This window comes from Micropterus salmoides, unplaced genomic scaffold (genome assembly GCF_014851395.1).
Source record: "Micropterus salmoides isolate LMB-PRFRI ecotype aquatic unplaced genomic scaffold, ASM1485139v1 Ms_hic_scaffold_8, whole genome shotgun sequence".
Taxonomy (NCBI): domain Eukaryota; kingdom Metazoa; phylum Chordata; class Actinopteri; order Centrarchiformes; family Centrarchidae; genus Micropterus; species Micropterus salmoides.
This window is the reverse complement of record NW_024044570.1, coordinates 27,669,553-27,929,698: the sequence shown is the minus strand read 5'-3', so window position 1 is coordinate 27,929,698 and position 260,146 is coordinate 27,669,553. Positions and strand designations below refer to the sequence as shown.

The window sequence follows — 260,146 nt, the reverse complement described above, 5'->3', positions numbered from 1 at the left end:
GGGAGATGTGATGGATGAAGAAGAATGTAATAAGTGGCTTGATACATGGTTTTATAAAAGGTGCCACAGAGCCCTTTGGATTAGGTTGTTTTGGGTTAGGAGGGCCCGATGACTTGGCTTTAAGACTTGGCTTTGATGGTGATTTATGGTAACCCATGTTTGTTTCTCCCTCTTTGTTATAACAACTAATTGCTTTGCACTGTGTCTTTAAGTTATTGTGTCCATGCATACATGATGTACCAAGGCTTTTCTGTTAACAGATCTGTGTTCTATTAAATTAATTTACTCAAGCAAGGACAACTGAGGCTCTTCGAGTAATTCTTTTATTAACTAAATTAAGATTGACATTGGTACAAGTTCTTCATCATCGTCAGTCAGCATACTTTTGCTCCCTCCTGCATGGCGGCGTGTGTTGGCGCCCATGACCCTCCCTCCCTCCGCCAGGTGCTAAGCTCTCCTGTTCGGTTGAACACAGAGGTTGCTGCCTGCTCCTCAGGTGTGGAAGGTGGTCCGACACTACACCCCTCTGCTGCGGTGCCAGCACGCGCTGCAGAAGCCTCCATAAGCCGCCAGGACAGGGTGGCGGCACAGCTGCTGGGCAAGGCGGCTGCTCCTGTGGGCGGACACTCATTTGCTCTCCATCAGAGCGGAGTACATCCCTGGGATGTTGAACAGAGGGGCGGACATCATGTTGAGGGGGGGCCCTTGCCCAGACGAGTGGCGCCTCCAGCCCGATCTGGTTGTCCAGATCTGGTTCCAGTTCAGCGTGGCAGAGGTGGGTCTGTTTGCCTACTTTTACTGTCCTGTTTTCTTTTTCTTTGTTTTTAGATATTAACACTATTTAAAAAGCTTAGAGTGCTCTTTTGATTCTACCATCTCCACACGCCTGATCCTCAGTTAACAGAGCTGAGAAGAATTACAAGGATTAGAGTCCCTGTTTTGTCCGCTGTTAACTTGTTGACAGGGCCCGCTGAGATGGGGAATCAAAGGAGTAAAATAAGCAAAGGTGGGATCAGGAGTTGCCCCTGTGGGTCCGGCCGCTGAGAGGCGGTGCCTGGAGGGTCTAGGTCTCTCCCGTGAGGTTGTTTGCACCATCCAGGGGTCGAGAGCCGCCTCTACTCAGTCCTCTTACCCCTCCAAGTGGTCGGCTTTCCAACAATGGTGTTTGAACCAGGGGTTGGAACCAGTGGCCTGTCCGGGTGCTTTAGTTCCTCCAGCTGCTCGTGGACAGGGGTCTGGCATTCAACACGGTTAAAACCTACGCTGCCGCCATCTCGTCCTGTTACGACGGTTTTGGTGACAGGACGGTGTTCGCTCACCCCCTGGTGAAGCGTTTCCGGAAAGGGATGCGGAGGCACAGGCCGGTGACACAGCTCTGACATCGGCCAAGAGGGTCAGTGATCTGGCTGCCCTCTCTGTGGCGAAGTTGTGTTTCAGGAGTCAGGGTGACGGCAGCTCAGCTGTCCTGTGTCCCAATCCTGCATTCATGCCTAAGAGCATCACCAGCTCCTTTCGGTCGCGGGTGATCTCTCGGGCTTCTCCCTCCCCCCCATGGGTCTGAGGATGACACTACGTCTCACCTTCTCTGCCCAGTAAGTGCGCAGTCCTGTGACTTGGCGCGCACGGCCGCCTTGCACCGTTCACAGCTTCTGTTTATGCACTACAGAGAGCAGTCCAAGGGACTTCCCCTGTTGGCGCAGCACCTGTCTCACTGTCAGCCAGTGAGTATATATCACGGCCCTCGGAAGATTACGGAATCTTAACGAAGCGAAGATTGGAAGACCTGCTTCGGTTCTCCAGATCCTGAATCTTGTCCATCAGGTAGGCATTATCTTTAGTTAGTTCGTTAGTCCGAGTCAGGAGTTCTTGTAGATTGTCCTCGTTTGCCCCAACTACAAACCAATGCTGTAATCAGAGTGCTATAAGTAAACCTTTGCTGTGATTTAATTGCAATAAATGGATCAAACTAATGCCAATTTGTTAGACATATGTATTCATGCTTTGTCGATGGTCTGTCGGCAACTTTTAAAATGTTTGTTTTCTGAATGGACTTCAGATCGAGCTGGGCTATGCTATGCAAACCTGTTCATAGTAAAATACAACAATATCTGGAATAAAGTTAGACACATATTTTCTGAACTCACCAGGTAGCTCGACTTTGTCGCTTTCCTTTCTCCAAACAATGTCCAGTTTTGTCCGGTTTTTATATAAATATGAAGTAGTAGTCCAACAGAACTCTGGGTGCTAACCGACACTAACAACAACAGTGGAACCGCATGTGCATGGAAGCTAGCTGCAGAGAAGCGCGAGTGTGAAGATAAATCAAATTGTAATCCCAAAAACTAAAGTAAAAAGCAAAAAAAAAGTAAAAAATTTAATAAAAGCAGTTAACTCGTTCTATAGCAGGTCTCCATCAGCCAACGGACTGTCATTACACCGCTCGACAGGTCCTCTTCAAACAACGCTCCAAAGCCGCCTGTGATGTTTGGACAATCTCACCGCTGATAGGCTTTCACAACGTCGCGTGAAGCAAATTTCTCACCCAAGTTGAAAAATTTTAACTCGTGCGAACCAGCGGATTCGCAGGAATTTGCCTATACCAGTAATCACATTACAATTACTAATAACAATGTCGTTGTGTTACTTGCGTACTGGTTCTTCAAGAGAAAAATAAATCAAATGTCCCTTTTCGTATGTACTCACTTTAGATTTTAGCGCCAGTTCATGAAGATGCAGAAATTGCAGAGCTGCTAAAGACGTCTTTCGAGGGGTGGAAGTATTGTATTAGTTTCGCGAAAGTACAATGATACCCTCTAGTGCACCTGTGGCGAGGCACAGGTTGTCTGAAAAATGATTTGAGAGACTCCTGCTCATCAGGTATAATCACTTCTTTGATAAGCATGTCCAGTAAGAGGGAAAAATCCACTTTAAAGCCATAGTTTGGCAAGTGAGCTACAGTAAGTTTGTTGTGTGGGTTTGGTCTGTTAACTGCACAGTTCAAATTACATTCCATATGCTAAGTTTTTCATTTGAAGTCTCACCATCATTTGATATTGTGATGAGGGCTAGTGTCTTATTTTTTTTTCTTTTTGATATTATTTTCAACAAATTAATATTTGCACTGGCTGGAAGGACAACCTATTTTAAGTTATATGTAATGAAATTCATTATTTAAAAAATAAAGCTTTCCAATGAAATGCCAATTAAAGTTTTGAGCATTATAGTACTGTACTTTAGCCTTGTTCTTCTCTTGACAAATGTTGGGCTGATGTTCATAACTTTGTTGTCAGCTTTGTAATATTAAAGATCATAAAAGAGAGATCATGTGTATGTTCTCATTATAATAAAGATTTATGTTGATCTGGGCATATATGAGGTGTAACTTGTTATTTGGCAGTTATTGTGCATGGAAGGTGATGTTACGCTGTAATCCAAAAGTAATGTAACTAATAGTGTAACTAGTTACATTCAGCAGTGAGTAATCTAGTAAGGTAAGGCATTACTTTAAAAAAAGTAACTAGTAATGTGTAATATATTACCTTTTTGAACACTGTCAATATCTAGTTTCAAGTACTCTTCAAAACAGCATGATGTTTATTTTGTAAATTATGGCACCATTTAGATTAAAATGCATGATAAAGCAGGGTATGCTTTAGGGTGTGATGGAAAAGCCACTGCCATGCTGACCTAGAGGTGAATCCTATCCACTGCACTGTGTACATTTAATCAGCGCTGTTAAAAAAGCTTATTTATCGGTGCTGCATTTAACTAAAATGCAGCAAATTAAATTGTTTTTGAATGCTGTCTGTGTTTTTTCATCTAAGTACTTGACAGTGAGTTTTCAGTTCATGAAAGTTAATTGTAGCATTTTAAGCGCCTACAAATGTCTTGTTGTGCATTCTGTTCAATGAAAAAAGATATTGTAAGAAGTGAGCTGTTAATTTTTTTGTAAGGTAAGTTTTCTTTTTCACCCTGTGCTCGCTATCCAAAATTGACCCTTCGCTAAGCCACGCCCCGAATACATAGCCAATCACAGTGCGGTAAAGGTCTCGCTTTAACTGAGGTCCGACACTTTCATGGCTGTGCTCCATTAACTTGCATGCAAAAGGAGTCATTTTCTAGCTTTATTTTGCAGTATTTTCCAAGATATGGTGAAATGCTGTTTTCGGGGCACTTGTAATAATTACAATTGCTACCCAGAGAGGTTGAAAGGAGAAGTACGATTTATTCTCTTTCCAAAGCCTAAAACAAATCCAGAAAAATGTAGTCTGTGGATTGTTCCTAATGTAATGTTAGTTAGCCAAAGGTAGCTAAATTACTACAGAATGTAACGTTATAAAGCTCTGTTGTATTACTTTTTAATGATTTTAATAGTGAATAGAGACCTACCCAGCTGTACAGGAACAGTGTCAATCCTTAATATCGTTGTCGTTTGTCTCAATCGTATGATGCAGTGGTCCACTTTTACTCTACTGATCGGTAGGCTTTAGCTTCTGTCTTTATTTGTTTCACATCAGTTTGTCAGCCTGAATACAACCTAGAAATGTATAATGCAAATCTTTCTGTCTCCTTTCCCACAGGTCCGACAGTTTGTCAGACTTATGGTGCTTTCCATTTGACATGGGTAGTCGGAATTTCCAAATTTAAAGTCTGAAATTTCAAAGGGAACGCCCCCTTAAGTTACATTTCCGACTGCATTACCCCGACTTCGTGATCCAAGATGGCTGCTTTAAGTATCAACAGTTAGTGAAAGCTGTAGTTTATACTTTTATTTTTATATATTTATTTTATTAGCACTTCTGTGTACTACATGTGAAATTTTTGTCCAACTGCTGTCTGTGTACGTGTTGCTACAGTGTTTAGTACGATTAAATACCGCACCATGCAGGGTTTTTTTTATCAACCGTGGCTAGTTGTTAAACAACGGCTGGCTGAGCGAGGTTTTCAGACTTGTTAACAGGAAAGCCCTCCTACTCGGGTGTGACGTCAGTCCCAGCTCCGACCTCCAACTTCCAAGGTAAATGGAATGCACCATTAGCAACAGAATAAGGGGGCGTGGCTTAGCAAAGGGTTAATTAGCATCCCAATTAATACCACAATTAACATGAATTACAGGTGGATATTACTAACCAAGCTAGCTAGCTCCACCCATCCAAAAACCTAGATAGTGTATATTACAACATATATTTATTGATGAGACTGCAATCTTTTAATTCCTGCTGGTTAGAATATTTTAATATAAATGATGCCAGAGAAATAGAGCAGAGGGTGAAAAGTGTGCCAGCCAACCCTGGTCTCCCCTACATGGTGCTGTAAGAATGATACTCAATATTTAAAGAGTTTGAGGGTGGTGTGTGTTTTGCCATTCCAGTATCAAAAACAGAAGGATGGATTAAAGAGTGTTTTTGTCTGCTCTAACAAAACTACAAACATTGGGATGTCTGACTAACTAGCCTACAAGTTGCAATAAGAACTTTGCTGTTTCTTTATTTAAGTAAGCTTTAGCCTCAGTCTTTGAGCATGATATAATGTATGTATAATGTATGTATATTCTATGCCATATTCTGCCAATAGAGCCCCCTAACTTACACACTGGTCCATTCAATGCACCTCAGCACCATAATAATGATGACCTTCAGTAATAGATGGGAAGATCCAACTGTGTTTCTCACATATTCATTCATGCAGTCTCTTCCACTGCCCTCTTTTATCTCTATATCTCCGCCCTTTCTGGTCTCTCGTTTTTCTCTCACTCTAACTCTTTACTCTGTCTTTTGTGTAGGAGAAGCTGGGGCCTCCCAGTGACATGAGCCCTGCTCCTGTAAAACTAATAATGACTGAGATTTGTGCAGGCTTAGCATTCTTTCTCCCTTTCAGCGCAAGACACTGAGAATGGAGTGAGGGGAGGGGACGGGAAGGGGAGAAAGGTCTACTAATGGTAATGTGGGGGGTGAGACAGGGGGAATATGTCCTAGTTTGAGACGGTGCAACTTGGGAGATTGTTGAAAAAGGAAGAGAAGTGAAGCACAAGTTGGAGAAAGAGACAGAGAGGCCCCTGTCCACCACATGGTTTCATTCTTTATGGTTCAATGCCTCTGAAATCACACTGCATCCTCTCCAAATGTATCACACAGACACAGGAGTGTACACACATGCGCGCGCACACACACACACACACACACACACACACACACACAAATTCATACACATTCAAGTGTGTTCAAGTATTCCCTGTCACCCTGTCAAATAAATCAAATCAGGAATGAAAACATGGATGCTGAACAGTTAATAGTTACAATGCATGCTTGATCTTAGCAGTCAACAAGTATTTTCAAGCCCCACGCTTAGCAAAGCCATTTATTTTCCCTCCTACAATACCGCACGCAAGCAAAACATGTGAAAAGCCACAGAATATAAAATATGTCCCAACCGCACATTGACACAACTCTGTAAACTTCACATAAAGATCACCAGATGTGCTGCGAGATGCAACAAGGGGGCAAGGGGGGAGGTCTCACACACTGCCTTCTCTAACGCTCTCCCCTCCCTCTTTCCCACCCCTCCTCTCCCCTCTTCTCTCCCAGAGACATGTGCACACGCTGTGCCGGCAGACAGTTCAGCTCGCAACAACTGATGCAAGGACAGCTGCTGTTTCTCCCTTCCCCTCCTCTTGTTTCCTTAACTATTCTCCTTTTTTTGTTTCTTCCCTACACTGCCTCCATTCATCCCTTGTGTGCTTTCCCATTCCTTACTTTTACTCTGGCATTCTGTATTTTTTCCTCGGGCGGATATTAAGGCAGGTCCTGTTGGAGGGAAAGAATCTCAGGCTGCACATGAGCACCGGAGAGTTATTGCTTCAGCTGGAAAGGCAACTTAACAGAAGACTCACAAACACATAAAGGACAAACGTTGGAAGAAGGAGAGGAAGAAGGAATACCTCTGAGGCAGGAAGGGAGGAGAGGGAGGGAGACGCAGAAAGAGTTTGGAGTTGCGGTGCAGGACACAGACCATGCCAGGCTCTGTGGTGCTGCTGCTGTCCCTGTTGGCCCTGTCCACAGGAAGTGATGCCAGACGAATCAGGAAAAGAGGACTCAACCATAAGGTGGGGCTGCTAACCTTACCTTTATCTTTTGTATATGTGCACGTATGAATGCATGGCTTTCTTCTCTATTTCTGTCTTATGGCTGTTTTCAGAATATCCTCCTGAGTGGAAGTAGGTGAAAGCTCACAGCATTACAGCACAATACCGGCACTGTTGCAGAGAGCTGGTTTCACACAATGAGAGCAGTTTTGTGGCTTAGGTGAGAGGTGTTCAAGTTGACCTGGCATGAGTACTTTAACCCAGTAATAAAAAGAATTGTGTAAATTAAGTAAGTACATTTATCCAAGTATTGCATGTACTTAAAGAAATAGTTCAACATTTAGGGAGTACGCTTGCCAAGAATTAGCCAGACTGTCTGGTAAATATAAGACCACAGCCAACAGCTGACTAGCTAAGCTTATTGTAACAAACAAGATAAAACATATTGTTTGTTATTTTTCCACTTTCTGTATGCTAAACTAATATAACTGGCTACTACTGCTATATGCTATATATGTAGCTTTATATTTACTATACAGACATGTGTAATTAGGGGATTTTGAGGAACTTCAGTTAAGTACATCCACTTTATGCTACTTTTTTACTAATACTTAAAAGGAGTAAGGGATAGTGGAATATATTTCTTATTCCACTACTTTAACAGCTATAATTATTGACTGGTAGATTAAGATTTTACAAACAAAACATACGTTCAACTTTTAATACAGGATAGGTACATTGTTATAGACCAGACCTCCCAAAAGTAATAAAATAGTAAAAATTAGCTCCATTTCAGCCAGCTACAACATAAAAACGCTGCTCATCTGATAATGCATCCCTAATAATAATAATAATGCAATAATATAATAACATAGCAATTTTACTTGCTATGGAGCATCACTACATTGTGATATTTCTTGTTTTTGGATGCTTTTTGATTTTGAAGCACAAAAAAATGTACAAGGAGCAGAAAATGGAGTGTGCAACAGGTTGGAATAAGTTGCTGATTTTCACGTTTCCATATGAGTAATTGAAAGGCACACTGAATGTACAACTTTGTGTGGGTGTGTGTGTGTGTGTGTGTGTGTGTGTGTGTGTGTGTGTGTGTTTGCAGTGGATTATTAGGGCAGGAACTGAACTTGCAGACCGGGCCCCTGCTTGTTAACTCAGTGTAGCTGATTGATCATCTCTAACAAGTGCTCACTGTAGCGTGCTGCCTTCTCTTTCTTTTTCCCTCTCTGCAACCTCTCGTGCTTCAATGTTCTCACTTTCTAACTGGTTTATGCCCTCAATGACCCTTTTCTCTCTCTCATTGTTGGCCTCATCTCTCTTCCCCTCTCTCACATGAATCAGGTACCCTGTCACCCTCTCTCTGCCCTGTTTTCTCCTTCCTTTCACCCATGTGCCTCTCTCAGCATACCAACCCACAGTTTTCCCTCTTTCATGTATCTTTTCTTTCGTCTCCTCCTGCTCTCCAAAAGCACGTCTTGCTGGACTCTGCTTCAAAGCTGCTGTAATTGGAACATGCTGAGACGGCTGTGCAGATGGAGTTTGTCTCTTTCCCTCTGAACCTTTTCATCTCTGCATCTTTTAATCTTTCATTTTTTAACCACCTCCCCCATATATACACACACACACACACACACCCTCAGCCTCATTCGTAACACCAGAGCCGTGCAGAAAGACAAATTATAGTCACTAAGTGTTTCACGTAGGCACTAGACTATGGAATAGTGTGTCTTGAAAGGAAAATTGGTAAAAATGCATAACAAACCCAAGACCACCAGCGTGCTCAGTACCTGTCTTGCATGGTTCCTCTTGTTCTCTATGCATATTAGATTTCACCAGATTTATTTATCTAAAAACAAAAAGTTAAAGTCAAAACTGCTAGACAAGGCCAATAAGTATCGACATAATAAAACAAATTGATGTACTTTTTCAAATGCTTGGTTAGAGATTGTGTGGATAAGCTGCCTTAAAGAATATGCAGATATATAAAGTACTTTTTGAGTTTTAAAATCACAGCTTAATTAAAGTACAATGTATATATGAAAGGGGTCAGTGATTGTTTTTATGCAATTTTCAGCGTAAACTGAGAGTGTATGTCTGCTCTGTTTTCTTTTGTTCTTTTGTTCTGTTTTAAATCTGTTTTAAATCTCTGTTTTCTTTTTTTCTTACTTGCTTTACCTGGCAGGTAATTTAGCTTTACTAGAAACATTATTTTTAAATAACATGTATGATCACATTCTTTAATGTAGAGAGCAAATGTATTATAAAAATGTAAGCAGCCACTATTAGCCAAATTATTATAAAAGCTACACTGCAGACACCTTTCTGAGTAAATCTCAGAAAGGTGTCTGTCTTCATGAATCATGTCCACCATCTCTTATCTACACCTCCCCAAATCAGAAACAATATCTTCATTTCCTCTTTTCATTTGCCAGGGCAGATGCCTGCCAAATAATATGTGGCCTGTAATAAGGGTGTAGAGGAAAGTAAAAGCATTAGAGTGAAACTTACAATAAAGAGAAAGATGGTTGATGGGTAGATAGAGGAACAGCTGGAATCGACAGTAGGGAAATAGAAAAAGGGGCGTGGACAAAATGGTAATAACAGAGGCTTTACATTTTGGGTTTTTGGCAGCTTATTGATTGCTATACAAAGAATTAGAGCTCATTTCACTCAACAATATTCAGGAACAGCAAGGCATCAGGAGAAAACCTTGTATCTCCAAAGTACAAATTTTAAATTTTTGGAAACTATCTTGATGATTATGCATTTTTGACATAATCGAGTGGGTTATGAAAAGGTTTCATCAACCCAAGTCTGTGACTGAAAATGAAAAATACAAAGTGTGACATTTTCACTCAACAGCAGCAATACTTAAGTCTAAAATGAAAAGCGTACAGCACCTGCTCTTCATTCACAAACTCCAGAGTCATGTCGCACACAGCCACACATACACACATTATTGCACACACCCACACACACCAGATTATTTTGTCTCATGCAGCCAAAACACAGTCTGGCTCAGACACCTGCCTGGGCATGTCAGTGAGCATGAGCGCTGTCAAAAGCTATCATCATAAATCTTAACAGTTTCATTTATTTAATGTGATGTGAAACACTCAGACAGCACCTGGTCTTAAAATAGGGGCCCTGCAGATGCTCAGATACACATGTACTTCCTGTTCTTTGGCCGGCCGACTTGGCCTGGGGCCACTATGTAAAACAAAACAGATCTATACGCTGCTCTTTCACCGAAGGAAATTTGTAGCTTTTAAGGAAGTGATGCTTTGTAAAGATAAGATTAGTTTGCACTATGTGATCACTACTGATGCTATCAAAGTAAAGCACAAGGGCCATGTCATGAATGTTACTTGAGAGTCAGTGTTTATTAAATGTAACTGAATTACACAATTACTTACTGACACAGCACAGTCTGCCTGTACTGCTTTATGTCTATTAATTAGTCAAGTTACTCATTTTAATGTTTGTTTGTAATGATTTGTCAACAGCAATTTGTTGTGTCATTTTTGAACATGCAGCCTGCTTTCCACTGCTGAACGCAAGGAATGTATTATAGTTTATCAACAAACAGTTTGTGGCCTTTCAGGCTGAGTGTTGACAAATCCTAGGAATGCATGACAAATATACAACAAGCTTGGCAAGAATTAGCTGTATGGCCACACAAGCATGTGAAATAGCAACTCAGGAAGTCAAAGAAATGCTCTGATAATACTAATCCAACACATCTATGTAGCAGCGTCCATGTTGTTTCCACAACAACAACAACAGCAAAATGCTGGTAAAATATACAAATGGCTGGTAAAGTTACTTCACTCACCAGCCAAAAAACAATGGCAATCTATTGAGTGGCTGGTAGACTTTGAACATTCATTGGCTGGTGGACAAAAAAGTTAATTTTGCACCCTGATGACTTCACAGTTTGGGAAATGGGACAATCCGAGGCGCATGTGAATGTACAGAAAGTAAATCTGTGCGAACTTTGACCTGAGAATTTGTAATGCCCAATAGCAAACATTTTTGACAAGGCTGACTTTGAGTGGATGGAGAGCCATAATGGAGGATGCTGTTGTAGCTTACTAGCTGTGTTGCACCATTCACTTTTATTTAAACTCCTCTGTTGGCGACAGAGGTAGTAACAGACAGTTATGAGACAGCAATCATTGGTACAAATATGTGTTTTGAATAAACTGTGTGAACTTTTGACTGACTAGCACTAGCCCAGTTGGCTACTGTGTCATAGTTTGCTCCTCAACCCCCCTCTCCAGCCACATTCCTACAACCTCAAATACATTCACTGCCATTCTTGCCCTGTTTTTGACATTTTCTCCTCTTCCAGTCATCTCTCTCCCACGTTCAGTCACTCCCTCATACCTGCAACAACCCCTTTCACACCACTGTCAGTCACCAGACCTTCCCTGCTCACCTGATCACCTGTTTCCACTCTCACTCATCAGCACTGCAGATATTTAACCAGCTCATTCCCACTCCTACTTTGCCAGTTCATTCGGTTCATTCTATCTGCCTTCAAGCTGCATCACCCATAAGTTTCCCTGTATAACCAGCGGTGACATAGGGAGTTACTGGTTGGCTCCCCAACTACAGCAGTTAGACCTATGCTTATTAGTCACTATATCACCAAGTTTCTAGGAAAAAATATATCACAAAGACATGAGATAAATATCGCTGTTCTACTCTCTAGTGTGACCAGATCTTAAGGCTGCATCTACCAAACAAATCAAATGCAACAATAAAATTCCCTACAGACAAAATGAAAACAGTTTATATGAAGATTGCATACTACATACACGTTTACAATTACTCAAACTCATCAACGCAAGACACACTTCCATACCTAACAAAATATGATGGATTAAAATAAAATAAAATAACATTTTGTAATATTTTTGTAGCCTAAAAGAAAGGGAGTAATTGTAGTCAGTCAGTCATCCAGTTTACCATTAGTATCATGAACTGGTGTGTGCAGCTCTATGCAGTACTAATCCCAGTCAGATGATGTGAGCCTGCCGGTGAGAAGCACATTACTGGATTTACACTGGAGCCGCTTATAACCATAGATAAAAAACATAGACTCCACTTAATTTTTTTTCACCTGGAACCTCTGATGTTCCAGACATTCCTTTTATTTTGCAGCAGAGAGATTTTCCACGCTATATCATCTCCAATGACAGAGAGATCATTTATAGCATCTGTATATGAGACCACAGAAACTCAACTCTAAAGTGCATACCAAAGTATAGACACGGCTGTTCCTAAGTATAAAATGATCTTGAAATATTTCCACTGTGCAACCTAAAGTTTTGTTGTTGTGACTGCTGCACTAAATGAGAATAGAGGAGTAATACAGTACATGAGTTCGGGGCGGAGGACGCTCTACCATGAGTATCCATGCTACCTCAGGTTATCACTGACAGGTAGTAGGCACTATTTCAAAAACTGTTATAACAATACTAATTAGCTGCACACTGCTCGATTACTTCTGTCATGTCGTGTAAACCGCACCTCATATTGGTTCATTCTGTTTGTCTGAATTTCAAGGTTAGACATCACTGCTCTGCCAATACGTTACCAGGTCTATTTCGGCTGCTCCCAGCTGTGCATCTACCTGTTTGTCTGTCAGCATGTCTCCCTTTCACTCATTGAAACTCTCATCTCCGACTGATTTACAGACCGTTCACCTCACAGTTTAGCCTTCTGCGTCGCCATCCATCTGCACGTCTGTCTATCTTTTCTGTCAAACTGACTGCTTGTATAGAGACAGGAAATGAGTCCTGACAACCAAAAGCTAACCAGATGTGTGCTGTGGGCTACTTTATTTAGTGTACATAGGAATCTGCACATTTGAGTTGACATTTATGTGAAAGAACACAGATTTTCCTTGTTTATGCATATGTGTATACAGCTTTGACCCTACATTACTGAATGTGCATCTAACTGAGATTTGGTGTGTTTCTGGCTATGTGTGTCAGTGTGCAAAGGAAGCAGAACCCTTAGTATCTATCTGAGATCTGTCCTTGGAACCATAAACGGCGTGATCTCAGTACAGTTATGGAGCCAGACGGAGCCAGATGGTCTCCAGTGGCTTCTCCCCACAAACTCCCCATAAATGAGCAAGAGCACTAAAAAGACAGGCTGAAAGAGAAAAAGAGCAGTTTGTGATCGATTGTTACAGCCTCCATCACAACACCACTTTTCAACATCAATGAAGAGAGTTAGTGGAAAAAGTCTTTCAGACAGAGAGCGGGGGAAATATGCCCACAGATAGACATGAACTTCACACATAGGCCCAATGGCAGTCTCCCCACAGGAGAGCAGCGCAGTAGACAGGAGTATAAACAAACAATGTGGAACATCAGAGAGATGTGTGCAGGATTGTGTGATAGAGCGCAGAATGTAGGATGTCCTTCTGGCATACAAAGACATGAAGGCAAGGGTGAAGACACAAGAGGAGCCCTGAGAGTTAAGCACTTACAGTAACAGCCAAATGTTGGCAAAAGCACAGTAAAAATTTGTATGTAAATAAGTAGTATCTGTAATTCTGGCAAGTCAATACAGTGTGCAGATATTAATGAACGAGTGTATTCGTGTGTACCAGAAAGCTCACACTTTACGCATGCAAACACATTCATATAAACAGGAAAGGCACACTTGACGTTTTGTAGGAGACGCTTGAAGCAGACTTTAGCAGCAGATCGGATATGAGACATGGGGAGACGGCAGTAGTCATTATGTCATTATCCCGTCACAGTGCACTTTGTAGTCCCCATTCATAGATCTAATTGTACCAAGAGACATTGTGAACCACTGGTTTCACCTACCTCTTGAGAGTCATGATTGAGGAGTATGAAGGACCTGTAGTCTACAGTGTGTGAGACCATGTACAAGTAGTAACTGTAAAAATGGCGGTCAAGTCATCAGGGCTTTTCATTGTTTGAAAGTTTGAAACTGGTGTCAAAATGTCAACAACTATTTAAAAAACCTCTATTTTAACGAAAAACTTAAATTGTATGTGAAAAAGGTTGTATAAACCCTTTTGCGGCTCCAGAGTGACATCACTTGGGTCTTAAGTTTTAAATTGAGAAAAATCTAGGCATGTGGAGTTAGATCCAGCGGCAACCTCGGGTCTGAAGAAAAGCCAATGCAAAATTAAAGGCCGTCTAGAAATGTCTTATTCAGCGTTCGGTAACACTCTAGAAACTACTAGACAGGAGTCAGTTGTTCATTTTTGTTTAATGCCTGTTCCCTTTTGCCTAAATTTGCATACCAATTAATATCACGGTTAATGTGAATTACGGATCCACCTTACTAACCAAGCTCCACTCTCTCATTCGAAAATGGTCACCACAAACCGGTGGGTAACACCTCTGTGCTAGGTCCACTTCTTTTTATGCAGTCTATAAATTAGACAGAAGTGAGCTTACCAGACCCCTGTAGCTCTACTAGCAAAACATGCTAGAATCTCTGTCCGAACTGTCGTAGCCAAGTTGCATTGTGGGTAATATAGCGACCAGGTTTTCATAACAATGAAACTTGCAATTAATAAAAAAGACAATATATCTGGCTCTGCCCTTCATGAGTCTGACATTCCCTTGGCCACTTTGGGGCAGCACAAAAACCTGTAAAATAACATTTGCATATTGTGATATAGCAAACAGTGGCATATTTGCTAGACTTACACAGGAGTAGATCATGCTTAGTGCCATAGATAGTGTAAACGCAGACTGACAAAAAACAACTATTGCTTGATATTCCATTCATAGGTGACGCCTTTTACATTACACATTATAATTTGATCTATTGTTAATATAAATGTATTGATTTAGCTTTAAATAGGAAATATCTCATTAAATAAGTAATAACCTTAATAAGTAAATAAGGTTAAGAATCTGAGGATACATTTCAGTACCCCAAAAGTAATGAAATTTGATTCCTATGCCTACAAGTGATGTTCAGTGATAATAATCACTCTTAACAAGTGGTGGTAAGCTACTAAGTACATTTACTTAAGTACTGTTCTTAAGTACTAAAGTAAATGTAATAAATATTGAGGTACTTGATTGTTTCTGTTTTATGCTACTTTCCACTTTTACTTCATTATATTTTGGAGGTACATACTGTACTTTCTACTCCACTACATTTATTTGACATCTTTAGTAACTAATATAATTACTTTGCAAATTTTGTTTACAAAATACATTGAACAAAATTATAAACACAACACTTTTGTTTTTGCCCCCATTCATCATGAGTTGAACTCAAAGATCTAAGACTTTCTCTATCTACATAAAGGCCTATTTCTCTCAAATATTGTTCGCAAATCTGTCAAAATCCGTGTTAGTGAGCACTTCTCCTTTGCTGAGATAATCCATCTACCTCACAGGTGGAACTGGGATGTAAGAATGGGATGTTTTCAGCAAGAACTGGGAATGTTTTCAGCTTCCAGGACTTGTGTACAAATACTTGCATCATTATCATGCTGCAGAAATGAACATTCATTTCACGGGCAACAGTTCTGGTGAACATTCATGCAGTCAGCATGCCAATTGCACATTCCCTCAAAACTTGCGACATCTGTGGCATTTTGCTGTGTGATGGAACTGCACATTTTCGAGTGGCCTTTTATTGTGGCCAACCTAAGGCACACCTGTGCAATACCCATGCTGTCTGATCAGCATTTTGATATGCCACACCTGTGAGGTGGATGGATTATCTCGGCAAAGGAGAAGTGCTCACAAACATAGAGTTCGACAGATTTGTGAACAATATTTGACAGAAATAGTCCTTTTGTGTACAAAGAGAAAGTCTCAGATCTTTTAGTTCAGCTATTGATGAATGGGTGCAAAAACAAAAGTGTTGCGTTTATAATTTTGTTCAACTAATGAATAATGATGAGGTTAATTAAGATTTCCAATACTGGACTTTTACTTGCCCACTGTGGAATTACTACTTTACTTTTACTTTACATCTGAATACTTCTTCCACTGCTTAATTCTGACCCTAAACTCTCATCTCAGAACGGTAAGAAACACACATCCCCCCCCCCCCCCCCGCAAAGAACCCTCCACCCACTGCTTGCAGCTGCCACAACAAGTTAATGTGTGGTTAAAGGGAACACAAATCCAGTGTGAGTGATACCGTGTCAGCGCCAAACATTTGCTTTCATTTTTCTGGTTGGTTTGTAAGAGCATTCAGTAAGCCTGCCAAATAAACAGCACAGTTTTAATGACCATGTGCAACCCACCAGCTGATTAACTAATTACTAATCTTGTGTAAAACGTACATGTCTCTCTCTCTCGCTCTCTCTCTCTGGGATACCCTCCCAAATGGGTAATGGCTGAGACTACAAAGTCAGAGAAATTCACAACTGGAAAAACATACTGTACATTCACCAATACTGTGACACAGCACCCCAGAAACGGCCGAACATAAAAAAACAGTCCTTAAATTATTCCTTGTTATGTTCTCCTGTGGTTGTTAGACTAGCCAGTAAACACTTCAGTATATTTGCTGTAGTTGTGCTGGAAAGCAGTAAAAAGTAAAAAGTGGAATGAACTGGAAACTTGATCGTTCTGAAGCTTGTTATACAAAATCAAATAACAGTATACAGGATGAGAAAATATGAGAGTTAATATTTAGTCAGGGGCAGCTGTGCTTCTTGGGATTTTGTTGTAATATTTCCCATGTGTACATGGGTGTGTACATAACCCAGAACAATGAATGGCTGCATACACTGTGGCACAAAATATATGATATTTGATACCAGCGATGTGAAAGAGTATGTCCAGGACATGTCAAACCGAGCTGAAGCTTGGTAAAAACTATTAAACCATAGAGACCATGGCTGTGATACAGATCCCATTTTGTTAGTCTCTGAAAGCATGCAAGAGCAGAGCTTCTCAGCAACAGTGGGAAAGTGTGCGCATTGGTGTGTGTGTGTGTGTGTGTGTGTGTGTGTGTGGCGTGTTTGTGTGTGTGTTTGTGTGTGTGTGTGTGTGTGCATGTAGGCCTACACTTTATGTTGCACGATCCTCCAAAGTGTGTGAAGTGTGTCTTTGCTTGGCTTAGGGTCCTGTGGCCTACTTTCTCCCTCTAAGACTCACAAGGGAAGTGTTTATTCCCACAGTGAATCACCTTCCCAATCCAGATCAAGACGTTAGCAGGCAGTCATGCATACTAAAGCCAAACCTTCAGTGTCTTTGCTGTAGCTTTGTTGTGTTAAAAAAGCAATCACTAAGATCCATTGCTGCCATCTGGTGGTCAAAAAGTGCAATCTATGTGCATCTATAAGCAAACTGTGTGAACATCCAGTGAAGAGCATTTTTTTTCAGTTTGGAACCAAATGTTAGTCTGCCTGTCTCAACTTCTTTGTATTAATTGGAATCAAAGTATGGACAAAATCCTGGAGTAGAGGGAGGGAATCATCTACAACAGAAACAAACCACATCTATTCTTATTAATTTATAGTCTCTTTTTCTCTCTCTCAGGACTACGAGTACCCCAACCACCCACAGTCCACACAGCACCAAAAGAATGACCGGTGTCCGCCGCCACCACAGATGCTGCCAGAAAGGGCCTGTGAGGTGCCGGGCTGCCGCTCAGACTCTGAGTGCGAGCGCCATAAACGCTGCTGCTACAATGGCTGCATCTACGCCTGCCTGGAGTCTGTTCAGCCGCCACCAGGTCAGCAGAACCAAAAGACAGATGGCTGCACACACAGTAGTGTTTGTGTAAAATTGGACTTTGATAGGTTTATGACTTTTTAAAGTAAGACTTTTAAGACTTGTTAAGCTATGTGATTCTGTCATTGCATTCTCAGCAATCATGTGTGTGTGTGCATTCTGAACAGTGCTGGACTGGCTGGTGCAGCCCAAGCCTCGGTGGTTGGGGGGTAACGGCTGGCTGTTAGACGGCCCTGAGGAGGTGCTGCAGGGTGAGTACTTCAAAATGTAATCCTTTTCCCAGTGAGTATGAACAAAATAGGTTTCATTTAGTGCATTATGGTTTTGTATTGACCATAGGGGTCATTTACACTGAGGACATGTCCCCCACCACATTTTGAAATGGCTGATTTTGTCCCATCACTTTTTGAAAGCATTTGTTAAAAATGTTCTGAAAAACAACTTGCACAAAGAAATGTTAACTAACACATGAAAATGCTTTGAAAAAGGTTTATTTGCACAATAAGAAAACATGCAATGCAATATAGTTTTCCCTCATAAAAAAAGACATTTCCACCGTAAATTGGAGCAGAAAATATCTCCAGAATGCAGGAAATTACCAGGTTAATACTCAAAATCTTCTGGATGAGGACCCCCCTCACATATATTTCTGCATCACATATTGAATCTAAATACTGCTAAAAATCTTCTTGTCTAGTTCTCTTGCATCGTCACATCTCATGACCCAAATGAAATCCATCCACAAGATGCATTTAATTGAGGGTACATAATTAATACTTCTTGTGTTCCCATTACTGGAAATACATTATTCTGCCATTCTTCTGTAGATATAAAAGTTTGAGTGAGCGATGCAAAAAAGAAACTAAATGAAGTTGAAGTAAAAAGTAGACATGGCAGGTTGAGGGAATGCAAGTAAATAAAAAATGTAATAACCACAAAACCAGAAAAACAACCCTGGTGTATTTCATGTTTGTGTTTACTTGTAATGTTTTCTGCCCACTAGCTGAGGCCTGCAGCACAACTGAAGATGGAGATGAGCCTCTTCACTGTCCTACAGGCTACGAGTGCCACATCATCAACCCAGGAAACCCTGCGGCTGGCATCCCTAACCGGGGACAGTGCATCAAGCAACGCGGTAACTCCGGTATGGCTAGAGGACTTCTGGTAACTGAAATGTTTAGCCATGTGATTGTGATTTGGTTTTGAATCCAGGTCACATCCAGGCCTATGTTCATTTTATTTTTACAACTAACCTCCTAGTTATCTAGGGTAAAGGAACTTCTCTCCAAAGTGTGTGTCCTTATGAAGCGTCAAGGGAAAGAGACAGGATGCTGGGCAATGCCAGCAGCTGTCTTTGGGTCTGGCCTGGTATCTCTTGGCAGATAGCATGCTGTTAGGCACCAAGTTTCTCCTATTTAAGAGATCTAAAAATATGCAAATTGAAGTGACCTGGCAACTCAGTAGACTGCCTCAGCTTGTGATCTGTGGCTGAAGCTGTTAATATTAAACTAATGATTTAATCAAAAGAACATACTGTTTTTACTTTATAGATCAGATGTCAGTTTTTTAATTTGGTTTTGGCCCTTTTATTTACAGATGGACGTGGTCTGAGGCACAAATACTTTAAGGACTACAAGGACTACTTAGGTAAGTGAGGTAATGTGGACAACTTGAAAACCTGCACTATTACTGAAGCAGAAATAGCACCAATCTGCCTTACGTGCTGAAGGCCTTTTCACTCTGACAGGTACCAGTTCTAACAATGCAGTAGGCTATGAAAAGCATCACCACAAGCACCTGGGATGAAGTACGTTTTCAGCCACTTTGAAATGTCATGTCACAATAAAAAACAATCACCTCTGCACCGTTATCTCGCTTTATACAAAGCCTTGTGTTTCTGTTGTATCTGCTCTTAGATCAACCTGACCTCAGCCTCAGCTACGACCATAACACAACCTCAGACATCAGCTCCAGTCCTGTTCAATCTGCTCTCATCACACCTGAACCAGGATCAGATGTGACCTTTTTACCAGATCTACAGCTGCTACCTCCTCTTTGCAAAGGCCCTTGCGTCCTTGTCCTCAGTCACGACGTCCTTTGGGAGACAAGTCTGACGTACAGAACACAGCCAAAGAAATAAGTGCTTTTTTTGTCTCTCTGGTATCTATGAAAGGAAGAAGCAGAGGGTGTTGATGGTGAATCAGAGGAGAGGACCAATGCTGTGTAAAAAGTCTCAAAAGGAAAAAAGGAACCCATGCCATTTTTTTTGTAATTTCCTTCTCCCTCCCTACAACTTGTGTCCTCGCACACAAAGACACTCTCGAACCTTAAGGCTTGGTCAGCAGAGAAAATTAAGACCATATGGCCCTATTACTTCTTCTGCCTCCCTTGTTCTTAGGAGGACGGTGCTCAAATTTCTTGATCTGAAACCTGGAACATTTTGTAGACAAATAATAAAAATTCCAGCTGCAGGTGTTGCATGTTGAAATCAAATCCAAATGTGGTTTAATATTCTGGCAAATAACTATAATTAAAAGAAAGAATGCCATGTGAGTGTGTGGATTGTGCCCATTTTAAAGGAGTTGGAACAGCTGTAGATTAGTTGCAGCAAACAGATGCTAACGAAGACTATGAAAAGACTATTTTCTATGAAAAGTAAAATGAGAACCAATCGTTTACTTCTGAGGTTCATTTGGAAGAGATGTAGATTCAAAGGGATACCAATTGCGAAGTAGGAAGCCATTAAGATCTTCAAACAAGCCTACAGACAGCAAGTGTTGAAAAGATTGATTTGGGGTGGATTATTCCTTTAAACCTAATCTGTGTAAATATTATATCTGTAATTAATGCAGTGACACAGACCATACAACAAATATCTTCCATTGCAGTATGATTATTCAAACATTTCATAATTTTGAAAAATCATACTGCATTACTTTCTGTTAACACTATCACAATCCCTATTGCAGTACAGGTGAAAAAAACTAAAAGGGCTTTTGCACAGAGCAGATATTTAAAACTGGTGAAAGGATCTTCTGTGTTATTCTCAAACTTACGGACTTGGTTCAGTCGACTGTTCAACCTAAGTTATCTCTGTTATCAATTCAAATGGTGCTCAGTTTCATTGCTGCCTAAAATAACAGAAGAATAAGCTGGTCACACAATAAGCTGAAGGTGTTAAACAAAAGCTGTAACCATTCTCTCTATATGCAGAACTAAAGTGATGTCTGAATGTTGCTACCTGACTGGTGTTGTAATGTTGCCTTGTTTCTTCTAAATAAACCACATTGTTGGACTTCATCTGAGTTTTGTGATGTTTTTCCCTTTTCTGTAAGTAATCTTTCATTCATGACAAAGTTGATGTACAAATGATGGGGGGCAGCCTTCTCTCTGCCACATTTGTAGCATCATTATAATATCTTGGATAGGTTGGCTCTCCCAAAAAGACTGGCACCTCACATGCAGACTAAGTACTTTCTGATGTGCTTCCTAAATGTCCTGTCAACATTGGCCTCAAATCCACAATCAAGAGATTAAGAGGCTCATGCCCTACTGAGTGAGCTAGGCAGGCTGACAGCAGGGTGGAGGCAGCCTTCTCTCTGCAACATTTGCAATATCCATTTGGTCCTCAAACCCTATGATCCAATACTCAAAGAGGCTGTGAGTAGAGAATTTATGGACCATTGAGAAAGGGGATGGACCAGGTTGGTAAAGAGGGATCAAAGAGGGATAGGGGATCCAAAAAAAGCTGAGCAAATAAGAAGTGTCTTATGGAGGCGAGGACTCAAGCATACATACCCCAATTAGCCTAACCATTACTGAGAGTCTGTGGCCTGCAGTTTGGGGTTCCAAATGCCACAACTAATACAGTCCTGCTTCACAGTCGATTTTCTGACTCTGTCCACAATGAGAAACTCCCCCAGCATATCCTTCATGTTTTTCTTGTTTTTTTTGGTCCACCTGCGGTTGACTTTGAATGTAACAAACATAAAACCCTTGCCTCACATTGGGTGCTTGTGCTTTTCCTTTAATGTCAGAATCCAAAATTGAAAAATGAGAAAACCAAAATCAGAACACGGTCCAAATTTTTTAATTTTCCTGTTTGAATTGAAGATTGATGAAAGGTGACACAGAATAAAAATAACTCTCAAAATAAGCCAGGAGGATAGAAGGGCCATTCTATAAAAGTCTAACATTAAGCAATTATACCAAGGAAACGTGAAAAGGTAAATAAATGCATACATAGGCCTAAGCCTACATATTGTTATGATGTATTTTGCTACTTAGTGTGATTTATTAATATTATAATTTTATTTTTATTTTTTAACTGTCCTTCCAAGCAGCCTAGTATAGAGTATGAGGAGCTGGAAACAATGTCCTGCCAGACAGATTTTACTTTAACAAGAGAGGATTAAGGTTTGCTGTAGCATATAAACTTTATTAAAGTCCCGCCCCAGATAAATTGTAGTCTGTTGGACAGGAAGTAATGAGAAAAATTTGGCAGTTCTAAACCACCACAATCTTTAGCTTTTTGTAGAGTTTTTAAACTGATTTGTTTATTTTTCCACAAAAATTTAGCAATGTTTAAGTCCAGTGACTTAAACCAGACAGCTGAGGGTTGGGTGGTTAACATTGTAAACAGGTAATTGATTTTAGGTAGGACCATCATTTTTATGGGGGAGACTCTTCCCATGAGTGATATGGGCAATGATGTCCATCGCACAAGGTCATCCTCTATTGATTTAAGCAGAGGCGTGTAGTTAAGCCATGTCAGTTCTGACATTCTAGAGGAAATATTGACACCCAGATATTTAATATTCCCTGACTTTAGCGCTGTGGTAGATATACTCTGGAAATCAAACATTACAGGTAAAACTATGGATTTACTCCAGTTAATGGAATAGTCTGAATGGGTGAGAATTTATTCTCAGAAAGAGAAGTTTGTGAGTTTAGGAGGAAAAGTAATACATCATCCATATAAAGGCTTATCTTCTGGTGTACATTTTGTGTTTGAATTCTTTTAATATTTTTATTTTGTCTTATTTAAGTCTCCTGAACATTGGATGAGATCAGAGAAAGAGCTCAAAGAAAACTCAGCTATGACTCCTGGGATCTAATGATTCTTCTCAAATATGTCTCGGTTTTCTCATAGCTCCCTCAGGAAAAACTCATCTCTGTCTTACTCTGATCAAAAGATGAGATCTCTACAGTATCTTAAATAAGTATAATTTCAGTTTCCAGAATGTGGATCAGAAAAAAGGCTCCAAGATATTTCTCAGTTTTGTCTTAGTGACTTAGTGTCTTAGTTATTTTACTCAAGTACATTACTTAAGTCAAATGTTGAGGTTGAGAATTTTCTTTTTATGGTGGTTTGTACTTTTACTCCCTTTAATTTCAAATCCTTATTGTATTTATTGTTAATTATCTTATATACTTATATAAGATATCTTATACTTATAATTAACTTATATTATATATATTGTTACAATTTACTGCGAAAAATAATAAAATACATTTTGACATTGAAAATAATGCACTCTCAAATGTCATGTTTTCCAATTTGTCATAGCCAGCATAACTGGAAAACCCAATACTTTGACATGATGTTTAGAGATTAATTCATTAAGGACCGAATGCACGCAAGAACTGAGATACAACATGTATCTGTCATACAGAATAAACACTTTTACTTCTGATACTTAAGTACATTCACTATGGAATACTTTTATACCTTTTACTTGAGTAGAATTTTGAGGACTTATATATGGTGTTTCTCCCCTTTTAAGTTTTGGCAGCATAGCAGGAGTGGGGTTCAAATCCAGCTCAGGGCAAACCTCCAGCATGGTTCTCCAACCATAGACAGTAATGTAATACAATCAAACTCAAAACATCTCCACAGTTCTCCCAACTCCTTTTTAGGAGCAATAAGCAAGACAATGATGTCAAAAAGATACAATGATGAGATCTCATCTGTTACTTCCATTTATCCTATTCTAATTTCAATTCAGTATCCATATGTTTTACCCAAGTCTCAAAACCTCAATCTCTCTTCATCTCATCCTTTTCTCCTAAGGGGTTTTAGGAGCAACAGTTCAGATTGGAGTGATCTCAAAAACATATACTATTAAGATCTTAGTGTTTTCTCAAGAGTTAAAGAAAAGACTATTCTGAGCAAAAGATTTTTCCTCTGGGAACTCATCATCCCAAATAAACAAAACATAGGAAAATGAAATCAAAAAACTTTACTCATCGAACTGCTCTTAAAGAACATAGATGCATCACCCCCAAGAATGACTAGAAGTCCTGTCAAGATAAGGCATCTAATGGCTGTTGGCTCAGTGCTCTGCAAAGAGATATAACACTAGAAATAAATCTTTATCAGTTTATTTGTTCATATAGAGAAGTACCACAAGGGAAGGTGGGAGAATTATTTTTTGTAATATGTATGAACTAACTATCAATATCATAACAATAAAAACAGAAATATCAAACCACCATTGATTTACATCAAGCTTGGACACAAACCATCAAGAACACCGAAGAACTCTTCTTTAAGATTTCTACCAACATCCCTGTTAAACTCCAAGTACACCTGAAAAATATGAAATAACTTATGATATTTAGGCAGAGGTACTTATAACACTAATAAGCCTCTCTGCACATCTTGACCAATGATGTATGTAACACAAAAAAGACAAGAAATTTAAAGACACAAGTAGAGAGCCACTCAAAAACCACAATTGCTAAACGCTAAAAATTTACCTATAAGTCAACCTCAAATTTACACACATTCAAATGTACACATTTCAAACTAGATATGTTCCAGCAGTTTCTAATACTTGAATAAAGAAAACATCTCACCTCATTCAGACAGAAATGGTATCCTCTTTACGGCAGGCAAATGTCCTTTAAAAGCGTCCAAACTTGCTAAAACAAAAAAATGCAGGCATGCAAAGTGCAAAGACCTTAAATTGCTTTGTGTAAATTAGAAAATGGAGCAACTTTCTCTAACCGCCAACGGACAAGCACAGACTTGTCTTGAGTTTTGAGCCAATCACAACAGGGCAGCACTGTGGCCTGAGGTAAAACTTGATAGTTCAAATTTATTAAACTTACAAAAATTAGTACACCCAATGACTGTCTCTGACTACACTCTTCATATCCTCATACTGCTTAAGTGATGCAATAAAACTAATCTTTAAAAGTGGTATTTACTCAAACTGTTTGCATAGAATGAACTTTTGGGTTAACAGTGTAAAGCTTGGAGAAGTATGATCATTTATCCTGACAGAAGTTCTTGAGGAACTGTGTAAGATTTTAATCCTGCCTAGAGTCTCCAAATCCAAATTTATGTAAAGTAGCGAATAGCGAATACTCTGTCAAATGCTTTCTCTGCATCTAAACTTCGCGACCACGGTCCTTGGCCTCTGGTGTCACGAGGTCTCAACTATGACTATGCTGGGAGTGTCGGTATGTGGTTGTCTGTGTTTTGTTACTTTCTGTTGCTCGACCTCTCTTTCTACCCTTGCAGTTTGACAGGAGGCGTGACTGGTGGGGAAGCATGGGGATGGCTCACTCACCTGTCTGGCAGACTGATTAGCACACCTGATCCATATTATGTCGTATAGCTCTGGAGAGGTCGCCTTCCCTCATGCCCATACCTGCCTGTTTTATCTGGAGGAGCACACCCTGCCTGCCGCCGAGCCTGCCACCGAGCCTGCCACCAAGCTCAATCACTCGCTCCCACCTTGTCTTGCCTGCCTCGCAATAAAGTTTGTGAAAAGGCCTCCCGTCTTTGTTTGCTTTTGGGTTCTGGTTAAACCACTTCTGACATCTGGTTTTCCGGTCGTCGTCCTCCCAATGGAAAACGATGACCGGATGAACAGTGCGGTTGTTGCGGTGCTTGCCATCCTCCGCGGTAGGCTTGAATATAGTAATATAGTATAGTAGCGCAGTATTTCAGTTTTGCGGTTATTGCGACAGCCCTAGGTATGATGCAAATTAACGACAACACGCATAAATGAGAAACCAGTGCTTGCAAAAGGTTCCCAGGTACGTATCGAATACGCACAAACAGGCATTTGGGGAATACAAACGCTATCTCAGCTGCAGTCTGAAAGGAAGAGGTGTGATGCGACTTTGTGAAAAACGGTCATTGCTGCTTGTCACTTTATTTATTCTTTAGTTTTCTTTTGTTAAGTATCCAATTACAGCATCTTCTAAAATACCACCTAGAGACCTCATGGAGTCTTTCTGACCATTATCCCAAGCAAAATGAAAAAATGTTTAATTTCACTGTTATTGAATTGCCTAGAAAATTAGCACAAAAACTCTAAGAAATGTGCAAGAATGGCTCTTTAAATCAACATCAGACGTGTTTTGGTCAACTAATGAGTTCTTTTCAGTCCCACCAAAAAGAAGACGATGGGAGACAGACAGTTCACACCCAGTGCTAATTAGTCAATCTTCAATGAGAGAAGAACAGGTGTTTGTTCAGCTAACCAAGATTTCATTGCAGTTGATTCTGGAGAGATGCTGCTATTCACTTTCTATGGGAATTTTCTATATTTAATGAGGTCATATTATGCTTTTTGGCTTTGCCTTTATTGAGTTATATATCTTTTTTGTGCATGTAATAGGTTTGCAAAGTGAAAAAGCCCAAAGGGAGTTTCCATCTCCCACAGAAAACACTGCTCTGAACTGCCTGAAAACAGCTCGTTTGTAGTCCAGCCTTTTCCTTTTGTTCTCTGTGACGTCACAGCAAAACACGCGTCATAATTTTCGCCTAGCGACTAGTTCGACACAGCCTCAAAAACACCGGTGGAAAAACACACTGAACTGCTGCACACAGTGACAAGACATCCGTCTGCTGCTTATCCTCTCCCTTCCAAACATTAGTTACCCTCCAGGCAGTCAGTGGACATAAAGTTGTTACTGTGATGTAGAGACAGAGCTCAGTTAAAACTTTATGGATGAAAGATACATTTGTTACAGATTAAGAACTCACCACTCTGAAAGTCTTGCTCCAGTCTATGTTGGTAAGCTGATGAGGGGAACATATACAGCTGAACCGAAGCCGTGTTTACCGGGTTCTCTTGACCCGCCCTACTCGTCTTTTGATTGGCTAGTAGTCCTTAACTGGGTACTGCACATGTGCAACTCCCTCTTTTAGAGGTAAGATGCATCATTCCATAGCTAAAACAAAGCAACACAAAGGGTGAAAAGAGGAGCTGCAGCAATGTGCAGTATGACAAAAAATATGTGTTTTTTGAAAATGAAACCATGTAAACCTGTTCTGGTACAATCCCTAAAAAAGATATTGAACCTCTTTTAATTAATCATATGAGTGTAAGTTGAATATGTCTTTGGGGTCCAAACTGTTTAGAAACCACCAGGACAAGGACCAGTAATCCGGGTTTAGACTGAGGTGAAATTTGCCAGATTCTCAGAGATATAGATAATTATAGAACGAGGCCTGATATAATTATACAGGTATAGGATAGGCCAGATATAGCATAGCCAGATATAGCATAGCAGGAAAAGCATAGGTGTAAATAGTAAAATGAATTAATAATAAAATAATCAGGGTCAGTTTCAGGGTCCTAGTATTGTGCACACAGGCTCACTGACATGACTTACTGGGATACTTGAACAGAACAGAGACATTGTTAATGTTGTTAGTAACAACTGTACCTCTTACTTCTGTTATAATGATTTTCAAATATTAATGTTCAATATGCTTTATTTACTTGACTGTGTTTTAGTTTTGGTTAAAGTCAAAACTTGAGCTAGACAGTATTCTGGCTCTTCTATCAGTTTTAGTATAGCAAGGGAGTAGAATTTAGTAGGGATGGTAGGAGCATGTTTCTAATCCAGTGGCTACTGACTAATAATTTTAATCAATACAATTAAATATAATCACTGTTGTCCGTCAACGTCTAGTCAATGTATTTGGTACACAAATGGTTAACAGCTCTTGTTCTCTTCTAGGAGTCCTCTATCATTGCCAGGATTTCTATCATGATAACAGTGTAATGCTTTACGGCACCACAACACAACAAAACTCTTCAGCAAACAAGCTATAAGAATAAGCACAAGCTATATAATGTATGTTCTTTGGAAGATGCTAACTCAGTAGTCTCAGTATGGATATCATGTCAGAGGCTGCAAAGAGACCGAAGTAGATGCCTGAGGAAGTGAGGAAAAGAATAAGAGTGACCAAGCAAGAGACCAGATAAGCATAAATATTGGACTGGCTTTCACTCATTGGCGTGAGCTAAAAGAACTGAAAGGATGCAGGACAGATGCCGAGCTGTCCTTCCTGCTGTTGGACTCAGTAACTTATAAACTTGCTATATCTTGTGTTGTTGCACTTACTTGATGTTTGGCTGTGTTAGCAAAATTGAGGTTTAGCCACTAGCTATAAATCTTGACTTGATGTTAGCAAATTTACTATATAACATAACTCAGACATTTGTAATTGTAATCTCTTCTGTTAGTGCTCTTGCATTGGTTGCTGTCTAGCTTTGTTTCCTAGCTTGCCAACTAAGATTCAAGTAATATGCTGAGAGCAGACTACATAACCGGGTCAGTTAAATAAAGTTAAATAAATGGCATCTAAACAGACGCTTAGTGAGTAATCTTGCTGTGTGTTGTTGCACCTGCTTGATGTCCAGCTATTAGCAAAGTTGGCAGCTTGCGAGTTTTTGATTGTAATGTAATTACATCAAATGCACACGTCTGACTTTACTTACGACAGCAGTGAATTACACAGTAGTGGTGCCAAATTGCACAAAAAAACACATCTTACATAATGTTACTTTAACTTTAAAAAGATTATGTCTGCCTCCTTATATGCCTCACAGTGGTTTAGTCTGCTGCCTACCTTTTTAAGACTTTTTAATTTATTTCTATACATTTTCCGAGGTGTTTTTATTGTCCCCACCAATGATTATATATATTTGTCCTTGGTATGTAGCCGATTGTCCTCTGAGTCATGAGGAGAGCACTGTTTAGACTTGGGGGATAAAGCATTGTTTTATTTCCCAAATCCTTTATAAAAGATTCACACTGTATCCATTACAGGTGTTTGAGTGCTTTCTCATCTTATCATCAGCTTTTTAGCCACAAATCACAAGCAAACCCAGAGAACAAACATTTTTTGTCATTATGATTATTGTATCTGTAAATTAGGTCATTGCTACATAGCCTAGGCCAACCATGTTTCATCAGATATATTCAGTTGACAAATGTGACACACCTCTTCCATCCCATATCCTTAATTTTCTATCTCTTAAAACAACAGAGAAAAATGGCTAGGCTATGGTTTCCACATTAACATCTGCTTTAACTTTTCCAATTTACATATTAACATTGTCTTTTTAAGAAAGCTTCTGCTTCCAGTAAATATCTTAGGTCTAGAAGTTTGCATTCCTAAAGTGAATATTAAGCTTTGTGCAGTCAGGGAATTGTATGTCAGACCTACTGTATGTGGAAAACATATAGCCCAGTGGGTGTCTGTGTCTCCCTTTGTCTCGCGCTCTCTCCCTAGCCTCTTTCATAGACACGCGCGCGCACGCACGCACGAAAGCACCGGCCTAAAAGCTGCGAAAGAAAAAAAAGGGCGTTCAAATTGTCAGTGAGTATGCCTACTTAGTGTGGCGAGCATAACAGCCATTGTGTTTTGGATAAGCCGGTGGTGGTAACGGTCCGCAGCACACAGGCTGATAGCCGTGTGTTACCTCCGGGTAGGAGCCTACAAAACTAACTACTGGGCATGTCGCGCATGACCGCTTCATCACTGTCACCTTGTTGATTTATTTCACCATGAGCGCGCCGAGCAAATCATCAGAGAAAAGGTTAGTGCATTAATTATTCTGAAGAGAACAGTGAACAATAAATTACATGTTTGTAGTTTGTTTTTGTTATACACATTTCATTATTATTAATTAATGACACGTCAGTATAGTATTCCTGTCGCCCAATAGACTATAGTTTGCCAAATTCATGTATAGCTATTAGATGTTATATGTATATATTTTTGTTTTTAAAAAAGTTGTTTATCTTAGGGCGAATACATTACATATTTACTGAATGCCACACTTAACTTATGTGATTAAAATGACACCTCTATAAACAGGCATATCTCTGATATGATCAATATCAGACAAACAAAACATGTGCCCAGAAGGTGTCAGTGTAGTTATGTTGAAAGTTGCTCCAATGGGCTCTTGGTCTTACAGCTGCAACTGTCTAGAGAAAACAGCTCACAAATTCATGTCATCTAAACAATGTGTTTTTTAATATGATCCTCATCTCAGCCAAGGTCAAGGGGGGCATCAAGGGGGCAACAACATTGCTTTGTGTAAGAGATTTATTTTTGAGCCCTGAAGCAATACATATTGGCATTTTGGAATAGTTTCTGTGCATTTGCAGCATGCTTTATGTGCAGTCATATTAAACTCAGATTTCTCCTTTGGACAGAAATGGCCCCAAAATAAAGATGGATATGCTAGTAAAGGAGAGAAAGGGCACCTTTCCACTTCTGATCAAGGTAGGAGGATATTCATTCCTGATAAATGTATCTTGTGTCAAACCAAAATATGGGGGGGGGTTCCCTGTCACCCTGTCCAATTTATTATATTACTATAATTTATAGTTGTGGCCATGTTTTGTGTGCCTCTGAGCAACCCTACACCATGTGTTGATCTGCAGGTCATTAAATAAATGTTATTTAGGTGATTGTGTGCACTCAGCAGAAGTGATTTATTAGGGAACATACTCTGCCTTGTGATGTTCTTGGCCTGCACCTCTGAACCATCTGAGAAGTGCCCTTTCCCTGTTTGCAAATGTTGGGCGAGCAAAACTACCCAATCCCGAGCCATTATAAGGCCACATACTGTATCTGAGGTCCTCTGCGCTGACACCCCCTGGGTTATCTCCTCTTCCTGGAAAGTTCCACAACTTTCAGCTGTGCCCTACAAGGGCATGTTCACACGGCAGTGGACTGTTTCGCCCTCTCGCTTCCTGCGTGGAGGGATTAGTGTTTCAAAAGCCCCTCGGACCTCCCTCACTGAGCCCCTATAGAACACTTTTCTACTTACTGTTGATTAAAAATTTTAATACAGTTTGGACCTCTTTGCTATGAGGATAAACCAGTGGAGCAGAAATGGCTAAATCCCTTTGATGTGAAAAATTGTAAGGGACAAGCTGGTCGTCTCGCTCTAAAGCTACCTGTGCTCATGGTTTATTCAGGCCCTATTTATAACAGAGATGTTTGATGAGGAAACAGATGAATAGCGAGGAAACACAATGTAATATATGAATATGAGACCACATTCAGATAATAGAAATTAATGGCGCTCCTGTGTGTGTGTGTGTGTGTGTGTGTGTTTGTTTGTTTGTTTGTTTGTATGTGTGTTTGTGCGTGTGTGTGTGGGGGGGGATTTTAATGACCAACAGAATGGCTATTGTCAGAATCCAAGACAAGCTCTGACTTTATCATTTTTTCTTATATGTAGTATTGCATACTGCAGGGTGTGTTGGTGAACTATTTAATGCTTAATCCCACCATGGTCCTTTTATTTGCTCTCAGCACTTAAAAATAAGATCTCCTCACATAGATAATCATATTAATTAGCAATAGCACTGCCAACAGCTTGTTACGCCAAAAGACATTCAAAATAAAGAACGCTGAAAATCTTTGAACATCAGTGAGAAATTGTAAAGAGCAGTATCTGAGGCATCATTTGAAACTGTTAGGGTTTATACTCTGAGTGGGTTCAAAAGATTTCTTCTCTTTCTAAGTTAGGATATCAATAGAGAGCATTTGCGTCATTACAAAATAAAGACGCAAGCAGCTTCTCTCAGCAGATGCACCGCTCCCCTTTAAGATGTGGAATTCCTGAGACTCTAGCAGGCGGTGTGTTTTCGTGTTTGTAGCTTTTAAACGATGTGAATCACTACTGAAGTCCACCTTTGGCATTTAAGCCTTCTTTTTATATCAGAAAGTGCAGATCCTTCCAATAATGCTGCATGGACATACATGACTTATTTTTGGGTATTCATCCACATGCTAAAGATTAATCTTAAACATCTGTGCCAAAATATTAATACTCTAGGGGGTATGCAACACTGATGTATCAGAGCCTGCAGGGCTTTCTACATTTGAGCATTTTCTAACTGCAGGGTTCATGAAAGTTCAAAACTGGGGGGGGGGGGGGGGGGGAGGCTTACAGCTAGGGCTCCAACTTCCGAGTGATGTGCTGAATATTTTCTCAGTTAATCTGTTTATAGTTTGTAAAATGTTAGAAAATAGTGGAAAATGTCTCAGTGTTTTGCAGTCCAAAACTGTTCTAAATAAAAACAATGTCACTGTGCTCTGTTAGATCATGACCTTTTTTTGAGCACTTCATGACCTGCTTTAGAGTATTGTTTATCAGGGCAGACCTGTGCACCTGGCCCGGCCTTCACCCCCACACACTGAGGAATAGGGAGTTTGCCTCACCATTATTCTGATGAACCATGCCCCTGATAGGGTTTCTCATCACAGCTTTGTGCCGTGTTGACACCGGAGCCCCTGAATTAAAGCCAGTCATTTAGAGACAGAGAGCTCACCTCTGCTGAATTACACACTGATATCAGTGTCACTGAGCACAAGGTTCACACTGCCACTTTATCGTACATCAGTGGCTGTCTATGAATTATATTGTCACCAATATAAGTTTGGTTGCAACCCCTTCTAATCACCTCTCCACTTATTTCTACTTCTGCATGTGTGTGCATACGATTGCGCCCACGTGTGCAGTTTAATTTGTGTCTTGTTTGTTATGTTTATATGTGCTTGCAAGCATTGACCTGTGCCAACAGAAAGGCCTCTGGCTTGTTGTGAGGGCCGTCACATGGCCCGTGCTTCTCAGCATGTGAATCTCCATGTTCTGTTAGCACCACAATAGATCCAGGCAATAGCAGCATCCTCTCTGATGTGGATGACTGTTATCCCTCCTACTGGTACACATAGGACTGCAAAAGCCTGGGCAGCTTTTGGCCTGATATTGTTATGTACTTGTGCATAGCAGCGCAAGTAGGCTCAGCTGCAGGTTTTTGTGGTGAGGCAGTGTAGTAGTGGGACTCCAGGGAGCACAGCTGGTCCGAGACACTCCCCGAGTCTGATAAACATTAATTAGATTTACAAAGAATGCTGGGTAAACAGCCACCCAGGGAGTTTTGTTAATGAGTGCCTGCATAAAGTGTCTGTTTTCCTTTAACAGTGAGTCATGCAATACAGAGCAGCTAAACAGGGTATGCCAGCGTCCTCCCCCGTCACACCCTCTCCTTCCATCTCCATAGGCTCGGCAGCATTGTTGTGTAATGAAGTGTGAGGTCTTATCTAAAATATTGTTATATAAGAAGATCCGGTTGTTTATTAGGCTCACTGGTTCTCTCATACATGATAATATAACATAAAATCACTTTGCAAAAATTATTACAATATGCTGAAGCTTGAGCAGCTTGATCCGCTAGATTTTTCATGTTCTGGGAAGGAGCTGGCTGCTAGATTCTTGTAATGATGTGCTGTTACTCTGGACATCGTAGCTACCATTAAAATGTCTATAGCATGTCCTAATTAACAAAACCACCACCTTCTCACGCTTACACGCCTGCTCGTACTCTCAGATATGCAGACCAGCTGACGCTCTCGGTCCCCAGGGCAAGGCATGAGAGAGAGGGTAGTAGAGTATTTGCCGTAAGGGCTTTACACTTGTGAAATAACCTTTCATTGGGAATCAGACGAGCTTCCTCTGTGACCCCTTTTAAAAACACATTTTTAGTTGAGTTTTTGATTTGTTTGATACTTTTAAACATGTTGCTCATTCTTAAGATTTTTATTCATTGTCTTATATTTATAAAACATTTTATATAGCACTTTTATATAATACAATTCTAATCTACAGCTTTGTTGTATGGGATTAATATGGTTTAGGGGAAAAAAGCTGATTAATCAATTTGCTAATTGCCTCTCATGTGTAGACAGATCAAATCTAGAATTTAAAAAACATTTCACGTTACATATTATTATTATTATTACTATTATTATTATTATGAAATATTTTCTCCACTCATAAAGACTGATAGAATTGTGATCACAGTAATCCGGATTAACCTTTCAGCCATGTCTATGTTGGTCACCTGTAGCGTCTGTTGAATGAGAAAGGCCTGAATGCCAGTTTGGTAGATTACACCTGAGCCTTTGAAAATAAGGCCATTAGAATCTAAGACGGGATCTAGTTTACAGACTCAATCTGTCCGCTGTGTTTTGATGACACTGTGTGGAACAGTATAGCCTCTTGTATCCACCACCCAAAGACAACCACCATTTGAATCCTCATTGTCCACATCTGCCACACATGTCATCAGATGAAATCCTGCAATTTGCGCTTATTGTCACAATTTGAAGGCAGTGTATTGTCTGAGTCAATGTAGCTCGGACATGGGGTCTTTTGTATCCAGGTGGCGACAACAGCAGATCACCTTGCAAGGTTGTTGTGGAAGGTGACAGGATTGTCAGTGCTTATGGGGTCAAAAGAAGGGCTGACAACGCTCATCTTACCTGAGTTGCAAATCTCACCTCCGCCCATCGCCCCTGTAGGATCAAGGAAACAAGCAAAAGTCAGTGTCTCACCGTAAAAAAAAAGAGAGGGGGGGTTATTAAAGGAAAATTAAACATGGAAAATCAGATGTGTTGCCTAGAGGTTTTGGTTTGATGGGGACATTTGACGACAAGGTGTGTGGCCCCAGAGACATCATCACTGGCTGCACGAGCGGATCTCTTCCATCCTCAGGTTCTCGGACCTGGCAGGGCAGAGTCTGGGGCATTCAGGTCAACACCTGCACTGCACATGATAGGGGCTAAAGCCTGCAGTGTTGCAAGCATATTTAGATGGAAACCTATGACACACACATTTTGATTATGGAGATAAACTTACAGGCTTGACAAATCTCATACACACATATGCACCTGTGCACATTTTACGCCACACCTTCCTCAGCTGTCTCGCAAGCGGGCCAATTATTTCATCTGATCAGCTTTATTGAAATACCTGTGACATTCTGTGGAGCGAGCAGAGCCAGACATGGGGCCCTAGGTTGGGTCTCACTCCAGGAAGAAGCAGATCTCAGATGAAAGAATGATTAATGAGGTAAGACTTCCAAGGCTATGTCAAAGGGAAAGACAGCTGATTGTGTTGCTCTGAAAAGTATAGACTTTGGTGTTTTAAGAGGTTGTATTGGAAGCAGTTGAAGAAGCTTCCTACCAATCTGAGTGTTGAATATTGAGTATTTTCTAAATATATATAACATCAGTGAACTTCTCACAGTATCACTATCGCGCCATGTTTACTATTTTCCATGCTTGTGGGGGGTTTTTGACCTTCATTACATTGAAGGAAATAGTGACAGTAAGAATTTCATTTATTATTGTACCAACTGTTTAGATCCATGTGTTTCTTTTATATTATATGGCTGCAATGCAAATGAATAAGAGATGGGTGGAGAGATGGTAAGATAGCAGTAAGAATATATTTTCCTGAGTACTGTCTGATTCAAGCACACAACTATAAGTATGGCTGCGTGAGAGAGAAAGACATTTTTCATTAGCCTCAAAAGTGAGGGATTAATTTTTCAGACACACAGTTGGAAGTAAGGGTAAAAGGCTGTTGTTCATAATACCGCCATGGTCCAATCATATGTGGAACAAGGCCAGGGAACGTGACCTGTGGCCCAATTCTGGCAATTTGTGTGACAGTCTGGGTCTCTGTCTGATAAAGAAGACAGACAGGGAGCTCTTGTATTGTCTGTTTGTGGTTATTACATGAAATTATGCGTCATGTATTACGGAGCATGAGAGGATTATGTCCACTCTGTATGTAGGTGGTCTCGGCGGGCCAGCGTAGTTGACACAAATATGAAGTAGTAGGTCAACCTCCACCTCCACCATCAAGTACACAGTAAAAAAGATTCTAAGTAAGAAGAAGGGAAAAAATAAAATTAAGATGGAGCAATAATTGAGTGTTATTTATTGCCTTTCAGCAGAATCCTGTTGTGATAATGAGGTATAATGTTATTGTTCTGCAAATTTCTGTTGTCCAATTGAATCATTCCTGCAAGCAGTAATTAAAAACTAACCAACATTATATGTAATACATGAAAGTGGAACAGTTTATTGCTTTGAACATTACTTTGATTCTTGTACATGTGATTTTGTGTACATTTGTCATGTTGAGGTATATATCAAGACACATTAATATCAGATAAACATTCTTAATGATAATGATTTGGGCTGCACCAACTACCAATTAATCTTGATTTATTGACTAATTGTTTTTATGATTGATTTCAACCAGCCCTATTGGATCAACAACATTATTATTGTTTTTTTAAAATTGGAAATTTTTTTAAAGTATTTTATCAAGAGGTGGACTGAGACACCATATTTACTTAGCAGTAACCTAGCAGTTACAGTATGTGTCATGAAAAAACAACTTGCCATCACCCTCTCCTCCAGCACAGTAGCTACACAGCCGCCCCCGTCCCCCTGTGTGTATATATACATATATGTATGTTACAGCAGTACAGAATGTTCCTGACTGAAGACACGCAGCAAAGATATAGTTCAAAGAGTGACTAATACATTACCCTATTTAGATCTTGACAGAGCTCTGCTACAATAAAACACTGGCTTATGATGATGTTGTTGGACACAAGATGAATTAAGAGTTTGTTTTTTGTCTCACTCTCTTCATCACGGTGGAGTGAACCTCTCCACATAGCTAATGAGATTTGGCTAGGCCTGAGCCCCACTTAATTTTCAGCTGTGTCCACCATCTGCACTCACTCACTCACTCACTCACTCACTCACACAAACTCACTCAGTCCTTTGTTTTGAGGATGAGAATAATCAGGCAAACACTCAGAATTTGACTTGATTGTAATTACTTTACAATAATAACAGCTTATTTGGGTTTCCGACCGACTGTATGCCGATTGTTATAGTAGTTCTGGTTGAGTCAATCAGCCTGTGCAATATGATCCCCCAAATCCTCAAACTGAAACTCCCAAGCTTTAAGATAAGAACATATTTAGAGGAAAGCTTTCCATTTTCGAAGGAATATTCATTTGCACAATTGGTTAAAAAGATAGAGAATTTACCTCCACCATAACTATCTCATATGTGATTAAAGGGAAGTGCTCCTTGTCTTAGCCCGCTCAATTTCCATTCATAGATTGGTCCGCGACTGAGAAAACATCACCCCAAATACTTATCCGTTAATCTGCACCAAATTCTATTGCCAAGCACTATTTTAACATGTCACATGTAAGTCACAGCTGAGCCTGTAATTGCCTGTAAGTCTGTGAGTTTGTCTTAAGTGTATTTGCTTGTGTCAACTTGTGAACTCGGCCCATATTTCACATGGTGACATGCTGTCACTGAGAAGCTTGCTGTAAGTCTAAAACTGCAGATGCTGCAGTCCGCCTGCCAGCCAGGTCAAACTACCCGCACCCGCGTTTGCCAAATGGAAGGAGACTCTGAAACTGTCTGTTTTGGCTGGCAGCTCATTTTGCTTCAGTTTGCCTCGTCTGGCAGCTGGCAGCGATTAGCCAGGCTCAACAGTATGTAAGGCACCTGGTTATGGCCCTCTAAGAGGAGGTAATTTGGCCCTGCTTTGACTGAGTCTCATCTGGTCTGGTGTAGCCTGTCCAACCACCTGCTGTTAACTCCATCCAGAAATGACCGGAAAGTTCAAAAGCACAGGAAAGGTGTGGCCCTGGGAGGCCAACAGCCTGTCAAACTTCTCTTTATAGTTAAGTTTAGAGCCATGAATTAAATATTGTCAATTTAAAAAACCGAAAGATGCACAGGAAGAAAAGCGATACAGCAGCTACCACTCTGTCATATAAGCACCAAGACTGGCTGACAGGGCGGTAATGAAATACATTAGCCTGGTGCTTCGTGCTACAGAAATAGCAACATTTTTCCTGTCACAAAAACAACGTGATTTACAGATTTTATTTTTGGAAGAGGGGCAGAACTTGTGTGAGCAAAGATACTTGCAGTCACTAAGAGGATGTGTCCTTTGGAATGAAAACATTTTAAAGGAAATATTGCACTGTAACAAACCTACAGTAATCTCTTGAGGTAAAATAGAGAGTTGGTACTTTATTATGGGGCTGTGTATTTTTGGAAAGTGTATATGGATTGGTGATTTTGCACTATAAATATGATTTGATCATCTTTTAGTCACCTCCAGTAAATCTTTTAATCATCAACAATGTGTAAAGAGGTAGAGAAAGGTAATTACAACACTTTGTTCCCCAATGACCACCTGCAGTATAAAGCTCGTACCCAGCATCGGTGTCCTGTCCTGCTGTGGACTCTGCAGTTCCCAGGCAGGAGACAGCCAGGGTGTGGTGGGATAAGCTTCCACCTATACGCACTATTAGTCAGCAAGACTGCAGCATCCCCCAGGGGTTTGTGGCAGCAGCAAAGCTGGTGGAGAATGGTGGAAGAGATGGAGGGGGAGAAAAGCGGTGGGGTTGGGGTGTGTGACTGCCCCGCTGACTTTGTCTCCAAGATACAGCGGCAAGTGAGAAGGCAGAGGAAAGTTGCAGGTGTCTGTTGAACCCCATGGGAGGCCCATTAGTGCCGCACCTCCTCCCTGTCTGACTTCCTCAGCCCCATGAAGAGCCCACCTGGGAGGATCATTGGATCTGTATCTACAGTACCTCTCTCTCTCTCTCTGTAGTCCTGCACCCCGTCTCTCTCTCCCAACTTGCACTCCCAGAGGCCTCTTTTACAGGAAGCTAAGTGCCAGGCCCCTGCTGCTGTGTCTCCGGCTCAGGATGGGTCCCTAGTTGAGTCCCATCCATACGTCACTGGCAGCGGCAAAGACAGAGAGCACTCCCTCACCAATTATAGCAACAGCACAAAGCAACAGCATCCTCTCACTGACTGTCGGCAGCCTGCCTCCCTACACTGTATCCAGGAGCAGAGAAGAATAGTTTGGAGGAAACGGACGAGGAAGAAAACAAAAGGGCACCGAGGTCTCAAACAACCAGAATGTGACTTTAAATGCGGCAGCCAAGTCCAGAGTGTAGGGGAGAGTAATGAAGAATGACATGAAGTTGTGCATTGGGAAGTCAGTTCTATGCACATCTACAGAAGACAATGTAAAGCGTTAACTGAAACCCATGGCATCAAATTTCTGTTGAGTCGAAGAAGAATTTTATTTTGTGAAATGGATTCAAGGAGCAACACCCTGACGTACAGTCTCTAGACTAAAGGCAGCAGGAAATGCAGGCCTGGCATCATCATCGCCATCTTTCAATTTGCTTCTGAGGGGGTTTATCTGATCTCTGCTGAGTAACTACCTACTGAAAATGGTGTCTACAGGCTGAGGTGGGATTCAGGGTGTGGTCGTGGCAGCATGGGGGAGATGTGCTATGTGGGAAGACGGGACCTCACCTGCCTGCTGTGGTTTTAGCCTCCTCTACGGTTGCTGCTGGGGCAGGAACAGGAGGGTCCAGCCTGAGGTATGTCTAGAGGCAACAGAGACAATACGGGACATCAGACATGCCCACACTCTTTCTTTCTCCCTCTTCTGTCTTTCTGCTCCGAGCATAAAGTCTCTATTTTTAGATCGCTCACTGGTAGCACAGTCCTCCTTGTTTAGGCTTATGTCAGACATACATAAACAGTGGGGCTTGGTTTCATACATTTGTGGTCATCATGGTAAGATATACAATACCTGCTTTGTTTTGCTCCAGCTGCTTCTCATCACCAATGCATTGTCACCTGGGTGACAAAATGCACACAGCATAATGACTCTCCCAGGTGAACTGTGGTAAGGTTTACAGTGGCTGACTTGCATGCATGTTTGACTATGAATTATTTGATCTCTGCTGCATGCAGAAGATACTGTGTAGCAGTACAGAGCTGGAGCATGACTTGTGCTTTTCATTTTCTCTGCATGCTTCAATATTAAAGGACAAGTTTGACATTTTTGGGAGATACGCTTTGTTTTGTTTTTTGGCGAGAATTAGATGATTTTAGAAGATTGACACCACTCTCATACCTGTATGCTAAATATGAAGCACCAGCCAGCAGCCAGTTAGCTTAGCTTAGCATGAAGACTGGAAACTGCTAGCCTGACTCTTTCCAAAGGTAAAAACAGTTTACGTAGTCCAATAATCACTGTGAGTTTTCTAGGGAACCAGCAGATATTCCAAAAACCACAATGTGATGTTTTTACACTTTGGTTTTTGTACAGATTAAACAAACAAGCTACAGCGTGTTAATTAGTGAGTTAATTTCCCCCTTTGGTGCGGATCTTTTGGGCAGGTGTGAATACAGCAATCACACCTGGTGCAGACCAAACAACCATACCGAGACCCGGGTGAGAGGTGGTCTCGGTCCTGTCCCAAATAAACTCTGGCAGGGTTCGTTTAAAGGTGTGAACATGGCCCGACTTTGATCCGACACAGCTGCAGAAAGCACTGAGCCTTTTTTGGAGTTAACAATTTCTCGTAGTCAGTGCAGATTGTGTCTTTAACTACACTGATAACTACATCATATGACAGACAAATGGACTGTGTGCCTAGGCAGAGTGTGACAGGGTCAGATTTTTTCACTGTAATTAGGGGTGATGATATAGCTAAAAATGACTCATTAGTGAAAGCACTACACATAGCAGTATGCAGTAATAATAGCCGTAATAATTTCTGATGTAATAAGCTGTTGACCTGGTTATATGAACATAGCCTCTGTCTATGAATTCAGACATTATACCTGATCCGTCTTCTGTGCAGTGCCACGGTCAGCATGCCATGGTAGGCACATGTAAGAGCCTGTTCTCTCCTCCTGAGCTTATTTAGCAAAGTTCTGTTTGTGAATCGAAAGCTTCCTGCTGTTCCCGCTTCAGAATTTCTGTTAATGGATGACCTTAACACACTTGTGGTTATTTAGAAATTGTGGTTCACTTGCAAAAAGGCCAGTGTTAAAACAAACTGCACCAAACAATAAAATCAACATTATATTTGGTCAGGACCAAAGCGGACTTTCCTGGTCTCAGTGTGCCCTTAGAGGTGCTGTCAGGCAGATTTCAATACCATGGGACAGAGCTAGGCTAGCTTTAGCCCCCTGTTTCCAGTCTTGATGTTAAGCAAAGCTAACAGGCGGTATAGATTCATATTTAGCATACAGACATGAGAGTGGTTATTTAACTCTTGACAAATAAAAATGGTAATGGTAATTCCCAAAATGTCTCTTCTTTAAAGCTAAATATTTATTTGGTTCTACCATAGACTTTATTAAAGAAGTGGATGTCACACATTGGTTTGTGGACTATCATTTCAAAGGCTCGAGTTTGAGAAGGGTCAATCTGCAGTCTGCAGCTACACGACACGCCCCTTGAGATAACTTTCTGGATTAACATTTTTTCCTAAACCTAACCGAGTCATTTTGGTGCCTAAACCTAGCTAAACTGCAACCATTTAGAGAGTGTGTCATGTAGTAGGCGTGTCCTGTAGTAATGTAGACCTACTTGTCGAGTTTGGCAATTCTGGCCCTCCAGGGCTACATACATTTATTTTATACAGTCTGTGGGTTCTGTGATACTTTGAGTAATTATATTCACTAGAGATAAATGATAACAGATGTAGAGATAAAATTAGGTGCGACAGAATGTGTGATTTAGTCTAAAACTGCGGCATCCCAGCTAATAGCTGTAATTTTGGTTTGATGAGATGATTTATGCCTCCTACTGTAGCCCCTGTCGTTATCAATCATGCCAGATGTTTCACCTCTGAGAGTGTCCCTGTCTTCCTCTGGTTGTCCACCTGTTTCCCCTGTTTCAATCCCCATTCTCCTGCAGAGCCACACCACCAGCAGGGATTGATCACGCTCACCATAACTCCTGAAATTGTGTGTCACTTTTTGCATGCTTGTTAGCAGCACCCTACATATGTCTGATCCAGCAATTACATTAACAGATTAGAGAATAAGGGAATAGATTAGGAGAATGTAATATGAAGGGCAAACTTAGCTTCCTCGATAATTCATCTCATATCATCCTCTCCCAAGGCTGAGGCTGATTACTGAAGTGGCCAGCGCTGTTGCATAACAGCTGTCATCTAATCATATTCATCTCCTGTGCTTGTTCTGGGCTCCTCATCACATGGAGCAACTGAGTTCCTCCCCTGCAGTGGGGATTAGTCACTGGAAAACAATTGCCCTCTTCTTACATTTGCATCATTACTCCAACACGGTGTTGATGCTGTAATGTCAGGTCTCTTGTTACAAGATGTGATTTCACAGATCACTGATGTTTTTCATGGTTAAACTAAAGTTTCAGGATACTGCATGCTCTCTGGGTTGAGAAAATTCAACATCCCTTTTACTTTATTACTTTATTTGACGGCAGACATGATATCACAGGCTTAGTAGTCTACCTTTTTCACCTTTCACTTTTTTTCTTGCTCTTCCTTTCCTTGATGTTGGCTCTGTGTTGGTTCTTGTAAAAATTGTGCTATACAATTTTGGCCACTACTGTGCGAAAAGAGATTCTATCTAGGTTGAGAATGTATGTGCAGAGTCCCAGGCCTGTACATTTTCACAAGGGGAGCTGCCCTCTCACTCTCTGTTTTCTATTTTTTAATTGCTACTTATTTGAAGTTATGGATTATTTAATGATATTATTATTCAGTCAGTTTTTGGTCAGTCAGTTTGGCAAAAAGCGTCATTGACAGCTTTGGGAGCCCATATCTGAAAAGAGTCAGTAAGGATTGTATAAGAGAAAGGCGCCTATTCTTCAAAAGACAATTTTGTTTCGTTTATTCTTATTTGGTGATATAATAAAAATGTATCCAATGCAGCCCAACTATCGTGGACATTTTCTTGAGTGATGCATCTTTGACAGGTATATTCAGTTTTCCTTTCATATACTGCAGCTCGTTTGAGAGTTGAAACCCTTTAATAAGAGACGCTTTGCTGGGAACAAGTGAAATTGTGAGATTTTTTTCACTTGATGGAAGAAATATTTGATTTCCAGAATGACAGTGAGACTGCGTGACACGCTTCTGACCGCGGAGATCCTCTCTGGAACTCAGCCCGAGAGCGAGCAGTCTACATAACATTTACTGTAAATTGAGCGTGGCCACGAAGTGCGTGCGTCGGTTTGAACCCTCTGTACGGCGTTGGTGTTGGAGAGCGCATCAGTTACACAGCATGGTGTAGGTGGACGACAGCAAACGGATAAAAAAACAAATCTATATTGGGAGAGCCCCAGCTGTCAGCGGCAGAAACCTGAACAGGTGGCCTCTTCAGTGTTTTAGCAGTACGTGTCAAGGCGCAGAGACCCTCAACAGCTTGCCTCTCTCGCTAATCTCTTCTCTGACGACAGCGCATTTACGCCGTGCGCGTAAAACCAGGAGTACGGCGGGTTTCAGGTCGGTGGAGCTGATCAGTCATCGGGATTTTACTCATCAGTGTAGATTCGGTCCTCTTCACGAAGTTGTAGTCGTGGGAAGCGTGTCTTGGTTTTGAGGCTGGACTGACAGAGTTGGATACAATGACTCTTTCTTGGATTGTATAATCTTTCCTCTGTGTTTGGATTTGTCAAGCAGCTGTAAAGACTGACACTGACAACCCAGCATGTTGCCAGAAATAAATAACAAGGTGAGGCACTTTGATTTGTTAGCAAGTTGCCTGGTAGCAATTTCCTGTGGATAACTGTAGCTAGGTAGGTATAACTGTAGGTATGCTTTTCTAATAATGGCAGTGTTGGTCTGGTTATCTGATCAATGCCAGAGTTTATATTATTATTACCATACTTTCCTTTTCATGGAATAAGAATTTCTTTTGCCCAGATACAGAGCTTCATTCCAGGCTAATTCCATTTTGGGAAAAACCCTGCACAGGTATCCTTTTACAGAAATAAGCTAAAAGAAAATTCTATCATTTAGTGTACATCCTCTGTTTATCTTTATTGATCCATGACAAGAATGGATTCTCATTCCCACTTTGGAATGATTTCCATTTCTCCTCCACAACATCCCACTTTAAAGCTTATTTTGTAGTCGGCCCTTTCTCCTGACCGCATGCCAAGTTAAGATGAAAAATCTGATCTGATTTCTATTTCAGTCGTTGTTTAGTCTACTTATGTCAGTGTTTGTTGACAGGTTCTGTCAGTCTATATGCGTTCTGGTGTATTTTTCACACCTTACATGGAAACTTATATAAATTTAACCCTCGCTGTTTTTGAATCTTAAGAATCCAAAGAATGAATTAAGAATTTCATCTTTCTTTAAAATTGTTTTAGTAACAGAATTTTGAAAATACAGGAATGTATGCTTTAATAAACAAATTATCCTAACGACTTACACTCTTTTTGATCAAATGGATTGATCAGTAATTGTGCTGAACTGAATGTGCATCCTTGCCCTGTGGTTACATTTGATGCCTTCAGGAAACAGATTGTTCTGTGTAATGAAAATTACAGCGTGATTATACTGTGCGTGTCTGACAGCTGATAGTGTGAGTGAGCACCGTTTTACAGTGTTGATGTTTACCCTCAGTTACCCCTGGTTGTATTGCTTTGCTGACCCTCTGACCAACTGACCCTTAATGAACCAAATTGGCTTTCACACACCTGCTGGGATGATCCCACCTCCTGCAAAGACCCCCAGTCACACAGATACAAAGTTAACATTGCTCTTGACTTCTGTTTCCTTGTCGTAACTTCCATTTATTTATGTATGTAACTTTTTTTAAACTTGTTGGCACATTATATGTGTATATATATATATATATAAGTATGCATTCACTTCCTCATTATTACCCTAACAACTCACACGCATTTGTATGACATAGATTGATCTGTGATTATGGTTACTGTGTATAGTAAAGCTACTAAAATTCATTCAACACCATGAAATAAAAGGTCACAGTCGTTTATTTTTTTTGGGCTCTTGGGCATATTTTATGATGTCACTGGGTTTCCACTGGCTCAGTGCTCATTAGCCAGGCTTACAGCAGACCTTTACATGTGATGTTTTAGAAGCCAGCCTGCCACATTGACCTACATGGCCCCTGCTGTCACTCACATTGCATCTCAACCTGAGCTTGCAACATGACTACATTATTGCAGCGTTCCCTTCTTTGGCTACGTGTCGTTTTCTCATCTTACTGAAGGATTATAACAACCTTGATGTGAAGAGAAAAGCCAGTGAGTGTTTGCAGGATGTGTTTAGTTTTACCCAGTGACCAGTAAGACTCAGAAGAAGTCACTTCATTAACTCATCTTCCTCTGCAGGGCTGGATGAATTCATACTTCTCCCTCTGGGGTTACTGCCATGACTTGGCCGTGATACTGACCTGTTGCTTTTGCTTCTCAGTCAGTGGTAAAGTGTAAGATTATGATTGGGTAGTTAACACCCACCCAGCTTGTCTCACCCCCTCCCTCCCCGACTGCCAGGCTGGCAGAGCGAGTTTAGCACGTATCCCCATATGGGGCTAAGCTTTATTTCACCCATATGCCGATTAATGCGGCACGTGTAAGCTGGCTGATTGTCGGAGAGAAGCGTGCAGAATTATCCCAAATGTTTGTGGTACCTTTTTTTAGAATATCCGGAACTCTGTTGGTTTTTTACAACATCCATCGCTTCCTTTTAACACATTGAGGCAAGTGGATCTCCAGTGTGCATAGGCTTGGAGGCACATGTGCACACTATGCCAGACACAAGGATGTGCACATGTGCACACACCTGCACAAACCAGCTGGTACACAAAGAATACTAGATCATTGTTGCTGGGTTTTTGCAGAAGTAATCTATTTTAGGATCACAGTGCATTATTTCTGCTAGTCTGGCTGCAACCACGCTCAGCTGCCCACAGGCTGCGTGTTTTTGGAGAGGCTGGAGAATCCAAGCAGCACAAACACAAAGCACTTTACATTACATATCCAGCAGTAATAGTGGGGTAATAGTTTGATAATAAAGAAGTAATAATTAATTAATACCATGTAATAGCTTGGTCTTAACAATGGCTATATCTGGCTTATATTAGGCTGGAAGAGTAATAACAGAGAAATACATTTAAAGATAGCAATAAGGCAAAACTATTAGTATAGTCTAGTAATATTTTACAATCCTCTAATCTTGTAACAATATGGTAACCTTCTAACAAATAAAATATATATATATATATATCCGTGCTACTACTTCTATTTGGAATATAAAATGGAAATATGGTGACATTAATAGGGTAATAACCTGATAATAATGTGGTAATAGCTACTGTCACTGTAATTCTTTCAAAATCACATAAACATTATTGGAAGCCAAAATCAGTAATTACCATATTATAATGCTAAATGTCTTCCTCCCTTATGTCCCAGACATTCCCTTTAGTATCAAGGTAATACTGTACAAATCAAAAGTTTAATGACCGATATACCCATTTTATTGTTAGCAGGTTACCAAATTGTTGCCTAAATATTGCTATAGTGTTACGTTTTGCCTCATTATTCCCTTATTAACCTGTTACATAAATTTAAGTCTTATAATACCCAGATAGACCCATGGTTAATACCAAGCTATTACCTGGTTATTATTTTGGTAATTGCATGGTATTACATAATTATTACCTCTGCATTATCCTCTCCTCTGTTATGTAAAGAGCTATTTGATTATGCTGCTTCCATCTATCTCTTTTGTTGTAGAATTATTTCTTAAATCTGACTTTGGGGATGGTGTTATGTATTGTGCTGTATGAAAAATCATTGCAAAAGAGAAATAAAGCTACCCACAGAAGTAGAACAAAAATGCGCACATGTGACTATAGCTCTTGTATTTTATGAATTGCTCTCATTCCTCCCAAAAGACATCACGACCGGAGGCCTTCCCTCACCCTCACAGACTCCCAGCAGAAGGCAACCGTCTTGGAACAACCCGACCCTGCTCACAGGTCAGCACTTCCCCTCTGCAAGATGCTGTAGCAGCTGACCCGTACCCAGAACATGTTGAATTACGTGAGGTCTTCTTCTTATTCTTTTTCTTCTTCTTCTCCTCCTTCTTCTCCTTCTCCTTCTTCTTCTTCTCCTTCTTCTTCTTCTCCTTCTTCTTCTTCTTCTCCTTCTTCTTCTTTTAGAAATCCATAGCTTTGACATGCATCACTGAGAATTATGTTTTGATCATTATATTGAAGCTCCTTTGAAAATATGTCCCTAACTTAAACTTATCCATGTTCACAATTCAGGTCATCTATATTGTACTTTTATTTACTCCTGAGATGTTACAAAAACATAAATGTTACTGTTACAGCTGTCTGCATATATGTGGTTATGTGGTGTACAACGCATCACACATTTCCATTGACACAAGTGCATCATACTGAAGCAGCATGCCCCCCAGTTATGTACAAGCACGGCACATAACTGTGTTTACTTCCTTTGCCTGTTGTGGCAGGTGCTTGCAACTATATTTAGCCCTATCTCTATGCGTCATAACCAAGTTGGCAGATCCTGCAGCCGCTCTTAACACGTGAGATGAAATATTAGAACATCAACTGTGTGGATAGGAAAGTGTTTTTTCCTAGAATGCTGTTAATAATTAGTATGAAAGAATTCATCATGTTGCTAATAGGGTACATTGCTAAAGGCTATATGATAGCAGGATGAAGGTCTGTTCTGAAATTTTCCACCTGAAGTTTAAGTGGAATCGCAGCGAAATGTATGAAAATATGTCTTAAATACACTCTAAAATTGCTCTCTTGACACACAAACACATCTATAGGACATTTACAGAGAGCTTGGCATAGGACAGAGTCTAATTTGGCCCATCATTACCAGGGCTGAGCCTGTCTTTGACACATGTAATCATGCTCTCTGAGCAAGCAGAATGGCAGCCAGAGAAAAGCAGGTTGCCTCCCCCATAGAGCCACCACAGACAGACTCTGTCAGAACACAGACACACAGGCGTTGTCCCCATTTCACTCTCACCCTGATCCGTAATTCTAGCCACTACCTGCTGGGGGGATCCTGATCACATGAGCCGCTACAGACGAAATGCATTCGAAAGGGATGTAAATCGAGTTGGAGCCAGACGCAAACACGTACTCATGAAAAAATGAAAGGGGCTGTAACAAGCTTGTACGTACAGTGTAAAAACGAATATTGCATTTAGACTTCACACTTGCTGAGGCTCTCTCCCAAGCTGCTTTTGTTGTGTGTTTACAACTGGATGTGCATTTCAGTATTTGTTGTTCTGTTCTAGCTGTGGAAGTTAGCCAATTTCTTTGTTGATTTTCTTAGATGAAGACAGACTGTAAAGAGAGAGAATATTTAGGAAAATATAATATATTATCAAATATTTAGTCTTCTTTATGGAATGCAATAAAATTAAAACAACCACTCTGACTTGCAGAAGTTTGGCCCTGGTGTAGGGACCTTGCCTCAGCTTGAGCCACCGGTGGTCCAGGTGGTGGTCAGCAATGCCAAAAACCAACACCAGCAGTCGGACAACATCCTGCCCCAAATTGCCAACAAAGGGGGCCAAAACAACTATCAGACACACCCGGTAAGACTCTCACACACTAGCAGCATCAGTATTTCCCCAAAGTAGCTAATAAAACTCAAAACTGACACACTGCAGAGTAGTTTCAGCAGAGTAGTTTTAGCGACATGGTTCACTGTGAAAGCATCATGAAGGTCACAGTGTAGTTCAATGTACTTCTTTGCTCATAAAGGCACCCTTCTTTCTCTATGTGTGTTTATTGTACAGGATGAGAGGCCGAAGCCCACCCAGCAGTTCGCCATGCGGTTTGGTGCAGCAATGGATAAAGTGTCAGTCTCCCGCAACAGCAAGATTATCAGCAACAAGCTGGACAAAGAGAGGTCATATGAGGGACAAAGGTTACCCATGTCCCCCATAGGTATGATATTATGAATAAGAATACAATACAACAGAATTAGAAAGGCACAGAGACGTTATTTCACATTTTCAATTTTTCGGGGGTGTTTAAACACAAGTATGTTAATAAGTAAACATTTTGATTCTACTGATGCAATAAAAAAATTGCACGCTGCCGTTAAAGCCGGGTGTTCACAATCACTTGCTCTTTGCAGAGGTACAATCAATACAACAGTGACTCATCCTGTCCTCCTCCTCTTACATCCGGTTGCAGAGGCACTGAAGAACTTCCAGGAGCGGCTGACGGAGTTTGAGCAGGAAGAAATCATGGACTACGCAGAGATCTGGTTCTTGGGTCTGGGCTCTCAGAAGCTAGAGGGCTCCCAAGGTGCACCGCAGAACTCTGGATATGATGACGAGCATGGAAGCTACATCAGGGTAATGTTTTAGATGGAGCACTAACAGAAAATACCCCATTAAATCTAATTTAAGCTGTCTTATATTATTGCTGGCCATTTTTTACTTCAATACTTTCCAGGCACCAATTGGTCTCAGTTCGTGTCAGAGTTATATGAAATCAACTTGCAGAGACTACAAAAAGTGTTTGTTGAGATTGGTGTTCTATCACAATAAAGATTTAGTCAGACCATTTGTTATGGCTAGACAATTCTTCCTTGTCACAAAGTGCTTCCCAACTATTGTCAGCTTTCTGGTTGAAACTTGAGCCTGACACATTAAACAGACATCATGAAAAAGAAACATGTAAGCGTTTTTCACTGAAAAAAAAGTTTGCTGTTTTACAGTCAACTGCCATGTCTTAGATGTTAACAGTTCCCAGAAGCACTTGAATGCTCCAACAAAGAGGTTTCTAAACAGTCTGAGCTTTGACCAAAAAATAAAGGTGACGAAGGTGAAATTTGAAGAATGTTGTTTTTTTAATTAGTAATTGCAAGAACTGAGCTACTGGAAATAAAGGAAGAATTCAAAGTTATGGGTATAATTGAAAAATTAGTCAGCAGTGATGTCAATTGTACACATTTTGTATTTAATTTGCTAATGCATTCAAAACCAGCATAAATGGATCTGTAAAATCCCCAGTCGTTATTCAGAGTTTATGTCCTATTTAAAAGCATATATGTGCATGCAATGTGCATAGAATGTGTATATAAATGAAGACACTGAAATAATTTCAAAGTAAGAAGATAGACTGGAGATGAGAAAACATTTAGTTGATATTAGTTATAATTTCACACACATATACACGCACACACACACAGGCTTTCAAGCTGCCTAAGCTGAACTGTACATGACCAGATGCCTTCGTATGACCTTAATCCAGCAGCTGCACACATGAAACCGCCATTCTGTTGGACTGACTTCATTGCTGAATACTGTTTTACAATAAACTGCACTGAGGTCATCAAACCCTGTGACAACAGGCTGAACTGTCCTGTATAAACAAGGTGACTGACAGGCAGTTGTGTGTTAGACAATATGTAATGAATGAGCTCTTTCAAGGTGAGTGACTGCCCATTGTTTAGACTCTGATATCCCTACTGAGGCTCATGTCACTGTCACAGGAGTGAACAGACAGTTATAGCAAAGCCACGGTACAGTTAATACTGTAGCTGCAGATTAGTGTAAGTGAGCACAGCCTAGGAAAAATAGTGTCACTGAGTAAATAACATGTACAGCAATTAACAGTAGCCGTGGTAGATTAAAATTCTGCAAATCACAATGTTTTGCGTTTATTAATTTAGCTGTTAGTGATTGACATTTTTATATGAAGTCATTTTATATAAAATAAAATTCACTGTGCTCTTCCTCTCGCTTTTCCAGGTGCTGCACGACCACATTGGCTACAGGTTTGAAGTGCTTGAAGTGATTGGGAAAGGCTCCTTTGGGCAGGTCCTGAAATGTCTGGACCACAAGACCAATGAACTCGTAGCCATTAAGATGATTCGCAATAAGAAAAGGTGCATTTTGATTCTGATACAGTTCATTTCATTCTGACCAGGTCACATTTGATTGAACCTTTACTGAAATACATTTTCAACTTATTCAACCAGAATATTTTTATAAACGCCTCCTGTACTACTGTTAAATTTAGATGACATTATACTTCACTAGATACCCTATAGAATAAGTTATTTGTGACATTAAGGAGTCAACTTTTGGCATTCACTGAAGATCTGATACCCCGTTGTGAAGTATTCCCACATGCCTGCACCGTGATCATTTTACATGTTAGGAGTCTGCCAAATCGTTGAGATCCTGATTTAGCATGATACAAGACGGCACCTCATGGTGTTATCTTACCTCTCCTTCCTCACTGAGGATCACAAAGGCTGTGACTGCCCAAGTCCTGTAGGTTAGATATAAGAGCTGTCGGGTCTTACCGCCACTTCAATAATGCAGAAAACAAAATGGGTGCAAGCTGCCACAGCACTGCCTCAGGAGAACTGGAGCACTGAGTTAGCCGATCTTATCTTTCCTGGCAGTTTTGTGAATGGTTGGCAGTTTTGAATGATTGATGTGCTGGGAGAAACCTCTCTATCTCAGAAAACTGACGGCAGAAAAGTTCATATAATACATCATAAGTTTCCAAAGAGGTCTTATATTTATTTTTCACCATTTTGGCACGTCTTTGGAATATGACACACTTGGATACATACATTTATTTATTCAAGTCCTGCTACACCTGGACATTCAGAAATAAATGGTGAAATTCCATGCAATATTGTTAAATTTCAGTCTTTAACACCTCCTGTAAATTTGTCTGCAGGTTTCATCACCAAGCTCTGGTTGAGTTGAAGATCCTGGATGTAATAAAGAGGAAAGACAAAGACAACCTCCACAACGTTATCCACATGAAGGAGTACTTTTACTTCCGAAATCACCTGTGCATCTCCTTTGAGCTACTCGGGTTAGTACGCCAACTCCCATTCTGCATGCAAACAAGCAGACCTACATGTACAGAAGTTAGTCTTACAGGAGACCATAAGGGCATAACTGAATAATTAATCTGTTAATCAAAGGTATTCAAGGTTAGCCACCTTACTCAGAGTACAACAGCAGGGTTAGATCATTGTACTGTCTTCTCACTTGTCTCTATTCATTAGTTCTAATACAGTCAATCAGGCGTTAAGTGATCACCTGTGCACCTTGAGCCATTTGCGTTTTAGCATGGATCGCCACTGATATGTAGTGGAGGGGAGAGGGGAGATAGTTTTGTGTATCACTCTGGCTGAATGACCTTTAGAGGACGTCTTGGACTGCCACCTTCTAACATTACTGTCACCGAATCCTTTAGTTAAGGCCTTGATTAGGGCCCTATCTCTTACCCCTTCTTGCTTCAGGGTGTGAAGGCTCCAGTTACACAGTCTAAAGATGTTTATGCTTATCACAAGTAGCAAGAAATAGCAGGAGGACACACGCTGTGTCTCCCTCTGAATGTGAGCACAATCATAGATTATTTCCAAGTATGCACTTGACAGTCAGCAGATGTTTTATTACTGGTAATGTAAAGTGTAGGGTGACATCAGACTTAGCAGCCTTCTTTTTTCAGATCGTTTATTTGGGGAACATGAAGAAGTTCTTCTGTTGGGCTCACTCAGCCATGTTGTCCCTAGTACTGTCGGAACAACGTGCATAGAGAGAAAAAGAAAAAATATAAAAGTAAAGAGAACAATAGTTCCTATTTTACAATTTTCATTATTATGAACTAACCATCCACCACATTTTGTTTCTTTTATCAGGGTGAACTTGTACGAGCTCATCAAAAAAAACAACTTCCAGGGCTTCAGTCTCGCTCTCATCCGTCGGTTTACCCATGCTCTCCTCAGGTGCCTGCAGATGCTGCACAGGGAGAAGATTATCCACTGTGACCTCAAACCGGTACTGACTTCATAGTTTCTATAATACCTTGACTTCTTTTTTGGGGATATTGAATATGAGACACAATTTTAAATATAGTGAACTTTTGCACTGAATCCTGATAATTTTACTACAGAGGTTTCCCCTGAACAGTGTGAATTTCACTCCATCTTGTGGAGCCGTAGAATATTGCAGCAGCATTATTTAAAAGTGTTTGAATGTATTTCCTTCTACTTCTGACAGGAGAACATCCTTCTGTCTCAGCGAGGTCCAGGGAACATCAAGGTGGTTGACTTTGGATCAAGCTGTTATGAACAACAAAGGGGTAAGAGTGTAAAACTCAATTGAGAGAATATGTAACAATACTTTTTTTTACCATGTCACGATATTCAAAGAAATAGCCTGGACTGGTCCAGAGAGGTAAAATCTCATATTCCTTACGGTCTCTTCTTTCTTTTCCAATAGTGTACACCTACATTCAGAGTCGCTTCTACCGCTCTCCAGAGGTCATCCTAGGTCACCCCTACAGCATGGCCATTGACATGTGGAGTCTGGGTTGCATCCTTGGTGAACTCTACACAGGCTATCCTCTCTTCCCTGGAGAGAGCGAAGTGGAGCAGATAGCTTGCATAATGGAGGTATGATATGGACAAAACTGCATATCCACATTTATTGTGTTTATTTTGCATGTTTCACAACTGTAAATGCACAGTATATGGTTGGTGAGTTGCTTCACTGTGTTAAGGTGTCCTGATATTTTCACTTACAGGTTCTTGGAATGCCTCCAAATGATTTTGTTCAGTCAGCATCCAGGAAGAGGTTGTTCTTTGGTGAGAATTTATCTGCACATAGTTGTGATATTTTATGTGCTGTACAGCAAACAATGTAGACTATAGGATTACTAAATTTTATCAGAAGATAAATGAACAACTAGGCTAGTACTTTGCAGAAGGTGTGAGATAACTCTATATGTGTCAAGATGATAAATCGGTACTGTGCTTGATAATTTTGTGCAGACTCAAAAGGAAACCCAAGGAACATCACTAACAGCAAGGGGAAGAAGAGGAGACCCAACTCCAAGGAGCTGTCAACTGCGTTGAAAACCAATGATGCTTTGTTCTTAGACTTTATCAAACGCTGCCTCACGTAAGTTCACTCTAAGATTCTTCTTGACTGTCTTCGAGAACAGGTTTTGCCTTTATCTGTCTCACATCCTAAATGGACTGCATAAAAAGAGTTTTTAATTAAAGTATGCTTGAACAGTACTTTATTAAAGATTAAATAACAATCTGCACTTGCAGACTTATATTGTTTTTCTGTGTTTTCAGTTGGGATCCAACCAAGCGTATGACCCCTGATGAGGGGTTACAGCATGAATGGATCCTGGAGGGAAATTTCAACAAAATCCGGCCTAGAGCCAGGCCAACAGCAAAGAAGACCTCCGACAGTTTGACCAGCACAGAGAATAGCAGTGAGCACAGTTTCCGCAAACAAGCTAACGGCAAGCCTGGTAAGAGAACACACACTTTATCATCTGTACTATATTTGAAATATAATATCCACACAAGTAAAAATGGTAGATACAACAAACTGCTAAATAGAGCAAAGACTTGCCTGTCATCTATAAAATCTGGACAGATCAGGTTGAATAGGTATGTGCTGCTCGCTTGAATGTCACATTGTTATTATTAGGATACCTATTAGCTGCATCCATAGCTGCAGACATGCCTACAGAATTGTTTTGTATTCGCCTTGAGCTGACATGTAATGTCCTTTGTTTCCATGGTACAGTGGAGAAGGCCGGCTCACAGAGCAGCACTACTGACAAGCTGAAGAGAGACGGTTCAGCAACAGGAACTAAGATGGCCCCTGCCGAGCGTTTGCGGCCCATCGGGGCCTCAGCAGAGGAGGAGGTGTATGAGAATGAGGGCAAGCTCTCCAAGGATACCAAGCAGCAAGAAGGAGGTGGAGAGAGGCCTGTTCACATCATCATCAAGCCTCAAGAGGAAGTGGGCACAGAGAAAAAAGAAAGCCAGGAACCGTCTCAGTGTTTGCCCCCTATCATCTAACAGTCAAAAGGAATCGTGCTGCGTTCATGACATGTGGGAACTGGGGATGTCCCACTTCCCACCTGAGAGTAACCAAGTTTTTGAAGTGTAAGCAAATGGATGGTTGAATCTGTAAGGCATTGCACACACAGAAAATTAAAAGATCCCTTTTCTCTTATTTGCGACAAACGCTGTCATGTTGCTTGTGTGTCTACATGACATCACAAAACAACATGTTAGAGCACATCAAGTCTGAGTTTTGGATTTTAAGTCTTAAAACAGATCAAGTGGATGTTTCCTGCTGACAGGAAACAAACCAGTTCCCATGTGCCATGAACAAATTATTGATGACACACTGATCATCAGCATCTTCTATTTATTGTTTTAAGTATACGGTTATAGAGTATTATTTCTTTCTGTGGAACTTTGAGTTTGTATAACAGTGAGGTCAATCAACCAGTTGTACTTTTTTATATAAAGGAGTTAAGATGCAGTTACAGACAGGCATTATGTTTAAATGTGTCACAATTGAGAAATCAAGTTGTCTGCCACATAAGAATGCACATCTTGAATTTAGATCAAATGGTTAAAAACCTAATACATAGTGCAGCACTAACTTTCTGCTGTCACTGTTTATTGAACCCAATCTTTGCTGTGCATTGACATTTTTGATAAACAGGTTAGACTTTCAACAATTTTTACTTTTCTCACTTTCCATGTTAAAAGTATCTGAGTTTAAAAAGTGCGTGGGTAAAAAATTTATCAAATCTTTGTTTTTGCTTTTTATTTGTTTTTCTTTTAGACATTTTAGCATTACTTTCATAATGGTGAAATATTTGTGTGCAATAAAGGCTGAGCCAAAAATGTTTTTTTTTATCATGTTAACAAAGAAATAAAATTATTGTTGTGTACTTTTTAATTGTAGAATGCAGTTGATGACATATTGATTACTAATGATTTCACTTGTTTATTATGGAATATGTTCGATCCTATGTTTCATATCTGTTCAACAATTTAATTCAGCAATCATAAAATATGTATTTGTAATAGAATTTATTGTATATATTTCTGCTGTAATTTCCTATGTATGTGTACAGAACATATTTTAAGAAAATATTTCAGATATTTGTGGAGGGTTTAGACAAGGTTTTACTTGTGTTGTTTCTGTATGAAAACATTTTGTAAGTGTTATAATATTTTTTTATATTAGAAACATAAAGACAATCCTATTATTGATAGTTTGTGCCTTGCAGTATTAGAAATCTTGCACTTTACTGTTGTGTGTGTACACCTGGATAAAAAAACATTACATTCTTACCTGTCAAAGAGACAAGGGTACGGACTACCCTGCCAGATCCCTCTTATTTGACATAATGATGTCTCAGCTAATACAGAACATAACCAAGTTTTAACAGTTGATTCGTCTTTAGTCGCCAACAGAGATCCAGTGTAATTTGAAGATAGACCTGTGCCCTCTTTATCTATTAGCTAAGCAACCAGCGATCCAGAGAGGATGGATTGTAGCTGAAATAAGAAAAGTACGTTTTTATGTCTTATATGATGAAATAAAAAGTTGTTTCAAAGACCATATTCTGTGTTTTTGTTTCCATGATTCAACTTGAAATGATACTGACTCATTGTTGGCAGATTGTTCAGGTCTGACTCAGACCACAGACTAGTTGTAAGGTTTTATGATGTTAAATTTGAATACATGTTTCAATTAATTGTAGCTGCCAAAGTACAACTTAATGTCTCTTTATAATATTCCATCTCACAAAATGTGTCTCTTACTTTAACATTTGCTGTTTTTGCTTTGCAATCCATAACAAATATATGTTATGTTGTGTTCCACCCTCAGAACAGCAACATGAGCTCTGATTGGCCAGCTGCTACATGCATTTGCTGCACAGTGCTGCCACCTTCTACTGTGCTATGTCATTGAACCATTACAGCTTTTTTCTGTTTGCTTAGGCACAATTTCTAAAACTATAGGCTATTTTTGCAAAACTCTACACACTAATCACAAACAAAACATCATACATCTCTTGCAAATGCCAACAATTCTCACAAAACTCCTCAATCTGAAATTGTGTTTTTGTATCAATACAGTCCACACAAACATCTTTGAATAAGCACATGAAGCAACAACTATGCGCTGATGGTAAAAATGAAAAACACTTGTGGCTTTTGCATTTTCTCAGTGTAGTGTATAGCAGTTTGCATTAAGGTTTTGTCATGCATGTAATACAGTAAAACTCACATACACACAGGTGCCCAAATGTGTAAAGTATGGATGTGTGTTTCTCACTTCTTTTACATGAATTGAGTTTATTTTGAAAATGACTCTGTACAGCAGCTTCACCCAATGCAGAGAGACTCTATGTGGTGGTACCAGTATGTTCTCTGAGTGTGATGCAGTCACTCCGGCTCTGGGGTGAACAAACAACTTGTTCCACGAGATGCTGGTTTTCTTGCTTTTAAAAGAGTTTGAAGAGCTTTGCAAGAATGGTTTGCTTTTGCAAGAGATGTATGATGTTTTATTTTTTGATTAGTGTGTTGAGTTTTGCAAAAATCGCCAATAGTTTAAAAAATTGTGCCTAAGCAATCAGAAAAAAACTGTAAACAGCAAGTTGCAAATCCTGAGTCCTTTAGAATTGATTGAAATACATTTTTAAAAGCAATTTTTTTATCAATTAAAGGTAAAAACAAACATTTATAACCCCTCCACACTGATTAAGGAATGTTTTATTATAGTTTTTTCTGAAAGCATACCTAATTTTTAGCTACACACATATACCATCTTAATTTCTAAGAACCAATTGAACACTGATGTGCTCAGTGTAAAACATTATTATGAATGCCTTATCAGGATATATGGTGGGGAGATAAACTACTGAAAAGTGTGGGAGAACCAGTTGCTGACCATAGCATGACAAAGTACCTGGGCTGCTCTGAGCCATCTATCTGGTCTGGCAGAATGAGCATATTGTGTAGTGTATCGAGGAATGTGATAAGACAGGCAGTGTTGTAGCGGCCAAGGGTGGCATAGTGATGGATGAAGCTGTGGTGGTCAATGCCTGCAGACACAGTGATTTTGCTTCCTTGCTGGCCAGGGACTTTGACAATAGCACAAGCATCAATTGTGGAAATGTGGATATTTGACTCTTTCTGTGTTCCTTTCGAATGGCACCCCTTTAGAGCTACTTCATCCTCATCTGGTTTCGGCGCATGACATGGTCCAGTATTGATAAACTCACTCTGTCAACATTTTGGAATATGTCATTGCGTTGATGTCTATGCTTTTACTTTGTATTTGCTTTGGTGTTATGTTGTTGTTTTCTAGAACCATGTTAATGATTTCAGGCTCCTGTTAAGGAGACAGAAGGTGTTCCCTACCACTTTGTGGAGGTAATCTTTCTGTTGTGCAAAAGATGCAAATAAAGTAAAATAATGTAAATACTGTGAAGGTAGGAATACAGTTCCCAATCTCATCAGAGATAATGGCTCTTTTGGTCTTGGTCTTGGTCTTGGTCTTATACCCATCCTCCTCCACCCCGTCCTCCTTCTCTTAGTCTCACTCCATATGTTCCATATGAAAACAAGAGATTGTATTCATATCTTGTGTCAAATGGTGAGAATTCTGTGCTCAGGGAATGTGCTTGTATTTTAGCAGAATAGGTTCAGTGGGTTGGTACATTAATTACAGGTTTACATTTTAGTGTTAGTGTGTAAACCACTGAAAGAAACAGTAAGTGAAAACAGAAACTGACAGTCTGTGCAATTCTCTGAACTCTCTCAGGCCTGCCATAGGATGTCATATGATCTTGCCAGAGACATTTCCATGCATTTAAATACTTGTGTCCGCATGACATACACACATTCTGGATACGTTCTGTATTGTTAGGACCACATCTTTAAAATCAGAGGTGTTTTTAGCATTGTGTGCGCGCAACTCTACAGATAACGTTACTACTGTAGCGCTGTCGAGAATTGACATGCGTGTATTTTGGCACACAAAGTATGCCGTAGTCGGAAAGATGGCGACCGTGGCGCTGGTTAGCCGTCCTGCGAGTGTCCTTCCAAAAATTTCAAGTGAGTAGTGTCTAAACAGTAGGCATTTCTCAATGACATAAACATGTTAGAGTACGATGTTGTGGTTTCAGATATTCACACCTAGCTACTCTAACACGGGCTCACAGTTAGACCCAAGACTCGGCTCGAGTGACCTTGCTAACCGGTTCGGCTAGTCACCTGCTAGCTAGGGATTAGCTAGCTATTAGCTCACTTTGGACCGTTTCAATAATTGTGTCACCAGCTATCTGACCACCACGTTACCACCCGCATCACTATGTGCATTAGCGTTAATAAATGAAGGGTAATGCGTTAAATTAAGCTGAGGATCAGCCGCTGTCTTTTCCGGTGGAAAACTTGACGTGGCCTCTGCTATAGTGGCTCAAAACAAAACACTTGGTTTATGAACATGAATTAACGCCACGATATGTTTTTACCCTGGAAAGATATCAACATTTTTATATATATATGACTAACTGATCTGTTTTACAGTGACAAGGGTATGGTACATCGACATTGCATGTAACGTTACAGGCGTTTGTGCAGGGACCCCGAGGTCGCGTTAGCTCCTGTCTGCTCTATGGTTCACAACAGCTGAGTTTCATTAACATTATTATGTGATGTGGATATATACTATTCATCCACTGGCATATTCAAAGGTTCCTGTTATGAATTGTATTATTCCTAAAAAAAAACATCCAGAGTTTTAAGATGCCTTTTTGCTCATGTGTTGGTTAATTTCATCTGGTCAGTGCATACAGTAATTTCTTCACCACTAGTCTACAGCTAGTTTGTAGTGTGTAAAATACAGTGTAATCAAATAAATAGTGACATACAGCACCACAGCAGTACAATGTTCAGTGTTACATATTAAGCATGGATAATTACAATTTTAGCAGTGTTTCTAATACCTGTCCCATTTATACAACTTTAAATGACAATAAGATTTAGTAACAACTCAGTAAGTGTAATGCCATGCAATTTGAGAGCACTCCAAATAAACTGTAACACTGTTTCAATAAAAAACATTGTAACCTCCATAAAGGAAATATGTTTTGCTTAATTAGTTTCAGCAAGGTGCACCTAATGCTGTGACAACTGAGTGTATCTTACTGCTTGACTCGGATCATAAGCTGCCTGTGTCCCTCTCTCCTCTTTAGGTAGCTGCTCCCCTGCTGTGTTGTCAGCTGCATCCATCTCAACAGTCCAGCAGAGGAAGCTTCACCATGCTGTTGTCCCCAAAGGGAAAGGAGGACGCTCCTCCTCCAGTGGAATAGCAGCAACGGTGTTTGGTGCCACAGGTTTTCTGGGCCGATACGTAGTCAATAGGCTGGGTGAGTTACAAAAAATATAGCATAAATACTGACCCTAACTTATATGCAAACTAGTTTACTACTCTAATAGTGCTTGTAAACATCACATCTGATGAACAATTTTATTTGTAATGTTGTCTTATTTGCTGTTAACGTGTCATCCCATAAGAGGTCTTACTCTAACATTGTTTGAATTGGGTTTTATTGAACTCGATTGTCTTTAAATCATAAGAAACAAGATTTCTAAGCACAGTTGGACATTGTAATTGAAGCGGCTGTGAAGTTGATGTATTTATATTATTGCTATCAATTTCCGATTTATCGATTTTAAAAACAATTCCCCCTAAAAACTGCTAATGAAACAAACATGATATTGTATTTGTTTATTTACTGATGATTTCTACAGGTCGGATTGGCTCTCAGATTGTAGTCCCTCACCGCTGTGATCAGTATGACATCATGTACTTTAGGCCCATGGGTGATCTTGGACAAATAATTTTCATGGTAAGATGCATACGGGCACCTTGCAGAAATGTTGCATTTAGAGCCGTAAATTAAATGCTAATGTGTTGTGTCTGTCTTTCTTACTGCAGGAGTGGGATGCCAGGAACAAAGACTCCATCAAACGGGCTTTGGAGCACTCTAATGTTGTCATCAACCTAGTGGGAAGAGAGTGGGAGACATGGTAAAATGTCTTAAAGCATCTGATTTATCTGATATTATGTTGTTCACATTAAATAGAATTGTATTTATTTGACATTTTGGAGATGTAGGTATAGGTGAATTTTGGAGTACATTGCTGAATAGCTGTGTAAATTTTAGCAAGTATTCACAAGCAAGTATTTCTCCTTTTTTGTGTAAAGGAACTATCGCTTTGAGGATGTTTTTGTGAGCATCCCACAGCAGATTGCCAAGGCAGCCAGAGAGGCCGGCATCACAAAATTCGTCCACATGTCTCACCTCAACGCTGACATACGCAGCCCGTCCAAATACCTGAGGAACAAGGTAGACGGCTATTTCTCCACCCACATACTGCACATCTCTCTTACTCAGGCCCCATCCACACTGCTCCGTTTTTGTTTAAAAACAGAGTTTTAAATCAAATACGATCTCCGTCCACACCAGTGTTTTAACTGTATATCAGAGCTGATATTTGTCTATATTAAAACTACTGAAAACGCACATCTAGATGCTGTTCATTTACTGAGCATGCGCGTGCCGGTGTAAACATGAAGCAGATGGCCTGTTCCGTAGTTACAGAAGATTTGGCGAAAGAATAAAGTTATGCAGACGAAGAATCACACCAGATTTTATTTTGTATGGACCAATAGCAAGCTGGAACTATTACTGAATACAAAGTCAACGGTGACTTGCACAGTACAAGTGTAAGCTTTAAGTGTTATTTGCACTGTACAAAATATTTTCATAAAAATACCAAATCAAAAACTCCTGTACTGAGACACTACCCAGAGTTTTAAAATGAAAAACAGGGTGTGCGGCATTTTCAGACTTCTCCGTTTTCGCTGTTTTAGTCTGGACGGGAGGTCCAAACGTAGCAATAGGTCTCCAATTTAAAACTAAAATGCAGTAGTGTGGATGTGGCCTCAGTCAAACTACGGTATCTGTGTTTCTGTTGAACAGTATATACGCTCACCGGTCACTTTATTAGGTACACCTTGCTAGTACCAGGTAGTACCCCCTTTTGCCTTCAGACCTGCCTTAATTCTGTGAGGCATACTTTCAACAAGGTGTTGGAAACATTCCTTAGAGACTTTGGTCCATATTGACATGATAGTATCGCGCAGTTGCTGCAGATTTGTCGGCTGCACAACTATGATGGCAATCTCCCGTTCCACCACATCCCAAAGGTGCTCTATTGAATTGAGATCTGGTGACTGCAGAGGCCATTGAAGTACAGTGAACTCATTGTCATGTTCAAGAAACCAGTTTGAGATGATTTGAGCTGTGTGACATGGTGCATTATCCTGCTGGAAATAGCCATCAGAAGAAGCGTACACTGTGGTTATAAAGGGTTGACATGGTCAGCAACAATTAAGTCAATTGGTACTAAGGGGCCCAAAGTGTGCCAAGGAAATATCCCTCACACCACTACACCACTACACCACCACCCAACCAGGCTGAACCATTGATACAAGGCAAGATGGATCCATGCTTTCATGTTGTTGACGCCAAATTCTGACCCTACCATCTGAATGTCGCAGCTGAAATCGAGACTCATCAGACCAGGCAACGTTTTTTTCAATCTTCTGTTGTCCAGTTTTGATGAGTCTGTGTGAATTGTAACCTCAGTTTCCTATTCTTAGCTGACAGGAGTGGCACCTGGTGTGGTCTTCTGTTGCTGTAGCCCATCTGCTTCAAGGTTGGATGTGTTGTGCATTCAGAGATGGTATTCTGCATACCTTGGTTGTAACGAGTTATTTGAGTTACTGTTGACTTTCTGTCATCTCGAACCGGTCTGCCCATCCTCCTCTGACCACTGACATCAACAAGGCATTTTTGTCTACACAACTGCTGCTCACTGGATATATTCTCTCTTTTTTTCGGCTCATTCTCTGTAAACCCTAGAGATGGCTGTGCGTGAAAATTACAGCATATCAGCAGTTTCTGAAAAACTCAGACCAGCCCGTCTGGCACCAACAACCATGCCATGTTCAAAGTCACTTAAATCCTATTTCGTCCGCTTTCTGATGCTCAAACTTCAGCAAGCTTTGCTTTGAACTTCAGCAAGTTGTCTTCACCTTGTCTACATGCCTAAATAAATTGAGTTGCTGTCATGTGATTGGTTGTTTAGCTATTTGTGTTTACAAGCAATTGAACAGGTGTACCTAATAAAGTGACCAGTGAGTGTACATGTTTAAACCAGTGTATTTTAAAGGGCACAGAAGGTTAATCTTTGATCTGCTTTACCAAAGGCTGTAGGAGAGACGGCAGTGAGAGATGAGTTTCCTGATGCCATCATCATGAAGCCCTCTGAGATCTTTGGGAGGGAGGACAGATTCTTCAACCATTACGCAAGTAAGACATATCGTTTGTGTGTGTGAAACAGATCATGAATGCGGCCATAGATTAAGATCATCAAGTATGCTGTGTGATGGGTATTTGAATTTCTTTTGACCATTTCAGTGTTCCACAGTGCTGAAAATGTTTCCTTTGGTACAAACATTGAGCCAGCTGCTACCAGTGAAAATTTAATGTGATTGCTCTTATCCTTTTTCAGACATGCGCTGGTTTGGCAATGCTATTCCACTCATATCAATGGGGAAGAAGACAGTGAAGCAGCCTGTCCATGTAAGTTTATTGAAAGGAAATCTAATATTTTCCCTTTCATAATAAATTCAAACTTCAAATTCTGTCATTTGCGTGTTATTTACAATTTTACAAAACATCATTGCCAGAACAACAAAAACTGATTAGCTAGCAGCTGCACAGGGCAGATTCTGTGTGCTTGACCATCGCTGCCCTCGGGCCAACTTTGAATGGCTGTCCACAAACATTCGGCCTTTAAGTTGTTACAGTGTCATGTAGGGCTGCAGCTAACGATGATATTAGTATTTGAAGCTTCTATAGATTATTTCAACGATTCATCGCTAGTCTCATGTGACTATTCGCATTGAGGATTTAAGGGCAATGGCATAATAAAATATGACACATTCAAAGCTTCATTTGAATGCCCCAATTGAAGCTTCAAATGTAATAAAAAGTGACATTCCACTTTTGTCTAAAGGAGACAATACACACTTCACACAAACACTCAACTCACTGAATGTGCCTATTAAATGAACCCAACTAAACAGTCTCTTTTCTCCCTCAGGTGGTGGATGTGGCCAAGGCCATCATCAATGCTGTCAGAGACCCTGATGCTAATGGAAAGACGTTTGCATTAGTTGGGTAGGTAGTCAGCACTCAGATAGATTTGCGTGAAAACCTGTGCCTAGAAGTTGAGAAAATACTGAAATTTGATAACAGATTGGACACGTACAGCACAACTAATTTAGATGTATAGCAAATATTGTGAGCATCATAATAACCATAGTTTGTAATGAGCAAGAAAGCGTACTAGTTGTGGGTGTGAGCAGAATTTTGCTTTTATAGGCTTTGTGGGCTTTATAGACTGCCCACAATTGGTGTGATTTGTTTATTTGTTTTGTTTTTTACTTAGAGTATGTGTGTATGGAAACCTTGTGTCAGCATGCGTTGGTCCATGGTTCATGCCCTTCATGTTTATCACATGTGAGCATAGATTACATAACGAGGACTCTCCTTCATCAGTGTCTTCTCTTGTTGTCTAGTCCGAACCGTTATCTCCTTCATGACCTGGTGGAGTACATCTACGCAGTGGCACACAGACCTTTTGTGCCCTACCCCCTGCCCCGCCCACTCTATCAGTAAGTGCTTTATACGGAGACGAGTCGTCTTCTATGTAACTGACAAAAGTTTTTAACCACACTGAATGCATATTTCTAAACTAACATGAAATAAGCTTACATGTATGTACTGATGGAACATGTTATACAAACAATTGAAACTCTGCTGCCACTGCCAGGGACAAAGGCAGACTGCAGCATATCATCCACTCTGCAGAGAAGGTTACCGGCTGCAATCTACTGTACTACTGTACAATCATGTGATAGCTTGTTTTTTCTTTTCAGCCTTGCTGCTCAGTTTTTTGCAATGAACCCATTTGAGCCGTGGACAACCCCAGACAAAGTCGAGAGGGTAAGGAAACCCAAGATTCTGATTTTGGTATAACTTTAAACTTGACCACCAACTGTGAAGGCTCTAATGCCAACACTCCAGATATTCACTATTGCACTGCTCTTTTATTTATAAGTTTCACACAACAGACATGAAGTACCCAGGACTTCCAGGTCTGGAGGATCTTGGCATCACTCCATCTGCTGTAGAACAAAAGGCTATTGAGATTCTGCGCCGCCACCGCCGATTCCGTTACCTGGAAGCTGACCTGGATGAGACAAAACCAGCCAAAACTGTCAGCTATTAAACTACCTGACCACTTCCCAACATCACTGAGGATGTCAGTATCTCTGATTTGCTTGGTCTTTAATTATATTCTGTACATAAAAAAAAAATTATCATCCAATGGTTATCTTGTTTTTCTTTTTTTCATCAGATACGACAATGCCATTATGAGAGAGTATTCAGCTGTTACATATTCACGTCATTTGACTTGAAAATTTTTATTGTTTTACTACACCTGAATCATGGTTGGTAATAAATCAGGAGAAACACCATTGTGCTGTGACAAATACTAAACTCTGCTGCAGTCTGCAGGAACATGGCTAATTTATTTTTAATAACATATTTAATGTTTACACAATACATAGTATGAGTAATAGAGACTGAGACACAGTGTAGAATCAACATACACATACATTTTTACATCTGCTGTGATGTAATGTAAAACAACAACAAGCACAGTAAATACAGAAGTGCACTTTGAAACCTCCATAATAGCTTGATGGTGTCAAATTAGTCTGCCTCTACAACTTAGTGAGGTACTAAGATTAAAATCGGCATTGACTCGGTTCCTATCTCAGCCTCAATAAATCATGCCCTTTTGATTTAAACAGCTAAATTGAAAGACCCAACTGAAATAGTAATTTATGGTGCATATGGTAGGAAAGTGTTATCTTTAAGATAAGGTTCTTTATTGTACTACTTGAGCTGTAAAGTGTGGAGTGAAGAGTTGCTTGGACAGTACAGAATGATGTGATCCTTTGTGAAACCACAATGAAGACCTACAATGTTTAAATTGAAATATAAAAAACAACTATTAACAACAAATATGTGAAATGTGCCAGGTTTGTGCATGATATGAAGTGATATTTACATGTGCAGAGACATTTGTATTATTTGAAAAAAGGGGGGGGGGGGTGCCTGGCAGTGGCAGCAGCGTACCAGATGGTGATAGTGGTGAGGATGGACTCAATGATGGCGGTGTAGAAGTGCACCATCATTGTCTTTGGCAGGCTGAACTTCTTCAGCTGCTGAAAGCAGAGCCAAAATCCGCAGACAGGATCCTGGCGTAGGTTCCTGGGGAGTCCAGGTGCTGGAGGATGTAGTGAAGGGCCAGGTTAACTGCATCATCTACAGACCTGTTGGCTCTGTAGGCGAACTGTAGGGGGTCAAGGAGAGGGTTTGTGATGGATTTAAGGTGAGACAACACAAGGCACTCAAAAGACTTACCACAGAGGTCAGGGCGACGGGTGTGTAGTGATGGTGGAGGCTTTGAAGCAGGCTGCACATGGCATGTCTCCAGTGAGGTGTTAAAAATGTTTAGGTTTATAGCTGGTGATCTGTCTGAACCCCCTCCAGACAGAAGCAGAGTCGTTACTTGAGAAATGGTGTTGAAGTTTCTCTGAATACAGCCGTTTTTAACATCTTGCAATGCTAAACCTGTACTTTGGCTCCTTAAGCCTGGCTCGGTCTCTACTCCAAAACACCTCTTCCTTTTCCAACCTTAGCTGTCTGAGCTTAGCAGTGAGCAAGGGTTTGTCAATGTTATAACTCACCCTGGTGCATGATGGTACACAGCTGTCCTCACAGAAGCTGATGTAGGACGTCACAGCATCTGTAAAGTTATCTAGACTGTCGGTAGCAGTCCTGAAAACATTCCATTCCCAGTCAGTACAGTTGACATACACCTGAATATACACACACTTTTAACCTCACAGGTCCACTGCAAGTAAATCAAATTTAAAGAAATTATAGATTTTTGCAAACTAGTTTTTACTACAATTAGCATCTGTATTGTTGACTGTTGATAGAACATTTTAAGTATACAGCAGAGCTTTGATTTGCAGACTGAGCTACTGAACCTCAGTTTCATCTGAAAGTTCACCTGCTGAGAAAGGCTTCATTTACACCAGCACTGTGTGTAATGTGTTAGTTTTCCCATTTCTGATCAATTTTGGTTATTTCATTTTATACTTAACTTGTAAGACCCGTGGTTGTAAAATTACAAAATCACTTTTAGCCCTCCCAAAAGCACATCTGCAAATTTTTTTTTTGAAAGACCACATTTACAAAGCAAATGTTGTTTAGCCTCACAATGCCATTAGATTATGAATTCTGGTCATAAGGCCATGAAATCATACGACCTGCGAACTTTCCTGGAAGTACATCTCTTTGGACTGGACTTCATTGGACTTAAACACTAAAGTGAGTAAAATCCCTGAAATATTTTGTGATTGTTAGAATGTCTAGTTCATGTAAATACTACGTAATTGTGTAATGCATGCATAACATTTCAGCTTATGTCTTTGTTGTAATGTAAGAATAGTTGTAAATAAAAAAAAAAAAAGGATGTGCACCTTGCAAACATTGCCCTTCTTGAATGTTCCTATACACACAATAAATCCTTATAGAAATAAAACATGATCATTTGATGGTCAACTATTTCTAAATGTTTTATATTTTTAATTCTTTCAGTTCAAGTATTTGAAATTGTTAGTAAACAGTAGGGCTGACCCCGAATAGTCGAAGACGTGATGCTTCAATGGGCAGAGGCTGATTTGACTGTCACTCTCAGTTGAAGCTTCACAGCGAAACAAGGAGCATGCCATTTTGGTGAGGTGGGTGCTCACTGTCTGATTTTACATAGAACCCTCACAATAAGTTAATATACAGAGTCTTTCAAAATAAATATGAAAATAATGCTGTAAATAAAAATGTGAGAAGTAGTGCGTAAATAAATCCAGAATTGTAACCCTGGTTCGTCAGTGCACATGTGTAGGCGTAGCATGTGTGTAGGGGCAGAAGAGGAACACTTGCTGAAGAGACGGAGCTCCAGCTTCACTGGTGTTGTGCCAAGTTGTCCGCACCTTGCGGGGCTTTGGGATAATTTGTCACCGTTGATGAACCAGAATATTTTATTGTTTTTAAATAGCCGGCTACTTGAAATATACCTGCAAGGTACCCAAGCCAGGACAGAAACCTCAGTGTTCCTCTTCAATCTGCGGTTCGACTATTTGACAAACCATCTTCTCCAGCACCTTGGTGTAGACTTCCCCAGGGTGACATGTATGATTGGCACACATCCCCTGGTCCCGTTTTTGAATAGGGGAACCATCACCCTGGTCTGCCATTCCTTGGGCACTATCAGATTCCACGCAATGTCAAATAGGAAGTCTTGCGTGTCTGTAAACAACTATGTCTCCGTTCTGTCCAGTTAAATATGGTGTGCCTCAGGGGTCGGACCCATTTTGTTTTCCTTGTATCTGCTTCCCCTTGGACATTTTATGCATAAACATGGTATTTTTCATATTTATGCTGATGACACACAAAAATGTACTTGCCTGTCAGATCCACAGACCCTGGAATGCTGAGTTCACTTAACTGCCTTTGTGAAGTTAAAAATGGATGTCAAATCAAATCCTCCAGCTGAACTCAGACAAAATAGAAATCCTGGTCATTGGGTCCCAGCAGATGGCAGTTTTGCCATCTGCTGGTTCCCTAGTAAGTCACATTAAGCCTGTTGCAAATGTAGCCAGGCTAGCCCCAGTGCCGTTAACGCTACAATAAAATACAAGCATAGTCCACTAGGGGAGTGCCGGTTGGAGGCACTACAGCCAGAGTGTACCAGCAACAATGGTTAAAATCCTAATTTCACAAAGGCAAAACAGCAGCTGACCACCTACAATTGAAAACATACATATTAAAACAGATTTATAAAAGTAATTAACAGTTATTTATCATACTCTACTTGTTGCTCCTTAAGCTTCTCGTACCTTAACACAGGGTGCTCTGTGAGGAATACTACATCACGCCACTCCAGACAGGGAACCTTGGTCTCAGCCAAACTACATAACAGGCAGGCAGTAGACTGCTGCAAAACATACAACCTCAGTCACTGGGAAACGACAATGAAAACATAAGACAAGGTTTTTACTCACTCACCTACCTAGACATCCCAGAGGGTTCATGTGGCAACAGATAGGCAGGGAAAAAGCAAAGAGGCAGCCATGATACTACAGCTGCTTTAAATATACTCAGCTAATGAGGGGGTTTGATCTGGGTGGAGCTAATTTCATGCTCCAGAAGTGCGTTCAAGAGCAAGGCTAAAAACCTATGAGCCTGCTTAGAAAACACACCCCACTACACAAAGAACCTTGGTGTTTGGTTTGATAGTAATTAAAATTTCGAGCAGCACACCACAAAGCTTGTTCAATCATGTTTTTATCAACTTAGAAATACAGCAAATATTCGATCTATGTTAACTTTTAAGGACACCGAGACCATTTTACACGCCTTCATCTCATCACGCCTGGATTATTGCAACAGCTTTTTAACTTGTTTATCACCAATAATCTACTGATCGACTCCAGACTGTCCAGAACTCAGCTGCCAGGCTTTTAACCACAACAAAGAAATATGACCACATTACTCCTATTTTAGCTTCACTACACTGGCTCCCAGTATGTTTTATAATTGACTTTAAAATTTATTGATCACTTTTAAAGCTCTTCATGGCCTCTCGCCTTGTTATATTTCCGAACTTTTAGTCCCATACGCACCAGCACGTACCTTGAGATCCTCGGGCAGAGGTCTGTTGTCTGTTCCAGAGTCTCGACTGAAAACTAAAGGGGACAGAGCGTTTGCTGTCAGGGCCCCGAGGCTCTGGAACAGCCTGCCCGAGGAAATCAGGTCGGCTGAGTCAGTGAACTCTTTTAAGTCCCTTCTTAAAACATACTTTTATAGGAGTCCCGATCTTATTTGACTTTATTTTATCCCTTTTATTTTATTGTATTTTACTTGTTTTATATTTATCTTAAACGTGTATTTTAGTCAATGTTTTCTTGCTTTTATCTTGTATTGTTTTTGTATTATTGTCTTTTGGGTATTATTGTCTTTACACTTGTTAAAGCACTTGTAACTTGTTTTTTAAAAGTGCTTAAAGATTATTATTATTATCATTATTATTATTATTATTACTGCCTGTGACCTTAAGACTGAATCTTGTGGATTGAAATTGAATTTAGAGAATTTGAATTGAGAGAACTGAAAGTGAAAGCACAGAAAGACTTGAATTTTTAGTGAGGCTCAAATACAGTTTCAGTTAAGTTTCAAGTTTATTGGAATTCAGTTTCAAACTAATAAATTTAAAGCAATTCAAATTCAGTTTTTTAATGCAATTATTCAAGTTGAGCAATTCAAATTCAGTTCTAAATGTTTCGAATTCAGCCCATACAACTTCAGTATAATTTGACTTTGAACTAAGGGTGTGCATTGTCTCATTTGTTCCTACTGGGTGGGGCAGATAAAAGACAGGGGTGTGACGGAAGAAACATAACGATATAGGTTACATTTAAATTGTTTATATTATTCTTGTTTTCGTTTAAAAAGCTTGACAGTGTCCTTCCTAATATGTTATTGCAAACATATCTTTTCTTTTTTCTTAATTAAAAATATAATAAATTTAACTTTTAGAACAGTTGATGCACATTTGCATTAGATCTGGGCTGCCTTTTTATGTAGCTACATCTGCAACCTGTTTTCCTGGTCCAACACCTGCAAAGGCCTTTAAATGGTCTCTCAGTCTAGTTCTGTAGGCTACACAATCATGGGGAAGACTGCTGACTTGACAGCTGTCCAAAAGACGACCATTGACACCTTGCACAAGGAGGGCAAGACACAAAAGGTCATTGCTAAAGAGGCTGGCTGTTCAGAGCTCTGTGTCCAAGCACATTAATAGAGAGGCAAAGGGAAGGAAAAAAGTGTACAAGCAATAGGGATAACCGCACCCTGGAGAGGATTGTGAAACAAAACCCATTCAAAAATGTGGGGGAGATTCACAAAGAGTGGACAGCAGCTGGAGTCAGTGCTTCAAGAACCACCACGCACAGACGTATGCAAGACATGGGTTTCAGCTGTCGCATTCCTTGTGTCAAGCCACTCTTGAACAAGACACATCGTCAGAAGCGTCTCGCCTGGGCTAAACACAAAAAGTACTGGACTGCTGCTGAGTATTCCAAGGTTATGTTCTCTGATGAAAGTAAATTTTGCATTTCCTTTGGAAATCAAGGTCCCAGAGTCTGGAGGAAGAGAGGAGAGGCACAGAATCCACGTTGCTTGAAGTCCAGTGTAAAGTTTCCACAGTCAGTGATGGTTTGGGGTGCCATGTCATCTGCTGGTGTTGGTCCACTGTGTTTTCTGAGGTCCAAGGTCAACGCAGCCGTCTACCAGGAAGTTTTAGAGCACTTCATGGTTCCTGCTGCTGACCAACTTTGTGGAGATGCAGATTTCATTTTCCAACAGGACTTGGCACCTGCACACAGAGCCAAAGCTACCAGTACCTGGTTTAAGGACCATGGTATCCCTGTTCTTAATTGGCCAGCAAACTCGCCTGACCTTAACCCTATAGAAAATCTATGGGGTATTGTGAAGAGGAAGATGCGATATGCCAGATCCAACAATGCAGAAGAGCTGAAGGCCACTATCAGAGCAACCTGGGCTCTCACAACACCTGAGCAGTGCCACAAACTGATCGACTCCATGCCACGCCGCATTGCTGCAGTAATTCAGGCAAAAGGAGCCCCAACTAAGTATTGAGTGCTGTACATGCTCATATTTTTCATGTTCATACTTTTCAGTTGGCCAACATTTCTAAAAATCCTTTTTTTGTATTGGTCTTAATTAATATTCTAATTTTCGAAGATACTGAATTTGGGATTTTCATTAGTTGTCAGTTTTAATCATCACAATTAAATGAAATAAACATTTGAAATATATCAGTCTGTGTGTAATGAATGAATGAATATAATATCCAAGTTTCACTTTTTGATTGGAATTACTGAAATAAATCAACTTTTTGATGAAGTTCTAATTATATTACCAGCACCTGCAAATAGGGCTAGGGTAGAATGGCTATTGAAACAAGTGTTTCAATCCGCCCGACTCCTGACTTTTAAACTTCACCAGCTTCTATGTAAACCTTTGACATTTAAAACTTCAGGATGTGTTAAAGTAGCATACTAACAAATCTGCCATGTGATTATGAAAATGGCACAATAAACACAACTTGTCATTCAAAATAAATGACCACTTGAGTGAATTTACTCTCCGTGATTGAAAACAGCTTCTTCCGTACAACTCCATGAAAGTGTGATGTATCCACCTGATTTTTGCTGTTCTGTTTTCTTGCACAATGCACGAATGAAAACAACACACAACCATTAAAAAGCTGATTATTCCAATTGGAATTAATATTGTTAGTCTATAGCCTACTATTATCTGAGATTATAATGAATAGCCTACACTACTGTTAGCCCTACTAAAACCTTAACCACAGTGGCTACACTGTACTATTGTAGCCTACTGACATTCTGCTTGTTATTTAATGTAAGAAAATTTACTAATATACTCATTTATACTGGTTCCTCCTTTAAAGTGTGGTAGTGCCTGAGGGTAAGGCAGTACCAGCTGATACACATGGCAACATGGGAATGGGGGATAGGCTACTGGCTGATTATTTCCAATCCAAAAACAGCAGCATTCCATTTTCCAACGGTCAGGTTGAACCTGTAAGTCCTGTAAAGCTAAACTAAGAGCATTGCGTGTGATCTGAGGTTTTTATTCTCTTGCTGGGGGTGATTCGGTGTGTTACCAATATGAGAGCAGTGTGGTTAAAGCGGCCAGTCCTCTTACTCGGGGGGATTGGGGTCGTCCTCTGCATAGGCATATATCTAAAGAGTGGATATGATCAAAGGACCGACAAAGGACACAGGAGTTTGTATGACCTGGAGGAAAGCATCAGCAATCTCAGTGAGTTGAGACAAGCGTAAATATTTCTCTTGTAGTGAATACAAGTTTATCCTGATCTTGATGGGTTTTTTCATCGAGTTTAGTCAGTCTGTCCTCCACTACAAATGATGAGGAAATTGAGAGAAAAATATGCACTTAACATTACAGTGACATTGTTTGAAAGTAAGTGGAATGATTCAGTAATATCAGATGAATGGCATATAGTGGAATTTTACTTTATGTTTTGTTGTCGAGTATCAATAAAATATTATCTTTATGTAGAATCAATCATTCATCTCATGGAAAATGCCTGTGTGTGTGTTTGTATTTACATCAAGTCTATAATTTTCTGTATAAAGTTCTCATGTCTCTGGCTCATTTTGCTCTCTCCCTGTGATCCTTTTATCTCAAATTTGTCAAGACAATGTACTCAGAGTGTTTGAGCAAAAGCAGGATGCCATACAGAAATTGCTCGAAGAGGACCGAGGTAGAAGGAGAGAAGCTGAAGAGGTCAAACAACCACCAGTCAAAGAGCAGCCACGGCAGGAAGTACAACCTGAAGCAAAGATCCAGGATCAAAAGGAGCCCCTCATAGAGAAAAAGTCTAAACTGTTCCCTGACTCCACCCTGTTCAAGGAGTGGGGAGAGAATCTGTCTGAGGATGACCAAAAAGAGGCACAGGCTTTGTTTGTGAAGTATGGATACAACGTTTTTCTCAGCGATCGCCTTCCTCTAGATCGAGCTCTTCCTGATACGAGAGATCCGAGGTACAAATTTCATTTCCCACAATGTAGAACCTGTTTGTCCACTTCATACACACAAAAACAACCTGTCCTTTGTACACTTAATTTGCATGTGGAAACAGACGTTTTTAAATGACCTGCCAACACAGGTGTAAAGTAAAAATATACATAAAACATAAAATTAATTTGAGGATTTATTTGTATACCAGTGTACATATATATAAATAAATAAATACTATCTGTATATTAATAAGTAGAGTAAATTTTTTGCTGATTATATCCTTCAGCTTTCTGTTCACATGGCTTGTCTTTAGATAAAGCCTTTAAACAGCAGACATTAATTAAAAATCCTTCTGTTTCTGAATAGGTGTGTGAAAAAGAGTTACCCAAAGGACCTGCCAAGTCTCGGAGTGGTGTTGATCTACCTGAATGAGGCCTTGTCTATCCTCAAAAGAGCCCTGCGTAGCATCATAGACCGTACCCCTAAAAACCTGCTGATGGAGATAATAATGGTGGATGACAATAGCTCTAATGGTTTGTTGGTTACAAATGAATCTGATTGTGCAAACAAACGTGACACAAAAGAGCTCACATAGTATTTACAGGCTACACAGATTACTGGGAGGCAAAGTGGGCTGATAATAATAGCCTGATAAGAAGAGGGGCTGATAATGTTTCAAGACATGTTTCATTGTGCAGATACCACTGCTGTCCATATTCCTACACCAGGTGTTTGTTCAAATAAAGGCAAACCACTACAGTCACAATACAGTGTTAGTTTGTCCATAAACTTAACATTAAACATTTCACAAGAGTAGTATTTATCACAGGGCTATTGTATTGAAATGTATACTGTGAGGCTGTCTATGATCTCTGTGTCTGTCTCTGTGTCTGCTTTGCATTCTGGGTCATCAGTGTAGAAACTGGACTCACGGCTTCGTCTAGACTTGCTACAGTAAAACCTATACCTGTCAAGCCTGTCTCTCTCCAAATCTCAAAATAAACGCCCACATTCTCCTTTCCATACAGAAGACCTAAAGGGGGACCTTGACATTTACGTGAAGTCCCTTGAGGAGCAGAATCCAAGTCTCCGTATTGTAAGAGTGAGGCACAATGAGCAACAGGGCCTTGCTTTCGCTAGGGCTTCTGGGTGGAGGGCTGCTACCGCTGATGTGGTGGCCATCCTGGACGCACACATCGAAGTCCATGACATGTGGTAAGAATGTGGCAAAAACAAATCCTTTTCACACCTTATGTGCAATATTTGAGGATACAGTCAGTAGAAGTCTTACATAACATTATATATATTAGTTGCAGTCGCTCTAACTCGTGTTTGTTATATCTGTTATATTGAAATTCGCTTAAAATCTTCAAGCCTACCACTTACCACCACTGTAATCACAATGTTTAGTATTTCTACACAGTTCTACTTAAGTACAAACTGACTCTGGTGAGGTGATGCCCCACATTTTAGCCTTTACAAGCTGAGAGTAATGTGCTGTTTCAGGAACGCCCTGTTTACACATGTCATGGCTCAACCTTAAACTTTTTTGCAACTGGCCCAACTGGGCCAGCGGGTTTGAAACTTACTGGCCCGAAGACAATTTTTTAATGGCCCTCCCTCCAAAAGTTATTTATCAGTGTTACAACAAAACCAAAGACTTATAAATTATGTTATTCTGATAACATGTTTAATCTGTCATTAAATACACCCTGGATATAAAAAAAACTAAACTAAACTGTAAGCACAGTTAAAATTGTAAAAAAAAAAAAAATAATAAATAAGAAGGCTAACAAAACAATTTACTTTTAAAACAAAACATACATGCTGACAGCCATTTAATAAAAAAAAATGAACACAGAGCAGCAGACACCAGTCGGCTCTCTCCTGATTGACAGGCTGCCATGGTAGCGACATGTCAATCACAAGGTAGTCCCGCCCAAAAGCATACACTGTATTATCGTCTATTTAATAGGACCAACATTTACTAAATGAACATCATGCTATGTTGAAGAATACTTGAAACTAACGACTGAGACCATAAACTCATTTAAAAGTGTTTTCTGAGGTAATAAATCAGCTGAGAAGTAGCAACATTTTACCATTATTTCTAATGGAACTCGCCCCCTGCTGGCCGTTTGAGAGAATGCAGCTTTAAGTTCAGTCTGCATTGTTTCACTTTCGACCCAGAGGTTGCCGCATGATTGAGATTAGAGAAATAACATTTGACAGCCACTCGTCGCGTAACTACAGCTCTGGATTGGACAACGGTGTGCGCCAAGAGCTGCAAAACAACTGCAGGATGTTGAGTTTCTAATAATTATTTTTTTTTAATATGTTTTGCAGTGAGTTGCTCAACTGTCCCGACGTTACTTTTTACTGGCCCCGGGCCATCGGGCCACTGTTGTTGTCGAGCCCTGCATGTACTTTACAGTACAACCACAGTCTGATCTACTGACCACTGAGCAGCTCCCCGCCTCCACAATAGCACTGATAGTCATGATTAGTCATAGAAATATCGAACCAGCAGTCTCACCAATAAAGGACCACGAGTAAAGGGCAATGACCCATTGTGAATGATACGTAACAAACTGTGTGGAGCCTTAAATTAAGGATGTTTTCTGCAGTGATGTGTAAACGGCCTCTCCTCCATTTCCTTTGCACAGGGCTGAACCCCTGCTGACACAGATCAAAGCTGACCGAACAGTGGTGGTGTCCCCTGTGTTTGACAGAGTCAACTTTGATGACCTCACGGTTACTCCATATCTTCCAGCATCACACGCCTTTGACTGGGCTTTATGGTGCATGTATGAGAGTTTTACGCCCGAGTACTACAAACTCAATGACGGCTCATTGCCTGGAAAGTAAGTGAAAGTGAAATCAATCATGTCTCGTTCTGATTTGCATATATGTCTAACAAATATAAGGCTATGGTCGTTGTAATTGTATGTTGGGTGAGGCATTCTTAATTATCATTAGTTATATTATATATTGTTATATTGATGCTGATGTACTATGTACAGTATGTTTTAAATGATACAGTAGGCAAGGCAAGGCACGTTTATTTGTAAAGCACATTTCAACAACAAGGCAATTCAAAACATAAAAGCAACATAGGGTAATTAATTATAATAATTCTTAATAAATTATAATTAATAATAAAGGTAAAAAAAAAAAAACACAATCATTTTTAAAAGGTTAAAATTAATTTTAAAGAGTTAAATTGGAAATAAAAACAGGGTAGAACAGGACAGTAAAAGTCGCAGTGCAGTGTGCGATATTGATCCACAGCCTTACATTTGATTTAATTAAAGGCAGTGGTAAAAAGTCTTGATTTAATAAAACTGACAGTTTCAGCAGACCTGTAGTTTTCGGGGAGCATAACAACTGAACGCTGCTTCTCCATTTTTAGTTTTGACTTCGGGACAGAAAGCAGACCTGTCCCAGACAACCTGAGAGGTCTGGATGGTTCGTAATGAATCAGAAGATCAGAAATGTATTTTGGCCCTAAATCATTTAGTGCTTTATAAACAAAAAGCAGTATTTTGAAATCAATTCTTTGACAGACAGGAAGCCACTGTAAAGACCTCAGAACTGGACTGATGTGATCCACCTTTTTAGACTTAGTGAGGACTCGAGCAGCAGCGTTCTGAATCAGCTGCAACTGTCTGATGGATTTCTTAGGGAGCCCTGTAAGGACACTGTTACAGTAATCGAGTCGACTGAAGATAAATGCATGGATAAGTTTTTCCAGGTCTTGCTGAGACATAAGTTCTTTAATTTTCTGCAGGTGATAATAGGCTGACTTTGTAATTGTCTTAATGTGGCTGCTTAAATTCCCTGACTACACCAAGATTTCTAGCTTGGTTTGTGGTTCTTAATATTACCGATTGAATCCGAGCACTAACTTTCAATTGTTCTTCCTTGGCTCCAAAAACAGTAACTTCAGTTTTATCTTTGTTTAATTGAAGAAAATTCTGGCACATCCAATTGTTAATTTGTTCAATATAGTTACTCAGCGCTTGTATGGGATCATAGTCCCCTGCAGTTTTCAGGGCCTGTGGGAAGAAACCTGAGAGAAGAGACATGTTGACAATTTGTAGTAAATCTGAGACCATGCATTTAGACACATTTTTGAATAAACCTGTTGGCAGAATATCAAGGCAGCAGGAGGAGGATTTCAGATGTTGTATTATGTCCTGCAGGTTTTTGTGGTTAATAGAATCAAATTGTGTCATGCTATTTGAATTGTTTGACTCAGACAGTTCCACTTCCTTTTAGGAGTCCATCCGTCATGGGTATCCTCGTTGCTGACAGGAAGTTTCTAGGAGAAATTGGAGTCCTCGATGAAGGAATGAAAGTGTACGGCGGAGAAAATGTTGAGCTGGGAATTCGGGTGAGTAAACTGCACCCATCAAGCATCAAATCCTACACCCGATGATGCATGCAGTCCCAGGGTGACTTTGCAGTAGGGTTAGGGTTAGGGTTCTGTTTCAATACATTTACCCCTCTCACTCTGGAACCTGTTAAACAGCTGAACAATGTTTGTCATCTGATAAGTCTGGAAACCCATGGATTACTCAAATGGTTTTGTCACCTGTGCCGGTAGTGGCATGTTGCCTAAAGCACACACTGTAAAATAACAAAAACAAAGTATAAATGCTAAATCTAGGGCTGCAACCTTCAATGTGGAAAAATAAGGGACACCTTACCAGCGGCTTCATGCAGAGGGGACACAAATCAAGCAAGTGATCTGGGGGTCCTCCCTCATTCAGATACGGATAGTCATTGCACCAGTACCGGTTCTTGACCAATTTTATTAAGGGGGCCAGGCTGGGGCCAGTTGTTTTGTCAGAGGGCAACATTCAATCTGGGACAAAAGAGACAGGCAATGTTCAAGCTTTCAAAATGTCTTGTTTAGTATATAATGTAATGTTTTAGGATGTTTCAGTAACTTACAGTTACTTGTTTCAGTAACAGGATCTTTTCAGTAACTTAGTTATAGTTTTATTAAATTGCACAAAAAAACATTTCTGTTAACTTTAGCTCAAGTGACAGTACATTCTTTGATGCAACACTTCTTTGTAAGGCTTAATGAACAGTTGAAGCTCTAGTGTACTAGACATTCTCTTGATCCCAGTTTGTATGTTGTATCCCACTATAACTTTTGCTAGGAAATAACAAACGTCTCCATATTCACATCTGTTATTAGTCCTGATGTGAAGTATACGCAAAATGAAATACTTAGGCCATCATCTGTGCATAATAAAGGGGGGATACGTTTTATGGCAGGTTGAAAATACAGTCTGAAATAATATTTATCCCATTATAACTTTTGCTAGGAAAATAGAAACTTCTCCATATTCACCAGGTAACTTGCCTTGCCTGTCATTCTACGTGTCATTCCCTTCCGCAAATTCTAATTTAGTAGGCCTACTTCTCCACCATGTCTCACGAGTCACAAAACGTTTTTGGTTTTACGGACTTAACAGCCTTATTTCCCCTGAACACACACATGCCACTCACTCACCACCTCCTCAAGGTGCAGGATGATCTGAAGTCTGTTTCTTCATTATATGAATTGTGGACATTTATTTTTTTATATGAATGCTATAGTTGAATGGTTCTTTGTTGCTTTAATGGAAATGTAAGATTTTGTGTTTGTGTACTAACCATATGGTTGACTATTATTTGTTTGAATACAACCAGCTTTATTTGGAGTAATTAAATTAGTGTTTGGTGTTTCTAGAGATCTGGGCTATCTAATATCCTACTAAGTGAACGTATTTAAGGTTATGATTAGGGTTATTCACTTATCGGGTGCCCAGCCTATTTTGGTAAACCTCTGCTGCAGCGTGCTGTATTGATTCAGTAAGGGATAATTCCATATTATACGGGATTGTGGCAACCCTAGCTAAATAATCATTCCATCCTGCCTAATTCAATGTTATTTTCACACAATGTAGAAGTATAACTTACATATTTGCACAATGAAACAAAAAGGGAGTAGCTAACATTTTGGTTTTGTTTATAGTCAGACACAGTAAAAAAAAAATCTGTAAAATCAGAGCTATCTGAATAAGCCCCCTGTTAGCATTAGCTGCAAGAGCTGTTTGAAAGACCATTTTTATTAAGAATTTTAAAAAATGGCTTTCATAGGAGATTTTTATAATAATTTTTAATTTTTAATAATAATAATGTTAAAAGTGTGCCTTTTTGCTCATGTAGGTGTGGACGTGTGGAGGCAGTATTGAAGTAGTTCCATGCTCCAAGATCGCCCACATCGAGAGAGCCACAAGCCCTACATGCTGGACCTGAGCCCGGCCATGAAGAGAAACGCCCTGAGGGTAGCAGAAATCTGGATGGATGAATACAAACACAACATCAACTTGGCTTGGAACTTGCCATTCGAGGTACTCAACATGTAATCAAGAACACAGGATGCAAGATGAACATTCAAGGTTTCACAAATAAAAGCTGTTCTTACAGTAGGAGTAGATATTTAGTTATGAGTCCATTTACTGTCTCTTAGCTCTTAAACTAAAGTGGAGTAATTTGAATATCTTACATCAGGGTTTTTTAAAGTCTGAGACTGCGGGCCTCCCCTCTGCAGAGCTTGGGAAGAGGCAGCCCAGAGCCCTCTTAGTTTACTTGCTTAGTTTTCCTCAATTCCTGGATACCATGATTATGTTATTTGATCCCATAGACATTCAAAATTTGAGGCAAGATAGCCTAATATTACAGTTTGACATAACGTCACAGTACACCAAATACATTTTAAAAAGTTCTGTCCTAAGGCATGTATTAGTTTATGACTCTGATAAAGTGGGGAAAAACGTTCCCCAAATAAACTATATCTCTGAACACTTTCTTTAACCAAATCAGGCTATTCTATGTGATCTCCTTTTGATAACTAATGTAATATTGTTTCACGCCCGTTCACTGAGCCTCACCTGAAACAGTTTGGAACCCCTCTGGGGAGGCCCATCTCACACTTGGAAAGCCTCTGTCTTACATTATCACAGGTAAATCATGCCATGTTCTTTGCCTCTGCAGAATCACGGAATTGACATAGGTGATATCTCTGAGAGGAAAAAACTCAGGGAAAGGTTGAACTGTAAACCTTTCAAATGGTACCTGGAAAATGTCTATCCCAAGTTGGACCCCTGGGACAACCTACTTGCCTATGGAGGAGTAAGTTTTATCTAGTGCTTTATGTGTGTGGTAGAGGAAGTACCGCAGGGTGTGTGCAACATGCATTACCACATTTTATTGGGTGTTTTAATGACTCATAATGATGATGATAATAATAATAATAATAATGACTTTAATGACCTGCCCTAGTGACTGATACTGTTTCACTAGGTTTGACACAGTGATTTATCTTTCACTTACAGATGAAGAATCTCAATGCTAGCATGTGCATAGACCAAGGCCCAGTGCCCGGTCACACACCCATCGCTTACAATTGTTACTACTATGGACCTCAAGTAAGTAAAGCAGCTAAATGCAGTTATAAATGAATGATTATAGTCTCTGAAAAGTTACCAGCCGTAATCAGAAATATAGTCTGTTTGTCATTGTAGGCTTGTTTCACTGGCCAATCTGCTTGCTGAACTTTTATTATTTTTAGATGACTTATTACCGCGCAACTGGAGAACTCTACATCGGCGGCATCAAGTCCCACAAGTACAATGACAACCGGTGTTTGACTGACATCGGCAAAAAAGAAACTGAGCCTGGCCTTTACAACTGCAAAGAGGCTATGCAGAAAGGAATGGGGATTTACTGGGACTTCACTCAGGTATGACAAGATAAACTATCACGAAAACAAGTACATGAAAGTCTGGGAAGAGATGTGGCTGGTCAGTAAAGGTCAGTGGGTCTCACCCTTAAATTATGGGGTGATTTGTAGCTTAAAAATATTGACTGTGGATGTCTTCATATTATATGATGGAATACTGTGCATCAGCATTCTTGACACTTATGTCTTTTTTAGGGCAAAGAACTGAAGAACAAAGAGACGAAAAGATGTCTGGAGATTAAAAACAGCAAACTTATAATACAAGAATGCTCTGGCCAAAGATGGGAAATCCAAAACATAATCAAACCCTTTTGAGTGTGTGTGCATGTGCGAACAACAAGAAGATCGATCGATCGATAGATCGATACTTTATTGTCATTGCACATAAAATACAACGAGATGCAGTTCAAAGCCAACCATTGAATTTAGCAGCTTCTAAACAACATGTAGTCAATAAAAATGTTGCATTATTTTTTAAAATAATATATTCAATTATTTAGTAATAAATAGGAGTGATAAGAGCATTGATAAAGAACTGAACCAATAAGGATTACCAATACAAGTGTGTCAATAAAATCCTAATGATCCCAACTCGTGAGAAAATGTCTGGCCCATCTCTGTGTCCTGGTTTTAAAATCCAGCCCAATCGAATCTGTAATTGAATAGCCCTGGTCTACAGTGATCATAGTAATATATCTTCCTTGCGACAAAATGTACATTAAACTGAATGCAGCATTGTAGACAATATTTTCTCCTTGTAATCCATGTTTCCATTGCATGGATAGGCTTTGGATATCGCTGTCCACCTTCTTAAAGGGTAAATTATTATCATAACAATTTAATAATGCATTGCATTTAAACAACACTTTTCATACACAAAAAGTGGTAACAGTAGCCTACTGGTCCTACCAGGCTGGACATGCAGTCCACCAAAATATGTATCCCCTTTATAAAGCACAGATGATGGCCTACTATCAAGTATTTTTTGGGGGGTATATTTCACATCAGGACTAATAACAGGTGAATATGGTGGCGTTTCTTGTTTCCTAACAAAAGTTATAGTGGGATACAAAATACAAACTGGGATCCAGAGAATGTCTAGTACACTAGAGCTTAAACTGTTCATTAAGCCTTACAAAGAAGTGTTGCATCAAAGAATGTACTGTAACTTGAGTTAAAGTTAACAGGAATGGGGTTTTCTGTATAATGTTATTTAATAAAACTATAACTAAGTTAATGAAAATATCCTGTTACTGAAACAAATAACTGTAAGTTTGTGAAACATACTAAAACATTACATTATATACTAAACAAGACATTTTGAAAGCTTGAACATTGTCTTTGTCTCTTTTGTCCCGGATTGAATGTGGCCCTCTGACAAAACAACTGGCCCCGACCTGGCCCCCTTAAAAAAATTGGTAAAGAACCGCTACTGATACTACAGATGTAACTGTGAATCAGTTGTTTAATTCAAACATCTTAAAATTACATTGCAAAAAAATGTTGAATTGAGGGTAACTGGACTTGGCTGAAGAAGCTTGAAGATTTTTCACCTCTCATCCATCTCTATTCTGGTGTAAATATCCTCCTTCACTCCTCTTTCAAACCATCTCTCTTCCCTATCCAAATACAGCAATGAAATTTTTTCTCCTTGTCTTTACATCTTGTGTGAAAGATGAGGATATCAATAACAACAATATGGCTTTTTTGGAGTGTGGCATACTCATTAAAAGAGGGCAGGAACCTCTACATTGGAGTATAGGGGAAACCCACACACACAGACCAGTACTTACTTATTGGACAAACTCCACATCCCTGTGTTTTTCAAACCCAGCAACACACTAAGATAGAAATTGGTCCACCTGAAAGACCCCACCCCCAAACACAAGAAAAGCAACATAGTGTATGCTGTCCAATGCAGTGAGGAATGCACAGATTTGTGTTTTGGGGAAACCAAACAACCATCAATCAAACGCATGATCATGGCTCAACACATGAAGGATAACTCCTCAGTTCAAGACTCAGCAATTTACCTAAACCTGGAGGAAAAAGAGCCACTTTTGAAGACAATAACTACATATTTTGGATAGAGGGGGCAGATAGCCTGAAAGAGTGAAGGAGGCTATCTATTTCAAAGTAGAGAAACCATCTGTCAAGAAAGGAGGATGTCTACCAAAGTTATCCCCTACATATGATGTTGTCCTTCATCTCTTTGCCAGGAGATTGTTTGAGTGAAAATTCCAAAGAAAGTTGTTTACCCTTGGCCTCAGTCCAATTGCCCTCGATTAATGCTTCTTGGGTAAGAAAAGTATATTTTCATATACAGTGTGATGGAAATTATATGTTAGACTCAATGATGTGATAAATTCCAGGACAACACACAAAAGCATGTACCTTCCCGTCAACCCTGTTACCACAGGGTGACGAAAAATATTATTGCCAGCCACTACTAGCCTTGTGGTAAATGTCTTGACACCACATGGCGTGCATTCATTCTGCTTTCCAACACATCCACCCGTGCCATGGTGTGCACTCATTGGATTTCAGTTGTATTAGTACGACAATAAAGCCTTACACTGAAAAGGTATTTGCCTGATTGTGTGACTCTGACAAGTGCCAGAGATCGGGGCTCGTCTGCATAACTGCACACAGCCTGGATGACAGCTCATTTCGGTTAATGAAGCAAAATGCAGATTAGGCATGTCATGTATAATGGCTGTTAATATATTGTAGTTTGTGTTGTCGATATGTGTGATGTGTGTGATGTAGAGGAAGTGGTAGACTGATATATAAGGTAACATTATTCATATATTTTTCAGAGCAAGATAAATCGGACAGGGAAATCATGGTTGCTCTGTGGTAGGCTAAACGTAACTTAAACAATCGTACAGTTCAGGCCTTGTTACTTTTGTTGCTGTTGGGTGAATATCAGGTTTGTTATAAATGTTCTAAAAGGCATTTTTAGTCTCTACATAATTGTGTGCTGGGTCATCTGTTACAGAAGTAGCCTCCATGCAGATTTGGCAGTAAGGCAAACACAAAGTATAAGGTGAAGGGAAGGTCGGCCTAAATGAAGTCAAGTCAATGAAGGTTTAAAAGCAGAGAATTGATAAAATATTAAAAAGTTCATAGTGTGCTTTCCTGAAGAGGTGCAGAGGTGTGACTAGTGTTCACTGGATGTCATCCATATATTGTGTAGAACTGGAGCTTTTGTATGTGTTTATATAAGAATTATAATAAATTAAGTTATTTCTTTGCAGTAATTGCAGTACAAGCAATATTTTAGTGGTTTCAGGTAATGGTGAGGTTACCCTAACTCTGGGACATCTCATCTGGCCAGATGATAATGGGTAACAACACTGTTGACACAATGTACAGATAACCTGCAACTAGTGTTGTATTACTCAAGACTGGTCTTAAGACCACATTTTAATGGCCTCATCTCAGACTCGAACATAGAGGACTCTGGATTTTATTTCAAGACCAGTCAAGACCACAACTTTTGGAATATCAATAAATTGCTTTTGCATTGTCTGATTTATTTGTTAACATCCTAACTTTGACTGGATGTAAAACTTATTGCGTCAAATGCAACCAATAACGCTAATTAAAAATGTGTTGTTATCGTTAATGGCTGTCACCCCACCCACCCCTAAATTTCCTAATTTGAATAAAACTTAAGATGACATTTTTCAGAACCACTCTCTTGCATCAAAATCTGTTAACATACTGAATCAGCAATGGAAAGGTTGCGGCATGGTAGGTGATCACACACATTTTGGGACCTCTGTATTGTCATGACCTGCTGGGTACTAGAGATGAAAATTATAGCTTTCTGGCTAAATCTGACATTTTCACTACAACGTTAACTAATATGCTCTGTCCCTTTTAAATAAATAGATAACATTCATAAACGCTATTTGTTCAATCATAGGGCTGAAGTTTAGGTTATTGCAGAGTTTGTCATTCTTATCACTGACTACAGGGATACCATTAACTTTGGATAGTTCACATAGCCTAATAAACAGATTAGTTCAAGTTCATTCTTAAGCCTGAGACAGTAGAAAATTCCTCAACACATCTAGTTGCTTTGATCCTTTCCTCTCTCAAAAAAAAAGTTTCATTCAATGTATCAATTGCTAGTTGAGATTTAATTAAAATGGTCACTATACTTTGGAACCATAGACTGTATAAAAACTTGAAACTGTACCTTTTTTGTACAGCCACAATTTGTGTGACAACAAAAAGGGGCCTTCCCCCACAGACTGTGACCACTGAATTGGCTACAACCATAGAGACTACGACCCCTGCTGGGTTTCTCGATTTTTTGGGGAGGGACGTCTGGTCACCCTACTATGCAGTTTATAATTTAATTTATAAAGCTTCAAACTGTTTAAGCATGTTTGGATGACAATGACAATCTATGACACTCCGACACATATTTGTGTTGTGGAGATGACATAACTGTGGTTGTGATTTGGCGCTCTATAAATAAAATTGAATTGAATTTGTAGCACCGTCCATCTTGTTTCCAAATTCCACTTAAAAGCACTTGAACAAATTCGGGAAATGGGACGATCCGAGGTGACTGCAGCATTTCGCTACAAGGTACAACAAACCTGTTCATGTAAAAATATTTCGAAGCGGCAGCTTTTCTTAAATGTTGCTAATAGTTATATTATTCAAAGCTTCATATTTAACCTCCTTTTAGTGCCAGGCAGGGCGGAATAACCCGGAAAGGACCGACATTCTACGAAGGCTCGGGACACTGGTATCCAAGCAACCAGTGTGTTTCTCAGCAGTTTCCGTTTAACGCCACACTTACGGTAATGTAACAACTTTTCTGTCAAAATGTATAATGTGGAATTACTCTCAGACCGCATTGCTAGGACAAGTCTACAGAGGCGTCGCAACAAAGAGGCTGAAAGACAAGAAAGGATTTTTAATGACAAAGTGAGGACGATTGGGGTAAGTGTACAAACGGTTAACTGACGCAGTGGACGCTAATGCATACAGTAAGTTAGCTTTAAAAACAGGCTTTTGCTGACACGACCGTGCTGTTTTTGTATTAGGTTGACAAGGAAGCACTGGACATGCAAGTGAAGGAAAAGAAGGAACGAGAAGCGGCAGAAAAAGACAAACAAAACGCACAAGGTGAGTTAATTGTCGTTCCCTAATGTTAACTGACTTCAATTGTGTTTATCAAACAGCGCTAAGACAATGCATCAAAAAATTTGCTTATAGCAGTTAACAGAAGTAAACAAAAAAGTACATCACCAACTGAAAGAAACAGCATAAAATGACACCTGGATGAGGTCCTACCATTATTGCCACTATGTCGCATATTATGATACCAAATTCAAAATTTCAGTCTGTGTGTGATGTGATCCCCATCTAGATGCTGATGTGCTCCACAATAGCAAAGTAGCTTGCCTTCTGCATAGCAGACAAGTGAAGGAGAAGCATGCAATGGAAAAGGCCATTGTCAGCTACAGGCATCAGTGCCAGCCGCCTTGGAGCCAGCGGGAATTTGACCTGAATGACCCAGACCGCTGTAGGAAAACAGACCTAGGTGATGCAGAGATGATGCTCCCTGGCCTGGTGGGCGAGGACCCGGACAGTAAAAGCAGAAAGCAGAGACAGAGGGAGCAGCTCAGAGAGTGGCTCCTCCAGCAGCAGAGTGAGCAAGCAGCAGAAAGGCATCAGCGAAAAGTGGAAGGTCAGTTTGTCTGGATCCCATACTGGATGCACAAGTTCACACACGAAACACAGGCTCACTTCATCTTCTGTGCTGTTCTTCAGAGCAGCGCTATGACCAAAGCAGAGTGGAAATGGACAACAAAGCTCTGCAGCTTCAGAGCCTTGACACAGAGAAGAGAAAAGCAGCAGTTATTGCCACTAAAGAGTACAATCTGGCCAAGGTAAGTCATCCTGGTGTTCCCCTAGACTGTCAGACAAAGGTAGTTAAAACTTGTTTTGAAAACATGGTTGTATAACTTGTAATGATGTAATCCTTAAAGCAACAAAGGAGCATTAAAGCTTGGAAAGACACCCTGAGATGCATAGTCGAATGTACCTTGAATGGCATTTAATAAGAGCAGCAAGAGATATTTTGAATAATTTTAGACATTAAAATTGAGTTTGACATAAACACAACTATGAGGTGCAGTAATGACACTTTCTATCACTCAACTTTTTTCTGGGTCTGGATGGGCAGATTGAAACAAAGCGGCGCCACTGCCAGGTAGAGGAACGTAATGACGAGGGTAATCGAGAAGATACCATGAATCACCTCCTGACAGGTGTAGATGCTGAACCCACCCTGAGCGTGGTGGGGGTGCCTGGTCTTTGTCCCAGCAGTGATATGAGAGCCCCTCCAGAAAGCCAGCAGCAGATCATTCAGTTCCAGAAATATCAAATAGAGGAGAAAAAGGTAAAACAGGAACAAATGACACATATGAAACATATGCACTTTTTGATCATTTGCAACGCAGTCCATGGGAAGGTGCTTACTGATCCCGCGTCTGTCTGTTTTGTCTGTAGAAGATGGAATTAGAGAAAAAGCAAGAAGAGCAGCAACACGATCGCATCCGCTTGGACTCGGCTCGCACAGCTCTGTTAATGGAGAGGCAGCAGGCGAGACTGAACAAGCAGCTGAGACGACACCTGGACAGCACCAACGTCAAACTAGCCGAAACACACAAACAACAGTCAGTAACATTAAGAATGAGATTTTTTCATTCAGGTCTATGCCTTGATAAAAACTATGTTCTCACTCTGTTTCTAAACTGGTGTCATTTTAAGGAAACCAGACATTGAAAGAGGGTGCATTGACGACAGCTTCTTCTCCAAATTCAACACCTGCAGCAGATGATGGACGACGCGCTGCGCTGATGACTGGCACCTTCCAGTGGCTATGCACTGGTATTGGTGCTACATGAGAAGAACACTTGATAAACTCAACCACACAGTGAATCAGCACTTGTCCTTTAATGTAGTACACAACATTTACATGTCTGGATGACGCTGACAATTGTTCATATGAATCTTGGCTATTGCTTAAAAGGCAGAAATTACATACTTTCTTTTGTTTCTTATTTTTCATAGATCACAATGCCTAAATGAGCAAAGGTTAACTCTGCCTTCTTACATATTTATGACAACAAAACATCTGAAAAATTACTTTCAAGTAAGGACTATAAAGCGGTCTACTACGGCCTTCTTCCATTTTAACTAACTACCTGTAACACTCTTACAAAGCACAAACACACTACAAAGAGAAATTGAACAACTATGTCTGGAACTGTTACTTACTCCAAAACACTGGTAAACCTGAATCTTAAAGTGCAAATACATACAAAATCCTTAATAAAACTAGAAATTACAATGTGCTTTTGACTGAAGCTGTTTCTTATGTGTAGTTCAAGTAATCGCCCTGTTTTTATGGGCCATGGCTCAGACCTGTTTCACTTTGAGGCAACATGAAACAAGGACTTTTTCACAGCAGATAGAACTTGGTTCTATCTGCAGTTCTCTCATTTATAATGTACCTATGCTTAAAGGCGTCCCCTTCTCAAAGGATGCGTGAAAGCATTTAAAGATTGCCCTGCTGGTTTCTTTCTAAAGAGCATTTTCAGAGACAAACTTATCCCAACTTCTCTTCCACAGAGCCAGGGCTTTCTCCTGTTGTTTTGGAGTCAAAGAACTATACCTGGAAAACAGACAGGGAAATATCCATGAGCCGTCTGCTGAAGCGTGTGAGCACTCACACACAATTAATTTGTACATCTCATCTCCGCTGAACCTCACCTAATGGAGTTTATGGCCAGCTCTTTGATGGAGCCTATATGCGATCTAATCCCACCAAAACCCACAAAAGCTTCATAGAAGTCATAAGTGAGTCCAGAGGCACCGAACATGGCAGGGTCATCAGAACTGATGACCACTGGGTGGTTCTCTGATATCAGTGCAGCTGCCGGATGGTTTCGCATATCATTAACAAGCTTCAACACCTGAGTGACGAGAGGAAAGGTGTGCGACGTGTAAGATCAATTCAATTACAGCCTTGTTGTTTCATAGGATTTTAAGTATTACACTCTAGTAGCTGGAAAACACAAGTATTTTGTATTTTGAATGAGCGTGTACCTGGTTGGAGATGGGGCACACTTCCACAGCCACCCCTCTCTTCTTAGACAGACCTTTGGCCACTGGGTGACGAAGCAGAGCAAATCCGTGGCCAATACGAGAAGTGTTAAACAAAAGAGCATCCAACAAGTTCTGGTCCACCTCCGTGCCCTCAAGATCTACATGCATTAGAGAGAAATCAAAATGCATGTTATTTTGGGATGCTTTTCACTGAATGTGTGATGGTTCTTAACTGACTGATATTTCCTCTCCCTGAATTCCACTGTTGGTTTCATTTCTTTGGTTTTGCACCAATTTGGAATATGACAAATCGGCAGAATAGGAAAAAAATCATACAATGAATGCTCTGACAGACATGATACATTTTATTTGCTTTAGCACTTTAACATTGTCAGCAGTGTGAACAGGCATGCACTGCTTTGTTCGCCAAACTACAATGTGTGTACTGGTTAAAACATTAAAAACACCTGTCCTTCCCTAAGAACTCTTTGACAAAGGAATGTTTTGACATTTATCTTTGGCGACATGCTGTAGGTTTAACGGGTTTAACAGGTCCCCCCCCAAAATAACCACAACATTCCTTTAGTAGCCTGTTTGTGTTAAGAATTTACAAATTAGTTTACACACTACACGTTATTGTTGTACTCGGAATCTTATAGTATTTTGCACGCAAGGCATGAGCATCTGGACAGCTTCTTATTTCACACACATTTATCTGGACAAAGATGAATATCTCTACACGTCATCTGTTTTACAGAATGTATGGATTTACCTCTGAGTCATATACAGGAGAATGTAATGTGTGATGCTGTAGCTGTACATACAGGTAGGATTTAGACATCAGGTACTGATGAGCTCACCAGTCTCCCCCGCATGGAAGAAGAAGGGGAGCATCACCCCTCTCTCTTCTGGCAGCGACAAGGCATCTCTGAAGTACCACAGGGGTTTGCCTCTGTCCTCGCGGCCTACCTGTACGTGTAGAGAGAAAGTAAACACGCATGTTTTCTTTCACTGTGTCAAAACAGTTACATCAGTTCTATTGAAACTTACATTTTTACACTGCACATTTTAAGTAAAAGAAAAAAAAAAAAATCGGAATGAACGAATGGTTCCCCCTGTCACGTCTACTGGTGCTCAGCTCCATTCATACAGTAACTGCTGTTGTCGCTCACCAGGTCAAAACCAGCCATGATATCTGGGAAGTTCCTGTGTAGCTTCATAGCCTCCTCCACAGCTCCGGTCATCGTGGACGTATTTACTCCCCTGAAACATGTAATGTTGAAGTGTGATCAATGTATATACACAACAACCTCTCATGTCTTCTAGCCAATAAGCAGTAAGCATTTCCTACTAATAAGTAAAAATCCATTGCGAGGGTGCTCACCTATGGACTGTGAAGATGATTCTTGTTCCAAAGAAGTCTGGGTGCTCTGCTGTGAACTGTCTGGTGACCTCTTGGTAGGTCTTTAGAGTCCAGGCTGTGCCATGAGTGCTGCCGTCCAACTCGTATATCTGAGTCCCCCCCCACACACAAAAAAAACAACAACAAATGAATAATAATGATAAATGAACAGACAAGTGAATGAACACTCCAGGCATGACGTGAGTGTACCTCTGGGAGTAAAGCCCGCAGTTCCAGATACATGACGTTGTCCATGTAGAACTGGGTCAGGCCTTGGTAGAAATAGTCTCTGAACACAGGAGCGTATGTGACCAGACCCCATACTGCAAGGAAGGCCTGTTCAAACCTATCCCATACCACATCCTGACTGGGGTACACCGTTTCTGGATCCTGATCCGTGAACAGCGTCAGGTTGCCCATGATGCTGAGAGTGTAAATATGAAGACATAGTTGTGATCAGATTATCTGTGTCAGTGTGGGTCCGTTTATCACTTTCGACAACGTCTATTTCTCAAGATTTCTGTGTAGAAGACCTTGAATATTCTGGAAAACCGCTACTTTCTTCAAAAACAGCGCATCTGCAGTGGTGAACTCACGCTGCATTTGTGGGTTTAACCTATTACACCAAGTACAACCAATAAAGTAATTAAGAACTTTTTTAACAATCTAACCTTCAAATCAAACTGCCCTTCTCTTCATAATTAATAGCCCACTTAAGATTTAAAGAGCCCTCTTTTTGATGTCCTGCCCCAACATCTTGATTCAAAAGGAAATACAGCACATCACTTTAAAATGGACAGTAAGCGATTGTAATCTAACACTGTTAAATTCAGCAAATATTTCCTCATGGTCTGCTAGCTCTGTTTTGTGTGTGTTATTAAAAAATCTGCTTTTCCTACACAGCCATGGCTGTGTAAATAGAAAACAAAGAAAGTGATGTGGACCTTGCCACACAACATTGTTCCAGCCAACCAGCAACAGGTGGCATTAGTGCTCGTGGAGTGATGGTGGGAGGGGGGCAGTGGGAGAGAGAGTTGTATACGCTAGGCTCCAGGCACAGTGAAGAAGGGGAGATGGCCGAGAAACAGCCAAAGAGGAAAAGGTCTGAAGAGTATAAACAGAGAAGTAAGTTGTATGACTAGGTAAGTTGCGAAGGCGTTTCAACAAGGAAGAAACCTCAGGGATTTGAAATCTGGGGGGCGGAGCTTCTGGGAGAGCACTGAAGGGAGGGGTGTATTTGTTTGGCTGGTGAGTTCAAATACTGTATCAACAATCCTTCCTTCTGGGAGAGCACTGAAGGGAGGGGTGTATTTGTTTGGCTGGTGAGTTCAAATACTGTGTCAACAATCCTTCCGCAAAATCACTTACTCTCCCTGTAAGAAAGTAACGGTATTTTATGATCAACCTACCTCCAAATTGGTAAAACTATTATAATATATAAGTATTTTTGGAGTCATTAAAACATTATTTCCTATTAGATGCTTCCACTTTTCACTGTGGAAACTGACAGTAGAAGCAGAGTGAACTGACCGAAAGCCACTAAATTCTGGCAACAAGGTATGGATAGAACAAAAGCGATAAATGTTATGAAGGTCTCTGTAGCAGGAAATGACTTCTCCATAAAGGTAAATAAAATCCACTCTCTGATATCTCTAACTGCTTACTTTAAGTTAGAAGTCATTGGCACAAACTTTAAAGAAAACACTGGTAATGCCATGTGCCATGTACATTTCACAGTACAATAGCTTATGCTGTTATGACGTGGGCAGAAGACAAACATAGGAGAACATGCACAGAACTTCCTATACTTCAGTGTTTTATTAGGAGCCCAGTTATTTACCACTCTACGATACTCTTTGAGTAAAATATTTACTCCATAAACTGCATTTGAAGGCAAGTCACCTGTTGTCCAGATCTGTGGTGTTGACCATCTTGGCCCTGAGGTTTTCCAGCAGGACCCAGGAAGAGCAATGTGGCAGACCTTTCGGCCATCGGGACGAGAAGATGAATCTGATGGACTGGTTGTCAGTGAAGCACATGTAGCAGTGGGGCCGATATGTCACATTCCTCACGAGCCACTCCACATCTACCATGGAGAAGTCGTGGACGTGGAGAGCTCCCGCTGAAACAGCACGTTTCAGAATTAGACAGAAATAAAGAACTGGGATACTTTATACAAATCTCATTCTGTGTTCATTAAAATGATTCCCTGTAAAGAGAAATCCAAATGTTGTGATTTTCCAGCATCTTTTGAGAACATCATGAAGGGGGAAACCTGCACCAGCATGACTGTCCTCTGCACAACCACGATTAGGGCTGCATCTAATGATTTGTTTCTTAATCTGCCAGGAACTGGCTCAATTAACTGACTCATTGTTTAGCCTATAAAACGTCAAGCAATAGTAAAAAACGTACACCCCAGCGTCCAAGGTGACATCTTCAAATGTCTTTTTTGTTTGACCAACAGTACCCAACCCAATGATGATCAGTTTTCAATGATTAGCTAATCAGATATTAGCTGGTCATAGCATTAGATATAGCTAGGGATTAATTCATTATTAAAACAGTTGATGATTATTTTTTGACAATCAACATATCGATTTATTACTAGGAGTATTCTTTCATTTTAAAAAAATGGATTTTTGATTGATAAATAAGCCACCAAATCTAGACAGATTATCATTATTTTTGTAGGTGATGCCGAGAATTTTCATGAACAGGTTATTGTGTTAAAATCAAGTCCAGCTGTGTTATTATATCTATATTATACATATCTATGGCTGCTAAAACGTAAAGGCCATAGGTTTTCATCTGCACTTCAAAAAGCGACCAGTTATAACAAACAGCTCACTGCCAAATAACGCTGACTGATGTGTATAAACTAGAGTTTAAAGTCTATAAAGTAACCTTTAGGCATCTTCTGGAGCAGGCCGAAGATGGGACTGGTCCTGATAAGGGGCCTGGCCTTGAAGAAGTGCATGGCGGGAGGAAAGTCTGCTCTCACTACCTCCTCCTGCTTCATTTTAAACAGAAGAGCGTCCAGCCGCTGCTCAGCATCAGTCAACACCGTCTGCCCACCGGTCTGCATGGAGGACTCCAGCTGTATAAGGGCTTCTCTCTGCCTGGGGTCTGGTATGGACAGGCCACAGGTCAAGTAGTGCAAGAGCAGACAGGCCACAGCCGCGTGGGGGCGCTGTAGCACGGCTGCCATGGTCCAGAGCGAGGAGCTGGCTTTGAGAGAGAACAGGGGTTGAAACAGACCATAAACTACACTAGCTGTGATAAAAATAAATATAAAACCTTCAACCTCAAACATTAGATGTGTTAACATCAGACATGTTAACTACCAAGTGAAAAGAACAGCATTGTTAACGTTAAGTAGCGTTGCAAGTTAATGACTCGTGACACAAAGAGGAGGTGAACGAACAATTAATTACTGTATTCATTTCAGAAAAGCCCTTTTTTGACTTATTTTGGTTTTAACATGATAAACAGACACTGACGCGCAAACCAGTAAAAGTAAGGTTACCATACTTTAATCTTAGCTGTGTAAATTATACTCTTATCTTGCGATGCTAGCTTAGCTGGTGCCTCGACAATTGACGACGATTTTGTAAACAGTCCAGTTGAGAGTCACTTTGAAAACGGACCACGGCGAAAACTGGTGCAGAAACATGCTGGAAGTAACGTTGAGTTGTAAATGGTTTGTGAAATTGCTTGCTTACTGTGTTAAGGCACTGTCAAGAGAATAAAGAAGCTACCAAATAAACAGCGCTAATGCTAATATGAGGGTCCCCGTCAATTCAATGGGTGTTTTTTCCCTGCGATAGGCCTGCCAGGCAAACCTCTCAGAATACTTGTGAGTCCCGCCTATGTATATAAGAAGGTCCCGTCCCGCCCCCGTCCTGCTAGCCCAGATAACCATTTGATTGCAAATAGCAATAAGACAAATAAGAGATATTAGGGAATACATATCCAATTTCTCTATGTTGGACCATGCCGGTTGTTTTGTTTTTATGGTGCACTTTGCATCACAATTAGGCTACATGTTCATCATATTATGCAAACCATAAAAATCCTGAGCTTTTTAAACAAACAAACAAACATGCAAATGGAAAATAGATTTGTGGCATCATGCATAATACATTTATTGACAAAATAATGTTAATTAAGCATTGTTCTTTTTGAGACATGCACACGTTTAACAAGATATTATTAAGATAAAGAATTATCCATGAGGTGTAAAACAGGACAAATACATGTCTTCATCCGGTCACAGAAAGATGAGGCTCTTTGATACAAAGTGAAGTGACACTGCCTGAACTGGATAGCCAGTAGGTGATTTTATGTCCAAGACTATTTATATATTTGTATATTATAATTATTAAGTCAAGAATTTGGCTAGGCCTACATGATAATCCTGCCGTCCTAATATAAAGCAGCCATACAGAAGGTCTCTCTTACTCTCTCCTGTAGAGGAGCACAACAGCAGATGGAGGGAAGGAGAAAGTGCAGCAGCAGCAGCAGCATGACAGAGGCTGTTCAGAATTAAACAGAGCTGTTTGCTCTTCTCAGTTGTTATTTTTCCCAATAAAACAATTAAAATTGTTTATTTTTAAAATAAAATGTAACAATTATACAGTTTAGTATATGCCCCTAAATCTGGGATGAAAAGAGAAACAAAAGAAAAACCCTCACGTACGCTGATAGTCTCTGTACTCCACATACTCTACAGGTTCTCATTCCTGTCTAGGTGAACAACAGAACACGTGTGTTTTCATCCAGTCTCAGTTTATATATTTCTTTCTAAACACAATGTGTTGTTTTAAACAGGAAAACTGTGATTCCTATTCAACGATCTGTTCATGAAAGGACAAATATTAAACCAAATTATTAAATGCTTATGTCAAGTATGATATTGTAGCCTATACAAGCTATATCTTATAAGTATATCATTATTTGTTAATTTGCCAATATTAATTTTTGAGCCCAATTCAATTATTACTTATTAACCTTATTTCATAGTGGTGAGTTACATTCTTTCTTTCTAGTAGAATTTAGTAGACATATGTCCCTACCATCATCCAGCAACTACTAAATTGTTCCTAGCAATAGTTTTGAAAACAATTCATCAGCATCTAGTCAGTGTATTTAGACACAAATGGTTAACGGTTTGTTTTTTTTAAGAAGCTCATGTCCCCCCCTCTTACATGTCTCACAGTGGTTTGGTCCGCTGCCTACCTTTTTCAAACCCTCAGCAACTTTATTTCTCCCCTGTGAGATGTCTGTACTGTCCCCACCAACAGTAAAATATATATAAATATCCGTACTTGTAAATGTTAGGTCTGAAAAATAATAAAATAATTCATTTTTTTTTTTTAAATGGAATATTTTTAGATGAAACAATTCAGTGTTCAGTCAGTGGTTTTCATTTGGTAGAAGGAATGAACACTTGGACGAGTATGAAAATGAAACCTTCCGATAAACATTTCCCATACATGGAAACTAAAAAAGTTTCTTTTTGGTTTGATTTTATTTTACTTTATTATTCTTTATAAAATATAAACATTTTGTCATTATCCTTCCTCCACACAGGTAAGATTCTTACAGGTAAGGGACATGAAATAAAAGCTTCAAAAAAACATTTAATGTTTTTATTAGTACATGCTTTTTACTTTTAAGCTGTTTATTTACCGATACATCATCTTGTTTTCCCACTTTCAAAATTTAGTTATACAACTGGCTTACTTAGACTCAATTAAAGTGCCTTAATTACATGCCTCATCTGCATTTCCCACTGCCAAGTTTATCCTCATTAGGCCTGAACAAAAGAATGTATTACTTGTAAGCTTACAAGGAGCCCTTTGAAGGAAGCCCAAGGAGCCTCGTTGCTTCCTCTCACACTGACGTCACATCACATCACCGACTCCTGTAGACATGAGAAGGGTCAAATGAAGCAGCATACAATCTGTGGAGGGTGTTCATCAAGAGGGTGAGCACTAATTGAAGGCGATGGTGTGAGGCGCTCCAATTGATTAATGCACAGTCTTTTATTGGCTCTCTTGTTCTGTCTGTTTGCATTACTTTTGGCTTTTCAGTCTCTTCAATGAATAGATACATGCTTCAATTCTAAGCAAAGGCACGTCCTTGTCTATTAATTCACAGCAGTGTTAAATAAAGAGTGACAATCAAACGGAAGAAAAATCCACAGATCTATTGTTATAATGATTTGATCTAGTAATGAAAGGTAGATTAAAAAAAAACCTAGAAAAAAAATAGATGATAAAACTAATTCTAGTTCGAGAAAGTTATTTATTTCTAAGAAATGTACAGTATAGAAAATACTCCATTCCATTTCCAAAATAATCTATGTCAGTCAGATAAGAACTTGTAAATGTCACTTAAAAATTAAACGTACAGGTCTTTTTTTTTCTTCTTTTTTTTTTTTTCCCAATGCCACCATGCTACTGAGGTAAAAGACAACTGCTTAAAAACAACAAAAATGACATCGAGAAAAAAAGAAACATACACCACATTTATATTAAAACAAGTCCAAAAATTTACAAAAATGTCTTAAAAGAGCAAATAAATATGATTCACATTTACATCTAAATGGTTTTCACTAGTGCAGAGAGATGACAGCAGAGTAAAAGTGAAAGTTGGATGCACACTTCCGATCGTCTGGTGCCAATTCTACACCCCAGAAAAACACGCACACACGCACGCGCGCACACACACACACACACACATCTGTACACCATAACACAGTATCACAACCTTTAAAATAAAAACTGTCCTTCATACATTAGACAGCGCGAGTGAACAGACTACCTCCAAAGTGGCCCTATTAGGCCCACTAAATATTGAGACAATTCTCTATTTAGACAAAATAGCAAGTTATCCATGACGAGTCTTGTGTGACACATTTACAAAATTGTCTCACAGCTTCTAGCACTTACCTATTCCATCATCTTTTCTCAAATATTCCCTTACAATGCCTTAGATACCTATTACTAAGGAACATTAATTCTGCCAAAGTCTATGCCATCTATTACAGACCCTAGGCTGGAATACTGCCTACTCTGTCTAGTTTAAACAAGCTGTAGGCAGGAAGGCATGCGATCTGTACAACTAAAAAGACCAACTTACAGACATCTGATGTAATATTGTCCATCATACTCAAAAGATGACATTAAAAAAACAAAAAAAACAAACTGAGAATGAAAGTGCTGTCCCATTTAAAAACATATTGTACACTTTCATAGATTTGCTTCCTTTACAGGACTTCTGTCACTGTCACATGTCCGCATCTTGTTGAGTCGGTTGGTCGGTCAGCAGCATCATTTGACACAGCAACCTGATAAATATGATTTTCTCCCAAGGTAAGGTATTTTAAGGCCATTATAATATCAGTTCTGTAAGCCTAAAAAACTAAAAGGGGTGCTAAAATCATCACTTGGTCATAAAATGTTGACCACCAGGAGTCTGGCAGAGCAGGAGAGGAAGTGGAGCGACTCTGTAGATACCACTTAATGGCTAGATGAGGTAGATTGTGATCTTAATTGTGATGACAAACGGTCTGGCATCAGATCAACAGAATGTAGAGTAACTCAAATTTTGATCAATCTCACTTCCATCAACTTAAAAAGGACACGGTTTTGTCCAATAGGTTGGCAGTGTGCTAAGCAAAATATTAAGGACAATGAATACAGACCCTTAAAAAAGTTAAGTTCTTCACATGAGGTGGGCCAACTTGCCACAGCCCCATTTTCTTTAAGCTGCTCCACCTTCAAACAACGCAAAATAAAATACCCGTATATAGAAACTGTACACCCTGAGGAAACCTTTAGTATTGACATGTGGAAGAGAGGACGCACTCAAAGAAGCAACTATGCAAAAAGGACAGAGCTGTGAAAGAACAAAGAACTAAAGCTACAAACTCGTAAGTGGAATGCAACATATTAACACATGTTAAAAAAACAACAGCAGGATGTTTGTTCTGTGTATGTGCATATACCAGCTCAAAGGACATGTCACCGTATAAGAATTTTAGAATTCCATCATCTGGGACAAGAGGTAAGGATATAAGTTTCATACATATATGCGTTTGACTAAAAAATACAAAACAGACAAGACCACTCACATCCAGGATGTCTAGACTAACAAAAATCCATAGTGCATAACAGAGAGTTAGGTACAGGTTACAAAATGAGCCGTCTTTGCCGATCACTCTCTGCAGGTCAAAGACATTCTTAATGAAGGCCGCTTTGAAAGATGCATATACTGTGTGTTTCCTCCAGAACTAGAGAAACACTGTTAAGATTTGGGGTGGAAATGGACAGTAACTGGGCGTTTTTCAGGATGCTTCAGACAAATGATCAGTTTTCATGTCATTTCACATGCAGCTAATCTGCTGTACACACCTCATCATCTACACATTCACTCATACATTCACAAAAGGAAACCAAGGCAATTGCAAGGGGCCTGTGAGTTGACTGGGTTAGGGTGACAGACTCATAGTACCTCCATTTCAACACCTGAGATTAAAGATATGGTTGAAAATAGCAGTAAAAACAACAGTCCCACTCTGAGTCCATCACAGTCCTCCTCAGGCAGTAGATTAACAGCTCCATCAAGCTCTACTGATAACGGACAAGATAGGCAGGCTGTGTTCAATTACACCTTTAATCCATTCATATTTCAATAGTTCAAAGAGGGGAGGGCTGTCCAGTGTTCCTTGTGTTTGGCAGGTTGGCCTAGTGGTCAAAAAGGCTGCCCTTCTGCTGTAAGATCCTCGTTCAAACGTTCATTTTGGGGCAGCAACCATTCTGGTGAAGTGTCCTTGAGCAAGTCAGAGAATCCCAACCAGTCCATCAGAGCTGTTCTGCAACTGACCCTGTGCTAAAAGAGAATATTTCTCCAGGGCTCAATAACATTTCACATTATCATCATCTTAGTAATACCAGCTGCCTGGTTGGATCTTCAAGTCCAGTGGTGGGCTAAATAAAGCCAAAAGTTTTTTGTCCAGTGTAAGAAAATCAGTAAGGAATGTATTTGGAGCAAAGTGTCCCCTCGACAGTCTCTGTCAGCCCAGTCAGGATGCCCACATATTCTTCCGTTTGGCTCACTGCTTTGTCCAGATGTTCTTTGACAATAACATGCCTGAAAGGAGAAGAAGAATTAGTTAAACATCTACAATTTAAGCACATTCAGGACTAACACACACAACACAAATGCAGCTTGACTGCGTTGTGCCATCATTACTGTATGTTGGTCCCTTCAGAGGGACCTGCATGTTCATTTTCTTAGGAATAGATAATTATAGCACTGTAAGGAAATACATACAGAAGGATGATGAAATAGGCAGCTTCTGTGAAACAACATCTTAACATTTAGTGTTGTCTAAAAAGTTACTTTTACTCACTCTGATATGGTACTTGTCACACTTCTTGTTTACTGCTAGGGCCGCCGGGAGCAGCCATCATCTGTTGCCTATGACCACAAAACAAAACAATGTATGTTGTTGACACTCGGGTCACCTTTAGCGTCAAGGAGCTTCATAAAGGCTGAAGTTGTGAAAACTTGATAAGAAATGCCAGATTACTCCTGCCTGGGTGCAGATCTTTGAATACGCCCACTCTACAGAGTTGACCGATTCTGATCTGGCATCGTGACATGAAACGGCGGTTTCTGGGTTAAAAACGAAAATGATCCCATTTGCGCTGCAATTAGCCAATCAGTGCCACTGATGGGACTAATGCCATTGTCAAACTTGTCAAGAACTATCAAGCTGAGTGCTGGAACCAAGGAGGAGTTACAACAATGGCAACCACAAGAGTAAAAGTAAGTAGCTTGTTTTTACTTTGTGCTGCTCCGCACTTAAAGTCCTGGCTAAACCAGCATGTTGGCATGGCTACGGATCAGTGTCGACTTAAAATTACATTAGATTCAGGCGATACATTGGTCATTAGGTATCAAAATTGCTGTTGATTGTGCTCCTGTCAATCAACTCGACAATACATCATATCAGCACTGCATGGGTTGAAGAAGAAACTTACACACACGACACTGCAGGTCACAGTGTATTAGGTGGTGTCCATGAATGAGGCAGTGCAAAAAGTCTGACACGTGCGGCTAGCCTTTTTGGACACTTTGACATTGGACTTCTGTTTGGAGGTTACTGCAAGCCAATCTTTCAATACAATGTCCCTTTATATTCAAAGAAATAAATACTAGTTGGATTTATGGGTAAGTGTATAAAAAGTATACAGCTAATAAACTGAAAAAATCTGACCCGACTATAAATTACACAAAACTGAATTAATCATTTTACCCTGGGTGTATGAAGCGTTCTGGTACCAGGCCTCTCTGCTGAATCATCATGCCCTGGAAGTACCCCGCAGGCCGGGGGTGTCTGTACATCGCCATGCGTGTCTGGCCCGGGGAGTAGGGTAGCTGCTGGGGCCGCTGCAGAGCCTCCATCAGGTGTGGGTGAGGTCTTTGGGCAGCATAGTGTCCTGGATCTGGGTATGGCTGGCCAGGGAAAGGGGCTCTGTTGCCATCTTCACGGACCTGAGACATCATGTGGGGTGGGGGAACGCCGCCTTGCTGCATTCCTGGGTGCACGGCACGAGGGTCATACATGAAGCCAGACACCATGTGTGCGGCAGAGGCAGGAGGGTGTTGTCGTTGAGGTGGCTGGGTGCTACGGCGGCGGGCAGCGGCATTATGGCTGTCGAGGTCCAGGATTTCTTTAGGGCTTTCAGGGCGCTCTGAGCTCTCTGTACGAGCCTGCTTTGCTGGGCTGCCACCACTGCTGCTGCCTCCACCGGCCTGCTCCCTGCTTTCACACCTCCCCTCCTCTGGGCCTCCAGGATGTGGCCCTACTTCAGGCACAGGGCCAGGGGACACCAAACTAGCACCACTGGAGCCCTCAGAGCCCAGTGGCGACACACTGCTCTCCTTCAAATGACCATTGCTTCTGGCACTAGCTACAGGTAGGTAGGCAGTGGGTGGCATCGGTTGGCGAGGCTGATAATGGGAATGATTCCACTCCTCTGGAGGATAACCCCCTCTACTGCTGGCCTGGTTATTGCCCTGAGCTTGGGGATGGAGTTGGGGGTAGTAGTGTTGTTGCTGGTACTGATGAGGTGGGTACATGTTGGGGTGGGCCTGAGGGTGCTGTTGGCCTGGCATGTGATAGGAGTAGGCAGTCCCTCCCTGCTGGTGGTAGGTGGGGTGGTGAGCAGGACTGTGGAGCGGGTCAATGGCCTGGTTTTGATAAGGGTGGTGAGCAGACGGTGGCATGGGCCTGGTCATGTTTGTCTGGCTGTAGTGTGGATGTGGATGGTTCCCCATGCCATATGGACCCATGGCTCCATTTGCCTGGCCTTGGGAGTGAGGAGGCATGGCTGGATTAAGGGAAGGTGCTGGCCCTCTCTGAACCTGCATACCTTGGTTATTACCCACCAACTGGGTTTGATGGTGTGTGGGGCTGAAGGCCTGGTGTTTATAAATACCATTTGGAGTCCCAGATTTCATCATGGTGTGCTGTGGAGGAACGGCAGTGCCTTCTGTGTCCGGTCTACTTGTAGGCTCACTAGGTCTTTGATCTCCACGGTCTGCTGGGCTAGGCTGGGAGGGTAATAGTGGGGCAGGATGACTCGGTGGCAAAGAGGTGAGAGGGGCTGGCTGAGGGGGTCCAGACTGGACTCCTTGTGTGGCACTCTGTGGCATCCCATGCATGGAGCTGTTCTGCATAAGACGTTGTGGAGAGATGTTTTGGGGGACATGATGAGGAGGTAGCAGAGAATTGTGTTGCTGTGTGTTCTGGGTCATCTGCTGGGGAGAGCCCTGAGGGCGGCATTGAGGAGGTGTATTCCGGGCTGCCTGAGGTTGCAGCTGCTTTTGGATGTTCTGATGGGGTTCACTTTTCTGATGTGCATTCTGCATGCGTGGCACATTGTTCTCTGACATTTGCTGGGTGGGATTTGGAGATGCTGCAACATGCAGTGGTGGTACATTGTGGTGAAGAAGTGTGGGGCTCTGAGCTTTTTGCTGTGGACTGTTCTGTGCATGCTGAGGGTGGTTGGGTGGAGTGGGATTGGTGGAACTGTTGTTACTTGTGTTGAGATGGGTGGAAACAGTAGTAGCACTAATGTGTTGAATGGGACATTGGCTGCTAGATTGTCTCTGGCCATCTGTCTCCTGCATGTGGCTCTCTGTTGAACTCCCTGGGATCTCTTGCCCGGACGGATTCTCCTGTGATCTGCCTAAGTTAGGGGCTGGGGGGCTTTGCGTTTCCTCTGCTGGCCCAGTGCAGTGTCCTGTGGGGCTAGGGATGGACGGGTGCTCTTCATTAATTGGAACAGTGTCATCAGAAATGTTGGCAGCCATCTTTTTCTCTGATGTTGAGTCTGTTAACACACAGAAAGGAAGTTAGCATTAAAAGACTAATGTGAGGGAGGTTGGCATTGAATATTAATTATTATTACAAGAACAGACACACACAGTTGTGAGTACTTACATCTGTATTATGGTGAAGAATATAAAAAAAAGTCAAATAGACAAAGCAACAACCACTGTTTGTGTAATTTCATACTATTTATCCAAACCAATACAAAACTAGCAAAATTTAAAAAATTACCTATGTCCTGTTCCATTCATTTAAAGTGAGAATACTCACATTTGTACTCTTGCTAATGAGACTTAAGTGATGACATGACGACATCTCTTTTGTCCCCCTTAAAGCAACCAGCGAGACATTTCACTAAACTGATGAATATTCAATTTGCCAATTACTTTGAAAAATAATTAAAATCAAATTGCAAAAGGCACTTGCCACAGAGGAAGGGCAAGGATGGAGGCTGTGGTGGTTGACGAATTGAGACACGACAGTCTAGAAAGAACATTTCTGTAGAGAAAGGTTAAACTGTGCTTGGGTTCCTTCATGCAGAATACAAACAGCTGGTGAAATACTGAGAGAGAAGGTCAGGGCTACCTTTGGGCTGCATGTCTGTCTGTTGGGAAGGCTGGCTGTCTGGCCCATTGTCTCTAGAAGGACGCAGCAGCTGAACCTCAGGGGCAGGGGGAGGCTGCTGAGAGGGGTGAGCTGGGATGCTGCCAATTCCTGATGGGGGCCCAGGCTGCTGAAAGTTGCCCATGTGCTGATGAGGGGCACCAGCAGGGGGTCCAGAAGAGGCTGACAGCTGCTGCAGGGCCAGCATCTCTGGGCTTTGCAGCATGGAAGCCACGCGTGTCCTGCCAGAAGAGTCTGGGTGGGGAACAGGAGGACGTGAGGACATGGACCCCGGGGAGCTGACCGCTGTAGACATTTGATACTGGGCATTGGGAGGAGGTTGGGGGTATCCAGCAGCTTCTGGCCATGGTTTATGCCCCACTGGAGGGGGGACTCCACCATAACTAAAAGTGCGCTGGTTCACCATGTTGGGATCTTGCATGCGCATCCCACTGGGTCTCTCCTGGTGATTCATGCCAGTCCACATGTTGGATAGGCCCATACCAGGAGGCCTCAAGCCTGGGTAGTTGTGCTGATGTGGTCCTTCCGGCCCTGAGAATCTGTTGACCATGGGGTGCATGTTTTGGCCCTCTGGACGGTGGTGGGATGGGTACATACTGGCTTCAGGAGGAGGTCCAGGTTGGAGAGCCATGGGACGTGGGCCCAGAGACGGGCCATGAGTCGGGCCCATGTAGGGGTGCTGCTGCTGGTGTGGAGGCTGCTGGTGGTTAGGATCTGGGCCCATTTGATACCTAGGACCCATGTGATGTTGTTCAACCATGCGATGCTGGGAAAAAAGAAAAACAATTTAGGGATTTTGATCAGTATACCCATACATCAGTCTGTTTTACCAGCATCAAGATACAAATTTAACAGGCCAAATATTAGTAGACCCCACACACACACACACACACACAATAAGGTGGGACCTTTTGGTAAAAACTGTAAATTAAACATTGATATAATTACATTTAGAAAGGTGTAAGTGGGTCCGTCTACCTGCATGTTAAAGTTGTGGGGCAAGCGGTTGAAACTAGGGTCTCCATGCCTGGGAATGTGAGCTGGGTAAGCAAAGCGGGGATCCATGGCCATTCTTTGGGCGTACATGTGTGGACCATGAGGACCAAGAGGTACGGGGGGACGGTGGAGCTGTTGTGAAAATAGAGTAATAAGTTTTAAGTAAGTTTTTCTCCTACATTTCAGACAGAAATCAAGAGAAAAAAACCCAGATTAAGGTGTTCATTTAACTAGTTAAAATATTGCGAGAAATAAGTAACAAATTAAGTAAATAGGTTTTTAGAAATGTAGAGGAAGACAAGACGAGCATTATCCTGTGGATACCTGTTGCCCTGGGTGGTACATGCCCCTGATGTCTCCTTCATGGATGTGCTGCTGGCTTGGAGGCAGGCTGTAGAGGTGAGGGGGGCCATTGGCCCAGTGATGGGGGAGAGGTGGTCGTGTTGGCTTGTGGTCTTCATGCTCCGAGAGTGTACTGCCCTTGCCCCCCTGAGAGTTTCGCTTACGTTGGACTTGCTCAGTGGCCTTGATCAGACTTTCAGGTCCCAAATATTTACTGCCACGATTGCGCTTTTTGTCCTTGCGCTCCTTGTCTTCAGCATTGATGTGGAATTCCTCATCTGTGTCGCCATCCTCTGATGGGAAGTGTTTTAATAAGGCCCTGCTGAAACACCGTTCTAGAGACTCTGCCATGATGGTGTACTCTGGGGAAAAGAAGACATAATCAGCTATATGATAAAACACATTACAGTTCTTACACACAGCCACACCTTCTGCACCTCCATACACTTAAAAATACACACCTGTAGCACATCCACTCATGTACACTCAAATAATAGCTTTTTATCTGCATGTTATTCCCCTGTCAAGTCACACCCTCCCTTCCACATAAACAATTACACACACTCCCACAAACACCTCACTCCATCTCTCAGTCATTCCCTTACAATCGAACCAATATGGATGCCATGTACCCATAGACACACACTTGCTCCTCTGTTCTCAGCCAAGCGCTGGCCGACTGACCAGGTCAGAGTGCGTATGTTGACCCCCTGCTCTTCCTCATGCTCCACCCTGGGCCCCCCTTACCACTCTCCTCCCCCCTGTCCCTGGGGAGAGTATTCAGTTGGATGGATGGCTCCAGACAGGGGGCTTAGGGGCTGGAATGTTTCTCTGGCACTGCAGGGCTCAGATCCCCCTGAGCACTGGAGCACAGCTCAATCACTCCTCATTAATCACTGTCGAGGCTGCCCTGGCCCCGGCCCCAACACAGCACTAAGTCCAGCCCCCTTTCTTTCGCTCTTTCTCACACTCTCACCCCGATTCTCTCCCTAAAAATTTACATGCCCATTTCTTTAACAACATACACCAATTGGAATGGATTTTGAAGCATTAGTCTTATACTGAGGTCAAATTTTTAACAGTGAAAGCAGGATTATTAGGCTTTGTGTTTGTGCAACTGTGTTCATTTACCACTGTCTTCTCCGTTGTACTCAACACAGTTTTCAAACATGAGCTTCACGTCGGCAACAAACTCCTCCTTAGCAATGTACTCCCCATCACTGAGCTTCTTTTCAATGGTGGACAGGTCCATAGGAGTCTGAGGGGATTGGAAGAACACATAAATTAACACAGTTGAAAACCTTGAGTAATACAAGATTTGTGAGTGGATACATTAGTTAGGATGCGAACTGCACACATACAAACACAATATTACGCAAACACCATTAACTGCTATTACATGGCAGCTATCATTGTATCATCTTTTGTACCTTGATGATCTCGTGGTAATTGGGGGCATAGGAGTCATCCACGGGCTCCAAGAAAGGCCAAGCATCTTTATGGGCTTTCAAAGCCTCAAGCACTGTAGAAGAGGTCAGACATTAGAACACATGCGAACGCAGATTGAAATAAAGCCACAGCCTTGAGTAACTTCTCAGCAAGCATACCTTTGTATAACGCAGTGTAGTCGTCGTCAATATCATAGCTGAAATGTTGAACATGCAACATGTTACAAATGGGTCATTCAAGTAGAAAAGTGAAATTTGAAGTCCAATGTACAAAGCCTCTCACAATGCTTTATTTTTGCGTGTTCTTTGGACAGGAGAGGACGGCTCCAGATTCAGGAGTTCAGGTGGCAGGTCTTTTCCTTGAGACAGTAACCAGGCCCGTTCTTCCCGCAACTTCCTCCTCTTTGCTCGCTCTGAGAGAGAAGGATGAACACAGGGGGCAACAATTAGAGGCACAAACGATACAAAACAACAACATTGTTTTCATGGCTCGAGTTACAGTTTAAGTTGCACTAGCTGACCATTGAGGCTGTCAGGAAAGTCAATGAAAACCAGGCCTTGGTCATCAGAGACAGCAGCAGCTCAGATGAGTAGAAAGAACGATCCATCAGCCATATTTTCTTAGGCCCAGTTGATCAAAAGAGATCAAAAGAGCGGAACAGAGCAGAGAGAGTGCATATGTATCGCAGAAGCAGAGATGCCCGCCAGTCCCCCTGCTGTGTGGATTAAAGAGGTCTGAGGGAGGATTCCACACATGCAATCCACACTGAGAGCAGGCCAGGTCCTGCTGTTCATTTATAATACATTAATGAGGCTCCTCCACTGAAGGACAATCAGCAGTTCATTAACCCTTGACAGATGACATCAGAGGGAGGGAGAAAAAGAGAAGCCTGTGATTTAAGGCTCTGAAATTCCTCTCACAGTCTCAGTGTACTCTACATAAATCACAAGGCTTTGAGTGCTGCTGATTTTTGAGCCATTAAAGAGCCAAACCAGTCATGGAGATGTGAAATTCTGTGCGTGGGGTACCCTTCACAATCCATTCTGCCCCTGATCCCGCAGTTGGAAGAAGTAGAATAAGAGCCCCCTACCTGCTACTGACAGTTTGCTGATGAAAGATCATGAAATTATCGCTACTCCTTGATAGTTGACATTTGGCACTAAATTTCTTTTTTCTGCATATACTAGCAGATTTCTAACTAAGTGCAAACAGAAGCTGCACATCTTTCCGTTTGTGCTCCATCCGTCTACAGAGCCGTCCATCTTACCCTCCACAGCTTTGATCTTCTCCATCTTTTCTCTCTGTTGTTCTTCCTGCTGAAGCCTTTCCTCTTCTCGTCGCTGCTCGGCCAGCAGGACCTGCCTGTCCAGCTCTTCATCTTTCTTCTTCTCGTCCTCTGCTATGGTCTGCAGATTGTCCTGAATGCATACACATAGCCTGTTATTATACTTAGAAACGTTGGGTATCTCTACACCAATCTTATGCATACAACACCAGCAATAATGTACAGAAGCAACCTAAAGTACATGCCGAAACCCCCCAAAAATATTGCTAGGGTCTAAACAAACACCTAAGTAGAATGTACTGCAGTAGTTAAAATACGTAGAAACATGTATTGTCAAATTTAAATACAAAATGGACATTTTATGGTATTTTATAGTGTCTTTTCAGAAACAGTAGACTATCAAAAAACATGTTCACAGACAAACACACACCTCCTCATCTTGGTTAATGTGTTTTATAGAGAACCGTTGTGATGTGCGAACTGGGCTTGGGTCCATTAGCTTCTGTTTTTGCTCCCGCTCCTTAAGAAAAAAAGGAAAATATAGATGGTTAGGGTTAAGTTCAGCTTAGCAGTTAAAGGCACAATCCGTGATCCAAATGTAAACAAAAGTGCAATCACAGACTGGAAGCTCCTGTTACTCTCAAACTGATAAATTGTTTGATAATAAGCAAAGTAGCATTTCAAATTTTTCTTCTACAGTAACAACTTTTTGTGTGGATATGCCTGTATTTAAGTGCTGAGAAGTCATTGGCTCTGCTCTCCCCTCCCCCAAGTCAGCCCATCTCTTCTGATGCCTGCATTCCCCCACCTTTCCCTGGGGGGGTGGGGGGCGGGTGACATCCAAGCTCAGTCGATAAATAAATAGTTGAATCAAACCCTGTGTGCCCCTCATGACTCTACTAATCAAATGTAATGATTAGCTTCAGAAAAGCAATATGAAACCAACCAGCCAATCCTGCAACTTGTGAGCATGTTATTTTCAATCCTTAAGCATGCATCTTGAAAATACAGTCACAAAACACATCAATGACACATCAGTGATCTAAGATATAGCCAACATCACCGAGGGGTGGCACAGTCAGGCTTCTTTCTGGTCATCCAGAAAACAACCCAAAGCCACCTAAAAATGCATTAGCAGCTGTATGAAGCCTGTGTGTGGGTGAGGAGGCAAAAGAGGAAGGAAGATGTGGGTGGGGAAAGAGAGGAAGAGAAATGAGGGGAAGACAGAAGATAAATAAGACAGATGTTCATGATCTGATCTATTGTGCCACAACTCTTGTGTCCCCACTCCATCTCTCCCTTGTCTCTCTGTGAAGCACTGGCATATCCTTTGGCTCCACAACTCCTCCCTACATTACCACCAACACTACCCCCCCCCAATCCAATACACACAAGACAGAGTGCCTCTGGTGTCTACACTTTCAGAGGTCGAGAGAATCCTGCAGCACAGCAGAGCTGTCATTCAGGAGGCTCCATCCTGCCTCAAGGTGAGCTCCCGCCTGCTCTCAGTACCCCATGAAATGGCTATTGACAGCAGCCTAAGACACTTGGAAGGATTCAGGAGGTTACACACACTGTGTTTTTGACACGCTTGTATGCACACACCCACGTAAAGACAGATATATGTATGTAAAGTATACACGCATTCTATGGCATGGCCACAGTTTCGATAAATATTAAAAAGTTGAAATCATTGATCAGACAAAACGCCAAACATCTGCTGGTTCCAGCTTCTTTAATGCAGGCAGTGGATACTTTCAGTAGTCAGTGATGGTTATACATCACAGGAGTAGAAAGCCACCTAGCCATCCTACTAAACAGGTAGGATAGTTGGAAGGGAAACTGAGTGGGCAGTGTTGTATTTGACTCATGCTTGCTATGAACAGGGCAAGTAGTTATAAATGGTTAGTAGTTATAAATGGTTTGTCTACAAGTAGTTATAAATGGTTAGTAGTTATAAATGGTTTGTCTACAAGTAGTTATAAATGGTTTGTCTACCCCCCCCCCCTTCACACACATTCCAAGGAAGACATGATAGACAAATGAACATGACCCAGAGCATGGCCAAGCCCAGAAAGAGCTGACTACTACAAAGTGTGTGCACTCATTCCAGCAAACTAGCATGACAGCACAGTTCTCCACAGCCAGGCTCAAGTTAAATGCCTGGGGCAAGCTTCATTACCAAGCTGGTGTACAGAATTAAGGGCAAGCACAGACCGGCTTTCCTTCACTTCACCTGTCCTGCAGCTGGCCCAGATAAAGTGTCCAGGGAGGGCGGACAGTGATTTGTGTCAGAACATGAAAGCACCTGAATGGAGATTGAGCCCCATTGAAACCACCCACTAAAACATAAACATGTTAGACTATACGTGGTGCTTTTTGACAAATAAACAAAAAAAACCCCCAAAAAACGAAACAACACTGCAGGGATCAGATTTGCGAGAATACTAAGAAGCCAAAATGTGATTGTAAAAGCTGGAGTGCAGGACTTTTACATCTAAATGAATATCTGTTACATTCAAGCCCTTGCCAAACAAGATTACACAATGCTGATTAAGCCCATCAGCGGCAGGTACATCTCTCTGTATGGGAGAGAACGTTTATTATTGACAGTTGTTTATGTATGGTTATTATGATTTTGTAGTTTGTTTCAATATGTTTTGGCAACATTGTTGTACACAATCATGCCGATAAAGCCACTTTTTTTTTGTTTCGGCTAAAGCAACTAGGAGAGACTAATCCAGAAAACAAGTGTCCAAGAAAAGCTTCTGACACTCCAGATAAAAAAAGCAACCCGGCATTCAGAGGAAGGATTACAGTTTTTAAAAAAAACGATCGATGACCAGGACAAATGCGGAGAACCATTGGTGTAGCTTTTCCTTGTTGGAGAGAACTGAAAGAAGAGACTGAAAGCAGAAACCGATGTCACATTGCTTCTATTAAACAGGTTGGTATTTGTAAACTTTTTAGAGTTAAGCTATGTATCCATTACATTTACTCTACTAATAGCTATAGTATCTATTCGGTGTCTGACCTTGTGCTCAATCATGCTGCTTATCTCAGGCAGGAAGTTATGGCTGATGACGCGGTAGAGGTGGCGGTCCTGTGGGGAGGTTTTGTCCTTGATGCTTTCTGCCAGACTGAACCACTGTTCCTCCGTATCACACACAAGGGACCAAGTGCCTCTCTTACGACCTGGGAGAAGCAAAGAGAAGAGAGATTGGCTTATTGATTCCAGGGGAAATGTGTAGAGACAATTAAATCAGTGAAACTGGTCAAAGCTTTCTTGATGTAGTCAACATGAAAATTAAATTGCACATATTCATGATGAGCTCCTCTCACCTGTGCTGGGGCAGAGATCTTCCAGCCCATTTTCTGTCTTCACTTCTGAGACCTCACTTTCCGCCTCACTGAAAGGTAAAAAAAATACAAAAAACATTGGAGAATAATAGATCCAGAGTATTCCTACAAACAACAGAGTGATTAAAAATCTGAGAATGCAACGTCTCGCACTTTATGAATGAATTCATGTTTCCATGACTAACAGGCTTTTTGCACATTAGATTAGACTCTTATGGATGTACAATTGAAAACCTGTATCTCAGAGAGACTGGGAGTTACAGTGTGAAAGTGCCTTCAGCTAATTTTTCAGCTTCCTTTCACTTAAAGCAAAATCTAAAATTGTACAGTATTCAGTAGCAAAGATGATAGGATAAATTTAGGAATACAAAAAAAACATAATGCTATTTTTGACTGCACTACTACATCCATGATATTTTCCATGATCAACGTGCCCCCCCCCCCCACTGAGTCAACTTTTTACAACTACATGATTGTACAAACCCCCACTAACACCTATCGAAGACCACGTGGCAAACACTGCATCTGTCATTGCTGTTAAATGCATGTTGCTGTTTTACTTACATAAGCTGCACATCTGTGCAACACATGCAGAACGACACATGTCAGCATTTCTCTGCAGTAAGCTGCTGGAACTGACAACAAAATTGCTTTTCTCACCTCAGCTGAGGGTCTTCAAGCTTTTTCTTCTTTGGTGGTCTTCCCCTTTTCTTTTTCTCTGGTAATGTTAGTTCAGTGATTTCGCTGTTGGAAAAGCTACATGAAGTAGAAGAGAACTCTTTAAAATTACAGCCTTTTGACACGGGGGAGACCTCTATAATTAACCCTTAACAGGCCTGTAAACAAGTACTACAAACTACTATTGCAATTACACACTTACCGCATGCACTAGTTAACCACAGAAAACATGACCAGTGACATAACATTCATTCTTCATGTAGTGGACTGAGAATGAAGATGTAGTATTTACCTGATGTTCTCCACTTTCCTGTTTACTGGCTCTTCTTTGTACATACGAGTGCCGTAAAAGTACCAGTAGAGGGCTCCATTCCCATCCTGCCCTAGTGGTTCCACCCTCAGGCTGTCTGCATCAAGCCCCTGATGGGGGTGGGGACATTACATTTATCAAATCATGTGTAGGACTGTTTTTAAATCATCAGTCATTAGTGGGTGATGTCATTCAGTCCTTTGATCCTACACGGCTGTGAATCATACACAGAAATTAAGCGCTTTCAGTGTCTTACAGAGTACAGTCATAAATTGAATCTGATAAATTGTTTTAAAAAAAATCTTATCTCATGTGAAAAACAGTAAAATATATTATTGTTATTATTATTATTAACTAGCACAGGGCTTGGAGTTAAACTGTCAGGTTATTATTAGTTGTGCCCTAGTTAATTCCATGGTATACATTGAGTTACTGTTCAAGAGAGGGACTCTTTGTCAGGTGTAATAAAAAGACGCATTACTGGTAAATACAGTTAGACTGCTAGCATTCTGTCACACTGTAAGTGTAAATGAAAATCTTACAGCTCCTCTTCAGGCCACAGTAAGACACTCCAATAGTGTTATCAAATGGATAAAAGAATAATGCTGCCTACGTGCTTTAAAACCAATTTTGGGTTAGAGAGAGTGTTAGAGTGCTTTCACCTAAAAGATAAAAACTAATTAATGAAATAGCAGGTCTTTCATGTGCTAACCGTAATGTGTTGATGGGATACAATGCTTAAAGTCTAGGTGCTGAGGTATTTTTTTTGGTTACGCATTACATGGCAAGTAATGTCGCTTGAACCCCAGTATCACTGTATCACACATGGCTTAGATTTCAATTCGGCTGGGACAAAACAATAAAACCTAAAAAGTGAGTGATAATGTATAAAACCATTTTTGAACAAATGTCATGCATGAAAACAAATATGTCTAGTTTGTTTCAGCTGATCCTCATGGATGTGTGTACCTTGAGCAGGTCAAAGACATCTGCAGCATCCAGACGGTAGTCGCACAGCCGGTGCAGCAGTTTCACCTGAGTGCGAGGAGGAAGATTCTCAAACGGGCCCTCTCGAAGTGGGTTCGGTTTCCCTTCTTCCAGTTCCCACCGGTAGCTGATGATATCGTCCAGGTAACTGCTAAATGCCTGGGGGCTAAAGGACAGAGCCACATAAAGGCATTTTTTTTCAATGGTATGAAAACATTTTCAACACCAGATTAACTATCTTAAAATACAAATACTGCCTGAATATTTGGGCATACATGGCAGCAATGCAAATATTAAATATTTAAATTACCTGTGCACTTGCTCAGGACTCAACACTAACACTATACCCACGTATAAAGCAAGCAGCAAATTACATTCTTGGCTGATGTACCAATATATTATCACAATTATGTTTTTTTGTTCGTCTTTCCATTGTCTTTGTATGGAAAGTTGTGATGGAGTTGTGTCTTACTTTCTGTGATGAGCTCAGGTTGGTGGGTTAGCCACATCTCTTATGTCTTGCCTACGTGTGACTTGTGGTTTATTGTGTACCGTTGTTGCAATTATTTCCTTTCTTTGTAAGTTATTTCCGCAGTTTGTTTTGTATCTGATGATTATCTAGATTTGGGTAGGCTCATTCACTGAAAAGTCATTTGAAACATGCTTGTTAGGCTATATAAATAAAACAAAAAAAAGTACTTTAGTTCCCAATAAAGGCTAGTGATTAGATAAAGCCCCTGAAATGTTTGATTAATTTATGGTAAATTCATTAATCTGACTGTTGTGGCTTTTAACCAGACCATGAAGTTATAAAGAACATAATTATGTACTAACTACAAATAAACATGGTTACAACCTCTCATACGATGAAATAATACAAAACAAACCAGACAGAAGGTTTGGTCCATTGAGATCTGTCAGTATGGATAAATGCCACCAATTCAATTGCAAATGCTGTGTGCCAACAAACCATGTTTCAATATCAACTATCCTCCTTTTGTGATGCATAGCTAAGGAAACAAACAAAGTTCAAACTACCATAGTGGCCAGTGAGACTGAGGAGGTGGGGCTGAAAAAAAAAAAAAGACTAGTTTCTGTGAATGGGAGCGGGTTGTATCTCTGCTATGAGTGGGAGCTGGTAAATAAATGTTCCGGTTCAGGTCTAGCCGATTAATCTGTACCTTTCAGTTCCAACTCAGATGAACAGAACAAGGGCTTGGTGCAGGGGTAAGCATCTTTGCAAAAGGCACAGAGAAAGAGGGACAGGGAAAAAAATGGCTTATCTTGAAAGAGCAGTGTGCACTTTTCACACAGCTGCAGGCAAACCTCTCCCCCCTTCCTCACCACCCCATCTCTCTCTCCTACATTCTGTCCCTCTCGTTCTCTCCAATGTTCCCCCTCCCTCCTTTCCCCGCTCCGGCAGAGCGTTTAACACGTGCGGATGAAAAGGGCAGCTCTGTGAAAGGCCAGTGCTGAGCAGCCACCCCCAGGATGCCAGCGCCTGTCCAGTCCAATAAAGCAGGTTGTCCTCCTGTTACCGGTTGCCTGGGTGGAAAAACTGGATCATTCCTGCCTCTCTGCTCATCGGTTCACTGGTACCACTATGCTACTTGATGGGCAAGAGCAGGAGGTGTATAAAAGGGGGAAGCCCCGTGAGAGATTCAACATATATGGGGATCTGAATAACAACCTCTGCTGCATACTCACTCTCTCCCATCATTTGATCACGGGGGAGAGAAAAGTTTCAGTGGCTATGGCGTTTTCATATATCGCGGTAGTAGTAGAGCATGATTTCACCACACACCTTAAGTCACTATATGGTGAGAAAGGTTTGACTCTTCAGTGAGTCATTGTGTCCTCAGGTGACTCAGAGTTCCTTTGAAGGCTCCTGGGTGTTATGACTAATTTGATGTAGATGGAAATACTGGTATTGTTTTGGCAGCTACAATTCAAACTGAAATATACAAAAAGTTCACTAATTCATTTCCAGGCCATAGTTCTGTAAAACCTAATTCAACAATACAAGTCAGCGCAGGTTTGCACCTGATGCAAGCACATTAAACAGTTGGACGTGGATCAACTTGTACTATGTTCCCTTGTTCATGCTCCTTCAGAATACATGGTGACTTATAAAGCTAGCCAAATTAATCCTTTAATGAGAGCACTGCAACAAAGCCAAAACACTTCCATACTATTTTTCAGTTGTTTGAAGATTAAAGTTAGCCCAGGATGGAAAGCTAGTACAGCAACAAACTACGTACAGGTAAAAACACTTTGAGAAACAACGACGACTAGAGGGGTGTGTTGGAGAGTAGGCCTTCTCAATACTTCTTTGGGCTGACTGATATGTACAAATCTATCCAAAGCTAACACTGAATATCTGATCAGATTCATAACATCCTATTTTACTTAAGCAAATTTCTTCTATTGTTGCGAATGTTTAGACAACATTTAAAACATAGGCTTCCTTTGTTAAAAGAAAAAAAGAGATTTTGTAGAGAAAAACATGTACATTTCTCAAAGTAAGATATTAATAAAAGTACTTTTCAGGTATCACAGGCAAAACAAAGATGATTCCCGGCCCTATTGGAGAGAACACACAATGCTTGAATCCTATCACTATTTAGTGACCCCAAAACTAGGTATGATTAGACTAGGGATGGGGATCGATACCCTGTTCTGAAAGGACCCAGTTCCGAAATTTCTTAAAGCCTGAAAATCAATAAGGTAGCGGGTCCTATATTGTAACGTTATGTCTCAAGCGTCTAATCTGATTTATCTTGAAACGATAAGAAAGCTTTTTAATGATGGCACCAAAATGTGGTATTAAACGGGCCGGTGTAGGTACCAGATGTGCTCGGGTGGTCAGATCTGCACCTGCTGGTAACGTCACATAACGTGATTGGCTGTACGTTTGTATGATGACGTGGCAGATGGTGATTAGCTGTATGTCGTAGTGTTTACGGATACTAGTTTTCGGTGAATTAATGTTATGACATATTGCCAAAGTAAATGTGAAATAAAAGAAAAAATATTAAATAAACACCCTGATCTGATACCTACATTTATAACCGGGGGACTATGTAGTTTGTCCGAGTAGCTTAAGTTAGCTACCGTTAGCTTAACTCGATCGGCAGCTAACATTAGCGGTGTAACATTTATACACAGCTATTGCCAGGCAGTGTTAAGTCCCGTTTAATAAGTAGAGCTGTATTTCATTGTGTAAGTTCTCACACACACACACACACACACACACACACACACACACAGAGAGAGACTCCGCTCCGTCGCTGTGGAGACGGTGAAGTTAAGTTAGCTCCAAACTACTCAAGTTGCAGACAGCTTCGCTTGTTACTGTAAATGTGTGCAATAAAACCTTCGCGAGTAAAAAGACAATACTTTATCAATACACCTGTGTGTAAGGTAAACATGTAGAAAGGGTTAATTTAATCATCTCTATCATCCTGTATGTTTTATACAAGCACGGCTAATGTTAACTTGGCAATTAGTGAAATGTTAAAAACAAGCTAAATAGAAATCTGTCTGTCTGTAGCATTGACTGGTCTGTATTCTTAAAATCTGGCACATTGTTAAAAACCCTTCAATATTTGTTTATTTATTGCAAGTGATATGTCATCTCAATATACAACAGTGTTATTGCACATTGAATATTTTCCTCATACTGTGACCAAATAACAGTCACAATCAATATCAATAAAAATAAACGATTTTATGTCATAGTTGCAATTTTTTATTATCTCCTCTTGTTTCAAGTTTACAACAACGTCTCTTTCAACCATGACTCAAAATGTTATTCATCTGTTGTTGATACACAAGAAGTTGCAGTGACATTAGTTTTAACAGCAAATAGACGCCCCCTCTTTTATACTTACGTGATGTCATTGCGCTGGTAGCATCCCTGCAACAGGCAAGCAATGAGGTCCCCGAGGAAGTCTAAGTCCTGCTCTGACAGGGCCTTCTCCAGCTCCTGGACACACACACAACAAAGGAGACAGCAGGGTCAATGCACACACTAAACAGACCAGAGATATCCATGCAAAGGAACAAATTTACAGATATAACGCATCACTAAATGTTGCTGCAGTTCAGTTGCGCAATGATGGAACCAGAGGAGTTTAAGGATAACTTTTTCAATAAGGAGGAAATTAAGAGCAAAATGCAGGTGATAACAAACAACTGTTACAGTCATTATATAAGAAAAGAAAAGGCAAGATCTCAGCTCTGATGATGCATCAATAGAATGACACGATATATTAGTGAGCTCTCAGCATACACTTGTGCCAAGAGTTGGTATATCAGTGTAATCAAGGTAAGCTGGCAGAGGTAGACAGCAGGAGGGATGGATGGAATTTGCAAGCTGTCTGATTCGGGCTTCAAGGTTTGCAAGTGGGTGTTTGGCTGGAGCCGGGGTTCAAGTTCAGCCATGACCCCTCTCCTGCCTGGCATTGTGTTTCAGCCATTGAGGTTTTATGAAGCGGCAGTAACCGGCAGAGCAAACTCTAAAAGACCTGAAAGCACCAAGGAGAGATGGTAGACAGCAGGGGCCTAGAGCTGCAACACAGCCATGCACCCCCCCTTCCTCTTCTCCTCTGCTGACCAACCAAGACACAGCACCACACACATCTTCCCAGCATGCACTGCTCTCACCAACGATACCCAAGGGCTCTGGAGTAGAACAGGAGGGGAGAGAGAGACCGAACAGGAGGCTGAGAGAGCAGAAATGCAAATGCTAAGTGCTCTGTCAGCCAAGTGTCCATTTCACTTAAAGCCCCTTTTTGCAGGATGCAAAGCAGCCCCTTCAGGCTGAAGCCCAACCAGTCGCTCTTCAGATAAAACACGATTGCCTGCAGCTGACCACTGCTCACCCCTTCCTGGATCATACTCTCTCACTAACAGATCTAAACTCTTTATCTGTGTCACTCTTCCTCTCATAAACATAAGTACTACTACAGGCTCAAGAAGGGAAAAACTGGTCCATGATTATCTCAAGGACAAGGAGGCACATTTAATTATTGTGTGCTCACTTGTCTCTTCTCAGTCTGCGTCTCTCTAGAGGAACTGGGTTGAGCTCAGAGGTCACCAAAGGTCAGCGTACACACCTCCCGGCCATGGAGAATGACGGAAGCCAGGAGCCAACAAGTCAGCGCGATGAGAAACAGAAGAGGAGGAGGGGAGAGGCAGGAGGAGGGTTGAGAAATAAGTTTAAAAACAGGATAAGATTAATGTTTCTGCTTGACGTTAGAAAAGCCTGCCTCTGCCTCTGAAAGTGAGTTTGATGACAGGAGATAACCATCAGCTACCTCTCATGACTCAGATGAACAGTTAAGTTTAATGAGGCCATTGTAATGACCAATTTAAAAGCCTACAGATCAATGTGCTCACAGCGGCAAATGAGAGAGATTTTAATGGATTTTAAGAACAATTCAACTACAAAACTTAAACAGGAGGACCCTGAAGTTACTGAATTTATGTGTGCATGTGAGAGTAAGGACAGGAGCACACCTTAAGATATTTTAGGTCTTAAAGTAGCCTATTTACCAAACACAATTACTAGCTCGACATGGTAACTGTCATGCCCTGTCAACTGGAAAGGTTTGTGCCTTCATACATTCAGAGAAAAAGACCAAAAACATAAAGAAACATAGATTTTGGGCGTGCTGAAGGTTGGTTGGTCAACATAAACCAGAGATTCAGACTACTGCTGCACCATTGCTTGTGCACAGCCTGTGACAAATCACCTGGTTTCGACATCACTCTACAAGAGCAACACTGAACATAACAAACAAGTTCTGCATTCAAACACCCCACACGGTCGTGTCTAAATGGTAACCCTAGATTTGCATCTGTCTGTCATATGCGCACTTGATTCAGTGGCACTTGTATCTGCAATGAGAGATATACCGCTTTAAAATATTCATGTCCCTGGTGAGTTTGATGCGCATCTGCAGTCATACACTGAGTAAACCAAGACTAAAAACTGGTAAATTTGACAAAGCATTTAGGAAGTCAGGCGGCGTAGTATGAAGAGTGACAGAGTCTGCATAGGGAGAAAGTTTTGGTGGATGAATAGGTCAAATACAGGACTTCCACCCAGTAGACTGGCGTTCGAGTCCTATGTGAATCCATAAGCCAATATTGACTTATTATTTTCAAGATTAAAAAAAATCATATTAAAATGTTTAGTCGCAGTTTCGTTTTTTTGTTTAGGTAACAAAACTACTTGGTTAGGTTTAGGAAAAGACTATAGTTTGGGCTTCCTTATTAATAATAACAACTCAATGTTGACTTTTGGGTTCACACTGGATGGCAGAAGGACTGGACATGGCAGAAATGATGCGTACGAATCTAGGTTTACCATCTAGACATAGCTATCCAACACTGGAAACAGAGAAGATAGCAGAAATGATCAGATGCTGTGCATCTCATGTGAGCAACAATGTTTTTAAAGACACTAATACTATGCAGTTTTCCTTCAAATCTTGAGAATTTGGTTGTCATACCTAAACTGTGATACTTGTCATACTAACAGTGTACATTTACACATTAAGAGAAAGGAGGCAGAGCTTTGACAACAAAGACACATTTGTTTAAGAAAGCACGTGTCATGGCTTGTCCACATGTATGTATGCTATCCAGCTGCAGACCGCTGTTATGGCCATGGGCTATGAGCATTAAATAATAATAATAATAATAATAAATTAGATGTAAAGTGTGTGCATCTGTGTGTGTGTGTGCATCTGTGTGTGTGTGTGCATGTGTGTGTGTGTGTTCAGCCGCATTTGCATAGGATGTCGAGAGATCCTGTGTCACGCTCCCTTCCACTTCCTGGTCCCCAGTCAGGCAGCCTCTGGGCCGGAGTGAGCCCATCCATCAGAGACTGACTGCACTTTGATCACACTTTGAAAAAGCTGGGGGCCTGGGCCAGGGGAAGAGTTGAGAGTTGAGTGCAGCGCAGAAGAGTGGAGGGCTTGTAACAGCCCATGGATCAACACCACCATGCTCCACCTTTGAAATGCCACACAGCATCTCAGATGGCAGAGGGAAGGGGAATTAATGCAGTGTGCGTGCCCTTTCTTCAGCCATCCATCCAGCCGGCAATCCCTCAGAGGCCTGGTGCTAACAAACACTCAGCTTGCAAGGGACGCTTTCTGCAGCTGGACATGTCCTGTGGGAACCTGTCCTCCGCGATGAGAAGTAGTGACCACACTAATATGCTGCAAGGGCACAACCCACAACCTTCGGCAAACAGACAAAAAACGCACACTTGCACCAACATGCATTCACGTGTCTCGACAGAATAAACACAGTGCAGTACTTTGGCTGCTTCACATTAATGATCAATGGGACTCAAAGATAAGAGAGCTGGATAAGTGATAAGAAATAAAGAGTATAAATCAACAACCTAAACTGTCAGATTTCTCTCTCAGCTACTGCAGTGAACAAAACAGGCTACTCCTACTCACACACCGGGACAAAGAGTGTAGGGTGAGTCAAGGCTTAGTCAAAAGGTGTGTCATCACCACAGCCCCTCGGTAGGCCATGGCTTGCAATCAGCAATTCTCCCTGAAGGTATTTGCCACTTCTCTAACCCGACTCCCCTGCTGTTTCTCTCTCTCTCTGCTTCTCTCACTGGCTTAAACTCTTATTTCTCTCTTACACACCACTTTTTGAGGGCCTCTGAGGCATTCTATTATTCCCCAGACAACACCCGCACTCCACCCCACTCTTTTCCTCTCCGTCTTCCTTATCTTTGCTCTCCTTTTTCACATTGTCCCCACTCTAGCCAGTAGCTGGCTCCACTGTAGCTGAGGACAGTGCAGACTCTTAACAGTAAAAAGGAGAATGTGATTGCTGGCGATTCTGCCAAAATTATTCACTGGCATGGTGCGGAAAACAAAGTAACATCCTGACTGAAAACAACTGTTTGTCTCACCTATTCAATAGAATGGCAAACAGTGCGAGAAGGAACACCTGTGGTGTGAACACAGCTTGCCACTTGGCCTTTTCTCTTTCCCACAAGGCCCTGTCACACCTAATGTACCCTCACTAACATTAACAAAATGCATGAATGTTTCCAGTAAAGATGGTCACTTTTGTCATTCAGACCACTCATGCACACACAGTCACTGTGTTTCATTCTAAACTCAACCATAGACCAAGTCTTCACCCTAAAGTTTAATGATTTACATTATAGGGACTTGCATTTTGTCCCCATACGGAAGGCGAATTCCCCTCAATTTGACTGTGTAAACAGATTTGTGTCCCCACAACATTGGTAATATCTGTACATATATTAAAGTTTCACAAAACATGCCAGTATGGAACTTTAGCATGGATGGACTTGATGCACGGTGTCACACGGGGGATAATTTATAGTTTTAAATCATACTTTACTCATTGATGGTAACCCTGCAACACTTAACGAGTGTATCGTACAAGATTGGGCTTTAATTATATTCCCCACAGTAACTGTGTTTACATTGTTTCATTCAATTGTTAAATGAGTGATGGTTGGAAGGTCCACTTCATTTCATGACTGAATATTAAACTATTCTGGGCAGTTGCTGAATTTACATTTTTTTATTCACTGTGAAAGAGAGCAAGGTTTGTGAGCAGAAGGTTTACAGTGGAAATGGCTTTAGTTTCTAGGGCTGGAGATTTTCACTGATGTGTCTCTATTAGGTGATATTGACATCCAACATTGATTTCAACCGACTCCACAAAAAGAGAGACAAAGACAGAGGGGGAAAAAAAGACAAGAAAGAGAGAGAATAGAAATACAAAAACACGCAAAGCAAGCAAGAGGAGCACACGCATGAAAAAAAATAAGAAACTCACTGTTCCAATGTCATTCTGTGTGATTATTCTACTACAAATCAGACTGGAGTCTCTGCTGAAGGTGACAACCAGAGATTAACCTGTGACAGCTAGCTGGGTCTAACGTGGGTTGAACGTGAACTCCGTAAACCTGCATCATGCAAGCCATCTGCTGGATAAAAGGGGGTTTAACTGGGCCAAGCTAAAGATGAGTCTACCATAGGAGGACAGAACGCTGGGTCTCTGTTTGACATGAGAACCACGATGGTAAATGTTATGAGACATGAATCAGCAGAGGGGAACTTTCTTAAAAGAAAGACAACATCAAGGCTAAACTGGCTTCAAGGCAGAACGGACCATCTGCATTTGATGATAAAATTAGGCTTTTCTCACTGGACACTAAAGGCCCTATCATGTGTCCCAATTCACATCTGTAGAGAAGCATGTCTGGCCAATGCAAGCTGCGAGTGAGAGAAAGAGAGAGAAGGGGTTGTGATAAGCAGAACGGCAGTGTTTGTATCAGTGGCTCCAGGGTTGTGGCAAAACCACAGAGCCTGTAGTGTCAGGGGGTTGGCCTCTCTGGCTACCCTCATAGCAGACACTTTCCATGCCACTGCCATTAACAGCTCCTCCGGGGTTTATATCACCAACAGTTGGAGGACGTGTGCACAGCTAGCTGGAGGGGGAAGGGAGGCCTGTTTGTTGTGTAAAGGCTCCTCTCTCTTCCTCTCCTTTGCTTCCTTCTTTATTTCTACCTCCCCCCACTCCCCGCCCGCTTTCATCTCACACATGGTTCCTCCAGGAGCCATCATCTGACAACACCCTCCACCCCCACACGCAACCACCTCCTGCCACATGACAAACATGCGCACACAGCCATAACACCACAGGAAAACGCCCTCGCATCCTCAGGATGTACCATTAATCTGATCATCAGAGGAAAGCATCAACATCTTTTGAGTTGCTGCCAGACACATTTGACTGACGCATCAATACAAGAAGTAGCTGACTGATTTGCCTGCATAGTCAAGTCCTGATTTACAACATGTCTGTTTGAGTCAGTGAAAAGTTGCGTCTCCACCCCTCCCAACGACACCATTTGTTCATGAAAATATGTGAACAGGAAAAACGACTACAGGGTGTTCTAAATGAGCCGCACCACCATGTGGGAACAGTGACAAACAATAAATATAGCTCATGCACAACACAACTGTAAGGTCAGTTTCAACATTCAACTGACTTTATAGCGTCAATGTCAGGGACAGGTGGCTGGGCTGTGTTATTGGGTGGTGGAGGAGACTGTGTGGGGGGGCTAGCTCACTGGCTGTGTGGGAGAAGATCATTAAGCACAGGAGATGGGAGGCCACCCACTGCAGCCCACCGCCTCTCATACTTCCACTACCAGCTCTGAGGAAACCACATCATCAACTTCCCTATATAAAATGTAGCTTCCTGCTTTAGCCAACATCCCAGTGGCCCAATTCTCTGACTACACAAATACGCACCCGCATATACGTGCATAAACACACACAAACAGATCGTTAACTTTCAGCCTGTTGGCCCCGAGGCGAAAAAAATAGTCCCTGACCAGTGTGGCTGTGGATGGTGCAGGGAGGAGTCTTGATATGGAGAAAACAACATGAAGCAGATGACTTGCAGCATTGGAATTAAAACACAAATACATGAGGATGAACTGCTAATTGACAGAAGAAAAAATAGCCCAAAAAAGTTGCCTTTAGAGACATTTATTAATTCTGACATGTAAAGTGGCACACTCAGAACAGAAATGTATCACTTTCCAAAATGTAAGTGACAGTTAGAAGAAGCCGCTCAGTGACAAAGACTAATATTGATCTAGATCTAAACAGGTGGCACGCAGAGGCAGAAACACCTCTGGCTTTGTGGTGCTTTCCAACAAACACAACTGGCTGTGTTTGCAGGTGGGAAACCTGCACAAATGACAAATACATATATCAAAAGGAGGAGATGGAGAGTGCACACAGTTCAGCCTACTCAATCTGTGACTGTACTCTGAGAACTGGTAGCCGTCTTTGCACTATTAAATGCAACATTTAAACCCAAGACGTGAGATGATACAGTTTTGGATCTTGCTGGCTTTAGTTCTTTGAAGTTAGCCTGGTGTGTCAAGGTCCTGACATTACCAAACAACGGCGCAATAGCTCCACAGGCACTTAGGCCAAGTTCAGATCAACATGAACCCTGTGTGAAAAACCCCAGCCCTCTAAGTCATTTGAATAATTACATCGATGTAACAGAGGTGCCAATGCAGAGGGCTCCAGTGGAAAAAAGCAAGGTCACTCGGCAAAAAAGATTAATCAGTCTCAACTTTTTGCCCACTAATTCATTTGAATGAGACCCCTAGGTAGAAGCAACGGGGATGCCAAATACAGAGCAACCCCCCCCCCCAAAAAAAAGAAAAATCATCCGTCAAAAAAGTTTGACCTGGCACAACTTTTGTTTTTACATAATTTAAAAATCAGCTAGTTAACTAAATTCAAGCACACACTCCAGGTAGCTTACTTTGTAATATCAATGCTATATTTCTACCATTTACCTGGTAATCACTGGATGCAAGATATAGATATAGATATAAAGATAGAGATGGGTCGTCAGCAAAATTTGATTATGCACCAGCCCCCATCCTCCTTCTCAAGATCCTCAACTTTAAGGCTGTAACACAGATGATAACAGGGACAGGATAAGCAAGGTTAGCCTTTTGCTGAAACACGCTCAACTTTTCATAAAGTCAATGCACTCGTCATTGTCACTTTTCATGAACTGCCCAATCAAGGCCTGGATGAGGTGAGACATTTAAAAAATGGTTGTCATGCTCAATAAACTTTTGAAACATTGAACTCATTGTTATGCATGAATGGTTATGATTACTGACAAGTTATTACTTAGCATTAGCAAATTAGAGACCACCCAGGTACAACAAACCACCCACCCACCCACCCCCTGCTGAAAATACTGACCACTCAGGTCTAATATTTCCAAAATGTGTCCAACAGCAACAGGTGAGGAATATTCACCTATTCTACATATTTTAGCACTAGTTAATATTTTTAAAACACACAGTGTAAAGAGATACCTTGAGGTTGAGAACCCTCCACAAGTCTTTATTTCAGCCTGTGGACTCTTGCTATCAACCAAGTGTGTGCCAGACTGCACCCCACTAAAGACTCATAGGTCAACAGGCCTCCTATCTGTGCCCCTGTGCCAGATCTCAGACAACTCTCTAGTCAGCATACTTAATGTTTTCTATAGGAACAAATAACATGTTCCAGAATAAATCGCTCTCTTTATTACTCCCTCTCACTGTGATGTTGCATCACAGACAGACACAAAAACAACGCAAAACACTGTTTCTCTCGAGGCTAGACACTTATATTAACCAGCAACTCCAATCAGTTTTCCAGGGCTCCCACTGGCAGAGACCTGGTTTAATGAAGTTCTCATCACTTGCTTTCTCTCACTCTTCTCATCTCTGCTTCACAACCAGCCGCAAAGGCGCAGAGTGAGAAAGCAACACTGGAGGGATGCCGCCCCAGACTGGAGACAGAGAGGGGGAACCATGGGGAGTTGCAACAATGGGGCTGGCTGAAACAAACCCCGGTGTATGTGCCCCTCTACCTCCCCCTCTGTGTACACACTCCCCATGTGAAACCATCTGATGCATGTACTGCTGCTCTCACTTGTCAATCACAACTGGGGGAGGGGCAGAAGCCTCTTACAAAGCCCCCCATCACAGTGCATGCAAGGGAGGGTATTAAAAAAGACATGCAAAAAGGTTCTTGATCTTTGAGGGGTACTCACAGAGTGTGAAAAAATGCTGAAGGCTTTATGTGTAGCTTGATCTGGAAAGGAAAGTGTCAGGGGTTGGTGTCTGTGAGGGCTGTAAGAAGGGCTGAGCTGGGGATGTGTCAGTGGGTGGGACAGAGGGAAAGAAAGGGATGCAAGGGATGAGTGAACAGTACAGATCTGGGATGAGAATGGATCATTGTTGTGTGTGTGCTGGGAGGGGGGGCTCCAATCTCTTCCCTGGAATTGACAAAGGAGGTAAAGCAGCTCAAGGTTGAAAGGTAAATATTATCAGCGATTTGAGTCACCAACCACTGATCCCTGATGATGATGGTGCAGATATCACAGCAAATACCCTCTTGGGTGTAGTGAAGATAAAAGGTATAGAAAAATAAATCTCCCAAATTCAAACCTCTGCTTGCTTTTGATATCCTGCCACAATTCTTCACCTCAAACCCCGCCCAATTCAGGCCAGACTGGTAAAACATTGTAAGTGACTATCTGCAGTTATAATCCACAAAAACTGTGGAACAACACTTAAGCCTTGATCCTTTTCCCCGTTAATCTATTTTCTTTCTACACGACAGAAACAAGAACGTGCTCACAGGCAGCCTGCTCTCGCTTATTTACCAGATCTAATAGGACTAAATCTTCTTTTACAATCACAACGGGGGCTTTACGAAAATAGGAGCCCCCTCCTCAGAAGGTCTGCAGCAGCCACGGCAGCTAGCACCCAGTCAGAGTGGAGAGCCTCCACCCTCCAGGGGGAAGGGAAAGAAAGAACCACCATCTGGGGTTTAGTCATGCTGATGCCAGGGGCTGGGGCTCAGGGACAGGGAGACTGCTGGGGCTCGAGAAGGGGATGGGGTAGAGGGACTGCTAATGTGTTTGGGGTAGTGGGACAAGTGATGCCAACGAGGATGGGGCTTGGGGAGTGGTAGACAAGAGAGGCTAGTTCCTGGCAGAGCGGTAACTGTAGATGAAAACACAGTCTTCAGAGGTTGAATTAGGCAATGTAAGTGAAAACACCTGTTGGGGGGGGGGGGGGGCATGGGTGTGTGCACAACTGTGTCCACGTCTTTTAACAGGCTGCTCAAAAAAAATCCAGGAATGGTTGCGATCAAAACAACATAGGGATAGGAATAAAGGGATACTTTCCAAATTCAAAACTCAATATAGACCAATGGTTAGACAGAGAAAAATGATTCTGTACCCAGTGTGAAACAGCAGAAGTGGAGATAGTTAAGTCTTAGTAGCAGGTGTAAAAGAGAATGACAATCACTGTTATACCACTGCACTTTAATAACTGAGCTCTTTGCCTGAGGCCAGTATCTGAACATCAGTTAGTGAACATGAGTTAGTGTTCCCATGCAGGCCTAGACACATATTTCATGAGTTCCAACTAACCAATCATGGTATCATTAATCAGACAATGGCAACCGGGTGGAAATAAAGACATAAATAATCCATTTAAGCAATTGCAGAATCATCCTTTTAGACATAAATATTGCCTAACAACAACATGACATAAAAAAATTAAAGAAATCTATAAAATCACATTGAAAATAATAAATAGGTTAAGTGAAACACCATTGCAGGTACAGGGATTTTCCATAAATACTGCCTTCTGGTTCCAAGTTGAAATTTAATAACCAAAAAAGAGAGACAGAGAGAGAAACAAACAAGAACGTGAAACTGAAACAACTTTATTTGGTCCCTTTAGTTGATGATACACAGAGAAACTTTTAGGGCAATGGTGCCGTCAGTAGTAATGAGTAAACATTACTACCGTAATCCCCTTCCCCCATCAGTCCACCACCCTACCCGCACCACCGCTATCCTTTCAAAACATAGTCGGACTTGCCACCAGCAACATTGCCCAGCAACATTGCTCAAAAAGTTGCCCCGTGTTTCATCAGCTTTAGTCTCTGTGGTTACTACAGCACATACAATTCAGGTAACTGTATTGGTGACAGACACTACTAAAATTTCAATGACCAGAGTGAAACCATGAGCAAGAGGTCTTATCTAATAATACTAATATCAGGCATATTTAATAAGAGTGGAATTTGCTCAATTGTGGCACTTAGGAACAGCGGTTTAGGTTATTTAAGGTCAACCCTAGACCAAGCATTTTTTTTTAAGTTTTCATATTTGAAACCGATAAATTCATGATCATATTAATCATAGCCAAAAAAGGAGTTTTAGTAAAACTAAGCAGCACAGGGGTCGTTAATCTCCAAATAAGACTAAATAGGTGTACCAGCCATGCTAGCGGCTCTGTGAGGTTGTTCTTGGGCACCGTGGTGCTTTGAGCTAAATGCTAAAACCAGCATGCTAACACACTCACAATGACAACAATGCAAACATGCTGATGTTTAACAGGTATTGCTAGGTTTACCATCATTTCCATCTTAGCTAGACATGCTTAGCTTGCTAATTAGCACAAAGCACAAAATACAGCTGAGGATGATGGGAATATCCTGATTTTTGCAGGTAAATATTTGCGGGTGGCACTAGAGATAAAGTCAGGGTATCACCATGGTCATTAGGATACATCCCCAGGGAACCACAGCTTTATAAACATTTGTGCTAATCCATCTAGATGTTTTACAGGACCTGCTGAAACTGCCAGAAAAGTAGAAAGATCCCCAGTATCATCATGATATTTGCTGAGATATATCTTAGATATATAAGTGATTGACCAACCAACAGAACTCACCAGCCATAGAGCCATGTGTAATTTCTGTTTTTCTTATCATTCTCAGTCAAATTATAAGTATAAACTAAACCAATGTGTTTGCAGCCAGAATATATTATTATGGGAACGTCTGCACTATGTCAAACTGCAAAAAAGTTATTATGGTAATTTGTACAGGAAAAGTCCAATTTGAAGGCTTATAAATTACACTGCATCTTGAATCATGACTCAAGTGGAGGCCAATTTAAGTCAGTTCACAGCATGGATGTTGACATGTAGCTGATGAAGATACATTTAATAAATACATGACCAGACTGCCAGCAGAGCATGGAGAGGGAAGATGACAGGGACAGAGGTCCTTGGCATTATGGGCTATGTCTGGCATTGAAGGGCACATTGAGGATCCAGCAACAGGGTCCTGCAGCGTCTGTTGGCTGTGGGACTTCAGGCATCAAGCATATGCCACAGAGACAAAAAGCCAGGCAAAGGGGACAGGCATGCTTACCCTGAGCCTCCCTTCTTTCATACTCACGCTTTCTTTTCCTCGCTAACTTGCTCTCCATCTCATTTTTCTCCACTTCCCCTTTTATCCCTTCCCACCCACTCATTCTTTCCTGGCTATCTCACCCACTCAACTCTCCCATCCACACACACACACACACACACACACACAGCTTTCCCAGCTCGCTGCCTGCGGCTTGAGGAAAGTGGAAACCAGCGACAGTGAAGTGTATCAGCCAAAGAACAGTGTGCAAGGGGCTGTTTTGAAAGGCTAGCCAAGGAGATAGGGTGTGGAGAGGGGGGGGGGTCCATTATCGCTGATCAGCACCGTAAAAAGAGAAGAGATGCCCCAACAGTACCACAGCAGCAGTTCTGTCAGTTTGTCAATATTAACCCTGGTAGCAGCTTCACAGGGTATGAAACATTGTGGTTTCAGATATGGCATTCATGATAAAAGTCTCCATTATGAGAAACAGAAACAGGTGTTAAAGTGACAGTATTGCAGTAGGCTTTTAGTCAGTTGTCCTGGCCAGCTTGAGTTCTCCATACTATACCTCAGTTAGAACAGAACACACCCACCACCACCAAAAAAACAATACTCAATTCGTTCTTAATGTGATGAAAGAGGTAACAACACCTCAGACTATTCACTCTTACCAACTGGGCTCCACAACAAACTAACTTTCATCCCCAATATTGACACCTGCTGTTTACAATACAAGGACAGGGTGACAAAGACTGACACATACACAGACAACAGCAGCCAATATGAGATGCTATGTCTACATGGAAGGACTGACGGTATGTCAGAGAATGTTGACACTAAAGCCCAGGACAGAGTGAAATCACTCGACACCCCCCTACTCTGTCATGACCAATGACATCCACTTCCTGCCCCCTACTCCACCCCTGGTAATTGAGTAACTCAACCTATACATCCAGAGATAGGATTGCAACTGGAGCTGACTGACATTATCCACATTATGCATGGCCAAAAGCATCTCGTCAGCTGTCAAGTGCTCAAAAAAATCCACCTAATCATCACAGTATATCATCAAGTCAATAAACTGCAGGGATATCAATGTCCAGTTATGAAGCATAAGCGATTGACAGAAAACTGCTCTCTTTATCTTTCCTGACTGATTATTCTTTAGTTTTGCGTTTTTTCTAGTGTCCTTGTCACTACTGGTAGCATGAAGCGTTCCCTTCAGCCCATTCAAGTTGCACAGGTAGTCCAGGATGGCACATCCATACGTCTGAACATTGTGAAGGTTTGCTGTATCTTCCAGCACAGTCTCAAGAGCATGGAGGAGATACCAGGAGACACGCCGTTACACGAGGAGAGCTGGACAGACCTGCAGAAGGTCATCAACCCAGCAGCAGGACCGGTATCTGCTCCTTTGTGCAAAGAGGAACAGGAGGAGCACCGCCAGACAGGATGACAAAGGCAGTGAGAGCATGCCCAGATGTTGTCGGGAGTGCATACAGGCATGTGGCTAAACACACTACTGAGTCACATTATGAGTTGCCATGATGAAAATCACGCAAGTTGGATCGAATGGATTGAAGTAAACCCTTAATTTTTTCAGTCTCATTGTTGATTGACGACATAAAAGGAACTTATCAGTTTTCATCAACCTTAACTATACAAGTGAAGGCAAAGGTGAATGGGAGTCAGGCCAAAGTGCTACACTCGTGACAGTGACTAGGCCAGCTTGTCTTGTTGCTGGTATGTGGCATAAAGCAAAACAAACTGACGGACAGTTTTCTCTTATTTCTACAACACAAAGTCCTCACAAAGTAAACATGTTGGATCTGTCCAGACTCTGGAACCAGTCTTTGCAAACTGCTGTATTATATTACTGTGAGAACTGGACTAAAAGGACAGGACAATGTCAGATAATATCTTAATATTGTCATATCTAAAGTGTGGAGTCTTCTTGGTCTCTGCAGTGTAAAAGAAAGAAGGTCGGACTAATGTTGCCTCATTTTTATAACTTCCTGACACTTTCCATGAAAATACACACCAGGAAAATGTGTATTAATTTCCTACTTTACTTTGATAACCAGCTTCTCAGGCCACCCATGAAGGTACAATTTTCAGCATATTATACAATCTTGGCTGAAAGACCATCTAGCCACATGCATATAATACAAGGGACTGCCGTTTAAGAGTACCTGGAATTACTAAACATCATTTAAACTCAGGTCGGCAAACATGCACAGGTATAGATTTTTTTTTTTTTTTTTTAAATCCAAGGCAAGAATAAAACAGAGCATTTACATGACAATTTTCAGAATGGGTCAGTTTATTCTGATCAAAGGCACTTTAACTCTGACTGGGCTCCTATTTGAAACTATTACTGGAATAAAGTCTCCATGTAAACACAGCTACTTAAAGTCACTGTATTTAACATTTACTGCCACTAAATGTCACACTACAGCACCAGCATTTAAAGAAAATAAATGGGCACTACTGCGTACCAGACTCCATCGTCAAACACACTTAATTCAAACTGGACAGCAACAACAACAACAACACCACCACCCCATCAAAACCACTGTTCAAGCAATCACCAACTCTAGTTTGAAATAAATCCTTAATTCAATGCAACAGATGAGAAAAGAGAAAAGTTGTTATATTGCTCTCAAAGCCAACAGTTTGAGGGACTCGCATGCACTTATATGCGTGTGTGCCAGTTATCAAAACTTAACACATTGAAGCTGGGATGACAACACACAGAGGGAGTGTGGCGTCATTGCCTGCTCAGGACAGTATTACTCCACCATTTCTTTACAAAGCTTTACATGCTGCTTTATTAATGTTCAGAATCTCATATACACAACCTTTAAATAGATTTAGTCTTTCACTCACCCAGAACACAAAGCATAGCAGCATTATGCATTGGATTTAAGAAAGTCACCTGCTTTTTTCAACACAGAAATAAACAAACAAACCAAAACAAGAAAAACATGATTTCTTGTTTTACACACAGGAGAGCCATCCGTCACTCATACCCAGACACTGTTTGTTAAAGCTGACAACATACAGTATGCTTTAGTTTATGACAATTTGTCAATTGATATGTTGAAGTCGGACACAACTCTGGTTCAGTTTATTCAAACTTTGTCAAGAACTACAAAGAAACAGCTTAAGTGATACCAAACCCAAAGTATGTTTCTGAGTCTCAAACACTCACCATGTGTACCGTTTTTTTCTCGTTCACACAGGGATTCACAACAGTTATAATGGATTATTATGGTGTTTTCACTGCATGAAAGAGTATTACATCCAAATGTTTACTTTCAAATTCACACACACTCACCAAAATATGGTCACTCTGCAAGCCGAGAAATGAGAATCTGACACTCACAAAATAGGATCTACAAATGTCACATAGCCATTTTCTCAGCAGACCAATGCAAAGTGATCCAGTGATTTAGAATGATGTGCAACACAATTAGATGAACTCAGTAGCCATGCATTCTAGTTTTCCCACCCAAAACTGTAGGGTGGGGATATCAACAGTGACACCACATATGACAGACGCAATATTTCTCAAACAAATGCACTTTTCAATCAAAGACCTAAAGCAGTAAGCTTCTATTACCATTTACTATCTAGCTTTTATTATAACTGCAGCAGCAGATAACTATACTGAGAACCAAAGGAGGTATGACCTTGAACACTTGTGTTTTTGATTGAGATGTCAATGTATAAGACCACTGAATCAATCTCAATATTTCCTTGAAATCCAGTTGAGGGGGTGTCTCCCCACATGTGATCAGCTTAGTGATGCATAAAAGACGAACTGGGTAGCAGCAAAAGACCCTCATGTTAAACTCAATACTCCAAGTCATGCTTGGTCTAGAGAAAAGCATTTGTAAAGTTAAAATCAAGAAGATCAACCGATCAGTTCTTTGCAGCTGGATAACTGTTACTCAATATGAGCTTCAACAGTAATGTGTATTTCGCATAAATCCAAACCCCTCTTAAGGAGAAATGCAACGGCACAACACCCTCAACTTTCATGTAAACTAGGCGATCCCCCATCTGCCTTGCACCTCATTTAATAACAAAGCGATGCCTACGTGTTTCTCTCGCGAAGGGGGTGGGGATGAATGAATGATGGAGTCTCGTGTTGACCTTAGCAATTTCTTTTAAGTGCAATAATTCCACAATTGATTAAACAATCGCCATTAACTCTGGTGTGATACTTGAATAGATAGGCTACATGTTGGAATGAGCTGTTCTGTGAACTTCGAATACATTTAAGTGAACATATGAGGGGTCGAATCGAGTGACAAAGTTGAATTATGTAATCGTGGTGTAAAAAATTCCTTTCTGCTGCAATAGGACAGAGAGCGGGCGGATGATCTCAGCGCTATAACGTATTGTACCCATTTTATATAGGAAACAATCGCTTAAACCATCAAAAACTGGGACTCGGGCGAGCAAACAATGCCTGAACAGCATCTGCGTCCCTATGGCTACCCAAGCCAGATGGCTTGCAACTGCAAGACAATAAACCCGAGCCTCACGCCATGAACTTAACTTTATCTGACAGAATAAGAAACAAAACACAGTAGCACAGTCCACTCAGTGAGCAGGACGACAATACAACTTAGTGCGCGACTTTCCCCCTGTATGAACACATTTCTGCAGTCGCACAAATATCTGTACAAACGGTAACCACTTAAATGTTCGCAAGTTTCACATCGTTTTGTCATTTAAAAAAAATATTTTTTTTACAAGCATATCACTACGTTTACTCTTTGTATAAATGACCTTAACTGCAGTCGCTCTTTAACATAAACAAGGGGCTCTGGCCAAATGAAAACAAATGATTGGCACATGGTTCTGTTACAAGAGCACTTAAATCTAAAGTTATCCATGAACAACAGACCATCCCTGGACGTACAGCAACATGTAACGTTACTATTTACATCGGACCATAAAACTGTATTATGACTAACGGCTCTCATGATGTTTTACAACTTTGAGGACCAGCAATTAGCCATTAAAGCTAGCTTTTAGCTGTGCTAAGGAGCAGGCTCGTAGCTCGTTAACTAACAGGATCGCCTTAGTAACGTTAACGAATGAGAAGTTCAGAGAATGCTGCTAAGCTGGTTAAACAAATAGCTGGTTATAGGTTACAAATGGCGTTTCACAGACAACGTAGACAAAACAGCTGACATAAACAACTTTTCATTTCCGTAATTGAAGACATTCCCGTTACTGCAAGCAACCACAAATCTAATTTACCTCTATTTCAAAGTCAGGAAGGTTGAAAGCTGTCCTGAACAGCGAGCAGAAGTGGGCTATGGCGGGGACTTCCCACCAAGACTGGATCTCTTCCACAGAAACGGTACATCCCTGGGACATTTTCGGACAGGAGATATTGTGTAACGTTTGTTTCTCACATTAGAAAGTAGTTTCTTCAGCGACTTATAATGTCTCCGTAACATTACAAATACGACAAAACTTGCTGCTGCCGTCCTGTGCGGACTGTTGCCATTGCGACCCGCGGAGCGCTACAATCTGTTTCAATCAGCGTCTCACCGGAGTTGAACAGATGGGAAGGGCTATACCACCGCACGACGGGAAGGGGGGAGCTATTACTTAGCTCTATTATGTTACGCTTTATTTGAGTATAAGTGGTATTTATAGTGTCGAGCACGCTACTATGTTACAATAATAACATGTAATTGTTAAACATGTTTTGTAATTGGATATTATCTGTTCGTTACAATAGCTAAAGTCTATAGCCAGCAGTCACAAGTTACCCCATCGTCTTGATAGTGCGGTCGTCGTTTAAAGGGAATGCTTGTGAATGGTGAATGAGTAAAAAAAAGAAAGAAAAAAAAGTAACGCCAGAGCAAGGTAACTTGTTTCTGAGTGCACCCCAGTGTGCTTTCCGTGTGTGCGGAGATAAGGTTTAAGTTTAAATCATTATTTGACATATTTTGATAGATGTTAGTTCATGTCCTTGTCAACGTTTTTACATACCTACACCACCCTTTATATTTACTTACAACAACAACAACAACAACAACAACAACAACAACAACAATGTTCAATCAATCCTACATCTTAAAGGCTCGTTCAGCTGTTGTCGCGTACAGTACATTACATACACACTACATTTAGATGTTGTCATTAACATCGCAGCTGAAGATCTGGTCAATACACTACATAGGGGCTCCCCCCATCGCAATATCTGAAAAGTGCATGTAATAAGACAGTAGTCGTTCTCAGTGACAGTGACCTGTATTTCAAAGTTAAATTCCCTACTTCATATCTCCTATTATATCCTATTTTATAGATTGTTTGAAAGACATATCACACATTTTCCATCCATTCTAGTTCAGGCGTTTGCTATGGGAAAACAACAAAGCAAACACCAATGTAATAGATATAAGGCAAACAGCCAAAAATGTAATGTTGGCCCTGAGTGTGGCTTTAGAGGAAGGGCCATGGGCTACTTTAGTTTAAAAAGATTTAATATTAGAAGCACAAACGTGATCAGCAAATTTAATGGCATTACATTTTTTGATTTATGAGAAGTTCTGTGTGCAAGTTGACATTTTGGCCTAAAGGGGGTGCAAGAGGAAGGCTCATGAATTCTCCAAAATGGGTAGGGTTCATTGCCTTTGGAGTTTAATATATACATATATTATACTTATATATTTTATATTCTACACATACATACTATATGATATACAATATGTGCTGAGTGGTAATACCACAAACACACACAAACCCCACTCTGATTTGCTTGTCCAGTCAGTCCTGTAGTCCAAACCAAATGCTCCTTGCTGTTGCAGTGTTTGCTGGCAACCCAAGCGGTTTCCATTGTAACACAATTCCAAATAAACACTGTTGCATTTTAAGTAACGGTATGTTCAAATTACAACACAGACAAACTGTGTTATGTAGAGTAGTTTTAAAAGGTCACCATTTTAAAAAAACGGCAGCTATCATCTTTTTTGACAGTTACGGTCACATTTACACCACTGTAATACAGATGGGTGACAAACATTTGAAAGAGTTTTGTTTCAGTGCACCTTGGCATGTTCTACAAGGCTGAACTTTACTGGAATGATAAACAACATTCTTCAAAAAGACAATCATAAGGTGTTTTGATGATGGTGGTGGAAAGTGCTGTCTAAGAGGTTGGTCAAAGGTCTTCTGTGGGTGTTCAACTGGGCTGAGGTGTGGTGACCAAGCAGACAGGTCAATCAATCAGTAAATCAATAAATCAATCAAGTTGATTTTCACTCTAACTGAAGACCACTCCACATGACTTAATTCATGTATCAGTCCCTCCAGTCTGTGTCTGTCCAGTCCAGTGCAAAAAATATGTTCTTTAAAAAGTAAATCTGCACACTCTTAGCCTTCCATCGTCTACAGTGCAATAAGGTGACTGCAGTTAGTCAGTGGGGCGGGGCAGTGGTGGTCAGGCATTATTGTGCCGTCAGTGCAGTGACAGTAAAACTCTTTGGGTACCTTGGGAACATCAGTCACATGTAAGGTTGTGATATTGCTAAGCAACTGAGCAATCCAGTGACTCTTAGCGTAAGACTAAGCTACATGGGAAAGCTTAATGCTCAAACTCAAAACTCAGTGAGATAAGTTAGCAGCTGGGAAACAGTAAGTAGTAGCCTCCTCCTCGTCAACGTTTTCACAGTTGAATCCATGAATTCATTTATCAAGAAGGCTCTCCACTATATGTAATTATTAATGTATTCATGTCACATCACTGTTGTTTTTTTTCTGATTTAAGATCAAGGAGTTGATCTTATTATTATGCCTGGCAATTTTGGTGGCCCGCTGAAATACAAAACCCCAAAGAAGAGCTATCTGGTTAGATCTTTAGCACAAACAATAAATGGTAAACAGTGGTTAACCGGTAAAATGAGTGTCTTGAGTACATCTTTATGGATTGGAGGGTTACACATGACTTGCAAGACTTTGGAGTTTGAGAGAAACCCAGAGATATTGGAGAAAAAGCTATGCATACACAGTGAACCAAAATCAACATTTTTCTGTCTTGCTTTGAAGCTCAGTCTCCAGCGTAGGTGGAGCAGTGTAACTAAGTACATTTAATCATGTACTGTACTTCAGTGACAAATTTGACATAATTGTGCTTTAGTTGAGTATTCCCATGTTATGCTAATTTATACTTTACTATAAATTTATAACTTTGATTAAATTACCAAACAACATATTGATAATATATGAAATATAACAGGTTCCACTTTGTATAACGAGTACTTAAGTACATTTTTCTGATTATACTTCTGTACTTTTACTTACATAATGTGTTCAAATATAGAACTTTCATTTTTATAATTTGGTATTGCTACTTTTCCTTAAGCAAAGCATTTGAATACTTAATACACTTAAGGACTGCACAATTAACAGGTTTATGTTTTTTTTACCCCATAGAGACACTCATGCCAAAAGTGTGCTCTCACTGTATTGTATTGTAACACACTGAATACACTCATCAATGAAACAGTATGTGTGCACAGATGACTGGGCAAGTTGGTCAATCTACATGTTATGCTTTTCATTATACTGTCTTAGAGGCCACATTTACATAAATGTAAAAGATTAATTGCTTGTTTCATGCAATGTATCCTCTAATAAAGATTTATTTTCTTTAGCCTCTGTCCAAATATTAAGAATAGTCTTCTGTTGCAAAAGAGTCATGGACATTTCTGTGGCTGCTGACCTTCTTGGCTAGAAACAAAGACAGGCACTCTTTCACCAATGCTCCATAGTGACATGAATGCCACAGGCAGTTCTTCGCCACAAATAATCTTCTTCTTTTAACAGTAAATGGTATAACCAATTGTGATGAATGTGAAAGCCAACCTAGCAAATATCTTTAATTAAAGATTTCCCCTGCTGATGAGGGAAATGATTACTGCTAGTAATTGTTTTTCCATTACCAGGAATCAATACATCAATCAGTGCTCATGAAAAAAATGTTAAGGGCCAATGACCAGTTGATGTGGTAGTCACATGGTCTTTTTGATGATGTGCTTACATAACCTTCTTGTCTGCTGATTACCTCCTTTTACATATTTCCTAATAATAAAAATGTCCCAAACAGTGATAATCACATTGATATTACTGTAATCTTGGTAGTAAGTCTAAGTCTGTGAACATTTGTGGAATTCAATGTGCCTAGAGGTATTATGTAATACAAGGGTTGCTGAATAGAGAGCTCATTACTGATGGCCAGCCTCTTTTGTTGCTGTTCATGTTCATTTATATATTCTTAAAAACAATACACACAGAGTTGTAACCATGGGTATTTGTCCTGCTGTGTCTATTGCGTGTGTTGTGAGACAGGAGCTCCACAGGCATGAGTCTATGTCGAGTTGTGTTAGTGCAGAGCTGTGTTGCTGGGGCTGTGTCACACGGGGAGTCACCACGAGAGGGAGGGACTTAGGCAGCCGGACAATGCTGGTGTTTGTGCAACGGCCCCTGAGTGGCGGCTGGCTCTCTCAGATCGCTCTCGCTTGACTACCATTGCTGCACGCATTGTTGAAGTCAAAGGAAAGTGGACAGCTTGATCCCGTCTGTGGGATGCACCGACAGAGGTAAGACCCCCATTCCCCACTGCTATGTCTCTGTGATAGAAGAAAATTAAGTTATTTGAAAGCAGTCTCGCAGGGCTTGTGCTGGGCTAACTGTGTGAGCGGGGAGTTGCAGTGCAGTTTTTAGGGGAAACAGTGGTCTAAGAGCTGGAGGTTGGATTGGGGTGAGGCACCCTTGTCTGTGTTTTGGCAGGGTCACTACTGTGCGTGAATGGAGCTGAGCTGAAAGAAAGTTTCACAGAAAGAGGCTCAGTGAAAGGCATGTGTAGAATGTGACAAGGAGCCTGCAATGGAAAAGACAGGAGTGTGAAGGGGAGAGGAACAGAAAAAAAATCTTTGGACATGAAAAAGCTGACATCAAAAGATACACATGAAGATGAGCAAAGCAAAAACTGTTTTTTTTCTGTCCAGAAAGGAGAGAACAGAGCGAAGGTTTGCAGTGGTGAAAAATACAGGCGGTATAGAGGTGGAGAGATTAAGAGGGAGATTAATTAGGGAGCTGAGGGAAAGGGGAAGTCAGGAGGGGAAAAGGCAGAAAAAGAATGGAAGAAACAGAGGACATAGTATATGAAAGCAACCTCTGAACCCCAGATAAGGTTTCAACAGCATTTCTATTGTCTGTGATGCACTCTTCTTAGGCTAGACTACAAACCATTGTGCTTCCAGGACAAACAAAAAAAGAAAGAAAAGACCTAGAAGAAAACCTAATAAAGAAACTTCCCTTCAAGTCTACTTTTCAGTCCTTTGTAATTGCTGGATCCAAATGCCGTGAAAGAATACCAGTAAGCCCAACAGTTCTGCCCTCTTTGCTAGATCAAATACTCTTATCCCTTTTAGCTGGCAGATTAGAAAGACTCAAGATGTTCTGTCTCAGTGTGGTAGTCCTGGGATATGCTGCTATTCACATTTTTGAATGAGTAAGTCTGGATTTTATAGACCCTGATAGTTAATATGAGAGGTTTCAATCCTCCATTACAACGATTGCCAATGTCTATTCTGTTTGACTTACGTGTCATGCAGACTAGCGAAATCCTGGTCTCACTTATACTCTTTAGAACAACCAGATCCATTTTAACAGCATGTGTTTTGTGTTTCCAGGCAGTGGGGGAGAGATTGGGTTTTGGTGTGAGGTACAGCAAAGCATTGAGGCTGGCCATAAGACACAGATCCAACATAGGGGGTTTTGGCCACAACAGGAAAAAAAGGGGCGTCCACCCATGCCCTACCAGGGAGAAGAAGAAGAAGGCGGTCCAGTGCTGCCCCATTAAAAGAAGCAGTGAGCCAATTTGCGGCGTGGGTGGGCAGGTGAAGGTTGAGCTGTGGTGACAACTTTGGGCTGCGTGCCGAAGTGTGGGAGGGAAGAGGAAGGAGGAAAAGGAAGACGAGGAGGAGGAGTACGTGGAGGAGGAAGAGGAGGAGGAGGAGGAGGAGGAGAAGAGGAGTAGTGTGCCGGGGCCTGGAGCCCAAACACAAGCAGGATGGCGGAGAAGAAAGTTAGGTAAGTATCTTGTACCTTGTTGGTTTTTTATCTTGTACCTTGTTGGTTTAGCTCAATGAAGACAAAATATATTCATTAAGTGGAAGCAGAAGCTACGTTAATGCCGGTCTTTGACACTCTCTTTGTGTGTGTGTCTGTCTGGTTGAGGACACTCTATGTGGCCGCTTTATTTGCATTGTTGTCAATGAATCTGAATGTTTTGAGTGTGGGTGACTAGGTTTACATGGGTCTGTTCATGCATATGTGTGTCCGTGTTGATCCCTTAGCAGCCTCCCTGCTAAGCTGATTAATGGGGGCGTGGCAGGCCTGGTTGGTGTGACATGTGTATTTCCTATTGACCTGGCCAAGACCCGCCTACAGAACCAGCAGGGCATCCAAGTCTACAAAGGAATGTGAGTACGGCTCCCCTGGCCCGAGTCAACCTGAAACTGTCATTGATCTGCTTCATACTGTACAAAGAGAGGGGCTTTCCCATTACTGAAAATATTTGTCTTAGCATCGCTGAATGATGTTGTTATTAAGAAAAGGCCTCTATAATCATCTTTATCTTTGAAGTTACGGAAGGGCTATAGACATGCAAGCAAATGTAACCAAGTATTTGCTGGTGTTAAATGTGCACTCTCTAATTTGAGCTATAAACAAGCCACAATTATTTAGCTTATACAGATCACATACTCTTCCACTGAAGTCCACTCAGAGGGTGGAGCAGCTACACTAAACTCTCCCATATTTGGTCCAGTGTTTTTGGTGAGTTTGTACAAAACTCACCCATGGGATCTCATTAGGGGAATGGCTGTATGCAGCGTGTGTTTTAAAGGACTGTCGTGGCAACATTAAATGGCAGATTGTATTCACTGATTTTTTTTAAACATTCAAAGGAATGCTCCAAAACAATTTCACATTCCATTACCTCAGTTTGTGAATTTCTAATCTGAAACAAAAATCACATTAGAGAAAAAGACGGTGTCCTTAAAAGACACACAGACCCTGAATTGTTTACTGTGCACATCTGGTAGGCATCAATATTGCTGGCTGATTGGGCGTGGCCATCCTGTGTTCACCAGCACAGACATTTTAGACTGCGGTTTTCCACTGTGAGTCAGAGACGGAAAAATAGCTTGGATAACTCCCCTCAAGGCCCACTTAGGAGGTTGGATTTGTTCTGTTCTTTGCATAGAAAAAAAAAAGAGTGTTGACAGAAATGCTCATACAGTTTGTGACAGTGGTCCCAGTTTGTTGTTATGAAAGGACAGAGGGTGATGGTGTAAAGGCAATACCGGTGATCATTATGAATAAAGCATAATACTACTTATTTGACCTAAATGTCAGTAGAGTCAATGGTGAATAGTTAACATTGTTAGGGTGTGTTCCAGGAGGACCTAATTACTTCACACAATGTTGTCTTTGTTGTCTTTAAAAGGCTGGACTGCCTGGCAAAGACGGTACGCTCAGAGGGCTATTTTGGATGCTATAGAGGTATTCTTTGCATTTCTAATCCCTGTGACAAACAACACTATAATTGTGCTTTACTATAAGCTTAATCTGGCCACCTACGCTGTTGTTTCTCCAGTGAGTCCTCAATCTTTTTATCATAACAAACAGTGTCTCCTGCTATCGGCCCACGGTGGCGAGCCATAAGCTGCTGTGTAGGTTTGTTCTATTTGTGTACCTTAGTGGAAACACTGTCATCAGCCTGTTTGTGTTTTCCAGGTGCAGCAGTGAACCTCACTCTTGTAACACCAGAAAAAGCCATCAAGCTGGCTGCCAATGACGTCTTCAGACAGAAACTCTCTAAGGATGGGTACATTGATTTTGGTCCTTCAGTGATACATCCTGACACATACAGTAATAAAGCTGCATAAAAATCACCTCAAGCTACGTTATAGGTCCAGCTGAAACATAGCCTACCACTGAATGTATTGCTTTACAGCAGATACCTGCACACATGTTGCATCTGTATTTTATTTGTGCTGCATGAAACCAAGCATGCCACTCTTTAACCTAGTTTTAAATAACCTAGTGTTAACTTCTGTTACTGACACTCCATTGTGTTTCCAGGCATTTGCCCCTGTGGGGGGAGATACTGGCAGGGTGTGGGGCTGGGACCTGTCAGGTGGTAGTCACCACTCCCATGGAGATGCTTAAAATCCAGCTACAGGATGCAGGAAGGCTCGGTGAGTTAGTAACTGGATTTAATGCATTTAAAAAGAGATTTTTCCCTCTGTAAAAATGTGTAAAATGGTGGTGGTCTGTATAAAATGATGCAATGTACTGAAACCTACTCAGGAATTCTAGGAACTCTAAAAATTGCATTTTGTCCTCACATATTTTTATTGATTTGGTGTACATTTAGTCACAAGTGTGCTTCTCATTAAAGTGTTTTTAAGATGAGTTTAGTGTTCACATAAATGATGCATCCATCTTTTGGCACACTTCCCATTTACTTTTTTGTCAAAAATGGGAAAACAAAAAGTTGGTAGCCCATCCTTTGTTCAGTAACAAAAACCGTCAAATATGGATGCATGATTATATTAGTCATGTCTTTTCTAACCTGGGACAGTGTGTGTTTGACCATCAGCTGCCCAGAGGCCTGTTCCAACTCCAGCTCAGGCTGCTGCTCCTGGTCCAGCTCCATCGCTGGTGGCCCCCGCAGCAGCGCAACCGAGCCCTCCTCCACGGCCCTCAGCCACTGGCATCACTGTGAAGCTGTTGAAGACTCGTGGACTCGCGGGCCTCTACAGGGGGGCAGGAGCCACCTTAATGAGGTGACATTTGTTTTACTTAACATAAAATAATAACAGCAGGAGAGAAGCAACTGTCAGTCATTTCCCACCATTTTGATTTGATATTGGAAACCTTTAAAAACTGTCACTTAAATGGCCATTCACAGTCACTTGTGTTCCCCAGCTCACTGCTTTAATGAGCTGATTTCACATTGCATAACTCACACTGCGCAACTCACACTGCGCTTGTTGTATTTCCTGACACCTCTGCCAATCAACACTGATCAATGAAGTCCTGCAGCTATGTCTGGCTGCTACACTGCAGCTGACCGGGACCACGTCTCTCTCTCTTTCTCTCTCCTGTGACTTCACCCTCTCCCACTTTGTTTTCAGTCTGTCCCATTTGCCCTGACATGTAATACAGGCTCTCTCTCTCTCTCTCACTTTCCTTGCCATCTCATCTAATCTAACCTCATTTTAAAATCACATTTTTCCAGGGATGTCCCCTTCTCAATGATCTACTTCCCGCTGTTTGCCAACCTAAACACGCTGGGCCGGGAAAGCCAGGGTGACGTGCAGTCCCGGGCACCGTTCATGCAGTCCTTTATGGCAGGCTGCACCGCAGGCTCAGTGGCAGCTGTGGCTGTAACCCCACTGGATGGTGAGTGGGAACAAGAAACAGACAAAGAGAGATGGTAGGAGAGGAAGTGGGGTGTTAAATGGGGACTTCAGCCTCTGCTATACACAGAGATAGCAAGTGTATGTTCAAGACCAACTTCTCTTTAAGATTATTTAACATTTTAAGGCAAAACTATGTAACTTGAAATATGAAACAGAACAATCTTCCTCTTATAAATGAAAAGCTGAATCATCAGCAATAAAATGCAACCTTGCTCAATTCAATCCACTCAAAGGTTTTGTTGCTGCAGCCTCACTGGGTCTGTATCACTGGATCAATAGCTTATGGTTGCTAAGGTTAGCTAATGTTAGCAAACTTTGTATGAGATAGATATTGTCTGTGTTCGAAATCACCCACTTGTTCTCATTCTCGGACACTTTGCAGTAATTTTCGAGTCTATGAAATTCAATGCATTGCATGGTAGGATTGTTCGAAGTTGTGTGCATGCCATGGGAGCTGCTTTTTCTGTTCCATTGTGGAATTCTTCAGGGAACTCTATTGTAAATAAATGTACACACTGAGTGAATACGGTGCCCCCAATAGTAAAAATGGAGTGATTTCAAAGTTTTTGACATCTCTACTTTACACCTCATGTTAGCGTTTACCATAATGCTGAGAGTTTCATTTGTGGCCACAGTGGCTGATGTGTGCGTTAACTGACACCCAGTCATCTTTAAACTGATAAATTACTTTCTGTTTTAAATACCTTTACAGTCATAAAGACTCGCCTGCAGACCTTGCAGAAAGGAGAGGGGGAGGACACATACAGAGGAATTATTGACTGCACACGGTAAGATTTTAGTCTATGATGAAACATTAACACACATACATGTGAAGAGCCTTGTAACATTGTTTTTTCTCCTGCTGTCCGGTCTGTGTACTTTTGCAGGCGCATCATGAGCCGGGAGGGCCCCTCAGCATTCCTGAAGGGTGCAACGTGTCGTGCTCTAGTCATCGCTCCTCTTTTCGGCATTGCGCAGGGTGTATACTTCCTTGGGGTAGGGGAGACGGTGCTAGGTTTGCTGGGATAGCAGGGCTCGTCATTGGTGGCGGTGGTTGTGAAGCCTCTGTACAGGTGATTTGCTGCTTTAATCTGCAGTGAAAAAGTGACACAACTGGGTGAACGGTGAATACAGAGGGGGGGAAATGAGGCCACTAAACAAAGGAAGAAGGAACGGTCAGATAGGAAGAGGCTCTATTTACTAATATGTGGACCAGTGGGTTCACACTAATCCTGTTTCTCTAGGTTTTTAAATGCTGTCAACATGATTCTGTAGGTTAAACAGGGTCCTGTGTGTGGGTGTGACTAATCCGAGGCTATGTGTCCCAAATTGTCTGGGTTATCCCTGCGTACTTGCTGTAATATGTCTGGGGACTGTTCCTTTATTCTGTCTGGTTTTGCTAAGAGAGAGCTGCTGCGTGATGTCTGAGGCTGTTAACTAAAATGCCAAGCAATCTGACCATTTGTTCGGTCATGATGAAAAACTGTGCATCATCCATATGTTAAGGGACACATTCCCCTCTTAATCTTTATTAAAAGGTAATATTGTATAACATTTGATATCAGTCTGAACTGAGTATTAGGGCTTCACTTCAAATGACAATCACTTAGATTTCGATGTTCGATGTGTTTCTCTGGAAGGAGCTTGATCTCCTGCCTACCGCGTTATGCGTTCCTCCCACTCCATCTGTGGGGTGTGAGTTGTAATCTTGGATTCCTTCACCGGATTGGGAGGTTCTGGCTGCCAGTGTCTCTAAGGTCATTTGTTAATCGGATGGTAATGCTTTAATCCCTGTATTAGCGTACAATATACCCTAACACGCAGCTCACTTCCTGCCTAAAGGCCGCAGGTTAGACTGCTGGGCCGCTGTCTCGTAGCCTTGACTTCCTCTTCTCCACAGCTTGGAAGGGTTTAAATAAAACCCATGAGAAGCCTAGGGCTGATTTTACTGCTTAGTCACACATGAAAATATGTTGCTTGAAATGATGTGCGCACAAAAACTAAAATAAATGCAATTAAAGCCTTATCAATACGGATAGTTTGTAAAGCAAGTCTTAAATGAATTCAGTGGAATTGGTGTTGTCGATTTGGTACTTGAGTCCAATTTAACAAGGACAATTATATTTGTTCAACCCATGGAGGGAGTATGGCACCTTGTCTTGCCAACTGTTTGCCAGTTTGCCATTACTTTAGTCCACTGGGTGTCACTAAAAGCTTTTCTCTCTCTCTCTCTCTCTTTTTTTACATTTTTAATGCAACGCACATTTTGACGTGGCTAGTGTACCTAGGCTGCTACATTTTCCTCACTGTAGAATGAACATAGCCCGAGTAAAATGTTTGTTTACAAGCTGTAAATAAAGATATCTCATACATGCTGATTTCTCTGTGTCACACACATTTATTTCTTTGGTTTTTTCGTATTGTAAGTGCTTCACAACAATGGTAAACATGCTTTCTCTACCCACACACGCGCTCACACACACAAACTGTCAAGCAACATTTGGCAAACATCCCAGATAATCAACGTTATCAAAGGCTATATGTGAAATGAAAATGTGTATCTTTGGTGACCTATAATGTAACTTTGATTACTTTCATCAAGTAGAAAAGAGCAACAGATTTCTCAAGACAACCCCTGAAGAGGTAAAATAGAGGGCACATCAGCAAAAGTGCACTTGTTGAATTCAGTCCATTAGTACAAAAATAAAAAGATATTTGAACATGTCCGTGGCATCCCATTAAGTAAATCAGGGTTTCCTTTGACCCTAATGATTGGTAGGTGGACTGTACGGACTCCTGTTCACTATGGTGATGGTCTGTGGTCACCTTATATGTTCCACCCGTGTTTGCCCTGCTCTCGTCAAATCCACTGCTAATCTGTGAACTTGCGGTTGGGGTTGGCACCAAACAAGTTCACTCTGATCTCAGGCATCATCTGTCAGGTGTAAAAGTCAGGACACAAATGAGTTCACAGAATTAACTAATAGGAAAAACCTGGATGATAAATTACTGACATAAATTATTAGAGAAACATGACAAATGTAGATTATTCAATATTCCCCCCCCCCCCCTCACACATAAACAGAGGTTAACTTATTTCCTTAAAAACAAAATTTTTTTTAGACACTTGTCAAATGTTTTGTTGATATAAACATGTTGCCACTATACAAACAATACAGTCAACTACATTATCGTGTGTCTGGTACACATCGCCTTGGAGGGGCTGTTTAGTTGTTTGTATTTACATCTTTATCCAAAGTTCCTCAACTTATTGCTAGTGTTACAAGTGCAAAAGCTTAAAGACTAAACAAAGCGTCTTGCTTGCAAAAAGTGAAAAGATTTATTAAAGTTTCTGAAGTGCATACATTTCATTTTTACAGGAGGCCCATGTACTGACAATGCTATTGCCTGAATCTGCAGCTGTGTGTAGGGAGCAGAAACCATTTGGGATGCATGCTCAAAGCTGTTCATCTGTGACCAGAGCAGGTACTCCAAACACAAGGCATGAATTAATAATGTTTAATTACTTATAAAAGGCAAAACTGTAATGACTAATTAATTTTCCTGCTTTACCTGATTGAACCTACAATCCAAGTAAAAATAACAATCAGTGTTAACCCCTTCTTAAAAAAGATTACACTAAATGAAAGAATGGTAAATCTGTGTGTAGCATGACAGTCTTGCCTGAGTTATCGAAATCATTTTTCCCACTTTCAGCTCTCCAACCTTTAGGTAATTACCATTTAATCACTGTAAAACCAAGTGGGCTGTGCTGCCCTCCACAGGCAAACAGCAGAAACTACATTTAGAGTGTTATAAGGTCATAAATGATGATTTGGATTTTAGATATAGGATATCATAGTAAATCTACCTGTTGTGCCGTAAGTTCTAGTCTGCTTTCCAAAGTGTTGGACACTTTGATCTTCCCATTATCATTATAAACTTCAACTCCGCCACAGCTGTAAAAAAAAGAAAAAAAAAAAGACGGTAGATAATTACATGAGATGAGAAACAAACTCAGCTTAAGTATGCCTTTTGTTCACCCTTTTCCAGTCATGGTCACAATGAGAACAATAACTACCCTGACAAAACATTTAAAATCAAAGAGGAATAGTTGATGTTAAAGTACATTAAACTATCTCACATCTGTGATGGAAGAAAACGTTCCAGGTCGATTTTGACGACTATGTTGCTCTTCACTGCCTCTTTGTAAACAGGGATGATCTTATTCACTGCAGCCTGTCAAGCAATGAAACAAAGACTTATAAAACACAATACCACCAAGCTATTACGAACGTAACACAAGGTGCAGGGGCTCTCCCAATTACCTGTGCCTTCCTAAATAACTTGTTACAATAATCACAACATACACTAGAGCCAGCTCAACTTCACCTGAATCATTTCTACATCCTGCTGTCGGCAGCGAACAGTAACTTTTGGTTCCAGCAGTTGATAGAATGCCTGAAAAGGGAAGTGCACAAACTCAGAAACATAGCGGCACCGACAAACCAATTGTTGATTTACCTGTATCCTCCTGTGACAGCAGTTGTGTTGTTACCTGAAGCACCAGGCCCTCCAATAAGGTAGAGTACCTAGCAGGGTCCTTGGCAATCTCCGCAAGCCTTTGACGAGCCTCATTCAACAAATCCTGAGGAAAGAACACATGTAGAATTTCACGTTCATAAACACACTGTGGCTACAGATACAGATAAAATACAGCGTATAGGCAGAGACGTGTGAATGCTTGTCTACGGTATTTTTCAATGATGAGAGGAACAAAGAAAATCCATTCACTTTCATTGTATTAGAGTGGTGGAATTCAACTGAAATGTGGGCACACAGAGCTAACTCCTGAATGAAGCGTAATTGGAGTTAAAGACACAAGCATTGATTTCTAACCGTGATCATGTCGTCACGGGCCTTCAGCACCTTCAGCCTCGACTGGTTCATCAGGTTGGACACCTGGCTATGAGAGCGGAAGGAAAAAAATCAATGAAAAAAAATTGCTAGACATAAACATGTTACAGGACACCTATCAAACAGCTGCTCAGTGTAACGGCAGGAAGGTGATGTGGTTACAAATATTAATTCACACTGAACAACCATAACTGGGGGGACCAGTGGACCGAAAAACTATGCGGGAAGAAAAAAAACAAATGTATCTGGTAAGGACTGATTAAATTTGTGGAAACAGCTACTATACTAGTACAAATCTAAGCATTTGGACAAAGTGTGTGATAAACAATGACAGGAACAGGCAAACCCATACCATAACTGAACTCCAAACAAACATTCTTTCCTAAACCGGCAATAAACGACCAACAACTTACATTTTCTTATGCTGTTCAATCTGCTTTTCCTTCTTCTCATAATATTCCATGATTTTCACCCGGTGAGTCTGCACCAGACGACCTTTCTCAATGTTGAACTCTTCCTCTGCCTGTAAACAGATGGGTATGACAAGGCCTGTTACCGGTCACTGCAGCAGAAATCACAAGACTGACTGACAGACAGGCTTCAATTACCTTAGCGTCAATTTCCTCAACTTTCTCTTTGGCCTCTTGCTCAATGAAGGCCATCATGTGCTTGATCTGAAGAGACAAACACAAAATACTTTCTTCAAATTCAGATGCCTCCCAAAGGTCAACAAAAAAAAAAGCAATTCACAATTCTTAAACATTTTCTTACTAAACCTATACTTCATCAATGGAAAGGCGTTACATGATTCCGTTAACGGCTACAAAAACATCAACGTGACGGATGAAGTTAAAGTTAACTTGTTATCTACCGTTAAAGTTGCGTTATTTCAACTTCCCATGCGTGACAACGGAACGTTAGCTTAACACAATTCTATCAAATTACTGAAACACAAAATACGTTAGCACGTTTAGTAACAAACTCGAAACGTAACGACAGCAAGTGCGGAGTAAACAGCTACATACAACGGTAAGTTAGTTCAGGCTTTAGCCCGTTCAGCAAGCGTCATGTTAGTTAACGTTGTGTTTACCGTTAGCTAAAGTTACCTAAAGTTATCTGGTCACTTGGATAAACGTGGTTAAACCTAACAGTTAACGGGTCTAACGTTGTCGAAGTTACTTTACCTGTTTCTGAACGTCAGCATCGGTGAGCGCCATGTCTTAAATATTTTTTGTTTTTATAAAGTCTGTAAAAACGTCTTTCCCACGATCACTTGCAGAGGAACAGTTAAACACAGAGACAGTTGGGAGAAAATACTTCTCCTCTTGTTGGATTCACGTCGAGTTAGCGACACAACACTGAACAGATTATCCGGTCATAACTTTCACAATAAGACAAATACGCAATAAGTCACGTCCTTGAACAAGGCTAGCGTGAGAAAAGGACGCCCCTCCCAAATTTTATATCATGATACAACAAATAACTTCATATATTTAAATGCAAGCATAATATCATTAACGTCTTTATTTCATTAATGCTTTTATTGACTGTGTTGCCAGAACTCCATGGTCAGGAAAATGATTATGTTAAGGTTCAGATAGTTTTTGTATACTTTTGACAGTCCGATATGTTTTGACATATTTAATGGTATCTTCCACCTTTTTTATTATTATGATTTTTATTTAAGAGAAATCACGCTTTTCTGTAGCTAAATTACACAATTCCAAACTGCCAACTGTCTGTATATGGACTGAAAGTCTGAATATATGGACTGAAAGTCTGAATATATGGACTGAAAGTCTGAGTATATGGACTGAAAGTCTGAATATATGGACTGAAAGTCTGAGTATATGGACTGAAAGTCTGAGTATATGGACTGAAAGTCTGAATATATGGACTGAAAGTCTGAATATATGGACTGAAAGTCTGAATATATGGACTGAAAGTCTGAGTATATGGACTGAAAGTCTGAATATATGGACTGAAAGTCTGAATATATGGACTGAAAGTCTGAATATATGGAAAGGAAATTTGAATATATTGAATGAAGTCTGAATATATTGAATGTAAGTTTGAATATATTGAATGGAAGTTTGAATATATGGAATGAAAGTTTGAATATATTGAATGGAAGTTTGAATATATTGAATGAAAGTTTGAATATTTTGAATGGAAGTTTGAATATATTGAATGAAAGTTTGAATATATTGAATGAAGTCTGTATATATTGAATGAACCCTGAATTAATTGAATGAAAGTCTGAATATATGGATTGAAAGTTTGAATATATTATATACATTCCATATATTCAGACGGGTAAACTTCATATATATATATACTATTTCCTAAATGGCATGCCATATTATATATATATATAGTATCTGGTATATAGTATATAGTATATAGTATCTTGTTTTCACTTCTAACTTTAAACTGTGTCACTTCTGTCCGCTAACTAATGAGAGTACTATTGTGAAGGTTAAGACAGGAAGGTTGGTGTTATATTGTCGCTAGCTTGTGTCGCTCCAAAGCACACTGCTAGTGCTACTGTTGCCTGCCAGTGGTGGTCTACCCTCTTCAGCTTCTCCTGCAGGGGACTGTGTCGCATATTTCCCCTCAATCTGCTGCTTGTCAGCACTTGGACAGACAAGGACGGTAAGAAATCCACTCCCGCTGTGCTTAACTTAAATTCAAATGAAGTTTTGCGTCTGCGAAATAGGGCATGAAACGTGTAACGCTATTTTACGCTAGCTAATGTTATAGCTTGCATGTGTGCTGAGATGTTCCAGCAACGGCTCGTCTGTCTTAAACGGACTTTCCAGTGTAACAGCCTATTGTGTAATATGCCAGGCGATTAACGGGCCATGTCTGGTTATTAACTTAGTAACGTTATCAGCGTATAACGTTATATCGTAACATTAGTCTTTGCAGCAGTGCTGTTATAATGAGAACATTATTTACTTATATTCTAATTTCTATACTCAGTGTGATTAACTTTGGTATTTACTCGGTTTATGAATTCCACAAGCCAGCAAGAGGTTTTATTTTGACAGTTCAGCCGGATGTTTTTGGTTTTATTTGCCGAACTTGACATTAATCTCACTTTTGGTCCACATGGTGACACCCATAGGCGTCACCTCATCTCTGGCTGAACTCGGGATCAAGATTTGCTAGTCTGAAAGTTTGTAAACGGGTGTTTAATGTCGAGAAAACCTAAAAAGTGCAACACGCCATATTAAAGTATCCTTTAAACATTTGTTCAGTATTGGCTCCTAATGAAGGACTTTTCACGCCCCTCTGTCCACCACGTGTCTTATGTAACTTGATATAGTATGAATTGTGTCAGTGTCATTTAGTACAAAATGTGCTCGTTTAAGAGAGAGATATGTCTTGGTCCCACTTCCATCTGTGTTTTCAGTTAGCAGCATGCAGTTTAGCCAAAATTACACCTACTGATCAAGTTTAGCCTCATCACCCTTTGCCAGTTGGGAAAGTGAACATCTGGAACAGTGGACATAGGACAGTGTGCTATCATGCTCATGACAAGAATGGGTTGGACATTTGTTTTATGTCATATACCTTAGAGCTGTTTTATAGTTTGACAACAGATGTCATGACCTTTGTCCAGAGCCTGATGCGGATTCCCTCATGTTTTGTGTTTTGGCCAGTGCTGCAGTAATCATGATTGCCTAAATAACAAGGATGTTTTCCTCCTCTGGCTGTCATTTTCCTCAGGTAAGACGTCCAGCTTCGACTGTAAGAACCTATGTGCCTGAGAGTCTGACACGTGTCTGTTCAATGGCTACCTCAGGCTCCACCTCTTCTGCTTCCATCACCGCCGCTGTGCCTGAGGGTTTCCATTATGAAACCAAGTACATTGTGCTCAACTACCTGGGAATGCTGCCTGCTTGTAGATCACAGGCACTGACCACGGCTCAAGGTGAGAAGAAAGATTTTTGAGTAGCGGTGTGTGTGACACGTGCGTTAGGGCAAACCTCACACTTGTGCATTCACTCAGCACACAAATAGAGTTGTGTGCACGTGCACACATGGCAGCAACAAAAAATATTCAGGGGGTGTAAGCAGGTTGCCACCTGTTCACCAGCTCAGTTTAGCCTTCTCTGACTTTAGCACAGACACAAATCCATAGACTAGTGTGCCCTTTTAAAAATGACAGTTATGAAGTAGTCAGTGCTTGTTAACAAGTAGATGTTGTTTGAGGCTACAGTCCTTCCGAAATGGTTTCCAAAGTAGCTGAACACTGGCCTGTCTTTACAGAGGCTTTTATAGCAACCTTGTGCCATGATCTCAGGCTTACAGCAAACTTGTTTTTTTTTTCTTTTTTTTTCTTGTTCCTTATGTGCCTGGCATACAGAAAAACACACAGCTATGCTTTTTTGAACAGTTTTTGACCTATTTGGCACATAGTTTTGCATATGTCACATACCTTTTTCTTTTATAAATCTGTTGTGTGAAACTAAACCGCTCACTAGCCACCAGGTTGTCATGTCTCTGACTTTGTGCAGTGAAGCCATGGCCACATCGTGTTAGTGGTCAGATAAATCTTATTGATTAACAGTGAGGGACGCATCCCACTTGGGAGGTTTTGACAGGACCATTTTAGGCCATGCCTGTCATTTCCTCTGTCACAGGATATGAACAGGGCTCGTCTGAAGAAAAAAATGCTCAGGCATTTTGAGCAAGAAGGAGAGATGTTAAAAAAAAAAAAGAGAGAGAGGGGAAGTTCTCTGTATTTCCTGTCCCTCTTTATTGTTGTGTGCATGCTTGGAATGGGCGGAGAAGGGCAGAGGAGTGGCTGATCCCCGCTTTACGCCTGACCCGGTCCAATTTCTGACAGCTTGTCATGTGTAATCACCGTAGGATTACTCACACGCCAACGGACCAAAGCAAAATAGCTGGCCGGCTAGCTGTCTGACTAAATGCTGAAACAGCACCAAGCCCAGGAAAAACCAACACTGGTCCTCAGGGCGTTCATGTATGAGCTGCAGGGACACAGACAGAATAGATAAGGGAAGAGTGTCCTCTTCCTTCCTGTTAAAAAAAAGAGAAGTCAGTATTTGATTTCTGTTAAAAAACAAAACAAAACAAAAAACACATTCATTTGAAGAATCCGATCACTCAGCTGTTACATTAATTATTAAGAATGATACTTAAAGGTCATTTATTCACTCATTTTCTATTGGCTGCTAGTCTGCAGTTCTGCTGTGCAAAAAAGTGAACAAATGGGATTCCACATGCAACCATAGTTGAAATAACCAATGTGTTTGGGGTTGAGAGAGTGTGTGTGTGTGAACAGGAACCCTTCCTTATCAAATAACTGCTGAATGGCTTTATTCAGAATGTGAATGTGTGAATCGGAGATTTCCTGGTCAGACACCCAAGCAGCCTTTGTGTCAGTTTGGCCCTTCAGTAGTCCATTATGTCCCCAACTGTGTAGACTCAATATTGTAAATAATTTAAGCATGAGCTGTGTGTTGGTGCCTTGCATGCATGAGATGAGAGGGCAAAATTGTTATTTCTTTTGTTGTTGTTTGAGTTCAGCAACATCATGCCGAGGAGAAGTAAGTGAATGACGTGTGTGGCTCAGGTGATGGAGCAGGTCGTCTAGTGATCAGAGGGTCGCTGGTTCATTACCGAAGTGTCCTTAGGCAAGATACTGAACCTCTGAAGTGTGTGTGTATGTGGGGGGGTGAGCTTAGTGTCATTGGATAGGAAGCACTGCATCGCTCCTGATGAGCAGGTGGTGTGAACGAATGTGTGTGTGAATGTGACAAATGTTGTGGTCCGAAGGGTGTCTGTATTACTGTAGCTGCACACACACCTTCAAACATCTTTCTCCCCATCAGGAAAGTTAGTGTTCATACATGTACAACTGGTTTGTTTGCAGACTGTGTGCATTTAGTGTCATGCAAAGAGTGCAGACTTCTTTATTACGCTGGAGTCAAGCAGACGCCAAAAGGCTGATCCTATATTTACTTTTGTTTATATAATTTTTTTTGTTTGTTTTATCTTTAAGTAATACAGTGCACACCTTTACTAACGTCTCTGCAAATATTAATTATCTCCCCTTTATTTAACCAGGTAAATGTTTGTTGAGATTTAAATGTCTTTTTCAAGAGACGGCTTGCCAAAGGGGCAGCATAAAAACGCTGTTAACAACAATAAATACAAGCGCAATATACAGATACATGTGTGTTTGTGTGTGTGACCGTTGGTTCATATGTCATGTGTTTATCTTAGGAGAGGCCCAGAGTGCGAGAGAGAGGACCACAATGATAAAAGGACAGATAGAGGAAGAACTGAGACAACTGGAAGATGAAATCGCTGCCTGTAAGTGGAGAGACACACACACACACACACACACACATTTATGAGCTACAAAACAAGTAATTCAGGTCTTAAATTTAAGGTTAGTCATTATGGAGTCAAATCTCTATAATAGTTCAGACAAAACAACAACATGGCTTTGTGTAGACATTTTAGTGCAAACGCAGATGCATATGAACCACAACTATGATACTACTCAATAAATGCATTAAAAGGAAATACACAATCAAAAATCTCAATGTTTTACTGGTACTGTAAGGTCTCCGGTGTTTCTTTGCCTCATTCGTTGTTCGTGCAGACGGTAAAGGAATCCAGAGGTCAATATTTGTCAGTGTAAAACATGAAATGTATGCTTTGAAAGAGAACTTTGGTTTCTTTACGTAACCACAGTTCTCTGAGTAGCATGAGTGAGCGTCATTCCAGACCACCCTTCTCTCTCATGTGGTGTAGCAAGGCAGAGGTGACTGATGGTTTGGTGTAAGCCCAGTTTATAAGGAGCCGTCCCTCTCTGACAGCTTACATTCTTCCCAACTATTATTAATAACCCAAACTTTCAGAGTAGTCTTTCAAATTCTTACTGTGCGGTTTGAAAAACACATTTGTTTGGATTTGACTGAGTTATCACCAGTGTGTCTGAATGTGCAGTACATTTTAAAACTTTTGACAAATCCAAAATGTGTGTCTTGCCTTTCTCCAGAGTTTTACCGCCTCACGTTTTCTGTTCTGGCGATGGGAATCGCACAACTGCTGGGCCTGTCTGAGATGCTATTTTATTTTATTTTGCCTGTGGTCTGTGTGTTTGCAGCCTTTTCCACTACAGGCTTTGACCAGCACACATCGCTGGTGTTCAATCCGGCCAACCCAGAGACCTCCATCGAAGACTGCCTTGCTGCAGCGGGTGACCGGGTGGCCAGAGAGCTTGACACACACCTGGCAGCAGCTGTACACACACTCCTCACAGGGTGAGTTTGCAGCTCTCTTTTCTTTCATAAAAGATTGTAGTTGTTATGGCACCACTGGTGTGGATGAACATGTTTGTGTGACCTCTCCTTTGAGATGATCGCCGCTTCTCTTGACTGCTTCCATGGTAATCCAAAACATATACCTCACATGGAAACAGAACTGTGGCGGTCAGTGCGGCAACTACACAATTCAGTACTGATTGCTATTCTCCTCACTGCAATATTTTCACATTATATTCATACAGTATGAGGAAATTGTGTGTGGCCACAGGGTGAGAGTTACAAACGCAAAGGAATGACAAAGTCAATATTGATATACTGCTGCTTAGTTTCTTTCTTTCTTAGTAAACTCTTGAACTTCAAGAGTCAATGAGGAAGATTGAATGGAACTGATTGAAAGTTTGCATTTAACTCTGAATGTAAATGAAATCATAAACTAAAATATCACTAATCAAGGCTGATTGGCAGACAGATAATAAAAATTCAACCAAACCATTGTAGATTTAATAAGTTGAACATAAGTGAGGCTCACTTGAGCAACGCACTTATTTGTAAAATTCAAAATAGTTTCAGGTCAAGTCAGTTTGAGTGCCTTACACAAAAATAACATAAAACACCAAAAATGTACAAATAAACAGACATTAATGCAGACATACATAAAAAATACTTAAACAAACAAGCATACAGTACAAATACGGTGTGTTCATTTAAGAAAAAGAGTGAAAAGGAAGTCTAAGGCTTTGTTCAGACTGCAGGCAAATCAGATTTGTCATGACTTGTCTGGTCATTTGCAAGTGATCAGATCGGATTTGTGTGTCCAGACATCACAAACCTATGTGCATGGTTTGCTGTGGTAACGTCGGTATTTGCGTACGCTGGTGAGGCAGCTTTCTAATGCGGTAGCACGAGAAATGGAGATCCATCAACTTGCCTTCCAAACAATCGCGCTTTGGAGTCGCGGTGCAGTACTCCTCCATTTCTAAGTTTGTCTGGTGCTACAAAGGAGTACTGCACCGCGACTTGACAGTGAATTCTGAAAAGCAACAGGTAACCAATGAAGGTTCTTTGTCCTGGTTAGAACTCGTGCGGCTGAGGAACTACCCATTGACTATACAGCGGATTTTTGGAGTGTTCCTTGGATAAATACAATCATATGCAACAAAGGAAGAAAACCAAGGCACGCAATTTGTGACTATAGTAAAAGCCTTTACTTTAGCATGGCTGACCCTAACCCTGTTACAAGACAAACAGATTAACAGGACTGTACGTAGAACTTCGCACAACACAAGTGAGTTTCAGGTGTGAATCTGATTAAAATCACTTTGTACCAGCCAACTTAAATCTGACTATATAAAAGCAGATGGTAACAAATCATGTAAATACAGTGGCTTGCAAAAGTATTTATACCGCTTGAACTTTTCCACATTTCTTCACGTTACACCCACAAACGTAAATGTATTTCATTGGGATTTCATGTGATAGACCAACACAAAGTGGCGCATAATTGTGAAGTGGAAGGAAAATGATAAAAATAAAAAAAAGGTCTCTGTTTTAAAACGAAAAACGTATTAGTGTGGATGGGGCCTCACAGGTTTGTTAGAGAACATTAGCAAACAACAGCACCATGGAGCCCAATGAACACACCAGACAGGTCAGGGATACAGTTTTGGAGAAGTTTAAAGCAGGGTTAGGTTATAAAAAATATCCCAAGCTTTGTTCAATCCATCATCCGAAAATGGAAAGAACATGGCAGCGAGAGAGTGGGGCGGAGGTTCACCTTCCAGCAGGACAATAACCCTAAACATACAGCCAGAGCTACAATGGATTAGATCAAAGCATATTCATGTGTTAGAATGACACAGTCAAAGTCCAGACCTGTATCCATGAGAATCTGTGGCAAGATTTGAAAATTGCTGTTCACTGACAGTCTCTCTTCAATCTGACTGAGCTTGAGCTATTTTGCAAAGAAGAAAGAGCAAAAAGTCCAGTCTGTAGACGTGCAAAGCTGGTAGAGACATACCCCAAAAGACTTGAAGCTGTAATTGCAGCGAAAGGTGGTTCTACAAAGTACTGACTCAAGGAGGCTGAAAACTTTTCAGATTATTATTTGAAAATTTTTTGACAACCATGCATCATTTTCCTTCCACTTCACAATTATGCACCACTTTATGTCAATCTATCACATGAAATCCCAATAAAATCCATTTATGTTTGTGGAAAAGGATTATGAATACTTTTGCAAGCCACTGCAAAGTAACACATTCAAGAGAAGCAATATCCCTGGACCAGATATGTTTTCTTAGCAGCTCTTCGTAGGTTAACAAAAACGTTAATGTGGGATACTGGTTATGATGTGTCTTCTTACAAAGAAGACCCTGGTGGCTGTTCCGCCAGCGTATGAATGTGTGTGAATGGTGAATGCAGATGTAGTGTAAAAGTGCTTTGAGTGGTCGAAAAGACTAGAAAGGCGCTATACAAATACGGAGCATTTAATAGTTCTGAAACCGCTATATGTAGACCTTGTGTTTAACACCAGTGATTGCGTTTGTGTGTTTTAGGCCGCTGGACTACCAGAAATTTAGAGACACAACAGTGGATCTCTCAGCACACACACGTGGAGGCTGGGACAAGGTGAGTCAGCCGTGAGTTGAATTTGAAGCCTGATTTAAAGCAAAACGTGCAACAACTGCTTTTTTCTACATACATTGTAATACTTTTCTGTCTTTTTCCCCCTCCCCCTTTACTTGTACTTCCGTTTCCCCTAGGTGCTAGTGCCTTTGGTCCTGCTCCAGGCTTTGCAAAGTGAGGGCCAGGCATTGTCAACTCTGTTGCATCTGGGGTTGCGCTTCCTAGAGGAGGATGCAGCTGACTGCATCATCCAGCAAGGGGGATGGGTGAGTTTCAAAGCATGGACGGAGGAACACCATTTTATGCCTATCCTTACTTTATACTCAGTCACCTGGAATTCAAAAATAGATTTTGTAGTTTCATATTTAGATGAGCAAGAATTTTAGATTGGCATGTCTCCAAAATTTTCAAAATTGAAGCATTTATTAGCAAAACAGAGTAGAAGAGACTCCAGGGTACACATCTATTTAAAAACAAGTTTGAATAACTTAGACAGCTACTCTGCCCTCTTAAAAATAGTGACGCCATTGAAATGGTGATGTAAAAGCTTATTAGTCGAATCAAAGGCAGCAACTACTTGGTGCTAATTAGATGTATTAATGACCAAAAATTATACAAGGTTGTGCAGAAACAGCAAGGAAGGAACAGGAAGTTGGGATGTAGTGGAAAGTGAACAGGAATAATGCTTGAACTAATGTAGAAATAGATGTACAGAATTCAAAATAGCCAGATGAGGGCATCAGTGAGCGACCTGTACAGATGTTTTATACCCCAGAGTCTCTGCTCCTGTTCCCCACAACAGCCACGTTACCATTCACAAGGTTAACATCATACTGTAAAAGGTACATAGGACAATGAATCCTCAACAGCTTATCTACATAAATAACAAGACAGTATTTAAGTGTAATGAATGCTATAAATATATATATTTTTTTAAATACCTACATTTTAAACCAAACCGGTCTCTTATCAGTCAGGAGAGTCATGCTTACATCTACTTTGTGGGTATTTGAAACATTCAATCATAGTTTAGACTAAATGTTTGATAGTAGTTCTGTTACATAAGATGTTGCTTTTTCTTATTGGGGAAAAAAATCTTAATTTTAATGAAGATAACAGTGCTTATTTAAAGCATCCTGATATAAAGCAACTCCAGTCTGGTGTTTACTCACGCAAAGGAAGGCTTAGCAGGAGTATGTCTTGCCATCTCAGCCATATGAATTCTTAATGGTCTCTGTGCTCAAACTTTCCCTGTTTTCGGATATTATCACTCAAGTGCAGCTTTTGCAACGACAACTTCTTTCGGTTAGAGATTTGCGGGATTTTTTGCGAAAACAGTAGCGAGGGTTTCGTTTTCCGGTGTTGCAATATGTCGAACACTGCGTCACAGATGGCTACTTATGAACGAGGTTATGCTGATAAAGGGGGGCACATGACTTGACACATTAACAGCTACTCTGGTCACCATTACCTCATTAACAAGACACTCTGCCCATTTTTTTTGTGCAATGTAACGTGAAAGTAGTGTGCTGGCTCCAAACAAAGCTACATTCTTGCTCTGCGTTATGTCACAGGGGATGAACAGTCGAAAGGCTGGGGCAGGATCAGCAATGGAGGGATGAAGAGAGGAGAGGAGGAGGAGGAGGAGGAGTAGAGAGGGATGGCACGAAAAGACTGGAGATGGGAAAAGGGAGGGAACACAAAGGATGGGAGGGGTGAGAGATGAGGGAGAAAAGGGGTGGGCATGGTGAGCCAGTGAGAGCAAAGTGAAATCTCCATTAGTTTGACGCCTGCATGCACGCTTCTCTTCGACTGCCTTTCTGCAGCCACTCCATCTCTACAACTTGAGTTTTGTCTATTCAAGAGAAACCAGGGGTTTCCAAGGCTTCACATTGAGGTAGGATGTTTTACTTGTGACGAAGCAAATGCAGAGTGAGCTCACTGGTGTGTGTGTGTGTGTGTGTGTGTAACGGTGACTGTGCAGAAGTGACAAATTCTCAGCAGCCGAATATGGTCTTTCCTCTATAGCAATATTTCCAGTTCTTGGCATTGTTGTGTGCGTGTAAAAATACTGCACGGATGGATTTTTAATCTAGCACCAAAGTCTCAAAGTAGAAAAGAGAAGATGGAGAGCAGAAACATGTTTTCTTGATCGTATTTATCTAATTTTTTATTCATCATTCCCACTTTTTTTGTTTTTGTTGAAACGACACAAAAGAAAACTGAGATGCACAGATTAGTACTGGTCGCTTTCATGTGTTAAATTGAGAAAAACTGAAGTGCAAGTGAGGCACCATGTCTGGGCGGCTCTCATAATGCCTTTGTTCGTTACATCAGAATACAATAAGGATTATGACCCTAATATGGTGTACACTTCATTTGGCAGGAACAACGGCAGCGCACAGCCAACGCGGGCCGGAGCTCAGAACTGGAGAGCAGAATGTATGCTGAACAGGGACGGTTGTAGTTGAGTGCCTGTACACGAACCAACCTGCCTGTGTTGTCTCTAATAGTTTGTTCACAGGGCTGTCTGTCAGCTCGTATGCTTACGGGCTGTTGTCAGACGGCTGTCCTTCAGAGTCTGACTGAAAACTGCTGCGTGAGAACTGAGTGTGCACAACAGTCATTTCATATTACCGTCCTTGTGAGTGTGATGCTATCTGACTCCTGAGGTTTAAAAGTGGCACACTGACAATTGTACCTGACCTCGTTTGCAAAGAGAATGGGATGATAAATTCATGCATTATTTTACTGCAGTATTTTGATTGTAAAGTGATAGTCAAAGCCGCTTATCTTAAAAGGCAATAAACCAACGTCTGCAGGGCCTCAGTTTTGCACTGACAATAGTTGCTATAGCTCAGAAACAGTGATGTTGCAGTGATGATATTTTTAGGAGAAGGTGCTGTAAGGGTTTCAGCCTGGGCCGTGTCGGGGCATGTCACCCCGTACCCTGCACAGTGCTCCCCCATGTTATGTAAGCACCCTTTCTCGCCAGGCCCAGGGTGAAATATGTGCATGGCTGTGCCACTGCATTGACATGACACTGGATTAGAGTAGAGTGTCGGAGGAAGCCCCAAAAATAACTCCCATAATCCTCTAAAAACATCATCACTAGGGGTTTGAATGGCCCACTTGTAGGCTGGAAAAACGTGCCACAGCAGTAGCACGCTACCAAAATAAAAAACAGGGCACCCATCCTTAATAATACACATAATACCACACCTTTGTGTCAGATTAAAAAGGAGCTTGCCCGTGGCTGTCTGAAAAGTTGTCAGATTCCATAAACACACTTAGTACTTAACTTGTCTGGGCATCTGTATGAAACTTAAGGTGGTAGAGTGTGTCTAAACATGACAATAGAATATAAATAAATGCTACCAATGGTTTTGCTGTTGTTGCAACAGTGAGGCAGCATTCTTTATATAACAAGGTTTTGTTGCTTTGTTGTGGGTTGATGGAGACACGTGGGCACTCACAAGTGTAAGTGTACAGTAGATATTCTAGTTAAGTATTTAAAGTGATCTGTGTTAGTGGTGAAGTATTTTCAATGTGAAAGAGCCCGCATAGATAATAAGGAAGTCTAATGACCAAGAGTCCATCTGAAGTCCTAATCAGTTTCAGAAATGTAATTTAAGGTACAGTTAGATGCTGATGAGCAGTGCAGCAGTCCGTCTCTGTCCTGGGTACTTCACTGAGTCAGCTGCTGTGTGACCTCTTGCATCACTTGTCCATTAGGAACAGTGATGACATAATCCTAATAAATGTCAAGCGTGAATCTGAGCCAATGAATATTACATTGATCAAAACAGAATGTGGAAAGTGTGTGGAGAACTGTGGAACTTCAGTGTGCCTTCAGCAGTGCTGGAGGACAGCAACATGGAGCATTAAAGCTTTCATTCATATGTGATGTTTGTTCATATCCTTCTGTGTTACACTTCATTATCATTGATACTGCCTCTAGCTTTGGACTTTACCTGGTTAGATAGCAGATTTGTCCTGCGTAATTCACATACGTTCAGCTGTTTATGTGACGACTGCCACCAAATTGCATAATAAATATTGAAAAAATTATAGGTTTACAGTAGTGCCTGTTTGTGCTTTACAGTGTGACTAAGGTTTGGGACACCCAGCTGGTATTCTTTACTGACAACATCATTTTCACTGTGGGACTTTGTGGCAGTAGAAACTTGAAACTACAAATGCAGGAGAAAGATTGATTGTCATTGTTCCTGAATACTATTAACAACCTTTTGCTGTGGATTTTATTAGAGCCACGGCCAACGGTTAATCGATTTAGTGTTCAACTGTTTTCATAATCGAATAATCAGTTTGAGTAATGTGAAAATTCTCTTATTCCAGCTTCTTAAATGTGGATATTTTCTGGTTTCTTTACTCCCCGATGACCGTTAACTGAATATCTTTGGTTTTTGGACAAAACAAGACATTTGAGGACGTCATCTTGAGCTTTGTGAAACACTGATCGCATTTTTTCACCAATTGTATAGACCAAACAACTAATCGTAAAAATAATCGACAAATTAATCGACAGTGGCAAATGATCATTAGTTGCAGCCCTAGATTGTATACCACATGGCATCACTGTGCTGTTCTGTCCAGCTGATGGGGAGCTTGTAAGCGCTCTCCCAAATGCAAATCAGCTTAAGGAGAAAGCGAATGTTGGATAACGATGTTGGATTTAATCTCTGTCCTGCCTCCCAGGATGCAGCTGCCACGGGTGTCCTTGTAAGGAAAATAACCTTCACAGCTTGACCATGTCGTTCATAAAATCATATTTACATAGGTCAATGATAGTTTACATACTGTATGCTCCCTCAGAAGTTAAAAGGTTGTGGATCAGATGCAAATTGCATCAGGGACACAGTGGATGACACATTATCATGTTCTGAAATAAGACAGTGTTGCCTTGGGAGCCGGTCTCTGCTGTCAGAACCTTTCCGTCTGCTGCACGCACACATAAACACACGCCCTCCCTTTTTAGACAAACACGTCTGTGGTCCACTGTCTGTTTGAATCTCGTTTGCTCAGGTCACACCCTATGTCACATGCATTGAGACACAACAGAGAAGCCAGCTCATGACAGATCCAAAATTTAATTTCAGCCCGGTCAAGCTCTGTTCATTATCTGTAAAAATTTCAGGTAAGGTGAAAAACTTTTTTTTTTGTTTGTCAGGATAGTTTTTGATGTCAAGTATTGTTTGTTGTTGTAATGCTCATTTCGGCCACAAGAGGCTGAAGTGCATCGCTACCTCATTTTCTAAATAGGACTAAAAGCATTCCTTTTTTTTCTTTCTCCCAAGTGAAATGCAGATTAAAATAAATTTATTCCCAAACAAAAAACATGACAGTAATGTTACATACCTTGATAACCCACAATATATGTACATTGTGTTTAGAGTGCATAGAGAAGTTAAAATTCAATTGGTTATATGTGTGTATATGTAAATATTAATGCTTTAGTCTATTGAAAGGAAATAAAATCTGCCAAAAACGCTTTTACAGATGAAGAAAACTATTTGAGGAACTTAGGAAGCCAGATTTTTCTGCTGGACAATGTGAGAAGATGATTCAAACTTCAAATGCAACATCCTGCCATCCACAATAACAATATTAACCTCTTTATGCCCTGAAGACGAGTGAGCATGTCACTATGTATCCGTTTCTTTTGTTCTCATTGTGTACACCGTTGTGACCTATTTCTGAGCCGCATGTTGTAGATTCACTGCACACTCAGTAAAATGTAAAGTGTTTGTTTCATGCCTTCATGTTGACATGGAAAACTAGCCTTTGTTTTTATATTTTGAGGTCAAATGTGTATTTAACTGACTAGACTCTATATTGATTTCGACATATTTCACAGTGTTTATTTAACTCAGTGTTTTTGCAGCATTGTCCTAATCTAAATTTTTCATCCTGCATACTCAAGTGACCTGTGTGATTGAATCTACTGTTTGCGTCTCTACCATAGACTGTATATAAAAAGGTCTCTACATTGTATGTCATATGGAGATTTTTCTGTTTATTGTCTTTATGGGTGAAATAATCCTCTGTCATGTTGCACACAAAGCACCAACTTTATTATACATAATAACAGATTTAGCTTTTCCATCTATTACTCAAAATCCATCAAAATCACCTCCGCCTTTACTTATATAGTTAACATTACACAGAATGTTGATATCTGTCTCTGTCTGTCTACCACAGAGTGAAATATTCAGCCTTGAGTCAGAGGAGGAGCAAGGTGCGACCATCGCTGAAGACAGCAACGACATTTACATCCTCTCAGGGGAGCAGCATCCTGACCAGCTCAGCCCCCCCTCCTCGCTGATCTGCACTGGAGACAACAGCAGTGAGCAGAGCTCCTGGCAGACGGAAAGCTTACCTGTGTCTCTGGCTGGCCACGAGTCTTGGGCACAGGTTTGTGCGATGGACCCTGAAGACGTCAAGAGCCTGGACAGCAATGAGGGCGTAGCTCTGGCTGAGGAGCGCAGCGAAAACAACTCCTCAAATTCGGACATTGTCCACGTGGAGCGCGAGGACGCCGAGCTGCTCGAGGAAGGCGGCGAAGTGGGAGCAATAGAAGACAGCATGATGAGTGTTTTAGGCACCGAGAGCGAGCTGGCCGAGCTCAGGGAAGAATTTAGGGACCAGACTCCACCTGTTCCAGACTCCACAGCCCCGGCCTCCCTGCTTTCATTAGAGGAACCAGTTGTAATAGAGACGCCTGCAATGTTGTCGGCAGAGCCTTCTCTCACCACCTCAGAACCAGAGCTGCTTCCCCTGCTCCCAGAAGCTGCTGCTCCCCCTCCCTCTGAGCCAGAACCTGCAGCACCCTTATCTGTTCCTGCAGTAGAACCAGAGACTGAGCCACAACCAGCTGCTACCACTGCCCCAGTGCCTGCCGAGGTGGCACCCCCATCTCTGGCCAAGGAAACCCCGGCAGCACCAATAGAGCCGGAAGTCACCTCAGAACCACCTCCTGAACCAGAACAGGAGCCGGAGCCCTTCACAGTGCCTCCCCAGCCAGAACCAGAGACCGTGGCAGAGCCAGCGGCCCTGCTGGCTGCACCCCCGATCCTAGAGCCCCCTGTAGAAGCCCCAGCTGAGGAGCCCCCAGTGCAGCCAGAATCAGAGCTCTCAGCGCTGCTTTATGGAGGAGCTGCACTGGTGGCCCTCGCTGCTGTTATGGCATACGGTGTCATAAGCTACAGGAGGAAGTAAAGAAGTATCTTTCTCAGGGGAGGCACAAACACAAGATGTTACGGTAGAAATAAATGTATTAGTATACACATGGTGAGACTCTCCTTACAAATAGTGATGGATTTATGAAATGGGGAAGTTTTTGTTTTAATCTGCTATGCTTTTGAAAAATTTAAAATCGCTGAACCCCCCCCCCCCCCAACAAACAAGACCCCACAACCCCCACACCTTACTGCTGGGAGTCCTGGCCGCTTCACAGCACCAGGTGCAAACACAGAAAGGGGATCACTCCACTTATTTTTTTATGTTTTTTCTCTCTTTTAAGCATTTTGGGTTAACTTGCAACTGTGTGTTCAAACTCCAGCCCTTCATCTCCTACATTGGAAAGTGTGTGTGGACTTTCATCCCTGTTCTGCTACTTTTGGTTTCTGTTGTGTCTGTGGCACACAGTTAGTTGTGCAATTTGAGTCAGTGTACCACGATGGAAAGTTCACTGGCAACACCCCAATAGCTAGAGTAAACCTCAAATCCCACATTTACTGTTGCCGTGTGGCTCAAGGTTTTCTAGCTTTCTATCTTTCGCAGTTATTTATATTTTCCTCCTCTAACTGTGAGTGAGTCTGCTACTTTCTCTGATAAATAGAACACGTATATTATGCTGATGATATGGAAATGAAACCAGCAATTTGATTTTAAGTGTCAGTTTGAAACTACTTCTGACACAGAACAGACACACAAGGTTAGATTTAGGTTGCGTCTTTGCAAACTGCACAAGGGATTTGTATCATTTCACATGCGTGTATAAAACCATTAAAGATTTTGCCCAAGAATGGAAGAAAGTATTTTCATGTGTCCTAAGTTACAGTACTGCTGCTGCATTTTGTAGAAATGATGCATCCAGCATGCTGATATACTTCAAGGTCCCTAGTCAGTATGTTAATCTGAATACACTGTGAAGGCGCGAAAGGAGAGCATAATATACAGCGAGCGGGTCATTATTCTGACTCTGTAGCCTTCTTAGGACTAGCTTAACTATAATCCACATTTAACTGAACATTTCCATTGATGGTGAAGTGAGACAAGGTGAATGGAACTTTAGGAACATTGGTGTTGACGTTTCTGTCTTTGTTTGCTTCTTGCCAGGGCTGTAAAAGTTGAAACACCCGAAATCACAAATACATTTAAATATGCAATGCAATATTCTTGTTGCAATGGATTTCCCCATTTTATTCATACAGTAGGTGTCATATGGTGCTTTAAAAGATACCTGATTGTTGAGTTGGCTACATCGAAGTACTTGTGTAAACTGCTCTATACTGTGCTTGCATTGGCGAAACATGAACGTGTCAGCCGCTGCCAAAGTAAATGCTCCATATTTGTATAGCACCTTTAGGCTTTTTGATCTCTCAAAGCGCTTTTACACTACATCTGCATTCACACACTGGCAGAACAGCCACCAGTGGCAATTCAGGCATGAATCCCGAGCCACAGCCGCCCCCAGTTTTCGTTCCTGTCTTCAGTCTTCCTGCCAGATGTCTTCAATCCCCTATATTTTTATATTACTGCATATAATGTACCTGACTTGTGCCACAGCTCTCCAATGACAACTGCATCGGTTGCAAGTTTGTCCAGTTAGGATTAGAGTAGAATGAGGCGGTAAGCCACTGTGAGGTATTAAAGGCAAAAATGTTTTTCAGTGACAGTAAACTGAAACAAAAGTTCATATAGATGCACTCAACCTCTTTCGTTGCTATGAAATGATATTTTTGCATGAATGTAGCACCCAGCTAGCAAAACACAGTCAAGTGCAGGAGTTCTTAAACAGAAAATGTGAAACACACACACACCTAGAGAGAATTGTGGGAAATTGTATCTCTGACAAATGATGAATGGCTGTTAAAACATGGTGTTGGACAGGAAGGATGTTTCCATGCAAGTTGGTCAGCATTACACACAGTAATACTCCTACTCGTAACTATTCCTGCTTTCAAAGGGAAATTGTTAAAGTGCAGAGCAGGACTCATGTCAAAAGGACCCAAACATGACACTTTGTACCATAGTTTCCTACAATACACTGTTTGAGATGAGAACAATAAAACCATGTTTGAGATCCTTTTCTGTGGTGTTATGTATTGATGAAGTTAAATCCACTTATTTTTAATATATAGAATATAAAATAGTCTCACCATATTTAAGAATCAAACTCAACCCCAGAAAATATTTATTTATTCAAGTTTTACAATCCTTTGGTCATACATGTATAAGTGTAAAATGAAAAGATAACACTTAACCAAAAGTAAACAGAAGCATTAAGTAAATAAAGTAACGAAAATTCAAGTATCACTAACTTAACTGAATATTTCCCGTTTTCAATACATGTCCATAAACTCAAAAGACTGTCACTTTATTTCATATAAGAAAGTGTTTCTAATACTGTTGTAGTCAACGCAGCTCCTTTCACAGTCAACTGGTCATGAGGAGCAGGTGCCAGTTTCATATTCAGTCACAAATATCCAAGTTATTTACTCTCAGCTGGCAGCTCAGAAATCACCTGGCCCTCACAGGGCTGATGTACTGCAGTGCTGTGTTGAAGAGGTTTCGCAGCAGTTGCGGGGCCTTCTCGCACACTCCCCTCACCAGAGTGAGAGTGAGGGCCACGATGACTCGCTCCTGGGGTAGATGCTCCAGACCCACGCCATGCCTCATCACCCTGTCCACCTCCTGGGTAAGGTGGTCCTTCCACTGCTGGAAAACAAAAACGACCAGAAGGGATCAATTATTACATGAAGACAATACTCAGGTTATTATTGCAACTTTACAGACCTTAACTGTTTTATTTATTACAAGGGCCTGTACATCCTATTTATAATATTTTGAGGTTTTGATTCTAAAATTATTGGTGTAAAATAGATGCAAAGTTGTGTTTCTGAACACAAACTAGAAAATCATGAAAATGTTACTCAATTAATTAATGTAGAAATCAATTCACACACTTTTCTTATTTTGTGGTGCTAAAAGCAATTGCTGTGGCCTTTTGCACATGTAGACATTAATTTATCAAACAAATAAGGTAAGGCTATTAAGGAAACTGGTAACTGCAAATCATTAAATATTCTTAATCCAGCTAATCTCAGTATATTCGCATATTTAAATATTGCAGAACTCAAATGTGTAGTTCCTCTGACAAAAATACCATGTTCCATTTTGCACTACAAGCACAATTCCTCATTTTGCATATTCCCCAACTAGTACCAAGTATATCTGGGAGGTTGCTCTGTTTTCAACAACCATTCTGGAATATATCAATACCTACCAATAATAAATATAATGCAGAGCTTAAAAGTAATCACTCAAGGTTTTAATGGTGGACATGTGTCACCTCACCTCAAAGACCACTTACTATGATTAAAAAAAGCTTCAATTAAATATTAACTTTCAAGGACAAAGAGCGTGGGCACTATTAACACAGGAAAATGGCAGGTTTTTAAATGGTCGCAAAATTAACTTTTGTCCACCGGCCAAATGGCGAGTGAATGTTCAATGTGTACCAACCACTCAATAGATTGATATTGTTTTTGGCTGGTGAGTGAAGAAAATATTCCAGCCATTTGCAGATTTCACCAGCATTTGGCTGTTGGCTGGAGCTAATTTTGCGCTGCGAGTGTGGCCAATACTCCATATTAATGGATAATAGGCCATCATCTACTAACTGAATTGATAAAATGAGATAAATTGTGTCAGTACCTGGGTGGCCAGGTGACCACCTTAGCAACAATGTTCTTGCTGGAAACCCTGGAAAAATTTAATAATTTATTAATAGATCTAGTAGTTCTAAAAAACTAAACGTTTCTAAAATTTAAATAAACATTTACGAGTTTTAGTATCTCAACGTAATGATCTCCTTGTTGCATATCTCTGTATGCACACAGAAGTTCAGGAGTTTTCTGCCTCTTGGTAATTTGTGATGACTTTGCCCACATCATTATTTTTGACAATAAACCTGGTTTTCTTTTTATTTCGTTTTTTAAAATCTACAAATTGATGAGGACACTTATATCGTTTCAGCCATAGTTACATATATGATAAATTAGAATATGACATTGTAAATGCTTTCTGAAACAACAAAAACTCACTGGTAATTAGACATTGTCCTCTGTATTACAGAGGATGACCACCACAACATTAACAGTTAAATAATTCCTTTGTTCAGACTCACTTCAGAGGGGGATGTTGATATGTTCCTTCTCAGGTTCTGGGTAGCCTGAGCCACAACATTGTGTTCAAGCTGGGCTGCAATCTCTCTCAGCCCTTCTGCAACCTGCTGAAGTGCTGCTGCTTCTCCATGGTCCCCTACAGGAAAACAACATAGCCACAACATGAATAAAAGGTTTAGTCACCATAATGTGTATTTCTGGATTTGAAAGGAAGAACAGTGGAAGAAAAACATTTTCCTAGAAAGGAACATACAGCCTTTAGGAAATCTACTTATCGAACATATGATCTCTATAGCACATACAATTTGATGTCTGTTAAAACACATACAGTAATCAAGTGAGAGATGTATGAATGTGGATAGGTTTGCATCAGATGAGACACTAATTACAAGAAATGGTTGACAGCCACTTCCTGGTTTCACTTTAAGTCACATGTTGTTTTGTTAAGCTGGAAACAACTTGTCAGATTTGCATGTCAATGTTGTGACTTTTGCACTATGATATCGTGGACCACACACGAGTTTGCCTGTTACTCCACAATGGGTTTAAAATTGGGAAATTTGTATTTATTTTGACACCCAGAAAAAAAGCCCTATATTTTGCTTTCAGAATCAAATCAGCCTTGGCGAAACGTGAAACAGCTGATCTGATGTCAGAGTTTGTGGTGCTTGTATGCAACCGCCTATGTGATGTAGCAGGTTATTTCATCTGTACCTACTGATTGAGTTACTCACCAGGCCGCCGCAGCTCCACTGAAGGCTGAATATCTCCAAAAGAAAGTGGCATGCAAACGGGCAGGTGACCGTCAGTTTCAAGGTCTCCTTCGTCCTGGACGTCTATCCAGGAGCTATTGCAATTGATGTCCCGGGTAACGTTAATATAATCTTGCTCCAGGGAGAAAAGCTCCTTCCTGTAGTCAGAATTTCTACAGTCCATTTGAAGGAAGGCCAAAATTACCAGGGCGGCGTTTTGCCCACTGGTCAGATCGCCCAAGTCATCCATCGATAATCACTCTCGGCCTTTTTAAATTCAGACAAGAAAAATGAGGGTCATTTTAAGTTAGCACTAAAGTGATTCAACAAACTTTGCTAACAACGAGTAATAAGAAACCAATGCATCTTGGCAAACATTACCCTTAAGGAATTATTTCTGACAGTTGACGTCTAACGGGCAAGTTAAGCTAGTTAGTTAGAAAGTTAACGTTACGCTAATGCTAACTTTGGTTTCTTACATTAGCTCACGGTAACTTTCGGCACCGAAGATAACGTTAAGCAAAAGAGAGAACGTGCGACTAAGGTAACTTACAGCTAAATAAATTTAGAAAGAATGGCTAGTTTTACTCACATTCGTTTCCTATGCCGGATGAGTCAGCTTTTAACTTAGTACAAAGAACTTCTCAGTGATGCGCCATAGAGCACCGACCACGGCGCTGCTTAGGTCTAACTGAGCAGCAGCAAAAACAACTTCAGATGGCCACATATCTGGCTACGGTAAACGCCCCATGATGCCTTCAAATACCGTCGGACTTGGGGTGGGGGGGAGCCATTTCTCTTTGTCGTTAGGCAATACCGAGAAACCCCAGGACATAAATCACCTAACTGGATATAACTAGTCAGCTGCAAATTAAAATAGTTTTTCCTCTAGTTGCCGAGATTATGCAAGAGCCTACAGTGAATCCATCTTTAACTCATCCAATAATAAAAACTGACTCATAGTTAGCTACCACCTTATGCAACAACTAAAATACTACTAGTACAATTGAATATTTATGTTGAGAAATAGTTTGAACATGTTTCCTTTGAAACACATACTTTCAACATTTCTGTGTAAGTGCATGTCTAGCCACATAAATAGTCACACAGTTGGCTGCATTTAAAGATAACACCACTGGAAAGTCCCTGCTGTGGCCAACAGCCCTTCTGAATGTGCTTTTTTGATAACATAGTACTCCATTGGGACAAGAGTTGCAGAGCTAAATCAAATAAGCAAATAGGAAATCCATCTGGTAAAATGCTTAAAATGTTTATTTACAGTTTAAAAAAAAAAAACAATTGGTTGAGTACATTGGTCTGCAGCAATTCCAAGTTGTTGAAAATCACCTGAACAGTGTCAGAGTCAGATTAGTCCTTTGAAACCAATGCTGTCCAGGTCTCTCCAGTCCTTCAGTTACACTGCATCCACTTAGAAGACTCAAAAGGATTATCCATCCAGTCATTTCAAATCAGTTCCAACAAAACCATTGCTGTACAAGGGAATCACATAACCACTTTGCATCAGAGCAAAAGGACAGGCATGTGGGCCTCACAACGTCCCATTAGACTCCATAACCTGGGCAACCAAAGCTCATGGACCGTGTAGTCTTCCTACCAACAAGCCTCCTCCCTGCTCTGGGTAGAGACCCGATCTTAGCAGAGGAGTTCAGGCCAGGAGGGAGGATCTGCTTGGGTGACAAGGCCGCCAGACGAGCCTCCTGGAGCTCTCTGTGGAGAAAATGGAAATAAGTGTGTGCTTTTAACTGACATCTGAATCAGTTTTAATGGCTAGGTATGTGTACACATGAGGAATTTGACTTTGGCCTTACGTTGCTCTCAATGTACAATGAGCTCAGCAAAAATGATAGACTACATTGTGCAGGTGTTATTATGTAAATGAGGTTGGTACTGAATTACAAAAATAATGGCATGGCATCAGCATGAGTGAATTAAGCAAGACCAATTAAGGTTAAATTCGATGAAGACATGGCCTGAACCCCAGATGCTTAGTTCAGTTAAATCTTACTTCTCAAGCATGGCTGTCCTGAACTTCTCTACATTGAGCTCTCTGCGTAGCTGGGCAGCTAGTCTCTCAGTCCTCTTTTCCCTTAAAACTGCGTGCTTGCAAAGCTCCCTGGCAGACAGCCGCTTTGTCAGGTCTGGATCCAGCATCAACTGACAAAGAATAAAAAATAAAGACAAAAGTATTTAACAAGCTATGCTAGTGACTTGAGAATTTAAATGAGTCTTTAATTAGGTTAGATTTAAATATTCAAACATCGTATCAAAAACATCAGCCCTGAAATAAGCAAACCTGAAGTAGGCTTCTGAAGGGAGGCGATAGCTCCCTTGGAAGTTTGGGGAGCTGCCCCTCTCTAAGTCTGTGCCACTCATCTCCATTTTGGGGCAGAGGAGGAGCCCCGGCTGCCAGCAGCACCGTAAGGCCCAGAGCAAAGATGTCTGCTTTGGGGAGTTGGCTGTAATCCTGGGGAGCAGAGAGATGGCTGGAATGAACGCTAGAAACAATGCAAATATAATATGAAAGACCTTTTGATTCTTCTTTGTTTTTAAAAAAAAAAAAAAAAAAAAAAAACACTGGGGTAACCAACTCCCACCCCAGGACTATTTTTACCTCATGCAGGACCTCACTGGCTAGAAAGCGGCTGTCCCCTTCTTCAACTTGAGGACTGTTGGTTGATGTCACATGACCCAGATCCCCTGCAGAAAACATCCAATTTGACATTTATAAAATAAAAATAAAAAGTGTAAAACTTTAGTGAGCATTAAATATAATACCAATTTTGTAAATGACTCCTGCTGACGTGCTTCCGTCATCTTCCTCCTCACTCTCCCCTTCACCTGCTGCACTTGTACTGGGACGTTGGCAAATGAATATATTACCTACAAAAGGGTTGAAACAAGGCATTTAAAAAAAACCTCAGGACTGTGTTTGGACTGGACAATATAAGAAATGCAAACAACTCAGTGAGACTCACTTGGTTTGATGTCCAGGTGTACGAGGCCTAAACTGTGGATGTATTTTAGCCCCATAGACACTTGTAAAAGTAGATCTTTCAACTCAGCCTCCAAAAACAGCTCACCCTGTACTTCCTTCTTCATGATAGCATCATTGAGACTTCCACCTGACACACACAGTATCAGAAAGAATTAAATCTAGTTCACCTAAAAGATATTTAGAGTTTCCTTTCATTCTAGTCTTCCCAAACTGTGCTTTTAATGGTAAAAGGGAAACCTACCATCACAGTATTCATTCTGAATAATCATGTGGTCGTCTTCTGCCCATGCTGAATAATAGCGAACAACATGAGGGTGGTGCCCAAGAACAGCATGTGCATACACTTCCTTAAGAGCCAGCTGCCTGAGAGGACAAAAAAAAATATGGCCAGGGATACATTTGACCAAGTCAAGAACAAAATTAAAAAAAGTAGGCCGATCAGAGAGCAAAATGCTGCTGACTCACTCATTGGCAGAGCCTGCCAAGGGTTGGCGAGAGCGTTTTATGGCGTACAAGCAACCGTCCATCCTCTTCACACACTTGTAAACTGCCCCAAACTCGCCCACGCCGATGCACTCCAGCTCCAGAAACTCACTCTCATAGCGTGACAGCATGAACGCCTGGACAGCTCGCCTCTGCCAGATAAACAGACGGAGGGCCTTGTGGTAAAACCAGAGACATTTCTAAAGAGAGGAACACACGTCACAGAGCCAGGAGAACCGGGGTTTTCTTTGATGAGTCACCAAATATGGTAGTGCTTCCACAAGGAAAGGACTTTTGTTGCTGGAGATTCCTTAGAGAAATCCCGGAAGTATGACTGGCAGCATGTAATTTTGGACAACACAAGAAGTGAGGAGGCAGCTGAAGCTGACAAAGCCTGATTATGAAATCACATCAGCAGCATCTGAGGGGGAGGGCTACATCCACCAGAAAGTACTGATAAAAATAGTGATACCTTTGGTGGGAGAAAGGCTTCGTCATCCTCCTCAGATGACGTTAGGCTGTGTTTCGACCTGAAAGATGAAAAGGGTCTTTAGACCTTTACATCCACACACACAAAAAAAACCCCTGCATAAATAAGGGATTAAAAAGTCAGGTTTATGTGTAAGGAAACTGGAATTCAAACTATTTTAGTTTCACCATCAGTAGGGGAATCTACTAGCCAAAGGCATTCAAGTTATTGCATTTTAAAAATAGCTCTGAATGGGACACCTACACCATTACACAAGATAACTAATTTCCCTGTGATGCAGCAGTTCTAAATTAAACATTTGGACATTTTCCAGACGTTAACGTCAACCAATCCCCGTCTGTGAGTGAACATGCACTTGTGTTTACAACTCATCCAGATATACAGTACAGCATAAAGCAGTTGTAACCTGCGTCCATAGTCATCGTCATCATCATAACTACTGTTTCTCCACTGCTGCTCGCTGTTCCTGCGGATTGTGTCAGGGGTGAAAGGATTCACATTGACAGAAGGAGCATGGGTGAGGTTTGGCGCAACAGAGGAGAAGCGCAGGGTCCTCTGATGGCGACTTATCTTAGTGGTGGAGAAAGGCTGGGACGACTTCGACAGAAGGCTCTTCAGCAGAGGGAAAAACAGAGGGAAATGCCATTCATCCCTTTGAAGTAAAACTAGTTTGACATTTGAGACACACTTTGACAAATCATACACAGGACAATCAGTGTGAATTATTCCCCACCTTGGGCGTGCTTGGTGAGTCACAGAGCCTCAGTTTGCTCCAGGAAGCATAAGGTATGGGGCTGGTGCACGATAAAGGGGAGGTTAGGGTGTTGCTTCGACTGCGTTGGCGTTGCACTCTGGGCGTCCTACATGCAGAGCTGGGACTGCAGATCCTGGGACTTCGGATCCTGAATGTGCAGTCATCAGAGTTGTCACTGCTGCTCCCCTCCTCTCCACAGCTAGAGAAGTCCAGCTGCTGGCTGATCCCATCAAACAAGGTCGCCATGCTTGGCGCCTGAGGTTTGCAAAGGTTTCCTTTAAAATGCTTAATCCTGTATTTGACTGCCCTTAAAGAACAAAAATACTTCACCATTTTAAATTTGGGATTTATGTTATGCATTAGATTTTTTAATTAAATTATTAGGCCTTAAGTCTTTTAAGAAGATAAAGATAAGAGGAAATAAAAACATGTTAATTATACTCCATCTAGGCCTGCATATATTAATGTGTCATAATTTAATCAATAGTATATATTGTTTAAAATGTTTTGCCAACCAAATCACGTAGGACAATTGAAAACCAGCACCCTGGTTGATGAGGTTATTTATGTTTTCAGACTTATCTGTAAGCTCAACACTTCACACAGTGGCCAGAAACGTACACTCCAATTAAGTCATTTAAGTCTGAGTAATAATATTTTCTTGTCACGCATACTCACGAATAAGTCGCCTTTCCCCGCCGCCACCACGCTTTGAATTTCGCACCTAGTATGTAAGCGACTTCCTGTTTAAATGAACTATGCCACCGTTAACACATCTAGCTCTCTGATTGGTTGACTTGTTAATAAACCACACACCTGACCTATGCACCTGACATTAACATGGCTGTTAATTGCATAAACAACTGTCTACAGCGTTACCATAAAAACGATGAAAATCTACCCATACAATGTAGGACTATATGGATATAGATAATGATAGCAAAAGGGGAAACTACACTTTCACTTTGATAGTAAAACTAAATAACATGAAAATAGTGTAAATGAATACTTAATAGTACCTACAACATGCATCTGAATCTCTGTATGAACGTTGTAAGAATATGATATATATAATTATTATGGGCAAACAAATAGCCCGTAGTCAAAATTAGGTCACTGTATGAAAAAGTAATATAGACACGTGGGCGGAAGTCAGCGACGTCATCAAAACAGTGAGACGGGAGGAGGGAAAGCAACCCGTCAGTGGATGTGACACGCTTACAAATACATAGAAAACAACCCAGCACGCAGCAGGACATCATGATCCGGCTCCAGCAGCGTGTTTAGTGAGCTCGATTCAACTGGACATCCGAGTTTTTTGATATTTTTCTCCTTCCCGCGAGTCCTCGGAGGCAGCAGCGCTATGGTGAAGCAGTCTGACCGAGCCCCGCTGCTGGACTGGGAGGAGATCCCGCCGCCCGATCCGAACCAGGCGGCCCAGCCGCCGCCTGCGTCGCCCCGGGAGGAAGACGCACCGTCGGAGAAAAGTTCGCAGCCAGCCGGGCGGCGAACACCGACGGTTATCGCGGCTGGTACTGGGTGGAGCAGCAGCAGCTCCGCCGCCACCACTATAACCTGCAGCCCGACGAGAAATGTCACAGCTGTTGTTCCCAGCGGGGAAATAAGTCCGGGCCGTCCGCGAACAGAGCTCTCTGGGCACGGGAGGGACCGCCCGGAGCCTATGGGTACAGATCTTAATGTTCCCTTCCCCGGCCTCTCGGTGAGGGATCACTGGGAGGAAAAGGACCAGATTGTGGCTGTGTTTGTGGTTACCTTTGATACAAGATCAGGTAAGTCAGATTGTGGCAATATCATGTGATCTTCTTTCTCTTATGTTTAAAATTCTCAGTTTTTACCTAGACGTCAGTCTCCTCTGTCAAGTGTGCTTTAGTGCATTACACTGACTCATGGCGGTGAAGGGTGTATGCCCAGGTGGGGTTGTCAGATATTTCAAATGTCAAGACCCTATGAAATAGATTCCAAAAGAAATAAACCACCTGGCTGTCCAGTTTTTGAAAGCTATCAAACATACTGTAAAGCTTATGCAATAATTGAGTGACTGAAACCCAAGCTGGTTTAAAAGGGAAAGCCATCCTATTAGATTTAATACAGAAAATGATAGAAACAGATAAGACAACACGATATACAATCAATAGCTCATCAAACACAACAGAAAACAAGGTCAGTGTCAGTGCTTCTGCTTCATATATGGAAGAGGTCAGTGTGCAGACAGCTAAAGAGCTGAGTCAGTGCTTTTACTTACTGTCGGACCTCTTGCTCCTACATGACTGGCATACAGAATGAGGGGAAGTAAGCAGGATGAAAGTAGAGGATATGGGAAGTAACTTTGTGGTTTATTTTGTGTGTGTGTGTGAATGGCAGGGAATATGGTCGAGTGGTGTCTGCCTCACGACATCAACCTAGACGGAGTTGAATTCAAGTCAATGGCCAGCGGTTCCCATCGGATCACCAACGACTTCATGTACGTACTCCCACTCACGCCCACTAATCAAGACGCATGGAATCCAGTCTTTAGAGACACACAGTCCGTGTCAGAAACCTGTCCCTCTGTGTTAACTCTGATAAACTAATACTGATCTTTTTTTATTTGCCCTTGGCTAGATATTTCCGTAAAGGCTGTTACTTCGGGCTGGCCTGTTTTGCCAACATGCCTGTGGAGAGTGAGCTGGAGCGAGGAGCGAGGATGAAGTCTGTGGGAATACTGTCTCCCTCCTACACTCTTCTTTACCGCTACATGCACTTCCTGGAGAACCAAGTCAGGTAAGACATGCTGTGTGTTGCGTGCCCCTGTGTGTGAGTCTTTCTGTTTTTATTTTTATTTTGTCACGTTTGCACCACCCTATTTCTGTTCTGTTTATTATTATTATTACTTATTTATTCCTCGCCCAACCGTGTTCGCATGTTTCTCTTTATGTTCCTAACTCTCGCTGTCTTGCTCCTTTTTGTTAAATATTTTCTCATCTATTAAACATAAACCCAGAGTCCCAGCTACAAGCGCCCATTACATGCAGTTTTTGTATAAAGTCTAAGCACGGAAGTGGAAGAGGCCTTGACAGCCTCTCTTCTCTTCAGTAACTCTGCTCTTGTGGTTCAGTCATCTCACGAAAAGCCTATCTGCTCATTGACTATGTATAAATAAATGACACATCCACAGTTTCGAGTTAAGAATACTGATGGCTCAGGTTATCCCCAAATACAATTTGATCTGAATGAATCTGAAAGGAGTGTGGTAATCTAGCCTCCAGTTGGTCACTGTGGCTGTTTTAATGTCGCTCTGCGGCCGCGGGCAGATGTCTCAGGTGGTGCTGAATGGTTGAAGTCGTTAAACCAAATACAAAAGTGGCATTTATGTAACGCGAGTGGCCTCCAATGATCCCACAATGCAATTTAAGAACAAGTAATCGTTACTAACCAAGCCCAATATGTAATCTTGCATTCTGGATGACCTAAAAAGTGTGTGATATTGAATACACAACTCTTTTACATAGACTTCCCTTTATGGTGTTTAACAAAAAGTGATAGAGTGAATGGTTTCAGACGCAAGCTTCAGTGTAGCTATTGCCTTTAAATCTCTTGGAATACGCTGCCTGAGCTGTAAACATGGCGATGTTGACAGAACATTAATATGTGATTTGTTTAAATACACCCAAGCAAGCTTAATCAGCTTAATTATACAAATCTGGAAATACTTGGATAACTCATACCTGACAAGATTCTTCTTTCTCTCCTCCTCCTCTTCCACCTATCGTTGCCTTGTAGACACCAGTTGCAGTGTCCAGGCCAGTACTCCCCACTGGAGGCCTTCTATGAAGATAAGAAGGCTGTCCTTCCCCCTGCAGGAAATGGTCTAGTCACCACTTGCCCAACCTGGAGCGTTACCACCATCAACCGCTGTATGCACCCAGAAATGAAGGTCCGAAAGCAGCAGAACACACTGATTTTGTCGGTGATAGCAGGGGGGCTCAGTCAGAACAACAAAAACCAACATATCTGTCACATTTCTTTTTGCTCCCTGCAGATCACCCACCCAGCTGGCTGCATGTCCCAGTTCATCCAGTTCTTTGGGGAGCAGATCATGGTGCTGTGGAAGTTTGCACTGCTTAGGAAACGTCTCCTCATCTTCTCCCCTCCACCAGTAGGTGTGGTCTGCTACAGGGGTGAGAGGCTCGCTCGCACACGCATACGCACACGCACACAAACACACTTACAGCCTTTTACTTGCTGTTACTGTAGTTACGTTTCTGCTATTTGTCCTTGTTTCTCTTTAACACAGACGCCTCAGGATGGAATAAATGTACAAAGTGTGGTCTTTTATTTTCAGTTTCTGTAGAGACGTTTCATTCGCTTCGTTCTGTCTTCTCAGTGTATTGCTGTTGTTGCCTGGCCAACGTCTCTTTGCCTGGAATTGGTGTCTCTGTGCCTGAGTTACGGCCTTTCTTCTACATCAACATAGCCGACATCACTACCCTGGAGACAGAGATGTCGTACGTGGCCTGTGAGTGAAGCTGTACTGCATTCAAATTGACCACTATTACTGTAATCTATGGAAACGACCCCCTATTAAATGAGCATGCTTTCATAATTTCTTAAGGCACCACAGAGAAGATTTTTGAGGATAAGAAGGAGCTGTATGACGTCTACATTGATAACCAGAATGTGAAAACGCACAGAAGCCATTTGCAGCCGCTGCTCCGAGTGAATGCAGCGGACAAGGAGAAATACAGGAAACTGAGTGAACAGAGGTGATAAACACACTGACAAATACTGAAAAATAGGCAGATTTAAAATCAATTACAATCTGTAAATTGAATGTTTTTGATGGTGATACATGCACCAATTTGAAAACAGATACTAATATATATACTACATATACTACTTTTGTTGCATTTCAAGGAACATTTCAGAGTGATAGATGATGACTTTTTTGTTCCAGGCAAATGTTGCTCTACGCTCAAGAGGTGGACGGAGACTGCACGTCAAACGAAGAGGATCTTTTCATTCTGTGAGTCCTTGGCGGATGTATTCACTGCTGCTAATGCACTTGAGTCATAATCACAGGCAGTTTCAGGAGAGTAGTACTATTATGTGGGGTTTGTCAATGTGATGCAGAGGGGACCACAGCATGACGTAGTCATCTTTGATCCTGTCCTAGGTTCTTCATGGAGCTGAATAACCGCATCTTCCAGACCCTGTCAGACGTAGCAGGCAGCACCGATCCCACCCTCACCGCTGAGCATGTGAGGGCCATGGGGCTGGATCCCCAGGGTGATCGCTCCTTCCTGGTTGACCTGCTGGAGGTGTACGGTATTGATGTCACGCTGGTCATAGACAACCTCTGCTGCCCCTGAGCCCCCTCGGCCTGGGAAACGCCACTGGATATCTGTGCCTTCAAGGCCCCCACACACACACACACACACACACATACACACACACACCAAGACACTGAATACACTGCCTCCACCCTGGGACTTCCATCTGTTGCCTGCTGTCCCCTCCTGGGTGTCCACCCCCCACCCCCCACTCTGCGTGGTTCTCATCTGACCTGTGGAGACTTTTCCAGCCAGTGTGGATGAAGAGGACACTTAGTGCGCTGGTCCACAGTGGCTGATAAACACCTGCCTAGCAGACAGTGCTGCATGGCAGCAGTGTGCTCTTGTAGCCATTCACATGTTACATCACTCAGTACTGTTCTTTTTGCAGACATGTTTGTTGGCTTGTTTGTTCTTGTTTGACTCTGATTCTGCGTTAAGTGGCCAGGGCCGAAAGCACTGGATAAAATTGATGAGGTCCGGTCATCACAGCAGGATGATTGGTCGTTCTCCACTACTCACAATGAAAAATTCACTGGAACGGCGAGTATTTACTGCTGGAGATGAATTTGTGCGCTTCACATACATGTTTTTGGAGATTCTTGCCGTCACAATGTGAAACAAACTCAAACAGTACCATACTTGGGTGATTATTCTTCTTTTTCTGATAAAGCTACTTTGGGACTGGGTTAATCAAACGCCTTTTTTCGCCTTTCAAAAAGGAAGCAATATGAGTCTGTGGTAGCTGAAATTATATATGTGCTTTTTGTTCCCGTCTTTTTGTTTAGTGAGCTTGATCGTCTTTTTTTATAACAGGGGTGGTTCATTATAATGAAGCTGGCTCACAGAATAAGAAGGGAAAGGTTGTTAAATACTAACTTTTTATGCACCTTCAACACGAGGTAGATCTGATAGTGTGTTTCTGTGTTTGATCACAAGCGACGGAGGCTTTCCGGAAACATTTTGACGTGTTACTTGTTGTACCTTACTATGTCGTGATCAGCGGCGGTTCTTCAATTGTCAATGAATGTGAATCTATAACACTAACTTATCATGAATGCTGCACCATGTCCACCACTGGACTATTTCCTGATGCACACAGTGATCATGCTTAACTGTACCTTCTTTTTTAATGCTATGTTTATGACTTACAGTCTGAGCCAGCAAGTGGTTATGGAGTGGAGGAGCTTTGTGTGCGTGTTGTATTGTATACAGGCTGTCATTGTGTCATTGTATTTTCTTATTCGAACTAGAGACGTATTCATCAGTGGAATCCAATATATCTTTTGTGATCCTGCTGAATGAAGAGTCCTTGATGGAGTTTGCTTGTTGATCAGCTTCAAAGAGATCCTCTTTGCTTGTTTGTGTCCTTGACTGAAGATAGATCCCTTTGTGTTTTTGGAGACGTGGTGCCCCCCCCCCCCCCCCCCCCCCACACACACACACCCCTCTACCCCTCTGTCGGCTCCAGACGAGGCTTTCTCTGTCTTTTCATCGCAGACCCATTGAGTGAATCCAGCTCTAGAGATGGGCCAACTGTGTCTTTTGAATTATCATGGCAGACTTTAATCCACCATGCTGCCAATCAGTGACCGTTTGTTCCATGTTGGAACACATGAGGCTGATGCTCGCCTCATACAAAAATGGAGTAGTGGTTCTCAACCATCTCGCAGCTAAAAACACAGTCATTTTTATTAAACAAGTATTTTTAAATCACTGGTCTACAAATATTCAATGATGGTTTATTTTTCATTTTCACATTCCAGAAATGATCTTTCATTGGCTGATCCCCAGGTTGATAACTGCTAATGGTCTTGTAGCCTGTACTGTTTTACTTGACCTCCTAGGATGTTTTCTGGGTTGGTTAAATAAAACTAAGTGTTGTATTTGGAAGAGAAGGACACTTAAGCTTTATTGTTAAAATGGGGCCTTAAGGAAATGTGATTTTTCTCAAACTTTACAAGAGCAAAGTGGCCGACTCATTTCTGTATGTGTGTCAACAGTATTTGCGGAAAGATTTTGTACATTGTCCTTAGCACTTCTGAATGACCTCACTGTCTCCAGTGAAACCCGTTGACTCTGACTGGTCTATTTACTTGTCAGCAGTAGTATATTCTTGCCTCCGACTGTGTTTGCTTTACAGGTGTATGTTCAGTGTGAAAGGGAATGTACACAACACACCACTGTATAAAATGCCTTCTTTGTGGAGCCGTGTGCACCAGCATTAGCTAAACGAGTTGTTTGTACAGCGTGTCACTCTACTGAATGTCAAAGACAGCAAACGTATTGCACACCTGCAGCAGTGCATCCAAGTGGTGTTTTCTTCTTGATTGTAATGTGAATCAAGAGTATTCACAGAACAAGTCTTCACCTTTACTAATGTGAAACACTGTAACAGATGTCAGTAATGTACACATGAACTCAATAGCATGAGCAACTGTTAAATTCACTGTACTGCCATTGTAAAACAATAAAACATTCATAGCTCATTATCTAATCCGCTGCTTCCAACACTGCATAACTATTTTCCTACATTTCTCTCTTCCCTCTCTGACCAGGATCACATTCCTTCAGCATTCCCCAGTAGTGCAAGCGCTGTTTAGATCCAATACTTTGTTGCAAAGTACATATGTATTACAAGTGAAATGTCACCCACAAGCTAATTATTGTACAATTTATAATTTAATCTATTACTGCGTGTTTTACTGTTGTACTTGGTTGAGGTATACAGCCAAATGTAACTACTTTATGCACTGGTAGTTTAACGAGGCAAACAATCCTAATCACGGTTATTTTTTCCACTTGGGCTTGAGACTTTTTATTGTTACAAAAGGGTGTGGTTTGAAAGAAGTGACCATTAAGGGTCTAATTAAAGATACTACCCAGTTGCATTATAGGAAACATAGGATGAAGCATCACTCATGCTAAGGACTAAAAAGTCAGGATATCATTCTTTTGTTTGATCTGTCACTTCTGAATCCTCCAGCTATATGGAAGTGTAATACTACATCTCTGGAGTTACCCCTCTGACAATTCATCATAGTTTATGTTAAAACTCAAATTAAGTTGATCTTTGTATGAAAAAAATTTCAATATACAAAGTAGCTCGTCACTAAAGCTGTCAAATAAATGTGTTGACAACCAAATATTTTTAGATGCCTGCAATGCAGCCACTTGCTTAATCCTGCAGATTTACTGTGTACACCATCTGTCAGACCCAGCCTCACCAAGGGAGTCTGCCAAACTCCTGGTCTACGATCTTGGGCATTTGTATCACGGAATGCAAGCAAGCAAAGTTTATTTTTATAGCACATTTCATAGACAGTAGTTATGCTGCAGGATCTCTATATTCTTCCGTAGTCATTCATCTGTATGCCCCAACCCAGCCAGTCACAGCCAGCCCAAAGCACTGGTGTTAAAAAGGTCACTGGTGAAGGAGCTATACCACACCAACATTTATAATCAAATCCTAAACATCTGCTCTTTGTGCCTGGCTGATTGATTCACTGTCCTCTGACAACTTGTACATCACTTCCGCCATGCACCCATGTCTGTAACCCTTTCCTAAACCAGGCATTTGCTAAATGCTTCCATACTAAATGTCAAAAACACTTTGTGACAAACTGGACAGAGATTATTTTTATTGATCAAGTTCAAATGTGATGGCAACAGGAAACCATTCACTAAACAAAGTCCTTTTGTAAGACAACCTGTACGTGGGCTACTGGCTTAAAGAAACAAAGCCTTGGTCCTTTCATATAAATCGACATGTAATGTAATCCTCATAATTGTAGTAACTTAACAACTTCAACTGAATAGTTTATTGTTTGTTTACATGTAATAAAACAGACTGTTCAAACCAATAGTACTTCCTGATCATTTAAAACTGCTGGCGAGGCAGATATCCGTTTTCATAATGACAGAGTTTCATGGTGTCTGTTTCATTGCTTTTGTATTTCTCAGTTTTTGTCTTCTTCCTGGTTTAATGTTCTTTTTTTTCATCACTGCATCTGTGAGAGGAGCTGCTCTCGGCGCTCTGCACTGATGTAGAAGCGTAGTTTCCGTGGCAACAACCTTACCTCCACAGGCATGGCCTCATACTCCTCGTTGTCAATGTTGTAGAAGCCGCCGGTGCCCTGAGGGGTCAAAACATATTGATGTTCAATGTCGAAACCAAAAACTAACATGCTGAGCTTTATTGAGTAAATTGACTATAAGCACAATCCTTAGTTTGACGTGACGTATTAAGGGGTTTCTGACCTCTGGCAGCTGCAGTCGGCAAGCACTGGCTTCCAGTTTCGTTGAGTTTTTAGTGAATACAGTGGGGTCCTCTTCTTTTTTATTTCTATATGAAAAACATTTACATTGAATTTTTCATATAATGTCTAATGCCTCGATGGTGTTCTCTGTTTGCAGCAGACTAATTAAAAACAAACTACTAACCCAACAGTGATGAACTCGCCCACGGTAAAGTTGTCTGGTTCTGCACAGATCATCAGGGAGTCATTTGTGCGCTGCAAGTTCAAATAAAGAGAAGCAAAATATTTAATAAGTCAAAGAGAAGAACAAGGCAGATGCGGTTTAATGTGATCATTCATGTGCTCAGAACAGGTAAAGTTTGATAGATACAATTATTTCTGAACTGACCCTTTTCACTGGGTTTTTGTTGTGCGTTTGAATAAACAGCTCTAATGTTGAAAGCTTCTGCTCCTTCCACTCCTCTGGCTCCTCCACCTTTGGAGGCTCTGCGCAAACACACACACACACACGAAAAATTACATTGTTGGTGTCATGTTGCCATTCTGTGATCCAAGCATGACTACAATAACACACTACCTTCAACAGGAGGGTTCCAGTAGTTTTTCAGTCTGCGGGCGATGCGGTGGAGCAGGTTGGGTCTGGGAGGCTTGTGAGCAGGCAGGTCAGGGGGGTCGAAGGCTGGGAGCCGAGTAGGACACTGAGACTTCCCTGACCAGGGGCCACTCCTGAGAGATTTTACAACAGTGTAAGATTAAAATACATGAGCAGCTACAGAATTACGACAGTCGTGGGTGACAAGGAAATACAGCAATAACCTCATGATGTATACTGTGCGTTACAGACTACTGATGACATCTTGAGTTTTACTAAGGCTGATGACTGCCTAGATTTTGCGTAACTTGACTATGCATTTCTTTCAGGTTAACAGATGTTTAAAGTAGAATGACTCAATCATGCAAGCATTCAATGGTAGTAGAAAACAGGCGAAGAATGTCAAGGACACTTCCTTTGAATGACAAAGTACAAAGCAAAGTCATAACTTATGAGTTACACAAAAGGAAAAGATGTTTTTCATACCAGAGAGGAATCTCAATCACACTGGCGGTAGCTGACATGGCTTTCCAATATCAGATATTTAAAAAAAGGTTAAAATTGGTTCAATATATTGTTCTAACCCAAGCATGTTAAGACAAATAATATGGCCTTACCCGAAGAGTACTAAACCAATGTGCTGCTTTTGTCTTCAGCGGTCCAAGGTACCAATATCTACGGGGGAAATATGGTTAATTACTCTTTTTTTATATGGGGAATTATGTCACGAATTGCCCAGAGTTATAATCTGAGTAATCTTACTTGCTGATTGTTGCAGCCACATCTCTAAATGCACCCCAACGTAGTCCCATCAGGGCGAAGACTGGCTGCTCGGTCTCCCCCTAGAAACGAGACAAAATGCGCTGACGTATAACATCTTACTGCATATTTGACGAAGAAAGGCACATTAGAATGTGTGAAATTCTTTCAAAACAAATCCCTTAAATGATCCGTTGATCTGAAAACAAAATACTGACATAAGCAAGTATCTGCATTCCAGACAAACACTAAGTTCCTAGCTATTAGGCTTTGTAGAGTGAACAGAAGCCGTTTCTCACTTTGATTTGTAGCACATCCAGGGGTACAGTTTCTCCCTTCAGAATGGACAGAGTTGCTGATGTAATGTCTCTGGAAAGTGTATAAAAGGCAGAAGAATAAATTTAAGTTACTTACTGAGAAACTCACACCATACACAAATACATATATTTACTCTGTGAGACACATCCAACACACAGTCAATCGCAGGTGTGTGACGATGTGATCTGCATCTTTAAGTACAATATTGATGAGCTACTTACTTGACCTTGTTGTCACTGAGGAGGTGAAGACTTGGACTCAGGGAATTGTGGGAGCCGAGTGGAATGAATCCAATTGGCGTGTTACTGAGTGTACCCTGTAACCATAAAACATCGGTCAGTGACATTGCTAAAAGAAAAGTTTGGATTAAGTTGTCCTCCTATGTTTTGCAAATGCATGATAAACCAAACCCTAATGACAGACCAACAGAATAACAGTGTGACACCTACCTGATCTGGCCTTCGCAGTAAGCCTGTGATGACTTCCTGCAAGGTGCCGTCCCCTCCAGCCACAATCAGCATGTCTGTCTGCTCCATGAGCTCCATTAGTTTTTTCGCCTGGCCTTCATAATCTGTCTGCAGAGAAATATATAATCATCGTGTCACACAATGGGATCCCTACTAGAGCCACTAACAACCCTGAAGGATTCCAAGTTTTTTTTTAAAAGAAGTTAAGTATACCTTTACTATTGTTATCTCCACACCTGCCAGGTGTAAAATAGGAGCAGCATTCTTTTCAAACAGGTTGTTGGCTTTCCTGTGGAAGATTGGGACAGCAAGTTGGAAATACTCTGAGGAACACTGCTGTCAGTAAGAGGTTTTAAGATTTCTGTCTTCTTACCCACTGCAAGCTGCAGGATTCAAGATCACTGTTGCTTTCCTCAGGCGTTCATGTGGGGCTATCTGCTGACGCCCAAATTCCTAACAGAGATTGTGATGATGATTAGGAGGAATAATAGGTACTTGAAGAAGGATTTAGTTTATATGATGATGTCTTTTGCTGGCAAATGCATGTGCAAAAATAAGTGATGCCTTACCCTGGCCACCAGACAAGCCTCTCTCCGCAGAACATTGTCACTGACAAGATACAACACACATAATAATGGATGACACACAAACAAGCCTATACCCTACCTTAAAATGGTTACCATATCATTATCTTTTTATTATATTATCTAATCGGTGGAAATACTATAACCTGATAGACTCACCAGTGTTTACCATACAACCAGTGGCCCCCGTAAGACAGGACGCACACAGCAAACGTGGACTTCTTCCAGTGATTCCGCAGAGTCCGAAACACTTTGACAACGCGAGCCATGATTTTGATTAAAATGTCCCCAAACCCTCTATTTTAATGTGGTGCTACATCTACGGCGGCACGGACGTTTAAATTGCATGAATGACAAATTTCCATCCCAGCGGTCACTGATCCACAACTGTCATACTCGCGTGGACATGTTGGTGTAACATCAAAACAGTACGGACCAACACGGGGCGGAACCAACGTTTGTGCCACATGTGGTTCATTAACGCTTTTCAGCGCAGCACAAGTATTGCTTCATTGAAGTTTCAAAGAAAATAATATTTGAAAGACAATGGAATTTGTCAAATGAAAATAAAATCCACAGGCAATCTAATTAAATGACGGTGCTTCTTGAGTTAATCTGCACTAGTAAACTACAATTCCCGTCCAGCTCGACTGCTCCATCGGTCCAAGGACCTCGCCTGAAGACATTATCTTGAATTATGTGAATGTTTAAAATACCTTACATACTTAATTATGCAGTATACGCATCCATCTAGAGCTGGAGATTTTTTTGTTGAAGAAATTTGACAGAAACGTGTTTATAGAATTTATCATTTTAAATTTTACACCGGCACCAGCCCAAAAGCCTGTGTCCAATTTTCCGAGTGTATCATGGAGGCGCAGATGGCGGTAAATTCGGGTATGAACTATACTTCTTTTACTAAGTGTAACTTCATTGCTTTCATTTCTAGCCGTTGCTAGTAATTGATATTTCACAGATAAGCAAGAACATATTAAATTTTTCGTGCCCGTTTTCTCGCATGTCATGTTTCTACCGCATGGTGATGGATCAATCAAGTTCAGGCTCGGGCTGCTAGGCTAACTTAGCCTAGCCTGCAAGGAACGTTAAACGTTAGGCTAGCTGACTTTAGTTAAACAATTAATCGGTGGGTAACCACGTTTACAGTTAGCGTTAACACATTTTCACGTTGGAACCAATGCCATGCGGGCAGTATGCCTTCTCAAACGCAACACCCGTGACAGATCTGTCAGCAGAAATGTTTACGTTAACGTTACTTATTTGGAAGCGAAACTAAAACAAACAGACTTGGGACAAGCAAAGAAATGTTTAGCATCACTGGTATATTGTAACTGTTACCTCTGGTAACTTTTGCCACGCATAACTCTCAGGCAACCTCGTGTAAAGTCCAGGCTTGAACTAACCTCTGCTTAATTATAACCTGTCAGAGAGGCAGTGTCAGATCTTTACTGGTGAAGCTGGTCATATTGAGTTGTATCTTATAACCTTGATAGATGCTGCTTAGCGACAGCCAACCTGCGGGTTCCTGATAAAATAATCCATAAATCATTACGTTATGTGTAATTGAATAATGAGGCTAAATATATAATAAGAAAGGTAAATAGTATGAGATATTCAAGATTAATGTAATATTAAGGTGAGTTTCCTCGTAAGGTTTTACATTTACTGCCAATTTCATGACCATCGGTCTTTATAAAATTGTATGATGTTGTATAACCTCTGCAACATATTTGTATTAGTTATTACTCTTTGTTACAGTCTGAAAGATATTCAAAATGTCAACATCACAAAAATAGTCACTTCCCAACATATGTCCTGTCAGTCATTTATGTCAGATTATACAGGACTGTTAATTGCATACAATGTTATTCATTTCAGTATATTCAGAATAAATCTGACTCCTGCCAATGTTTGAGTACAGGATTCAGCAGAACATCAGTCATTACACAAAATGCATAAAGTAAGAGATAACAAAGCCAAGTATGGTTATTAGAAACTGTAATCTGTTCTGTGCATGTGTGATGAGACAAGACCTTTGAAAACCCATTTCAGGAGCCAGTCTGTGGGGGCCGCTGAAGGAGTTGTGGGAGACAGTGGACGGGGCAGTGTTGAGGAGACAGCCAGAGAGCGTCCACCTCCTGGACCTGCAGCTGAAGAAACACAAAGCGCACTTTCTCTCTCTCTTCAGGAACCCGGTGAGACACATCCTTCCTGTGTAATGGCTGTCAATTCACATTTGAATAATAGTATTCTTCTTGGGTAGCCTGCAGCTTCCTTTGTGTAGACAGACACTGTGTCTTATGTGACTGTAATGTTAACAACTTCAGGTCTTGATTTTCAGCCAAAGAGTGCAGAGCAGAGAGAGAAGGTGCGTAAAGCCAGCACAGAAGGAATCGCCATCCAAGGTCAGCAGGGGTCACGGCTTCTTCCAGAGCAGCTTCTCAAAGAGGCGTTCATCCTCAGTGATTTGTTTGACATTGGAGAGTTGGCAGCTTTGGAGCTTCTGTTGGCAGGTAAATGTACATAAGAAAACAAGACATGGCTTGTAAGCAAATTACTAAAGAGCGTTATGTAGGAAGTTTAGTGACTATGTATTTATTAGGGCTGTCTCTGACTAAGGATTTACATAGTCGAATCAGAATTGTCAAGTCCTGCCTATCATGTGTGTTTTTGTGCACGGCGATTGCGAGCGGGGTGTAACATATGGTGGCTCTGCTTTAATCTTGAGAAGCTGCAGAGCTGCAGTCTCTTTTCATTCAACTTACACTGTAAATTTCCAGCTAAACTGATGCTTTTTGAAGACCCTTTTTTCTCTCTCTCTCGCCTGCCATTCACCGGTCTTGTACAGAGTTTAGTGTGCATGCCGAACTTCCCACAATTGCATGCACGTCACGGTTCAATATAATATTCTTTGTGTGGTTCATCAATGTTGACAAATTATCCCAAAGTCCTGTGAGGTGCGGACAACTTGGCACAACAACGGTGAAGCGGGGGATCCGCTCCATCTCAAGTGTTCCTCCACTGCCACTACACACACAGACACGCTACGCCTACACATGTGCACTCACGACACAGGGTTAGGGTTACAATTTTGGATTTATTCATGCACTATAAAAACATTTATTGAAAGTTTTTTTTTTTTCTTTTTACATGTTTATTTACAGCAATAAACATTGAAATGTATAATGTAATAGGCTGTATATTAAGTTAGTGGGAGAAAACTGGTAGTTCTATGTAAAACAAAAAACGTTGAGCACACCCATATTGCTGAAATGGCATGATCCTTGTTTTGCTGCAAAGTTTCGACTGTGAGATTGACAGTCGAATCAGGCTCCGCCCATCGAAGCATCGAATCTTCAACTATTAGGGGTCAGCCCTAGTATTTATCGATACAGCACTTGCATTCATTTTAAAGGCTATTTTGTTTTAGGTTTGTACCGAAAAACTTTCAGTAGTAAAGACATTGAGATTTTACACAGTTGATATTCTGAATATATTTATCTTTCTCCAGGTGAGCATCAGCAGCCCCATTTTCCAGGTCTGACACGAGGTCTGGTTGCTGTGCTGCTCTACTGGGATGGAAAGCTTTGTGTGGCCAACTCCCTGCGCACACTCATCCAGTCACGCCATGGCAAGACCTTCACCCTGGACCTAAGGTAATAATGCTCTCTACGTAGTCTAAGTAGTATGTTCAAAGAATGACGTGCTTTAACCATTGAAGTACTGGACAGGATGATCGATTTTTGCGCAAAATGAAATGAGAAATCCATGACTGATCCTAGTATTTACTGTATGCATGCCACACACCTCTGTGAAGCTAGGAGGCTCAGCCAGAACGTCAAACCAGCCATTTTTATCCACACCAAACACACATCAAACACCAAGCATCTAAATGAACTTATATCACAACATAAATCGCTCTAAAAAAATCTGTACATGTCAGCAGTTATTGCATCTTAGATATCTCTCAGCTCCGGCCCTGATCAGCTGTGTAACTCATATCACTCAAATAACAAAACTCACAGAGTTGTTAGCCGGATAACAACAACAACAAACGCACCACAATGTACATTTACAGTTACAGCCGTTTTTGCTTTTTTCAATCCAAAAAGAGCTGTTTTCTATGTGATTGCCCGGGCCGCCGTCTTGGTATTGCGTAATACCCCCTGTTTTCATCAATATTTCAGTGTTTTGGAAGCTTTGTTATTTGGACAGGAATAATGTTTTAAAGAAAACTGCCAATAAAAGTGAACATGTAAAAAGTAAATATGTAATTTTTTTTTAAATTGTGAAATAACTGTTGTAAATTAGTTTCTTTTCATAGAATTTACAGTTACAGGTGCATTCCAGGTGTATAAGATATTCAGTTGCCTTAAAATCTACAGGATGATGGGTTAGATGTTTTAGGCATTTTTCCTGGAAATAGGTGTTAGTTTCCAAGTGGTTTTAAAGTCGCATGTAGTAATTCTGTTGTGTGTTTTTCATCCTCAAATCCATGTGTTCTTGTTAATGACCTGTACTGTTTTTTGTTGTCTCACTCAGTGGAGAACTGGTGGCTTTGACAACACGATTTACAGATGACCTGATGAACCAGGGTCTGACCAAACGCATATTAACCTTGGTGTCAGAGATTAATGTGACGCGTGAGTTTGAGCGGCTGCAGAAGGAGCGCGGACTGGGCAACGAGAAGCACAGGAAAGAGGTGTGAGCAAATCTTTTGGGTTTATTTGAAAAAGAGATAATCACCTTCGCATTGTCTGTCAAACTTGTTGTGAAGTCAGTAGCTTTCTATTGTAGCTGAAGTAGAAACATGGAGTGGAGGAATATACAGAGAGGAATACGGACTGCGTTTAACTCCCTTTCTTGCCCCCCCAGGTCTCTGACCTCATCAAGGAATCCCGACAGGCCCTGGCAGACAGCCTATTTTCATGGACCTGCCAATCACCTTTGACTAAAGATGACACCCTGGCTCTTATTGGCCACCTGGAGACAGTGACAGCTCAAGCTGATGGCTCATTGGACAGCGTGAACCTGGCTCTGGTCATGGCATTGCTCTACTGCTTGGATGTCAGCTTCGTAGAACAGGGAACAGAAGATAGAGATGGTGAGAACATGTTAAATACATATGTCTATGATTTTAACTTTGACTGAACTCACTACTTATTTCTGTGCATAAGATTGCTTTTGGTTTCAGTGTTTTTTATCTCTGTGGTTGTGTTCCTCTAGATCTGCTCCAGGCACTGCCGTTGCTGACCGAGAGGCAGTATGTGTCTGCAGTGCACAGTCGTCTGATGGACGGCCAGCCGTGGAAGCTTCCAGGCCTGCAGGCTGTGTGTCGTCTGGCCTGGGCTCTGTCTCTCAGGGTCCTTTCTCAGCTACCACAGGGATGTGGTAAGGCACACATTTCTTGCACATGCTTTAAATACGCTTTCTGGCTGAAGAAAACAGTTTGAGGGAATGTGAGTTTTCAAACATTGCAGCTTAAAGAATAGTAGCCACAATGTAGTATAATTTCATGTGTGTGTTTTGCAGCCCTGGTTGAGTTCACTGAAGCAGATGAGGCTCTGGCTGACCAGGCTTTGCTGGGAGATGTCTTCCTCTTTATGAAGGAAGGCATGCTGGGATGTGAGAGTTTTGTCCAGGAAGAGTTTTATATCCGCCGCCTCCATTCACTTATCACAGACTTCCTTGCACTTATGCCAATGAAGGTGAGTGATGCCACAAGTTTCCACTACCAATGTTAATAGTTGAATAAGAGGCACATTTGTATGACTATCATGTTTTGGTGTCAGCCTGTCAGGATTAGACATTTTTGATTAGCTATCAGGTTGTATTTCTGTCATTTTGCATACTGATTAAATGATTCAATTGACATCTTTTTGCTGTCTTTTGTAGGTGAAGCAGCTTCGTAACCGTGCTGATGAGGATGCCCGTCTCGTGCACATGTCCTTACAGATGGACAGTGAGCTTCCAGCATCGTTACGGAAGGACTTAGACCACCTCATGATCCTCGTCAGTCTTCTTTACAAACACATGCACACACAAATATATACACAATAAGCTAACAACACTTTTTTTTTTTTTTACATTTCAATGGTTTAACTAATATTGTTATAGAAAATGGGTACTGATAGCAGGAGTTCAGTTCCTAAATGAGCAACAGTAGCAAAAATGTGTATGGAAAAATGCTGCAGTGGTCTGACAGTGTGGGTATAAGTTTGTCACAGTGATTGTTACTGCTTTGTCTTTCCAGATAGGAGAGTTTTACGGTAGGGACTCATTTGGGCTGGAGTTGGGTCTGGAGTTCTGGTGTCCCACAGAGTCTCTCCAACACACCTCCCTGCAGGGATCCTACCTGGGAATGGCGCTGCAAAGGCCTCCACATAAACAGGTAGGAGCTGAATTGTTTATTTGTTTAATTTTTTTGGACCCTGGTAACACAAAAAAATCTGATTCTGAAGAGTTATAGTGAAACGTATAGAAGAATTACATTCTGTTGTTGCTGTTCTTTCTGTTGATCTTCTTTTCATATGCTTTGATGCAGGTGGTTTTGTCCAAGTTTGTACGTCAGATGGGAGACCTTCTGCCCTCCACCCTCTATATCGCCTATCTCCGTATGCTAAAAGGCCTGGCCAACGGTCCTCAGTGTGCCCACTACTGCTTCAGCCTGCTTAAAACCAACGGAGCCACGCACAGTAAGAGCGCATTGTGTACACATTTTCAGATTAATATATGAAATTGAAATCAACATTTGATGTGCAGACAAATTGATTGTGGTAATCTGGATTGGGAATTCCTGCCATTAGTAGTTCATTAGTAGAATGATATAGAGACATTCAAATCCTGAACATCAGACTTTAAAGCCCATTGCTTTAGTTTAATACAGATCCAAATGAATACCAACTAATTTCATGTACGTATATGCAGGTGACAACATGCAGGGAGTGTCAGGAAGCCCGGTGTCTTGGGAACATTTTTTTCACTCCCTTATGCTCTACCATGAGAACCTGCGACGAGACTTCCCTAATCCAGATGCAGCACAGTACCGCCACCCACCACTAAGGGGCATCACCCAAAGAGAGCTGGACGGGCTCACCTCATTTTTGCAGTTGCTCACCACCATCATTACATGGGTAAAGTACAACATTTACTGAAAGGGTGGGAATCTTTGTGCTCATATCACTTGGAATTATTTAAAAAAACAGTATGATCAAGATTCCTTATGTATTCAACTTGAGTCTTAGAAAACTATTCAGGTTGCTGAGATTATTCTTATCCAACTCTACCGGGGTGTTGTGATGTTTTTTGCCCTTTAGAGTGAAAATGCACGACTGGCGTTGTGTGAGCATCCCCAGTGGACCCCAGTTGTAGTGATGTTGGGGTTGCTACAGTGCAGCGTTCCTCCTGTCTTGAAGGCTGAGATCATGCACTGCCTGGCAGCTTTTGGAAAGTCACCAGAGATCGCTGCTTCACTCTGGCAGTCACTGGAGTACACGCAGGTAAGCTTTTATCAGGGAATGGATCAATTTGAGTTGATGATTTTATAAGAAGGAAGAGAGAGTCTGTCTTTGGTCACATGACGTATGAACGTAATTTGAAAGTGTTCATCACTCGAAATCTATATACTGTTCAGGGTCAAGTCTGTGAAGGGGTCTTCCTTTGTTTATACCAGACTAACAAAATGTGAACTGTCAGTCATATTAACTGAGTGGCTGTCAGATTCTCCATTCGTAGGTTTGTTCTTTTATCTTTGTGAAACACTTCGTAGTGTTATGACATTGTTTTGAGTTCTGCAGATTGCTGTGTTGTCAGATATTTTTGATAGAGATGAGATCAGCGGGGATGAGATTTTGTAACTTCATGTTCCTTTACCACAGATCCTTCAGACAGTGCGAGCCCCAGGACAGAGGCAGGCAGCTGGAATTGAGGTGAGTCTTTTGTGGTTATTAAACGTGATGCTGGATTCTCACTGCTCACCCTAATTTGAAGGCTTTTAATATTTAATAATTTTCTCTCTCAGCTTCAAGATGGTTCATTAGTTGGTAAATTTTAATTTGTCTAAGACATTTGACTGATCACCAAACAGACAGTTTTTAAGTCCCAAATGTTGTGAAACAAAATAATACAGACAGGAAGTGAGTGAGTTCTTCTCTTTGACTGTTGTGTTATGGTAAAGGTACCACTTTGAAAGAGACTTAAAATGCACTTTAATCAGTGTGAAAAACGTCTTGTGCAAATGTTATATAACCTGTTTGTTTGGCTGTCAGGTGGAGCTGAATGAAATCGAATCAAGCTGTGAAGAGTATCCCCTGACACGAGCCTTCTGTCATCTGACAAGCACATTGGTCGAGAGCAGCCTGCCTGTTAATTTAGGGGCGGGGCTACGTGTTCCTGGCTTTCAGCCCTACTTGAACTTCTTGCGTGACGCTGTGTTCCTTCCCTTCCCCACCCGAGCATATCGCCGTCCTGCAGAGAAGGTAAAGTGCTGTGTAGTTTATTCCACGTGTCTTTATAAGGTGAAGAAACGTTGCTGCAGCATGCGTGCATGCTCTTTGAACTACACATACATCTGTTCATTTGTTTTCCATATGTTTCCTTCACCGTTCTCAGTGGGAGGTTGCTGATGCTGTCCTGGAAGTGTTCCACAAGCTGCTGCGGGACTACGAGCCCCAGCCGTCAGACTTTTACCAGGAGATGGTTGAGCTGCAGGGTGAGCAGATCCCGGCTCACAAGCCCCCCGGACACAGCATCATGTTCCACCTGCTAAACGACTCTCCCATGCTGGCACTCTGCCTCAGCCTGCTGGAGGAGGGTGTACGCCAGCTGGACACCTATGCACCCTTCCCTGGTGAGAGAACATACGCTGCTGCTCTCAGAGAAAAAGTGATTGTGTTTGTGTGTTCTGACAATATTCTCCGTTACTTTCCCATACAGGTAAGAAGCATCTGGAGTCGTCGGTGCTGCACTGTCTGCGCCTGCTGGACTTGGCTCTTCAGAAGGAGGTGGTGTTCATGGACCTCCTCAGGGAGAGCCAGTCTTCCCTGCTGGTTTCGCCCTTGGAGCAGCTCCTACAGGGGGTCAGTCCTCAAACTCGCAGGGCCGATCACATAGTCAATATTGCAAGGTAAGGGCATGGTTGGGATGTTTTTTTTGAGTCTGTTCATGTTTAACTTGTTTATCGTTCCTGTGTCTCTCCACACTTTACTAATTAGCAGAGTTGCAATGCTATAAAATGTCATCAGAAGTCATCGTAGATTGTATTTTAAGCAAACTTATTTTTAAAGGGATGATTTGTTTGTTTTTTGTTTTGTCCCTTGCAGGTATCTGTACCACAGCAGCTCCAACCCAGAGGCTGCCTTCCAGAGTGCCAAGATCCTGCGTCGCATCGCCAACTACCCAAACATTCAGAATAGGCTGGTGGGGGATTTCACCCACGACCAGGTATAGAAGTCTGAAGTCTTAACAAATAATAAAATACTTTTTCCACAAATCTTTCACAAAATGATAAACAGTAAGCAAAAGAAAAGTAAATAAGCAAACACAAATATAGTACAGTATTTCTATATATTTTAAGTAGAATATAATTAAATCCTGTAAGTCATTCTGCTTTTGATTTAGATCTTTCAATGCGGATTATATGAAACCAAAACGTTAAAACTTTTTTTCCTGACAAAACCATAGCTATGCATTTAGTCAAACATAAACACTGTTGTTGTAATGTAATGTACAATGTAATGCTATCTTTTGTAGTACTGTGTTTTTTATTTGAATCATTAAAGTGCTTCTGTGTTAGTGATCTTCACTGTGGTGAAACCTTTGTTCCGTTTAAGAAAAAAAAAATTTCTCCATCCCTCAGGCTGTGAGTGACAAGCTTATGGCAGGCTTTGTGGAGTGTCTGGATAATGAAGAGGCAGAGGAGGGAACAGAGAAAGAAGATGGTGAGAGAGAGACCTCCTTTTTACCTGTCTGACCTGTCAAAAATGTATCTATTTGATATAAATCCTGCTGTTTAATACTGTACAAGCTAAACCTGCGTATCATCACCTACTTCATTACTCCCAAACAATCAGACTCTGACCCACAAAAGAAGGTTGCAAGAATCCGACATGAAACCCAGATCCATATCCTGAACCTGCTCATCACGTCCTTGGAGCTGAAGACGCCTAATCTGGCCCTGTATCTTTTGGGATATGAAGTCAAGAAACCGGTGTCATCCACCAACCTCCAGGACCCAGGTCAGACCCCAGCTTTAGCTGTTGGCATGTTCATTTTGTTGGCTGTTGTGATTTCAGCAATATTGGTGGGGTTCTGGTTTGAATGGAAAAGGGATCAGATGTCCAGAGTGTTATCTTTCAGTTGATGGTGCATTTGTGTGTTGCAGGTGTGTTGGGATGCCCACGGAGCTGCCTGCACGCCATCCTGAGTCTGCTGCAGAGGGGCACTGAGAAGAGATCAGGACCTGTGCTCACACAGCAGGCCCCACACATAGCTGAGCTTTCCTACCAGGTATTCCTCATCCTCTACTAAGAATGCACAGAAATAAGAAATAAGGCACTTTGACATCCATCTTTTTCTTTCTGACTGATAGCTGACGCTCATTAACCAACAGTATTAAAATGTACTATTTAGAATGGACAAGTGTTTAACCCATTAAAAAGATACCAATACAACAAAGGTTTTTGCCCCACAAGAAAGAGATTATTTCACATGTGCAAATAGCTTAAATAACGACAACAGAATATGAGGATTCACACATCGTCACAGCTGACAGTAAAACAGGCCTACACAAAGACTGTTTAAACTTTAAATAAATGTTTAAGTAAATAGCAAGTGGCCAGACTGTGTAATGAAAGTAAACACATTAACAATTTGAAAACACATTGAATCCTCCAGTGCAAACTGCGCTGTATAACCGGCATAATAGCCTAAATCTCCCGTGTAGGAAAATATTTTATAATTAATAATAATATAAAATATAAATAGCCACAGACTCATGCACCTCAGGATAATATTAATTAATTAATATAATATATTTTAACTGATAATATTGATTGGTTAAACCGTCCATATTTGTGTCTTATGCCCAGTAGGTTGAATTTATTTTTCAGTTGACTGATTGTCTGATTAATCTAAACTTGTCTTGTTTGTGTTTCATTGTCTGCCTCTCTCAGGTGATCCATCAGCTGTGTGCTTGCCCAGACACATCAGGGCCCACCATGCGCTATTTGAGGACCAGCCAGGACTTCCTGTTCTCTCACCTGCAGCACCTACCCTTCATCCTGCCTAGTGAGTACAGGAATACCTAAAATACCTAATAACAAAAGCATGAATGAAAAGCTTGAAACAAAGAGTGCAGAACATACAAAGTGGTTTTAAAATACTTTTAATATTATAAAGCCATGTGTCAGTATGTCTCTGATAAATTCAGAATGTGGTTGTGTATTCATGAAAATATAACGAAAGTACATTGTCTTTTCTTTTCATTGCCTCGATTCTACTTTCTGCTCTCCTCAGGTAATCAGATTGCTGCCCTCTCCCAGATGTCTTGGCTCATGAAAACAGCTGCAATTGAGCTGCGAGTGACCTCACTGAACCGCCAGCGATCACACACACAACGCCTCGTCAGCCTCCTGTTGGATGACCAACCACACACTCAACATACAGGTATATATTTAAAAGTTTTACAATTCGGTTTATTTCTCCAAATTAGGCCTCTACAGCTATTTTTGTTACACATTATAATGCCATCATTTGTAATTTATACACACTTTTCAAAACTAATTAATGAATTCTTGCCTTTTATTTTGAAAGTTTTCACACTCAGACTCATGACCACATAACATATCTCATTAACGGATGAACATAAGAACCTAATTTTTCTTTTTAGCTGATGGGGAATCGGGCATGGAGGAAGAAACAAGATCAGTCAGTGGTTTCCTGCACTTTGACACAGTTTCTAAAGGTTTGTGCTACCGTAGTACACATTTAAATGACTAAAACTGACTAAACGATTTAAGGGCTCTTCACGCACTTGATGTTTTGGGTAATTTATTCGTGCTGATCTTTTAAAATCTTACCAGCTTGTTTACTCTGATCTTGTCCTTGTTTAACGCTTTCAGTGCGCAGGAAGTTGCTGAGTGTGCTGGACGCTATCGACTTCAGTCAGGACATGCCTGAGCTGCTGCAGCTGGACTTTTTTGAGCGCACCCAGATAGAGCAGGTGATCTCCAACTGTGAGCATGTGAATGAGCAAGGACACACTGTGTGCAACGTTAAGGTGGGTGTCCAGATTGAACATGTAGTCTTCTCTGTTGGGGTTTGTTTTATTATTAGAACCTTTGTGTTTGTTTATTGATATCTCATATTTTGTTTTAATTGTCCTCACAGTTGCTACATAGAGTGCTGGTTGCTGAGGTGAATGCACTGCAAGGAATGGCAGCCATTGGACAAAGGCCCCTGTTAATGGAGGTAAACTAAAACTAATGGGACTTAATATTTGTGTATTGTGTATTTAGAGACCTGTTGTTGCCACTGATCAGTGGCTCCTCGTTGAAATGTGGTTTACAACTATTATTAAATTTTTATTATTAAAATAACTCAATTTGACCAATGTGATGGAAAATGCTGGAACATTTTCAATCACTGGTGCCGTCAGTCTTTTAGAGATAAAAGCTGGAGCTAAAAATGTTCCAGCCCACATTCATCTTTGTCCCTGGATGTCTTCTTCTAGGAAGTGAACTCCATCTTGCAGCAAGTGGTGGAACGCAATCGCGTCCGTAGGAGTTTGAGTGCAAAGCGTCACGCGCTGCGGTCCTGGAGGAGCCTCGTGGAGACGCTGCTGACTGCCTGCCCCGCTGATCTCATACCTGCTGATGACAGGCAGCTCATCATCAGAGATCTGCTGCTAGACCTACATGACAAGGTCAGTGAGGACATGGAATGTGAAATTAGTTAGCAATAATTTCCAAAAAAGATTTGGCTTGGTACAATTTTAACTGCCCCATAGTCATAGCAAGCAACATGAACCTGAAAAATGTGTAATTATTTCCTGTAAGATCTGACAAATCTCCAAATCGACATAACAACTATGTCAACGTTGCCGTGTGTTGTCCAGGTGTTATCTGAGGATGCAGCAGGAGAGCTGATGCCCATCGTTGCTGGGGCTGTCTTCACGCTGACAGCCCACCTCAGCCAGTCAGTCCTGTCTGAACAGCAGCAGGGGGGAGGGATTAGAAGCATCCTCCGGCTTTGCATCCATTGCCAACTCTGCCCTGCACCTGATTCTCCGCAAGCTGCTGGACTTCATCCTTTGTACTGGTTAGTGAGGACTTAAACCGCTTTCACTCATAAATTCACACGGGATACATTCCTTGGATAAACCTTGGTCAGGCTAGATTTTATAATATTGTCTTTTACTCTTTACTTTAGGAGGTGGACACCAACGTCTGCGCGCTCACTTGTATGGCTCGCTGCTGTACTACCTTCAAATCGCCCAGAAACCTGAAGAACCAGATACTCTGCAGACAGGTACAACGCAGAAACACGAACACACATAGTCTTGAAGTAAGTCCCTTATCTGCTATAATATTTAAAGGGACAATGTACGGGTGTTGGCTGGGCATCAGAGAAAATCTCCCTGTCCATCCCTCCAGCAGGGAAGGCAATGTGGGAGCGTCTCACAGCCCCTGAAGATGGTTTCTCCAAACTGCAGAGAGAGAACCTTGCTATCATTGAGAGCTACGGCAAGTCTCTCATGGAGGTGGTGTGTCGGGACGCCTGCGACGGCCATGAAATTAGCAGGGTAAGATGGCAACAGTATGAATCGGCTTCCAAAAAAAGTTTTTGAAACTGAACTTTAATGCATGTGAAATTACAAAGGTCTGTAGCTGAGACAAATACCTCTATATTTTGTGACTACCTAGCCAGTTTTTTTGTTGTTGTTTTTTTTGCTTTGTCATCTTTGTCTCCTCTTCCTGTGTGTCAGATGTTGGCTCTGGCGGTGCTGGATCGGATCCTGTCCATAGACCGTCAGAATCAGTGGCTGGTTTACGTCTGCAACAGTGGCTACCTGCGGTCGCTAGTGGAGAGCCTGAGGCAGGATGATGCCGCCCTACAGAGCCTGCTCGCACCTCAGCCGCCCCTGCTCAAACCACTCTACATCTATGAGAGCAAGATGGTGAGGACACATGCGCTTAAACAGACACGTAATGCTTTTGCAGCTGGGTTTCCCAAAGTCTGACTCCACAAGTCCCACAGCACCAGTGGCCTCTGTCTGAAGCCTGTGGAAGTGCAGCATTATGAAGGTGCAAACTCTGCTGTGTGTATTCAGGCGCTGCTGACTCGTGTGGCCAAGACGGGTCAAGGAGCTGTGGAGCTGCTGCGCTGTGGGCTGGTGGCACAGCTGATAGAGTGTCAGGTGTTCGACATGGTACCTGATAGCGATGCACACAGGTACTATTATGAAATGTTGTTGTTATTGTTCTGTTTGTGAATGGGTCATTTTGAATGAAATCCACACAGAAGAAGTAAATTTCCTGACTCCTCAATTGAATGACTTGACCAAATTAGTGTAAAGAATTAGATACTGTGTTGGGGTGAAAGGAGAAAAGTCAGGCGGGTTTAGAATAGAACAGGCTGGTGAGTCAGCAAGCAACCTTAAGATTTTTTTATTTTTCTTTCTTGTCCAAATGACCTCTGTCCGTAAGGTGTTTATAAGATTAAATCTGTGTCTGTTCCCTCTTTGTCTACAGGGTGATGAGGGACCCATCAGGCTTCATCCCTAGCCCGATGGACCGCTACAGGCAGATTCTCTTACCGACCTTGAGGCTCTTTCAGGTGATCCTGACCTCCACCACCATGAATCACCAGCAAGGGGCAGCACAGGTAAGCAAACAACTAGATCTTTCAGCTGACTCTTATTTTTTGGATTTTATTTTTTTTATCTTACTTTGGAAATCCTAAGTCAGTTTGTTATTGATGACTCCATTATTTTTAATGCTGTCTGACTCATAGTTTCGGGTTAATGCTTCAGATATGTATCTTTGATTGGCAGGATAAAAATAGAAAGCAGGACTTGGATATGAATTTGCAACATATCAGAGTGCCAAGAAAAAGAGTTCAGTGTGTGCACATTATTTTTGTTAAAAACAAACATCTTGGTAGTTTTGTGAAAATTACAAACGGCTTTATAAACATTGCACTTGAAGTTTTAACTGTGTGTGTGTGTGTGTGTGTAGGTTCTCCAGTGGCTGATAGTCCATGCAGACACCATTCAGTCCCTGTTGCGCTGTCAGGAGCTCAGTATGGGAGCTTTGCAGGAAGTCTCTTTGCTTACTGGCATCATCAGTAAGACCGCTCTGCCAGGTACAACAATAAACAATCAGACTTCTCTTTTTATTCACTTTCCTATCTGTTAGATTTCACATATACATATCAGAGACTCCGTCAACAGTGTTGCTCATGTACTGCTTGTTCTCACAGGTGCCCTTGAGATGGGTGGGGAGGTCAACAGTGCTGCTCTTCTGGAGTTTCAGGGTCACATCAACAGATTCCAGGTTAGATAGCTGTTAATATATATATTGTTTCATCATTTGTAGTATTTATGCATTTTTGCTGTATCTTCTGTATCGCCGCTAATGCACATCCAAACCAGTGTGTGAATTGAACAGTTGACATGCCTCGTCTTTTTCAGCGCCTCTGTCTGTCCCTCCTCGGCCGTCTGGCGGGGAGCGAGCGGGAGAGGTTGCTAAAGCAGGCGGAGATCGCTGCACCTGGAGACTCAGCCGAAAGACGAGAAGAGATGGAGGTTGCCATGCAACAGGTCTGATGAAAAGCATTATATAAATGCAGTAGTAAGAGATATATGGTGAGGGTGGTGATGCCTGTGAATACTTTGTATTTTGTAATTCCTACAGCAGTGTAGTTACCTGACTATTTTCATCCAGTAATGATTGAGTGATCATGCCTGCAGCTTCGACTACTTTAATTAACCCAAGATAGAATAAAATGATAATAATGCCCCCCTCCTAAAACAAACAAAAACGGGAGTAGTGTAGTCCCGCTAAGAAGCTACCAAGAATACCTTTCGCACATTCCAACAGTATAATGAACAGCAAGGGAAGAAGGGCTAAAATGGCACTGAACAAATGTGCGTGGATGCTTGTATTCATAGTCATGATTATTCATTAGTACTCTATTGTCATTGACCTGAGAGGTGTTGTTCTCTGTGCCCAGGTGTGTGCTAACATCATGGAGTACTGCCAAACCCTGCTGCTGCAGAGCTCTGCCCAGGCCCAGTTCAGCATCTGCCTCTTCAGCCCTTCAGGCAGCGAGCCCGCCGGCAGGGATGGAGGACGCACAGGTCAGTGATCTTCTCATTGTCAAGAAGTGCATACTGTATGAACAAGTTATGCTTTCTACCTTTTTACGGTTATAGTGCTTTTCAGTGTCTTATAGCTAATATATTAATGTAGAAATCTATCTATCTATCTAATCTCTTTGAGGTTTAGCTTTTACGACAAGTTAGCTTTATATTTACAGCAGCACTTAACCACTTCCAACTGTGGCTTTATTGATTTTTCTTTTTTTTTTAAGATCTCTCATCCACTCTGCCATCAGTGGCTTACTCCCGGGCCCCCAGCCTGGGTCTGGTCATGTACCTGCTGAAGAACAGCGCTGCAGATTTCTTCCGCTTCCACCAGAGTCACAGACAAAGCCTGGGCAAGCTGCAGAGCCTGGATCAGCTCCCTCCTGAGGAGCTCAAGGAGGTAATGATGGACCAGTAACACTAATATGCTCCGTCTCACACTCACCACACTGCTGCACACATTCAGGAAACAGTTTTTAAAGTACAGGTAAAAAAAAGTTTGAAAAGAAAGTAACTTCTTTGTTTTATGCACCTTTTTGGCTCCCACATGCATTGGGTTCAGTTCTAACAACGGACATATTCTCTGTAGTTGTGCCAAGGCCTGGTGTCTGGCCCAGGAGGGGTGGAGAAAATCTCATCAGTCCAGAGGAGCTTGCTGGCCAAGAGACGACTGGTCCAGCTTATCAACAACAGAGCCAAGCTGCTGGCCCTGTGCTCCTGTATCCTTTGGTCCCTTGCTGGCACAGTCTTACAGTCGTCACTAGACTTCAGCGTTAAACTGAAATAGTTTTTTCTGACCCCTTTTCCACACCTCAGCATTAAAAATCAAGTCCCATATTGTCTAGTGTTTCCCAAACCTAGACTTTACTTTGGCAGGCTGCCCAGGTATATTTAGCGACCCTTTTTAGCAGTTTGTAGAGGAACACAGAGAGAATTCTTATGAGAATGAGTACAATTAAATAAGAAAAAAAACTAGTATACTAGAAATAGAAATATACCTGGCAATCCCAACACAAATTCCACTGCCTCCCAGGTTGACTGTCATTCTGTGGGAAACACTGTTTTCCATCTCCAGGTTATTGTGTGTTTGTCTTTGGGACTTCTCTTTAGTAAGTTGGAATAACACCATGTAAAAATGCCACATCATGAATTGTAGGGAAATGCCTTGACCTGCTTCTTCCTCAGATGTTATCGAGACCTGTTTGTTTGTGTTGTGGCGCCACCTGGAGTATTACCTGTTGCATTGTACTCCCACCGACCCCAAGGACTCCCTGTTGCCTGGAGCCAGTTTGTATAGATCCCGCCTCGCAGACGGTGAGAAAAGCTGCTACAGATATACCCACATTTAAGCCAGGGTTGGATTCAGTCTTAATTAGGGAAAAAATGTTTAAAGCACAGCTGACATGGCGAGTAGTTTGCCTAGTTACGAAACCTCACCTGCAAAGTTAGTGTTTCTATTCCCTGGACTTCAGTGAATTTAGCTTGATTGCAATCCATTAAGATATTTCTTGTCTTCAGACTCGTTTGGCGGGCTGCAGGCAAGTGGAGGTCGTAGCCTCGGCCTGTCCCGAGTCAGCCAGCAAGACCTAGACCTGGTAAGAAATGGCAACTAGCTGCTTGTACACGTTACCCACATATTGTAATACTACGTTTGTACCTGTTTACATGTACATTACCACCTACGTTATTCCTGATCTGTCTGTCTTGTCTTCTGCTTGTGTGAGTGCAGCTGAAGAGCGACATGGCCGCCGGTTTCGGAGAGGCTCTGCAGAGGAAGCTGCTGGAGGTGGAGGGTTTGTACAGCCAGGTCCGCTCTCGCTACACCTTCATCCAGGCCCTGGTCCGCAGGATCCGCGGCCTGCTCCGACAGCCCAAAAGCTGAGACCGATGCACACAAATACAAAGACTGGCCAAGACCCAAATTCTCACTTTCTTATTGAATGAAAACTTCCACCAAGCAATGCCAGAAAACTACCAAGGACCCCAACTGTCGGTTTGCCCTTTTCTGGCAACATCACTCCTTTTTACCAACCTCTTGTAGCAATACGTGCCGCAGTGTGTGTGACCAATCCCAATTATGTTTGGCTAACGCTGTGCAAGGAGCGTTCCTCAAAAAAGTGAGAAGAAGTAACTTGCACAAAACACTTATGAAATTTTTGCTCGTTAAGAGAATTTGATATACTTTTGTTTGCTCTGATTTCTCTTTTTTTCTGTAGTGAAAATAAACGTTTTCTAAATCTGTTAAATACGTGTCTACTTCACACACACACACCAAAGCACCTAAGCCACAGCAGTAATTTGCAGAATTTATTGAGGTTTCTTAATGACAAACTGGAGTCACTATCTGCTAACATGCACTAAGGTGTGTGTGTGTGTGTGTGTGTGTGTATATACAGTAGGGCTGTAACTGTTCTGAAACCGAGACTGAAATGCCGCTCCACAGACTGAGTTCTCATTACAAGCGGAACTGAGGTATGAAACGATCCCTGGCTCGAAAAATTGAGGTCTGAACCGAACGATGGATTTGGAGAATCGTTACACCCCTAATATACAATGTGTACGAATAGAAATGTTCTTCCTATGGGGTAGTGTTTCTTTGCTGCACAGTGACCTCTTTACTTGGTTTGTACATTTCCAGACAAAGCTTCAAATGTCACCTATTTTTAGTTCTTGACTTATCACACGCTTCTTCAGACTGTTGCTCGCTTCTGACAAACAGCAACTACTGACTCCACCTGTTTTTATGTGTGTGTCTGGGGTGACTCATTGTGAAAAACTTGTTATAGGGAACCAAAACGAGATGTTTATTTGTGAAAGTAGCATCAGTGACTGATGTGGGCAGAAGTGTTGGACTGGTTTGAAATGCCTTGAGAACACATCGCAGGTCAAGTCATCTAAGTAAAATAACATTACAAACAAGCCAGATCCACATAAATCATATTCAACCTCTGTTTATTTTCTTTGAAGGTACACTTTAAAAGATCATAAAGTGCGTAGATTCTCAAACCTTAGGTGATGGGGACACTTAAAAATCTGGATATACATTCAGATCCTACAGATGGGGAAGTTTTGTGCTCTTGCTTTTTATTTGAATACTGCAGAGGGGAAATGGTTCAGGGGAGGGAGGGGGGGTAATACTCTGGTGAGCACCAGCATCGAGCACAGGGGGGAACATGGCGAAACAGAACCATGTGAACGAACAAAGTCCATCCAGCGCTACAAGCGTTCGCTGTCACGCTGAAGAACCGAGGTCTGATGAGTTAGTGGAAAAACATCTGCTCTCAGAAAAAAATAACATCTACCTACTGCACTTTGTAGTTGACAGTTAGGGAACAACTTTGTGCTACTTTTATCGGATCATGCTTTGTCATACTCTATAAATTACATTAAATATTAAAATTAATTACAGCATCAAAAACATATACATTTCTCACACCAGCTTGCTATATCTGGGATTGTGCTGCACTTGCATCTTAATAGAAAAGCCTGCCACACAAAGACGACGGTGATCGATCACATCTCTCCACACTGTAGTTAGACAAGCATTTACCATTCATCCTCAGATTTGCATGCCAATGACTATCATCCATCATTTGTTTTAGAAGACACATGATTGCAGTGTGCCATTTCAATACAAACAGCACTGTCCAGACCATACGGTTGGTACATATTATGATATCATCGAGATTAAGCATTACATTTAAACGGCCATTTTACACATAAAGGTCAGTTTTTCTTGTCATGGAGAGTACTACTCAAGCTGTGAAAACAGTTGTGTCCTGCGGCTCTGCAAGGGGCTTTCTGAGAAAGTAACTCTGAGGATGTCAGAGTGACATCCTCAGAGTTATCTAAGTATCTGACAGAAAACCCGTTGATTTCAGAGGCAGGACACGTCTAATTTAAGTCGCCACAGAGTTGCATCATGGGAATTGTAGGATCCAGTGTTTCTGAAGCATTGCCATTAAAAAAAAAAACCTGTGGGCAGTGGGTTCAAAATCAATGAGCAGGACTGACTTGTTGTAGTAATGGATGTGATGTAGCACCTTGATTTGTCAGATATTAGTTTAACTGGATGAGCCAAAAACAGACATTCACTTTTGGTTGTTTGATCTATAAATGTATATCTATATATTACAACATGTATTGCCATTGCCAATATATAAAATAACATACTGGGAGACGATTTTATCCATATCTCCCACCTATATGAAGCTGGTATTTTAGACTGACTCTTATTTCTCCTATGGTCAGCTATGAACATATTTACAAATGATTTGATTTGACTATAGGACAGGCGCAACCAATTGCAAAGCAGACAGATCAGCCAACGTGCATCCAGAGTTCGATTAGGCTGTTGATGAATCTTGGGGTGAAGGAGGGACATGAGACCATAATTATCCAACCACATGATCTTTTTCCCAGTTTTGGAACTATCTTCTCAAGCAAAGACAACTGGCAACACTGTAAATACTTTACTGTTTTCTATGTTACCAAAAGAAAGTTTGAGACTGATTTCTGTACAAACAAACACAAACGTTCCTTTTGAACAAAACAAATAAAACATTTATACTGTACAGGTACACAGAGAGTTGGGTTACAGCACCAGCAGACTTAGTTTGGACTTTCCTTTTGCTTTGATTCACATCCAGTACAGGGTGCTGTGTAAGTCTGTGGTAGTCCACTGGCTCACGAGTAGTTGACACAAGTTAAGAGTGTATGAAGAGTTTGAGCTGTTGTTACTAGTGCCTGTTTGAGGGAAGTCAATCAATCCTGAGGCCCCTCTGCTCTAGTGTTGATTGTACCAGACATGTCCTTTTAGTAATCCAGCACAGCTCAAGCAGTGAATTAGAAATTCTTGTGTGGGTTTATGAGAGAATCCAGGAGGAAACTGGGAAACAGCAGAATGGCAAGGAAAGGCATCTTATACAGCACTGATTTTCCACTCTGTCTTTAAGATTCAGATTCAGAAGTACAGCATGGAGAGTGTGGATTTGTATTTTGTGCGAGCAGGACACAGCTGCACGTCCTGTGTTTATTGTGCAATCCAACAGCAGTTTACTTGCACTCTTATGTGCTATCAGTGCCCGCGTCTTGTGTGTTGTTGTTGTCCATCGTGTTGGCATTGCTGCCATTGGTCTGAGGGCAATCTGGCATCTCACCCTTCACTGCCACCCGGATCACTTTCAGCCAGCGCTGCTTAAGCTCCTCTGTTTCAGCAGCAAAGTTGTGGATGGACTTGGACTGAGAGAGGCGGAAGTTGGCGGGAGGGTCTGTGGGCTTGGCGCTGTCATCCACAGAATAGCCCAGGAGGGGGATAGTACACTGGGCCTTCACGTCCTGAGGAGAGTGGTTGGAGAAGAAGAGAACCTTATCTGTATGGATGGATTTTCAATGAATATGGGTGATCTAAGGTTTGCTTCATGTTCTTGGTGTTTTACCTGCGGAGCTCCGTAGAGATAGAGCACCAGACACTCCTTCTCAGGGATGACGCACCACACCTTCTGCCAAGGTTTGTTCTTCTCACAGTACTGCAGGAAGCCGCACATGATGCTGCTGCCTGTGAACTGAGCTGCCTCGATCTGCACGGGGGGGAATTAGTTTGACTTAACTTTACTTTACTCATGCAAAATCAGCATTAAAACTTTAAAGAAATAATGATTCCACATTTATTCTGACAATTATCAATCGAGTGATATAATATCATTTATCGTGAAAACATTTTTGGCCACATCGCCCAGCCCTAGTATCAATACATCCTCTTCACCTCCAGGATGCCCTTCTTCTTGCCCTCGGCTATCATTTCTCCAGTCAGGATGGAGTAACAGTCTTTGCACACTTTGTTTGTCTTGTAGCCATCATACTCGAGTGCCACCTTATTGTCTGAACATTTCCAGCACACCACCTGCCGGAAAGAGGAACAGAAGATCTTTCGTCACTCCCATAGTTAATATCATGATATACCACGTTCTTACTAAAACCATCACTACTTTTTTTTTTAATTGTTGAATTTGAAAACTACTACTACTACTACTACTGTTATCTTATTTAATCACTGAAGCATTTTGTGGCATTGGTAGCTATGGAAAGCAGACAGTTAAGAGATGAAACAAAGAAGCTATGAATAAAATTGGGGATGTTTCTATTACATCAGTAGTTTCAAAGTCTGAGACTGCAGACCTCCCCTTAAACAAAACTTGGGAAAAGGCAGCCCCTCACCCCTCTTAGTTTCCTTGCTTAGCTTTGCTCAATTCCTGGATGCATTTGGGGTTAATCATTATGTTATTTGATCCCATAGACACTCAAAATTTGAGGCAAGATAGCCTAATATTGCTGTCTGAAATAACGTCACACCAAATACATTAAAATAAGGTCTGTCCTAAGGAATGTATTAGTTTCTGACTCTGATGAAGTGGGAAAAACAGTTCCCCAAACCTATTGTATCTCTTCTCTATCTCTTCTTTAACCACGTCACACATGTGTAGGCTATTCTACGTGATTTCCTTTTGATAACTAATGTAATATTGTTTCACTTCCATTCACTGAGCCTCTCCTGAAACTGTTTGGAGCCCCCCTGGGGAGGCCCGCCACACACTTTGAAAACCTCTGTATTACACGGTCAGCGTCTGACAGCTCTAAAAAAAACATAGGGGTAAACCGGGGGTGAAAGTAACAAGGCGATTTTCTCAGAGCCCTGACCGCATTTGCAGGCCAAGCTGTGACAGCACCTTCAGCACGCAACCCTTATATCCCAAATATCAAATCAAATATCGTACGATTTTGTCATCGTTTACCGCGGCCGTCTTCGGAAAACTGTTTTCGAGCGGCAAGTAAAGTATCGGCAAGTAAATTTCTGAAGCAGGACCCTTTTTCGAATTACAAGTTGTGTATCTTGTTTCATGTTTCACAGTACTGATTAATCAACAAGTTATTTAGTGCTTTAACACACCCTGAAGTTTGCCCTGTCAGAGTTTTTCAGTGTAAAAATAAATCGTGTTTATATGTCAGGAGTTCCTGTCGGGACGAAAGTAACATGTTTATGTCATATTATACCAACAGAATATGCAAATAGCGTGGGTCAGAAAGTCAGATGTCTGATTCAGCCAGATGTTTATGAGAAGGCGTTTCTGGACATCTCTATTAGAAACATTAGTCTCTGGTCAGCTGATAAAGTCGCATGCCATATGCCATGCTCTTTGTTCAGATAATGCAGGAGGAGGGCAGAGATAATTGGGGAGAAGACTAGACCAAAGGTACAGATAACATTATTAAGTCTTCTCCTTGGACTAAGAGAGGAAGCTGCATGCTTATATTAAGAGAGCGGCTGATATTTATTTTGGCCTGTCTCCTAAGGAGGTCAGTGTAGTAGGTGTCAGTAAAAAGCACTCAAAATGCAGATCACTCATACTGTTCTTACTAAAACTAATTTAAATTCATTTCAAAATGTGAAATTTGTATAGGCCTATTCTGTAAATAGCTTAATTAAATATCTTAATTTTATTGTTTACTTTCATTTTTGTCTTTCTAAATTAAGTTTAATTTTTTCACTGTTTCTGAAACTGCTGCAACATGCAAATATCCCCAGTGCAGGATCAGTAAAGTCTTATTTTATTTTAATCATGTCAGGTTCATAAATAATCTCCATCTAACCGTTTCCCCCCTGTTTTAGGTGCACACATTTGCATATTTATATTATATATTATTATATAATATAATCTTAATATAATATGAAATATTCTAAATAATTCAAGTTTGGGCTATCAGATTACTTTTGAAACTGAATATTTAAAATAAAAATGTAATTTGAATTTTGTTTTTAAAGATAAAGGACAAAAGATGTTTGCAGTTACACTTTAACAAGGTCACAGGAATGTTTATTTATTAAATACAAGGGTATCACAATAAATCTAGCTTGTGTTTTTGTGTTACTTTTGTTTAAAGTGAAATTATACGGAAGTCGTTCTACATTTGTACAAAATACCACCTGATATTGATAGACCACACCTGTGAGTTAGTGACCACAGCAAAAATATATCTCTGTCTGAAACATCATCTTTTAAAATCAGGTTTTTCTGAAAAATGGTACTTTTGCCCCTGCTCTCCCCTACAGATTATACAGAATGTGACTCTAACATGGAAGAGCATTCAATCTCCTTGATTGAACGCCTACATATTTACCATTATCCCCAAAATGTATTTCAGGAGTTTCACTTCTCGTACTAGTGGGAGCTGTAAAAAAGTGAAACTATCAATAGGTTTATGTTAGTGTGGTGAGTGGGTGTTTCATTTAAAGGTGAAAAAAGGGTTGTTAAAAAGTGATCAGGGTAGATAAATATGTATATACAGTGTGTCCAACGAAGGTTAAAATCAAGGGCAACTGGACTTGGTTGAAGATACTGGAAGACGTTTCGTCCCTCATCCGAAGGACTTCTTCAGTTCTGACTGACTGGCAGGGAAACTCAGCTATTTAACCTCAGTGGGGTCGTTATCCCGGGTCATCGATACCACTGGTTCGTTAAACGTCTTCCAGTATCTTCAACCAAGTCCAGTTGCCCTTGATTTTAACCTTCGTTGGATAACTATGACCTGGATGACTGAGAATCTTCATAGACATATATACAGTGTGTGTTTTTCTGACATCACATGATTTCTTGACGTTTCAAATCAACATTTCCTCACATTTGAACTTCAACTGTGAGCTCTGAATGTGTCCCCGGTGTACTAAGCTGTCCTCGTGGACGCTCACACTCATCCACCTACTGTACATGCATCATGCATGACATGACAACATAGCTATTACTCACGTAGCCGCAGGCCCTGCAGTGGTGTCTCCGCCGTGTCAGAGCATTGAAAGGCTCTTTACACTTCATACACATTGTCACTTCATTGTCACGGATCCAGCGAGGGGCGCGCTTCCCCAGCTCTGCATTCTATATTCAAATAAAAACAGTCAGTGCGATGGTGCAGAAATGTAGCGACAGTTTTAACTAGGTGTAAAACTCTGATGTGACACTGACCGACACTTCCTCCACGTCTCTCAGTGCATTCTTAAATGACTCGTTTCTTTGCTGGAAGATCTCAATGGTTTCAAGTAAAGCCTGAAGGATGAAAAAAAAACCTCTACATCACAATCAAACACAAATAATTAAATAAAATTATTCTGATTGACATTGTACTGTACGTACCTTAATCCAGCTTGCTTTATCCTGCTCTGAGCTAAGGATGAAAATGAAGCCAGAATAAGCATTAGAACATTGAAACTGTATAACCATAACTCATGTTCCTCTTATAACACCAACATAGCAGTTAGCAGTGGTCAAAGAGTTTAATTAGAGATTTACAGGATTTAAATATGGAGCTTGGGTGTGCTCATTTAGGCGGTCTTCCATATATATATATAAAATTATACTGTATGGGGTATAAATGACATATAATTACATACTTCAATGTGGGAGGGGCTGGGATGTTTTTGCACCTTTTTTCAGGGCTTGCAAAAAGCATGTTTTTTAAAATGACCTCCTATTGTGTTATATTATATATACGTGTGATATTTCTCCATAAAATGTACCTGGCCTGTAGCTCTAGTGTCCTCTCCTTCCCTGACACCTGGAAGGTATGAGGGTAATCCTCGTTGGACGTTTCCAGGACCTTCATGCCGTCGATGCCGATCCGCGTCCTCACTGTGTACTTAGGTCCTCCCAGGCTGAATTTGGGCACGCAGTACAACAGCATGTTGTTGAACTGGCAGAAGAAGAAACTGTTAGTATAGATCAGCGCTATTCCAGTTTAGGTTTCTGCCACTGGTTTCTTCCAAAGGGCCCCGTTTTAAACACTGCAGGTAACCTGAATTGCACAGAAGGGAGACATTCAGCCTGAAGCTAATAAGGAACAGCCAGAACATAATCACATCATCTGGCAATCTCAGTAATTGAGAGATTTGTTCATGGGCCCCCGATGTATCCTCACACAGGAGGTGCTCCTGGCTTGAAATGATGCATTTATTTCAATTGACTCGTGCAGACGAAGTCTCGCCTCGGCATATTTCCCTGCAGTGTCCTTCATCAGATAAGAAGATGTTCCCGCACCCGACAGTTTCTCTCACCAGGTAGAGGTATCGCTCCATGGCCGAAGTGTTCCGGGCTGCCAGCTTCAAGATGTGACCCTCTTTAATGAACTCGTTAGAGGGGTTAACAATGTCCTCCTCCTCACCCAGCATCTCGTATATCTCCATCAGTTTCTTCAGATTCTCCTAAATAACAACGGGACATTTAGTTTAGTTGGACGTTGACAAGTTGGAGAAATTAAAAGTCCAAAGAAAACGGTTTCAGACATCTGCACTTACAGATTTTCGTATGGCGCTGTTGGAGTGAGTAGCTGCTGTGGCGATAATTTCTAATGATTCTAGGATGTAAAAAATAGATAGGTTAGGTACCTTAAAATAGCCAAAGTGAAATAAAAATGACTCCTTGGAGTGGAAATGTTAGGTCTCTCGACTTACTTTCTGCATTTTGTCGGTCAGGGTCGTCCTGAGGCAGCTTCTTCAGATAGTCTTTCAGCAGCATCTCATAGCGAGGGACTCTCTGCACAGGCTCCAACATGTGATGCTGAAGCGTCAGGCAGCCACAGGCCTCTTGACTCTGTCCAGAAATAACAACAACAAAAAAAAAAACTCTTGCATGTTACCTGTGTGTACGCGACATGCTAAACCTATTAGATGTCAACAAAAAACGGTGCTTTTCACATTGGTACAACACTGCAGCACGAGTCTGTGTTCTTTCAGTGACTCGAAACCTCGCGTTTGTCCTGACTTGATTCTGGTTGGCAGTACCTGTATTTCCTGAATGATGGCCTTGAATTGAGGCGAACGATCAGTCCACTGTTTCAGCAGTTCCATGGCCTTGTCAAAATTCTTCACATACTCTGCGTACATCTTGAGGAAGGGTGTGAGTTTCAGCAGGATGTCTCCGATGCGACGCGTGGACGCCCTGCAGGGAGGGACAGAACAGGATAAGTTTAGTAACCATAATGTAGAGACCGGAGGTTGTTAATGTAGTATAATCCAAAATCTATTTACAGTTTATATGTAAATTTACAGGTAAAGGTGGTATTGCCACCTGTAGTTTCCATTGTTTTACCATTTATTATTATCATCCAACAGAAGCTTTATTATCTGTGTATGAGTGCTGGTTTCAGTACAAAGACACAATGTGAAGGCAGCAAGGCCTGATAAAGAACCATATTGCACTTCATTACAGGCTGAAGCTCACCATTCTCCCATGCGCTTCTCCAGGTCTGGAAGCAGAAACTGGCTGTGAAAAGCATTGATGGAGGAGATGTTGGAGAAGATGTTCTTCACTACGTCCCCAGGGAATGTCCCTTTATTGGCCTCCTCCATTAGCTTAGCACAGAATACCTGAAGAGCCGCATAAAATATAGAACTGATGAGAAAAGTCAATTTTGTCTGTCCATTAAAATACATTTCTCCACCTAACCTGCTTTGCCATTTTACCATCAATGTTTCGCTACTGTGTAATGTAAACCCTTTACTATGTGACATGGTCAAAAGAAGTGAACTGGAACGAGTCCCTCACCTGGTCCAGCAAGTTAAGTCGTGCTACGTAGGCCTTCTCCGTATGCAAGAGCTCGCTGGCGATCTTAAAAAGCTTCTGTTCATTTGTCTCCTGAAAACAGAGGGTACAACAATGTGTGGTGATCTAACATAACTTCTGATTGTTATTAATTAGCAAAGTGTGACTATAATCTTATTCTGTTGAGCTAGAAAGTCAATTGCTTATCTTTTGCCCGCTGCTATTATGGTGAGTGTGTTAATCTGAGCTGACTAAAAATAATGCAGAAGTGTGAGACAAACTGTTGCATGTATTGAGTTCAACTCAGTATTAATTCCCGCAGTGTTATTTGCAAGTGTAGCTTGTAGTTCCTGTTTGGTTCAGGCCTCTGATCTCAGGAACAACATGTAACATTTTTTGCATTTCAGTAAGAAAATCTTCATTGCAAATTATGCATTTATTGGACTGATTCAGGTTCAGTGCCTCAGTGACTCGTCTGCCGTTCGAGCGCTGCTGTTTGTTATTAAATGCTGTTTCATGCAGCAGCATTTAGCAGTGGTGAGTGTGACCCTAGCCAGGCTAGCCTGTGGGGTAAGAGGGGCTCTAAGAACAGGAAATGAAAATATGGAAGAGGGAAATGACACCAAATCAAACAAAGACACAAAAATGTCAAAACAGACCTTTGTTTGACAAGCAACAGTAGCCTAAAAAATGTACTCAACAAAAAGGTTCCACACACATCTTGATTTCATGAAATGTTGCAATCTGCCTCACATTTCCTCATAATTCATTTGTCAACAGATCTACAATGTGGCTAATTCTTTAGTGAGTTTCTGAGAAATATTTTTTCCACAGTTCTTTCATGTTCATGAATTTGTTTTCCAAGCATACTCTGCTTCAGAAGAAGACAAACAATTATTATGTATTTTAAAACTCTGGTCATTGGAGAATTTCGTGGAATGCATTTTAGTGCAAACAGCACAAACAAATCTGATTAGAGAACAAAGAACAAAGCCACTCAAAACTTCATCCAAATTTTATTGAGTCTTGACTGGCTACTAGATTTGAATAAAGATCAGGCAAGTTTCTACTTGACAAAGCTTCCCCCATATGCATAGTTTTCACTGAACATTTCACCGTGGAGCGACCGATGGCGCAGCTCCTGGCTCTTCCTCTCCCATACCATCGGGACAGCGTGTTTGTTTTCAGCAGTGAGAAGACAGAGTGATCTGAACCTGAGATATTTATAATCTGTAGACTGTAACAGCAGCCACCAAAAGCTCCCACAGGGGAGATGTGGCTGAGGCACCAACTCAGCTGCTCCAGCATTTGACATCTGTTCAGTCTTTGCAGAAAATAACCCCTCTGAGACGCACAGACAAAGACTCTCCCGTGTAACTCTACCCTTTCAATGTCAGAGTAACCTGGAGTTGAATTAGTTCAGGAGATTTAATTGTCCTGAAAACCCAAAACATAAATAAATGCTGATGGTTTTCCTTTTAGAGACTGCAGAGTCAGAGCAACAAGACAACCCTGTAAGGTTGTAAATATACAGTACAAATACACAGATCACTTGGGCGCAAGGGCGACAAAGTTGAAAAATCAACCAGCAGACATGCACGTACCTTTTGGTCTGTGCTCCCTTCTACATTCCTGTGCTCAGTTTCTGTTGTAGTCCCACTGTCCTCATTCTCAGTGTGGCTTTCTGTGCCAGTCCTGTCTGTGTGTGGAGGTGAATGATCATCACTCTGTTCTGCGCTCCCGTCCCCCATATCTCCATTTACCAGCCCGTCGGTCTCTATCCTTTCATTGTTCCTCTCCTGTTTGTCCTCCTTCTCCCTGTCCTGCTCCATCTGCGCTAGCACCCCGTTAGCCGCCGGTTTGGGGGCATCCTGCGGTGCGGCCTGTACAGGGGAGTGGTTCTCCTGACTGCCGTCGGCCTCTGTCTGCCTCTGGTGCACGCGGTGAGCTGGGCTGCAGTTGGGCAACTTGCTGATCTGTTTGAGCGGTGAGCCGTCTCTCTTGCTCTCTGTGTTGCTGGAGGAACAGGGGAAAATGCAAAGGAGGAAGTCGGTCAGTGCGGCAAGAGCACAGCAAGAGAAATTAACTAACAAAACAAAACAAAAGGTGAGGAACAAGGAGGGGAAAAAAAGATTACACGAGTCTGTTCAGGAGCTGCTCAAGCCGTTGATCAGGGAGTGGGGGACACAGCAAGCAGAGCGCTTTCGTGTGTGAGAGTTAAAAATAAATCAGTAGAGATGCACAAACTTCCTTTTGACTTATGCGGCAGCTGAGAGCTGGTGTAATGCAGAGGAAGTGTGTTCTGTGTGTAAGCAAAGGAGGAATGGAGGTACAGTAATGAGTAGGACAGCAGGAGGGGGAGAGGTACTACACTACTCCCCAGAGATAGAGGCTGTCCTACTTCCAAGGAGAACCAACATTACATACGCACACACACATTCATGTACAATGTCACCATTCATCTGCTCGACATCCTGTACCGGCAGTCAGTCCAGCTGTTTCCCTGTAAAAGACCCTCCAGACCTCCGGTCTTACAGCAAGAGTAGCTACTGTATCTTAGCTCAGTTTTGCTGATCTCACATCTGGTGTAAAACAAATCAGTTCTAGGAAGAAAAAAAACTGCTCACACATTGAGCATCACCATTTTAAACTTAACCTTTATTGATTAAAAAAGCTGGTGATTTTTAGCCTCAGCGACGTTCCCCTGCTTGCGCTGAATGTCTCGGTAGAAACAGGAAGTGTGTATAAACAGAGGAACAACAACAGGCTGGTGAAACACTCCACAGATGAATCACTTCTGGGCTGTAGGCCACCTCAGGTGTTGTGACAACAATATTGTCCATAACCCTCAGAGGAACCCTTAATAACACCACGATTAGCTGGTGAGAGATACTGCTTCATACTGTTTTCAGAAAAACACACACTGCTTCAGCTTGTAGAGTGTATGTGCACACAGCAGGTCCTCTTTGCATTTAAATAGCACAGTAAGTGTTCCAGTACATGACTGTGTTTTAAAACAGGCTGAACTAGACAAGAATTAAGAACAGCTACACTTGCCATGTGGCCTATCCTTTAAGGTGCCTTTAAGGCAGCCAAGTGTCATGTGAACCAGATTAGTATATTAGTAGGCTAATTCTGTTCTCTGAAGCTGCAGGCCTTTCTCTTCTTTCTGTCCCAGGGCCACTAGAGGGCTAATCCCCACTGCCCCACAGAGTGAATGAAAAATATACACCCCGTCGCTCTGATTAGCCTCACTTCAACACTAGAAAATGTGATGAAATGTGTGGAATTCTGTTTAGATTATGTAATTCTGTTTTCAGAGATCCAGGCCAGAGAAGAGTTGGAATATGAGGCTACAGAGTGAAATCTTTGTAGGCATGCTACTGCTGCAGACTGAATATTTTTGGGCTCTACTGTATGAGAAGTTGGGACAAGGGCACCATTGTTGTGCCTCTCACCACTTTCAGTGGGCCTCCCTCGCATAGACAAGGCTGCAGCTACGATCACAACTTGCACAATAAAACAAGGTTTAATGCGCAAAAAAAGAAGGGGCCATTGGTAGGCCATGTAGAGCGCTTATTCCTGCATTAGAATTGGTAAACTGAGCAGGGTAAGAGTTTGTGTAAAAGCAGAGCCAACACAATACTTAAATCACCATGTAACTAGGAGGCAAGAAGATCAAAGTAGAGACATTAAAGTTGAGATAGTCGGAGAGATCCTACCTCATCCTCCTAGGCTTCATCTCGCACGGAGTCCTGTCCCATAACTGAATGAGGTGCTGTGTTTCCCCTCGCCTGTACAAATCTCCTTTCATCCCCGTGCTAACGCTTGGCTTGTGAAGCACAGGCTTATCTCCGCTTGTTCTGTCTATGGCTCCCGCCTGTGCTACTATCAATGAGTCAGGCTGAAGGCTTTAATCGAGGGACTTCTGCTTTTCATACTTCAAATAATCGGCATAGGAAACATTAGGAAAGTCAAAGTTTTCCATCACTGTGATTACAACAGCTTGAATGAGGTCGTCTTGTTACAACATCTATTGAGTGACGTAGATGGAGTTATTCAACTGGAACCAATCTATGATGCTAAAAAAAAATATGCTATGCTGGTGTTCAGAGACTGTGTGATGTTTTGAATCAGCAGAATTTCTCAAGCGAAAGCAATACGGAAGAGCCACTTTCACTGAATGATATTCCACAATAGATTGGCATCAGATGAAATGAGCAATTCCTTACACAGATCCTCCTGTCCTATACTCAACTTTTTTCATTCCTTCTAGTTTCTCTCTGTGAAGGGAAACCACACACAGCACCAGAGAGTGAAGAGCTCCTACCTGTTCTCCTCAAAGTGGCTGATGAGTTCTAAGACTTTGGAGTGTTTCTCCCTGGCTCCCTCCCGGTTCACAGCCCCTCTTCCTCCACCTCCTCCTCTTCCTCCTCCTCCTCCCCCCTCTTCCATGTTTGGTCTAAAAGTGGGTTTCTGGATGCGGCTCAGAGGGGACGTGAGCTCCGTCACCGGGCTCTGGAGATGTGGTGGCTTTGGAGGCACTAGAGAGAAGACGGAGGGAAAGTTTGAACACTGGATGCTGGTGAGATGAGATTTTTCTCACCAGGGAATATGTCACTGCAGTGTCATTTTAGACCACAGGGGGGCAGTACAAGCTATCCCTACTGACACCACACACAGGACGCTCAGCTGTAATGAATATATTAAATGTAACAAAAACTTAATCTAGCTCAGGTTGGTGTAACTACGCGGTTTCACTTTTTTTTCACAAATCATGTGGAATTAAATTTCCCGCATGATTTACAGCAGCAGAAAGAATGGAGCTGTGTCTCTCGTCTTATCTGAGTATGATGATTAACTCAAACTCAAATAAAGAAGGAACGAGGCTCAAGGTTCACTGATCTTCTGTTAATATTCTATTCCGGTTTTCGCTTGTCCCTGCAATGATCTGAACATGTGTAGAGCCATATAGTATACTGCGGTGTAAATAAAACTTTTACTCTACTAAATTTCAGAAGGTTTGCTCCACTTTAATTATTAGTTACAGCTATTACATAAGTATTATTAGACAGCTTTGGTTGCAAGTTACTTTACTAATTAAAATGTTTGCATACAAATCATACAAGGAGCTTATAAAATATGATGTTTTGTTATAAAGTTAACTATCCAACAGAATATACAAGTACAGCTAAAACAATTAGTCGATAAATCGATGAGTCCATGAACAGACAACTATTTCGAGAGTCATCATTTTTAATGTGAAGGTAAACATATTATGGTTCCAGCTTCTCAAATGTGAGGATTTGCTATTTTTTCTTTTAATAATTTGTATTTACTTTGTGGACAAAACAAATTAAAAATTTTTTCAAACCAAACAACCCGATCGATTAATGGAGAAATAATGAGCAGATTAATCCATAATGAAAATAATCATTAGTTGGAGTCCGATACTGAATACTAGCAACCACCACTGTAAGGCATAGCTGAATGTAAGGAATATATAGCCTAGTGTTTCTAGAAAATCACACAGTAAACAAGCATAGAAGGGCCATGTTAAAGCAGGAAAAAGGTCACTCTGAGACAATTAGCGTGTGCGTGTCAATACATTCTCACTGACTTCACATGTGGATCATAGGGTGATGCAGTTACGTCCACTGACCCCCCGGCTCTGCAGTGTTTGGCTGAATTGTTGTGAGTTGTCAATATGTACCTTGCGGTTTAGACGGCAGAGGTCTGCTGCTGGGGACTCTTCCATTGACCCCTCCCCTTTTCTTGTTAGTCCTCCCGCTGCTCGCCCGACTCAGACACTCATGCACACTGGGTGGGCTGCTGCTCGTGCACGTCGGGCTACTGCCTAGAACTGAAGGACAGAGAGGGAGAGAGAGCATGTCTATGTGAGCAGGCACAGTCCAACATCTATTGTTCACAGTCAATGAAATGAGAGTAATGATACAAATCGTGAAAGACAGATTAAGACAAAAAAAAATAATGTAGTTAGTAATGTTTCATGTAAATGTTGACACCATTTTTTCCCCATTAGACAGAGAATAGTAGGAAGTGGCAGGAAATCAAACCAGGACCACCTGGGCACCCAACAACATTGATTTTAATCACAAAATACATCTTCGTTACAAACGTCTGTGTCACAAATGACAGTATTGATATACCAATATATAACAATAGTGCACTATTAGATACAGTTTCAATTCACAGGCACCAATACCTGTATAGGTTCTTAGACATTGAGGCACAGCTGTATCCTGTCTTCATTCCAGACTTCTGAACTCAGAAAATGTTCTTCTTTCTGGCAATTCAGCATTATGCCCTTTTATGACTTTTGACTTCATGCCTTTTATAACTGTATGGGTGTGATGTCATGGTACATGTGCTGTGTATGTCTCATGTTACGCAGTGTTTGATCTCTGTCTATTTTTTTTCACTTTGCATTATAGGCCTACATTTTCTACCTCAATTATAATAGCTGAAAATACAAGCAAAACACAAAATATCAAATGTGAAGGAAATGTTGTAAACACCGAACTACAAGAGGTTCACTCTGCTGAAAGCTGAAGCCTATTGATGAATTCAGTGCTACGATTTAGAACTTGACTTTAAAGTCTTTGGATTATTATCAAAAACTTTCACAGCCTTGTCTCAAAATCACAACCGGTTGAAACATTGCAAGCCTGAGAGATCAATGTGGCTTTCAAACAAACTAACTTACCATCATGCTAAAACATAAGCCTATACACAGATGTAACACACAAACAGGGCATACCTTATATTCATTGCTGTGAATATGTTTATGATAAACAGCTGCAAGGTAAATATTAGAGTGTCAGACAGTTCAGTTGATTATCTGGCTAATGATCCAGCTGATGATCAGCTTTTAACCAACCAGCTGGCCACAGATGGTACAGCATCAGTGTTTAGATAGAGCAGGCAGACTGATTTAATGGAGCAACAGACACAGACTGGCAATGTTTATAGTAATCCAAATCTACCCCTCTCTGACCTCACAGCACGCGCCAGCACACGCACACGCACACGTGAAGTGCGTACACTACATGCAGCCTAGTAAGGCAAATGCCCATATATGGTCCTACATTGCCAGGAGCCAGTAGGTCCTCTCATTATTTTACAAGGTATTAGTCCATTAGTTTCCATTTAAGGTAGTCACTGAAATAGGTATCGTTGCTTTAGAGCGATTTAACAAGCAGCACTGATGTATGGGGTTAGATGCAGAAATCAATGTAGCTATGCACTCGGCTAACTTGTTTGGATAAATAGTGTGTGGAATGGAATAGCTGATAGCTATAGAGTGGGCCTTAAATGATACAGACTAAGATTTTTGCAAAAACTAGAACATCCGACTACTTTTATTTATATCTGTTCTGTTTTTACTCTTACAGGTCGACAATACACAGACAGAATTGTCCGGTCCTTCTCTGGTTTGGTACTTAGTGATGCTAATGTGGAAAGAGAAATTTTCCATAATATAAATCATTGATATATTAGCTCTTAATTCCTTGATAGACAGTTTCATTTTCAAAGATAGATCCAGCTAAAAGCATTTGCACTTATAGAGGAATACATAACATTTCAGATTAGATCTTCCACCCTTCCTGACAAATACATCAGCATTATATGAGCTGAAACTATTAATCAATTGACAGAAAATTAATCTGGAACTATTCTAATGATCCACTAATTGCTTAAGCCTTTTTTTCTAAGCAACAACATAAAGACTTTACTGCCATGCTAGCGCCTCTGTGGGACTGCACTTTGGCACATTTGAGCTAAATGCTAACATCAGCATGTTAACATGCTCACACTGACGCCAACAAGTGTATGTTTAGCAGGTAATAAGTACCATGTGCACCATCTAAGTTTATCCTGTTAGCATGTTAACATTTGCTAATTAGCACTAAAGTACAGCTGAGGCTGATGGGAATCTCAGTAGTTTTGGTCAAATTTTGAACTGATGGTGGTGCTAAATAAAAAGTCAGAGGATCACCAAAGTAAGTAGGACTCCTCCTCTGAGGACCACAGATGTCTGTACAAAATATCATGACAATGTATCAAGTAGTTTTTAAGATATTTCAGTCTAGACTAAAGTGGTGGACTGACAGACAAACATTGCCATTCATAAAGCCATGGCGGTAGTATGGCTAATAAAAAAGGCAAACTTGGCCACTACTTTCACATAGTCCTGTGTGATGGTAAATGGATAGTTTTGGAGTTTGGGACTGTTGGATGACTATTTGAAGATATCAGCTTGGTTACTATTATATTACCTTTTATAGGCCAGACGATTAGTCCATTAATTGAGAAAATAAACTGTAGTTTAATTGAAAATGGAAATAATTGTAAGTTGTATATGAACATCTGATATTAGAGTGGAACAAGTATGTATACCACATATGTGGTGTACCCTTCTAGATGCAGTTTGTTTACAAAAGTGTTGCCTTGGGGACTATATTTACTTTCCCTTCAGTGATCTTTATCGTAATTAACCTGAGACAAAGAGAAAAAACCCCCCCACAGAATCACAGTGTCACATACACATACAGTTTCTATTTTTACAGCCTGACTGTAATTAAAGACACCAGCTCTAGTAACTGTCTGGCTGGAAACGGTCCCACGCTGTGCTTGGGAGGCCAGACTTTCTATACACGGCCCCAAAATTACCAATCAATTCTGAAAGCGCCCTCAGGAATTTCTCTTGATTACGTGCTTGGTTTCGCCTCAGGGCCACATTAAGAGATCACAAAGAACACATCCAGCAACAAGTTATACACCATATAATACATGTATGGCTCAAGATGAAGTCTCTGCCTGTAGATTGTACTCCACATATGGCATTTATCCTGGAAGATTGCAGGGGGTCCACTATCCACAGCCTGGCCCTGTCTCCTAGGGATGTTATTAACTATGTCAAACACAAGTCCCTCAGCTGTAAATCAACTCTGTGCTGGAGGCTTTCACTCGAACCTGAGTAAGTTGTGCGTGTAAATGTTCCTGTTAAAGATAATACAAGAATGAGGTAAACAGAGATATGTCTGGAAATGCAAACATATGAACACGAATGCCAGTAGACAGGGCAAATTCACAGAAAGACTGGCTCACATCAACTATCTTTAAGCTATTATCTGAACCATTAGGACAAAGAAAAAGATTGTACTGTGACATTAAAATTAGAATAAGCTCTACTTCCTTTCTCAGAACCTGAGTGCTTGGCAGGAACTGCTGCTCCTGGTAACACACACATTCTGGCATCTTCTCATAAAACCTTGCCACAAGTGACAGTAAATTAGTAGTAGCCAGCCACCACCCTGCTGAAACACGCTGATTCTCCTCCTCCATCTGCGTGACGGGAAAGGAGCCCTGATGCCTGGATCTGGCACTAACGAAAGAGGAACATCTGCTGGACAATGACTCAGCTGGGAAGAGATGTCGCCTCACTTCTTTGTATCCTACCTGGTGGTATGACAACTGCTCTTACTCTGGGTAACGTGCTCTGCAGAGAAACCGAAACACAGTTGGAGCTCCTCTGCAATCCAGGAAGTGAGGAGCTGACAAGTCAAACCGAGACTCGACCTTTGCCTCTGTCCTTGGTGGAGGATGGCGAGACTTGCTGCCATGGCAACTAGCCTGTTACCTTCTGAAGACGCAGCATTTATTTCACTAGAGAGTGGACTGAGCCAGAAGGCATCTGTTTCTATCTCAATAAATCCAAAACTGCGAGGGTGAGAAATGAGAATTGCTCTCATAAAGGTCAGGTGCCAGCAGCAGCGTAGATGAGAAGGAACAACTTGTGCTGGTTTGCAAAGCACCCGGCTTTCACAAATATCCTCTACACTATTCTAAAAACATGAACATCATCTTCCCTTAGTGTGTGAGTCTATCAGGAAGACAGAGCTATGTCACATCTCACCAAAAAAATCAGACCAGAACCATCTTGTTTTTCAATGAGGAAATTTAATCTACTTTCTGAGGTTTACCTGAGCTCAGTGTGTTCTGTGCATACTGTATGTGCGTGTGTGTGTGTGTGTGGCCAATGTTGTGGTGGTATTACAGAATGCCACCCACCTCCCATCCACAACCCTACAGCTATGCCACATCACAGCGGTAGAGGAATGAGTTTACTGCAAGCCAGCAAAGGAGGCAGAAGGAATGTATCACTCTGACACAAAAATCTTTCTCTGCAACAAAAACACAAACAGTGTCCGAAAATAGTGATTCATCCAAACTAGTGCCTAAAATAGTTTGGTTACAAGGATGCCAAGGTCCGCTGGTTTGTTGGTCAAACACTTTGGTCCTAAGCAAAACAACTATTGGATAGATTGCTATAAAATTTTAATTTATTTCATTAAAAACAAAAAATGTCAACCTCATGGTGGCACTAGAGTAAAAAGCCAGAAGGATCTGGGGACCATAAATGTCTCCACAACATTTTCCATCATGTCATTGTTCAGATATTTTAGTCTGGAAGAAGGTGGTGGCCCAACAGACTGACACTGCCATCCCTACAGCTGGTGTGTTTAAAACTACATGGCCTTTCTAACAATGTACTTACTACCTGCAGCAAAGTCTGAGATACTTTCTTGTCCTTTAAGCACAGAAACAAACTGCAATCCTCCTGGCTTTGCAGGTGGGCAGTCTGTTAATCTCCACATGTCAGCCTCTCAGTCAAACATTATTAAGTGACATTCAAGACATTTCTGCGCTCATGACATCACCACCTCCTTGAGGCGTTGTCACCTGGAAGTAGGCCTGCCTGACCTGTCTTTTATGCGTCTCACTGTTTCTGTCCCTCCGCCCAAACCCCCTTTGGCATAATGTGTGCCGATACTTAAGTGTGAGAAGAAAACAAAACACAAAAGGCACACCTGTCTGTGGGATGCAGTGTGTCCCTACCCTGCCAGCAGCTCAAGACACCAGGCAGCTTGAAACTAAGGCTTTGTCTTCTCGCCTCGTGGCCCCACGGGCAAAACCTCCATATCACAAGGAATTTCTGAGTGGACTTTTTGCAAATTCTGCTTCTTCTTAATAAATGGGTTGGCAATATTAACCAGAGTGGTTTTTACACAGCTACAGTAAAATCAGGAAAGACGAGGGAAAAGGATGGACAGAAGAAATCTTAGTTAGTTAAAGTAGACAGCCATATCTAGAATATCTTCACTTGACCATCAATCAGCTTGCAACTGTTCCATTACGGCTGAAATGCAAAGGGATGGAAATTATCGAGTGTGATGATCTCTCCGAGCCTGTTTACATGTGTAGGCTGTTTATTATATCAAAGGCTCAGACAGTTTTAGGGTGTAAACAGTGCAACACTGTCACATTCTCGTAAATCAGCAGATAAAAGAGCATGTCAACATGAGAGCATGCATGCTTGTTTCTAGCCATTACCTGAGTGTGGTCTGCTGCAGATGATCACAAATCAAAAGTTAAAAATGTAAATACAACAAGACGTGACCATAGTCAGGAGAGATAAAAAGAGCAGAAATAAAAGTCAAAGTTAAAAATCCCAGTAAATGAACTCACCCTGTGCTTGAGACAGAAAAGGAAAACAGATGCTGTGGAGTGTATCCTCTGTGTGGGACCACGATGTGTGTGTGTGTGTGTGTCCCAGAAGAGCACAAAGTTCTTCCCAGGCTGTGCTGCCGCTCAGTGACTCAGCTCGGCAAGCAGCCTCCTAAAGCAGTACCAAGACTCCTCCTTCACTCAAGCTAACACACCCCTTATTTAAGTGGCATTTACAAAACACAGAGGCACACACACACACACACACACACACACACATCCAGAGGTTCACAACACATAACTCTGAAAGGACAGGATCTATATATTTAGACAAAGCTACAAATCTACAAACCGTGGAAAGTCATTACTAAATCATGATTAAACATGACAACATGATTAAAGTGCTCTTCAACATCCTCTCACTTGTTGATCTTATTTGTTTTAACCTGATCATAAAAGAAACAAACAAACAAAGCCTATTGCTAAGAGTGTTAGTGTGAAACAGGACAACTAGAGGACAGAGCATTACAGTTGTGTGACGTCCAGAGCAGCTCTCGTTCTGTTTGGTATCAGTCACTCTGATCAATGATTAACAAATACCACAGTAAAGCAGCCTGGAGCGCCACGCACCAGTTTTCTCATGTGAAACTAAATGAAGCCCAAAGCCGCTTATGTATTATTTTATAACTGTCCCGCCAACTTCTTCTCCCGAGGCATATTTCTTCTGCAAATATTTCAGACTTTAAAAACAACACAAAAATTAATGAACAAACTCAGTGAGTCGAACGTGTATCTGGTAAAATCCACTGACCACATGTGAATCTAGATTAACATACATGAAAATGAAACAAAGATCCTAGGAACAGGCTTCTTATTATCATGTACGAGATGTACCTTTTGCAGAAGTGGGCACAGGGAACCGCGACTTGAGCTTCTCCATGTTCTGTATCTGTCCTGTGTGCAGAGCTGCTCCTGGTGTCTGCGACAGTCAAGCTCGGAGGTGCTTGCTCTTTTGAGTAATTGCTGAGTGTGTTATAGATCGACTTTGAGCCTTCACATGCTTACAAAAAAACATCAAGACAGGAACTGTCTAACGGCTATGCTATGACACCCACAGCTCTTGTCTGTCTGTGAAGATGTGAAAGGTGAGTGTATGCGTGTGCTTATTTTGCTGTACTCCACCTATACTCCACCTGCATGCTCACTGATGTGCGTTATGTGTCGGCAGAGCAGGATTAGAAGGAGTGACATGAACGATGCTGCTCTTCCAGCAAACCAGTCCGACCAGTAGAAATTCCACTCACTAAATGACGTATCCTTTTTTTTTTTTTTTTTTAAACGACGTTTCCTTACACGACTGCAGTAGTTCAGGCACAGCTACATTTATAATCCAATTCTTAACATTTCAGATAAGTGAAGCAATCCTGAATAATTGTGCAATGGCAACCAAAACTGCACTCACATGCTCACGTCTCAGTGGTGCAACCAGAAGTCGGTGCCAGTAAAAACGTGATGCAGCCAGCCTCTGCAGCCTGCAACCTTATTGTTGGCAGGGTCTCATTTAGCAGGACTGACTGGTGTCATCAGAGATGCTGCCAGTGACCTCTGAGGTGTTCAAATAGAAGCATTTGGACTGATGGCTTAATGAAAAGACATGTTCTTTAATGAAAGAGCACACGCTTAAATCACATCGTAAGCTGCTGAATTGGCTCAGTTTGAACTTATAGTAGGACTTTGGATTCATCTATTTTAGACACAAGAACACAAAATTTATTTTTCCTCCCGCCGTTCTGCTATTACAGCGATAGTTTCCCTGTCTGAATTCTTCATTGTGCACATGCAAAGATGTCAAAAATGCATACATGGAAAAAGGAATCATGGGAACAAAAATACTTTCCAAGGCACATGAAAAATACAGAGACAAAATGACACTAACTGCTGCTTCCGAACTTATTTACATAGTCACACAATTATTTTCCCCTTTGGTTAGTGTGCATTCAGGTTAAAGTCCTGACAGGGATATAAAAACATGAAACACACACACACACACACACACACACACACACACACACAAAACACGGTTTCTAACAATATCCGGTGCCCTACATCACTCAATGAGATTAGAGGGTGCGTATGTGTCTGGCTCTACTCCGGTACACCAAGCATTTATTGTGTTTGTGTGTGTGAATCTATGTGATAGACATGGTGACAAATAACCATTACCACCAGGCAAGGGGGATTAGCTGTTTCTGTTAAACTACCCAGACTTTCTTCAGATTAACCCTGCCTCATCCCCTAATCCAAGGGCCAGCGTGCGATTAGAACTCCAGTCTGCTCTGAACCAGGATGCACGAGGATTGGGGGGGGGGGGGGGGGGGGTGAAAGAGATGGGGAAAAAGGTAAGAGAAGGGGACACAGTATTTTGCAGATTGCAGATGATGAGAGAAAGGCAAAAGGTGAGGAAAAAGCTAGGAAAATTGAATAAATTGACAAGCACAGAGATGACTGGCAGATGAAAATCCAGATGAAAGAGGGGTGAAAGGACAGAGGACAGGACAGAACAGAATGAGATGGCACAAACGAAGAGGAGAGAAAATGAGCCAAAGTTTAAAATAGATAGGGGGGCTGAAGAAAAGCACCTATTCATCACACAGACAAGTTTAATCTAAAAATAGAGCGGAGACCAGCAGCTTTCTTCACACCCTTGCATAGCTGTGAGCTGGAAGGAGAAGTGTTCACAGCATCACCCTGTATCCACTTCCATATCTCATATCACCCTGTTCTTAAAGTTTACTTCACTCTGTGTCGGACTTGCTTAAAAGAAGAAGAAGATCTCGCTAGATTTGGTCAGGTTTAGAAAGGAAAGCCTTGGCACTTTCTGCATGATATTGATTTCACTGGCAAACACGTGCAGCCCTCCTGCTGTGAATCAGAGGTGGTGACTGACAAGTAACAAAGCTTTGCATCTTAATTCACCTTCCGGCAGCGCTACCTCCTACACATCACAAAATGAGGATCAAGAGGAGGTAATAAAAGATATGAACTGCGTCACACCAACACAAATAAATACAGCCAGGAAACCACAGGACATAAACAACCTCATCACATGTATGCACAAGTGAGCTGTGAACCACTATACATACGCACACACATATGTATATAAAGTTGAGTGAAGAGTGATGCTGCCTACCTCTGGAGTGTTCGATTTTGACTGCAACGCAGGCATCCTCATCGGCGTTCTTGGACCGGAAACAGTCAGCTTTGCCTTTTTTCTCTGTAACAACGAAACATATCACTCACTACAAAAAGAAATAGAAGCAAAGTAGGGAACAGGAGGATATTTTAATACTCGACCCGCATCTGAGGCAGGAGCTTCAAGCTGCTTCAGGCAACACGCATGTTTTATTTAAGAGGAGCCCCAACTCTGTACAGGGAGAGGACATGAAAATGAGGTATGGAGAAATAAGAGGCAGGAGGAAGCATGCCATGCTATTCTATATTTTCCAACAGGCTCTATGGGCTAAACAGCAGCTGAGAAAATGAGCTGGACATGCATGGATTTGGAAATATTAAAATTTGGGGCAAAAGCTGGTAGCTGCATTTATCAAGATCAGGAGAAGACTTGTGTTTGTTTTGAGAATGAAAAGGAAAATACCGCCCCTTGGAGACAGAAATCCTAATTAGTCTGTCTGTGATATGTAGGGCATTGTCTGTGGGGAGAGCTAACAGTCTTTCAACACATCCGTTTAATATGCACATAAAAGATTAAAGGGAAAATAACAACAGTCGTAAAAACAACGATGGGCTCAGGAGTATTAGTGAGCTCCCTACAAACACACATACACAAAACTATGCTCTGTCTGATCAAATAGGAAGCATCAAAGCTGTGGGATGATCAGTGCAGTTGCTGACATGCAGCAATATGTGCAAGTGACACAAAATGTAACGGCTGTACAACAGAAGAAATTAAAGTTGAGCTGACTACATACAGCTGGCTGATACATCAGCAGGATAATATAAACAGCTGATTATTGGGTTATCACAGATATCACAGTCGGCATCAGCATGTAGAGTGTGTTGGCCAATATGCAAAAAGAAATTGCAGTGCTGTAAACTGCAGCAATAAATGTTAGAATTGCAGCACTTTTTACACAAGACAAGTTTAATATAGTTTTGTTTGATGTTTTTAAAGTTATTCTTTAAAATATTCATTTTCAAGTGTTCCTTTTTTTGTCATACTAGTGCCATGAAATTTGGTACAAGTGCTCATGGTCCCCAGAGGATGAATCTTATAGATTTTTTTTTTTACTTAATAGCAATATTAACAGACATATCTTCATCAAATTAAGCTATTCTCAGGTATCAAAATTTTTATCTGCCTCAACAATCCAGTATCAGTGATGCTATAATGTTTCCACAAGAATTTGCACAGGAATATTATGAGATTATTTACACACATTTTGTCATTGAAGTCATCTTTTAGTAGAAACATCACTCATTACTTGCCATTATTTTCCTTAATGTACCAAACTTGCAGTAAGTATTTAGCACAGTATCAGATAGGATTAATCAACACAGCAGTGCTGAACTGACATAAATGGAGTGTGGATAATGTCACCTAAAAGAATAGTGGGCAAACCCACTGTGTGCGTGTGTGTGTTTGTGTGAAGGGGGGTATAATATCCTGGCTCAGGGATTAAAGGAGGGCTTTCTCCACCCACCATCTGGACTCTTGATGACAGGCCTGCCTGCTGTTCACCCCCCCCCACCACACACACACACATATATATATATATATATATATATATATATATATATACATATATACACAAATAACTTGTAAAGTTTATGTGTGTGTGTACAGTACATTCAGTAAATTGAACCCGAATCTCTTGTACAAGCTTCCTATACAAAATAGAACACATCTAAGCACCCTATGAAAAGCATTACCCAAATATCAGACCCTTCTCTGTTGAGACAACCCACTCACTCAAATGTGACCAACACCCCACTCCAGCAGACTCTCTGTCATGTGACCAGAGTCATCATACGCCTATTGTTTCCTGAAGTGGGGGATGTGTTGCCAGCACTAAAAAAAACACAAACACACATGCTCTGCCAGAACAAAAGTGACAACATCTATGAAGGATAAAAAGGTCGAATGATTGGGTTTCCGAGATATGAGATGTGGGTGTGGGGAAAACCTACTTCAGTGATGATGTTGAGATGGGGAGAGTCTACTGGCCAAGCTCCTGGACTGACCCGAAACTTCCTCTTCCTGTCTGTCAACTTCCTGTTTTTCATATTCTATATTCGCAAACAGCATACCAAGACTCTGACTACAGCACAAAAGAGAAACTGCACAAACTCACATGTGACATGCACAGTCCATGGTCAGGCAGGATTTTGGAAGCAATGTGAAACTCATTTTATGATAAGGTCCTGGGATACTGAGGATGAAACCGCAGCAACAGTGATGGAGAAGAGATTGCAAAAGATGCCTTGAACTTCTGATCTACAGTAACTGTGAAAAAAAGGAGCCCAAAACTAAATTACTGATACTGGAAGAGAAATTGAGGAACCGAGAAAGCTGGGTCGATTTTCTTCAGCGATGTCTGCGTGTTTTACCCGCTTACTGTCAGTAACAGTAAAGACAAACTGCACAGGCACATTTCTGTCAGGCCAGATTTATGCTGAACGCAACATGCCAACTAAGAAAAAAAATGTCTTCGGGCTTCGGCTTCCTTTAATTAGCATTATAAATTAAACACTCATACACAAAGGTGGCAAACTGCAAAAAATCCGCCAGTGATGGCTGTCAATGAAAATAAAAATCAAATTTAACCGTTCCATTCATAGCAGTTCAATCAGCTCTCTGAATAAAAGCTTTTGCTTTTCCTGAAACGACCGGAATATTACATAAGCTACCATTTTAATACCACTATGAAAACTGTAATGACAGGGGATGATCAACATCCCACTGGTGACTTCTCCTTGACAGTTAAAGGACAATTAATGGCGTACGACATTTGTCAAATCTGTGTGTGTGCGCGCGTGTGTGTGTATGTATGGAGTAGTGTAAACAACCCTATTATCACACAATCTCTGTCTCTGTTTTAACCTGTTCTGAAGCAATGACAAAACTCCCGACAGACAACTGCATTGTTGGACACCAAATGAGTTCTGATCTGAGTGTGACCTTCAGTTAACGCACAAAATGACATCACAGCCTCTCCACTGCCACTTCTCGTACATTCTCTACTCGCCTTTAAACAAGTTACGAGAAATTATCGACATGGTTTCCCCACAACAAATAACCTACATGTTTAAGATGTTTTTAGGGTGACTGCACCCACGCTGATGGAGCCACTTGTGTGGCAGCTCCTGTGTGTAGGGTGTTTATTTTCAGTGGTTCACTGAGGACTCACCTTTTTACTCTACTCATCTCTTTTACACAAACCAAAACAAACTGTATTTTCTTGTTGTTTTTGAGCTGACAGGCTGTTTAAATAAACATAACATGACGACCGTACCTTTGAGCACTCCTCTCCAGTATAGCTGGGTTTTCCCCGTCCTATCAACCATCAGTTTAGCCATCTCAGAATGTCCCTTCAGCTCAGTTTTATCAGCATTTATTAGGAAATTACTGTCCTTTCTTCAGACACAATCTTCCCTGTTGGCTCGTTACTTCGTGTGTGTTTACATGTTCCAATCAAACCCTTGGAGTACCTGCCCCGTCACTGCACAAACCGGTTCCCTGGAAACCACAGTCACCAGGTGTGGGAGAGAATGGGAGGAGGGTGAAGTTGTCCTTCAAGATGTTGATACACAGTCATATCTGAACCATTTCCATTATAATGTTTTGAGGGTTAGCCAGCACTCAAGGACAAAGTCACCCCAGGGTGGGAGGAGAGAGTGGGAAGAGGAGAGAAAGCAAAGGAAGGGGCGGAAAACCCTGTAAATCCCTGACGAGGAAAGGTGGAGGATGGAGGGAGAGGAACTCACAGATGGAAAAGTGAGAAAGATGAAATTAACAAGACTTAATTTTTAACAAAAGGTACGGTCGACATGCTATGTTTATTTAAACCTACCTACCTACCTACCTGCCTGCAGTCCTGCCAAATAATCGAATAACCTATCATTAGGCAAATTTTCAACTGTGACGTTATCTTTCTTTTGCTCCTGTGCCACTGTATATATCCTAACCGTATTTCTCACATGCTAACTGTATTACACAAATCTGACTGCACAACCCCCCCCCCCCCCCGATAAGCCCAATTTTAACCTAATATCAGTCCTGATGTACTGCCACAGAAATGAATGTTACACACAGACTCTGAAATTAAAAAAACTAAATCACAGAGGGGAATATGCACTTATCATCCCATAATGATGAGAAACAGATTCTATTAAATATATAAAAAGACATTTTCTGCCCATAAGGACTCAAGAATGCTAAGTAACCTCAGCTTCATTTGCATGGCTGACCTAGATGGAGATAACCATACCATTCAAATGTAACTCATAAATAATGGAAAGGGGAGAACGTATTAATATGCCAAGTCACACCCCTTTAATCATACAGAGGTTCATGCTGGTAATATTGTGTGTGTCCCTGCGTGTGTGTGAGCACATGTCCTAGGTTTTCATGCTTGACACAGAAGAGATTGGCTATTGAATGAGACCAGATGCGTCATTCTCCATTCTGTCCTGTCCTCCAATAATGGACAATTACCAAAGAGTTATGGTTTTCTGCCACAAACATAATAGAGTGAAAATTAAAAGGCCTTGTAAAGCCTTTAAGTGGTCAAGGCAACCAGATGAGACCCCTGTCTCCAGCTCATGGAGAAAACACAGACATATGATGTAGTTTACTCTCCGTATAAGCCAACCAGCCAAGTCTTTACTGTGTATTTACGGTGATCTACTGCAGAGTTTCCCACCTGGCAGATATAATCATTTTAGCGTTTTTTTTATCTCCACCAACTCCAGAGGGAAATATCTGTCTCTTTTACTACTTAATGCTTCACTTTGTTCACCAGCTGTCTTTATGTGTCTGCTGTTTGGTAGTGGACAGGTAGTGTACGCTGCGTTGCGCAGTGGGAAATGCAAACAATAAGATGAGTCGGACAATTCTCTGTGGCTTCATAACAAAAGCAACCCCTTTTGTATACTAGTAGCCATGTGATCTGCTGGTAATGTAAAATATTGATTGTAGACGCTTTAAAGCAGATGTAATTCATATTTTGCAACTTGAGGGCAGCACAACGAGGTTTAACACAATGTTGACACTCTACAAACTATAGAGTTGATATGGCAAATGTGTTCGCGAACAACTCTTAATGGAAATCGCTGGGCCTTCAGCTGTTCTCTGGGTAGTCACTAACTTTGTCTGTCGATTCTGAGCGGGTAGTGTAAAGTGGAAATCAGCTGCCTGTTTTGGGGCTGGGAATGGGTTCGATTAGAGTGAACCAAAACCAAAAAAGTAAATTCTGCAGACTGAAAAACCAAAACAAGCTGAGGGGAATGGGGGATCACTCTAGGGTTTATCACTACAAAGTAACTCCTCTCACATTGAAGCATTATTAATATAAAAAAAGGTGATTAGGGCCACTTTAACTTTTCTGTCTTGTGTCTCGTCTGTAAGCATCCCCCCTTCGGTCTCCCTCACATTCCACTAACTTAAACATGTGCCTCATAAAAATTTCTACACTCTGTGCCGACGCAGTCCATCTACTTTCTGATTCCCAGCATGCACCCTACACTGCCCCAGCATGTGAAGATAAGCTTTTAGCATGATCTGAACATGCTCTCTGGCCCATGTCTAATGAGGGCAGGCCAAGTGGGCGACTGGGCGTGCTGCGCTTCTGATCCTCAACGGCGGCCCCCATTACACACTTCCTGTCCTTCCTTTAAAGTGAACATAAAGAAAGAAGTCATGGGAGAGAAACGTGTCTTGAAAGAAGAACATAAAGAAAGAAGTCATGGGAGAGAAACATGTCTTGGTTGTCACTGCAGTGATAATCATCATCCAGAGAAAAGTTTTAGCGTGCTATGGATGTCAGATGACACATTTAGTTCCATAACTGATCTATGCAGGTATGAAACCGTGAGTGAATTTGTACAGAGAGATAGAGATTATGAGTGTCCCATAATTGAGATCTCAGCAGCAGTGTAAAGATAGTGGACTGTGGTCACTGGGCATTGAGAAAGGGATCGATTGTTGTAGTATACGATAACATCAACAGGACAGTCATTCTCTCCTCCTTCATCTCGCTTACTTCCTCCCTTTCATTATACCTCTTTTCTTTCAGCCTGTTGTCGCTTTCTCTATCACCTTCTTTCTCCTTCTACACCCTCTATCACCTCCTCCACTCCCACTGTGACCTGCCTGCCTGTCTACCCTGCAAAGCAGATCACAGCTGCTGGGCAGGAGCTCAATGTGTCAATCAATATCCTGTCCACCCAATCATCACGTCTGACTGGGCCCCAGCAGACCAGTCTGTTCATAAATGGACAACAGCGCTTATTCACAGCAGGCTCTCTTATGATAAGACTGAACCAAATGGATTCAAAATGTCTCACAGATTAAGCACAGATATGTGAAAGTGACCTATATCCAGCATAAAAGACCACTGCTCTGTTTGTGTGTGAAGAACAAAAACAACCAAGTGTCTATAAAAAGCAATAAACTACAATAAACTCAAGCAAAGCAGCTGCAGTCTTATATTTGTAATAATTCAGTGAAGTTGAACCCTGCAGAGCCACATGCCCCGAGGGTATTTCTTCTTAGAACCTAGCTGTTTCCATTCAATGTCCATGCGGCCCATATTTGAGCAAAACATTTACAAAAATAACCATTTAAGTTTCCATCTACTCTGCAAAAGTAAATGACTTCCTGAACTTAAAATTACAGCTCCGTCTCCAAAAATAACCCCATGAGAAATTCTCACACACTGACGCTAATGAGTGAGCTGTTGTTACTCATCTGATGCTGGCTACAACTCATGCTCTCTGATGATGAAAACAAAGAAATGCACTTGGTATTATTCTAATGCACTGAGTAAGAGGCATAGAGACACAACAGAAGCCTTGTAACACAAGAGGAGTGGTGGCATATGACATTTTGCAAAAGGTCGTGTTAGACAGAGATTTTGCATTTCAGAAGCTGATTTCTGTTATGCAGTTAATCATTTGAGTGTTTTACTGCAAAAACAACACTTTCATCCAACTCATAGAGCTAGTGTTTAGCTTCATTAGCTAGCTAGCTATGACTGTTTACATCTGAAAGGGACAGTTGTCATTTAAGTCTGCAAGCCCATGGTTGCTGGCTAGAAATGAGAAGCCTGCTATTATCTATCTCTAATTTTGAGTGGTAAATCTGCCCCTGATATCATTGTAAAATACATATTTGCAGTTTGAGGCATGGAAACAGTAATAAAAGTGGACAGTGTTTAGCGAACAGTCAATTAATTCCACAAAGTTCAAATAAAAAAAAAATACTCCTGATGAATTCTTCATTTTGAACTGTGTTAAAAATCTCTTTGTTCATCTACTTCTATCTATTCAGTAAGCAACAGAGATTAATTAATTCTAAGCAGATTTAACTCAATGCATTATGGATGAAGTAAATAGATGCTGAATATAATGCCAATCAAACAGCGTGGGTAAAAACTTGTGGCTCAAACAGGATCATTGTGCTCAGTATGAATGAGTCCCTCTGACTGGAGCCACATGGAGCCCATATTCCCAGCACAGAGCTGGAATGCACAGAAAACCCTGCATTTCTGAAAGCAAGCCTGCAGGCGAGCCTGAAGCCAAGGCTGAGGCACTAATGAGGCAGAAACCCAAAAAAGAAGAGGAATTTAACATGACACAAACTTCCTCTTTAATAGATCATGCTTGAAGTGAAATTATGTCTTCTGTTCCTCATTTCTGACACACTGTTTGTCAAAAATCTTCTCCTACACCAGATGCAAATAAACTGAGTCATCTGCTACACACACGTTCCCGCACAGCACGGCACTTAATCTGACACGTCCTGGTGGAATAAAGTGTCAGACAGAATCAGCATTTCTAGTCTCTGTCACGGTAGCACTCAGCAGAAAGACAAACCACTGTACAAAGAGAGGACAAAATGACAAGATGATCAGCTGCCACAAACCGAACCCGTGATGCCTGTGCAGCACAATAACACGGCACTTTTACTTTAGCATTTAGAGAAAGAGAAGAGAAGACTGTATGTAGATGTACACAATAATCCAAGAAGTGGAGAGAAAGGAAGCAGGTAAGGTGAGTAGGACGAATCCCAAGATGATGCAGCTGCTGAGTGAGCACTGCATGGGGGACTTATGTACACCCGTAAACAGATTCTGCTAAAAAACGTGAGAACAAGTCATAATGTGAGGAAGTTTGTTTTCTTAGAGGCAGACGGTAAAGTCCTTGTATGTACATTAGTAATCATTGTGAGAGTGCTCTTTGGACTCCTTCCTCCTTTAAGCTTCTCTTTAGAAACAACACTTTCTTGGTCGCATCACGTACCTGGCCCCTGCTGCCTATAGGTTATCTTCCCCTTGAGCCATGATACTGCGAGCTAAGACGTAACCTCTCAGTTATTTATCACATTTCCACTTCACACGCCATCATAAGGTGGAAGATGATGGCAAGAGCACATGTTCTAAGTCATCAAACCTACAAATGCCTATGCAAGTGCATATGCCAATCAGATCTTTCAATCTTGACAACGCAACACTGAACCCCAGCACCCCATGATTACTTCTGACAGTGACAACTGTAAGTCTCTGGTTAAAAGCCTATTTACTAGTAAATGAGAAGCTCCTAACTGTTTCCACTCTTGGATTTGTAGCAGGAACTTCCTTGATCCTGGAGGAATCCCCTCAGTGTGATCACACACAGACCCAGCGAGGAGCCTTGTTAGAATAAGAGCTGCTGAATGGTTACCTCCATGGCAGCACAAACAGCAGGATTTGATAATACCCTTTGCCCCTGCCAGCCTGTATGAGAAGCCATACTTAGAAAGTAGAGGAAGCACTACAGAAAATATATTGCTGCAAATAAAGTTAATGGTTTCAGCTGCAGACTGAGATAGCCAGAGAAATGAGTTACAGTGAGTGCACGCCGCAGGTAGATGCTTTCGCTGAAAGAGAAAAAAGCATGAGGCATATTTTCTATTTTATTAGTATGATAATAAAAAGTCATTATTGCAACCAACAATTTATGGTGTTATAAATAATATTTACAAAACCCTTGTCCTTTGTTGATGTTAGGAATCAAGATAGAGCGCAGCAACTGCAAACAGTTATGATTACATCTATCATCAAGTGATTATACTACAGAAATATAATGACAAGGTGACTTAAAATCATAGTTTTCTTTGCAGTAGGTTCAGGAACAGCAAGCCACAATACACACACACACGCACACACAAGCGTCCACACATGCACAGACTTGCATATTTTCCCACAGCTCACTGTGGACAGCTGAGGCCGATTATGCCAATCATGGCAAACAGAGTTAACTGAAATCAGCAGCGGTAGCCTGCACTTGCACAAGCATGTGTGTGTGTATGTGTACGTGTGGGTGTGTGACTTGCAGATCTGTAGTGCATATCTTGAGACAGCCTGAAGCTGAGAGGCTCAGTAAACAACGCCTTAAAGAAAATTAATAGTCCCCTCCAGCCAATACAACTCCCACTGCTCAGAGCACCCACAGCTTCCACACACACATAATTCACACATACACACACAAACAGACAGACAGACACACACATGCAGCCACCGTTGCCACACTTAGCTACAGCACCTGCCATTGGAATATCCTGTGGCGAGATCCAGGGTTTGTCTTTTGTGATACGATGTGTGCTCCCCTTTGTTAACCTTCAGCCTCGGCAGGCGACAATGTGTGTCTGTGTGTGTGGACTGGTAAACATCGTGTCAGTGTCTCTTTGGTCATGAACCACATTTTGTCAGCTCTGTTAACCCAACGCCCCACAGCTGCATTGTGCCCTCGATGTACAGCGCTCCGGTGCTGGTTGGTAAACCAGTCTAAAAAGAGAATAGCACTAACCTGAGTGGAGGTTGTGTCCTGTGAGAGCAGCGAGGTGGAGTCCAGTGAAGAAATTAAAATCCACTGCCAGACTGAAAAGACCTCTGCCTCCTCTCTGCGCTCTGCACTCTGCCGCTCGCACTGGCAGGTTTAGGCTCTTGGTAAACTGCTGCCTCGCTGCATTGGTTGCATCCTCCCTTCCTTCCCTCCCTCTCTCTCTTCCACACACACACTTGCACACTCAGTGACAAACTGACTCGCCCTTTCACTCAGCCTCCCTTCCTGCCTTCTCTGACGCTTTTTCTTCTTCTTCTTCTTTTAGCCTTTCCTCATTCCTCTCTATGGCGAGTGAAGATAATCACATTCCAGCGAAGATGGGGCATATGGCGGGGGAGCGACACTCAGCCCCAGAGTTAAGCCCCCTCTGTGTCTGAGTGTGTGTGTGCCTGTGTGTGTCGCATGGACAATCAGTCCCATTGTGTTGTGTGCGGGGAGGGCCAGTGAGAGGGGAAGAAGCCAATGGCAGTACTCATCTGCTGTCCCTGCTGCTGTTGGTGGCTACAGCAGATATAGGTGCTGAGCGAGACCACAAAACAACCCCCCTCCAGGAAGAGAGACAGGAGGGGATGAGACAAGAAAGGCGAGGCATCTGGAGAGAGAGAGAGATGATGAAAAATTGATCTGTGTGTAATAAAGTAGAAGCCTAAAGTAAAAGGTTTATAGAATCTCAGTTATCATTTGTCATCTTCAGTGTCTCCCAGTGGCTCATGTGACGTGGTTTGGACTCATTCCTTCCTGGGTTCACACTAAGTAGCACAATGTGGGTTGGAGGTAGTGGGTGAAGTGGGAATGAAGGCCACCCACTCTTTTCCCACAACAACTAAATCAGTGGTTACAAAAAGAGGAAGTACAATAATTACAAAAAGAGCAGAAGATGTGGACATTCTTAATGTCCAAAGCCATGTTGTGAAAACCAGAGCTGTCTATGGAGGTCTTATGGGGCAAGTCCAAGTCACTTACCAAGTAAACTGAGACAAGTCAGAGTCAGCGTGAAGTTAAGAAACAAGTCTTCATTTGCCAATTGGAAATCTTGCAAGGTTTTGTTTTTATTCAAATCTATAACCATTACTTATTCAATCCATAGGCCTATTAATTAAATATTCAAAATATGTGGTTGGGTGGGGTCTGGCTGATGGCATCTTATATATGCCAACAACAATTGAATGGATGGGTATTACATTTTGTACGGAAATTCTTGGGTCCCAGAATATGAATCCTACTGAGTTTGACGATCCTTGACTTTTCCTCTAGCGACACCATGACACCTGACATTTTTGACTTTGAGTAAAATGTCTTCTGTGTTCTAAATGGATTGGCATAAATATATATATTTCACTTTTTTTAGAGTGCAATTAAAGGCTGTGCTTTGTGTTTAGTGCTATATTAGTAAAAATATTAGCATGCAAACATGCTAAACTAAGATGGTGTACATGGTGTCAAACCGTTTTAATTGTGAGCATGTTGCCATGCCAGCATAAGTATTCAGCTCAATGCTGTGTCTGAGTACAGCCTCAAAGAGGTTGCTAACAAGCTTTTTTGACAAAGTGAAACTTGGACTTTACCTGGTCAAAACTGGAATGTTTTTGCTTACAAGTCTCACAGCAGTCAAGTCCAGTTCAAGTCTCAAGCCCTAAGCACTAAATGAGTCAAGTTCAAGTCTCAAATTTACAACCCTTGCAAAAGTCTCTAAAATGTCTCCATTTCCGGAACTAACTTTTTTTTAGCTTGATGACAGTGCATGATTTTTTATTTTGGGCTTTTAGCTGATTTCATAAGCCCAGATAATGTCACCAACCATAGAGAACCACTACAACTTAGAAGAAAGAATAAGAAAAATACCAAAAACTAATGGGAATGCAAGAATCCTTTCATAAAAAGATGACATATTGCTATTTGTGTTTCCTACATCATAGTCAACTGTCCTCATCAGCAGAATAAAGTGGACTACAAAGCAAACAGATCTTCGTTGTGGTTGGCAGAAGTGTTGACATGGCAGGGGAGAGAGCGCTCAGTTGTCTTAATATTGTCAGACCTGTCAGTGAAAATGTCTGCAGGCACTGCAAAGTGTTACAGTGGCACATAGAGAGAGAGTGTTGCTTTCACAAGTTGTGTGAAGAAACATGCTTTTTGTTGAATACAATGAAGACTTCGGGCACCCAACTGCATAGAAACTGTCTTTATGTCACAGAGCTTCACCCTGTCCTTCTCTTTTCTAATTCAGACTGGCAGTCATCACAGTCCTGACCTCCTTTCTATTCTCCTCTACAGTATGTTACTGCATCTATCACCCCTTTGTGTGTCTCCTTCTAACCTTACCTTATACCTTAATCCTCCCTTTTTTAATATGTTCTTCCTTACTGATGTTCTTCTGTCTACTTTTTCATCTCACTTGCCAATTTCTAACCTTTTACCACAGCTGGAAATTCAGCATGGGGCTGTATAATGATTCAGCACGCCCTTTATCGTGATTGGTTAACCCTTTATAACCAGTGCCGGACGTGGATGCTCATTAAAATCAAATCCTTTCAGCAGTTACATGAAACGACCTGCTGACAGCCAACATATACACACACAGTCCCACACACACCTTGATACACACTGTGAGTCTGCGCAGGCCTCATTACACAACACAGTAATTAGTGACCGGAAGGCCGAGAGAGCAATAACTACATCCAGACCTCACCATCAGCAGTGGTACGCGTGCTGCCTGCATGCCTCTGTGGTCTGTAAGTGTGTATAAACCACAGCCATTACCACCAACTAGTCAGTAATGCTGCTCTGGGGTCACACAGCCTGCAGACATGCACACATGGCCAGAAACACACGCAGACTCTTAGACTATAGGGTCCATGCTCCTAGCTCATTTTTAATAGGACCCATAACAGCAACAGTTAAAAATATGTCATTAATGAGCAACAGGAGAGTAAAGTAATTCAAACAAAAGGCAGGTAAATCTAAAAGGCTCGTTGCTGAACTGAGTTAGACATCCAGTATTAGAAAACAAGGTGCACCTATCAATTTGACTCCATGGTAAGCACGGACATGACATGCAGCACTTCTGTTGTGTTTTAATGTAATGTGTCAGTACTGGGAAAGTTGTTTTCTTTTAATGTAATAATTTATTAATTACATATTACTCATTAAATAATATAATTTACTCATTACTTAACACCAAACACAAACATGTAGAAATAGAAAACAAGACATTCTGGTTTAACAAGCAGGCAGCCTTTGGTTAGGAAGTATTTACTGAATGTAAACAGCGACTGGCTGAAAGTCCTGAGTTATTAAGCAGTGCCTTACTGTACAACGCTGGTAATGGTACGCAAATTGCAAAACTGGAGGAGAGTAGTGGATTGGATGAAAACTGTATATAAAAACTAAGTTGAGAAATGTAACGTCTCTGGAAATATCTACATCCCACACACTAACTAGGCTAAAACTGAGGTGCCAGTCCTTCATGTGGCCTAATTCTGGTAATACGTGTGTAGACACAGATATGTGATCACACTCCTGACCCCTGCTTCAGTGTTCCTGTAAGTGCACATAGTTTTGTAATTAAGTTGGAGCAACACTTTTGTTTCCTTTAGTACTTACCAGCTCTATGCAAATGTTTGACTGCCTTTATTTTTACAAGCAGGAAACAAAAATTACCAAACTGAACTGGGAATTATGTGCACCATTACAGCTCCAGTTCTCATTATATACCATAAACCCACATATTAAATTTACAGTATGCATTTTTACATAATTGTTTGCATGCATGCATGCATGGAATTTTGCTGACTTTAACTCTATAAAGGAAAATTTAGGAGGATAATCAGTGGGTTCAAGAGGTTAGGCGAACATAAACTTATAACTGGAGGATATACATGAACGTAGTGTGCTGACGTTGTTAGCATCCAAGGCTAGACACAGTGGTTCAGAATCTAATTAAGCACTGCAGTTACAGTCCTAGCCAAAAGTGACTATTTGGAATATTAAAGAAACATGCTAACTCAGCGTCACTGTCAGCTTTCAGCCTAATTAGTGCTAACTGTTACAAACGTGCAGGATTTGTATAACATTAGGGAGACTGTTGCACAGGAGGAGCTGAGAGGAAATACGACAGCAGATGACCCAGCAACGTTTAGCTTAATTTGGGTTATTTGGGTTTTTAGTTTTTTAAAGTATTATCTCAAAAATAATGTGATGATATGCAGAATTACAGAATTACAGCTGGCTTTTTTGAAGCTGCAAGTGGAGAGCTGAGCACTGTTTTACCAGGAACTTACTCTCAGACATGTCAGGCATCTGGGGTGGGGTGTACATTTTAATATTTATGTTAGCCAATCAAACCTCTTATGAGCCCACAAATTCATTGATTATTAACAGCATAATGGCAGAGGTATTGGGTTTTCAGACAGTGAGCAATGGGCTTGCTTAAGTATTCTCTATATAATATGCAATCTGAGCTGAGTGAGTACACAGGCACATATTTACTGGTATAACCGTCATGATGACACATCCCACAAATCTATAGATTTTACTAACACTAGGTTCATGCACAAAGCGTGCTCACAGCACACACACGAGGAGACAGACAAATGAATGCAGAAAAAGGCACACACTCAAAAACACACCGCTTTGTATGAGAAATGCAATCAAACACTTTATGCACCCGCTGCCTGGTGATATATATTAGCCCTTCCTCACTGTTTTGCAACCACAGATCAATCTGTTGTCACACACTGTGAATGTCAGCTTAACGAATCCTTTCTGTGTCTCTCCACACACACACACACACACACGCATGCACAAATTCGGCCTAATTTATACTACCTATGTTGGTGTCCAGTTAAAATTCAAAAATAATGAAACACATCATGTAAGACCACCATGTCGGACGTCTTGCACTTCATTTCCAGCAGAATAAAGCTCTCCTCTTCACACTTGGGTGACCCTGAAGCTCTCACGTGCTCTGACAGTGTGGAGGTACTGTTGGCAGAAGAGGAAAGTTTTCGCTGCTCACTTAGCAGCGATCTGAATTCACATCTACGCTTTTGATCGACCCACTCAGGCAATGAGAAAACACAAAAATTACAAACAGAGTTGTTGAAACTCTAATTTAATCTATACATTTGCTCTATAACTTAAACTCATGTTCATCAAATAAAGCTAAAAATTAAGAGGGAATCACAACATTCAATTATTCAATCAACTCTTAAAATCATTTAATTGTTGGGAGTTTGGCCTCTCACACTCAGACAAATCCTCACATCTTGATAGAGGATTTGAGGAGATCTGGCAATCGGCATAAAGGTTAATATCTTCAGACAAACGATTGCCTTTAAATAGAAATTTTAAATAGAAATGTTTTGGGCAGTGCGATTTTTATTGAGATACTTTAGATTGAATTTCTGAAATCATTTCTTTCAGCTTTATGGAGATGGTAGTCAGGTCGCCCTTCTGCAAATTAGCAGGAGCTCATTAAATGAGATATAGTCCAATAAATTGTGTAAATTGAGTCTCTCTCATCGCAGCATCAAGCTTGAGGGACAACGTAAAAGCAGTTATTTAAGTGAAGGTTTTGGTCTCTTTTCTACCTCCTTCCCTCACTCAAGTGTTTTTTTTTTATTTCCACAAACAAGTTCCTTTTTAATGGCTTCAACCTATTGCTCCTACACTGTATTCCGTATGACTATTACGAAAACATACTTCCTAATGGAGGTGTTTACTGATTTTTGTTTGGCCATTTGGCAGCATTGGAACACGCTGTAAACACAACATTGACATACTGTATTATCACAGAATAAAGTTGATATGGTGAACTTGTCCGTATAAAATACCTAATAACAGATCCAGCAGAAACAGAGCTAACCAAGCATTAGCATGAATTTGGAGTTGTGTTCCTACGTACACGATGATCCAAAATGCAATATTTACTGTGCTTTTAGCTCTGGTTTGCTTGCTATCAACTCCACCAGCTAGTTGCTAACTTCTGCTGTTTAGTGCTGAGCGGTGGGTTTTCAGAGCTTCTTTTGCTGAACACAAGTGCCTGCTGCAGCTGAACAGGGGGAGCTGGCAAACCAAAACAACAAGCCAAAAGACGTTAAAATGCTGCATAGAGCTGAGGGCAACAGGAGGGTCGGGTGATGGGTTCAACACCACGAGCGACCCATTTGATATTACGCAAAATAACTTGATCCATTGTTAGTATAAAAATAATGATGAGTGCAGCTTTTGGGCACTAGCACAAAGAATGAAAACTAATGCCTCAAACGACAGCAGTGAGTGAGTGTATGTGAGATTTTCGAAAATTTCCTCCTGGAGTGTTCAACTGAAAAACCTTCAATTCGTTTTGAGTTTAAAGAATCAAAGTTCAGTTGGCTTTTCAGCCTCATTGTAATATGTTTTTTTCTCTAACCCCACTTTCAAGCATATAACAACATAATATATGTGCATAAATTTTTTTCTCTCCTTCCCTTTCTTATGCCTCACTAACTTCCTCCCACTCATCACATACACGCACACTGACCACCTCACACTTTTCTCTACCTTCCCACCACTGCAGCTGGCATTTCACTCCCCCTCGCATATTACACCCACCTACCACTCTGTTACTCAAGCCCACCTCTCCTTCCACCAACCATCTCTTTCTTCTCTCTTTGGCCTGCGAAGAGAGTAGAGAAGAGGAGAGCAGCATGGCTGCAGGACACATCTCCATAAGCACTGAACCACAGGCATCCCACACACACTAATCATTAATTAAACCCCCCATCACTTAAAATACATGCACACGTGCATGTTCACCAGCAAACACACACACACACACACACACACACATTTGACATGCACACAATGCATTACAGCCCTCGCTGTTTACACTGACTCTCTTCTCCTCCCAGTACACCACACGCATTATGAAGGTCAATGATGAATGATGGATATTGTCTGCAGACACACATGTGTTTATCGGCACGACATACACCCACGCACACACACACACACACACACACACAAACAAAAGCTACAAAGACACAGCAAGCAAGGTACAGAGGCTAAATCTCCATCTCTACAGCAGCAGGACACATCTGTCATGAGGGCATGGCAGGCAACGGGTTGGCATCTGCCCCCGCATCACAGGAACAACCTGCCTGGGATTGGTTCCCATAATCAGCCTGGCACACACATACACACACACACACACACCATCATGCCATCCCCGCTGTCGCTCTACATCTGAGAAAATGCAACCTGCTAATATCAGTGCTGTAGTGCAGCGCTGTGAGATACAGTATATAAAGTAGTATAATAATGCAGCCAGACAACAGCCTTTATCTAGACACCAAATTGAATAAAGAATTGGTTTACTGTACGTGTTTGAAAACCATGACAGCATAGAAGACGCTTGGTTGTTTTCATTATCTACCTTATCTCTCTCATCTTTTCTTGCAGTAAAAACACAGAATAAATTTCACAATAATCCCTGAATTAACAATAAGAGTTGAGGGCGATCACAGACAGTGATAAGTACTTCATTATTTTTATATTTGGGAGTGCATCTGTAACAGTATCTGTGTGTGTGTGTGTGTGTAAACATGAGTGCACAGCACAGACACACACACACACACACACACACACACACACACACAGGATTTTAGGAAGATGACATGGTGGTTTTAATACGGTTTTTGCTGACCTGACGAGAGATCAGTTTATCAAGTCAATTCAAGTGCTGCGTAAAGTTACTGTATGGACTTGGATGGATTGCTACCTACTAGATGAGTAAACGTAAATGTAAATGTAATGTACCTCCTTTCTACTCTGCCTGCTTGAATGAATATTCTGCGCATGCTTTACAAAGCACGTCCCGGCTAACAGGATTGACTATGTTCCCCTTTACATTATTTAACTCTCTAGCGGGGCAATAAAATTTCAGCAGACTGGGCTGCTCTGTTCTGACTGATAACAGGAAACGTGAGATTCATTTATGGAGTCAGATTTCATTTACTGACTGAAGACACAACATTATGAACCAGCAGGTCATACATTTGAACTGCTCTGACATTGGGTTTCAAAATGTTAAGGGGTTTATGCAGTTACCTGGTAAGCACCAATAATTTGCAGAATCATTACGTGCTATAATGAGCCACTCTCTCATTTTAATCCTGACAGGAACAACAAGAAAGCACACTGTTCTGAAGGCTCATGGGTGTTTTTGATAAGCTGACAGCAAGCCCTCAAGTGGCCACAGTTAAAATTACAGTTCACATGATGCCTTCTGACCAGAGAGTCCTTTTGCCTTCTGACCAGAGAGTCCTTTTTTCATTCATTGTCCTACAAATCATCCACAAGTAAATTCTCATCAATTGTAATTGCAAAATTGTTTTTAGATATAATAAGTGCCCAGTCCAGTGAATTACATACCTAAGATATCAAGGTAAATCCTCATATTATCCACAGTGGCCTAATACAACTTGAGATATCAAAGGGATGGCTTCATTGGCATGAATGGTATGGCAAAATCTCATACAGTTGACAAATATCTCCCAGTATATATGGTCATATTTTCCAAACCTATATCCAATATATTTAAAAAAAAACCAACATTTCTATATAACCTTTGTGTTGTGTTGCCTGTCAGTCAGACAGAGACAGAGAAAGAATCCAATGTGAATGCCGTCAAAAGTATGCCTGTAAAACCTGTTTGGTGTATTCACTGGGGGACTATGTTTCATTGGAATGAACCATACATCTAGTTCAGACATCAGGTGATCGCTCAGCTCAGAAATTATTGAGCTCTGGTGACTTCACCACTCACAGAGCAGTTCACCATATTGATCCATGCACTTGCTTGTTACTATTACACTACAGTAGATATTATTCATTTGTATGTTAGTCTGGACTGTGAGTAGCTGGTGAATCTTTGCTTGGATGTGTATGATATTTTTACAAATAAAGGAGATGCTTTGCCTGTTTACGTGTTGGGGGATATAAATATATGCATGAGCGTATGTCGCAAGTGTCGTGGTGACAAATACATTTCTCAAGGTGTCTCAAGGTGTCTGTCAGTGAATGTGAGCGCACATCTCTTGTCACTCGTCACTAAAACAATCTGAGCATGATATTACGATTCAGGCATGCCAGGAGGAATGCAGATCAATGTTCTGTCAGAAGCTTGACGGGAAAAAAGACAACATAGTAAAACAGATGATGGGAAGCACCTACTGTAGAAGAGGCTGTCAACCATAGCGATAGCGAGACTCACTAAGTGGAAAAAACCAGCGGTACTAAATTTAGCTTATCATCATCTTCACCTGACTACCAGACTTTCTGGTTTTGCCTCCAGACTCAGTCATCCACACAATGTCCTGTCTTGCTAGAACACAGTGTGCCACTGAAGATCCTTAAATCTGTAGCTTGAGCTCCTTTAGAGCTGTAAAGCACACACAAGGAAGCCACAGGGGAAATTAATAAACAAGTAACTATGCTAAGAAACAACAAGTCAAGCCACTAAAGGCTTCATTGTTCACAATACAACGCAAATATTGTAGATGGAACAAACTTGTGTTCAGTCATACTACAAATGGTGCTGAAAATAAAAACCATGTCCTGAGAGGGGCACTAAAGGAAAAATTAAAAGGATTTCTCTCCTTGGAAGCACGAATGCCCTCAACAAATTTCTGCATGTTGGATCATGACGTATATTATGTTTAAAGTTTGGGTTAATTTTTGCATGAATATGGTGCAAGAGGAAATCTCAGGGAATATATAACGTAAAGGGTTTATCCTCCTGTATACATAATCATATAACATATCTAAAAGTATTGTAGTCATTGGTAGTTTAGAATTATAAATAAGAGAATAAGAAACTTTGATTAAATGTTTGTAAGACATGCAACCTGTAAAAACCACCCAATACAGTCATTATTGTTGTATTGAAAAATATTGTGAAAAATACACACACAAGTATACATATACACACAGATATGTAATATATTTTTTAAACAAATTTATTATATATATATATACACACAGTCCTGCATGTGCTGTACAGTAAAAGAATACTTTAAAGTAGGAATGCTTTTATAGAATAGTTGTAATAGATTATATTTATCATTTAACGAAATACAAAGTGATTGAACAGAAGAAAAATCAAAATCACTCAAATCAATATTTTGTGTGACCACCCTTTGCCTTCAAAATAGCATCAATTCTTCTCGGTTCACTTGCACAACGTCAGTTGTATGATTAAACTATTACACCAAACAGGTGCTAATAATCATAAATTCAATATGTAGGTTGAAACACAATCATTAAATGAAACAGCTGTGTGTGAGGAATACAACTAGGTGAGGAAGAGCCAAACTCAGCTAACAAGACGGCTGAAGGCAGTTTACTGTTAAGAGTCATACACCATGGAGGATTAAAGACACATCATGCATACTTCCTTCCCCAATAAGAAGATGTACAACAGTGCCATCAGCTCAGAACTGGCAGTGGGACCCCGGTACACCCATCTACTTGGTCAGAAGTGGCCTTGATGGAAGACTTGCCAAAACACAGGACCTGGGGTGCAGAAAAATGGCAGCAGGTGCTCTGGACTGATGAGTCAAAATTTGAAATATTTGGCTGTAGCAGAAGCAGTTTGTTCACCAAAGGGCTGAAGAACAGTACAAGAATGAGTTTCTGCAGGCAACAGTGAAGTATGGTAGAGGTTCCTTGCAAGACTGGGACTGCATTTCTGCAAATGGGGTCGGGATTTCTTCAGAATTAATGGTCTTCTCAGTTCTGAGAAGTACAGGCAGGTACTTATTTATAACGCAATACCATCATGGAGGCCTCTGATTGGCCCCAAAGATAAAATAAATACTTTATATACTGTATATATTAAGGTTCCCTTAAGTTAGTTTTTCAAAGATTCAGACCAACATATGTACTGAACTGGATATTCTGCGGTTGAAAAACAAACGTCAGTGCTCTCTGGTGGACAAACCCAGTAATGGTGAACCTGTTTCAACAATATTTCAATATTGATTGATTATTGGTATAGCTCTAATTGTCACGTGTTGTCAATGCTTATTATCATTTCTTATTACTGCCAACAGAAGCAATTACCCTCCTGACGCCCCACACTGACATCTTAAAACAACAATTCACCACAAAATGAAAAACCACTAAACACTCTCATCCTTTTCCCAAACTTTTGGAACTACCTTTTGAAGGCTTGTATAAAAATACACAAAAACCTAATTCAAACATATAAACGTATACACGCTGATGCTAACAACTCGCTTGGGACCCTCTCCCACGTTGAAACAATGAGCGTGGAGAAAGGACCCTTGCCTGCTTGTGTACCCAGCCTTTTCCTTCCTGCTAATCAAAATGAAAGCAGAATGCCTCACAGTGTTTCCTACCCTCTCCTATTAAATAAGGGTGACTCACCCCTGCTCACCAACAATACACACCACCCTAGAAAAGGTGTACGGTTGAGGGGTTGCAGTGTTACAGTGTTACAACACAGACATACACACACTTTCATTGCTCTACTGTGCTGCATATAAACACGCAACACAAATGCAGTTGGGTAATGGGCCATCGGGGAGGTTGCCAAAAGGCCAGAGTTGTTGGAAGACGGTCTTAAGAGGGGGAAAACGGTTCCCAGGCCTCTGAGAACAAAACTGTCGTTTTTTTCCAGCATGGTGGATTTAAATGCTCCTTCCCACTCTGCTGTCTCGCTCCACAGTGGCAGGCCGGTCTGCACGGAGACGAATGCCGCAGCTCAGTGAATCAACATGCTCAGTCCAAGTATGTTCACTATATCTGACAAGTAATACTGTAATACATTGTCATTTACCAAACAGTAGTTGGTAAACCACTGACTGCTAACAAAACCGGATCAAAATAAGAATTACAGATGTAAACTGCAGATAGGAGAAACCTTTTCAGATGATTTGCTCTTGTTTTGTGCAGCTGTAGCACTTGTAGAGACAGAGGGTACAGCAACACATCAGCAGAGTGGAAAATAAATGGTCTATTTGGGAGAGCAGACAGAAAATGGATCCTGCTTACTGGTAGAAAACAGATTTTCTAAATGCCAGTTAAACAAGGATAACAGAGCAGCAGGGATGAAACAGGTCAAGGCAATGCTTTATGGTAATAAGAGATGAGTCACGGATGATGTTTGTGAAAGGATGAGCAGAACAAATACACTTTTCTTCACTTATTAAGAATCATTTAACATAAAGTTGTCCTTAATTTTTCAGTGTAAAGCCAAATATGGAGTCTCCAGATCTTACCATAACAGCAGAGCAGACACATCTTTGCGTTTTTACCATTCCGGTTCCAAAACCAGTACTTGCGGCGTCGTTTCATTGTCACTGCAGTGTCTTTTATTTTGAAAAAGAAAATTTAAGGAAATACCAACCCAAGATCTCGTCCTAACAAATATAATGTATATTCAACTAATGCTACTGTTCATCCTCACTGTGTTGTCCAGTCTTTAAGGATCACCTACCCGAGGCAACATGTCTGAGACGGAACCTCCAGTAACCAGCGGCCAGCCAGTCCATGCTGTATCCGAGCCGATGGACAGAACGCAACAAAACCAATGGAGGGAGAAAGTGAGGTGTATGAAAAGATCCAACAACTAGAACTTCACCTTCTACGTGTAAACCGTGGCCTAAAATACACTACTTAGTACTTTCTCCCCTTCCTTCCTCCAACTCCGCCAGCAAACAAAGAGGCACAGGAGACCCCCTGACAGGACGCTATGCTGAGACCTACTGTACTCTACTGCTGTAGACAGACAGCACTGTAAATGAAGATGAGTCATCCAAACACCAACACCTTCACATCTCTCTTTCCTCTTGCAAATGGGATGTCCTCAATTTCGCAAAGGTGAGAGAAAAAAAAATTGGGTTACACAATTGCCTCACATCTTCCTCTCTGTAAAGTTACTTCCTCAAACTGCCTCTTGGCCCCTCGGTGTCCAGCAGGCTAGTGCGGCAGGTCTGAATTCTCCTTTTCTGAGCTCAGACTGAGTTTGTAAGGTAAGAGATAGGACGGTAGCTGTCTGGGAAGGACCTCGCAGGCTAACAATACCAGTCAGGAGGGGGAAATGACACACGCTGCAGTCAGGAAGCCCTGGCTGGCACATTGATAGAAGAACAGGGTGTCCTGGCTGAAACACAGATATTAAGGCTTATATTGACTTAGCATAGTGGGATTCAGACAAGTAAGCACAGGCAGTGCTTCCAGCTTGCCCTGACTCACTGTATCAAACCCAGCTCACAAAGTTTGGAGGTAAACTAAAGACCATGTCCTCAGAGTGGCACTAAAGCATAAACTAAAAGGACTTTCCCCTTAGGGTGCATGAATACTCTCAACAAATTACTGCATATTGCTTTACAAGATTTATTATGTTCAAAGTTTGTGTTGATTTTGGCCTGGTGCCAAACAAAATTTTATGTAAAGATTTATAGAAAATTAAAGATTCCATTAGAAAATAATCTGCCCATGGACGGTGCACACGGACAAACAAATGGTTGACAATAATGGAAGTGTCAACAGACTTTATTCTTGGTTTGTTTTTTCTGGAGAAACTTTCTTACACATTTCTTACACATACGAACGGTCTAAAAGTAGCTCATAGTTAGTTTCCTCTCTCCCTCTCATTGTTCTTCCTGCAGGCATCTGTGAGAAACCCCTGTCGTCCCAGAATCACAGGAATAGTGTGTCTGTGCGCTACAGTCAGACTGACACCGGTTTGCCAATGTTCAGTGTTTTTTTTGTAAATATCATACATTAGTGAGTGAAAGTGAAATAATTAAAAGAGCAAAAGCACAGTAATCTGTTTTCAAATGGCAGGAGCTCTCATTTTCATAGAGGCAAACAAACAAAACTGATAACTTGATTGTTTTCTAATTGATTTGGGAGCAACAGCACAGTATCATGCCAGGATGGTGCGTGTGGATGCTTGCTTTGCTGTAAGGGGGTAGCTACATGACTCAGCGTGTGTCCTCGTCACACACTGCAGCTGCTGGTCGATGGGTGAAACATTTCTGAGCATTTACCTCCACCTACTGGAACACTTGCACAGTGGAGTGCCTCAAACATGATCCTACAGTAAATACTGGTGTTTATGAGACCATGCACGTGCAGCGGCTGAGGAATGTTGCACAAACAAACACACGTATTAGCCATTTCCTGCTGAGTGCAGCCCACACCCTCTGTAATAACTAACTGAGCAAACCAATCTCCACACACAATCACATCTGAGACATCTCTACTTGACGCAGAATAAACTGTGTACTCAAATAAAGAAATTAAGTGATTCTGCATTCCTTAGTGCAATAGGAAACTATGTATTAACAAATATTGATGAATGTTTGAAATTCACATATGATCACAATACTCACTTATGTTTTGTCATAAAGTTCAAATGATTAAGTTCAATACATCGATAACTTGACTTAAAGCCTATTGATAGCCTCAGTCAGAACAAGACTTCCTCCTCACAGTCTCATGTCTGGTTCAATGTGGAAAAGAACAAAGAGAGAACAGAATATTGTGGGAAAATATGGCTAACTAAAGGAAATAAATGAATGTCAGAAAAGCTTTTTAAAACAATGTGTAGAGAAATGTCATTTTTGAAGCACAGTTTAAAACCGAATAAAATACACAAGCTTTAACTATAATTTCAAAGACAACATTCTTAAATAAGACTGAGCTGTTCGAGACACATCCAGAGGCTTGAAACTCTAGGATCAGATTTTCCATTGTCCTTTCACAAGCAAAAAAACAGCCAAGAAGACCAAGTGCATTCAAAATGCTCTCAATGGGCAATGATAAGTTGATGAGTTATACTACTACTGTGTACTGTACATGTTGAAGTTGCTTTACAATCTGAGAGCTCATCCTCAAGACAAAATGCTAAAATTTAAATAATAAGTCAATTTGAAATAGTTTATCAACAATATTAAAATAAAGTTCAATGTATTACGCTGTAAAGACAACTTTCACATATTATCTATCACCATAAAACCCTACACCTACTTACACGGAGCAACATGAGCATTTATTTGGATTCGCGTTTCAAGGCACCTGAAGAATGCAGATCAAATCTGCACTCTCCCTTTAGCTTTGTTTTGGTCTCTACCAACGCCTCAGGGACTCTTTAGATTCTAAATGCTAAATGCTCTGAATGTGTGTTAACTGTGTCTGGTGCTGGGCAGTGTACGGTGTACGGTGGGGTTTATAACAGCTTTTTTTGTTGAAAACAAAATTGCCTGCTGTGTCTGGAATGGAGCTACGAGAAAATTAAAAACAATAAGCTGAAAGACACTTAACAGTCAACTCCAACTGTTAATATTAAAATCATACTGAATATTGATCAGTGCTGCTTTAAAAAAAACAACAAACAAACAAAACAAATATATATATTTAAATCTTAACCTATACTTTTTGTAGTCAATGATATAGAGCACACAAAGCTTATAGAATAGTAAGAACTGAATTTACAAAGGCATTTGCTGTTGGTTGCAGTTTCTGTGCTTCTGGTTGTGGGAACCAGGACAAATATAAATCCTTTATTCTCTCAGCCTGATTTCTATTCTGAGAAGATTCTGCTCATTGGTTATTGACAAGACTGTAACTCTGGTATAACCACAAAGCAAAGGGAAAATGAAATACTTTCCATTTGACCTTTTAAAATCAGAACTAATCACAGATGAAACAATGCCCTCCATAATAATATGTTACAGCGATGCATGGCATATAAAAAGTAATCATCTTTTAGCCATCATGAACTGAGCTGCACAGGGGAACCACTATTGCCTGTCGTGACTTAAAGCCAGTAGAGGACAGCGAGAGGGTTCAGTTCAGGATGAATAGCAATCAGTGCAGCTAAACAATATCAGGAGCAGTAGGCTAGCAGGCCACACAGCATCTGATTCATACAGTCCAACTGCGCCTATCTTGGCAGACAGAAAACAAACAGCTTCATTGTTGGAGTCTGATACAGCTGCCCTCACAGTAGCACCAGCTCAAACCTACATGCCCCCAAGCTGTTTGTGCTATAAACACAAAATAAATTTCACAGGTGTGAGCTATAATACGACAGATACTTGTGGTGTGATATTTATGAAGCAATGTCACTGCAATCATAGAAAGCAGATTGCTTAAACTTACTGCAAACTCGACCTCAGAGACACAGAAACAAACAGACCTCTTTGAAATGTATGATGTTATCTACAGTGTTGATATTCATTTTGCACATTTGCGCAACCCATCTCCGTTACATAAGAGCTGACAGGATGACAATGTATTGCGGCTAACATAAGGAGACTGGGCTGAAAGGACCACAGACTTACAGACTTAATGACTTGCTACTTCCTAACAATTTGTCCAGGTAGGATGAAGGGAACAAAATAGATAATGATAATAAAGCATCTTCTTCAGCATTAATAAGGTGGCCTAAATTCCTCTAAAACTGACCCAGACATATACAGTCCAAATAACATTGTAGATCATTGTGAGTGCAATACTGCCTCTCTATTTAAATCAGTGGTCTTATAAGAAATGCGAGATAGGCCAGCCTCAATAAAACTGCTGGCTCATTAAGGGCTGTATTGAACCAAGTCAAATGGAAGACATGTTACTGTGGGAGGGGAAATAAGCCACGATTCATGTTACGTTCAGTTGAATTTCTACAAAAACAGCCTGCCACATATGTTTACAACAGCTAAGCATAGAGACAGTGGGACCACCATTTAGACTTGTGAGCAAAAACAATGGGATGACAAGAGGAAATGTTTTCTGTGAGGAAGTTAGACGTTGTACATACAGTATATGATCGAAAACACAAATCTAATGAAGCCTCTGAAGCAAACAACACTTCTAACAGTCTTACAACAAGCGGTTATAGGCCAGGATTTAACATTGATCAGATCATTATTCAGTACTGTACATAAATCTCATTCCCTGGCAATACCTTCTTATTATCTATAGGCCAATTAGATATGTGTAAAGCATAAGGCATTCAATATAATGTAGCCTACAGTATAACCCAAACATGCAATACCTGTGGCAGATGATGACTCCAGTTTAACTGACACAGAGTGATTCATTGACGGATAATATCTCTGGGTATTCCATTGCTTACCTCATTACCTGAGACATCTGACTGGGGGCTGACTGCTGACTGACATTGTGCCTTATGAACTGCGGATACCTTGCCTGATCTTAACAGCGGCGCTATCAACCACAGAGCAAAGTTCAAATCGAACTGCAAATACCTTAAAGTATCCTCAGCTGCGTGTTTGTACAAGCACTCCGCAGAGTTGCAAGATAAGGCCATGCGAGCGCCTCCTGTCTGAGCGGCTCATGCCCAGACAGTGCACACTGCAGGTGTGCTGACATGTATATTGAATCCCACTTTTCTGAAAACTAAAACTGCTCAATCGGACAAAGGCCTAGCCAGTCTTTATTTTACAGCCAAACATCAGAGAAAGTATCTTTGCATGTTCCTGAGAGTTGCACCTTGAGCATGTGCCCTTCAGCATATCTTACACAACAGGTTAGGGCTTGCCTACGAAACCTTCATACCCGCTGAGCAGTGGTATGTAAGGCTTTAATGTAATAGGTGTGGTAGGCGTACAGTCCGGCAATTCCATGCGTTCCCAACAAGGCTGACAAAAACATACGATGGGTAGACCTCTAACAGCCGTAAAGTCATAACACCGAGTCAGCAAGCCAGTTAAAGACAGCCTTAATACTCCCTAATAGTTTGTCTCATACGCTTAGATTGACTGGAGAGCGCACGAGGAAGTTTCCATAAGTTCTAACGTTACTATAAAAATATACAAGAAGCAAATAGTCTATGTACGAGGTTCAGCCTAGTTAAGAAGCAGGCATATAAGTAAGATTTACACCAAAATCAGCAAGAAATTATATTTTATTGGTATAAAACTGGGTATGTAAAATACCATATTGTACGGGATGATGACGTTTGAAACAGCTTTGGGATAGAATAGTTATGCTTTCGTTTGTCTCCCAGAATTCCTAATGAAAAACTCACCTGCGTCTTCTTCTGGCTCCACCGTTTCCAGACTTGGTGGTTTCCTGCGAATAGCCACTCTGCTAAAGCTGTCCATTTTTTTATGAGGCAACGACCGCTCCACCATCTAGATACTAAAGTGAAACGCATTCAAAGTGACGGGAAAATAACTATTAAAAGTTTAAGAAACGCGGTTCCCTTCTGGCAGCAAACTCAGTGTCGCGTCCAGCTGCGCGGCGGCGGCCCATATGCGCCTGCGCAGGTCAAAAAATAACATGAAATTTATAGGCTATGCACATGTGTCAGCTGGGCTGGCATCGTCCACTTTCCTTATGTCAAGTTATAGGGAGTTTGCTCAAGCACCGACTTTCTGTCCCCTCACTGCGCACTGGCGGTGCAGATGTAGCCTACTTAGTAGACCCAGACAATGTCCATATTGTTATCCATCGCGCCACACACATTCACAGAGAGAGAGAGAAAAAAAAGGTTGGCTTGATGGAAATGATTAGATTTTATATTTTTTCATTATGTTGTATCCTTGTTCTATTAGCTTGAGATAATGCATCAGAATATGAGATGAGATGCCCTGACTGTAACTTCAACATCAATTCTTATTTATAGCCTACTCAGACATGATAGTAAGCAATACTTAAGATATATTAACTGAATATTGTGAGAAGCTATATTACTGCGTGATAACATCAAAATTGAGATTTATAAAGTCACAAGGTAAGTCTACATTATAAGATACTGAGCCAAAATATCGTAGCTTATATTACCAGGGATGGGCAGTATTTATGATAGGCTGAATGTATTTGATCAGAATAGTATTTCAATATGCATTTTAAATCCAAAATAGGATTTTGTAATTGATAGGGTTGGTGAAAATGGCTTCATATTTTGTATCACAATACTTAGTGTACTTAATAGTGTTTGTATTTTGTAGTTTAAAATACTATAACATACTTTGAAGTATATTTGATGTCATACATGCCTATTCAGCCCAGACCTGCTGAGATCAGAACAGAAAATTGATCCAGACCCGAAGAAGAAGGTCAAGGTGAGAAATGTGTAGGTTTAACATAAACTGCTACAATTCTTCCTGTTAAGTTTTGGTGTTTCTTTTAGTACTCTAGTGCACAGAAAAGTGTTTTAGAGTTTTGTAATGGAGACCAGGGGTTCCATTACCTGAAATAGTCAACTGAGTATTAAGGTGGGGATTATTGATAAAGCAGGAGCCATACACATTCTTATTTTGATTGTTTATTTAATTTGTGAAACATTTGATAACTGTCTTTGCTGTGAGTAGCTCCAGAGGTGGTTGAGGAAACACAGGGGGGTCTGGCCATCCTGCCTGTGTGGAAAGAAACCTCGATCAGTGATAGTCAAGGTTCATGACATAGTATTGAGTGCTTCTACTCCATTCCAGGGGGGGGGGGGGGGGAGTAAAGCGATCAACAATGCTGATTTATGTGATTATTTTGAGTATGCTTTATTGAGTATGCTTTATTGAGTATGCTTTATTGATTTACTGATAGAAATTTGTATTTATGTATTTTTCTATGGTGTTGGGTTTTTAGGTAAATATTTATTATTCTAAATGATGGTGG

The 260,146-nt window shown here is 41.2% G+C and overlaps 15 protein-coding genes and 1 pseudogene across 26 annotated transcripts; 9 read left to right on the top strand and 7 right to left on the bottom strand.

The window, feature by feature from the left end:
* The first annotated feature begins 6,596 nt into the window (after positions 1-6,596).
* Positions 6,597-21,108, top strand: wfdc1 (WAP four-disulfide core domain 1). Of its 4 annotated transcripts, none has more exons than XR_005442910.1 (7): positions 6,597-7,102; positions 17,614-17,809; positions 17,976-18,059; positions 18,812-18,952; positions 19,405-19,464; positions 19,556-19,615; positions 19,725-21,108. XR_005442910.1 is itself a non-coding variant. In XM_038707079.1 (7 exons), the coding sequence occupies exons 1-6, from the start codon at positions 7,010-7,012 to the stop codon at positions 19,612-19,614; spliced, it is 624 nt and encodes a 207-aa protein (XP_038563007.1). In that variant the 5' UTR covers positions 6,597-7,009; the 3' UTR covers position 19,615; positions 19,725-21,108. The 4 variants fall into 4 exon arrangements, 1 of the variants encoding a protein (XP_038563007.1); XR_005442911.1 differs by having other exon boundaries at positions 18,812-18,972; positions 19,405-19,455; XR_005442912.1 differs by having other exon boundaries at positions 18,812-18,972.
* An 8,457-nt stretch (positions 21,109-29,565) lies between these two features.
* dyrk4 (dual-specificity tyrosine-(Y)-phosphorylation regulated kinase 4) lies at positions 29,566-56,282 on the top strand. 2 transcript variants are annotated; one of them, XM_038706416.1, is made up of 15 exons: positions 29,566-29,666; positions 30,292-30,361; positions 46,742-46,825; positions 48,283-48,435; positions 48,640-48,790; positions 49,043-49,206; positions 50,608-50,744; positions 51,554-51,694; positions 52,527-52,665; positions 52,888-52,969; positions 53,110-53,282; positions 53,414-53,474; positions 53,661-53,790; positions 53,973-54,154; positions 54,436-56,282. In XM_038706416.1, exons 1-15 carry the CDS (start codon positions 29,635-29,637, stop codon positions 54,711-54,713), a joined length of 1,977 nt encoding a protein of 658 aa, XP_038562344.1. In that variant the 5' UTR covers positions 29,566-29,634; the 3' UTR covers positions 54,714-56,282. The 2 variants fall into 2 exon arrangements, with proteins under 2 accessions (XP_038562344.1, XP_038562345.1); XM_038706417.1 differs by lacking the exons at positions 29,566-29,666; positions 30,292-30,361 and adding an exon at positions 43,059-43,537.
* A 2,354-nt stretch (positions 56,283-58,636) lies between these two features.
* On the top strand, positions 58,637-65,198 carry ndufa9a (NADH:ubiquinone oxidoreductase subunit A9a). Its single transcript, XM_038706418.1, has 11 exons — positions 58,637-58,784; positions 59,924-60,097; positions 60,483-60,580; positions 60,670-60,761; positions 60,940-61,081; positions 63,010-63,112; positions 63,315-63,385; positions 63,909-63,985; positions 64,387-64,482; positions 64,747-64,813; positions 64,929-65,198. The coding sequence occupies exons 1-11, from the start codon at positions 58,688-58,690 to the stop codon at positions 65,097-65,099; spliced, it is 1,188 nt and encodes a 395-aa protein (XP_038562346.1). The 5' UTR covers positions 58,637-58,687; the 3' UTR covers positions 65,100-65,198.
* A 7,465-nt stretch (positions 65,199-72,663) lies between these two features.
* LOC119894437 lies at positions 72,664-82,584 on the top strand (annotated as a pseudogene).
* A 2,404-nt stretch (positions 82,585-84,988) lies between these two features.
* ribc2 (RIB43A domain with coiled-coils 2) lies at positions 84,989-88,798 on the top strand. The gene is made up of 7 exons (XM_038706395.1): positions 84,989-86,375; positions 86,480-86,561; positions 86,806-87,126; positions 87,210-87,328; positions 87,625-87,840; positions 87,951-88,117; positions 88,212-88,798. The coding sequence occupies exons 1-7, from the start codon at positions 86,259-86,261 to the stop codon at positions 88,279-88,281; spliced, it is 1,092 nt and encodes a 363-aa protein (XP_038562323.1). The 5' UTR covers positions 84,989-86,258; the 3' UTR covers positions 88,282-88,798.
* ada2a (adenosine deaminase 2a) lies at positions 88,382-94,808 on the bottom strand. Of its 2 annotated transcripts, none has more exons than XM_038706393.1 (10): positions 94,680-94,808; positions 93,862-94,185; positions 92,857-93,076; positions 91,165-91,378; positions 90,937-91,076; positions 90,725-90,815; positions 90,413-90,521; positions 89,553-89,710; positions 89,217-89,419; positions 88,382-89,118 (listed from the first exon to the last, which is right to left on the bottom strand). In XM_038706393.1, the coding sequence occupies exons 2-10, from the start codon at positions 94,163-94,165 to the stop codon at positions 89,028-89,030; spliced, it is 1,530 nt and encodes a 509-aa protein (XP_038562321.1). In that variant the 5' UTR covers positions 94,166-94,185; positions 94,680-94,808; the 3' UTR covers positions 88,382-89,027. The 2 variants fall into 2 exon arrangements, with proteins under 2 accessions (XP_038562321.1, XP_038562322.1); XM_038706394.1 differs by having other exon boundaries at positions 88,383-89,118; positions 90,937-91,064.
* Positions 94,809-97,246: 2,438 nt separating this feature from the next.
* On the bottom strand, positions 97,247-134,815 carry LOC119893178 (cat eye syndrome critical region protein 2). 2 transcript variants are annotated; one of them, XM_038705152.1, is made up of 19 exons: positions 134,529-134,815; positions 117,294-117,388; positions 113,383-113,566; positions 112,396-112,523; positions 112,086-112,181; positions 111,408-111,475; positions 111,100-111,260; positions 108,496-108,585; positions 108,048-108,198; positions 107,063-107,192; positions 106,939-106,976; positions 106,762-106,853; positions 106,463-106,589; positions 105,314-105,693; positions 104,972-105,121; positions 103,955-104,759; positions 101,288-103,370; positions 100,379-100,446; positions 97,247-100,116 (listed from the first exon to the last, which is right to left on the bottom strand). In XM_038705152.1, exons 1-18 carry the CDS (start codon positions 134,646-134,648, stop codon positions 100,395-100,397), a joined length of 4,950 nt encoding a protein of 1,649 aa, XP_038561080.1. In that variant the 5' UTR covers positions 134,649-134,815; the 3' UTR covers positions 97,247-100,116; positions 100,379-100,394. The 2 variants fall into 2 exon arrangements, with proteins under 2 accessions (XP_038561080.1, XP_038561081.1); XM_038705153.1 differs by lacking the exon at positions 134,529-134,815 and adding an exon at positions 118,446-118,479.
* Positions 134,816-138,723: 3,908 nt separating this feature from the next.
* slc25a18 (solute carrier family 25 member 18) lies at positions 138,724-146,157 on the top strand. Of its 2 annotated transcripts, none has more exons than XM_038704945.1 (10): positions 138,724-138,880; positions 139,976-140,375; positions 140,645-140,767; positions 141,796-141,851; positions 142,086-142,176; positions 142,434-142,549; positions 142,954-143,140; positions 143,596-143,759; positions 144,492-144,567; positions 144,667-146,157. In XM_038704945.1, exons 2-10 carry the CDS (start codon positions 140,356-140,358, stop codon positions 144,806-144,808), a joined length of 975 nt encoding a protein of 324 aa, XP_038560873.1. In that variant the 5' UTR covers positions 138,724-138,880; positions 139,976-140,355; the 3' UTR covers positions 144,809-146,157. The 2 variants fall into 2 exon arrangements, with proteins under 2 accessions (XP_038560873.1, XP_038560872.1); XM_038704944.1 differs by having other exon boundaries at positions 140,642-140,767.
* atp6v1e1a (ATPase H+ transporting V1 subunit E1a) lies at positions 144,617-150,038 on the bottom strand. Of its 2 annotated transcripts, XM_038704947.1 has the most exons (10): positions 149,881-150,038; positions 149,305-149,370; positions 149,110-149,219; positions 148,679-148,745; positions 148,338-148,427; positions 148,172-148,240; positions 147,924-148,018; positions 147,651-147,738; positions 146,606-146,714; positions 144,617-144,870 (listed from the first exon to the last, which is right to left on the bottom strand). In XM_038704947.1, exons 1-9 carry the CDS (start codon positions 149,911-149,913, stop codon positions 146,652-146,654), a joined length of 681 nt encoding a protein of 226 aa, XP_038560875.1. In that variant the 5' UTR covers positions 149,914-150,038; the 3' UTR covers positions 144,617-144,870; positions 146,606-146,651. The 2 variants fall into 2 exon arrangements, with proteins under 2 accessions (XP_038560875.1, XP_038560874.1); XM_038704946.1 differs by lacking the exon at positions 144,617-144,870 and having other exon boundaries at positions 146,160-146,714.
* A 1,164-nt stretch (positions 150,039-151,202) lies between these two features.
* bcl2l13 (BCL2 like 13) lies at positions 151,203-167,967 on the top strand. Its single transcript, XM_038704941.1, has 7 exons — positions 151,203-151,351; positions 152,432-152,636; positions 154,958-155,047; positions 155,850-156,006; positions 158,565-158,637; positions 158,772-158,900; positions 164,857-167,967. Exons 2-7 carry the CDS (start codon positions 152,495-152,497, stop codon positions 165,871-165,873), a joined length of 1,608 nt encoding a protein of 535 aa, XP_038560869.1. The 5' UTR covers positions 151,203-151,351; positions 152,432-152,494; the 3' UTR covers positions 165,874-167,967.
* Positions 167,968-168,056: 89 nt separating this feature from the next.
* On the bottom strand, positions 168,057-171,567 carry bida (BH3 interacting domain death agonist). Of its 2 annotated transcripts, none has more exons than XM_038704948.1 (4): positions 171,411-171,567; positions 170,801-171,085; positions 170,069-170,202; positions 168,057-168,597 (listed from the first exon to the last, which is right to left on the bottom strand). In XM_038704948.1, exons 2-4 carry the CDS (start codon positions 171,066-171,068, stop codon positions 168,400-168,402), a joined length of 600 nt encoding a protein of 199 aa, XP_038560876.1. In that variant the 5' UTR covers positions 171,069-171,085; positions 171,411-171,567; the 3' UTR covers positions 168,057-168,399. The 2 variants fall into 2 exon arrangements, with proteins under 2 accessions (XP_038560876.1, XP_038560877.1); XM_038704949.1 differs by having other exon boundaries at positions 168,057-168,594.
* A 507-nt stretch (positions 171,568-172,074) lies between these two features.
* Positions 172,075-176,300, bottom strand: wee2 (WEE2 oocyte meiosis inhibiting kinase). Of its 3 annotated transcripts, XM_038704938.1 has the most exons (12): positions 176,240-176,300; positions 175,541-175,816; positions 175,214-175,419; positions 174,790-174,847; positions 174,300-174,517; positions 174,076-174,197; positions 173,815-173,961; positions 173,615-173,719; positions 173,451-173,536; positions 173,133-173,303; positions 172,845-172,993; positions 172,075-172,546 (listed from the first exon to the last, which is right to left on the bottom strand). In XM_038704938.1, exons 2-12 carry the CDS (start codon positions 175,805-175,807, stop codon positions 172,381-172,383), a joined length of 1,695 nt encoding a protein of 564 aa, XP_038560866.1. In that variant the 5' UTR covers positions 175,808-175,816; positions 176,240-176,300; the 3' UTR covers positions 172,075-172,380. The 3 variants fall into 3 exon arrangements, with proteins under 3 accessions (XP_038560866.1, XP_038560865.1, XP_038560867.1); XM_038704937.1 differs by lacking the exon at positions 176,240-176,300 and having other exon boundaries at positions 175,541-175,868; XM_038704939.1 differs by lacking the exon at positions 176,240-176,300 and having other exon boundaries at positions 174,300-174,469; positions 175,541-175,867.
* A 229-nt stretch (positions 176,301-176,529) lies between these two features.
* Positions 176,530-183,388, top strand: dennd11 (DENN domain containing 11). Its single transcript, XM_038704942.1, has 9 exons — positions 176,530-177,351; positions 177,944-178,043; positions 178,184-178,342; positions 179,342-179,495; positions 179,601-179,739; positions 179,946-180,077; positions 180,174-180,324; positions 180,516-180,584; positions 180,735-183,388. Exons 1-9 carry the CDS (start codon positions 176,925-176,927, stop codon positions 180,928-180,930), a joined length of 1,527 nt encoding a protein of 508 aa, XP_038560870.1. The 5' UTR covers positions 176,530-176,924; the 3' UTR covers positions 180,931-183,388.
* Positions 183,389-184,512: 1,124 nt separating this feature from the next.
* On the bottom strand, positions 184,513-188,302 carry agk (acylglycerol kinase). The gene is given in 15 exon segments (XM_038704943.1): positions 184,513-185,027; positions 185,152-185,236; positions 185,335-185,405; positions 185,539-185,636; positions 185,728-185,821; positions 185,823-185,876; positions 186,360-186,417; positions 186,505-186,584; positions 186,801-186,870; positions 187,041-187,135; positions 187,269-187,394; positions 187,500-187,575; positions 187,660-187,739; positions 187,856-187,895; positions 188,030-188,302. Coding segments are annotated over 15 exon segments (1,272 nt in total). The 5' UTR covers positions 188,140-188,302; the 3' UTR covers positions 184,513-184,892.
* Positions 188,303-188,698: 396 nt separating this feature from the next.
* nup205 (nucleoporin 205) lies at positions 188,699-206,500 on the top strand. Its single transcript, XM_038704935.1, is given in 43 exon segments — positions 188,699-188,767; positions 189,941-190,083; positions 190,230-190,401; positions 191,400-191,544; positions 192,431-192,590; positions 192,764-192,992; positions 193,115-193,279; positions 193,421-193,596; positions 193,784-193,900; positions 194,142-194,279; positions 194,433-194,583; positions 194,816-195,021; positions 195,205-195,387; positions 195,766-195,816; positions 196,156-196,365; positions 196,499-196,736; positions 196,823-197,012; positions 197,209-197,329; positions 197,745-197,826; positions 197,959-198,123; positions 198,270-198,394; positions 199,060-199,174; positions 199,403-199,552; positions 199,776-199,850; positions 200,008-200,165; positions 200,276-200,356; positions 200,619-200,810; positions 201,003-201,118; positions 201,120-201,205; positions 201,317-201,415; positions 201,541-201,689; positions 201,873-202,064; positions 202,218-202,339; positions 202,639-202,771; positions 203,125-203,251; positions 203,369-203,442; positions 203,580-203,708; positions 204,122-204,248; positions 204,482-204,654; positions 204,844-204,973; positions 205,440-205,568; positions 205,773-205,849; positions 205,984-206,500. Coding segments are annotated over 43 exon segments (5,982 nt in total). The 5' UTR covers positions 188,699-188,739; the 3' UTR covers positions 206,137-206,500.
* Positions 206,501-209,321: 2,821 nt separating this feature from the next.
* fgd4a (FYVE, RhoGEF and PH domain containing 4a) lies at positions 209,322-253,428 on the bottom strand. Its single transcript, XM_038704936.1, has 19 exons — positions 252,996-253,428; positions 252,778-252,867; positions 230,562-230,645; positions 221,553-221,702; positions 220,170-220,383; positions 217,444-217,855; positions 215,843-215,932; positions 215,519-215,664; positions 215,080-215,236; positions 214,750-214,888; positions 214,594-214,652; positions 214,354-214,500; positions 213,820-213,992; positions 213,437-213,467; positions 213,269-213,349; positions 213,056-213,181; positions 210,019-210,156; positions 209,693-209,833; positions 209,322-209,591 (listed from the first exon to the last, which is right to left on the bottom strand). The coding sequence occupies exons 1-19, from the start codon at positions 253,048-253,050 to the stop codon at positions 209,322-209,324; spliced, it is 2,703 nt and encodes a 900-aa protein (XP_038560864.1). The 5' UTR covers positions 253,051-253,428.
* Positions 253,429-260,146: the final 6,718 nt, after the last annotated feature.

Excerpts from the sequence above, each read along its gene's own strand:
- ndufa9a (XM_038706418.1), top strand. The coding sequence starts at position 58,688 with ATGCGTGTATTTTGGCACACAAAGTATGCCGTAGTCGGAAAGATGGCG. Across the intron at positions 63,986-64,386 it reads AAGACGTTTGCATTAGTTGG|TCCGAACCGTTATCTCCTTC; the intron begins GTAGGTAGTCAG and ends CTTGTTGTCTAG. Across the intron at positions 64,814-64,928 it reads CCCCAGACAAAGTCGAGAGG|TTTCACACAACAGACATGAA; the intron begins GTAAGGAAACCC and ends TTTATTTATAAG.
- bcl2l13 (XM_038704941.1), top strand. The coding sequence starts at position 152,495 with ATGGCTACCTCAGGCTCCACCTCTTCTGCTTCCATCACCGCCGCTGTG. Across the intron at positions 152,637-154,957 it reads GGCACTGACCACGGCTCAAG|GAGAGGCCCAGAGTGCGAGA; the intron begins GTGAGAAGAAAG and ends TGTTTATCTTAG. Across the intron at positions 156,007-158,564 it reads GTACACACACTCCTCACAGG|GCCGCTGGACTACCAGAAAT; the intron begins GTGAGTTTGCAG and ends TGTGTGTTTTAG.
- ada2a (XM_038706393.1), bottom strand. The coding sequence starts at position 94,165 with ATGGCAGCCGTGCTACAGCGCCCCCACGCGGCTGTGGCCTGTCTGCTC. Across the intron at positions 90,816-90,936 it reads ATCATCTTCACAGTCCATAG|GGGAGTAAATACGTCCACGA; the intron begins GTGAGCACCCTC and ends TACATGTTTCAG. Across the intron at positions 89,119-89,216 it reads CTGGCCATAAACTCCATTAG|GTATAGTTCTTTGACTCCAA; the intron begins GTGAGGTTCAGC and ends TCTGTTTTCCAG.
- fgd4a (XM_038704936.1), bottom strand. The coding sequence starts at position 253,050 with ATGGACTGGCTGGCCGCTGGTTACTGGAGGTTCCGTCTCAGACATGTT. Across the intron at positions 220,384-221,552 it reads TCTGCCGTCTAAACCGCAAG|TGCCTCCAAAGCCACCACAT; the intron begins GTACATATTGAC and ends TCTTCTCTCTAG. Across the intron at positions 210,157-213,055 it reads ACTGCAGGGCCTGCGGCTAC|GTGGTGTGCTGGAAATGTTC; the intron begins GTGAGTAATAGC and ends TCTTTCCGGCAG.
- slc25a18 (XM_038704944.1), top strand. The coding sequence starts at position 140,356 with ATGGCGGAGAAGAAAGTTAG. Across the intron at positions 140,376-140,641 it reads ATGGCGGAGAAGAAAGTTAG|CAGCCTCCCTGCTAAGCTGA; the intron begins GTAAGTATCTTG and ends TTGATCCCTTAG. Across the intron at positions 141,852-142,085 it reads CTATTTTGGATGCTATAGAG|GTGCAGCAGTGAACCTCACT; the intron begins GTATTCTTTGCA and ends TGTGTTTTCCAG.
- wee2 (XM_038704938.1), bottom strand. The coding sequence starts at position 175,807 with ATGGCGACCTTGTTTGATGGGATCAGCCAGCAGCTGGACTTCTCTAGC. Across the intron at positions 175,420-175,540 it reads ACTCACCAAGCACGCCCAAG|AGCCTTCTGTCGAAGTCGTC; the intron begins GTGGGGAATAAT and ends CCTCTGCTGAAG. Across the intron at positions 173,537-173,614 it reads AGGAGTCATTTACAAAATTG|GGGATCTGGGTCATGTGACA; the intron begins GTATTATATTTA and ends TGTTTTCTGCAG.
- LOC119893178 (XM_038705152.1), bottom strand. The coding sequence starts at position 134,648 with ATGTCCCAGGGATGTACCGTTTCTGTGGAAGAGATCCAGTCTTGGTGG. Across the intron at positions 108,586-111,099 it reads GCAGCATGATTGAGCACAAG|GAGCGGGAGCAAAAACAGAA; the intron begins GTCAGACACCGA and ends TTTTTTCTTAAG. Across the intron at positions 103,371-103,954 it reads GACAGACATGCAGCCCAAAG|ACTCAACATCAGAGAAAAAG; the intron begins GTAGCCCTGACC and ends GTGTGTTAACAG.
- wfdc1 (XM_038707079.1), top strand. The coding sequence starts at position 7,010 with ATGCCAGGCTCTGTGGTGCTGCTGCTGTCCCTGTTGGCCCTGTCCACA. Across the intron at positions 17,810-17,975 it reads GTCTGTTCAGCCGCCACCAG|TGCTGGACTGGCTGGTGCAG; the intron begins GTCAGCAGAACC and ends CATTCTGAACAG. Across the intron at positions 19,456-19,555 it reads GGACTACAAGGACTACTTAG|GTACCAGTTCTAACAATGCA; the intron begins GTAAGTGAGGTA and ends TCACTCTGACAG.
- atp6v1e1a (XM_038704947.1), bottom strand. The coding sequence starts at position 149,913 with ATGGCGCTCACCGATGCTGACGTTCAGAAACAG. Across the intron at positions 148,746-149,109 it reads ATTGAACAGCATAAGAAAAT|CCAGGTGTCCAACCTGATGA; the intron begins GTAAGTTGTTGG and ends CCGCTCTCATAG. Across the intron at positions 147,739-147,923 it reads CGTTTTCTTCCATCACAGAT|CTGTGGCGGAGTTGAAGTTT; the intron begins GTGAGATAGTTT and ends TTTTTTTTACAG.
- dyrk4 (XM_038706416.1), top strand. The coding sequence starts at position 29,635 with ATGAGCGCGCCGAGCAAATCATCAGAGAAAAG. Across the intron at positions 48,791-49,042 it reads GTTACCCATGTCCCCCATAG|AGGCACTGAAGAACTTCCAG; the intron begins GTATGATATTAT and ends ATCCGGTTGCAG. Across the intron at positions 49,207-50,607 it reads AGCATGGAAGCTACATCAGG|GTGCTGCACGACCACATTGG; the intron begins GTAATGTTTTAG and ends TCGCTTTTCCAG.
- ribc2 (XM_038706395.1), top strand. The coding sequence starts at position 86,259 with ATGTATAATGTGGAATTACTCTCAGACCGCATTGCTAGGACAAGTCTA. Across the intron at positions 86,562-86,805 it reads AGACAAACAAAACGCACAAG|ATGCTGATGTGCTCCACAAT; the intron begins GTGAGTTAATTG and ends ATCCCCATCTAG. Across the intron at positions 87,841-87,950 it reads ATCAAATAGAGGAGAAAAAG|AAGATGGAATTAGAGAAAAA; the intron begins GTAAAACAGGAA and ends TTTTGTCTGTAG.
- bida (XM_038704948.1), bottom strand. The coding sequence starts at position 171,068 with ATGGATGACTTGGGCGATCTGACCAGTGGGCAAAACGCCGCCCTGGTA. Across the intron at positions 170,203-170,800 it reads AGTGGAGCTGCGGCGGCCTG|GGGACCATGGAGAAGCAGCA; the intron begins GTGAGTAACTCA and ends GTTTTCCTGTAG. Across the intron at positions 168,598-170,068 it reads TATCAACATCCCCCTCTGAA|CAGTGGAAGGACCACCTTAC; the intron begins GTGAGTCTGAAC and ends TTTGTTTTCCAG.
- dennd11 (XM_038704942.1), top strand. The coding sequence starts at position 176,925 with ATGGTGAAGCAGTCTGACCGAGCCCCGCTGCTGGACTGGGAGGAGATC. Across the intron at positions 178,044-178,183 it reads CGGATCACCAACGACTTCAT|ATATTTCCGTAAAGGCTGTT; the intron begins GTACGTACTCCC and ends GCCCTTGGCTAG. Across the intron at positions 179,740-179,945 it reads AGGTGTGGTCTGCTACAGGG|TGTATTGCTGTTGTTGCCTG; the intron begins GTGAGAGGCTCG and ends CTGTCTTCTCAG.